This window comes from Muntiacus reevesi, chromosome 1, assembly GCF_963930625.1.
Source record: "Muntiacus reevesi chromosome 1, mMunRee1.1, whole genome shotgun sequence".
In the NCBI taxonomy this organism is placed as follows: domain Eukaryota; kingdom Metazoa; phylum Chordata; class Mammalia; order Artiodactyla; family Cervidae; genus Muntiacus; species Muntiacus reevesi.
In genome coordinates, this window is record NC_089249.1 from 85645173 (window position 1) to 85912514 (window position 267342).

General features: G+C 39.8%; 2 protein-coding genes and 2 pseudogenes across 2 annotated transcripts; all 4 read left to right on the forward strand.

The window, feature by feature from the left end:
• The first annotated feature begins 2170 nt into the window (after positions 1 to 2170).
• Positions 2171 to 172028, forward strand: NOTCH2 (notch receptor 2). Its single transcript, XM_065905975.1, has 34 exons — positions 2171 to 2489; positions 50698 to 50779; positions 78398 to 78657; positions 82086 to 82421; positions 92304 to 92426; positions 111182 to 111415; positions 112768 to 112923; positions 113416 to 113604; positions 114776 to 114889; positions 115691 to 115804; positions 117446 to 117679; positions 122543 to 122653; positions 128963 to 129155; positions 130503 to 130648; positions 132217 to 132330; positions 142661 to 142780; positions 143185 to 143337; positions 145533 to 145761; positions 146548 to 146749; positions 148994 to 149147; positions 149919 to 150103; positions 152110 to 152242; positions 154369 to 154605; positions 157235 to 157347; positions 158258 to 158763; positions 160102 to 160449; positions 161324 to 161466; positions 161665 to 161875; positions 162312 to 162408; positions 163483 to 163651; positions 164455 to 164756; positions 165552 to 165699; positions 166365 to 166462; positions 167420 to 172028. Exons 1-34 carry the CDS (start codon positions 2417 to 2419, stop codon positions 168806 to 168808), a joined length of 7416 nt encoding a protein of 2471 aa, XP_065762047.1. The 5' UTR covers positions 2171 to 2416; the 3' UTR covers positions 168809 to 172028.
• A 30981-nt stretch (positions 172029 to 203009) lies between these two features.
• On the forward strand, positions 203010 to 205192 carry LOC136144286 (disintegrin and metalloproteinase domain-containing protein 30-like; annotated as a pseudogene).
• Positions 205193 to 228578: 23386 nt separating this feature from the next.
• Positions 228579 to 230720, forward strand: LOC136162565 (disintegrin and metalloproteinase domain-containing protein 30-like). The gene has a single exon (XM_065927066.1). The coding sequence runs from the start codon at positions 228579 to 228581 to the stop codon at positions 230718 to 230720; it is 2142 nt and encodes a 713-aa protein (XP_065783138.1).
• Positions 230721 to 244700: 13980 nt separating this feature from the next.
• On the forward strand, positions 244701 to 246834 carry LOC136162581 (disintegrin and metalloproteinase domain-containing protein 30-like; annotated as a pseudogene).
• The last annotated feature ends 20508 nt before the right edge of the window (positions 246835 to 267342 follow it).

Consider the following 267342-nt stretch of genomic DNA (forward strand, 5'->3'; position numbering starts at 1 on the left):
GATGGCTCAGACAGTAAAGAATATATACCTGCAGTGCAGGAGACTGGGGTTAGATCCCTGGGTTGGGAAGACCTCCTGGAGAAGGGAATGGCTACCCACTCCAGTGTTCTTGCCTGGAGGATTTCATGGACAGAGGAGCCTGGTGGGATACAGTTTATGGGGTTGCATGTGATAGATACTGGGAATGAACAAGGCCGTGGTCCTTGCCCATAAGAACTTCCTGATCTGGTTGAGAAGATAGAAATACAAATGATCTTGTGTGAAAAAATAGATAACAGTGGAAGATAAAGAAGCAGTGCAGTGGAGGGACTGTCTGCGGGGTACAAATTCATTACAGTGTCTATAGATCCTTCTTAGGACTGAAGGATGAATGATTAGAAGTTCACCAAGAGGAAGAGGGAAGGGGGCTACAATAGTCATTCCAAATCTGGGGACAGAAGGTGCAGAGACTGAAAGAAGTTATGTTTGGGGGAATCTCAAGTTATTCAATACTGCTAATGCGTAAAGTTCACAGTGGGGTTGGGAGAACGAGATTTGGAGACCAGTCAAGTAAGGGCCTTATATTTACCATTTTTAGAAGTTTGGCTCCCTATAGGAGCCAGGGAGAGGCTCTGTGAGTAAGATTCCCCTTCCCAACAGGATATAAACTCCCACATCCAATTAGTAATAGAGGCTTGCCTCCCCCCCCACCCCGGCCGCCCCCATTTTTCCCTCTTCTTTTCCATTCTGGCATTTACCTCCTTACTGCAGGCCTTCACCACCCCGTGCCTGGACTGTTTCACAAGCTCCTGACTGGTCCTTGGACCAGTTCACCTTTTGCTCCTGACAGTCAATTTTGCACAGGATTATCAAGCAACCTTTCTTTCCTTCAAGTCTCACTCCTGTTCAAAAACCTTCAGTGGTTTTCTATGACCTGAGAGATAACCGTACCCTCCATCCCCCGCTTGTCAGTCAGGGACCTGCATAATCTGGTCCCAACCTCCTTTCCCTCCTTGACTCTGGTCATTGTTAATAATGCCAGACTCATCTACTGATTCTCTTATCTTATTTGCTTTCATGATGGCTCTCCCCTGGAATGTTATGCTCACACAAACTTTTTGTTTATTTCAGTTCTTTTCTTACAATAACAAGCCCACTTGTACCCATACCTGATCACATCCCCCACTTTCCTGTCACGGAAGCATTATTTTGGTTATTTTCTTTTACTATATACTGTGTGGTATGCATCCATAAATAGTATAGTTTTTCTTTATATCTCCTTCTGCAGTTAGCTTTTTTAAACTATCACTTCACAATTTATCTCTATCTCTCTAGATAAACCTCATATTTATCTCTCTATATGAATATAGTCTTTTCAATTGTTGTATTGCATTTCATTTTTAAAATATACCATGCATTATTCATGCATTTCTTCATGGGTGGGCATTTAGTTTGTTTCCAAGTTTCAGATATTATCATCTTACAATGGGATATCCTTAGCTGATCTCCTTATCCTATGCAAATTTTACTAACCTTTTAAGATTCTGCTTTCATCCCAGCTCCTCTATGAAAGAAGCAGCAAAGTCTTGGTCCTCAAAACTAGCTTGAGCATCATGTGTCTTTGGTATCAGTCCATTGTACACTGCTACACGAAAAAGGGCGCTTAAGAAATGTTTGCTAAATGAATGACTGACTGAATGAATGAAGGGTGCAACACAACCCATTCGATGACTCTGTTCCTTTTAAATGGACTTTGGCGCTTTTGCTCCCATAGCCTTCTTTGACAGCACTGGTCCTTCACGGTCGCATTCCTCCAGCTAGCCGGGGAGTGTGTGGATGTACGGTTGTATGTGGGCGATACCCATCTAGCTGGATGATGTCTGTCTCTCCCGGAAAGTTCACTACCCTAGAGATTCAAGTTCAGAGTCCTAACACCACCCCTGGCAGAGGCCCGGCCCGGGGAGACTCTCCAGCGCCGAGTGAGTTAAGGCGCGTCCGGATTCGACGCGGGTTGGCAAGGCTGGAGGGGTGTCTGAGGACTCATAGTAGATCCCTCCGCGCGCAGCCCGGGCCGGCGCTTCTTCCTGCGGGAAACCCCTGGGTGCCGAAGGCGGCGGGGCCTGGCCGCGGCGACAGCGGGGCGGGGTTTGCGGTGGGAGGAGGCGGCCGAGGCGGAAGGACACACGAGGCTGCTTCGCTGCACACCCGAGAAAGTTTCAGCCAAACTTCGGGCGGCGGCTGTGGCGGCGGCCCAGGAACGGCGGACTCGGGGTGCAGGGAGTGGAGACACTGAAGCCTGAGCTTCGGGGCGCCGCGCGAGGCTGTGAGCCGCGGAAGTAGGAGGAGGGGAGGAGAAAGCGGGGGCTCCCCTGTCGGGACCCCCTCCCCATGTGGATCTGCCCCGGAGGCGGCGGCGGAGGAGGAGGCGACCGAGAAGATGCCCGCCCTGCGCCCCGCTCCGCAGTGGGCGCTGCTGGCACTGTGGCTGTGCCGCGCGGCCCCGGCGCGTGGTGAGTATCCGACCGAAGGGTGCTGTCCCCGGCGCCCCGGCTCACGCCCCTCTGGCCCGGCCGGCCACCTGGGGCGACCATTCCCACCCTTCCGTCCTCCACTTTGCGAGAAGGCCGGGCTCGGCCGTCGGCGTGGAGTGAGGCCACTTAGTTCCTAAAGTTTGGACAGCCTCGGACCGCTCCCTGGGTGCGCCCCCTCCCCCTCGCCCCTCGCCGCCTGCAGCTCCCCTCCGCCTTTGGGTCCCACACACGCCTCCTCGGCCGGAGGGACGCCGGGCAGCAAGCCTCAGGAGCTCCCTTTCTTGGAGCACTTGAGTTCGGGGATTTGGGAAACTTCGCCCGTTTGGCTTCGTGTTTCCTGGGGTTGGGGGAGAGCCGGGGGCGGGCTGCCTGGGACAACCATCGCCGGCCGCGGACCACAGATGGGCTGAGCGCAGGAATGCCAGATTCTGTCGTGGAGGGAGCGGGGGCAGGGCGTCCCAACCCAGCAGCTTTCACCTTCACAGCCAGACTCAGCAATGCTGAAGGAAGGCCCACGGTGTGAATGGGTGGGTTTGGTTTGGATGGGGACGGGCTTTTGAGGCGCGCCCGAGTTCTGACGCTCTGAGTTCCACGGTTCGCCACGAATCCGATGTGTAAAGTTTGGCTCGAGTCTTTGAAAGGTGGAGGCAGGAGCAGTAGGAAAACTGGTGTGGCTGCATGCTGAGCCACATGATTTAAAAATCTCTACTGCTGTTATTCTTTCCGAGGCGCAGAGCTCGGGCGCAGTTTCAGTCTGTGTCCAGCCTCAGGAATGTGGTGTGACGATCACCAACTCCTCCAACCTGGCAGCAGCTAAGGCTGTTCTTTTGGCATGGTTGGGGGTGGGGCAGGGGCGGGTGAAGAAGAGTGGATACGTTAATTCAAAGTGGTGCCTTCCAGAGCTTCTTTTTGGTTGGATATCTGCAACAGTCTTTCAGAACACGGTTGGATCGAGGAAGGGAAATCCAATCGTATCTTACCCATCCCACCCACAATCGTAGGATCCAAATTTCTTTCCATACTGTTTCGTGGAAAGAACCTGGGCTTTGGAGCTCTGCGCTGTAATCCTGGGTTCAAATCCAGCTCTGTTGTATGAGCTCACCAATAAAATGGGAATGAAATTACCCAACTAATAGGATTAATTACGAGAATGTATATTACACTGGTGGCTGTCAAAAGGTATTCAGAAAGTCCTTTGCAGGCAGGATTGTGTGTGTGTGTGTGTGTGTGTGTGTGTGAACTCTCTGCTTCCAGTGGGATGGTGGCTTGTGCATGTTTGTTGAACTGGAAGTGGCCCCTTCTTTTCCTACCCTAATTTGAAGAAAGAGTTTTTCCTTTATGAAAAAACCTAGTACTTGAGCTATGACTCTTTGCAAAGAGAAAGTAATGAAGATGCTGGGCTTTAGAAAGATTTGCTCTTTGTACATTGTTAACAGGCAGTTGACATGCCAATCACAGATGTTGAAAAGACACCAAAGTTATTTATCACAGTGCTGGGTTGTTCAACACCAAACCTTTCTTGGAAAGTTCAAAGTCCATACACCTCCGGGTCCCTAAGAATTTCAGAAGTGGACCAAGATGCTGTATGATGATGAATCAAAACACATGATAATATTTTTGCCTTTCCTTTTTCTTTGAGCGAAAGCTTTAGTAAAGTGTAAATTTAGGATAGAGGAGTATAAACAATGGGCTAGTCTGAACATTATAATCCTTGGTCTACCATTAGCTTTAGTTTTAGTAAATTATCTTCATGTTTTGTCATCTCCTCACCTATCAAAGAGAACCAGAAATCACTTATTTTAGAGAGTTGGAGGGAATAATAAATATGTTTGCAAAGTGATTTGCTAAATTAAGTGTTTAATGATAAGACATGTCAGGAATAGGATTACTCTGACACACAGGGCTTCTCTCATTCTAGGACCTATACTTCTGCCCCGATGAGGCACTGCTCTTACTAGCTAGCTTTCAGATGGACAAGTCGAGTGTTAGTGTTAGCTCAAAGACAGGATTTAGATACTTTGATTTCTAGACAGGTGTTCTTCAGAAGCTAAACTACATGGGAATAGAAGAGATTAAAAAGCCCTTTTCTTGGTACACATTTTGAAACTTTTCAGAGTCTAGTAGTGAAAGCTTCTTGAATCTTCTCAATTTATTATCATTGTGCTTTGTCAAGGTATCAATTATAACACACCCTTTTAAACTTTTGAGTGTTCCTGTATTTGGCTAGTGGCCAGTTGTTAATTTAAACTTGAGTTCCTGAAGCAAGGAGCTGTCAGCCCATCTGTCCGATTGTCTAAACAGCTACCCAAGACCACCCCTTGCCCGTTGTTTTCTTTTGCTTTGCAATGGGAAGTCACTCCCTGGTTTTGCTGCCTGTTAGATGATTTCTCAGTTGATTTCTTCTCTTTCTTTTAAAAAAATCACAAAGAGTAATTGTTTTTTCTTTCAGAGGAAGATAAAATTTACCCTAGAACTTGTTTCTTCTTGTTCTTTCTGTTTTATTATTATTTCTTTTTGGGGAGGGAGGATGAGAGTGAGTTTTTTTAAGTCTCTCTTTTTCCTGATGTTTTTGATTTTTAAAAAAATATCTACCCACATTCTTGGTATCTCTGTGCCTTTCCCACTCTGCTGCCTCTTCTGTGAGGTGCTTATAGCCTAGAACAGTGACTTTTGGTTCACCTGAACTGTAGTCGCTGACTTTAGGACCTTTAGAAAATGTTTGAATTCAGTGGGATATGCTTGGATGCTTCAGACCAGCCTTACAATACATTTAAAAAATATCACACCCGCAGAAATTCTATTTTGCCCACAAAATTTGCATTGATCTAGTTCCCACTCTGATGCCATTCCTAGTGGTCTCACTCCTTACCTGGTCCACTGTGATAGAACAAAGCTCCACATCCTGGCTGTATCTACAACATCTGGGCTGCCTCTTGGCCTCAACACTCAGGGATTCTGGCACAGTAGGTCTGAGATTCCGTATTTTGAGGTTCTGTATTTTTCAAGGTTTATAGGCGATTCTAATGCAGTAACTTGGTTGGAGCCCAGTGATATTTCATTATTCTCCCTCAGGTGTGTACCTGGGGTACTTTCCTTTTTAGTGTTAATAATGTTAATGATTTCCAGAAATTATTAACATATTAACAAATTATATTAATAATATTATATAAGATTATAATTATTAATATTTACATATTAACAAATTATTAACATATTATCCTTAATCAGCCATTCCAGTTTTTAACCCTTCTGACTCCCAAAGATTTTTGAAATTGGTGACATAAAAGCTGTAGAGTAAATAATATGTTATAATACATAGGAAATAATAAGTACTATTTCTTCTTGTTCATCTGAGCACAGTGGGTCCACATTGTCTCTTTAGAAGGGCTTCGTATATATTTGCATGATATTATTATAAACTACCCCCTCCCTTTCCTCTCTGTTTTCTCTTTTTCTTCAAGTTTCATTCACATGTATCATTTTTGGACACTTGGTCCTTAATGGTTTTAGAACAAAAAATTCTAAGCTATGATTTGAATAAGAATATAATCAGATTTTACATTATCCTGATGCATACACTTTTAAGTGCTTCCTTGCTTGACATCTCTTGAACCACGACTTGAACCTTTTATTTCACTCCCACTCTTTCCTTATTCTCCTTCTTTCCTTTCTCTGCAGATGACTTGAAGCCTAAGGGTTTTCTTCTCCTCTACTTTTCTTTCTTTATCTGTCTGCCATACGCATTGTATTTTGGGAAGTTCACTGGTCTAAGAGCTAGAAGACCAAAATTTTTCCTCCAGGTCAACTGTTAATTAGTCTTGTGATCCTGTGGGAGGGCCACTACTTCGGTCCTCCATTTGCTTAGGCACTTTGTTCATAATCACTGAGCCCATTATGGACAAGTTGAGATAAGAATCTCTCTCCTGTGGTCCTCAGTCTAGTGCCCTGTCCACTCTCCACACCTCTTCCATCTTTTGTACAAATGAGCTCATGCACACACACACAAATCCTCAAGTGCTTATTGTTAGTGTGCCTCTTGAGGAAAAGAATTGTGTCTTTTCATTTGTGTGTGTTCTAATACCCCCACCCAACCGTGGGGTCGCAGAGTTGGATGAGACTGCGTACACACAGCACACACAACCCTTGTTCCTAGTATGGTGCCTTGGCATCTGATAGGCACTCAGTACACATTTGTTTCATTGAACAATTGCTTTTAGTAGTTTTCTTATTCTGGACTACTACAATACTTCAAGACAGTTTTTTAAAAAAGTAGTATTTGCAAGAGTTGTAAGTATTGCTTACCTTACCTTTGGGGGAAAACCTAAATTTTCCCTTCCCCAGATGTTTTATTTAAATTTGCCATTTTGAATTTCTGTGTGTATGTGTGTGTGTGTGTGTGTGTGTGTGCTGGTTTCTTCTCTCTCTCTTTTTTTTCTGATCACTTCTGCAATTCATAAAGGTCACTTTTACTTTGGAATTTAACCTCAAAGATGCTGGCATCCACCCTCTGCCTCTCACTTCAGTTGCCTCTACTGCTTCCTGTATTATTATATTACTATGGCAGCAATTTCTATTATTTTGTCCAGAATTGCCACGCCTTATTGTAATTTGGGCATTTTGAGGACTCTTGGAATATATTATTTTTAAAATTAGAATTAAAAGGACCCTTTTTTATATTGGAGTATAGCTGATTAACAATGATGTATAGGGCTTCCCTGATGACTCAGTGGTAAAGAATTCACCTGCCAATGCAATGGAGACACGGGTTTGATCCCTGATCAGGAAGATCCTACATGCTGCAGAGCAGCTAAGCCTGTGCACCCCAACTATCGAGCCTCTGCTCTAGAACCACAACTACTGAGCCCGTGTGCTGCAGCTGCTGAAGCTGGTGCACCCCAGAGCCTGTGCTCCGCAAGAGTAGCCATCACAGTGAGAAGCCCATGCATCACAACTGGAGCGTAGCCCCTGTTCTCTGCAACTAGAGGAAAGTCTGTGTAGCAATGAAGACCTAGCACAGCCAAAACTTAATAAATAAAATTATACAAAAAATGATCTAGTTACAGGCATACAGCAAAGTGATTCAGTTATACCCATACAAATATCTTTTGTTTTTCAGATTCCTTTGCCATTTAGGTTATTATAGAATATTGATCCAAGTTTCCTTGAGCTTTACAGTAGGTCCTTATTGGTTATCTACTTTAGTAGTATGTACATGTCATTCCCAAATTGAGAATAATTTGTTTAGATGATTTTTTTCTGAGATTTATTTCCTTGTGAGCTGCATATTGTAAACTTGAACTAGACCGAGCAGATATTTACATTTAGTATATTTGTTTTTTTCCCTCCAAGAAGGTTCCATTGAAAATCACCATCACCAATAAAAAGCAAAAGGTGACACATGGTAAATGCATTTTTCAGAGAACCACAGAGGGTGAGTTATCTCCAGAATGAAATTTGTTCCTTGAGGGCAGATACCATGTCACACGCATCCCTTCCCTGGTCTGTGCCCAGCATGTGGTCAGCCGGGCAGCAGGTCCTTCCTGGTCATGGCACCTGTGACTCCTGCTCTGCCCGCCCCAGCTTTGGGACATCCTGGAAGACAGGTGATGGTGAGTCAGAGATGTGTCTTTACAGTCCTTTCTGCTTTGAAAAGATCAGTTAAAGGTGGACCCCACCTATACCTTTTATGCTATCTCTTTTCATTAATTAATGGGTAGTTGAAAATTTTCCTCTTTGTTGACTTATTTGTTGGGAGGAACTTTAAAAATTCACCTAGTCCTTCTATCTGTCCCATGGTGATTCTGACGCTCTTAGAATATCCTGGTTAAGGTGTAGCCTACCTTTTTTCTCCTTGATCACCTCTTCTGATAGACAGCTCCCTCCTTCTGGAGGCAGATGAGTCTGGATTTGGACAGCTGTAATTCTTTGAAAGATCTTATATTCAGTTGTAATCTTCCTCCTTATGACTTGCACCCATTGGCATCTTCTCAGGAATTTGTCTCAAAGAGTCCTGAGCCTTTTGTGTTAGGGATCCAGAGGTACCCTTTACTGAACTGACACCCAGCCTTCCGTAAAAGGAGTTAAACCCAGTGAGGACCTTGAAGATGATCCCATCAGAGGTGATTGCTTGGGTTAATCATTGGAGCCCTATGCGTTTTGTACCTCCTTTCCCAGATGGCAGTGGTGGGAGGGCGGTATTTGTTGAGCAGTGTGTCCCAAACGTCTCTTATGAAAGAACACCTGGGGTCTTCTCCTGGAGATTCTGATTCAGTGAGTCTGGAATAGTGTCTGTGAATTTGTATATTTAAGAAATGGCCAGTTAACTTTTATACTAGGGACGTTTTGGAATCACTGCAGAGAATCTAGGAAAGCTAAGGACTTTTTTGTTTTGTTTTTGTTTGTTTATTCTTTGAAAGTGCTAGAGATGGGTTACTTTGACTGTGGGTCCTGTGGTCACTTTTTTTTCCCTTGAAAGTGCCTGCTTCTTATTGAATGCCTAGCTCACTAGGGAGAAGAAAGCCACTCTGGTATCCTCAAAAGGCTAATAAAATTAGTTGTAAAAAAGTGGGGTTTTTGGGCAGTCTTAGGACTGCCATGTGTGTATCATGTATGACTTTGGTGGATGCCTCCTTATCCTTCCATCAGGATATTACCTGAGATGCCAGAATACATAAAAGTTCCAGTTTTCTTGGTGTCTGTTAAGGAATTCTTTCCTTAGCCCTTGTGAATGATGCTGTCTTTGAGGATGTCTGTCTTGTTAACCCATGAACACATATTTGGTGTCAGGGATTTCCCTCAGATATGTTAGTGAAAAAGATATAAAGGTCATTCCTTTCAGGCAGTCCTGCTTTTGGGGTGTCTGGGCTGCTGCAGCAAATACAATAAGGAAGGTAAGATAAAGGGGGTCTGGAGGACTTCTTGAGCAGAATTGAGCAGTCTGCAAGAAGGGGCTCAGAAGTGCGTCTCTAACAAAGACACTTGGTCTTGCTGTTCGTGATAGGAAGAAGGAAGTGGCTTCAGATCTGAAAGGATACGCTCATGGCCTCTAGATGGGACAAATAACAGTGTTCGTTGGCAGTGGTAGGAAGTTGGCTGTAGGTCTGTTCTTTCTTTTCTCCTCCCCTGGAGAACCAGCTGTGTGGCAGAAAATACATTGTGACATTAAAAAGAATAGTAAAGTCAAGAAGCTGGGAATGGTACAAGCCATAGCTAGGAGTGAGCAAAACAAAGCAATTATTGTATTAATTTGTTTATATATGTAAATGTATAAATTTCTATATAATACTCTAGTAGGAGCCTTACTTAGCTCTAAGCCCTAAGCTATAAGATTTATTATCTGTGAAACTGTGCTGTCTTAGTGGTGTGTTAGGGAGGACTGTGGTGTGTTGTCAAGCTTAATTTCTGTGTTTCCCCTAGCATTGCGTGGTAGGCAGTAAGGGGATTCTACTTCTCTAGCTGTGTAGGAGTCTTTGACCAAATGGAAGATAGAGACCTGCCCCCAAGGAGCTGACATCATCATGGAGACAAGACAGATGAGCACACACAATTAGGAGCATGAAGTACAGTTACTTAGTAACTTATCTGTACTGGCTGAGAGCTGTTTCCTGCAGTCAGAGTGACTAAGAGCTCTAGGGTCTGGGGGGAGTAAATCTAGAAGCACCAGGGAACAGCGACCCCCAGCTCACCCCTGCTGGGCTTGTCTGCTATTCTCCTCTTTCTCTGTTGGAATTGAAAAGTATCAAAGCTTGACTTGGGGGAAAGACAAAGAGCCCTTTGTTTGGTGGGGGTGTAAATATAAATTTGGCACATGTTGTGGTGTCTATTATGTCTGTTAGTGGGTTTGTGGCAAGAGAGAGGGCTGTGTTCTCAGACTTGGATGCCTAGCCTGATCTTGGACAAGTTAAGGTGGAAGTATCTCTTTTGGAAGATGTGGTTCTCAGTGGCAGTCGCTGAAGGAACGTCTGGTCACAGTCAGGCAGTGACTGAAGTGCAGTGTGGACACACCCCGAGTTGCTGCCTCGGGTGGCATTGATTAATCATGCCAACATCTCCCTCACCCTCTTGTGCTTGTCTTGGCAAAACCCTGTCCTACCGGCTCTTCAGAGTTTGGGCTTTACTGGATGATTGAATGAACTCTTAAGGGGTTCATTTTACTGTCTCTTGCCACTCTTGAACTGTAGGCCAGTTACCACGGTCCAGCTCTGATCCCCTCGCTCTCCCAATCAGGCGGTGAGGGGGCTGTGTCTCTCTTCCCACTGGACTGAAGGACCTTCCCCGGAGACCTCTAGGGCAGTTTCTAGTCTTCAGGTCAGTTCTGTCTGCAGGATATTGGCAGTGACTGTAGTTCTTTGTATCAACCACACATCATGCCAAGATGGAGTCATCCTCTCACAAAGGCAGGTTGTATCCATGGGCATTGCAAAACCTGTTTCTGGGTTAAGAGTAGTGCTCTCACCTCATATATTTATTTATAGGAAGAAAGCCTTGGTGTATTTTGTGAGGTAAGGAAAACATGATGATAATATTTTGGTTGGAGTCAGATATTGTCTCCCTAATAATGTGGTATCTTTTAACAAATAGTATCCCTTTAAATACAGTTTTGCTTGCCGACTAAAGTGTATACAAGAAGCTGTGGTTACATTCTAAAGTACACTAGCTCATTCAGAGACAGGTGCACTTTAACATTGGTATTTACTCCTTTTTTGTCTCTTTTCACTCTCATCTCTGTTTTGTGAGGAGATTCTGGGAGGCTTTTAAGCCTCAAAGATTAAATAATCTATTTTAACTAGTACCTAACAGGGAGAGGTTGCTATGCTGGCTTACTTATTCAACATTCCAATAAGAGAAAAATTGATACTGTTTAAGCACTAAAACGTTGTGTTGAGTTTCTGAATGTGAGTAGTCAGAACACTAGATAGTGTTAACTTGTTAACTTCTCTAAGTGGTGAAGTGGTATGCTGCAAAGGAACTTCTGTTTAACTGTCTGCTTTCATGTGTTTTTGTCTATAAAGGGCAGAGGCTCATTGAAGTTAGAGGACATGTATATTTTGATTATTACTTTTTACTGTTTTCTTTGCTGAGAATATACCTTTATTTGCTAGATCTCTTTAAATTGGAACATGAAGGACATTTACTTTATTACAACATTTAAAGCATTTTCTAATCTTTATGAGGATTATTAGAGGAAAAAAATGTCTGTAAATCATGCATGTTTGAGATGTTACTATATAAAGTAGTAACAATATGTCATGGTTCCTGTGACATAAACTTTTAAGAGATTTAAGGAAAATTTGGTTGTAACTGAAAACAAACATTGTAACATTTAAAGGTAGGTTTACATAGCAACAGAATTATTCCTTATGTTTACATGTAATTAACTCATATTTATGCTTTGTTGATTTTCTCTGGCATCTCTACAAGAATTTTTTTGGCCAGGAGGTATTGGGCTTCACTGGTGGCTCACTGGTAAAGAACCTGCCTGCCAGTGCAGGAGACTGGTTAGATCCTTGGGTCGGGAAGATCCCCGAGAGAATGAAATGGCAACCCACTCCAGGATTCCTGCCTGGGTAATCCCATGGACAGAGGAGCCTGGTGGGCTGCATACACGGAGTCACAAAAGAGTCGGACACAACTTAGTAATTAAACAACAATTTTTAAAGTAATTATATTTAAAGGTGGTTCAGAAGTTCATCACCAGCTCGATAAATATGAGTTTGAGCAAGCTCTGGGAGTTGGTGATGGACAGGGAAGCCTGGCGTGCTGCAGTCCATGGGGTCACAAAGAGTCGGACACAACTGAGTGACTAAACTGAAGGACCTTTGAAAAGTATAAAAAAAATCCACAGTCACACCACTGTTAATATTCTGGGGTACATCATTTGGTCTTTTTATCAACTCTTAAAAATTGTAGATTTATAATGCATATACAATTTTCTGTTCTGCCTTTCTTTGATTTCTCCTTTGCTTTGGTTACATATTTGTCTCCATCATTTTTTTCCCTGTATAAATGACACTTTATAAATGCCAGATTTTAAATCTGGCATTTAAATGCCATTCTGTATAGATGATCTTTATACAGAAATTCCCCTCTTTACGATATTTCTATTAAGCTGGATTTCCAGAAGAGAAATTACTATGCCAAAGAGTGATTTTTAAAAATTGGGAAATAAGCAGAAAAACATAAGAGAAAATTAAAATCTCCAATAATCCCATCACCTTCAATCAAAACCCTCACTTAATATTTTGTTACATTTCATACAGTTATTTTTCTGTGCCTCTTACTGTAATTAAGATTTTAGCATATTATAGTTTTACAATATACTTCTGTACCACTGAAAATATTGTGAACACTTTCCTATATATGTAAAAAAGTTTTTTCTTTATGTTTCTTTCTTTTTATTGAAGTATAGTTGATTTACAATATTGTATTAGTAGGGCTTCCCTAGTGGCTTGTTGGTAAAGAACCTGCCTGCAGTGCAGGAGACCCGGGTTTGATTCCTGTGTGGGGTAGATCCCCTGAGAAGGGATTGGCTACCCACTGTATTCTTACCTGAAGAATTCCATGAACAGAGTTGCCTGGTGGGCTACAGTCCATGAGGTCACAAAGAATCTGACACAGCTGAGCAACTAACACTTTTGGTGTATAGCAAAATAATTAAAAAAGAATATATATACTCTCATTCTTTTCCATTATAGTTTATTATAAGATATTGAATATATATATATTTCCTGTGTATAAATATTTTTTAAAAATATGGTTTTAAAGGCTGCCTACTGTTTTATCTGAAGATTCTATTATATTTTATTTAAACTGAGATCAAGTCTTGGTTTCCAGCTTTCATAATTATAAATAATGTTGTGATGAACATTCTCATATGTAAATAATGGTAGGAATATATATTTTCTTAACATAAATTCCAAGAAGTCAAATTATTTTATCAAAGAAGATGGACCTTTGTGTGGCTTTTGATACACACTGCCAAATTTCTTTTCATATAGTTTGATCAAGTTATACTGTATTAGTTGAGTATGAGACTGTCCATTTTTCCAACCATCATCAACACTGGTTTTATTTTTACAACTCTTTAACAATTTGACAAGTGGTAAATGCTACCTCATCTTAATTGGTCTCTCTGCTTGCAGTGATCGTGAATGTTTTTCCTGTGATCAGTGGCCATTTCTATTGCCTTTTCTTTTTATTTATTTTGGTAAACTGTGTCTTTTATTCATCAAGGTATTTAGTTTTTGGTTACTGATTTGGAATACTTCTATAAATATTAAAGGTATTCTTTTTATCTTAAATGTGTCAAAACACACATGGATACATTAAACTACATAATATCAAATTGCTACCAGTATTGATATATCAAAATTACTTAATAGCTTTTAAAAAATCCTTTGATTTCTAATGTACTTGGTCAATTTTTTGTGTATTTGTTAACTGGTATTTTCTGTAATTACTTTAAAATTCTAATCTGACTGTATCATAAATCAACAAGCTGTCAGTTGTGTGTGCTCAGAAAATACACGTTTACTTTAGTATCTTATAAAAAGATACTGGAGGAAGAAAAAAAAACAACCAGTCTATTCTGAAGCAAGTTCTGTTTTTGGGTGGGTGGAGGGTAACCTGCTTCTGTCTTGTCTTTTTAGATATCCAGGATCTTGGAACATCCCTGGAAGGTGGACCTGATATTCACTGCTAAATCTGGCATCCTGACCTAATTTATAGTTGTGCAGTGGTCTAGCTGATCCATTTGGTTAGCCAGCAGGATGACTAAGATTCTTTCTCCTCTCTCTTCACCAAATTGATTAGTTGTGGGATAGAACTGACTCAATCAACCTGTTGTTTTGGCACCCCACGAACACCACCTGTTTCTTAGATTTCTTCCTCCAGCCTCCCACTGACCTAGCTCAGTGCTGTGTGCACAGTGGGTAGGAGATCCTTGTTGCTGAAGAATGTTGCAATAAAGAAGAGTAGATTGCTTTTTTTCCCCACGCTTGTATGTTCTTAAGGCATCCTGCTGCTTTTGACATAAGAGTTCCAGCTGAACTGATGTATGTGGCAGCTCTGTGGGTCTTAAGTGTTTGATTCAGAGTAATTTCAGGCAATATGAATGCTTTCTTAAGTATCATTGGAATTTACTGGGCTGGTTGTTTGCCAGCTATTACCATATTTAGCATGAGGAGACCTGGAGAACAAGGACATTTCTGACCAACCAAAGAAGGAAACCTCTCTGAAGGATTGCAACTTTTTTTTTTTTTTTAAGGTATAGGTTAAGAGAATTGCTAGAGTGAGATTCCAGTTTGTGTCCCCTGGTCTTTGATATTCTGCCCCATCCACAAAATTAACTTATGGATGGGAAAAGAGGTTTGATGGTGAAGCTTTTTCTCACCCTGAAGTCTATTTATACTGTTTCTGGGAGGAAACTAGAGAATTCTTACTCATAGACTGCACCGAGAGGCTTAATCAGCAGGTGAAGTTGTTGCTTAAAAACAGGTTAAAAAACAGTTTTATGTTTCTTCTTGAAGCCTTATTACTTTTCTGCTTTGTCATGATCTGAATTTATTTTGGCCCAATCCTTTTCTCCCTCCTACTTTTGAAATTATCAGCCTTCTCTCTGTGGCTTAAAATTTCTCTGCCTCAGTTTTTCCATTTTAAAGATGAAGATAGTATTTGAAAGGACCACTTGGTGCAATTAACATAAAACATAAAACGACCCTAACATTTACATAGCAATGTGGAGTTTACAGAACACTCTTACACAATTGCCTCCTTTAATCTCACAAAATCTTGGTTGAAACTGAGCCTCTGAGGGGTTAGTTGGCTTGTATACCATTGTTTAGCCCTAGATAATAAGTGACAGAGCTGGGACTTAAACTTGTGGTTTGACTTTTAAAACCTCAGCTTTTTTTTTTTCTTTTTAAATGTTTAATTCTTACTATGTGTCATTCTCTTAGGGCTTTATATATATATTTTCTCATTTAATTCACATGGCTGTCCTTTGAGGTAGACGGTAATTAGCTATACTGCTGTTGCTGCTGCTGCTAAGTCGCTTCAGTCGTGTCCAATTCTGTGCGACCCCATAGACGGCAGCCCACCAGGCTCCTCGGTTCCTGGGATTCTTAGCTATACTACAGGTAAGGAAATAGGAGCTTAGACTCATAGCTTTGGGTCTTGGGGCGAATAATAAGGTGGTTAAAGGATGGAGCCAGGATTCAGACCTCTGGCTCTTGGGCCTCTGTAGTCAACCATGGCACTTTGTTCCCATTCATACAGTCATGCCTCATGACAACCTCTGAGATTGAGAGTAGGGGAAACAGACCTGTAACGTGCTCAGGATAATGGAATTAGTAAGTGGCAGAGTTGGGACTGATTGAATGATTGATTTAGTCTACTTGTCTCCATAACCCTTACTCTTTCTATACACTCAAAATACATGTTTTTAATCATTGTATATTGATAAGATTGTCAGTTCATTGAACATGGGAACCAGCTGTTAGAAATCATTGGTATATTCTGAATAAAAGGATTGATTTTAGTTGGCTAATGGCTCTGGCCTTTTCTCAGTTGATTTCTGTCACCAGGACTAGCAGATTGAATTTGGGCTGAGAGGAAGGGAGTTCCAATGAAGGGGGTCTTTAAGCCAGAACGGGCCACAGCTATGAGCTCTTCAGAAGCCTGCTCTCAAGATCAGTGGCCCAGCTCCTGAGGGCTCTGCTGGGGGACATTTTCTGTTTGTGTTTTGAGAAACTTCTTTTGAGAGGGAGTTGTCAGCTTAGAGGGAGAAAGGGTGGGAATACCCCAGGCTCTTAACTCACTGACCCTGTGTCCCTGTTTCTTAAGCTCACTATTTTTAAAGTGAAGGTAGTAGGAGCATGCAGTTGCTCGGCTTGTTATGAGGATTCAGTGGGTCAGTAAGTGTTACGTTCATGGCATGTAGTGAGAGTGCGGTAAGGAGTAGTTACTGGTGGTGGTGTTGTTTTGTGTTGCAGTATAGACTGGCTTTTTGTTGCTTTCACTTCTTTTTAATCAAAAGTGGATGAGTGATTCAGATCCTTGGTGAGAAATAGGAGCTTCATGTTTGCAGCATGTAGATTGTTCACTGGTTTCCTGTGAGCCTATAAATATTTAAGGGTATTGTATTTAAGTCTGTTCCTTTAATGGGGTATACTTCCAATTTGGAGAATTTGTCTACCATACAAATTGTATTGATAGGTGCTGAATCATTTCCCCTTATTTATTAACCAGACATTTGTGGTTGGATTAGTTTAGTACAGAAACTATGATTTTTTTTTTTTTTTGTCTGAGATATAGCTTTGAGGAGAATATCAGAGGGACACTCTTGTTCCCCCCTTTCCTATGACATGATAAACATCATCACATGCCATCTGGTGTCACCATGCATTTGATGCTTTAATTAGACTTATAGCACTAAATAAACTATCTCTTTGAAATAACAGAAGTACCTCATGGTCTGTTATTACAGCTTTAAGGGCTCCAGAGATTTTGGAGTCTCAGACTGGGAACCACCCATCTAGTCCATCCTTGATTTACAGATGAGGAAAGCAAAGCCTCCAAACTCATTAGTCAAATGGTGTTTCAGTATGTTGACCCTCTGTTTGTGAAATCTGAGAAGGGACCAGTGAAGCAGTGGGAAGGGTGGGGTAGGGGAAAAGTGTGGCTATGTTGAAAATGTCAGTGATAGCAGAGAAAATATTTGCCTGTGAGACCCTGCCTGTCTCTTTGGACTTCTTTGTAGTGGTTAAGGCAACCCAATAGGGCTGGAGTCGTTAGTGATGCAGAATTGGATTAGCCAGGACTGGTGGAGTTACTTTCTCAGAAAATGGTTTCATATTCTAACATTTGTTTCCCATGACAGTTTGCTTATTCTCAAGTTTTGGCAGCCTTGAGCAAATGGTTGTCAGGTTTTTTGTTTTGTTTTGTTTTGTTTTAAGACAAAACTCCAAATTTTATTTTGCCAATTTAGTTAATGGTATTCTACCTCCACTCCTTTCTGCTGCCTCTGTAATTATTTCTCAAACTTTGTTTTTCAGTTGTGGAAGTACTATGAAAGGTTTTCTTTTTTATGTCTGAGATATTTATAATTTCGTGTAAGCACACTGTTTACAGAAAATCTAAGTGGTGCATATGTTAACTCAAATACCCTTAAAACACTTAAAATATTTTCCAATAACTTAAATCTCCCCCCAAGGGCAGCTGCAGCCACTTACATTAAAAGAGAGGAGGTATATACTAAGGGTAACAGTTATTTGAATATAATTAATGTAGATAAATGGGAATGTCACTTTGGAGGAACTGGAGTATTTGCATCAAAGCTAACTGGGGCATGCTTCTTCATTAATAGAGTGAACAAAACAAAAAACTCCCTTCCTGGAGCTTATGAGAAGTAACGGTAGTTTCCATATATTGAGGGTTTATTATGTGACAGATGCTTGGGGGAAAAAGTGCTACACCTGTTTGGCTTTAGACTGCACAGTAGGTGTTATAATTCCTGCTTAGTGAAAGATTAAGGCATGGTCATCCAGGTCGCCTAGTTAGTGATATAGGCCAGTAGGTGATGTGGACCAGGAGCGGGAACCCCCTTTGCCTGACCCCAAAGCTGACACATTTACTCACTGTAAGAGATGCCATTGTCTCTTAGGTGGAATCCTGTAACCCTACAGATCATGTAACTTTGGGTTTAGTAATATTTTCTGCATTAAATTGACTTAAGTTTTACTCTTCTTACCATCCTACCTCTGAATGGACATTTGCATAATGTGGAAACAATTTAAATGTCAAAATTCCATTCTGAGGAGTTGCAGTTCTTTCTAAATCTTCTTGAAAATGGGAAGGATAGATTTATATTTGTTGTAAACCAAGGAAAGTGGTTTAGAATTGCCCTCCTGATTACTTCTTGATCTTAAAAGAAATTCTTTAGTAGATTAAGACTAGGAATGAATGTGTAGCTCTTTTTTTTTTTTTAAAGAAAAAAAAAAGAAACATTTTGGAAGACTTAGAATAGCAATTCAGAGTCCTATGTGTGCCAGCCTTTTAAATTGCAGATAGCTTTTTCTTGACTGGGCACTTGTATTCTTATTGTATCTTTCTGAAAGGGATATAAAAAACCATGTATTAATAAAATGATTGGAATGCCTCAGCATATGAAAGTGGATGTAACCAATTACTAAAACTGCCCAGGACTAACCTATCTTGGCCTGGGAACTTTGAAATTAACTGTGTGTAGTGTTTCTACATATGTTATTACAGAAAAAGCATGGAGATAACCTTGGCTTTTCTTCTTTTCTGTGAATCTTTTCCATATTATCTCCTTTGTCACTGAAAATTGGTGGTCATCTATAATAACAGATGAGAGAAGTATGTTTGACATCAACAGATAATCCCAGATAATGCCTTCTGTTTTAAAATGCAATCCTAAGCATGCGTGCTCAGACGTGTGGGTCTTTTCAGACACAGTTGACTTTCTCCTTCAGATTCAGTTGTGTTTAGCAGCCTGTTGAATGGTAAAGGACAGAATGCCCAGGATATGAAGGATGATGAGAGAATAGTGACAGTAAGGGCTGATTATTTATGACTTTAGATGCCCTTCCAACTCCATTTTGATGTTCACTTTAGCATAGCTGCTGAGTTTTGGAGCCAGTTAGGCCTTGCTCTGAGTCTCAGCTAAGAGTATTATGCGAGTCACTTCGTTTCTGTTAAGTCTCAGTTCCCAGTTTTATGTAACAGGAATGATAATAACTAACTTGCAGGATTGTTTGTATGTATTGGAAACAGCGTACTTAATTGCTTGGTTCTGGGTACAAAAATAGGTGGTCAAGTACAGGTGGCCCCAAAGTTTACACTTGATTAGCATCTTGTCAGTTCCTCATTTGGAAGATGAGTCTGGGAATACTTGTCTTGTTTTAATTTCTTTTAATGATTCCCTTTGCACTGCTTCATTGCCAAGGCAGGATTATGGACTACCTGAAGAACAGACTAAAGCACTATCATCTGGTAATGTAAGATTTACAGGATTAATTGTGTAAATTAAAAGCCTTTCTAATACTTGTGTCTGCCCAGTTTACAGCATCTTGCTCCTTTCACCTCAGAAGGAATTGGTTCATGGAAAAAAATTGTTTAATACTTCAAGTCAGAGTCAGGGAACTCTTTCAATAAGGAGGATCTACTTGGTTGGCTTGTTTGTTTCCATCTTTCACCCCGGAGTCTTCATGGAAATCAGGTTTGAAATGTTAGAAGCGGTTGGCTTTCAGCATTGGGAAAGCTTATCTAATCAGGCATGTGAAGTGGCCTATGTCAGATTTCTGTGCCAGAGAAGGCTAGGGGAGGTTTAGGAGATTATCGCTCCTGCTTGTAATTCCTGGGCATTGTTGAGATACTAGGAGAGCAGTGGGGAAATATTTTAAAAAATTTTGAAGTTGGCTACACCAGCCTAACACACGTAATACGTCCCATCCCCATTTAGGCTGGTCTCATTATATAGGTTTATGTGATCTAATTTAATCTTTTAATTGTTTATCATTTTGGGGCCAGATGGTAAAGATTTTTTGTTTCATAGAATTTTGGGTTTATATACAATAATATTCTACATTAAGTAGAATTATCATCACTTTTGTAAACTTGATCTTATTTGAGCCCCCAATGAAATCAACTAAGGAGGAAGGGCTATTGATTTTTACAGATGAGAACAATTAAGTCTCATAGCTTAAGGGAACGCCTCTCAGTCACACAGTGAGTATATGGCAGAGCCATGATTGGAACCCACGTCTGATTTCTAGGGCAGTTCTTATTTCATTATATCACGTTGCTTGCTCTGTAATGTCACTAACTCTGGGTTCTGTCTCCCGTGATTTGAAAGGATCTTCTTCCCTTCTGTTTGATTAGTTGTGTCAGTTAGAGCTTGACAGCAGTGAAGCAGAGGTTGAGGATTCTTTCCCCAGGCGGATCAGTTAGCTTTTCTTAAAGCTGTTCTGTGCTGCAGTAACCATTTGTCCCTGTTGCCTGGAAAGGATGTTGATCCAAAGTGAAACAGGCTGGAGAGTGTGGCTAACTCATCTCAACGCATCACAACTTCCGTATATTCTGCCAGTGAGTACATATCGTTGTGTTCCTTTTCATGCATTTTATGTGTTCCGGTGTCTGTCTCATAGTATTTTTTCCTCAGCTGTTTTTAATGTCTCAAACCTTAGTTTAGTTCTCCTTGAATGGCCTGAAGTGTCTTTGTTGTTCCTTGCCTGCTAAGTCACTTTAATTGTGTCCAACTCTTTGCGACCCTATGGACTGTAGCCCACCAGGCTCCTCTGTCCATGGGATTCTCCAGGCAAGAATACTGGAGTGGGTTGCCGTGCCTTTCTCCTTGTTGTTCTTTACAGCATGGGCTACTCCTTTGTGTAATTTTATCGCTCTTGGCTTTTCTCTCCTTAATCATCATAACCTTAAATTTAAACAGAATGTAAATTGTGTATACAGATAGGTGTGTCAGTCTTGCACTGTCACTTATGTAAGTGTGTTTTAGCATTTCTTTTTTCCTTTTGACCAAAATGAGGAAATAGAAAATGTTTTGTTATGGTAGTTTTATGCATACACCCACAAGGAAATGCATAGCTAGCTTCTGTGGGAACTGTAACTGATACATTTTAGGGAAGAAAATGCATGATAGCTAAAATTTTAACTCTGCCAAATGGTCATGGGGAAAGAAAGCAAAATGATGAAACACATACTGCACTTCAGTTTAGCTTACTAATTCTGAGGCTAAAAACATATGAGTCTGTGACTTGTTTACATATATTTGGATATGAAAGTCTGCTGGGTTTTCCACAAAAATACATTTCACAAGTTGTACTTTTCAGTCAAGGGAATCGTCTCAGCAATTGCTCTTTCAGGTGTATAGTGCAGGAAAGTTACTGCCAAGAGGGGCGAGTTAGTTGAAGTTTTGACAGGTCAGTGTCAACAGACTGCCAAATGACCGTTTTGTCTCTTCTAGCAGTCCGGTTGGACATTTGGCCATGCCCTGTGGTCAGCTGAGAGCTTCCTCAATAAGAGCCACTGTCATCCAACTACATGGGGAATGCACCTTTTTCACTAGGAGGGACCTCTTTCACTAGGAAGAATTTGGCAGTTGTGTATCTTGAGAGCTGGGATTCCCCATGCTCCATCATCCTGAGGAGGGTGTTGATAGTAGCACTGTTTTTGTTCCTGACGCACATAGATTATTCAAAATGCATATCATTTGTTGGTAGGATATTGGGAATTGATTATATTTTTTTATTTATGTCAGATTGAAATGAATAAACTTGTTACATTTGCTATAGTAAAGAAATATTTATGGTTTTGGTAGTTTGATAACTTGGATTTTTTACTTAAACAAACATCCCGACTTTAAGTGTGTTTGTGTGTTGGGAGGAAAAGAGATAAACTTTGAAACTGTTTTTTTTTAAAGCTTTTAAAATAGTGCCTAGTCTCAATTGGCATCAGAGAATAGTTATCCAGAATGCTATTCAGTTCTAGTGAAAAGGTTTAGGGAAGTTGTAATGAGTTTAATAACCATCTGCACGGTGACATAGAGGGACACACCCAATTACACAAGACCTGAGTCTGAGAACTGTTGATGTGCAGTCATCTCATCAGCATCTGCTCATCATTATCAACAACAGTAATGGCTCAGCTATGTCTTTGGGGCCACATGAAAAGACAGTGTACTCATAGCTGAGGGCAAGTCAGACCTGACGGAAACATAGTCTTCCCTGACCCTTTGTCCTCAAGCCACCATTTTGTGACGCTTTGAAACAATTCACTTTATTTCTTGTATGTCATTAACTTTCCTTTTTAGATACTGTGTCTTTCCAGGTCAAATTTTTGCTAGAACCAGGAAGGGTAGTGTACTGTGGGTCATTTTGCTAACCCATTTCCTTGGGATACAGTTCACGTCAGTGGGTTCATGCTGCTTTATGTGTATGAAAGTGTTCAGTATCTTTTCTGGTTTACACCTTTGTTACACCTGTTGTCAAACCACTTATGAACACTTTCTAAAATAAATCATTTTGGGCACTGTGAGTCAGAGGGAAGGAATCAGTTCATAGGAATAAACTGTCATGTTGAGAAGATAACATCTAATAGATGGCAAAGCATGTTCATGTGCCTTATCTCTTTTATAAGGTCATGTGTTCATTTGTGGAGACTGAGGCAGAGACCTTGTGAGACCAAGTCTAAGGTCACACTGTAGGTACCAGGGATAGCTGGAGAACCGAAATCCGGTCTTCTGTCTGTTCTTTGGTGGGTCATTATTTTATTGACAGAAATATGGGATCTTTCTTTTTTAAAAAGGTACCCTTTTACCTTTGGAAGTTATGTTAGCAGTTCTTTCTAGAGCAGAAAGAAAGTAGTTAATATTTTTCTGCTTTTTGATAAAAATCACTGTTTTCTCTAAATGTTTTTGTTACTAACTAGAGTCTTATGGGCACTGTACAGCTTCTGACTGAAGGTGCCTTTTGGAAAATTAAAGTTTTATAGAAATTAATGAGCTCTTCCATGACTTTCTGAAGGAGTGGACTCAATCTAGTGACCCAAATGTATTCTTTGACTTATCCACAGATGACAGAGTTGATTTTGGTGTTAATTTAATGTGTGATTGACTTCTTTTTGGAGCATGTATATCTGTGCACAAAATGGATTCTTAGTAGCTTCTCATTAACCTGGTAAGTGGTCAAGCACAAGGTGAGTATGGGTGGAGCAGCGCCACGGTCGCTGCGTGCATACTGGCTGAGACTCAGCTTATCACTTAAGAGCCAATGCAGGAGACATGGGTTCGAGCCCTAGGTTGGGAAGATCCCTTGCAGTAGAAAGTGGCAGCCCACTCCAGCATCCTTGCTTAGAGAATCCCATGGACAGAGGAACCTGCCAGGCTACAAAGAGTGAAACCTGACTGAACCACTGCGCGCACATGCACACAGTTTCAGGAAGCACTCTGAGCTCTGCTACAGAAGTCCAGGTATGGGACAGCGTGAGGCCGGGGAATGTGCTTAGGTAAGAGACCATTAAGAAATAGGTTTTTCTTTGCTTCTGAGGGTGAGGCCTTTGCTTCTTTGTTGAGTTTAGACTCCTGTTGGTGAGCTAAGGAGAAGCAGAGGAGGAGAAGCATTTCTCGAGAGCTTCATGAAGGTTATAACTGGCTCTACAGAGTCTTGGTTAAACTACCTGAGCAATTAGTTCCTAGGACAGGCGAACTTTGCAGGAGTCCTTTTGGTTGTACACACAGCTCCCTGGGATTGCTGTAAGTCCCAGGTCATCCCTGTTTGAAATAGTAGTTGTCCAGCTTGAATGGGCGTCAAGTTTTGGAGGGCACAGATCACTGGGACCACCTCCAGAGTTTCTGATTGTGCAGGCCTGATGTGGGGACCTGATAATTTACATTTCTGTCAAGTTCCCAGGTGATGTTGCTGCTGTTTTGGGAACTACGCTTTGAGAACCATTGGCTTAGAGCATGCTAAGGTGTCTGAGTTTGGGGAGCTATGCAAGGTTAGTTAGGATCTTTACATAATTACTCCAGTGTGTGGAGGTGAGCTTCCAGGTATATTAATTCATTCAGCAACTGAATGTTTCAGTTGTTAGAGGATACTGTGGAGAAAGCACACAAAAAATACCTCCATTTGTGAAACTTCTATGAGCATAGGCAGGGATTAACCTGATATTAGTTCTTCTGGTTATCAGTGCTTGCAGGTGAGGCTATTTCTCCTCCTAGTTTCCTTCTACTTATTTTACTGTCTTTTGGAATTTTCAAATTTAGCAATAAGGACATTGATATTAATTCTCACCATCACTTTTGAGTGTTCTATGTCAGATACTGTGCAGCTAAGTGCTTTTCTTTCACTATCCCATTTAATCTTTAGAATGATCCTGCTGTTTTCATCTAGATGTAAAAGATGAAGAACTTTAAAAAGGTTGGTAACTTACCCAAGATTATGCAGCTAGTTAATGGCAGTGCTAGGTCTGTTTGACTGCGAGGCCATCCATACTCTTTACTATCAGGCTTTTTAAATTACAGATTGTGACCACTAGTGGGTCATGAAATCAGTTTGTTAGGTCTCAAACTACACTTTTTTGGGGAAAAAATTGAATAGAGTAGAAAATCACAAGGTAGGATAAGCATTGTTTCTTGAAATTCTTGTTTTGGCTGGGTATATACATATGTGAGTATTGAGTTCTGACTCAATAATATATTTGTTATAGTAGATCACAGTAAAAATGTTTGTTTGCGTCTGCCTTCTTGGCTATGGAACTTTATGTCATGTAATAATTTTTTAAAAAACTGAGTAGAAAATATAGGCCTTAGCAAAGTAATTTTTTCAGGAGCACGAACATTAGTGGCAATACAAAGACAAGATGTCTGACTTTTCAGTGCCTGTGTGCGTGCTCTTGTCCGACTCTTTTGTGACCCCATGGACTGTAGCCCATCATGCTTCTCTGTTTATGGAGTTTTCCAGGCAAGAATACTGGAGTGGGTTTCCACTCCTACTTCAGGGGATCTTCCTGACCCAGGGATCAAACCCATGTCTCCTACATTGGTAGGTGGATTCTTTACTGCTGAGCCACCTGGGTAGCCCATTTCAGCTCTTTGTCTACTGCTGTATCCCTCACACCATGCTGCCTCCTTAAAAGTGCTCTGTATTACCTGGGAATTGGGCCTTATCTTTCCATGTGATAGGAAATGTGCCATGGAACCTTCCGAGATGTTGACAAAATCTGAAAAGGGAAGTTGAATCTCAGCCTCCTCTGGGTAGGTGAAAATTCTGCCATGGAGCCCCCGAAGTCTGCACATAAAGCTCTCACATTTCTCCTGTTAGTTCTGGTATACTCAATGAAATGAGGATAATAATATTAACTAACAGTGCCAGGCAGTAAGCATGTTTCATATATTAACTAATTTCAGTAGTAATTATTTTGACAGGGTTGCCATGGCTGGGTCATGAACTCAGCTGTTTTGAGTGAGAAGGGACATCCTACCAGCATGAGTTAACACTTCTCTATGCTGGCTCCAGTTCCTCATTTTGTTCCTGCTGAGTTCAGAGCTATTCTTCTCATAGCTGAGCTTATCTGAGCATGATCTCAGCTTTATCTTCTGGTTTCAGATCACCTACCTTTAGTAGGTGGATAATTTAGGTTTCTGTAACTTTTCCACTTAAATTAGTGCATCACTGATTTGCATCAGGGGCAGGGATGTGGATTGTCAGCATAAACAGGTGATGGTAGACATTGGTCCCCCATGCAGAATGCTGTCCCAGCACTGTGCATGAAGGAGCTTACTACAGTCTGTCCAGGAGTACTGGGGGACACTTGGAAATCACTTGAGAGTGCTTACAAACTCTTCGAGCAAACAATCCATGGAAGTGGAAGGAATGCAAAGTCAAGGCCACCCCTTGTAGGAAGGGAGGCTAACACGTTCCAGTTAGAAGAATGACATGTAGAAGCAAGTAAGGATGAGGTGAAAACCTTCAATCATGAATTATAAAATTAGAACTAGAAGGAGCCTGAAAGGCCTGGAAGAGTGAAGTGAGTGGCAACTTAGATGGTAGAGAGCCAGGCATGGTGCTTAGGTCTTCATTCTGTGGCCCCTTTCATCCTAAGATATATTTACTGGATTTGTCTTCTGAAGCACCTGATTACAGAAAAGAGTGACTCTCCTTACCCCAGTGTGAATGAAATAAAGACACCAGGAACATGTACCAGGCTTATTTAGTTTCTTTGCATTTTCCCCCAAATGCTGTGATCCCCCCCAGGGCTATGTGTGTCCTAGTTTGTGAAATGCTGGGGTAGAGGAACCTCCAAACTTAAAAAAAAATGTATGCCCCAAGAAAAACTTCTTTTTTTTTTTTAGACTATGGACCCTCTCCTCCATGTAAGTAAATATTTATAAATTATATGCCTGTACAACTATTAAACCATATGTGCACATGTTAATCTTAGAGTTCAGTTATATGTGTTTATATTGTGAATATGTCCACATTCTAAAAGTTCTTCTGGTACCCCAGTGGATGGTCTTGTACCTCTTCTACCTCTGGGATATACAGATCTGATTTTGTAGACCACTGGTCCAGACTGAAAACTGAACAGTTCAATGTCAAAACTATTGATTCTTTCATTAGGTAGATTATTTTTCACTCCTGGTAATTTGAATGTCTCTCTACAAAATAGCTTTTGAAGTTTTGAATTAAAAAGCTATGTTTTCAGAGTAGAAGAGATAAGGATGGAGGGTATAGGTTGAATTTCTCCTTAAGAAAGATTGCTGTTTTTGATCTAAGGAGAATGAAGAATTTTCCTTTTTATGGTCTGTGTTGGTGCAAAACCCTTCTTTGATGTCATTAATTAAGGCTTCCCTCCTCACTGCTGTTGCTGTTAACCTGCTTCATAATCCATAGAGACTTCTTCAGGGGTGCTAGTGGTAAAGAATCCGCTGGCCAATGCTGGAGATGCAAGAGACGTGGGTTTGATCCCTGGGTAAAGAATATCCCCTAGAGTAGGCAATGGCACTCCACTCCAGTATTCTTGCCTGGAAAATTCAACGGGCAAAGGAGCCTGGCGAGCTCCAGTCCATGGGGCTGCAAAGAGTCCAACACAACTGAGCACACACACACACATAGTTCATATTAAGGCTCCATAAATGTTTGCTGATTTTTTTAAACAATACTTTCAGCCTTAACTAGAAAGCCAGTTAGAAATGACAGAGCAGTAGGATGGAGAATATGCCACACTTTCCTGTGGAATGCTGTTGAATACTACTGGTTGCATGAAAGGGTTGTTGATTTGTTTTAGGCCTTCTGCAATATTACCTGCAGTTGTGCAAGATTTGTAATTAGAAGTAAAGAAAATAAATTAGTTCATTTCATTTCAGAGTTTGGAAGCTCAGGACTGTGAAGATTATCAAAGACAAAGATACTTTGAGTAAATGCAGTGAGAATTAACGTTGATAATAAGAAACTCCATTTTTGTAGTAAAATAAAAAGGAATAACACTGGTCGTCATTTGTGGAGAGATGCTATAGAGCAAATTAGAGAGAGAGATAAAAGTCACTGGCTACACAGCAGAGCCAGACAAGCTCAGGGGCATTTATTATGTACATGCAGATATTTCCTAATATTATTTCAGTTGTGAGGATGCAAATCATTTCAAAATTAGAGCAGCTCAGTTCACTACTGTTACTGGAAAAACGAGTTAAACCAAGCACATGTCCTACTGAGGGTGAGTCAACAGTGTCATTTTAACATAAGGAGGGATAGTACATTAAGTGAGTTATTCCAAGTCCTGTGGTTTTCCTCCAGCTGAGCAAAGAGCTGGTATTTCAGAAATAGGGCTTAGATGAAAAAAAAACAACAAAAAACTTGCCCATTTCCTCTCTCAATTATAACTGTTTAGTTCTCTTTTGCCTGAACCTTTTAAAAAACCCCTTTTCTTAGAATTTTGTCATCAGATTTCCTGAATTTTGATGGAACACTTATTTACAGAGAATATGTTATTTGTTATAGACCAATTCTGGTTTAAAACTTTAATTTCTCCACCAATTTATGGACCAGGGTTGGCATATGGTGTATTAGTATATATGGTGTCAGAGATCCTTTAAAAAATACAGTAAGAGAAACAGAAAAGTAACCTATTTTACCAAGTCATTATATCCTACAGTTCTTTAGTGGTATGGATATGAAGTAAGGTGCTATTTTATGGAACAAAATATTGAACTATAGTAATGAAATTTATCCTTTTGGCTTTGGAAGAGAAGACTCTTATATTTTTAGTCTTAAGGAAAAACAGTGCTCTTAGCTTTCTGAGGTTTTCTCAAGTGGGATCCAATATCACTATGGGTATGTGTCTGAATAGTTTATTTCTTGGTTTGGGAAGGTGAGTTTTTGTCTTTTTTTGCTCTCAGTGGATATCTTTAGTTAGAGAGAAGCAGACCAGATGAGGAAAATATTCTCTCTCTCATGGATTCTTGGTTTACCACATTAGTTATTACCCATCTTCTCTGAGTAGCAGGCCACACTTTTCCTGTTCAGTGGTTCAGTTTTTATTAACTTCACCGCACATGTGTTCTTTGAAGGAATTTATTTCTGATCACTTGAATTATGTGTAGTTTCATCAAATGATGATAGGTTGCCTGCTTTTAATTGGGTCATCATTTGTAGAAGTAAAACTCATCAAGATAAGGTGTGATCATTCTTATGATCTGATTCTGTAATTTCCCTTTGCTTCTGTGATGTTACTCTATTGTTAAGAAGTGGCATCTGGTTATAATTTTACAAAGGAAGAACTCTATACAGTTTCACCTGTTCTCTTATAGAGAAGTTTGTTTTGTCTTTTTCCTAAGAAATAATACATAGTAGCATATTGAATCCTAGAGTTGGCAAGTTTTCAAAAGTGAATTTCTTTTGTTGTGGAGGTAGGAGTGATACTAGTGAATAGATGTCAGTCCTTGTTAGGGCATGTGCATGAAGAGTGGTTCCGAAAGGCCACATTGGTGGCCTGTCTTACCCTGGGAACTCAGTCTTGCCTTTGTTTATGACAAGACTGTGGTCATTAGCTGATCTTTGGCATGAGTGTTTTTTGTATATGTAGCTGGTATGTGGGTGCTTATATACATGAAAATGTTACAGTCACACATGTGCATGATAGAGGCTTGCAGGGTTTTGTGGGTATCAAGTTCTTCTGACTGCATTGCAACAGGTGTACTGAGTGAAAGGATGCCGAACTAGTAGGTGAAAGAATTGTATTTTAGTCCTGGTTTGGCCATCTTGTGTTGAATGACTTTGAATAAGTCCCTTATTTCTTTGAGTTGCAGTTTCCTCTTCTGTAAAATGGTGCTGATAATGATTTGCATACTTAGAAGATTGTTTTGGGGATCAAATGAGATCATTTTTATGAAAATGTTTTGTAAAGTAGGAAGGTTCTTTTATTATATATTATCTTTGGCCAGTTGATCTGGGTATATTCAGCCTTCTCAGGGCTGAGAAATTGAGGGTGGGAGCTGACTTTGTGATTTGTTTGGCCACAGTGTTTACATTGGCCTTAGAGTGCTTGTAGGTTTGGGTGGGAGGACATAGGTAGAAATAAGATGAAAATTCCTGTGTTGGGATGTTAATCCTGGGTGAAGGCGTTAGTTCCTCAGTTGTGTCCAGCTCTTTCTGACCCCATGGGCTATAGCCTGCCAGGCTCCTCTGTCCATGGAATTCTCCAGGAAAGAATACCGGAGTGGGTAGCCATTTCCTTCTCCAGGGCATCTTCCTGACCCAGGGTTCAAACCTGGATTTCCTGAATTGCAGGCAGATTCTTTATAGTCTGAGCCACTAGGGAAGCCCGTGTTGCCAGTCAGTACCAGCTCCATCTGTAAGTGCTTGCTGTTGATGCTGAGTCCTGTCCGACTCTTCGTGATCTTGTGGACTGTACCGCAACAGTTGCTTGTTAGTCTCATTTTACTGGGGAGGACACTGACCAGCTAACTTAATTAGGATACAATTGGCCAGTTTCTGAAATTCACTTCTTTAGAGTTATACTTTGAGGGGTAAGGTATTGTGTCTTTGGAAGGTTGATGGTTTGGGGTTATTTTCTGTGGAGGGAGGTGGAAGCTCACGTGCTTAAATTTATAAACTTGTTCTACTTAACAATTTTGAAGCCAGATTACGTTGAGGGAAAGGGTACTTGACTCATTTGATGTTTTTAGTATAAAACTTAGAGTATTTGAGATTTTGTGTGGTAACTTATATTTAGGCTTACTGCCAAAGTGATTACAATGCCTTGGTTTTAATGTTTTCGATGAGGTAATGTGTGCTTTGGTGGGGAGGAGGAGAGATGTTATTTAATCACCAGCAAATACTAATACACTAATAACTACATTCACTAAATCTTTTGTGCCTGTGCTTGAATTAAGGGTTACTTGCTTTAATGCTGGTTTTCCCGAAAGACTTAATCCTATTAATGTGGTGAGGTGATGGTGAGAAGGACATTTCCACTAGGCCTGGAGTGGCATAACTGGTAAAACTCCCTTTGTAAATCTCTCTTGTTCAACCTGAGTGTCACTCCCATGTTCCCAAAGTGGAATGAATTTTTATTGAGGAGAGCATTTTAAGAGCAATAAACAAAGAGATTAAAATATCTCCTCTGTCAGGTCATTGTGACCTTAGAAAGCCAGAACAAACTATCATTTTGCAGATTTTAGTTTTGTCTTCTTTTGTGGGAAATTAAGGACTTGTTTATGTTCTCTTTGAGGGAGATAGAAAGTGACCGGCCTGCTCCTTCAACAGTTTGGCTGGCAAAGATTTTCCAAGCATTTTCCCTGTGCCTGGCATCATCGCTGGGCTGAAGCTAGGTGGAGCAGACAAGCTGCAGGTGTTGCCCAGTCCAGAGTCTCTCTCCTTTGCTGGAACTCCCTTGGCTGCCAGGCAGGAGGGGTGCAGCAAAGCAGATGAAATGAGTGGTAGGCCAGGGCATCTGCTTAAAAAAAAATTCTTCTAGGAATTTATGACTCATTTATGAGAGTAGGGGAAGCACTGAACTCCAGAAAGTCAACACCCCTTACTGGATTTACCCCTCAAATTTTAATTTAATACATTGGAGTTTAGATCATTGCTTTTTCTTTTTCTGAGAACTCTGGATTGAAACTGGGACAAGGGGAGTCTTTCAGCCTCTTTATTTTTTTTATTTTATTTTTTTTTAATTTTATTTTATTAGTTGGAGGCCGTTTACTTCACAACATTTCAGTGGGTTTTGTCATACATTGACACGAATCAGCCATAGAGTTACACGTATCCCCCATCCCGATCCCCCCTCCCACCTCCCTCTCCACCCGACTCCCCCGGGTCCTCCCAGTGCACCAGGCCCGAGCACTCGTCAGCCTCTTTAGAACCAAGAAAACCTTTGTTAAAGGCAATGTAACTTTCACCAAATCAGATGTTGCAGCAGATAGAGAAACCTAGATTTCCTTCCCTTGTTTGAAGACACAAACAAATTTTGATATGGTCACTTACTGATGTACAGATATACCTTGGAGATATTGTGAGTTCAGTACCAGACCATCCCAATAAAGCAAGTTACATGAATTTTTTGGATTCCCAGGGCATATAAAAGTTACATTTGCACTATTCTGTAGTCTACTATGTGTGTAATAGCATTATTTAAAAAAATATATAGCTTAATTAAAAAATACTTTGTTGCTAAAAGTGCTGACCACCATCTGAGAACTTCATCAAATTGTAATCTTTTTGCTGGTGAAGAGTCTTGTCTCAATATTGGTGGCTGCTGACTGATCAGGGTGGTGGTTGCTGAAGATTGGGATGGTTGCAGCAATTTCTTAAAATAAGATAATGAATTTTGCTGCATTGATTGACTTTTCTTTTTGTGAATGATTTCTCTGTATCACTCAATTCTGTTTGATAGCATTTGACCCACAGTAGAACTTTTTTCAAAATTGAAATCAGTCGAGAAGAGAAGAAACTCTGCTGTTGCTTTATCAATTAAGTTCAATAAAATACTCTAAATCCTTCATTGTCATTTCAACAGTCTTCACAGTATCTTCACGAGGAGTAGATTCTGTCTCAGGAAACTGCTTTCTTTGCTCATCTGTAAGAAGCATATCATAATCATGGTATGCTTAAGTTAAAGTTTTATCATGAAATTGATCAATATAACCACATCTTCAGGCTCTACTCCTAATGAAAGTTCTCTTGTTATATCTACCACATATGTAGTTGTTTTGTCCACTGAGGTCCTTTTTAAAAATTGAAATATAGTTAATATACAATATTTTATTAGTTTCAGGTTTAATACATAGAGATTTGACATCTGCATACATTATAGAATGGTCACCATGATAAGTCTAGTAACCATATGTCCCATACAAAGTTTTTGCAGTGTTATTTACCATATTCCTTATGTTATATTCCTGTGCCTTATTTATTTTATAACTGGATGTTTATACCTCTTAATCCCCTTCACTTATTTTGCTTTTACCTCATCACACTCTCTCCCCTGGCAACCATCCGTTTGTTCTCTGTATCTGTGAGCCTGTTCATTTTGTTTTGTGTTTTACATTCCATATATAAAGTGAGATCTTACAGTATTTTTCTCTCTCTAACATTTCACTTAGCATACTACTCTCCAGATTCATCTATGTTGTTTGCAAATGGTAAGTTTTTTTATGGCTGAATATTATTCTGTTGTTATTATTATTATTTTGAGTATTATTCTGTTATTATTCTGGGCTTCCCTGATAGCTCAGTTTGTAAAGAATCCGCCTGCAATGCTGGAGACCCCGGTTCAATTCCTGGGTTGAGAAGATCTGCTGGAGAAGGGATAGGCTACCCACTCCAGTATTCTTGGGCTTCCCTTGTGGCTCAGCTGGTAAAGAATCCACCTGCAATGGTGAGGCCTGGGTTCAATCCCTGGGTTGGGATGATCCCCCGGAGAAGGGAAAGGCTACCCACTCCAGTATTCTGGCCTGGAGAATTTCATGGACTGTATAGTCTGTGGGGTCCCAAAGAGTTGGACATGGCTGAGTGACTTTCACTTTCATTTTCTGTTATGCTGATAGTTTCCTTTGCTGTGCAAAAGCATTTTAGTTTGATATAGTCTTATTCATTTGTTTTTGTTTTGTTTCCCTTGCCTGAAGAAACAAATCCAAAGAAATGTTGCTGAGATCAGTAACAGAGACCATACTACCCATGTTTTCTTCTAGGAATTTTATGGTTTCAGGTCTTACATTTAAGTCTTTCATTTAGTTTGAATTTATTTTTGTATATTGTGTGAAAAAGTAGTCCAGTTTGATTATTTTGCAGGCAGTTTAGCTTTCCCAACAGCAGTTATTGAAGAGACTATCTTTCCCCTATTGTATATTCTTATCTCCTTTTAATTGACTATATAAATGTGGGTTTACTTCTGGGCTTTCTGTTTTATTCCTTTGATCAGTGTATCTGTTTTTGTGCCATATCATACTGTTTTGATTGCTACAGTTTGTAATATAGTTTCAGTTTGGGAACATGATGTCTCCATCTTTGATCTTTCTCAAGATTATTTGGCTATTGAGGGTCTTTTGTGGTTCCACACAGAATTTTTAGGATTATTCATTCTGGTTCTGTGAAAAATACCACTGATATTTTGATAGGTATTTCCTTGAGTCTGTAGATTTCTTTCTACAGTTAGGACATTTAAACAGTATTGATTCACATCCATGAGCATGGTATATCTCTTCATTTGTTGGTGTCATTTTTAGTTCCTTTCAGTAATGTCTTATAGTTTTCCCAGTACAAGTCTTTTATCTTTTAGCATTATTCTTAGGTGTTTTATTCTTTTTGATACAGTTGTAAATGAGATGGTTTTCTTCATTTCTCTTTCCGATTATTATTAGTGTATGGAATTACAACAGTTTTCTGTATTTTGCATCCTTCAACTTTACTGAATTTATTCTAATAGTTTTTTTCTTTTTTTTGGTAGTGTCTTTGGATTTTCTACATATAGTATAATGTAACAATGATATATAGTATAGTATATAGACATATAGTATAATGTAGCAGTATCTGCAAACAGTGATAGTTATACATTTATTTTAATTCCTTTTATTTATTTATTTATTCTTGTCTGATTACTGTAGCTAGAACATCCAATACTATTTATATTGAATAAAAATGGCAAGAGTGGGCATCTTTGTCTTGTTCCTACTCTTGGAATAAATGCTTTCAGCTTTTCACCATTAAGCTGAGGGCTTGTCATATATGGCCCTTAGTATGTTGAGGTATGTTCCTTCTGTATTCATTTATTGAGAGTTTCTTTTATCATAAATGAATGTTGAATTTTGTCTAAAACTTTTTCTGCACCTATTGAGATGATAATATGATTTCTATTCTTCAATTTTGTTTGTTGAGAAGTTTTAAATTACTGATTTACTTTAAATTCTGGTAATTAGTCTGGCTATATTTTGTACTTCCTGATTCAATTTTTGGGAAATTGTACAGTTTTAGGAATTTATCCATTTTTTTCTAGGTTGTCCATTTTATTGACATAATTACTTATGGTAATATGTTATGGTTCTTTGTTTTTCTGTGGTGTTTGTTGTTACTTCTTTTTCATTTTTGATTTTAGTGATTTAAGTATTTTTCTTGATGAGTCTGGCTAAAGATTTATCCATTTTATTTATTTTTTCAAAGATTCAGCTCCTAGTGTTGTTGATCTTTTCTGTTGTTTTTTAGTTTCTATTTCATTTATTTTCACTCTAATCTTTATTGTTTCTTTCCCTCTACTAACTGTAGATTTTGTACTTCTTTTTCTAGTTCCTTTCAGTATAAGGTTAGATTGTTTATTTGAAATTTTTCTTGTTTTCTGAGGTAGAGTTGTATTACCGTAAACTTCCCTTTTTGAACTGTTTTTGCTGCATCTCATAGATTTTTCTCATTGTGTTTCCATTTTCATTTGTCTCTCAGTATTTTTTTATTTTTCTCTTTGATTTTTTTCAGTAACCAATTGATTGTTTAGTAGCATGTTGTTTAGACACCATGTGTTTGCATGCTTTCTTACTGTCTTTTTTTTTGTAATTGATTTCTAGTCTCATACTATCATGGTTAGAAAAGATGCTTGATATGATTTCAGTTTTCTTAAATTTATTGAGACTTGTTTTATGGCCTAGCATGTGATCTTTCTTAGTGTGGGCACTTGGAATGAATTATATTCTGCTGTTTTGGAATGAAGTGTTCTATATATATCTATTAAATCCATTGGTATAATGTGTCATTTAAGGCCAGCATTTCCTTACTCATTTCTGTCTAGTGATCTGTGCATTGATGTAAGTGGAATGTTAAAAGTCCCCAATTATTGTATTACTCTCTTTTTCTCACTTTGTTAATATTTGCTAGATACATAAGGACCTAATGTGGCTCAGCTGGTAAAGAATCTGCCTGCAATGTGGGAGACCTGGGTTCGATCCCTGGGTTGGGAAGATTCCCTGGAGAAGGGAAAGGCTACCCAATCCAGTATTCTGGCCTGGAGAATTCCATGGAGTGTATAGGCCATGGGATCACTAAGAGTTGGACACGACTGAGTGACTTTCATTTTCAAGGACTAATACATAAGGACCTAGTACCTACATAAGTATTTAGGTCCTTCTTTGCTAAGTGCACACATGTTTACAGTTGTCATACCTTCTTCTTAGATTGCTTCCTTTATCATTATGCAGTGTTCTAATTTGTCTCTTGTTAGTCTTTAGAGTCTGTTTTATCTCATATAAGTATTGCTACCCCAACTTTCTTTTCATTTACATTTGTGTGGAATATCTTTTTCCACTCTCTCACTTTCAGTCTCTGTGTGTCTTTAGATCTGAAGTGAATCTCTTGTAGTCAGCATATATATGGGTCTTGCTTCTGCATCCATTCAGCTACGCTGTGTCTTTTATTAGAGTGTTTAGTTACATTTAAAGTAATTATTGATAAATATGTACTTATTGCCCTTTGTAAATTGTTTTCTGGTTGTTTTTCTATTTCTTTTTGTTCTTTTCCCTTATAATTTGATAGCTATCTTTTGTATTGTATTTGAACTCCTTTCTCTTTTGTTGTACATCTATTACAGATTTTTGGTTTGTGGTTACCCTGAGGCTCATATACAACAACATAGATATCTATATATTTCACTTCTTTTGTCTTTCAACCTTTATACTAGCTTTATAAGTGGTTGATCTACTACCTTTACTGTATTTTTATCTTTACCAGTGAGATTTTTTTCTTACATAATTTTTACACAACTAAGTGGTCTTTTTCCTGTTTGGTGATGTCCATTTAACCTTATACTGTGAAGCCTATTTGTGTGTGTTAGTTGCTCAGTTGTATCTGACTCTTTGTGACTCCATGAACTGTATCCCACCAGGCTCCTTTGTCCTTGGAATTCTCCAGGCAAGGATACTGGAGTGGGTTGTCATTTCCTTCTCCAGAAAGCCTGTTCAGTGGTGCTGAACTCTTTCAGCCTTTGCTTATATGTAAAACTCTTTATCTCTCCTTCAAATCTGAATGATAATTTTTTTGGGTAGAGTGTTCTTTGTTGTAGGTTTTCCCCTTTCATCACTTTGAATATACTGTGCCACTCCCTTCTGGCCTGCAAAGTTTCTGATGAAAAGTCAGCTGATAGTATTATGGGAGTTTCCTTGTATTTAATTAGTTGCTTTTTTCTTCCTGCTTTTAAGATTCTTTTTTTTTTTTTTTTTTTCATTTAATTATGGTGCATCTTGGTGTGAACTCTTTGGGTTCATTTTGTTTGGGGACTCTCTGCTTCCTATACTTGGATGTCTGTTTCCACCCTCAGTTTAGGGAAGTCTTCTGCTGTCAATCTTCAGATAAGTTCTGTGCTCTTCTCTCTCTTTCTTCTGGGATGCCTGTAATGCAAATATCAATATCCTTGATGTTGTCTCAGAGGTCTCTTAAACTGCATTTTTAGAAGTTGTTTATTCTTTTTTCTCTTTACCTTCAGTGATTTCCACTACTCTGTCTTCCAGATTGCTTATCTTTTCCTTTGTATCATCTAATCCAGTGTTGATTCCTTCTATTGTATTTTTTTATTTCAGTTGTATTCAACTCTGCTTGGTTCTTCTTTATATTATGTAACTTTTTTTGTGAAATTCTCATTGTATTCATCCATTCTTCTCCGGAGCTTGCTGAGCATCTTTATGGTCATTACCTTGAGCTCTTTATTGGGGTAGATTGCTTATCTCCCCTTTGTTTAATTCTTCTTCTAAGATTTTTGTCTTGTTCCATCATTTGGAACATATCCCCTGTCTCCTCATTTTGCCCGATTTGCCATGTTTATTTTTCTGTGTTAAGTAGGTCAGTTATGTTTCCTGATTTTAGAGAAGTAGCCTTATGTAAGAGATGTGCTATTGGGCCCAACAGCATGCTCTACTCTGATCACTGCAGCTATATATCCTAGGGTATCGCCTATGTAGGCCGTGTCCACTCTACTGTTGTACCAGGGATAACTCTTGTGTGCAGGCTGATTAGTGGGACTGGTTCCTGGCCTGGCTGACTGCAAGGTCATGTCTCATGCAGTAGATGTAGGCCAGCTTGAAGGCAGGTTAGAGTTCCCATGCAATTGACCATGTGACCTGGGGGCTCTGGGGCTGGCACTGGCTTGCTGGAGGGCAGGGCTTCCACTGAAGTCTTGAACCTCCCAAAGTCATCCAAGAGGGTTTGAATCAGTTTATTCCAAACTCCTAAATGTTGATATTTTGACCTCTTTCCCATGAATCACAAATGTTCTCAATAATATTTAAAAATGATGAATCCTTCCTAGGTGGTTTTCAATTTCCTTGCCTAGATCCATCAGAGAAATCTCCATCTAAGGTGGCTGTAGCCTTACAAACTGTATTTCTTAAATAGTAAGACTTGAAAATCAAAATTACATATTGACCCATGGGCTGCAGAAAGGATGTTGTGTTGGTGCCATGAAAACAACATTAATCTCACAGTACATGTCCATCAGAGCCCTAGGGTAACTTCAGATGAATTGTCAATGAGCAGTGTTATTTTGAAAGGACTCTTTATCTGAGTAGTAGGTCTCAATGGTGGACTTAGAATATTCAGTAAGCCATGTTGTAAAGAGATATACTCTTATCTAGGCTTTGGTCCATGTATAGGGCATAGGCAGAGTAGATTTAGCATATTTTTAATGGCCCTAGGATTTTTTGAGTGGTAAATAAACATTGGATTCAACTTAAAGTTAGCAGCTACTTTAGCCCCTAACAGAAGAATCTGTTTTTTGAAGCTCTGAAGTCAGATATTGACTTCTCTCTAACTGTGGAAGTTGTAGAGGGCATCTTCTATATAGGGATGTTTCATCTACTTTGAAAAGCACTTTTATTAATTTTCTTAGCTAGATTTTCTGGATAACTTGCGACAGCTTCTACTTAGCACTCTGTTTTTATGTTAAGGAGATGACTTCTTTCCTTAAACCTCATGAACCAACCTCTGCTAGCTAGACTCTGCTAGCTGTTTCTGCAGCTTCATCACTTCTCTCAGGCTTCATAGAAATGAAGAGAGCTAGGGCCTTGTTCTGGATTAAGCTTTGACTTAAGGGAGTGTTGTGACTGGTTTGTTCTTGTCCAGACCACTGAAACTTTCTCTATATCAGCAATAAGGCAATTTTACTTTCTTATTCCTCATGTATTCACTGGAGCAGCACTTTTAATGTCCTTCAAGAACTTTTCCTTTGCATTCACAATTTGGCTAAGCATTTAGTGCAGGAGGCTCAGCTTTCAGCCTCTCTCAGCTTTCAACTTGCCTTCCTCACTAAGCTTAATCATTTTTAGCTTTTGATATAAAGCTAGATGTGTGACTCTTCCTTTCACTTGAACTCTTAAAGGTCATTGTAGAGTTATTAACTGACCTAATGTCACTTTTTTTTATGTCTCAGGAAATATAGAAACCCAAGGAGAGGGAGAAAGATAAGAGAGTGGCTGGTTGGTGAAGTAGTCAGACCACACATATTTATTGATTAAGTTCACTGTCTTATATGGGGACAATACATGGCACTCCAAGACAATTAAAATAGTAACATCAGATCACTGATCACAGATCATCATAACAAATAAAATGATAATGAAAAAACTTGAAATGTTGTGAGAATTAGCAAAATATGTCTCAGGGTGCACAGAGATGTGAAGTGAGGAGTAGCCTTTGGAAAAATGGCACTGACAGATTGGTTCCATTCAGGGTTGCCATATACTTTCAGCTTGTAAAAATGCAATAAAGTGCAATAAAGGAAAATACAGTACAATGAGATAAGCCTGTGTACAAAATTTTGTGTTTGCTGTCTTTCTGGCTCTTGCAGAAACAATTAGAAGAGCAAGAATGGACACAAGCACTTGCAGGCCAAATTGTGACTGTTAGTGTCCTGGGCTGTTTTTATTAAAATGCCTGGTGTGACTCCACAGAAATCTAAGTAATCTTAGAGGTAAATTCTTGCTTATACACACAGTAAAGAAAGAATATGAATAAAAGAAAGTTTTTTGGAGTTGAAGGATTAGGATTTTTCAGAGAAATTGATTAAACTTTGAAATTAGCAGCTCTTCATCAAATATTTTTAAACATGCATTATTATTCTTTCCTGTTGATTGTGGGGCCAAAGTTTTGTTTGTGAGTTGACATAGATTTGTGTTTGAAGAGACAGAAGAAGGGAGAGACTGAAAATAAAACTAAATAAAAGTAGAAATTTGGGGCTATGTTTCATGTTTTCATTTCCCCTTGATATTTAATAAAGATTTTATATTTTCCTTCTGTTACCTGTCCCTGTTCCAAGATTGTTGCCCCAGGCATGTTCTCTGGAAATGGGAATTATATGCACTTATTATCTCCAGATTTAGATATTTTCCTTGCAGTGCTGGTTTGTGGGCTTATCTGGAATATTCTGGGTATGAACCTATGGTTCAGGACCTTCTGAACTCTTGGGTTTAGACAATTCTCAGTGATGTGTGAAGGAATTTTGAGTTGAATATTGTCCACAGGTGAATAGGGTTTAGTTTTGGCTGTAGATATAGGGCCTCTGTGAGCCAGATAATAATAGAGAAATAACCCAAATGTTAGGAATTTAGCCTCTGCAAGCTCTGACTCCAGGACATTTCATGGGACTTTCTATAGTATTCAGACCTCCTATTATGTATTAGCATAATACACTGATTATGGTGTTCCAGTGACTTGATTCTTGGGAGTAACATTTATTGCTGCCAACCAACGATTTTTAAAAATCCTTCCTGTGAGGAAGGATGCCCATGGGGAAATCTGAAGCTGTTCTCTGGGTTTTCCCTATTTGGTTTGGGGAAGTTTCCATAATTTTATATAATAACATATACAATTTAGGTTTTTAAATTTCATTTTTGACATAATTTTGTTCCTCATTTCTTTCTTTTTAGGATATACCTCTAAATTAACAAACAGTAGAAATTGTCTACTCTGTTTGAAAAACATTCTGAACAATTTAAGCTAAAAGGATGCTTTGTTTCTTTTGGGTGGGTAGCAAGAAGATTATATGTATTTATAAAATTCTTTTCCATCAAGGGTACTTAGAAGCATGTATTTAAAATTAAGGACTTTTTGAAAAATGAACTGTGCTTAACAAAATAGTCTTTTAAAAACTTTAAAATGGGAGTGTTTACTGCAAGTACAGGAAATTGGTGACAGGCAGAATTTGTCTCTGATAACAGAACAGATAGAGACCATAGAACAGGAAAGATAATAGAAGATATAAGACAATGGAGTTATACCTCAATTGGCCTTTTTTGCCACTAAGGAATGCAAAAATATTTAGTCCTTTGTGTAGAGAATAATTTTAATCCAAATATGATATAACTTCTTACCCTCTGTTGGGTTTTATTACACCAAGATTCTGACCCTTTTGGACATGAAAACCTTGTTAACTATTCTGGTCAGTGACACTTTACAAAAAGATACCGGATGGTGCCAGTGGGAAAGAATCCACCTGCCAATGCCAGACATAAGAGATGTGGTTTCAATACCTGGGATGGGAAGATCTTCTGGAGTAGGAAATGGCAACCTGCTCCAGTATTCTTGCCAGGAAAATTCCATGGACAGAATGGGGTCGCAAAGAGTTGGACATGACTGAGCAACTGAACACAGCACACGGATACTTACAGTGAAGAAATACATTGGAGCTACTTTGAACCATATTGGTGCTTATTGGTTTGTGGATGTTTATCAGTGAATCTGGGCTTCCCAGATGGCGCTAGTGGTAAAGAACCTACCTGCCAATGCAGAAAGTGTAAGAGACAGTGGTTCGATCCCTGAGTTGGGAAGATCCCCTGGAGAAGGGCGTGGTAACTTACTCTAGTTTTCTTGCCTGGAGAATCCCCCATGGACACAGGAGCCTAGCGGACTATGGTCCACAGGGTTGCAAAGAGTCGCACATGACTGAAGTGACCTAGCACACGTGCAAATCAGTGAATCTACTCGTGGGGAAAATGGTACTGGAAAATGGTACACGCTATCTTAGCATTCACTTGGAATTTTTTATAACTATGTTTCTCTTCATTTGCCATTTAGATGTAAATTATTTGGTTTCTATTCAAACCATTTAAATCAATTCTTACCATAATACACATGGCTTAAGATTCATGGGTGAAAAAAAAAGAAAGATTCATGGGCAAGGATGTATCTTCATTCATGCAAATTTTAAGACAGGAACTTCCAAAGATGTTTTAGATTTGTGAAGATCTCTCTCAATTTTTCATCACTGTTAAAGGTCAGAAAATTTGCACCCTTTTCTCCTTCTTCTTTTACTTTTCTACTCTTACACAATATGAAATCAGAATTATTAAGCACGGTATCCCTACACTTATTAAAATTGGAGCTTTAGAATGTTTGAGACACATAAACTGATGATTGAGTTTTTAAATAGTTTTGTCTGAGTTATAGATAGTTCATTGAATATCTTACGAGTATTGCATATACCTCCTATGGTCCAGGCACTGTTCTAGGTTCTGGTTATACAAAGACATCTGAATTAAAAGTGTATGTGTACTTTTCACATCTTGCATTTCATATGGAAGAGTAAGTCCATTTTCGCCTGCAAACTAAGAAATTCAAATTTAACTCACAAATTAATTTTTCTGCATCTTAAAAAATACAGCAAAACAAAAGAAAAAGGAAAAAACATAGCATGTAGCATACATACATCAATATAGCACAGCAAGTGTTAATGGATTTTGTTTTTGCAATAAATCCAATATTATAAAATAGGACAAAACTGGAAAGTCAAAGATTATTCAAGATTCATCAACTCACTGGGATGAATGTTTTATAAAACAAAAATGCTATAAATAATATAAAAAATACCCTTATTTATAAATTCAGTTTTTTGTTGGTTATATTTTCTTAAATCAAGACAATGTGTGCTCAATGTGTCTGACTCTTTGTGACCCCATGGACCCCTGGGCTCCTCTGTCCATGGAATTTTCCAGGCAAGAATACTAGAGCAGGTTGCCATTTCCTACTCCAAGGGATCTTCCCGACCCAGGAATTGAACCTGTAGTCTCTTGTGTGTCTCCTGCTTTGGCAGGCAGGCAGATTCTTTACCACTGTGCCACCTGGGAAACCAAATCAATCAGTTCAGTTCAGTCGCTCAGTCGTGTCCAACTCTTTGCGACCCCATGGACTGTAGCATGCCAGGCTTCCCTGTCCATCATCAATTCCCAAAGCTTGCTTAAACTCATGTCCATTGAGTGGGTGATGCCATCCAACCATTTCATCGTCTGTCGTCATCCCCTTCTTTTTCTGCCTTCAGTCTTTCCCAACATCAGGGTCTTTCCCAGTGAGTCAGTTCTTTGCATCAGGTGTCTGTCGTATCGCAAAGTCAATACTTCGCAAAGTATTGGAGTTTCAGCCTCAGCATCCATCCTTCCAGTGAATATTCAGGGTTGATTTCCTTTAGGATCAAGGCATACCAGTTTTTAAAAAGTGTAAATATTTTGCTATGAATATTATATCTTAAGTCAATTTCTGTGGGTCTGGTATCTCTTAAGTAGAAAACAAATGTCCTATTAGATAATACCTGTAAGGGGCATAGAAATCCTCAAAATGATATCAGGGAAATAAAATTAGTATCTCCCTTGTTGCATTTATGTGCCTTTTTATCAAGGCAGATTTCAAAGAGGAAGACAGATGTTTCTCCACTTTGTTTTTATTTAAATGTACTACTTGGGATTTGAAGCTTCTGCACTTCTTCTGTTTGTTTGGATTTTTTTTCATGGCTTGATCCCAAAAAAATGGAATGAAAAATTTAGTGAAAGCTTTGTTGTTTGAAATTGCAGGGTGCTGTGAGACTTACTGCAAATCCCTAATGTCTCCCTGTCTGCCTTCAATTCTCCTATTTTTGGTAATAATGCAAGCAGTCATTTTAGAAAACTTTGCTTTGTTCATTTTACTGAGCTTCTTCCAGACACCATGTGCCTGAAGCAATAGCAGCCAGCCAGAGCCAAGGTCCTAGGGTGTAAGCTGAGACTTCATCTTTCTCAAATGCTGCCACTTGAAATTTGCATAAATGTTGAAAAGAAAATTAAAAGGGCCCTCTATACCTCCTCTTCACATATTTTAGGAACCCCAGCCATTCAAGGCAGTAAAATGTCTTTTGAGTCATCTGTGGATATAAAAGCACAAATAGATACCATCCTGCAGACAGAGGGAGCAGGATATGGGGGGAAAAAAATCATGTGAGACAGACAGCAGACAGAGGCTTATTTGAAGAGGCTACAAAGCAGCAAGTAATGCCAATTTAAAGCGATTACATGTTAATGCAACAAGTGAAACACATTTGAAGGCTGCTCAGATTACACTGGCTGGGGTGCAGACTTAATTACTCATGTTAGAGATTCCGAAAACAAAGGGAGGCTTTTAGACCAGTGATACGTACCTGACATGATACTGAAAAGCCTTGGAAAAACTTAGGTAAATGCCTAGAGAAATTTTTAAGGACGATTCCAGTAAGTTGGATACCTGAGGTCTGTCCCTAAATGGGTAAATTCCTGAGGTACTGGAACTGGTTAAAATCAATGACAGTTTATTTTGTTGTTTGCTGTATTTATATACAAGTGAGGCTGATAAACATGAATAAATACTAGAACCTTGTCTGGACTGAGTTATACTTAAACAACGAAGGTTTGTGTTGTATTTCTTAAAGGTTCTTTCTGGAGTGATTCTGAAATTGATATTGAGAGAAGGCCTGCCAAAGGTATACAATAAAAGCAATTTTTATTTCATTCCTATTTATCTTAGAGTCATTGGGGCAGGTCATATTCTATCTGTCCCTACTCCTAACTTCCCTAGACTGTGTGGGCCCTGAGGATAGGAATTGTTTTTTCTCCGTTTGATTTTCTTGCATTGATTAGTAATGGGCTGTGCTCTAGAGTAGTTGTTTAACAAATATTAAAAGCATCATATTAAACCTGAATGACATTTTTGCTCATATATAGTGTTATTTTACCTTTCATGAATTACTTCTCCTTATGCTTGCAGTGCTATACCTTTTTTTTTTTTTAAAAAACAATGAGTGACTGATTTTTTTTTTAGATAGCAGTTTAGTATCTCTTTTATTAGACTTTTATTGGTGACAGCTGGAAAGCATTTATTCCATTTATTTATAATATGACCTAAATTTCTTAGGACTCTTGATTTCTCAGTTTGTGTAAAGTGGGGCCTGACTGATGCAAGAAGTTCCTCTAAAGCCACGATTTACCATGAAATCAATTTATAAAGAATTCAAGTACCTACTATGTGAAAGTAAGCAAAGTGAAAGTCGCTCTGTCGTGTCCAACTCTTTGCCACCCCTGGATTATACAGTCCATGGAATTCTCCAGGCTAGAATACTGGAGTGGGTAGCCTTTCCCTTCTCCAGGGGATCTTCCCAACCTAGGTATTGAACCCAGGTTTCCCACATTGCAGGCGGATTCTTTACGAGCTGAGCCACAAGGGAAGTCCAAGAATACTGGAGTGGGTAACCAATCCCTTCTCCAGGGGATCTTCCTGACCCAGGAATCAAACTGGGGTGTCCCTGCATTGCAGGACTCCTACTGTGTGAGCAATCCTTTTTTGAGTTCTTACTATGTGTAAGACATTGTTCTAGGCTCTTAAAATGCATTAATTCAGTTAATTCTTATCAGGGCTCTGGTAAGAAATGAAAGCACAAAGAGAATGAGAGATAGTAAATGGGGGAGCTAGAATTCTAGCTGAGATCCTGATTGCAGCATTTATGCTTTAATCACTGAACTAGATTGCCTCAATTATACAGAAGAGAAGTAGTTTCTATCCTCTAGAAACTTAGAAGTATAAAAGCTGAGAGAGTTAGAAGACAGTACAGAATTAAATGCTAAACTTTTTAGCATTTATTAGTGAGTTATTAGTGTTACAAGAGTAGGGGTTGGCCTGAGAGGACAGAACTGTCCAGGGGAAGCTTTCTGGGCTGGGCAGGAGGTGAGCTGTGCTGGGAGGAAGGAGCAGAATTTAGATACTAAAGGGGAAGTAGCAATTAAGAGGAAGCTGAGATACTAGTGGAGGCAAGGAACTGAGTTCGTGGTGATCTATTTGAGCTAAAGGCTGCATTCAAAGCGGTTCCTGGTAACGCTGGACCCATTGTGGGCTGTGATCTTGAAGGCACAGGTGAGGGCTTAGACTGGAAGAATTAAGAAGCGACTTGTCCCTGGAAGAAAAAGTGCCAGGCTTGGCACTGTATCCACCCAAGGAACTGCACCGACCTTTCAGCTGGTTCTTCTAAAGCCAAGCTGAGAATAACTTCTGAGAATTGAATAAGAACTGAAAGCCACTATATGTAGACGGGCAAGTGGTGGAAGGACACGTTGCAAGTGATACTTCTGGGAGGTTAGAGGTGATTAAAATAAAATCCTTACCATTTGGGGGGAGCTGAAAAAATGGGTAGCTTCAGCCTAGTGTAAAAAGTAGTACCTTGCATAAGTTTTTATCAGAAAGGAAAAAAAACCCTTCATTACACTGGAGCATTTAATGGTCCTGAGTTTTTCAAACACAGATCTGGTTGTATTATTTTTCTTGCTTAGGGCAGCCCAGTAGTCTGTGCTCACCCTAAAGTAGAAGCTGTAGTCTAACCCCTGCCCACCTTCCTTGCTATCTCCTGTTAGTCTCCCCTTTGTTTAATACTTTCTAGCCATACAAACATGGAATACCAGTCTCATTCCATCTTCGGGCTTTTACACTTGGTTTCCTCTTTTCGGGATCACTCTTTCCCTGTATCATCATGATACTTGGTCTTATCACCTGAGAGAGGCCTTCCCTAGTCACCCTATCTAAAGTAGGTCCCTCTACCTCTGGCCTTCCTGGTTATATTGTATCCCAGAACTGGGCTCTGCTTCCAATAGAATCTATCACTTACCACTGTGAGTTAACTTTATTTATTCATTTCTTATGTCTTTGCCTAGTAGAAATAAGGTTCATGTAGACAGGGACTAATAAAATATGATTTTTCTGACATCATGGCCTGTATCTCAGATAGTAGATGCACTGTAAGTATGTTTGTTTCTTCATTCTTCCTTCCTTCCTGTCTTTCCTTTCCTTTTTGCTTTTGTGGCTTTCAGGATCTTAGTTCCCTGACCAGGGATTGAACCTATTCCCTGGGCGGTGAAAGTGCAGAGTCCTAACCGCTGGCCTCCAGGGAATTCCCTCTGTATGTTTCTGAATATTGGAAAACTAGTCCCCAAATACACAGAAAATGTGGGGACTTCACTGGTGGTCCACTGGTTGAGAATCTACCTTCCAATGTGGGGGATGTAGGTTCGATCCCTGGTCAGGGTACTAAGATTCCACATGCGGCAGGGCGACTAAGCCCTCGCACTGCAACTAGAGAAAAGCCCAAGAGCCACAAAATTAAAAAAAAAAAAAAAGAAAATGTGTGAAATTTAGCATCTAAATGTTGTGTCACATTGCCAAGTGATGGAGTGATGAAATTGGAATTTACTGCTTTTTGTTTTTGCCCTTTTGCGGGGCAGGGGCATGCACATACAGATACACAGTATATGAGATTGATATTTATCAAGCAGTAGTTATTGGGTAACATCTGTAGCTTAAGATGAAAATTCTGGAAAAAGTCACTCCTTTTGTGAGTGAGTAGTTTTTCTGAGTCTCTTAAAACAACACTTTAAGCATCATTTCTTTGATTAGTGTGATTGAACACTTTCTACTCTGCAGATATAAAGCTGCTTTAAATTTTATGAATTTTAACTGTTTTATATTGGGAAACAGTAAGTTGAATTTTGAAATGAGGTCTTTCACAATCTCACTATCATGGTTTTGAGTTATCAAAGTTTTAACTTCTGTTTTTATGACAAATAATTACAGTATTCTTTTAGAAATAGCCCCTGAACAAAGTAGTGTCCAAATTTTACTTTTTTTTTTATTGGTCATTCATTCATTCAGGCACTATATTGTCATGTACATCATCCAAGACTTCCAATGTATTATACAGCCGTGGGAGATTCCTTAAAGTGGACTATCATGCCTTAATATAGCTGTTGTCTCCAAGTGTGGTTCCTCAAATTAGCAGAATTAGCATCACCTGGGAATTTGTTAGGAATCCAAATTCCCAGGCCCCCTTTAGACTGATTCCCTCAAAAACTGTGGGAATGGAGTTGGGCAGTTTGTGTTTTAGCAAGCCCTCCAGATGATTCTGATACACACCAGTTTGATAACTGTGGCTTCAGTTCAGTTCAGTCGCTCAGTCGTGTCCGACTCTTTGCAACCCTCTTTGAATCGCAGCACGCCAGGCCTCCCTGTCCATCACCAACTCCCAGAGTTCACTCAAACTCATGTCCATCGAGTCAGTGATGCCATCCAGCCATCTCATCCTCTGTCGTCCCCTTCTCCTCCTGCCCCCAGTCCCTCCCAGCATCAGGGTCTTTTCCAATGAGTCAACTCTTCGCATGAGGTGGCCAGAGCATTGGAGTTTCAGCTTCAGCATCAGTCCCTCCAATGAACACCCAGAACTGTGGCTTAATAAATGTTAAAAGTTCAAGGTAGCGTGATCCTGCAGATCAGTCACATAGCATTAATTATTAGCCTTGTAAGCCCACCTCCTTTTTGTCACTGAATTTGATTGGTTCACTGAGACTATGCTGTAAAGTTATTTTCTATATTGATTGCCACATATTGACTTTAGGTTGTTTATATTTCTCTGAACCTGTCAGTGTAATGATTTGCCAGGACACTTAATAGGAACAGACAGATTTTTTTTTTCCTTTGCATCCATGGCTTTCTGAGTCACAGGTGGCTGGCTTCTTATATCCTGGGTAAAGCTCTCTAGGCACCAGGCATGGCACTCATGTTCTGTTAATGAGGGAGCTGTCACTGTTGGGTCACAGGGGACCCTGCAGGAGTATTTAGTTAACCCCCATTTGGTTTACAGGTTGGGAGATTGATCCCCCACAAGGTTCTGCTTTTCTTGCAGGGGTGTAGCTCATTTGTGGTGAGGACAGGATTTCAGGACTTGTGACTCCCTCTGCTGCACCAGGATTCCTGCAGGGGGAGGACAGAGCTGTGGCTTGCTCTGTGCCTGCAGGACATTCCTTTCCTACTGAGAGGCTGCCTTTTTTTTTTTTTTTAAAGAAAAAAGCAAATAGGAAAAAAAAAGTCAGGAAGTTCTCATTGAAACTAATAAAAGTGTCTAAAGAGAATAAAAAAATCAGTTCGAGAACTTTGGTATGGAGGAAATAACCTGACATTAACTGTTTTAATTATAGTTGTTGCATTGGGCTTATCAGTGTGGGAAGAGGGAGCATTTGAGCCCTACAGGGAAGTGGGATATGGACAGCAAGATGACCCTGTTCCTGCATATGCCTGTTCGGATTACAACCTAGTGACTGCTTGTGTGATCCCAACAGCTGTCACGGAGATGGGGCTGGACTCAGTAAAGCCCTGCAGTGTCATAGCTAGTGCTAGGGTGGAATGCCCCATGAGGTGGTCTCTTAATCTCCTTGGCCTTCACTTTCCAATATATGGGTATATTAATACCTATTCTGCCAAATTTGGGAAGAAAAGTATCATAGTAGGGAGCAGCATATTACTGTGTTCAGAGGACAGACTCTCTCATGAGATCCAGTCTCCCTAGGTTCAAATCCTGGCCCTTTAACTGACGGTTGTGACAATAGGTAGGTCACTTATGCTTTCTGTGGAAATGAGTTTAATGAAATTAACTACTTCATTAGGGTTGTGGGGAAGATTTAATTAGTCTATATAAGTACTTTAGAACAATATTGCTGTGTGTTAACTATTGTTACTAGTTTTAAAAAATATTATTACCTTAAGAGATGAGATTTTTATAAACTTTCACCAGTTGCTAACAGTAGTGGACAAGCAAAGGGTTCTCATGCAGCAATTGCTAGTAGTGGAGTTGTTCTAATATCTAGCTTGTGCATGGGCCCTGCTGTGAGAAGAAGCTAGTATGCCCCAGAAGGGCAGACCTAGAGCCTCTAATGTTGTAATTTATTCATAGAGTGATATGCACACTCTATTCATAGAGTGATAAGCACAGAGGAAACTCAAAACCAGGGCCTTCTCGATTTTGCTTTCAGGTTTTTTTTTTTCTTTTCTTTCAGGTATTTTTATATGAACCATCCTAGGAGATGAATATCTTCATAATCTTCTAGAAAATGTTTCATGGACTTTCATTTTGGTTTTTATTGTTTGACAAGGTTTCTTTCTGTCTTGCCTTTCTAATTGTTACTAGGATTCTTGATAAGCATTTTGGTGATGAAAATTCTAACTCTAAAAGCTAAACGATCAGGGTATTGTAACTATCCAGCAAACAAGTGGCAGCCTTTGGGTAGACTTCCTCCTCTTTCGGCTGAACTCAGTGAAAGTTTCTGCTTTTGCTATTTATTTCTGAGCAGTCTCCTTTGGGAGGGAATTAGGATGGTGAAGTGCCTTTTTACTACGGGAATGAGGATTCAAGAATTTGAGAATTATTATTTTATTTATATATATATATAAAATTAACTTTTCATTTTCTTTACTTTGATATCCCCCCTCTTCTACAAGCTCTATTCATGGTCTACTCCCCATCTCTGTTTGAGCCCCTTGAAGTTAGTTAGAGATTATGTTTTATTTATTTCTCCATGTTTTTTATTTCTGCCTTTTCTTCTGGATCCTAATACAGCATCTAGTACACATTAGGCTCTCAAATATAGTTTATTGAATGAATATTATTGATGTTTCTGTTTACTTCTTGAAGTGGCCTGTTTTGAAACTTCACGTGAAGGCTTAAGTAATTTATTGATATCATGGTGACCTAGTATCTACAGTCTTCCTGAATATTCATTGATGAATCCTTACATTGTTTATCTGAAGTGTCCAAATCCCAAGATGCTTGTGGAATATCATGGATTGGATAGCATAACTTTAATTTTCATAGTGTCATTGGGAAAGGGATGTAGCAGCCTAGAGAGATAGAATCACAGAGAATTAAGAATGCCACTCAAGACCACAGAGCAGTTACTATGGGAAGAGACTCTTGGGATGAACTTTTCTACTTTATGACCCCAGAAGCCGAAAGATAAAAAGATGATCTGAATTGGATGTTTCTTTAATGTCTAAGGGTTATGATTAGTGATTTATTTCTAATGTGCATTTGTTTTTATTTTTAGCATTGCAGTGTCGGGATGGCTATGAGCCCTGTGTAAATGAAGGAATATGTGTTACCTACCACAATGGTACAGGATACTGCAAGTAAGTTTTTCTCTGTTTTTTTTTTTCATGTATCTTATTTTTGCTCAGTAGGAAATTGGGCAAAATTTGGCTCTACTATCCTATACTTAATACCTCTGTGAAATGTTACTGGTTCACTAACTTTTCTGATGTAGTTTTTTGGAAGATGAGGATTTGGATGTCAGATAAATGGTTAATAAGAACTTACTGTCTTACCCTTATCTTTTTCATCATGATAAAGACTTTCAGGGCGTAGCTTGTGTGTGTGTGTGTGTGTGTGCGCCTGTGTGCTTAGTCACTTAGTCACGTCTGACTCTTTGTGACCCTTTGGGCTGTAGCCCACCAAGCCCCTCTGTCCATGGGATTTTCCAGGCAAGAGTACTGGAATGGGTTGCCATTTCCTCTGCTAGGGGATCTTCCTGACCCAAGGATCAAACCCACGTCTCCTGTGTCTCTCTTGCATTGCAAGCAGATTCTTTACCCACTGAACCATCAGGGAAGCCCAGAGAGTATATTCTTTAACATTTTTCAGTTTAATCGTTAAGAAAATTTCAGTTTTCAGATTAGAATCTATTCTCAATGTGTTAGCTCTGATCTTGTTTTTAAGTCAGACCAAATGCATGTTAACTTTAATTCTGCCTACCATAGGTAAATATTATAGCCATGTAACACTTTTTTTTTTTCCTAATGTGAAATATCCAGTTTTGAAGGAGAGTCTGTGAGAGAAGAAAATGCACACTTGCCTGTAGGGATGGAGTAGGGAGCAGGGGCTGTGGATGAAGGTCATTATGTGGATTTAAAAGAATAAGGGTTAGGGTTAGGAAATGGCAGCCCACTCCAGTATTTCTTGCCTGGAAAATTCCATGGACAGAAGAGCCTGGTGGCTACAGTTCATGGGGTTGCAGAGAATCGGACACAGCTGAGCATGCACACACTAGCCACGCTAGAGAAGAATTAGGATGAGGAATAGGACTAGGGAGTATAGGATAGTTCTCAGGAGTGTTTCTTTTCTTCCTGTCTGATCATGAAGTGTAGCCATACTTTTTGTTTGAGGAAGCCTGTGAGGTAATCTTTTAAATTGCTTCTCTAGGTTTCCTATGGATAATTTCCCCCGCTTCTACCTCAATTGAAAATTTTTGATAGGAACATGTATCCATTCTATTTCTTTAATAGAAAATAAGATTTGGTAGTATGACATTTATCTTCTTTAATACTTCTTTGGGGATGTATTTGTTCTTTGCTTTGGTAGAGGTATGTGCTTGATAAGCATTTTAAGTGAGTTTATCCAACATAGTTTTGTTTCTTTTCTGGATATTTAGCTGAATAACTTAACTGTAATAATTACATTTGTTCCAATCAAGTCTATTCTGACACCGGGATTTAAGTTCTTTAATGTTATGAACAAGAATTTTTCCAAGTCAGAAAAAATTTTCTTCACCAAAGTGAAAATATTTTAAGCTGTGATGACAGTAAAGCTTAACAATAGGTTATTTGGATTGGAATAAAAATAACATTGGAAATGAAATTTTTTATGTAGCTGATTATAGGCTGTTCACTTAGTTTTTTTAGCTGGGAAAAAAATCCAACCAAAAACATGTGATGTAGTCTCCTCTAAGAATGGAAGCACAACTGGAGATAATAGGGAAAGGAACTTAATATGTTAGAATTGGTCACTGCAATCTTGTGTAGTCTCTTTTTGGCATCTGGTGTCTTAGTTACTTGCTTCATTCTATTATTTAGCTGTCTCATGGTAGTTGACCCATTATGTTATGATCATTTGTTGATAATGTTGTTTCTCCCACTAGAGTATGAGAGGTCCTGGTCTTGTGCATTTTCAGTCTGGTATGTAGCTAGTGCTCAACCATGTTTCTTGAACCAAAAGATGCTCAACAGGTATCAGCATTCACTTGTTTATTTATTTATTTAATTGAAGGATAATTGCTTTACAGTTTTGTTGTTTTCTGTCAAACCTCGACATGAATCAGCCGTAGGTATACATATGTCACCTCCCTTTTGAACCTCCCTGCCATCTCCTGCCCCATCCCACCCCCTTAGATTGATACAGATCCCCTGTTTGAGTTTTCTGAGCCAAACAGCAAATTCCCATTGGCTATTTTATATGTAATATAAGTTTCCATGGTACTCTTTCCATACATCTCACATGTTTTTAAATCTATTTGTCTTAAATAAGTAGAGACTGGACCTTTCCTCTGAGAATTTTGTTTGCTTCATATAGTATTCAGGATGTCGGTACCATGCTGCTGCTGCTAAGTCACTTCAGTCATGTCCGACTCTGTGTGACCCCATAGACGGCAGCCCACCAGGCTCCCCCATCCCTGGGATTCTCCAGGCAAGAACACTGGAGTGGGTTGCCATTGCCTTCTGCGGTCAGTACCATACAGAGAGGCAATTTAGTTCTAAGTTATTTAGAGATAATTCAACTTGGTGACTTATGTAGGGAGAATTTCAAATACATTCCAAGTCTTAGCCTACATATTTGTGGTCTGACATGGGGAGAGAAGATTCTAGAGGAGACTAAACTCTGAGCACATACCAGGAATGGACACTAAGGGTCATTTTAGGAGAGAAAAACAGATCTGTGAGTCTCAGGCTCTCCAACCAAGGTGAGAGAGACAAAGTTGCCCCCAGTTTTCAGAAGAAGCATTGCTAGGAAACAGGGGACTCACTTTGTGATTGACAAAAGTGGAGCTGCCAGAATTCTGTTGCTGAATATGTGTTAATTATTGATGGGGTGGATTGCTTATGGATATAGTTCTAGATATAGTCCTAGACATCCCTCAGATGACTTCCAACCCTGTTGTGAGGGAAACAACCTTCTGAAAAGCAGAGTAGGGGGAAAAATGGGCATGGCCACCTTCTGGAGAGACCAACATGGATAACAAAGCTTGTAAAAAGTGGTTGTTTCTCTACTTCAGTGAAAGTAATATTAGCATTTTCAGGAGTAGAAGAATCAACATAAGTGGACACAGGAAAAGCAAGAACAATATCAGGGATGCCAGATCACTCGTCCTACAGTGGCATGCCAGCCAACATCCACAGCATGTTAAGCAAAATTTAAGTAAAAATAACATTTACGTAGCAGATCTTTCAGTATATCTTCACCACCTTTATTTTTTTTCCCTAGGGAAAGAAGTTACTCCAGCTTGCTCAGTAAATATTATTTTCACAAAATGGTATATGATTATTAGAACACTTAGGAGATTTATAAAAATTACATCAGATATCCAGGACTTAATGACTGTCTTTTTATTCATGAGATTGCTTAGTGGATTAAGGAAAGAGAGCTGAGGCCAAATTTCTTTTACTGGGGTGAGTGGGTGGGAGTTAATGGAAAATGTTTTAAAGTAGAAGGCAACTTACTGTCTCTTTAAAGAGCATAATGTTATTGACTTAGCTAAATTATAATGGTTGTTTATGGAAATTATAGAAATCCTTGATAAGATCACATTGACAGATGAGGACAAGTACTTTTAAAGGTTAGGTTTGTACACAGCTCAACTGTTTTTTTCTAACTGTTAAGTATTCTATCAGTCTGTGATTAGATTGGGAGCCAGACAAGAAGAACCTGTGTAATCTTGCATAAAACTCAATTATTGCTCCTAAATAGTTGTTGTCAGCTCTTAATAAAGCCCTCTCACTACACAGAGGTAAGACATTTCATTCTCTCCCTTGTCCTACTGGGAGGTGTAAATATATAATTAAGTTTGGCTGTCATTAATCACTTTCAAGTTGTTTTCTCAGGCTTTCAAATATAAACCATTCCAAATCCTGCTTTGATTAAAACTCGTGGGCAACTCAAGTTCACTAGAATGTTGGGGGTGGGTGAGGTTACAATTTGCAAAATTCACAAAATGTGTATTTTTAAGGACACATTTTTCATAGTTATTTAAAGTCCTTGCCTGCCCGTTTTTAACATATGGGTTGTCTTTGGGTGTGTTTCCATCAACAGCTCTTTCAGTTTCCCTTTACTTTATGTTTATGGTAGTTTTTATTGTTTCCTGGATGTTATAAGTGATGCGTTTTAAAATTTATCTTCTACTAAAGAATGTTACTGGAAGATCAGCTTGATGCTATGGAGGCTTGTATTTTGGTTCTGGTATGGTGGGTCTGTTTTGCTCTTAGTCTGATGGTGTATTTTAGGCAAGACTTGGAGGCTGGATACACTCCTTATTCCCAAGATATGACCCTTCAGTGAATTCAGTGGAAAGTATGAGGTCTTTACCACATACTGGGATGTATCTCAAGCCCCTCTAATTTGGTAGGACTTGAATTCAAACCTCTGACTCCCCAGAACCATGCTCAGCTTTTCAGCCTTCCAGCTCTTGCTTTCTGTTGTGTTCCTCATATCATCTTGTTGTGGAGTTACATGACATGTTTTGTAACATGTCTGGTTACAAAACTGGTTCTGTCTAGTTCAGGATTTCTCTTCCTCAGTTTTCAGAAGAATTTTGACAGTTCCAGATACCTTTGACTCCTTGGCTCTTATAGGACTTCCATTCACTTGTGCTTCATGAACTGGGGAATACCTTCAGGGAAAAAGGTGTATAAGTGTAGGTTTCATATATGTAGTTTGTTTTTTCCTTTGAGGTTCATATCCCTTCTAGTTTCTGCCTGCTTTGATTGCTCTCTGGTACCTTTTAATATTTTGCCTGAAGTTTATAATTATTATAAATGAGAGAGTTGATTTAAGTTACTCTGCCATTACTTCATTGGAAGGACTGATGCTGAAGCTGAAGCTTCAATACTTTCGCCACCTGATGTGATGGACTTACTCATTGGAAAAGACCCTGATACTGGGAAAGATTGAAGGCAAAAGGAGAAGGGGGCAGCAGAGGATGAGATGGTTACATAGCATTACTGACACAACTGACATGAATCTGAGCAAACTCTGGGAGATAATGAAGGACAGGGGACCCTGGCTTGCTGGAGTCCATGGGGTTGCAAAATGTCAGACATGACTTAACCACTGAACAACAACTCTGCCATTATTTTTAATAGTAAAAATTAAAATTTTAAGAGTCTTTCAAAATTTTCTGCATACCGCTTAAGAGGTAACTAGCACAGTATTTGTGAAACAGTAGAAAATCACCATGAGTTATATAACTTCTGTGAATGGTTGATTCCTTTTGAGAATCTCTATTTTTTGCCAAAGTATCTAAGTAGAAACATTTTAAAGTAAATTATTATAAATAAAAACTTTTATAAAGCGTAACTGTCACATTTCACCTAAAATTTATCTACTGATGCTAAGAAACAATAAACAACTAACAGTTTTCCTTGCCAGGATTAGGAAGTAGCATTGGTGGTCCAGTCCTCCAAAAGCCATCCAAGAAAATCAGAGCCATTGCCTTCTTCATCCTCTAGAGAGAAGGAAATAGCAACCCACTCCAGTATTCTTGCCAGGGTAGTCCCACGGATAGAGGAACCTGGTGGGCTACAGTCCATTGTGTTGTGAAGAGTCGGATATGACTGAGTGACTGGGAATAGAGATACTCAAAATACTCCAGAGCCTGACTTATCAGTATAGGGTGCATCACCAGTGTGTTGTGGCGGTACTGCCCTAGAAAGGCATTTCCAAAAGTCATGCCTAACTCAGCATTTTCCACTTTCATTCACCTTGCTGGTGCACTCCGTGCTGTTCAGGAGCAGTATCAGATCAAAGAAAGGCCCTGGGAAAAATATCAACTATTAAATCACTTTCTCTTTTCCTGCTGAAACTGGTTTTGCCAGCAAGGTTCCTTCAATCTTGATAAATAATATTTGAAAGGCAGTAGTTCAAAATTAATACAAAAATTATGATTAAAATATGCACATTAAAAGAAAAAGATGAAATCAGTACTGTTGATTTTGTTTTTCATTTGCTCCAGGCCCCTGTATAGTTAGTATGGCACTGATGAGTAAAATAACACATTTGGAAGAGCCCTGTGTGCTGACATGGAAAGGACAAGTTTTCATGTCAGATAGACTTGAAGTTGAGCCCCAAGTACTGTCAATAATTAGATCTTTGGCAAGTTGAAGAGTATTATACTAGCCAACATTTATTGAGCATTTATTACGTACTCTGTGCTCAATTAAGCTCTTTACATGTATTTTTCTAGTCCTCAGGTAAGGTTGAGCATGCTCAGTCACTCAGTTGTGTCTGACTCCGCGACCCCATGGGCTGTAGCCCCCCAGGCTTCTCTGTCCATGGAATTCTCCAGGCAAGAATACTGGAGTGGGTTGCCATTTCGTCTTCCAGGGAATCTTCCTGGCCCAGGGATTGAATCTGTGTCTCCTGTGTATCCTGCATTGGCAGGTTGATTCTTTACCACTGAGTCACCTGGGAAGCCTCCTCAGGTAGATAATATCCCTGTTTTACCAGTGAATATATGAAAACTCAGAGAGGTTAAATATTTTTCCCAATATCACATAACTCTTTAAGTATCTGACCTGAGGTGTGCTCTTTGAAAATGTACTGTTTCTCTGAGTCACAGTTTGCTTATCAGTAAAATGGGACAAAATTACCTATTTAAACTACCTAAATGGTAGTTTAAACAGGATCTTCTAAAAAGGCAGTGTGGAACATTTGAAAGTGCATGAAATGCAGCTTTTCAGATCAGGATTATGATTAAAATTCTATATAGTTTCCTTTAAAGTAGAGACATAGGTAGATTTTGGTAGTTCATAATATTGGGTTGGCCAAAATTTTGTTAGGGTTTTTCTGTACCATCTTATGGAAAAACCCATATGAAGTTTTTTGCCAGCTGAATACATGGGCCAGGCTTGGCAAATGCTGCATTTCTGAGAAGTGACCTTGACCATAAGAGCTCAGTGCAGTTAATGCAAATGAAATACAAGAAGAGAGCAGTGAAGGTGAGGGTAGAGGGTATTGTGTGCTAGCATGCTTTTTAGTAGAAAAAATTAAACTTAAAACCTTGAAACTTCTCCCTTTTTTCCTAACGGAAGATGAGCAAGTCCAGACAGATTTTATGCAGCTGTGAAATTGAGACAAATTAAATTCTACCACTTCTAATAAATGATGCTGCCATCACAGGAATCACAAATTGTTAAATGCACAGCCTTATACTTGCAGTGTGAGTTATAGACATATAGATGTGTGTCCTGTAAGGCTTTCTTTGTTTAGGACTTGTGGTCTGGACCTTTCAACAGAACCATTTCTAAGCTGTTGTTCTTATTTACTTTTATGTTCTTGAAAAAATCCTTTAACAAATAGGTTGTGTCCCTGAGGAATTTTTCATGAAGTATGAAATTTTTCAAGAATTTTTCATGAAGTATGAAAAATTGATTAATAGCTTCTTATCAATATATAACAGCAGAATTCTCATGTTCTGTTCAACTGATCTTTATCCTTTAGGTTAGAAACTTTTCAAACTTCAGTGTTAGGTGGAGAAGTAGAAAAAGGTGGTTCTTAGGCTCTGCTTGTATTCTTTTGCCTGTCTTGGGTCATTGCCAGTAAGTTAAACCAACTAATCTTGGCCTGCAAACCTGGCACAAATAGTTAGGAGTTTAGCTAGGCTTCTTTCAACACAGTCCCCATAACACAGGTTAACTGTAATCCTAAGTAAAGTTTCTTTCTCATTGTTCCATTGTGGCATGTCAGCACCATTAATTTCATGTAGTAATTCCTTTATCCCCCTTTTCTTTTGACTAAGCAGGATGAGAAATATTTCTCTTTCATGATCTGGAGTAACTTAATTAAATCCTTCATTTAAAATTTTGGCTATCTGTCTTTTATCAAGGCTAGCAAGATTGAATACAAAGGGTTTGAGGAAGTCAGAATGTGATAAAAATGTAATTATCTAAAAATTTCCAAGTACTTTTTTCTCTGTTAAGCTAGCTTAAATGTGTGGGCGTGATGAAGCTTTTCATTAAGCCTCCTTCTCAGCATCCTGAGCTAGGAATTTTGTAGCTAGGAATGAAGTTTAGTGTTTCTGCCACCCCCTTCCCCTCATTGTGTGAGTGTGTGTGTGTGTGTGTATTATGTGTTTTGTTTTCAGTTTTTTAGTTATGTTTTGTTTTACATCTCAGTGTCATCTACAATTTCTCTGGGGAGTCCCGAAGTTTTCTATACCCTATTCACTCATTATCGGTAATCTTCACTAGCACTTCATCCTCTGTGTCTGAAAATGTATTACTGACTCTCATACTGATGACTTCAGTCTCGTTTTATTAATGCAGTTACCTTCTGTTTAAAATGTTCTGCTCCTAAACGATCTTCTACTTGGATCCAATAAAAAGGCCTTTATGGAAAGAAAGTGAAAGCAAAGACTAATAAAGGCGTTATTTAAATAGCAGGTGGCATTACTCAGAATACATATCCAACTGGAATGTTATATCCATTTTTTTTCTTTACATAAGTTTGAGGAGAAGGTAGGTGTTAATGAGAAAAGAGGCTGATTAAACCTTCTGTAGAATAGTAGCATTTAGGGCACAGAGTCTATGTGGATTCAGGCTACTTTCCAACAGGTACTGTATGTATTGTCCTGAATCCTCAACACTGAAAGTCAGACTCTAAGACACTTTAGGATCATCACTGTTTGTCTTAGTCAACTCAGGCTGCTATAACAAACTACCAAAGACCAGGTGGCTTAACCAACAGACATTTATTTCTCATAGTTCTAGAAGCTGGGAAGTCCACGATCAAGGTGCTGGGTTCCTCAATTCCCTTTGAGGACTTTCTTCCTGCTTTGTAACCAGCCAGCTTCTCACTATATCCTCACATGGTGGGAAGAGAAAGTTCTGGTCCCTTTGACTCCTTTTAAGGACACTAATCCCCTCATGAGGACCCCACCCTCTTGACTTCATCTGCTGAGTTATTTCCCAAAGTCCCCAGCTCCAAATAACATCACATTGGGGATGAAGGTTTCAATATAAGGATTTTGAAGGGGTGCACTCAGTCCATAGCCCTCTTCAAAGGAAAGTTTAATTTTCACCAAACTGGTGTTTATTAAACTGGTGTTTATTAAACTGTGATTAAGCACTGTGCAGGGTATTGTAGTCAAACATAAAGGCTGAGGAGGCCTGTGCTGTCTGACTTTCTTATTCACAAGTATCTATACCTCAGGAGTGTCTGTTAATGAATGTTGTGTTTCTCTTGCATAAGGCATGGTGGCAGTTCTCTGATGTCTTGCCATCTTATTGGGGGGATGAGGCATACACATACATATATATGTATACATATATATAATATATGTATGTATATGAACTGTGGAGATTGAGACAAGGGAACGACTGCTATGGGATGTAAGACTAAAATCAGAGAATTTTTTGTGGTTCACTTATAATCTGAGAATAAATCTGAGAATATTGACTGTGTCTTAGGAAATGGATAGGCAGAAGGATGGAAGTAGAGAGACTGAGGCGACTAGAAAAGGCTATGATTAACTGAAATAATCATTACCAATATTGTCATTGTTTCCTTAATGACATAGTTTTAAAACTTTTTTTTCTACATCGTGGGTGTTCTCTGTCTGTACTTCAGTTTATGTGAGGTTTTGCTCAACTAGCTTGTGGATTTTTAATCTATTTCACAATGACAGCTCACTGATTTGAAAAATCGTTCCTTTAGCACATGTTGGCTTGAATGCCTGAGATGGGCGGTCTGGATTAAGGGGTGGGGGGAGACCAAGGGCAAAGAAGAGGGAGCAGCTGGGAGCAATCATCTCTCCTTCCCTGTGCCTTTCGGCCTTGACTGTTGAGTTCTGTGCTGCTTCCAGGACAGAGTGGCCAGGTAGGCTTGTGGACATCATTTACAGGGAAACTCAGAATTCAGAATCTCTGAGGCAAGAAAAAAAAAAGGGTTAGGAGGAGTGATGGAAAAACAGAGATGTCAGGAGCAGGATCAATCTTCATATGAGGCATAGTGCATTCTTGATCTGAGGCATCCCAACCTCAGATCTCTTTTGTACAGCATATCATTGTCCTAATCCTGTTTGTTTCAGGGATCCAGAGTAAGCAAGCGTCTGTTAGACACATCTCTGGTTACCCCAAATTAGCTCGTGTCCTTTTCTGCTTGTTTCCTCTGATTATATAGTACATATCCAAACCTTCAATTATACAGAATAAACCAGGGATGCCTGTTCTGTGTGGAAAACATTTGATAGTGGTTATGATTCCTTTGCCTAGACCACGGCAGTGACTTGGCCATTTAACCGCCTGTCCCTTTAAAATTTTGAAATGCTGGTGGTTATTGTGTAAGCCAGAGATATCTCCTTAAGGAATTATTTTACTGGGCAACTTGCCTCTTCTGAAATCTCACTCAGTCTGAAAAGTACCTCAGGAACCTTTTTGACTTAAATTTTCCTCTTAGCTGCATTTGTAAGTAATATTTGTGGTGTCTCATTTTCTGTCTCATATTGTTAAAACTTATGGCCTTGAATTTCTGGGTCACTCTTAAAAAATGGACAGAACTTGATTACTAATGAAAAGTTGACTCATTTCCTCTTAGGCAAAGGCTGACACTGATAATCAGAGTTTATAATTAGTTTTTAGAGAAGCATACTCTCTAATTATGGGACATCATCACCTATTCTTTCCTAAATTTTACAAAAATTAATGAGAGTATTATGAGCTGGGGAAATGAGTAAGATAGGTACTTATGCTGTGTTGAGATGATATATAAAAATTATGTCTGGAAAAAGGTCCTACGTGAATTTAATTAAGTGGTTGATTCCCTGCAAGCTTAAATTTGGTGCATCTCTTCCCAGACATACACAGTCATTTTTAGTCTTGTGTGATTTGTTAGTGGATCAGAGTCTATAAAGGGAGGGACTGCAGTGTCTACCACTATTCCGTCCTGAGGAAAACAGGCTTTAATGTTGGCCATATGACTTGGGGAAGAGGCCTTTCTTTCCCTTTTAGGCTCATGGTTCCTCTTTATTCTCCATATCTTGTTTAAATTATTCACTCTTTCTCTTTTGCTTATTCTTTACTTCCTTATGCTTCCTGCAAGGGGTTAGCTGAAAGTGTGGGTTGTGCAACAGTTCCTTTATACAAGTATGTATTGAATTGTCTGTGTGCTTAGAAGGATGAGAGTTAGGTAGCATGAAGAATGTAAAAGAAGAGACACATGCACAGTTCTTGCCCCAGGGAGTCCCTGCTTAGAGTGGGTTGATGGTCAAGACATACACAACCATTGACCCCAAGCATTACCATCAGCAAACATCATTGCATTCTAGGGCAGTATTGCTGAAGAAATTCAAAAACCAACATTGTAGAGTCATCAGGCTCAGGAGGTGGAAGGGATTTTGTCGAGCACCTTTCCCACTCATCTTATTTTATAAGATGAGGAACCCAAGGCTTAATGTGGCCAAGTGACTTGTCCCATGTTACATAACTGATTGGAATGTTAGAGTGGGACTAAAAGCTGTTTCTCAGCCCCCATTAGGTGACCTAAAGATTCAGCACTGTTTCTTTTCATTCTTGGTACCAACTGTCAAGGGACTGCTGTTCAGGGTGAAAACAGAGAAGGGGAAGAGAGAGAGAAGCAGAATTAAAAACAAACAACTTAGGCAGTTTGAAAGATCAAGAATCTTAACTCTAGCTATACGTCTTATTTTTTAATATTCCACGAAACAAAACAATGTGGAAATTCTTTTGAGTTCCTCCTAAAGTAGGTCTTTAATTCTCCTAAAGGATATTAATATCCACAGGGGCTGTAGAATATACCTAAATGGAATCATACAATTTTACAGTTAAAGGTATTATGAGAGGTTATTTGGCCTAGCATCTTGTTTTAATACATGAGGAGACTGAGGCTCAGAGAAGTAAAGTGGCTTTTTCAAGATTCACACCTAGTGGAAGAACCAGGGCTTGATCTAGAGGAAAGGTCTGTGGAAAGCCACTTAATCAAAAGCTCTGAGAACATGCTCAAGTCTCCGGTGAGAGTTTTGTAAAATAATAGTTTTGCTACATTTTTAGTCTCATTCAGATAAGAAACAGACTCAGTACGTATCTACCTACCTACCTACCTACCTGTCTGCAAGTATGCCCTGAGTATGTCTCACCTACCAGTAGACATGGGTTTTTAAAGCAGGATGATGCAGGAGAATATAGCACGTCAGGTGTGGCTTTGCCTTGCCTCCGTTTAGTAAGTGAAGTGCCTCTCAGGATGCATTTATCTTCACTTTGTGTGAACTTGAATGCATACTTTGGGGGTTCTTTTGATATTCAGTTTCTTTGGTTTGGAAGGTCACAAATCATTGTAATATCTTTAGCTTAAAAAAAGATTTTTTTTTTTTTTTGACTCTTTGGGCCTGATCCCATATTTTAAGGGAAGTAGTAGTTTTTGTCTTGAGTCACCACATTAAGTTTATATACTCTAATTCTTTTCCTTAATGTCTGTTCTTTTTATTATTATTGGTTCTAATTATGCAGAGGTATAACAATTGACAGTGATGATTCTCTGATGATTGGGTTGCCTTTCTGAAATTAAACATGGTTCTTAACAAGTGCTCCTAAAGTGACTGACTTCCAGTAAACCAAAAAAGTAACCTAAATTGCAAGCACGTGTTTTGAAGGTGTTTTTAGCCTCAGATCAGTTCAGTTCCTTAGTCGTGTCTGACTTTGCGACCCCATGGACTGCAGCACGCCAGGCTTCCCTGTCCATCACCAACTCCCGAAGCTTGCTCAAACTTATGTCCATTGAGTTGGTGATGCCATCCAACCGTCTCATTCTCTGTTGTCCCCTTCTCCTCCTGCCTTCAATCTTTCCCAGCATCAGGGGCTTTTCCAAGGAGTCAGTTCTTTGCATTAGGTGACCAGTGTATTGGAGCTTCAGCTTCAGCATTAGTGCTTCCAATGAATATTCAGGACTGATTTCCTTTAGGATGGACTGGGACTCTCCTATGTATACTTTAATGCTGTCCTGACCTTAAAGCAGGCATCAGTGAACTTTTTCTTAAAGTGCCAGATGATAAAGGTTTTAAGCTTTGCTGGCTAAGAAACAAATTAAGGATATGATGTACATACCTATATACCTCTTTAAAACATAGCCATTAAAACATGTAAAAGCCAGTTTTAGCCCCTGGGCTGGAGGTACAAAAACAGGTGGCCTGTAGATTTTGCCCAGGGCAGTATTTGCTGACCTTTATCTTAGAGGATAGTAGCCATTTGAAATGCTTCATGTCCTTGGATGGCATGAGATATGGAAGAACCATTCTTTGTGCTAAGCTTTTTTTTTTAATATACAAAAAGAATTCTTTAAGCAGCTATTACTGAAATTAGAACAAAGAATTATACCTGAATCTTCCTATATCAGTTTTTAGTTGATGCAACTTTTCTAGTTGAGATGATCTATACTGGAGGTCTGCACCAAAGCCAAGATCCTGTTAAATAAAGAATGTTTTTAAAAAATAAATAAAAAATTATGTTTTTTCTTTGACAGTAACTGTTCTCTTATTGTCATAAAAGTAATAAGTATTGTGAGATGTCATTAACTTCATGAAAGTTATCTTTTGTGTGGAAAACCTTTGGGGGTGATTATAGTGATAGTGATGATTTCAGTAATTATCTTTGTTCTCAAAAGCTTACAATCTAGAGGAAAACAGATAACAAACCAAATCCAGTCCCAGCTGTGTAGTTGTTGATAGAGCATGCTTCCAAGTATAGACACCACTAGGCTAAGACTCGGAGAAGGCAATGGGACCTCACTCCAGTACTCTTGCCTGGAGAATCCCAGGGACGGTGGAGCCTGGTGGGCTGCATTCCATGGGGTCGCTAAGAGTCGGACACGACTGAGCGACTTCACTTTCACTTTTCACTTTCATGAATTGGAGAAGGAAATGGCAACCCACTCCAGTGTTCTTGCCTGGAGAATCCCAGGGATGGGAAAGCCTGGTGGGCTGCCGTCTATGGGGTCGCACAGAGTCAGACACGACTGAAATGGCTTAGCAGCAGCAGCAGGTTAAGACTTTCACATGTACTACCAGCATCAGCCATGTAGTGAGGGATTGAAGGTTTTGCTGTTTTTGTTATAAGAATGCAAGAGTACATAAAATAATGATAGCACTGTATTTTTAAGAGAAATCATCTTTATGGTATCTGGATGTATGGTATGTAAATCTTCTCATTAGACCACTGTTTAGCTTTGCAAGATTTCCACTTTGTCACTGTGGAAGCATAAACTTTGATTTCATGCAGCAGATCAAGCATAGGTGAAGGAAACTCCAAAGCTGAGGAACAATTTTTTAGAAGTAGTTTGAGTTTGAATATATACAAACATAGACAGCATTTGTAGGAAACCTTTCTGTTTAATTCAGCTAACATTTATGAGTGTTATGAGTGCCAGATACTAAGCTAAAAACTACTTTATTTGGATATGCTATCTCAGTGTTTCTCAACCTTTTTATCTTTATCACCCCCTTGCCCCAAAGGAGCATTTTTAGAGTTTTTTTCCCCTAATCTCTCTACCCCAACCCCATGCAATTTTAATACCATAGATATATTACGTATCAGTTTATCTGTTGTAGCCCTTTGGAAGACCATTATAATAACTAAGGTTTTTCTTTAACCCCCAGGAACCATTATTTTTATGCTTTGGGTCACAGCCCTATCTTTTATGGGAACTAGTGGTTTTGGTCTTGAAGTAGGATTCAAGGCACTGTTATTTATTTCCTCATGTTGTCCATTATTTTTATTACCTGTTGTTCTAGTCTAAGTAGGGCCATTTAAATGAGATTTTATAGTGTTTCAGGGCATTTTGAAATTATATTTTCCTATATATTATATGTATTTCAATATATTATTCATTGAATGGTCTTGCATACCTATACATGTGATTATTACGTTTTTGGGGAGAGTGATGTTTTCAGAATCTACAAAGAAATATTTTTTATTTCTCTTCAAACTTATCTTTCAAAGTTCGAAAAAATGCAGGTTTTTCTCCTGCCTACTCTCGGATACAGGTTTGGTTTGATATGATTTGAGTACAGTTATTTTTCAACTAGGAATCCTTTTAGGCCAAACCATAAGCTTTTGGAACTTTCTGCCTTCAGATATTTTTTGGACTTCAGAATTTTACAGGTGGTCATTTCCTCATGTTAGAGAACAGAAAGCAAACACACTCATTTTTTTTCTCTGAAATTTTGTTTAGTTTTTACACCCAGTGTCTGGATAATCTAGCAGTTTATGCTACTGAGGCCACTTTGTAGGATGTTCTCTCACTCAGGACCCTGATGGTTCATGTAATCAGTGTTTTATTAAAGATTAATAAAAGTACAAGAGAAAATGCAGACTCTGTGTGTGTGTGTGTGAGAGAGAGAGAGAGTGAGTGGGGGGTGGGGAGAGAGTGTTCTTATTTGGGGAGAAAGTATGATTTAAAAAGTCTACTCCATATAGGTTTGACTGACTCACTTTGAATGATTTAGAGGTAAGTGAAGGTTAAAAAGTCCTATATGTATCAGGAATCTTAATTAGTACTGATGGTCCTTTGTGTAAATAGCTCAACCTGGTGGTTCCCAAACTGAGTATAATTAAAGTCTTTTGACAGTGTAAGAATTCTGTGGACCCTTGCATTTTGCCTTTTGGCTTTGGTTAAGAATATGAGCACTGAATAGTTGAATGCCTTCTGTATGCCAGTTCCTGTATTAGGCACCATGAATATAGTGATAATAATTCTTGGTCTCTTGGGGAAGAAACAAATAAATCATAATATAAGATAATGAATGATATATGTTAGGATTATGGGAATATACAGCAGGGGGCATCAGCCTGTTTCTCAAAGGAAATAAAATTTGAGCTGAAGCTTAAAGGAATTTTAGGTCTTAACTATGAGAAGAGGGCAGGGAAAAGTGTTTGGACTGAATGAAGAGCATGTACGAAGTTCTGGAGGTGCATTAGAACATGTTCTAGGAGCTAAAGACCCTGAGCCTAGCGAGGGTGTAAGGAATGAAGGGTTGATGGTCTTAAGATGCAGGCAGTTCTCAGTTTCTTGTTTGTATACAATGCATAATGTCAAAATCTACTGAGAATTCAATAAGCCTTTATAATGTCTCCACATTTTAATAACTGTAACAGCATTTATAGTTCATTTCATATGGAGAGGACATTATTTAATAGTCTAGAAAGTGATTTATAAGCATTTGCAAACTTCTTGTAGTAACTGTACAGTGTTTGGGGACAACTGGCTTAACTCATTTGTTTTTGCCTATTACTCTGAAGGGTGCTTTTTGTAAACTCACGTGTTTAGAATACGTTTGCCATATTTTAATCACAAGTAGATGCTTTCTCAGGGTCCACTCAGTGAAATCTGGTAAAGGTAAAGATTGTATGCTAGAAGACAGGAAAGACCACCTTCTGTTATGGCAGCAACCGAAGTCTTCCAATGCTGTTTGTGTGCCCTTGTCCACTCTTTCAAGTGATGATTGAAGAGGCCAGGCACTCAGTTCAGCTTTTGAGCTCTGATAAATGAGCCCAGACTATAAACTGGAAGATAAGGGTGTTTGCAAATTCTTGTGTAAATAAAGCATCGTTTCCCATTGCAGTGGTTACTGATTTCATAGTTTCTGTTGAAGATGAACAGTGCTATGAATTAACAGTTTTGAAATGTATACCACGGTAGCTTCTTTCTGGTTTGGATTTATTAAAATCAGTGTGTGTTTATTGCTTTATTCATATGGGGGGTAGTGTTGAAAAACCTAAATGCATGGAAACCAAGTGAGGTGGAGCTTCAGAAGATAATTCCCAGCCTCACAATTCCCCGTGAAATTCTTTTCCTGTGGGAAACTTTTAATTTGGAAGCATTCAGCCTAATGTGGGAACCAAGATTAACATTTTCTGAAATACTACAAGAAAAGCAGAAATGTTCTGCTCAGGAAGCTGAATTTACATAGTAGAAAAATGGGCTGTCCTACAGTATTTGGTAGTCTTTATTAGTTGTGGTAAAAAAAAAAAAAAGTTGTGCATGTGTGTGAGAGAGAAGAGAGAGAGAGAGAAAGAAAAAGAGAAAGAGAGAGGAGAGAGAAATTGATTGTATATTGGTCTTTGTTTCCGTTACATCAAACCAGCAAAGCCCTAGAAAGTGTGTTTTACCACAGACAGCCCAGAACTGGGCCCTAACTCTGTACACGAATACCTTTTTTTTAGTTCTTTTTGTTTTTCCTTCTTGCTGAGTAAGCTATAGTATTTCCTTTTTTTTTTTTTTTTTTTTTTAAATTTTCTGTTTCTTTTTTGGGGGAAGGGAGGTGAGAAGGGGAATGGGAATGGCAAGAAGAAGTCAACATCACAGAACTCTTCCCTTTTTCCCTCCTTACCAGGAAGTTAGCAAGACGTCTTCCTGTACCTTTTTTTTTTTTTTAAGTCAGTAATTAGCATAACCCAGTGGTTACCTTTATACAGAGTTACAGAATCAAAATGTTGACAGCCTGATGAGATGTTCAACTGGAGTTACTGAGAGGAGGGTGACAGTGAGGTTGGACTAGTAGGTTGGGCCTCTTGAATTCCAATCTGAGAGTTTAGACTTGATTCTGGAGACTCTTGGGCATCTAGGAGTTTGTAAGCCAGAGCCTTGGGAATTAAGCATTATATAGGAACTTTAACTGGTTACAGTTAGCTTTGGCTGTTAGCAATCATTTTTATCTACTCTAACAGGGGCCCGGGGGGCGGGAAGGGGGCAGGAAACTAAGCTGGCATTATGGTCACAGGAAAGAACAGACTGATTTGGGACCTTTTCAGAATGCAGACCTTTGTTACTGACCAGTGCTTAATTTGGTTTCTGGGTTTTGTACTTTTTTTTCCCTCTGCCCTTACCTCATTTACCTTAACAACAGCTCCCCCCTCTCGAGCTCAGCTAGGGCAGGCTGCCACTGCGGATTGGGGGGCCGAGAGGCCTAGAGCAAGAAGAAAGTGGGTTGAAAGCAGAGTTCTGTTTAAAGAATTTTCTGCTGGAAACCAGCCCAGAGGGAGTAAAGAGGAGCTTTAATGAGGAGCAGCTGCAGGGCCGACGCAACCCACATGAGACATTTTTCCCCCCTCCGTTCCACATTCTGTGTAGTTTTTAAAAAAATCATGATTTTGAAATAGCTGTTTTGTAAAGCACGCCTCTCTTTTTCTTCTTCTCCTATGTGGTAGTGTTTCGCTTTGTTGTTTTATTTTTTTAATGACCAAATCCTCACTAGAAGAAAGCTGAAGGCAGAGCTGCAGAGAAGCCCTGGGTGCCATTTGGGCTCACCCTGCTGGTACAGAACAGTCGGTGGAGAAGACAAGGGGAGAGAGCATTGGCTTTTATTTGGAAAAGGGGCTTGTTTCCTGCTAGACTTTGGTCATCTTGGAGCTGACACAAGCTACTACAGTATTTTAAGCTTTTCTCTAGACGAGTGGCTATTCACTTAGGAAACTTGAAAGAACAAATTTTTCTGTCCTGTATTACTACGGAGACTGATCCTGAATCACAGCCATTGCTAGATAGATTGGAATTGCTATTCAAATCCCAGCTTCGTTGAAATCTGTAAAGTGGCTACATGTAAACGAATCCAGGCTGCTGGTGACATGTGAGCGTTGGGGTCTGGTTTTCATCTGTTTTATTGAGAGGGGACTTATGGGCATCCATTCAGTTGGAATGTTTTCTAGTTCCGTTAGGAGGAATCCCCTGTTTTTCCCTCTCTTTTTTCCCCTTCATTCCCCCCCTTCACTTCATTCCCCATGTGTGTGTTTGAATAGTAACAATGAAAGAGTGGACCTCTTCGTGTCAGAAATGGCAGACTTTTTCAGAAAAATACGTTACTGTATGGAGCTGATAAAGTGTTCAGATTAGTTTATGAAATTGTTTTACAGGGAAAAAGCCCCCTCCCACAAAACTTTCCCCGTACTCAGAGCATCCTCTGTGAACTATGTTCTTTCAGAGATCCAAAGCCGGAGAAGGGAAGAGACTAGGAGGAAGTCACTGAGAAAACTACTTAAATAAGTAATAAATTTCCTCCAGAGGAGGGCATTCATATAGTTTCAGGAACCAAATGCAGTTTTTAGAGGTTTGTTTTTGGGGGTTTTTTTGTTATATTTTTAGAAGATTTTTAACATACACCTTTAGTTCAAGATGTAGGCTATTTTCCCAAAATGGTACTGGGGTAACTTAATAGAACTGTAGATTTATAAGGGAACTTGGGTGATAAAGACAACTTGAGCCATCTCGAGAAGAGAGCTATTTAATCTCTTGTTTTCAGCGGAGAGTCCCAGTTCCCCCTGAGACTAACAGGATGTATGGTGTACTCCTATTACAGTTGAACATGGATTTGCAAAGTTGAAAGATCTCCTGTATTAGGAGATGGGGTCCTTTATTTCTGGCTGTCTCACTTACCTATCTCTCCCCTTTCTTCCTACGTCCATAATTTCTTCCTGTGTCCATAATTCATCCCTGGGATGTGAGGGATGATTTTGTACCCCAGGATGACTTTTCTGGTTGCCTTGCCTTGTGTTCTACCAGGCAGAGCCCCACATGAGGTTGAGAGGGGATTTTGCAACATAGGTGGTCATGGTCTTCAAGCCACCCACCCCAGGGTCTGATGACTTACTCTTCCCCACAAAAATATCAGTTTGAGAGAGACACAGGGAAGACCTCACAATGGCTTAATGAAGAAGAGCCATATTGGTAGAAATAATGTAGTATATAACATGGAATACAACTACTGTTAGATCAGAGATGGGTGAGATGGTTTGGAGAAAGCTTAATAAAGGATATAGGTTTTGAACAGATCTTTGAAACAAGGATAGTAGAAAGGAAAGTAAATTAGACATATCAGATGGTAAAATGTGGTACTTCTCACTGGAGATTAGACAGAAGATTTTTATTAAGGAACAGTAGACCTGAGTGTGGAAATAATCTGGAGTGCTTAAGTTATGGGTCACTAAGGAGTAAGTTGGATGATAGGAGCGGGACAGACAAATAGATCATAAGAATGGCTGGGTGCTGAAACTAGCTTCTGAGCAGAAAAGTGAGTGACATGATCAAAATTATACTTGAGAAGGATCATTCTTTAAGTAGTGTGCTCACTTTCAGGGAGCAATTTTCTCCCTGAATTTAATGAAGAGGTGTAGACAGGATGCTGGTGTAATTGAGATAATAGAACTGACTGAATAGGAGCCAATCTTGGGGTAAGACTTCATAGAATACTTTCAGTTAAGTGATGCTTTATATTTTGATAAAGACTAGGTAAAGATAGAAATACAGTTGTAGGTGATCCAAAACTAGGGGAAATTTCTGGATTTACAGACGAATTTGCGGCAGGTCAGTTTGGTGTCCTTCTCAGTACAACATAGGTTCAGACCAATTGACTTCTGAGATTTGGTGTAGTGTTGAAATTCTGTGATTATATGAATAAAGTGTAAAGTTATATAAATAAAGGAAACTTGGGGTAAAGATTCAGCATGTTGAGATGAAAAGAAAGAAATTACAGGACCAATTATTACATTAAAAAAACATTGTGTACTAATATAGGATGGGTTGAATATGGCATAAAAGTAGTTCATGTGGAAAAAAAAGTGTGGACTTTTTAACTGAATCTGGATTTTGTAACTTTTATAAAAACCACCACAGCTTTAAGCAGCAATAATAGAAACAGTAGTGTCCAACTCTATGCTGTAGTGATAAGAACATATGTATTATGTGGGTTTGTTTTTTTTTTTTTTCCCATTTTGGGTCCTACCTTTTAAAGAGGTTTTTGATAAGCTAGAATCATCTAGTTGGGGGTAGGCAGATAGCCCAGTTTTGAAGTATGTGGGCTCTGGAATCATACCTGGATTTGAGGTCTGCCTCTAATATCTACTAGCTCTGAAATCTTCATCTTTCTAAGCTTCAATGTCCTCACATACAGAATGGACATAATGATATAGCATAACTGTTAGAGGGAGTAATAAAATGCTTAGCAAACACGTAATACATAGTAAGTGCTTCAAAAATGTTGGTCACTCTTATTATTGTTACTATTGTTATCTGAAGCACAGGAGAGCCACTAAAATGGTGAAGAAGTCTGGAATAGTCCAAAGCATGGAATCCTGGAAAAAGAAAACAAAGAGAAAACAAAATAATTACCTGTAAATTCTTGAAGGGCCATATGTAAGAGTAGCTTCTTCCTTTTTGTTCTAGAGGACAAGCATAGCCAGCAAATGGAAATTATAGGGAGGCAGAATTATTTTTTTAAATAAGATATAACTCACATAATAAAATTTTTTTAATTAAGATTTTTTATTGAAGTATATAGTTGATTTACAATGTTGTGTTAGTCTCTGGTGTACAGCAAAGTGATTCAGTTATATATATATTAATATATTTATTTTACCTTGTGGTTTGTTATAGGATATTGAGTATAGTTCCTTGTGCTACACAGTAGGACCTATTATTTATCTATTTTTATATATAGTAGTTTGTATCTAGGAACTCTATACTCTTAATTTATCCTTTCCCCACTCTCTTCCCTTTTCATTTGTTTTCTATGTCTGTGAGTCTGTTCTGTAAATAAGTTCATTTGTATCATATAATAGATGCCACATATAAGTGATATCACATGGTATTTGTCTTTCTCAGACTTCACTCAGTATGACAATCTCTAGGTCCATCTATGTTACTGCAAATGGCATTATTTCATTCTCTCTTATGCGTAACATTCCATCATTATGTATATAACACATCTTCTTTATCCATTCATCTCTTGGTAGACATTTAGGTTGCTTCGATGTCTTGCTATTGTAAATAGTGCTGCTATGAACACAGAGGTACATGTATCTTTTCTAATTACAGTTTTGTCTGGATATATGCCAAGGAGTAGGATTGCTGGATCGTATTGCTCTGTTGTTAGTTTTTTAAGGAACCTCCATACTGTTTTCCATAATGGTTGCGCCAATTTACATGCCCACCAACAGAAATTCATATACTATTACATTGACCCTTTTGAAATGTACAATTCAATGGTTTTTAGTATATCCACAGTTAAGTGTAACTATCGCATTACATAATTTCAAAACATTTTCATTACCTTCCAGAGACTCTCCTATTCTTTAGCAGTCCCTCTCCAGTTCTCCTCTTCCCAGCTCCTGGTAGCACTAATCTACTTTCTATCTCTATAGATTTGCCTGTTCTGACCTTTCACAAAAGTGAAATTATACAATATGTGGCATTTTGTGTTTAGCTTCTTTCACTTAGCATGATATTTTCAAGGTTTGATACATACCACAGCGTGTATCAAATCTTCATTCCTTTTTATGGCAAATAATATTTCATTGTATGGATATGCCACATTTTATTTACCCATTCATCAGCTATGGATGTTTGGGTTGTTTCCACTTTTTATTATAAATAATGCTACTGTGAACATTCTTTACAAATTTTTGCATTGATTTACATTTTATCCTTCTTGGTATATACATACCTAGGAAGGAAGGCAGAATTTGAAGACATCAGAAAGAAAGGCTGCCGGACAATGAGATCTACCCATACTGAAGACAATTCTATTATTGAAGTAGTGAGCCAATATTTTATCTTACTTAACGAATGCATGGCATTTACTATGCACTAGATAACTGTTCTAAGTGCTTTACAATTACTTAAAACCCTACAAGGTAGGCACTGTTATTAACTTTATTTTACAACAAGGAGGTTTAATAACTTGCTCAGGATCACTCTCAGAGTAAATGGGATTGAAATCCAGTGATCTAATTCTAGTGTCTGCACTTTTAATAGTAGAAAGAAGATAACTTCAAGTATTTATTAAATTCTATTTCTTAGACATCATACTTAATTGCTTTTATTCACATAGAGGCTGTGATCATCTTTCAGGGATATTTTAGAAAGAATTATCTCTTTGGGTAGAAATTATATTAGGATGTCTTGAATCCCATGATTCTCTTATTATTATACAGTGATGGATGGAAGTGGGGGGAAAAGCCAGGAACAAGATGTCTGACCTGAGGCTTTTTAATTGATCAGAATTTTTATCAGAAAGGAGACAGTGAGTGTCTATGATAAGTACTATAGGAATTCAGTTTAACAAGACTTCAGAACGTAGTCATAAGTTATATATAATGTAAAAGGATGAACCAAAAATAACTTTTGAGATGGTGAATGGAAGCCATAGAAAAATGGAGAAATCAAAGTTTCATGGAAATATGACAATACTTTTGAAATGTGTATTTCAAGTATTGGCAGGATATGCTAGGGTAAGTAGATGACTTTTAGTAAACTGAACACACGGGACTGGCGCTGGATACGTGAAGGTAGTTGCTTTAAACTCGATGAACAACAACCAAAACAGCAAGTGCACAAGGGAGGAAAGGGCAGCCCAACCCAGACTTAACTTCAGGTGGCCGTAACCTGATGGGGAGGAAGACGAAAAGGATTCCACAATCTGAATTAGGAATTTGCCAAGCTTTGAGGTACAGAGGGGGTCATAGAAGCCAAATGTAAACCAATTAGAGTGATGGAGGTATGGTCAGCAATGCCTCCTCTAAGAATTTCCTTATGAAAAAATCTCAGGTGAGACCACTGAATTTGACAAGGGAAAAGTCATTGCTCTTAGGACATGGTTTCTGGCCAATAAGAAGAATGCAAGTTTTACTGCAAAGGAACAAATAAGATGGAAAAGAAAGGGGAAATAGCTGTGAAGTTGAGCTATAGTTATAGAAGTTTGTTTGTGAAGGAAGTATTTGGAAAGGGAAATGAGACTTAGTGAAAAATGTAGATTAAAAGAGACTTGTACATGTTTTAAGGTAAAGGAATAGGCTGATGTCTAGCTAGCTAGAAGATTTTAAATAAGAAAGTCTTTATTATTATATCAGCAGTGAGTCTAGTTTCCCATAAAAATAAGTTGTGTTTCTATAGGTGGATTTCAGGAGAATAAATCAGTTGTACATCCTATCTTAGTATTATCTCATTTAGAGTAAGACCCTGACTCCTTCTTTGCAGTGGCCTAAAGTCTCCTCATGATCTGCCTCCTACTTGTAACTGTAATCTCTATTCTGCACTCTTTTTCTTAATGCCTTTGGTGGAACCACAGAGGTCTTCTGGCTATTCCTCAACCATGCCAGGACTGTTCCCTATTTAAGGGCCTTTGCATTTCCTGTTCTCTCTGCCTTTAACATGCTTTCCCTAGATACCTGCATAGCTATCTCTTCCTTCGTTTAGCTCTTGACTCAAATGTGCCTTTCAGGGAGGCCCTCTCTGCTTTTCCTATTTCTAACTGAAATACTTCATTTATCTACCTCTGTTATCCCCAATTCGTTCCCTTCCTATGCCTCTTTCTTGTTTTATTGTTTTTCTAGCACTTAACTCCACATAGCAAATTATAGATTTCATTTATTAATTTTGCTTTTTGTCTTCTCCTACTAGAATTTAAACTCTGTGAGTTCAAGAATTTTCCTAGCTCTAGAACAATGCCTGATACTTAATAGGCACTTAGTAACTGTTGCATGAATGAACCAGTGTAATATTCTTTGTGGAAACTGATATAAAAATATTCTTCTTCATCATCAACGTCATTATTAATAAGCATTTTGGATGCTATATATACAATTCTGCTGCTGCTAAATCACTTCATTTGTGTCCAACTCTGTGTGACCCCATAGATGGCAGCCCACCAGACTCCTCTGTCCCTGGGATTCTCCAGGCAAGAATACTGGAGTGGGTTGCCATTTCCTTCTCCAATGCATGCATGCGTGCTAGGTCACTTCAGTCATATCCAACTCTGTGCGACCCCATGGACAGCAGCCCACCAGGCTCCTCTGTCCACGGGATTCTCCAGGCAAGAATACTGGAGTGGGTTGCCATTTCCTTCTCCAATATCTAGAATTAGGCTTCATATATCCTGTTATTCAGGAGTTGGCAGACTTTTTCTGTTAAGCATCAGATATAAATACTTTTTGGAACCATATGGTTTCATCACAGCTACTCCACCCTGTTACTATAATGCAAAAGTAGCCGTAGACAATCCCTGTATGAGTATGATTGTATTCCAATAAGAGTCCATGTGTGGACCCTGAAATCTGGATTTTGCATAATTTTCAAATGTCATAAAATATTATTTTCTTTTGATTTTTTCCCCCCAACCGCTAAAAAATGTAAAAATCATTTATAGCTCTCAGGCCATAAAAAAAAAAAAAAGACGACTCACAAGCTGTAGTTGTCACCTCTATTTTTACTGGTTTCTTAAACATATCTTAGTTGAAACATTTTTCCTTTAGTGGTAGGAAGCAACAATGTAGATTAAACCTCAGTAACAGATAATTCAGGAATACTTTTGTTTGGCTCCAGAATCTTCCCTGGTGGCTCAGATGGTAAAGAGTCTACCTGCAGTGCGGGAGACCTGGGTTCAATCCCTGGGTCAGGAAGATCCCCTGGAGGAGGAAATGGCAGCCCACTCCAGTATTCTTGCCTGGAAAATCCCATGGACAGAGGAGCCTACAGTCCATGGGGTCGCAAAGAGTTGGACATGACTGAGTGACTTCAGTTTACTTTAGAATCTTCCATATTGCTTCATTTTTGTTTTCCTGGGAACTTTACTCTTTCATTTTGTTTATGAAGCTAATATTTAAGTGAATTTGTGTTCTCTGAGCAGATTCCACATGATAGTGTTGGGGAGATGGTGATGATGGTAGCAAAGCTTGGGCAAAGCCCACCCAGGCTTCAAAGTTTGTCATTATTTATAAGGTAAATAATTCCCATATGGGAGAATCAGGAGTTGTCAGCCAAGCTTAATGCCCAGAGGACTGTTACTGTGAATGAGAATTGTGTTGCAGTTTTAACATCATCCGTAACAGATTTCTCGAATAAGTTGCAAATGCTTTTAATAATATGGTTAATTTTAGCTATACTACATTGGCAATTTTTGCTGCTTTACTTAAAAAATAATTAGAAAATAACCTATTCTATTATAAAATCAAGCTGTGATTTGAATAAAGCATGATATTTTCCTCAGTAAGTACAAAGAGAGAAAAAAAGATTTTTCATTTGTAAAACTTTTAAAAAGATTTATGAAGTTTTTCACATACTTTGTTCAATTCTAACAAGAGCCTCATGATGGAAGTAGCTTTATTAACTATTTAAAATGTGAAAGAGCTGATAGTGAAGTTAAGTAATTTATTCAAGGTCATCCCACCAGGACTCCAGATAGGCCTTCTGACAACATGAGGTGGACACTCCTCATTGGAAACGTCAGCCAGCCTTTGGCGTCAGTGCTGTGCCTCTCCTCACCGCCTCTCGTGCTCCAGCTTTACCTGTTCACAAAGATGCTCAGAGCCCTAGCTGCTCCTGGTCTGCTGCGCTTACTGTACAGAGCTCTGAGAGAAGATGAGGAGGCTGGGGCTGGCGCCATCGCAGCCACTGAAGCTACTTACTAGTTCTGTTTCCTCTTCCATTCTGTCTTAGTCCCCAGATATCTGGTCCTCCTTCTTTCCTCAAAACTATGACCTCTAAAGACCTTATGTGGTTAACCAATGGCTACTAAACTTTATGGAAAGGTTGGCAAAGACAAGAAGGAATGAAACAGAACCCCAGGGCTTAAAGTCCGGGTGGTTGGGAGAGTCAAGACACAGTGATTGAGCTTCAGAGGATGCAATAGGAGTTGGTTTTGAGGGGGAGAATTTGGTTTGGTTTAAATATATTATCTTCAAGGTAATGGTGGAACAGCCTTGTAGTTAGTTTTCTATCCTCCAAAAAGTCAAATGGAGAAATAGGTTGTACCAGGTATCTGGGGCAACAGCCAAGTGGCAAGATTTATAGTTAGAATCAAAGACTTTGTTCCTTTTAAATGCTTCTTAGAGATCCTGTTTAAACAACCTCTTCATTATGAAAATAGTGACTTTCTATGCATTTTTTATGGTGTCTGGAGAAAATTGTTATAAACACTACACATATTTTGGGATGATTGTGCATCTTACGAATCAGTGGTGGCATATAAAAAGATTTCTCAACATAATATGTGGGAAATGTTGTAGACTATTGTTCTTGAATTGTTTTCCCTTCTTCACTTTGGTGTTTGCATTGTACCTTACATATTTTTAATGTTATTTTGATGTTATGCTGCACTTTTTTGGTTAGGAAAGCGGCTTGCTACCAGTATCTTTGCAGATTTAAGTTTCTGAAGAGTCTCTTTGAATTCTTCCCCATTCCTGTACCTCCTTTTCCCTTGTCACAGTCTCAACCCCTTGAACATGATCCAGAAATCTAGATATAGGCCAACTCAGTGGAAATAAGAAAAACTTATTATTCCTCAGTGCTTAATTGAAGCCACCTGATATTTTACAGGTTTTAAATTTGAGAGGGTAAGGGCATCAGTCCATGCATTATCGTGTGTGTCTTAATTCTGTCAATTGCCTTAGTCAGAAGGAGAAAGTTACTGAATTTGAAGACAAGTCTCCACCATGCTGCACAAAACAGCGCTGTTACAGCACACAGCCTGCGCCTGCATGAAAAAAACTATGGTTGTGCTTTGCCTCTGAATAAGGATCATGGTTAAAAAGACATGAGAGTATGTGGTTAAGTACTCTAAACACTTCCCCTAAAGTGAGACAGTCTTATAGATTGTGCCTTCAGGCTTCTCAATTCACAGTCTAGTATTTTCTTGAGTGAATTGCATTATCTTGTAAGTTTGTAGACTTATAAAAAGTCAAATGTTTTCACGGACTCCTCTCTTTTCCATATAGATGTCCAGAGGGCTTCCTGGGAGAATACTGTCAACATCGAGACCCCTGTGAGAAGAATCGCTGCCAGAATGGTGGGACGTGTGTGGCCCAGGCTATGTTGGGGAAAGCTGCGTGCCGATGTGCCCTGGGCTTCACGGGCGAGGACTGCCAGTACTCCACTACTCACCCCTGCTTCGTGTCTCAGCCCTGCCTGAACGGAGGCACCTGCCACGTGCTTGGCCGGGACACCTATGAGTGCACCTGCCAAGTCGGCTTTACAGGTAACAAGTGGGACTCAGGCCCATACTTTCCTATTCTCAGCAGGTACTTCCGTTTAGTGCCTTTCAGATACTCTCATCTGGTTCTTTAGGGTCCCCCTCTATAGTACGTATATAGCATTATGGGAAGGAACTGGAATGTTCCAGTCAACTATCCTTAACTTCCTTTTGAAAGGGGAGAAAGAGAAAGCAAAAGGGTCAAATGCTCAGCAGTGGTTGACTGCCTGAAGTGTATTTATCAGGACTGGGGATCATAATCACTTCCCTGTCACTGGAAGAAAAGTTGTTTGTGTTATTGATAACTTATTCCTTAGAAACTTCTCTTCCCAGACATTCAGGTCACTGGCTTTTCTGGTTTTCTAAACCGAATGTTTCTTCTGCTTCTCCATTGCCTTGTCCTTGTCCTTATGCATTTAATTTTCGTGTTCTTTGGAACTCTGTTTTGAGCCCTCTTTTGAGCCATATGACAGCCTTCCCCAGGGAATCTCACTATCTCCAGTTTCTTCAGCTGTCATCATCTTCATCCCCTGCTGATGACTCTCACGATCATCCTTTTTGCTTCACACGAACTCTGACAATCAGGCTCGTATTTCTAACTATCTATTGCATGTTATGCTTGGAAATTCAACAGGTACCTGAAACTCAACATGTTGATACAGATAGTGACACCAGTGTACCCTCCAAATACCCCAAGCTAGAAACTCCCTCTCATTTATCTGTACCCCACTTGGACTCAGGCATGCATTTTAATCTGAATTACTTCTCACCCATCTGCTGCCCTCCATTTCCTCTTCTGCTCTGTAGCGACGTCCGTGTCCTTTCTCACCCAGACTCCTGCAGTTGTTTCCTAATTGATTTCCTTACCTTTACTTTCTCCCCATCTTGTTTACCTGTCACATTGCCACATCTTTAATTATACATGCAAATCTTCTCACAAACTCACCTGCTTACCATGCCTAGTGACTTTTCATCATCTGCAGAGTAAACTGCAGACTCTTTTACTTGACTTTCACAACCCTTCACAGTCTAGGCCTTGCGTCTTTTTATAGCCTCACCTTCCCACAAGCATCTCGCTTTAGTGACGCCAGCGTTCTCATCATTTCCTGAAAATGTCATACTTCCTGTTGCCTCCATGCTATTGCACACCCCTTTGCTGGAATGCCTTTTTCTACATTTGGAGATTGCCTAATATTATTGTAACCTCTCAGTGACCCTCTCATGATTCCTTTACACAGTTAGTCTCTGTGTTCTGTTATTTTATGTGTCATAGTTTATTGTAATTAATTTTTACATGTCTCTCATCTGACCATATTATGGGTTCTTCAAAGGTGGGTCTGAGCTTTATTCAAAACGAACCATAAATGTTTATTAACTTAGTTGTGAAAAGGAGAACTATTCACTGTTTTGTCCTCCGGTATATCAACAATTCTGTAAATCTAATTAGAAAATGAAAAACACACTCAGAAAATTAGACTGGATCATTCAGTTTGGAATGCTTGTTCTATTGGTTTTTCATTAAAAGGTGTTGTTACAGTTATATCTCCGTATCATGACTATGACAACATTGATACTGTGAGTCACTGAAGAGATTTGGTGGTTGAGAGAATAATTTTTCCTGATTGTCAGTTTCAAGTTGTTTTGCTTCACAAGGCAGGGGAGGGCATATCCACTTAAAACATTTTAATCCTGACTAGTGGAAACGGCAGTGATACCTTCTTCATAATTAAAATGTTACTCTGAAATAACCCTCAAATTAAAGCAGATTCCTTGCTATTAAAAAGATCTCTTCTTGGTGGTCCTCCAGGGTGCTAATCATCTGTATACATCTGCCATTTTCATCTACCACTTTAGGAACCACCACAGGTCAAGCTCGCTCTTTTAGTTTTGGGATAACTCACTACCTTACCTCATCAGACCTTACGAGCTCACCTCACTCATAGATGAAAAAAACAGAGGCAGAAGGTTAGTGCTTGTACAAAACATATATGGGAAACCAAGGTCAGCAACCTTTTTGTTTCAGTTGTAGGCAAATACTCTGATATACACTGTTGGCAGAAGTAACCATTTTTATCTGTTCTCCACTGTAGGTAAATACTCTCAGTAGAATGAAGGAAAATAGGGAGAAAAATTAAGGTTCCTTCATTCTGTCTTCCCTGAGGTATACATGCTGTACCTAGATTTTTTTTTTCACCTTTTCCCTTTGATTTGATATTCCTGGTAGACAGAGTACACTTTATGTACTCATGTGTCACCTCTCTTTCCCTTTTAGAGAATCTGTCATGACTCTTACTTGCTTTTCTATGGGGAGTTGGGGTCAAAGATTTGGATGTTTACCTAGACAACCAATTATGGAGTATTAACACATTCAGGAGATTCTCAGATCTTTAGTTTTGAAAAAACTCGAACTCATGAAAATAGAAAGCCACGTGAATATTGAATTTACTAGTAGCGTAGGAGTATTTTTTTTCCCTCTCTCTACCTCAGAGAATCTGTTTTGATTCCTTGAGATCAAATACTGTCTTCCTGATTCTTAGCGCTTTCCTACCTGAGAGAGTCCATAAAAATTGCCTTTCTAGACCTTTATTCTTATGACAGCTTCTAGTTTTTTTCATGTTTAAGAAGCCAGAGATTCTTAATCTTCTTCAAACACATCCAGCACTATTTTTGTCAAGACCACAATTAACAAAATGTTTCCTGGAATATGTGTGCATGTGTGTTGTGTTTAAGGGAAGTAGAAGTCATATTGACTTGTTTTTATCATCTAAGAGGTTTGTTTAGCCACAGTGTATTGTGGAAGATATCAGTACACTTTATTTTCATTCACAAGACATGATTTGAGAGCCTACTCTAGGGATCGGAGCCCTGCTAGTGCGACAGGTGGCATAATAAAAGGAAACAGCAAACCTGGGGTATGTGTTTGCATGTGTAGGGGTGTGTATGTGAGGGAAAGAGAGGGGGTGGGAGTTTCGGTACCTGTGTGGAGCATTAAGGATGACTTTGTGGCCATGGTGACTTAGGAGTAGAATTGTCAAACAGTGGCGCCCACTGGGTGAACAACGAGGAAGACAGCGGAATATCTTAGGGAGATATCTCCAAACAGAGGAGTGTCTTAGGGAGAAACAAGGAGGTGGGCCACGAGATGGATCCAGACCCTTCTGTGCTGCAGGGGTTCTTGTGGGCTTCCCATGATTCACCTACAGTCACTCCTGTGCTCCACCAAGTCTTCGCGTCTCAGCTGAGGGCCCTGGAGGGTGCTCCTGTCGGGTGAACTCGGGGAGGCTCTGATACGGGCCTCCTGTACAGTTCAGAGAGCTTAGGGATTCTCCACGCAGTGGCTGCCTTACATCACCTGTTGGGTGGGAGATGTGGGGTGGGATGGGGCTGACACCCATTTCTGCGGGCAGTGCTTACGTCTGTTATCTTTCCTGTAGGTAAACTGTGCCAGTGGACTGATGCCTGCCTGTCCCACCCCTGTGCAAATGGAAGTACCTGCACCACTGTGGCCAACCAGTTCTCCTGCACATGCCTCGCAGGCTTCACGGGGCAGAAGTGTGAGACTGACGTCAATGAGTGTGACGTTCCAGGGCAGTGCCAGCACGGGGGCACCTGCCTCAACCTCCCGGGTTCCTATCAGTGCCAGTGCCCCCAGGGCTTCACAGGCCAGCATTGCGACAGTCCCTACGTGCCGTGTGCGCCCTCCCCCTGTGTCAACGGGGGCACCTGCCGCCAGACCGGCGACTTTACCTTTGAGTGCAGCTGCCTTCCAGGTAAGGAGTCCCCCTAGTGTCCTGGGTTGGGGGATGCACCTCCAGTGGGAAGGAAGCGGATGGGGTGTGGTTCAGTGTTCCTTGAGGAAGTATCCCTCCCAGCAGGGAAAAGGGGAAGTGAGAATGTTGTGTGGGGTGGTTTGCTGGTGAGAGAGGAGTTTTATGGGCCCAGTATGGTCCATAAACTGAGCAGGGGGTAATTTAACATGTCAGAGTTTATGATGATGAGTGACTTGGAAATTGTTTATTGTCTTTTTTGGAGGAACAGTGAGAAATAAGAGAAACGGAGCTCTGGGAAAGGATTGATAAGTCTATAGAATGGAAAGGAACATAAGGAGAATTAGACATTGGCAAATTTATATGTGTGATTAATAAAATGCTTTAAACTGAATTGATATAATAGATGATCAGCTTTCTTATATGCTTTTACCTCTGATGGAATAATGGATTATTTTACTAGTTACCTGGTTGCACCCCCTACTCTTTTATAATTTTCCTTGAAATTCTGGTCTTTAGAACCCTCTCTGTGTAGCCTCTCTGATTTTGGGGTCACCCTACCCAGACTTGAAGCTGGAGACCTTTGCAACTGGTGTGGTGGTAGTGCTCTGTTAATGAGTGAGCACTTTTTGATGAGCGCTGATAGATTATATATGGCACAATGACACATAAGCCAAGATAAAAGCAAAAGAGGAGCAATGTGTGGGAGCTTGGGGCCCCTTGTTCCGTAGGATGGAAAAAGGAGCAAGGCTGGCCAGTTCACTAAACTCCTTATAAAACTGATGAGGAGGCCGAAAACCGAGAATTTTGATTGAGAACAGAGCCCAAGTGGCTGGAGCAGATGAATTACTAAGCAACAAAGATTCTGTTTTTATACAAATATCCTTAGTGCAAAAACAAAAGAAGGAAAAACTGTAGGGGGGAATAACGTGCTGAGTAAGCAAAATTGCCTCAGAAAGCTGTTGTAGCCACTCTTTTGGAGAAGGAATCTTAGATTCTGGTGTTGTGGATATGGGTCACACGTAATGGGATCATGTGTTTTCTCTTTTGGGGATTAAAGGCCATACGTTGGTCTTCAGGATAAAAGTAAATGGTAATTTATTCATTTCATTCAGTTAAAATTTTTTGGCTGCCAGCTATGTTCTAGGCACCATCCTATGTACTTGGAATACACAATACAAGACACTGCCTCATAATAGAAAAGATACCACTTAACCATAAGCCACAAAAACAAGCTGTTTAATTGCCTTTCTTTCAGTTTCTCTTTCAGTGAAGAATAGATAATTAATGCTGTCATTTTAGACACTAAATATTTATTTACCTAATATTATTGTCCATCCACATTATCTTGTAGAAGGAATAACTAAAAGGTATCTTTCTTCACTCCTGCTTTTGTTTGCATTTTAAGGGTTAAAAGAAGGAAACAGAAATGTAAACAATTTAATTTTGTGAATATTCTAATAGTTTGGTATTCTAATAGCCTAAGTGGCCAGTAATTGAGGTTAGTGCAATTTATTGCTGACCACTAAACGTGTCTTTTAGTTTCAAGAAAATTAGTTTTAATAGTTGCCTAGGACAGGAGGTTGATTTGGCAGCAAAGTACTAACGGGAAGTTAGAGAAGTCAATAAAGGAAGTTTTTAGCTGGGAGAGAGTGATTATTCACTCCCATAGCCTCTGCATTGTTATCCATTAGCCACGATAAGAACCTTAGGGAATTCTGAGAGTGTGTCCAGGAAAGGATCTGTCAAACCAGAATAGTATCTCCTCCTTGAGAAAGGAAATAACCAGGGATTCCACAGCTCGAGGCTGCCAGGGCTGGTGGGATGGAGTAAGGACGTCTTGGCTGTCTCTTACACTCTGCTTACAGTTTAAAGCAAGACTTTTTTTTTTTTTCTTTAATATACTGATGAAGTGTGTGTATGTGTGTGTGTGTTTGGGATTGGGATGGGGGTGCAAGGCTGGGGGCAGAAGATTTGGCAAAGAGCAAACTAACATACATTTAATGCCTTTTATAAGTCAGGCACTGTGCCAGGTACTTCTGCAGCCATTAGCTCTATTACACAAAATCCTTGGGGATAAGTAGTATTGTTCAAGTTTTCCCAGGTGAAGCAACTCAAGTTTTGAGATGTGAAGCAATTTACCCAAAGTTGTACAGACGACATGTGGTTAGGCCGAGTCCTGAAATCCAGGCAGGTTATTTCCAATTGTTAACTGCTTGTCTGCCCCTGAAGGTGCTTTGAAATGTCTGACTTTTTGTTAAATGTTTAGGGATGTATGGGTTAAAAAAAAGTAGGTTCATGTTAAAAGAAAAAGGAGATACTTCTAATTATGATCCATAGTATTTGTTACTTACCAGCCTGTGTATGGGCTTCCCAGGCAGCACAGTAGTACAGAATTTGCCTGCTGATGAAGAAGACGCAAGAGATGTGGGTTTGATCCCCTGGAGTAGGAAATGGCAACCTGCTGCAGCATTCTTGCCTGGAAAATTCCATGGACAGAGGAGCCTAGGGGGCTACAGTCTATGGGGTTGCAAAGAGTCGGACACGACTTGAGTGACTGAGCACATGCCTACAGGCTGTGTATGGCATCATGCAGATACCTAAAAATAGTAAAGTAGGCTAGTTGCTGCCTTTCAGGGTCCCATGATCTGAAACAGATGATGTCAGCTTGGACAATATATAGAAGGAAATTTTAAAAAGACTTAAAAACAATAGATGATGCAATAACACTGTGAATAAATATATATTTATACAATGTGTAAGATTTTATGCTCATTGGTTTTCATGTCCCAGGTGGAGTTTGCAAAGTATTAACTTTATTTCCACATAGGGAAATAATGTCTGGTGATGATTTCCTTTTACAGAGTCCTTTTTATAATGCAATACCATTCTCCTGTCCCTCCTGCATTGCCCCCAACACTAGTCAAGAGACTAAAATATTACTTAAAATAGCAATCACTATCTCAGTGTAAATAGCACCCTTGAAGAGAATCATTATTTCCATTCTAAAGATGGGGAAACCAAGCAAGTGACAGGTAAAGTCACTTTTGTCCAGGTTCTGCAATTCTCAGGTGGCTGCTTCCCACCACATTTCAAACCTTGGCAGTTTTAACTGAGGTCTGCCCTGATCACCCTATTTCAGATTGTAACCTTTCCCTTCCCCCTTCATCTCTGACCTTGGTCTACCTTTTCTTTTCTTTTTTGGTAACACTTGTCATCATCTTACTGTATAATTTTCACTATATAATTTACCTCATTATGACTATTGTTTATTGTCTGTCTTTCCAAATTCTTCTGCCTCTTCTCCTCTCCAGAGTAAAAGCTAGGATCTCTGTTTTTGTTTGGTGATGTATCCCAAGCACATGGAAACCGTGACAGGTATATAATAGGCACACACCTACTGACTTTACAGGCTGAGTTTAGTATAGTACGGTAGTACTGAGAGCATAACTTTGGTCTTATTTTCTTCCTGGTAACATATCTGTTAGACTTAGTTAAGCTTCTCCTTCTGTACTGGTTTACACTAGTACTGAGTGAAAAGAATTGGAATTCTTTTCAACTCTAAAACTCAGTGAACCCCACATAAGTTAGTGATTATATTTGAATGGTTATGATATAGTTCTTTTCCTGCAAAGGGCACTATAGTTACTGAGATGATTTTAGTATTAAGATTGATGGGGCGATTAAAACTGTAAATATGACTCATCCTGAGTAATAAAGAAAGAAATGTTTCTCAATAGAGGGAAGAAAAAAGGAATATATTCAAGAGGGAGCTGATAGAATGAAACCAAGGAACTGTATTCCATCTTCTTCTTGGTTCAGCAACTGTTAATAACCCAGATCCTTCATAAACTACCATTAGGTAAAGTTTTTAGCAGAAACTGTAAGGAGGAGTACTCAGCTAGAATAATTTTTAGCTAAAGAACAAAATGGACGATACATTCTTGAATCACTGGCTTCCAATATTTTGGGGTTTATGAGTTAAGTTGGTTGTATGTCTGTGGATATATTAAGAAGCAGCCATGTGCTGTTTGCATCTCCTGGCTTTGCCTGCGAGTTCACAGGTGGACTGGACAATCCCTGATGGACTTTCCCTTTTTCTTTCTCTCCTGCACCTCCTTATTCCTTTATGATTTTTAAACTTCATAAAAAGCTGCCCAGTCTGTTCTCTCCAAACAAAGAAGGTTTATCCTTTGTAAATCGCCCCTATACTTTACAGGCTTGATTATATGTAATATCCCTGTATCATTAAAATAAAGCTTAGCCACATTCTATGGCTTTTGTGTCTGCTCTGCAGTTGCTGGGCTTAAAAACTCTTAGAAATAATTCCCTTTTGCATTCTCATATGCACAAGGCATGTGACGTTCTCTGGGGTATTATACTAATCATATTCTGGCAGATTTCTCTGGAGCAGATGCAGAAATTATCATACCGTTTTGCAGGGCGCATTCTTTTAGCCCCTTTAGTTTGGGCCCTGAGTCCAGTTTTTTCTTGATGTTCCTTAGGTTTTTCCTATCCTCCCATGCTTGACAGTTTTGCCCCTGCTATCTTCTCAGCCCTCTATCACTTACCTCCCCTTCCCACCCTGCCTTTTTGTATAGAATTTATTCCTTGTGATGTGCCAAAGGCATCTACTTCACTGAAATGCCTCCTGTATTCCTCACCCCTTGGGGGACTGGAGACTCTCTTAAGATCTTTTGCAACCTGCCTACCTCTGGCGCAACACTTACTAAACTTTCTGTTCATCCTTTCCAGTAGACACTCTCATCTTAACTACCCGCCCCCCACCCCCGCCCCCAGTATCCAACCTCCTGCCAGGCTCAAATTGAGACTCAGTGAATATTTGACAAATGAATGAATTGGATGTGATAGAGAAGAGCATTCCTATATTCTGTAATTAAAAAAAAAAGTTCTGAAGTTATTTCTTTTGAATCCCTTTACTCATTTCTCTGACTTCTTTGGAGGAAAAGTTAGAAAGGAAAGTAGAGCTCATTTGGGAGATACAGAGGGAGGTGGGTAGGAACAGCAGCCTGGGTGGGTGGTGCGGCCAGCCGTGGGGTCATTGAGCTCACTGGGGCCCATTCAGAGGATGGGTAAAGTGTGCCAAGGAAACCAGTGGGATGGAACTGGGACCAATTTGCTCATTTAACAGGCTTCTTTCCGGAGGGCAGGGAGAGAAGGTAGCCTGTAGCTGTTTACCTTTGGTACTTTGTCCAGTCCCAGGTATCCCTGGGTTTTCTTCACTCTCTTATTCCTCTGCACGGAAGCTCTTCCTGAGGACCTTCAGCCTGGCCTGGGAGAATCCCAGTTGTGTCATCTCAGCTTCCCCTTTCTGCTCTCCTCTTTGAGCGTCTGCACCAAGTCTTTCCACCGTCACACCTCCTAGGGACTGAAAATGAAAAGATATGGAAGCTCTCTTGAGAGATGCTGGTATCTGTGTGGGATGACAAGTTCAAAAGACACTTTTCTGCTCCCCACCCTCCCTGTCATCGTTTATCAGTTACGTGGCCCATGGTGTATAACAGCACAGTCTTAAAAATGTTCCTTCTGAGTTTAATTTCTTTCTTTTTGGCCTTTTAAGGATGTGAGTTGGCTTCAAGCAGCGAACTCCTTTTAGTACAGTCATGTGAGCCTTTCCATAAGTCGGCTACACCCATCCCACCCACAGGTCTGCAGACTGGTCTGCTTCCCTTTCCCTTAAAACCTTGAAACATTTTAAAGAAGAGACTGCACTGTAACTTATTCATTTAACCCATATCCATTCTCTGCACCCCCTTACCCCTACCTTGGGTAGACTTTTTATAAGAATTTGCTAGTTATTTCCAAAAAGAGCCTATATCTCTATTTTGAAAACATAAATCCTGTCTTAATTTTCGAGGAAAACTGATTTGGCTAGAGTTTTCTCAGCCAAACTTTTGGGAACTTTTGACCCAAGGTCAGTTTTTCGGATTTTTGGAAGAGAACTTTGGGGTCCCAGAGGCCATACTGACTGAATCTAGGTAAAGTTTCTGGTTTAGGACTGCTTCCTGCCTCCTAGCCATGTAGAGTAAGTCAGCCATGTGGCCCTTCTTCATCTGTAACATAAAAGGATTAGAGTAGATAATCTCTAAGAGATGCTTTGATCCCATTGATATATAATAGTATTAGCTAGTATGTATAAAACACAGTGCATCAGGCATTGTTGTAAGTGCTTTTCCTTCTAATATAATAACACAGTTTTATTGAGATATAATTTACATACCATATAATTTTCTTTTGAAGCACACTATTCAGTGGTTTTGAGTATATTTACAGATACGTGTAACCATTACCACAATAAAATTTTAGCTCATTTTTATATGACTTTGAAAGAAACTTTGTTCCCATTAGCAGTCACTCCCTAACCGCGCCCCCCGCCCACCATGCCCCCTGCACTAACTCCCTCCCAGCACTAGGCAATTACTCATCTACTCTCTTTATAGAGCTGTTTATTCTGGACATTTCATATAAATGGGAACACATAGTATGCTTCTTGTGTATGCATTACATTCCATTATATGGATTTACCAGTTTGTATTTATCCATTCATCACAAAATAGACATTTGGGCTGCTTCTGCTTTTGTTTTTTTTTTTTTTTTTGAGAATTAAGAATAATGTTGCTCTGAACATTCTTGTACAAGTTTTTGAATAGGCATATATTTTCATTTCTTTTTGGTTTTACTTATGAGAGGAATTGCTGGGTGGTGTGGTAACCCTATTTAATCTTTTCAGGACTCCCAGACTATATCCCATAGTGGCTGCACTATTTTATTAATACATTCCAACCAGCAGTGTATGAGGATTCCCAGTTTCTTCATTACCTCACCAGCATTTGTTGCTATCTGTCTTTTAAATTATAGCCATTCTAGTGGGTGTGAAGTGATAGCTTATTATGGTCATGATTTGCATTTTCCTGATGGCTGATGCTGAGCATCATTTAATGTGCTTATTGGCCTTTTGTATATCTTCCTTGGAGAAATGTCTCTTTAGCTCCTTTACCCATTTTATAACTGGGTTATTTGTATTATTATGTTATGGATGTTGTATTTTAATTTTGTCATTAAGAATTCTTTGTATCTCCTAGATATATGATTTACAAATATTTTCTCCCTTTCTGTGGACTGCCTTTTTACTTTCTTGATTGGTGTCCTTTGAAACCCAGGTGGTTTTAATTTTGATGAATTCCAAACTGTCAGTTTTTTCTTTTGTGACTTGTGCTTTTGGTTATGTGTGAGACATCTCTATCTAGCCCAAGTCTCAAAGATTTCCGTCTATGTTTTATCCTAAGAATCTTATAATTTTAACTCATACATTTTTGAGTTCATTTTTGTTTATGGTATGAGGAAGGGATCCAACTTTATTCTTTTGAATCTAGATATTCAGTTGTTCCAGCACAATTTATTACATTGTTGTTGCTTTTTTTTTTTCCTGTCTAATTCATTTAATCATTAAAACAACCTTTCAGGTAGGTCCTGTTAATTAGTCCAGAGAGGAAAGAGAGTTTAAATATTAAGCATATATAATATCTTGCCCATGTTCACTTAGCTACTGCATGGAAAGTTTGAGAATTGAATCTAGGCAGTTTAACCCCAGAGGCCGTGCTTCAACCATAAATTAACTCTTTCACCCATTTGCCTTTCTGCCTAAGCAACTACATAGTGACAGGTAAGAACTATCTCAAAAATAGTCATGAAAAGAAAACATTTTATTTCTTATATATGTTATGGCTATGTTGAAATGTTTCTGCTCTCTTAATTTGTCTGTGGTTGGCAAATTCCATTCGTTGTAACACTGGCTAATAAAAATTCAAGTTCACAGTCAGTTCCTTATAGTTTGGCTACAAAGGCTTCATCACCTCCTTGCCATCTTAATCAACCTTATTTAGTCTTAGTCACCAGGGAGATCAAGTTGGGGGAGGATGGCCAGTATCAGTTCTAGGACACCACCAAACCACACAGGTTCTAGCTGTGGTGGGCCAGGACTCCTTATTTCTCTCTCACATTCTGAAAGTGTCTAACTTTTCCAAAGGATGTTTCCATTTAAGAGCACTAGACTAGAAACAGAGCCTTCAGTTGTTGTTCAAGGACTGTACTTTGTGAATCTATAGATTTGCTCTCACTTTATCATAATTTTGGGTGGGCTTAAGCAGTTCAGCATTTACTGACTCAATCCATTTGTAAGATTGTCATATGATTAAACAGATACATGAGTGCATGCTAAGTCCCTTTAGTCGTGTCCGACTCTATGACCCTGTTGACTGTAACCTGCATGACTTCTCTGTCCATGGGATTTTCCAGGCAGGAATACTGGAGTGGGTTGCCATTTCCTTCTCCAGGTGATCTTTCCAACCCAGGGATCAAACCCTCATCTCTTATGTCTCCTACACTGGCAGGGGGGTAACTTTACCACTAGCATCACCTGGGAAGCCCAGAAGATATTTGAGTAACATGATTAATTTTTTAAAAATCTGAGTCTATATAAATTTTTTTGTAGTCTTTCTCAAGCTTACTTAATGACTCATCTGCTTGCATGGACTTCTTACCAAATACTTGGAGAAATAGAATTCTCTTCAGTCAAGCGTTCATTTATCTCCATCTTCTACAAAGTGATTTCCTTTGGTCTCTGGGTAGATTTTTGGGTACATGGTTCATACTCATGTACATGACTGTTACTGTATTCAGAGAAACCAGCTATGTTCCAGTATAACAGGGCAGATGTAGAACACCACAGTGTTTGTGCTAAGGAATGAAGAAAAGGCGTGATTGATGTCTACCCACTCACCAGACTGCAGTGTCCTGAAAGCAGGAACTCTTTCTTTTACTTAACTATACCAGTGCCAATATAAGACCCAATATGTGTTTTGAGTAAAAGAGAGAAACTTAAGGGACATTCTGAGGAGGCCAAATACTTAGTCATATGTATTTCAAATAAGGGAATGTTCAGTAAACTTCCTCTCTTGTCTTAAAGCTGATAGTCTTCCATTTTAGTAGTTAAGAGATTTGGTAGCAAGGAAAGTGAAAGAAAAAAGCCCAATGTGTAAATTATATAGGGAAACATACTATGGGCAATTAGGGTGAAGTTTGATGTGCTAGTTTCATTTTTCATAAAAAGGAAAAATCAAGAGGAAGGAAGTAGTGCTCTAAGTGTGAAAAGGAGGATGAACAATTTGAAGAGTTGGCAAGTTTAGTTAGTAATCATGCCACCCCATATTCAGATAGCTTTTTATATTTATATTGTGTTGTGCTTACGATGTGGCACTTATAACAACCTCGAAAGACGTGCTGGGCAGGTGTAGCCAGACTTATTTTACAGATGAGGAAGCTACTTTAGAGCTTGTAATTTACCAAGTATTAAATGGCTTATAAGCAGTGAGGTTAGAACTTGACCCTTATCTTCAGACTTTCAGTTCAGTATTTTTTTAATGTCTCCATATTCTCCCCCATGATTTTCCCAAGAAAAAAACAAAAAGGAATTTAAATTTAATTAGGTAATCTTTTATTTGTTCTTCCCATTAATCTAGCATGGAGCTGGGGAAAATCTAATACCCTTTTTTTTAGAACCAGCTGTCCTGAGTAGACATTTATCTTCACTGGGATTTTATTTCATGAAAACACTTTGAAATACTTGTGAGGTAAGTATGAAGGCATGTCATTGGCATAATGATTCGTTTTAACTGTCTATGCCTGAGGCAAGAAAAGACAGAAGTTTGGGGGATTTTTACATGGTGAGTTTTGGGTTGACCATCTGCTGTCTGTTGAACTATAATAATGAAGTCAGTCTGTTCTGATGACCATGTCCTGTGGAGAAGAACAGATCACATCATCTCTATGAGAATGTATCATTTCCTTTAATCCTTCTCTTCCTAGGTTTTGAAGGAGTCACCTGTGAGCGGAACATAGATGACTGTCCTAACCACAAGTGTCAGAATGGAGGGGTTTGTGTGGATGGGGTCAATACGTACAACTGCCGCTGTCCCCCTCAGTGGACAGGTATGTATGGTGTGACTAGTCAGAGTGGGGCATGGGTCAGTTAGCAGAGGCAGGTTGTTATTGAAGTGGGCCCGTTTTACAAGAGTGTCTGTGCTACGTCATTGGGTATAGTGCTAACCCCATACGTCCCCCTCTGTTTACGTAAAGAAATATTCTCACGGACATTTATTGGGCAGATGTTCTGAACTCAGTACCCTGCTAAGTGCTGTAGGATAGCTGTCCCCGACCTTTCTGGCACCAGAGACTGGAAGATCTTTGGTGGAAGTTTTTTTTCCATGAACCAGGAGTGGGAGAAGGATGGTTTGGGGATGATTTAAGCGTATTACATTTATTGTGCACTTTATTTCTGTTATTATTACATCAGCTCCACCTCAAATTTTCAGGCATTGGATCTCAGGTTGGGGACCCTACTGTAGAAAAGAGAAGAAAGAGCATTACTGAAAGACTCTGAAATTATTATCTGGCAAAGCAACACATTGCCTGGAACATAGTACATAATATTTGAGAGGAAAAGAACATAGTTAAATGCAAAAATATAAATATTCTTACCATATACAAACAAAAAATGTTAACTGTGTGAGATAATAGACGTGTTAACTGATCTTATTTTGGTAATCATTTCATACTAAGTATGTCTATCAAATCATCATGTATATACTGCTTAAACTTACATATATGTTGTATGTTAAATATAGCTCAATAAGGCTGGAAAAGGAAGAGAAACTACAACTTGTCAAGTTCCAGTGTAGTATCAATGAATATTCTAAATTATATGAAAAGATTATTAGAATACTCTTCCTTCTGCTCTTCTGTTATCAAGCTTAAAAAACCCTGAAAATAAGTTGTACAGACTGGGAGAGTTCAGAACTTCTTGTCTGTACACAGAAATCTATCTCATCTTATTGTTATGACATAGTTATGCAGAGGCTTGAGCAGGTCCTCTTGAAGACATTATTTTTATGTCTACGTTTCTGTATTTTCCTTTTTTGTATCCTTTTTTGCACATTGATTCTTCTGCCTCTGACATTAGAAGAATAGATCTGCTTAAACATACAACCATTTGGAAGTTTATAATGTTGTCTTCTTTTCTTCTTATTTTTGAAATTGAGTCTATGTAGACTTTTAGTTTCAATTCCCGTTTGTATCTATTTATCTAACTGAAAATGGAGGCAAGTAAGAACTGATTAAGCAATTAAGAACTGGGCCTTTTGGAGAGAAGTTGTTTGATTTAATATGGAAACCCAAGAACAAGCTAATGTTATTAGGAAGGAGCTATAGTACCAGCGAGGGATTGTGCCCAGCAAAGAAGTCCTGATCTTGTATTGCTGTTGTTACTACCTGATATTCTTCACCATCTCCAAATTGCCTTCCCTCATCTGCAGCAGCTAATTATTTAGAGTACTCTTTAGAGCTGTAGCCTATGAATAGAAAAGGCTAAAAGGGTTTAGAACTTCAGTAACATGATTTCCTGGAAGGGCTTTTCTGCTTTTAATCCCCAAACTGTTTAAAAAAATACTTTCCCACTGGGTTTCCCTAAAGTTGGACTTCCCCTAGAATTTCTTCTTGGTATCTTGATCCTAGGGCTTCACTCCCAACGCTCTGGTCTTGCTGTCATATTCTCTCTTCTCTTCAGATTTTGCCATTTCTGTGGTGAGTTTTTTTTCATAGGCCTTTTTTTTTTCAACTTAAAAAGATTACTCTGTGATGACCTGATGGGAGGGAAATCCAAAAGAGAGGGGTTTATATATATGTATATATACACACACACACATATGTATACACACACACTTTGCTGTAGGGCAGAAACTAATATACTATACTCCAATAAAATTAATTAAAAAATAAATAGAAATGGTTACTGTAAAGTTAATTATGTGACAAATAGTAACTGGAAATATTTAATTTTTCTCTTTTAATGATCCTTCCAGAAGTATTAGGCAGGATGAGATACATGTTAGGAACCTGACTTCATTCAAAGTCTCTCCCTTGCCCTGTGGGAGAGAGTGACTCTGTGGTACCAAGGCTCCTGATGCCAGTGAAGATTAAATAATAATTGTGATTTCATTGTTGATTTTTCTTTGATGACACAAACACCAATTGATTTCCTGCTTTGATATTAATTAGGAAAGCTCAATCTTGGGGTAAGGTTTCCCAGTGAAATTATATTTTACCAAAATTTCTTCTCCCAGGTTGTTTAATAGATACCTTTTTTCCCATGAAAGTCCTTAAAAGCTGTTTCTTGTTTCATGTATTTTTGTATTGTTTTTCTAGATGGTAGAAATGATAAATATGTTCAGGGTGTCAGTATTTATTTCCTTTGACCTGCTGTCATATAAGGTACCCTTAGTCTTTGGTTTCCCACATTTCCTTCCTCTTTTCACTGGTGCCAATCTTTGATTTCCAGTGACCACCTTGTTTTTTTGTTTGTACCACATCCTATGCCTTCGTTCGTACCATTTCTTTTTTAGTATTTATTTATTTATTCACTTTTGCCTGTGCTGGGTCTTTGTTGTTGCATGGGCTTTTCTCTGGTTGCGACGAGCAGGATCTACTCTCTAGTTACAGTGCACGGGCTTTTTATTGCAGTAGTTTATCTTGTTATGGAGCACAAACTCTAGGGCGTGTGGGTGCAGTAGTTGCAACTCCCAGGCTCTGGAGCACTGGTTCAGTAGTGGTGGCACACAGGCTTAGCTGCTCTGTGGCATGTGGGATCTTCCCAGACCAGGGATCGAACTGTGTCTCCTGCATTGGCAAGCAGATTCTTTACCAGTGAGTCAGCGGGGAAGTCCCACACCATTTCTTGTCTCTAGATTTCCTTCTCCACTCCTTTCCCTATAGTCCTCACCAGTTTTGCCTGCCAGGAGCAAATCAAATAGTTACGTTCTTCAGGAAGCCCCCCATACCCTCTCTCTAGGCTAAGCCAAGTGTTATCTTCTGGGCTCCCTTACTACCCCATGCATTTCTCTATGATAATGCTCACTGCATTAATATTGGCATTATTATAGGCCTGAGGTAATGGAATGAGGTCATTGAACTGTTGATGACAGCAGATACTAGAGCTCTTTACAGATCTTTGCTGTCAGTAGCATATAGTTGAGCTACTCGTTATCCCAGCCCCAACATCATTCTGAGAAGAGTAGAAAAATTAGGGATTGTAGGGTTCCTATTTACATTGGTATTAGAGCTATAAATAAATTCACAGAAGTATTTTCTGCTTTGTCCAAATTAAAGAAATGAATGTGGCTGGGGGCTGAGAGTTAACTAATGCTTATTAGCACCTAAATAATGTGCTGATTACAATATTTTATTTTGTGTAATCTTTGCAATAACTGTATGAAGGGTAGAGTTTTAGTTATTCTTTTTACAGATGATGATAGATATTCAGAAGGGTTAAACAATTTACTCATGGCTCATAGTGGTTGGCTTAGGGTTTGAATCTAGGCTTGTTGAACTTCAAGTCTGTGCTCAAATCTGTGGTCTTTTTTTTTTAAACTACAGATCGATTGACTCTATGAGTTATCTTTAAAAATATTTTTATTAAGGGCTTTGAGTCTTTTATAATAGATTGAACATTTAATTTATAGTTTTATTATTCTAGGTAGGATATTCTGGTTTGTTCTTTGTGTGTGTGTGTTCCTGGTTACTAGAGATTAGAAGTTAATATTAAGTAAATGTTTTATATTCAATCTGGTGGTTTTTTCATTATATTTCAAAGGCTTATTGCAACTTTATTCAGAATTCCTTTTACAATTTTCAGCTATAGAGTTGAGGTATGAACTGTTTGTCTGGCTTTTGACAAAACTGAGAAAGAAGGATTGGAGCCAGCTAAGAGAGGAAATTTAGTTGCCAGCTATCTGGGGAAAAAAAAAAAAAAAAAGGATGGAATTGGGTAGTTAAAAAAACCTATGTATCAGTTTGAAGTAAATGGAGATTTGGGAATTGGCCACATTTTTAATGAGAAAAGCCTGATAGGTACCATGTTGTTTTCATAAGTCCACCTACAAAGAAGGTTTTGATCTTTTGTAGCAAGTTCTAGACTTCAAGATGACCAGAAATTTTTTCCAAGTCTACTCATGGTTTGATTTGGAATAAATGAGTCACGTTTCCTTTCTTCAGAAGCTTTTATTTACTGTTCACAGAACTGGTATCTCTTAGTTTCTTATTGAGGTATCGGGAAAATAAATGGTGCAGTTAAAAAGCTTTTCATTTATTTAGCAGACAGTTATCACGTAAGACGTTTCAGGTCCATGCTGTTTGATATGGTAGCCACTAGCCACATCTTGCCGTTGAGCATCTGAAATATGACTGGTCCAGACTGAGAAGTGCCTCAACTGTAAAACACTTGATTTTGAAGACTCAGTATGAAAAAAAGGTAGACTGTTTCACTAATTTTAAATATTGATTAGATGCTAAAATGATAATGTTTCGAATACATTGAGTTAGATAAAATATATTTAAATTAATTTCACCTTGTTTTCCTTTGTTTAAGTTCTACCAGAAAATTTTAAATGATATCTATATCTCTTGTGATAGTTCTATTGGACAGCATTCCTTTGATGCAGAGAAGTTCTATGTAGAAGCATCCTCTTTGATTCTGAGTGGCAGAGGGATGGACATGAAATTGTCCTTCAGGGACCCTTGTATTGGCCTCACTTGGGGAAAGTATATTGGTTTCCATGTCAGTTGTGGACAGAACTGTGTCCAAGCTCTGTCCAGAGCACTTATTTGTACCTACAAAGGTTACCACTGTTTTAGACAAACTGAAGTCCAGGTGGAAGAAAGAAATTGATGTTGGGAGTTGGGCAAATGGTTATAGAGGCAACTTATATAGGCAACTTATAAGAGATAAGGCAACTTACCTCTTGTTATAGAGGCAAGTCAGTAGTTAGATTTTTCTTTAGGAAGTGGAAGTTTACCTAAGAATTTGATGAAGCCTGAGCACAAATATCTATACTGTTACCGTCTTTGGCTCCAAGCCATCTTACAAGAGCAATTCTGCTCTGGCAGATATCCATTTAAGGAAAAAAAAAAGTTATAAAAGGCCCCCAAATTAATCGAAGCAGTGTAGACTAATGTTTTGTCTACATAGGTTGTTATTTGAATTTTCTTTTTAAAGGTTCATTTCCTTCAGAATTAAAGTTGACTCTAAACTCAACTCACAAATTCCTCTCTGGCAGCTTTTGGTTTTGGGTTCACTCCTAGGGCAGACGTGATTTATTTTCCTGTGCTTGTTATTAACTCAGAAATGTAATTTCAACTTGGGCTTGGAATTGTGCTTTGGGACACTAAGCAGAAGTGAACAATGGAAGTTAGGTGGACACGAGTCAAATAAAACCGACCACATTTTCTCTCGGCTCTCCTTTATGGCATGATGAGCCTAAAGTGTTAGTTAAGATTCCCTTTGCTGTCAGTTGCTCCAACTCCAGCAAAAAAGTTTTGGCATGAATCAGAAAGTGTATATACTGCCAGAGATGGTTTCTGGGAATGGAGTCTTTTCATGGTATATTTTTATTTTGAACTCAGTGCTCTCAAGCTGTTCTCCAGAAAAAGACTTTTCTCCAAACTAGTTTTCTGTGTTTTTAATATTATAGAAATGGAGCTTTTTGGTTGAGAGTGGAAACTAAGTATATCTGGGATTGCAGACATCTTTTTTTTTCATTTGTATTCTGCATGGAGGAATGGAAAAATGCATCTCCCATTACAATTTATCTGCTGTCAAATTGATTGTGGGGACTTGGAATTAAGCCTGGTTTTTGGAATTCTGCTTCCCCTCCCAATTTCAGTGTGCTATCAGTTGGGCAGAGTGCCAAGAGTGCTAACCTGAGGCACTTTCATCCCAGAGGTCTCAGAGCCGATTAATAGTCATGTTAAGTAGGAATAGGGGTGAGTAGTTACTATGACCCAACACAAGATGCAGGAGGTGAGACTGAGGAATCTTTTCTGTCTTCGTGTCCATGACTCACTGTCTGACTTTTGCTCTATCCCAGAAAAGATCCAGTTCTTACTTCGTGACTTTTCAAGCCCTTACACAATGATTGTAAGGTAGCTTCAATAACAGACATTTGTTGAATAATTAACAGTTATATCCAATACACTATGCTAGATGCTGTAAGAGACACAAAAAAGAAATAAATCAATTCCTCTCTGATAAATGGTCACATTCACTAGGAAGAAATAAGAAAGTCTACACATAGCCACAATAGAAGTTAATAAGTGGGAGTGATCATGAGTTTGAAAGAAGCATGGATAGGATTTGTGGACCATCTAAGTACTTGGTTGGATGAGGGGGAAGATGGATAAGAGTTAACATCTATTTTTAAATGTGAGTAATGGGAGAATATGGAGACTTTTGACAGAGATAAGGAAATAGGCTAGAGATGATGATGAGTTTGAGATTAGTTTTCCAAGTGAAAACGTTCAGCACTAAGACCTAGGCAATCAAAATAGAGGTAGGGGTTAGAGATTCAGACTTTGAGTCTTACTTTTGGTTGCCTGGGAAGTCTATAAGGAAAGTGTGTGGGCTGAGAAGGCCAGAGGGTTTGGACCTGTTTGGATCTTAAGTCTACACTTCAGAAATGAGGAAAGGGATCTAAAGAAGGAAGGTGAGAGAAGGGAGGACTGAGAGTTCAGAAGAAGCTCTGCCATCATAGCATCACTGAGTCAGGAGTGCATTTTAAGACTGTGCCTTCGACTCAACTCTATATGCCTCTGTTATAGCACCTGCAACATTATACTGATCTTACTTGTTTATATACTTAACCTCACATAATACACTCTTAGCCTCTAGAGAATTAGGAACCTGTCTTACTTATTTTGGCATTTCCAAGACCAATTTTAACAAATGATGATAATTGAAAGAATGGCAACCAGGAGACTCAAATATTAATGTTAATTGCAGAGAGTTAGTCAGAATTTTTGAGGTCTTTAGAAATCTTCTAAAATGGAGTTTCTCTGTAAATGAGAGAAGAAAGCCAGATTGTGAGAGGTTAGAAACGTGGGCATTGAGGGAGGAGTAAAGGGAGAAGTGGGATGGGTCACTTATTCAGGATTTTGTAGAGGAAAAAGAGGAAAAAGGAAAAAGACAGAGAGGAGTACTGGGCAGTAGCTTCAGGGGACAGGAACTTCACTCATGTGACCAACCCTAGAACCTTGGCTAGACTAGGAGTTAAGGCAACTAGGGGGGATTGGTTAATGAGATGGGTTATTTAGGAGTGGTTTACTCTTCCCAGGGCTTTCCTGGTGGCTCAGACAGTAAAGAATCCACCTGCAATGCAGGAGACCCTGGGTTCAATCCCTGGGTCAGGAAGAGCCCCTGGAGAAGGGGATGGCTACCCACACTCCAGGATTCTTGCTTAGAGAATCCCATTGACAGAGGAGCCTGGTGGTTTACAGTCCATGGGATCACAAAGAGTCCGACACGACTGAGCAACTAACACTTCCACTTCTCATTTTACCTCTTCTTTTAATCTTTTTTTAACTCTCCAGATTTTGTTATAGGATCTGGGATTTTAAAATTTATATTATAGTATTATTATTACTCAAACTTAAAAGTCTTACTCATGTTCTTTAACATTACTGATATCCATACTGTTTTAAAATTCAATTTATAAGACTTTAGACTTAGTTACATGTGTAACTTGTTTTGTGTTAACTAGTAGTGCATTTATATCACAGCCTTCTTACAGAGCTCACGAATATTTGAAAAATATTTTTTAATTTAGTTGCCTTCATACACAAATGGCATCATGTATAGATATTGAACTTTGGGTCACAAATTATATTTTTATGAAGTTCCTTTGCTTCTTGTAGTGAGTATTATAGAGAAGTCCAATATCTTCTGAGTTATTCTGTCTCTCTCTCTCTCTCTCCTCCTCCTTTAAAATCAGAAATTTAACCAATATTGGTATAGGCATGTTTCCTGTCATTTTTTTTCCTAGTCTTTTTTTGAGTTCTTTGGATCTGCAAACTTAGGTTCAGTCTCATCTCAGAAAAGATTGTTTCTGATTTGTTTTTGTGTCTTTAGGAATACTGTTATACTAGGTCTTCATTCTTCCCCAGAGCTAAAATCTTTTCTCTCGATATTTTAATCTTTTTTTCCTTTGCATTTCATAAGAGCTTCTTAAGCTTTTTTTTTTTTTTTTTTGCATAACTGATTTGTTTTTCTTCATTGTCAGTTCTGTTGTTTATAGTTACCAATTCTGATTTGTATTTGAACTGCATTCTTTTTTTCTGATAATATTTACTCCTGTCTAGGTCCTCTCTATTTCTGCCTTTCTCTCAGCCTGCCCCATTTTACCAGAGTCTACGGGGTCCCACAGAGTCGGACATGACTGAAGCAACTTAGCAGCAGCAGCATCTTCATTTCTTTTGAAAGATTGTATAAATTGTACACATACACTGCATGTGTATAAAATTTTTGAGAATATAGAACCAGTTCTTTCTATAATGTACTCGTTTCAGGAAGTGTATATTTTTCTCTTGTATGCTTTTCATCTACATTTTACATGGTATGTCTACATCTTTTATATTGCAAATGTTCTAATGAACACCAGGTTGTTGTTTGTTTGCTTGGCTTACTCATTCTGCTCATTAGTAATGCCTTGCCTATAAATACAGTAGTTTGATTCTCTTTGGAATCCCTGGTACAGTTAGTTTTTACTTCCAGGGAGGTGAGGGGCTCTTTCTGTAAACTTTTAACAGCTCAGCAGCCCAAAGAGGTGGGAGAGAGCAAGAGTGTGTATTTTTTCTCCTAGCTGGAATACAGAAGCCTAGTACCATTTTTTTCCTCTGGGTAGAAAAGCTTCTGTGCCAGGCGTCAGTTCTCCATACAGTGGCTGAGCCTGGTTGCTCTTTGGTGCTATTGCATCTGAAATTTGCCCCCAAAGCACCACAGACTTTCTTGGTGCTATAGAGACCACAGGAGCCCTGGGACTCCTCAGTGCTTTAAATTGCTATTGACCTGGAATGGTGGGATGGAGTTCAGTCCATTCTTCCCACAGGAGCAGGGTGAGCTTTCTGAAACACAAATTGGATCATGTTATTTCTTTGCTTGAAATGATTCAGTGGGTCCCGCTTGTCTTTGGATAGAGTTCCAAGGCTCTGCACCAAACTGCCTGTCCAACCTTATCTCCATTGATATGTGCCTTATAATTAAACCACAGTGGGTTTTTTCATTGCCTCAGGTGAGCCATATTTTACCTTCTATTCCTACCTGTACACATACACTTCCTTCTGCCTGAAGTACCCCCACACCATCCTCCTACATTCCTACACAAACTGGTTAACATGTAGAGTCTTTGTCTCTGTCTCTCTTTCAACAGTAATTTACGATTTATTCAACTGTAATATATTTATTCTGACTTTAAGGTGGCGTCACATGGCATACTTCTGGGTCCATTCCAGAGATTCCTGAGGTTACTCTTGTATTTATCTCTGTCATTTTATAGATTTGTGCAGTCCCTGGCACTCAGGGATCATCTGGGTTTGGAAGACATAGCATTGAACCAATGGATAAAAAAGAACTTCATAAACAGTTGAAGCAGGAGAACATTGTGATCTTAGAATATCAATACATATGTTGCTATTACTGTTAATATTTGGATGGTAAATTCTTGTAAATGCAACTTTAGGTGGTTTGAAGGTGGAATATATAGGAATATGAATTTTCTAAGCACACACAAAAATACTGCCTTGATGCAGGCTGCCATTAGGCCATAATCTTGGCTTAATCATCCCCCACTTGACCTGCAGGACATAGTTCTTCTGTGTTCACTTGCTCTGTGGTCCTAAGGCAACATATATGTATTACTGCACTTCTTACCCTCTATTATAATTATTTGATTGGTTGTAAAACCCTCTTTTGTCTGTATATTCCAGGTAGAATCCACAACTCTTTTGTTTATCAGTGTGTATAGGTCAGACCTGGCACATAATTTATACATATTTGTTGAATGAATGAATGGAGCATTAAATTTTCTCATTGTTCTGGCCCAACATCATGCCTCCAAATTCAGGACTATCACTGGGTCCTGTCAGGGTCTCTTCTTCTTATTTCCCTGAGATACATTAATATCTTTCTTCATCGTGGACCAGGTCTATGCTGTCTATAAATCTGGACTAATTTTGTATGAGAGGATTACATTTGTCTTTCATTGTAAGCACTCTTCACAGTGTCTAACACCTAGAAATAGCTGAATAAGTCTATTTTTACTATTTGAAGTCAGTAGCACCACTAGGAAATAAAAGAGTGGCTCTTTTCCTATTTACCTTCATGCAGATGGAGGCAACTGGAAGAGGAGGGTTGCTTGCCAACTGGGATGTAGTCTTTAGGGAAGTCTTAGGTTTCAATTGAAGAAGTAAGGCACTCCAACAATGTAGAGTCACCTTGAGACATAGTTGAAGGATTAAGGTCAAAAGGCTAGATAAATATGGTGTGGTATAAATGAGATGGAGTTTAACAGCTTAGGAAGAGAGTGGAATGAGAGACATGTATATTGATGGGGGGATGTAGATAAGGGGATGATGAAAACTTTGGCAGTATGAATAGAATAGAGACACCCTGTTCTACTAGGAATAGGAGTTGAAAGATGACTATTAAGTTTAGAATGATCTGAGTGAGGGGGAAAAGAGCAAATAAAATTTGTTTAAACAAATATTTTGATTACTTCTCAAGAAATACTATTAGCTAGGCACTGTGCTAAGTGCTAAGGGTTCACTGATAAAGTAAATGGTACCACCCATTTCTCCATGGAACTTGGAGCATGTGTCTATCATATGTTTAGTGAGGAACACAGGCATAAACATGTAATTATCTGTAAGATTCTGAACTGTAATGAATATCTAGTGGGAAAAGTAGAGGTTATTTGGAGAATATATTAACAGGCAAAATATCTGAGTTTGGCATCAGCATGTACTGTCTTTCAGCTGTGGATAGAGGGTACGAATTATTAGGGGATCATCGAGCCTAAAATGCTCCAGGTGCAGGGTCCTGGGCAAAGACCCATAGTGGGGAAAGATTGTAATCATGTTGATAAATGATAAAAAGCCAGAGTGCCCAGCACTACTCATATTTCAAGGGGAAAGACTGGAGTGATAGTCAGAAAATGTAGAGAAGATTTAGAATTTTATCCTAAGAGTAATGGCATGCCTCAGAGGGTTTGAACAGGGAAATGGCACAATCCATTATCCATGGTGAGGTCAAGCTGGTGATTCTTTAGATATTATATTGATCAGGATGCAGGGAAACCAGGCTTTTGAGGAGTCTGGCAAAGATGATGGTGTCTAGGATTAGCAGGCACACTCACCGAGATTCTTGCGTTTATCTGCATGTTTATCTCCTCCGCCTACTCTGCCTGCAGGATCTTGTTAGACACCTGTAACCCCAGCCTCACAGGCACGTTTGTGTGCTTGTGCATTAGTGCATGCACACAGTCTCATCAGGCAGACCCTGTAGACTCCAGTGTTTGTACAAAATATTTCAACCATCTTTAGCCCTGGGAGGTTGAAGAATAGTAAAGCTTGTCCTCTGCCCTTTCACTTCAGGAGAGGAAGAGAAAATCTCCTGTGTGTAGAGGAGAAGGTTTGTAGGACAGAGGTTAAAAGAATGCCCTGCTATGATAGGAAAAGATGAAACTCCACACCTCAGGAGCCTGGGTGACTGCTGGCTGGGAGGATATATTGGAGACCAAACTCTCTTGATTTAACCAAAGAACAGGAGGTAGAGGGTCAGGGCAAGGGTCAACCAAGCTCATTTTTTACATGTTGTTCATGTGGTGACTGTTGCAAATGAGAGCTGACCCTTAACAGGGCCACTGATGTGGTAAAAGTTTTTCCCACACACTTCACACTTGAGAGATGACTATGAAGGGCCAGGGCTTCTTCCAGAAGTGCTAAGGCTCACTGATCATTTCTTCTCTTTCCTTTCCGCCCTTCCTCCTCTTGTTTCCCAGTCACTTGCAACTCAAGTCAGATTGATGTTTTGAGTGTGGTGTCCTGAGAAAACCATAGTGAACTGTCTGTGTCCTCATGTGTTGCAGCTCATAAAATGGTGTCTTGTGTAGTGGTCCTCAGTTCACATGGCCAGAACTTGATGCTAGTGAGGCTCAGGTCATAGTTTCCACTTCAGTACAGTCCTGTTGGGTTCACTCTGGTATATTTTCTGCCACAGGTGCTGCTCATAATCTTACTCATTCATCCTTTGCTTTTAAGACCTTAGATGGCGCAGTAAGAAAGATCATTATGAAAGTGACCCCAGTCCTACAAAATCAATATAGTGTACTCTTTTTTCTTGTTTTCCTTTTATAAATTTATTTTTTGATTGATGTATAGTACATTTACAATTTTGTGTTAATTTCTGCTATGCAGCAAAGTGTTACAGTTGTACATATGTATACATTCTTTTCTAAATTCTTTCTCATTATGGTTTATCAGAGGATAATTGAATACAGTCCCTGCATTAGAGTAGAACCTTGTTTTTTATCCATCCTGTGTATAATAGTTTGCATCTGTTAACTCCAGACTCCCTTCCCCACCCACCTTCCCTTTGCCAGTCACAAGTCTGTTCTCTGTGTCTGTGAGTCCATTTCTGTTTTGTAGGTAGGTTGATTTGTGTCTTATTTATAAAGTGTAGTTGACCTATAATATCATTTTGATTTCAGGTATAGAGCACAGCAATTCAGTTATATGTGTATACACACACACACACACACACACACATATGTACATATTCTTCTTCAAATTCTCTTTCCTTATAGGTTATTACAAAATATTGAGTGCAGTTCTTTGTGCCATACGTAGGTCCTTGACATCACTAATTATTAGAGAAATGTAAGTCCAAACTATAGTGAGGTACCACCTCACACCAGTCAGAATAACCATCATAAAAAGTCCACAAATAATAAATGCTGGGGAGGGTATGGAGGAAAAGGAACCTCCTATACTGTTGGTAGGAATGTAAATTGGTACAGCTGCTGTGGAGGAGAGTATGGAGGTTCCTTAAAGAACTGAAACTAGAGCTACCATATGATCCAGCAGTCCCACTGCTGGCCATATATTCAGAGAAAACCATAATTTGAAAAGATGCATGCCCCCCAGTGCTCATTGCAGTACTATTTACTATACCCAAGACATGGAAGCAGCTTAAATGTCCATCAGCAGAGGAATGGACAAAGAGGATGTGGCACATATATATACAATGGGGTATTATTCAGCCATAAGAAAGAATGAAATAATGCCACTTGCAGCAACACGGGTGGATCTAGAGGTTGTCATAGTCAGTCAGACAGTTGCTGTTTAAGCGCTCAGTCGTGTTTGACTCTACAACCCCATGGACTGCAGCACGCCAGGCTTCCCTGCCCCTCACCGTCTCCCAGAGCTGGTTCAAACTCATGTCCATTGAGTTGGTGATGCCATCCAACTGTCTCATCCTCTGTTGGCCCCTTCTCCTCCTCCCTTCAATCTTTCCCAGCATCAGGGTCTTTTCCAGTAAGTTGGCTCTTCATGTCAGGTGGCCAGAGAAAGACAAATATCATATATGTTAATTACATGTAGAATCTAAAAAAGTATGAATGAACTTGTTTGTAGAACAGTCATGGAAAGCAAACTTACGACTGCCAAAGGGGAGAGGGGAATGGGGGAGATATAAATTAGAAGATTGGGATTAACATACACATGCTCCTGTGTACAAAATAGCATGCTTATTTTTCTAACGATGGGTTAGTAGTATTGTCCGTAGTTGAAGCACTTGCTCTTCCTATATGTTTCTCAGTTCTGTTCTTCCTGCAAGATAGTTTTGAAGACTAACTTGAAATGTTGTGATCACACACCCCAGTGTTCCTTTTCAGCTCTTGATTTCCACTTTTAAGTGGGTCTGTTTCTTTTTAAAAAGTTACTCATTTGTTTATTTTTGACTGTGCTTGGTTGTTGTCGCCACACTGGCTTTTCTCTGGTTGCCGTGTGCGGGCTTCTCATTGTCGTGGCTTCTCTTGTTCCAGAGCACAGATTCTCAGGCACATGGCTTCAGTAGCTGTGGCCAGTGGACTCGGTAGTTGCGGCTCCCAATCTTTAGAGCACGTGTTCAGCAGTTGTGGTGCGCAGGCTTAGTTGCTCTACGGCACGTGGGATCCTCCCGGATCAGAGGTTGAACCTGTGTCTCCTACATTGGCAGGTGGATTCTTTACCGCTGAGCCATCAGGAAAGCCCAAGTTTGTCTATTTCTGATTCTTTTTCTAACTAGCTGTATAAACATGGGTAAGTCACTATGCCGCTCTGGTCCTAGTTTTGTTTGTAAAATGAGCACATTAGATTGAATCTAAGGTTTGTTTCATCACTGATGCCAAGTCTGGTACAGTGGCTGATATATAAACTGAGGTGAATGACCAACAGAATTCCTGCTCTCATGGAGCTTTTAGTTTGACAGAGACTGTAAAATGTAAGTGAATATAAAATTATACCATTTCATAAATGACAAGATGGACTGAATAGAGTAGATGCAATGAAGGAGGAAAAAGAGGAAATGTGAGCTTGAAGATTTACCTAAGTTATGAAGAAGGTCAAGGTGGTGGTGGTAGTTTAGTCACGAAGTCGTGTCTGACTCTTGCAACCCTGTGGACTGTAGCCCGCTAGGCTTCTCTGTCCATGGGATTCTCCAGGCAAGGATACTGGAGTGGGTTGCCATTTCCTTCTCCAGGGAATATTCCCAATCCAAGAATTGAACCTGGGTCTTCTGCATTGCAGGCAGATGATTTATCAACTGAGCTATGAGGGAAGGCTGAAGGTCAAGGTATGAGATGTTAATTGGCCATATAAGTAAGAGGAAGAAGAATATTTGAGGTAGAGAGGACAGGATATGCAGAGGCTCTGAGATAGGAAAGAACTTGTTTAAGGAACCAACAGTAAGCCATGTGGCTAGAATAAAATATATAAAGGAAAGATAGAGACTTGAGATTTAGAAGGCAAAAGCTATCACCCAGAGAATTATCAGTATATACTAGTGGCTCTGAGTGTTTAAGGTGGTGCTAACAGTAAAGAACCCACCTACCAATTCAGGAGACAAGAGATATGGGTTTAAGGGATACAGGTTCGATCTGGGTCGGGAATATCCCCTGGAGGAGGAAATGGCAACCCACTCCAGTATTCTTGCCTGGAAAATCCCATGGACTTGTTTTAAACCCAACTCAAGAATATACTCCAGTCCCTTTGATATGTTCAAGATCTAATCCCACAAACCTGAGTGGACCTTCTTCCTCCAGCCCAGGCTGATGCTTTTTTGCCATGGAGTAGTGGGAAAAGCTGAATGCAGCCTCTCTAGAATATCACCAAGAAACTTTACTGTTTCAATATTTGGCGACTTTTTGTCTTTGTCAGTTTCTACCAATGTCTTCTTTCCCTGACTCATGCTTCCGTCCCTTTTAGGTATGCTTTAAGACCCTAGAATCAGGGACTTAGTCTGTAGGTCTTATTGATCAGACCCAGAGTTGGATAATTAACTCTGCTGTAGTGGAAAGAACAGTAGTTTTAGAGTCAAACTGATCTGGGTTTGAATGACAGTGCCTCTGACTTACTAGTTTATGACCCTGGGCAGGGGTGGTAGGGTTGGTGGTTACTTAACCTTTCTGAGCCTCATGTTTCTTATTTTTAAGCTTCTGCATTGGTTTCCTCCTTTGCCAAGAGGGAGGTGACATGAAAGAAGTGCAGTATGTTAGTAGACTTTCCATTGGGAATTTTGGAACAAGCAATTTTGTGGCACCCTGGTCACTGTTCTAACATTCCAAATGTAATAACTGGTTGCTGGAATTGGAATGAGGAAAAAATTCTGGCATAAATATGCCTGGGAGGGGTTTTGTTTTGTTCTGGAGAAATATGCCCGAGCCTTAGAGGAAAATGATCTATTCTATGAAAGGTTACATATAAGCCAGGGTTCTTTTGACTCTCCAGATTTGATTTCTCTAACAGTATCTGACACCAAACACAAAACACCTTAGGTATTTGACCTTCAAAAATCAATCTCATAGGAAAAATGGTCAACTGCACTCAAAAAATATATTTGACTTTTGGATAGTAATTTGGAGTCATAAGTTTTTCCAGTAATCCGATCATATGGGTCATGATTTTAATCCTCCCCTCCCCCACCCTCTTTCCTTCCCCACACCTCTGTGTGCTTGGGAAAACTGAGATGCAGAGAGGTTGTTTTGATATGGTGAGATTCACACCTTAAGTCTTTGCTAAGGATTTTAGAGTCAGCAGCTCTAGTTCAAATCCCAGCCCTCCTGTACCCCCTGCCTCAAGATAGGTGAGCTATGTCACCTCTCTGAGCCCGTTTCCTCAATGAGACAGTGATCGCAACACCTCAAGCCCAATACGTGGTTCACAGTAAGCAATCAGTGACTCAATTTCCTTTCCCAAGAGTACAAAATTTTTATTCCAAACATTATTTCGTTAACCTAGTTTGTCTCACTATAATATTTAAGTGTCTGGGTGTTATATAATGTATATGAAATATATATGAGATTTTTAAAAATACACAGTGTCTTGTACTCAGAAGCAATAAGAAAGAAAAACAGCTTCCAAATTTCTCACATTCAGCAAGTCAGTTAAGTTTGATGGTAGCATAGGTATTTTGAGTTAGCATTAGTGTAAGAGACAAGACTTAGGAATTCCCAGGTTGCAGAAACTCTTCACCTGCTTCTTGGTTATGTTTTCATTTCTGTATCCCACCTGCACCTTAACAACACATCTGTCATTACTGTGAGGTAGCATTTCTGCCAGTAAAGTAAGGGAGCAAAGCTTTCTATACTGACATCATCTACCCTGGGGGAAATGATTGCTCCTGCACTTCCTCTCTCCCTCTGTACTAGTTAATACTGTCGGATGCAATAGACAGATCCCCATCTCAAATTAGGGAAACCTGCTGGAAGGGGCATCTCTCAGAGTGGCTATGCTTGTAAATAGGCTTAGAAACAGCTAGTCTTTGGGAACAGCTGGAGCTAGTAACTTGAATGTCACCAGATTCTGTTTTTTCTTTCTGTGCACTTCTGATTCACTGTTATCATACTATGTGTAGACTGGTCACATTTTTCTTTTAGTCCATGTGGCAAAGGGTCCCTAGTCCAAAAGTTTGGAAAAGAGTCACGGCTTGTATCAGATGCCCATCCTGGATCAGGAAGCTGTGATCATGTAAATACGTGGTGGCTCCTTCAGGTATTATATGGATGAAGTGGAGTGAGAAGAGCAGCACAGAAGGAGGGCCCTGAGCACAGAGTTCCAGAGCTGCCCACACACTGCCATCTTAGGCAGTGGGATCTTAGCTGGGAATACAAAAAATGCTCCTGAACCGAGTTTGCTTGCAGCCCAGTGATGGGAGATGGATGTACAACTGAAGTGCAATAGAATGATGTTGGTTCTGTAATAGTGGATGCATTGGTTAAATAGGAGTAAAGAATAGGTGGTCAGTTAGGTTGGCTCAGACACAGAAGCCCCTGTTGGCAGTGATGGCTGCACAGTTGGGCACCTTGCAGACTCTGAAAACCCTTGAGCCAGCTGACTTATTATCTGGGGACTAGGTATAGCCCTGGCATTTTCTGAGTATGAATGCCCTGTGCTTTGTCGTTAAGAGGCCTCTACATCAGAGTGCCTTTTTGAATCATTCAGTGAGTTTTTTACAAAGAAAAATTAAGTATATCTTGAGGGTCTTGTCATGTTCTGTTTTAGAGAATTCATATGATCTGAATATTCATCCCCTATGGTAGCTTCTTAAAGCTATTAAAAGACAACTTATTATAAGACAGATTCATCAACTTGTTTTACAACTCAGGTAACCTGGCACTTAACTGCTGGTTAATTACAAATCCCTTGCTTTTAAGTAGCTTATAAATAAGTCCTGTTCCCTCTCATGAGGCCCGAGAGCATTTGCCATAGTCCCTATCCTTTGCTGTTGCAGTGACCTGTGGTATATCCATTGGTGATCTCATGTTTATCATCCTTTAGTTTGCTTCCTCAGACAGAACAGACTGATTCTTTTCCATCTTCTGTTGCGTGAGGTCAACTTTCTACATCTTATTCCGCTGCTCCATCTTTGGCTCCAGTCTCTTCATCTTGGCTTTGCGTTTCACATTTATATTTTACCAAGGCTTTTATTGTCCTTAACTCCTTGATTTTTCTCTCTGCCCTTTCTTGCTCTTGCATGTATTTTTTAATGAAACCTTCTATTTTGAGATAATTGCAGTTTTGCAGAAAGTTATAAGTATTAACAGAAATACTGTTTACCTTTAACCAAGTCTTCCCTAATGGTAACATCATCACCTTGCAAGATTACTGTCTAATATCATAATCAGGATATTGACATTGATATAGTCAAGATACATAATGGTAGCCTTAACATTTTGATTTTTAAGGTTGCTTCTCATCCTTACTCATCTCTTAGACCCTTCTTTCCTTGCTCTTCTCACATTCATTGTCCCGGGGATTTAACCAAACCTGATTTAAGGCTCTTACAAGACTCAATTTTCTCTCTGATAGGCTGGCTAGACTTCATGCTGTCAGAGTTTCTAGGGATAGAACTTGCCTTCCCTAAATTATTTGCCTAGAATTTGGATGTCTCTAGGTGGCCTTAAAAGTCATGTGAGAACCGGGTTTGTTTGTGAGTTAATTTTGCCATAAGTTCACCCAGGTCACATGAGGGTGGAGAACGTGTGGAGGTTGGTATGGTACTAATCCTCTGAGACTCAGAGCCCTAAACAAAGACACTTTTCCCCCCAAAGGACAGTTCTGCACAGAGGATGTGGATGAGTGCCTGCTGCAACCCAATGCCTGTCAGAACGGGGGCACCTGTACCAACCGCAATGGGGGCTACGGCTGTGTGTGTGTGAATGGCTGGAGTGGGGACGACTGCAGTGAGAACATCGATGATTGTGCCTTCGCCTCCTGCACCCCGGGCTCTACCTGCATCGATCGTGTGGCCTCCTTCTCTTGTATGTGCCCAGAAGGAAAGGCAGGTAAGGCTGGCAGAAGAACAGAGCTGGAAAGGGGAAAGGACTGGTGAGCATTCAGGACTTCTGCCTCCGTCTCTTTCATCCCTTTTGGGGTATGTCCTTTTAAGTTTCATCCTTTGGAACATGACACTCAAAGCCGTCCTTCTGGAAATGTAATTGGTAGCCAGAGTGCTGTGAAGTCCGTCTTCTTCCTTAGGACTTTTAGCTCTCAATTCCATGTACCTCAGTGTTTCATCCCCCCAAAATGAAAGTAACTCTTGCTTGGAAACATCTGTAACCTCCTTAAGATTTTAAGCTAAAAGACAGCTCAGAAATTAAGGTAAATTTTTCAGAAATTAAGACAAAATTACTCACAAATGGAGCTAGGCACTTAATTTTAAGAAGAAATAATCCATTTACTCAGAAAAGGTTAGCAAGAGGGAAACAATGAAATGTATTCCAGCTCTCAATATTGCCCTGTAGCGGAAGGTTTTCACCAACTGCAAAGTTAACATTGCTCTAGCCTTTCAGTTTAACAGTTCTGGGTCTAGGAATCAATCAGTGAGAGGAGGGATGTTACAGAAGGAGATTGCTCAGCAATAGAACTTTGTGCCCAGCAGTTTTGAAATGTTCCTGTATCTATGCCTTTTCAAAAGCCCCGCCTCCAGCTTTGTAGAAGAAGCCTTAGTCACCTCTTCTTAAGCTAATTGCAGACTGGAAAATCCAGTTCCCATGTGAACTATGCAGAACATGGGGCCTAGTCATGTCTTCAGAGTCCTGAGGGCACTTGAGCCAGGAATGTTGACACTATTAAAAAGCTGCCCAAGTATAGGCTGATGATGTTCAGCTGGGATTTTTTTTTTTTCTTCTGACACTAATGAAATGCAGGTGGCCCCAAGATCATCAGGTAGCATGATCTTGGGAAAGTGGGTTGCCAGATAAAATATAGGATGTATGTAATATTTGGGACATAGAGTAAATAATTATTCGTTGTTTATCTGAAATTCAGATTGAACTGGGCAGCCTCGGTTTTTATGCGTTAGACATGACAGCCCAGTGGGAAGGATGTCTCCCTTTTCCTGACTCCAACACCTAACCATCTCACAAATCCCTCACATTATCTACCCTTGAGGAGGGGTCCAGCTAAAGGCTCAGATTCAGGGTATAGAGAGAGGTGTGTGCAGAAGCTTCTTGCTTTGCAGTTAGCTGCAGCATGTTCCTAAGGCAGGATCAGGCAAAGGGAAAATTGCCTCTAAATCTTCCCTTTGGATTCTGATGTGCCAGTCCTAAGGTGTTCAATCCTCCATGAAAGAGAAACTCATTCCCCAGGTAAGGGACATTTTCTCTTTCTTCTCCTTACCTCACCCCTGTGACAGGTCTCTTATGTCATCTGGATGACGCGTGCATCAGCAACCCCTGCCACAAGGGGGCGCTGTGTGACACCAACCCTCTGAATGGACAGTATATTTGCACCTGCCCACAAGGCTACAAAGGGAGTGACTGTACGGAAGATGTGGATGAATGTGCCATGGGTGAGTACGCTGAACCTTTCCTGTTCCTGTCAGCTGAGCTCAGCAGACATTTCAGCTGAAGCACATTTCACTCTGTGAGCCCGTTTCATCCAAACCTCAGACCTGTTATATGCCTTCTGTTTACAACTGACGTTTCAGTGTAACCACATAGTCTATGCTGGGAATTCTCAAATACATAGAAGGTTTGTGCTTGACTCTTAACATGGATCCCTACCTTAGTGACTGTTTGGGCATAAGAACAGCAGGCACACATGAGAGTTGAGATTGCCCTCTTTTGTCTTTCTTTCCCTATTTCCATCCTTCCTTCTTCATTTAATTAATTATTTACTTACTTTCTGATTGACTGATTGATTAGAAGGACGTAAGAAATTGAGAACCAGATTATTAAAGGACTGGCCCTAATGCTACTAATCTGACCCACTTCTGTAGTCCACATTTGTGGAAGCTCCATCGAGTGCTTTGATCCTGGTTATGGGGGCTTGTGTCTTCCAGCCAACAGCAATCCTTGTGAGCATGCAGGAAAATGTGTGAACACAGATGGTGCCTTCCACTGTGAGTGTCTGAAGGGCTATGCAGGACCTCGTTGTGAGATGGACATCAATGAGTGTCACTCAGACCCCTGCAAGAATGATGCCACCTGTCTGGATAAGATCGGAGGCTTCACGTGTCTGTGCATGCCAGGTACATGGGCCGTCGGTGTGTGGCGTCTAGACCGGAGACCTTGCCCTGTGCTTGTCTTAGGCAGAGCACTCAGTACAGTCTGGCGTTTCCGTAAGCTCTGTTGGCATTTAATCCCTAGCCACGAGACCCTTAGGGTTTCCCTGGTGCCTCAGTGGCAAAGAATCTGCCTGCAGTACAGGAGCCGCTGGAGACGTGGGTTTGATCTCTGGGTTGGAAAGATCCCCTGGAGGCGGGCATGGCAACCCACTCCAGTATTCTTGCCTGGAGAATCCCATGGACAGAGGAGCCTGATGGGCTATAATCCATTCGGTCGCAAAGAGTCGAACAGGACTGAAGCAACTTAGCATGCACATATGCAAGGGGACCCTTAAGGACTAAGACCCATGATTAAACTTCTTAGAACTGTTGAAAACAATCCCATCATGTCAAAACCCAGATACTTGTGAGAGAAAAATTCAGAAGATTTTTAAAATGCAAGTATACTTTGATTTAATAAAGTATTTATCATAAAAATTCTTTAAATAGCAAGCTTTCCTTATCCCCTGATATATTACAAATAGCATACCATTCCTTTTATAGAAAATAATATTACCCATAATTGTATAGGAACTTGCTGTTTATCTCATGGTGAGATACACATGCTGTGTTATATCTTGGAACTCTTCTGCAGAGACCTCTGCTTGAATCCTTAGCACAGCTAACTTTAGCTTAAAATGACAGCTGCCAGGGGCTGCTTGGCCTGATTATGGGTGCTAAGCGCTCTAGCCTTAGCAGGCCCTCCTGACTTTGACTTGCCCCCAAGTACAATAGCATCTCTGATTCATTCAGCTGGTCCTTAGGACTGGGGACCCCGTGGGCCTGACACTGTCCTGAAAGCAGTGTCTGGACTGATCCGAGAATGTAGTTCAGTCTTTGTTGCCATGCTAGGTCTTACCAAGGTCTTTGGAGGTAACCTCTCCTCCGTCTCCACTGTGACATGGATATCCCAGGATATGCCCGTGTCTGACTGATGCTCACAGTGACTGTTTTCAATCACGGCATAGTCCTCTTTTCCCTCTGCAGAAATGTTCATACTCATAGAGGATGTAGTCATCTTTATGAATTTGTGCTTTCTTGGCTAGAATATGCCTTTGTCTTTTTCTAAGCCACTTGTGTGGTCCATTTTGCTCAGGTTTCAAAGGTGTGCATTGTGAGTTGGAGATAAATGAATGTCAGAGCAACCCTTGTGTGAACAATGGACAGTGTGTGGATAAAGTCAATCGCTTCCAGTGTCTGTGTCCGCCTGGTAAGTGCCCACCACCTGCCCCTGTTTTCTTTGAAAGCACAAAGCCGGCTGACCGCAGGGGAGAGAGGAGGGAGAGAATGTGTGTGGGCTTTCCATGAGGAAGTCATTAAAGTGAGCGCTTCGGGATAGGAGTGTGTGTGTACAGAAGTGGGGGGTTTGTTTCAGCTAGTATATCTTCCAGATCCTTTGTGGCCAGAAGTCCAGGTCTATTCTGAATGACCCATGACCTCGCCGTCTGTGTGTACATTTCAGGAAGTTCATACCTCATGGAAGCCCTTAGTTCTAGGTTATTCAGGATTTTATTTTTTCCCGTGAGTCATATTCTTGAAACCCTTCTCTGAGATGATTATTTTTAGACATTTCACCCATGGGTACATTAACAAGTCAGTTCTTTCCAAAGAATGCTGTGTCTCTCCTTTGGCCCCCCTACAGCCTTTATGGAAGATGTGCTGAATTTTCTGCCTTAGGCTGTAGCCTCTCTTGTTGTTTCTTCAGAGAGAAGGTCCCAGTTCCTGTGCAGCTACATTCGCTTCTTAGGGGGTTCTCCCTGTATGCATTCAGTTCCTACTTTAAGTTGAAGTGAAATCTATACTGGGAAGAAAAAGAGGTGAGAGAGACACCCATGGGCCTCTGATGCCCTGAGCCTCACCCAGTTATCCCAGGTACCTGTTCAGGAGAATAATTCTCCATGTGCTGATCCAGGGGTATAAACCCTGCCAATAACTACCCAGTTCCTCTTGGGCATCGTTCTGATAGTAAGGAAAACATAAGATAATCCTTTGATTTGTGTGCCCTTTTAAGGATTCACGGGGCCCGTTTGCCAGATCGATATTGACGACTGCTCTAGTACTCCATGTCTGAATGGGGCAAAGTGTATAGATCACCCGAATGGTTATGAGTGCCAGTGTGCCACAGGTAAGAGTTTTTCACTTCTTATTTCCCTGGTAGGTCCATCTGCCCTAAATAGGAGACTGTCCTCTTCTAGCTGCCCTGCCAGGCCAGTCTGCTAATGGGTTGCTCTGTGTTTAGAAGGGGCTTCTTCCAGCTCTTTCTTGCTGCTCTCACTGTTTCCTTCTACAACACCTGCTTCCTTCACCACAGTGATGGCCTGGCCTGGACATTTCCATTTGGTGTCCCCGTCTTTCTAGGGCAGATTTTGGCAATGGTGAGTTTCCAGCTGGCTTGCCTTATTCCTCTGGAAAAGGGAAGAATTCCAGTTGTCACTGGGGCTTCTCAGCAGGAGGCCTGTCTCTGTGTTTCTTGAGGCAAGTGATTGAACAAAGGCTCAGAAATGCAGTGGTAGGCAAGTGCAGAGATTTTCTGCATAAATATGATTGATGCTTTGAGAGTCGAACGTGTATCTGAACAGGGGAGAGAGCTCTGTCTGGGAAAGTTTGGGGCCTCTTTCCTGACTCCTGCTACTAGAATCAAAAAGAATGTTTACAAATATTCTACATTTCTGATCTGTGGCAACATTTCCAATTTGGGAGTGGATTTGAATAAGCCAGACATTTCTTGTTACACATTTGCTTCTGCACAGACCATTATTGTGTAGAGAAGGACTAGAAATTATTAGAAAAGATGATTTCCCAGTTTCTTTTTTATCTGACTGTTTAAGAAGTTACGAATATAATTCGAGACATTTTTTTCTTATTTTTTAGAAAATGGATTCTTAAAAGATTTTAAGCATCATGTGCATGATTTTTTTTGTGATCACAGAAAAGCAAACTAAGTCATAAAAATAAACAAAGAATTACTATTTCAATAGCATTAGAATATTATCACTTATTAGGCCTTCTCAGAGTGGGCCCTGTCAGATGATCCACTCAACCTCCTTTTCTTTTCACAAACTCTGGTCTCTGTTGGAAAAGTTTCAGGTTAGGTCTTCTGGCTAGATTATGCTTATGGAGTATAACCTTCACTGGAGAGAATTTAAACTTTGAGCTCATGTTTAAAAGGGAGGAGAGTCCTTCTAAAGTCTCTTTAAAGGATTTAAGGTTGGATAAAGGAACTCTTATTTGCCCCTTTTAACTGTCTTAACTTGGTCATTTTATTTAACAAGTATTGATTAAAAACTTACTATATTTGCATAGATTCCTGGGAGGTTGGGAGGAATAAAGAAAAGTTCTCTGACCTCTCAGGTCAGAATTGGAAAGATAAGGTACATGAAGTCATTAATTTAGTACCTATATTGCAGACTGGTTTGGGAGGAAAGGCATATAGAGATAAATATATTAAGGAAAATTATAGAGAGCTATTCCCCACTGAAGTCCAGTATGCAATTAAGATGCAGTTAAAATGTCTCTGCAGTGAAATTATTGGTCATTTAGAAGAAGCTATTTGAATTCTACAGATCTGATGTGAACTTCATTTTAAACAAAACTCGCTAGGCTTGCCTCGTACATCAGTTCAGATAGTTCCAATTGTTTATGGCCCACAGTATGAATTGTTTAAGATATGGGATGTGTAGGACTAGAGGATGCTAGAGCTACATGTATGCTCAGGTGTGGAATGTGCACTTTGGGTTTAAGTATCTTGGGTACAATTCCTTCCAAGGATTCACTGGTGTGTTGTGTGAAGAGAACATCGACAACTGTGACCCTGATCCTTGCCACCACGGCCAGTGTCAGGATGGCATTGATTCCTACACCTGCATCTGCAATCCGGGCTACATGGGTGCCATCTGCAGTGACCAGATAGATGAATGCTATAGCAGCCCTTGCCTGAATGAGGGTCGCTGCATCGACCTGGTGAATGGTTACCAGTGCAACTGCCAGCCAGGCACGTCAGGTAAGCCCACTCTTCACTGCCTTTGGAGTTTTCAGTTTCTCTAAAACAGTTTACACAGATGTCTCAGACTTTCTCAGCACATGTTTAGATACCAAAAATATAGTCTTGATTCTGAGAAGCACAGCCAGGAACATCTCAGAGGCAGATAGCTCTAGCCAGTAGGGAAGTCAGAGACAATAGCTTCACAAAGCTGATGATTCTGTGTATGTGTTTCTCATCAAAAGGAGGCTTACCACTTCAAAAAATGGAAATTATTATTGAAAATTGAAATCCTTCTTACTTTTGTGGCTCGATTGGATTGTCTTTTTTGTTTTAACTTCCACCTTACTCAGTTTAATGAAGTTGGTCCTTCCCTCTCCATCCCTCCCGTTCTTCCAGTAGTTTTTCCTCTCTTTTAGAGTCCAATATCTTTAATGGAAAAGGAAATGGCAACCCACTCCAGTATTCTTGCCTGGAGAATTCCATGGACAGAGGAGCCTGGCAGGCTATAGTCCATGGGGTCGCAGAGTCGGGCATTACTAAGCAACTAACACACTATCTTTAATGTGTCATCTTTCTTCTGCTGTTTTTCTCTGCTGGGCTTTGGGCATTTGGGGGACTCAGAGGGAGAGGAGAGACTCTGCAACATGTCTGGGTCATTGTCAATTAGAATGCAGAGCTGTCGTTTCCCATCCCCAGTTCATGGCTGTTTCCTGCCTCCAGTTGAATGACGGCTTGTTAGTCGTGAGGGCATGCTACTCCTTGCTGGGGAAATGTTGAGCTGTTTTCTCAAGCAGCAGCATTTCACAGGTTTCAGTGGATTCTGTTTTACTTATTCGAGGAATAATTATGGTCACAACTGTGGTTAATGGACAGAGAAGTTCTGTGTCTGAGATCAAAGGAAAATGTATTAGTGGAAGATTAACTAGTGTGTGCCTTTGTTAGAAGGGAACCTGCCAATACAAGGAGTGATTTATTGAGAACTCATTCTCCATTTAAGGAAAATGGCCTGTGTAGGGGGCAAAGGTGGGGGAGGTGGTTAGCTGCCCTTATTTTATTTTGTTATTTCCAAATCCATTTCTTCAAACTTGTCAAAGGCCCTGGTCTTCATCCAGGAACTCGTACATGCCAAGTTTGAAAACAAAGTCCTTTTTGAGTTGCTCAAGCATACGAAAAACATCCCATGCCTTCCCAGTTGAAAATGCCTTCCCCCTCCCCACGTTTAGATAACTCTCTAAAAGAGCTGAATAGATCTTTGTGAAACCTTCCAAAAGCAATTTGCTTCCGGGCTGGTCCCCAGACATGAGAAATTGCAGTACGAAAAGAAATTTGAGAGATTTACAAGCAATTGAATGGATGCCTTTAGAATGGTGGGGCTGTTTTAGGCTTTGCTATCGTTCCCATTATAAAAATGTACTGGAAACCTGGGTGAGTGGTGGGCTGGCAAGCATTTTGTTTTCTTTGGGATTATATTATTATGCTGGGATGGATCAGGTGTGTTACCTGGGGAGTACAGAAAAGTCAAGGTGGAAGTAGCTGTCAGTGAGAAAGGCAGGCAGTAAATATCAGCGGTGTGCAGGCAGCTTAGAGGAAGGCACAGATTCTTTCATAAAACTGCCAGATTCATTCCTGTGACTGGAGAATTCACGCAAAGAGATGCAGACCGCATAAAAACATCTTGGTCTGTAATGGGTGCAGAAGGACCTGGCATGTACAAGGAGCCTCGGTGAAAGGAGTCATTCAGTTAACCATTATGAATAGACTTTTGAGTTGTAATCTAAGAGTCGACAACCCATTCATAATATAGTCTGAGTTGGTAGCTTGGGGTTTGGATGAGTATATGAATAGAAGGGATACTTTTTCAATCTGCAGGTTATAATTGTGGTTTCTCACTCACTAAGTACTTAAAGCACAGTACACTACCCAGAATCACTTCTAATACCTTTTTTCACCTGTGATCTTAAGTAAGTTTGGGGAGTTTCAAGTTATAGAAACTGCATTGACTAGCTAAAAGAATCATCAGCAAACAACAACTACAAAACAGACAAGCAGAAGGAATTCTGTGAAAGCACACAGAAGCATCTTACAGATTCCAAGAGAGAATTGAATAATGAGGCTTTGGGGGGATTAGCGGGAAGTAGGGCCACATGCAGACTGTAGGTCACCCAGTTCATGTTCCAGCGTTCCAATGAGATAATTTCATTGGCCCAGCTTGAGCTGAGTATCTGTTTCTGCTAGAATACAAGATGGATTTGGGGGCAGAGTCCCATTAAACTGCATGGCTTCCTGGGGCCTGCCTTGGTCTGTTGTGGGTTAATTGGATTGTCAATCAAGGGCTAGACACATCTCCTACAGGTATCCATTTGTAATTAAGGAATATTGAAACCTTTGCCTCATCTGTGGCTAGCAAGGCAGCATGGCCACATTAATCACAGTGACCAGTGTGGTGCGGTAAAGTGTATAGAATCCAGAGAGCTGGGTTCACGTCCTAGCTGTGCTGATGTAATTGTGCAAGTGCATGATAAAATGGGTATAACACAAATTGATTTGGCACTGAAGTGAGAAAAATAAAGTTATATCAAGTGGGAAGCAGAGTATTTTGCTCACAATAATGACTCGATACATTTTCAATGTAATAATTATTAATAAATATTCACATAAAGTTTGAGTGAATAAATATTATGGCATTTTGTTGAGGAAGTTTCATTTGTTAGTTTATATCCTAATTATCAGGCTTCATAGACTGATTATTTTTAGACTTTTTAAACTGCCAAGATATTCTTTTATGATATCCAAATTCATCACTAAATTCATGTTAAGTAATATAATAGTATTTTTACAGAATAGTGGTAACAGTAGGGATTGGTATATCTCTACTATTTAGTTACCTATATCTATAATTAAACTTTCCTGAACATAGTCAGACTCTGCCATTCATCTGGGGTATAGGCCAGAAGGAAGGCAACACACCCCAGGAGAAAGCTATGACTCCATACGATTTGTCCTGAACTTTAGCCCTTAATAGTAACAGTCAGTATCAAGCTTATAGTAGTAGATACAAGTTTCAAAATTCTAATGAAAGCTTAAATTTTACCTCTGGAGCACAGTATTGTCACAGTTGTTTTCCTTGAAGTGGCAGGCTTGTTTCTTTCACTTAACTATTTGCTAAGTACTTAGGTCTGAATAGTCCTGGTTCGTCTGTCAGTTGCTCTTTCAATTAAAATGGGATTCTGTGAAAAAAGTTGCAGTTCAGTTCTCAGTCATACAACTGCTTTTCCTGGAGACTGCTCTGTATGTTGGCATGCCACAGAATAACTTTATGTGTATTTTCTATTTCATCACACAAAACAATAGAGGTATACTCAAGGGTCAAGGTATAATCAAATCATAAAGTTAATAATTTTGGAAGCTTCATCAAAGTCATTCTTAAGCAAAACTATCTTTTTTTGTATTGTTTTAAACATGGAGGTGAAGAATAAAAAGTATACTAGTACAGTACAGTTTGGCACTTTCTGGATTCCTGCTAAGATGCCAGCAGTCATACCTCCATTGTTCTTTTTTTTTTTTTTTTCCAGTAAGATATTTATTGTAATCTAAAGCCATAGTTTTATCATCAAGATGGAAATGTGGGAACTGGGTAATAATTTGGTTGGGTACAGTCTGATATTCTAAAGCAATCATGTCCATGGAGATCAATTAATAAGACCTATATAAGCAGTTAATGTTTTAAATTCAAAGATCCAAAACCAGGATTTTTGTCTTCCAACACCAACTCCTCTTCCTCATTCACAACGTCCGTCAAGAATATTATATTTTCCTAGACATCCAGGTATGGTAACTGAATTTCCATGACTTCTCTCTTATTCTCTTCATTGACTCAGTTTCCAAGTGATAAAGACTATAACTCTTATGACCTCTCACATTCATCCTTTTGCTTTCATTCCTACTGGCATGTCCTTGGCCTTGGGCACCATTTCTTTAAACCAACTCCATGTCATGGCCTGCCCAATGTTCTTCTCACATTAATCCATCCCACACCATTCAGGTTGACCTTTCATGCCACTCCAAATCATTGGCTTGCTAACCAGGGCCCCTTCAGTGGGGTCCTTCATTTATGCTTCTCATCTCACCATTTGTCCGTGTGTCCCTCCCCTGGGGTTAAATAAATCAAAGTATGGCTCTTACTGTGCCTCCTGCTGGCTGTCAGCTGCCTTGCAGAGTTCTTCAATACTGAGCCACACTTTTTTTTTTTTTTTTTTAATCTTCAGTGTTTCTGAAATTAGGAAGCACCTTATGTTCAAGGTCATAGAAAACTGTCAGCCTCAGAATTAAGGCAGAAGTGATGACAGGCTCCTTGCTGCCTGTGACTGAGAATTGTTCAGTGTGTAAAAGGGATCAGTTCATCTAATTGTCATTGCAGCTGTATATTAACTTTGGATCCCTAATTTGTACTTAAAATGAGGCAACATATGCTATAAACTGCTCTGGATGCTTGAGGCAAAAGAGATAAAAATCTCTGCCTTGATGGAGCATACATCATGAAGAACTGTTGCCAGGTTCTGAAGACTTTGTCTGTCACAGGGTCTGGTATACTTTTTTTTTAAATCAATTAATTTATTTTAATTGCCTCCATTGCTTTTGTAACAGTGCAAATGCCAACACAATAAAAAAGACAAATAGTGGCTTAGTGTGATTAATATAATCATTTGACCTCAGGATACCTTTGACAAGGTCTGGAGGACTGAACTTTCAGAAATGCTACTCTCCTGTATTCAGGGTTGGCTGGATACTCATCAGATTTCTTAACACCCAGCATCACACACAAAGATCATTGGCATTTCTGTGCTAACATTGCACGGTTTCCCTCTGCTTTCACCTTCGCAGGTGTTAACTGTGAAATCAATTTTGATGACTGTGCAAGTAGCCCCTGTGTCCATGGAGTCTGTATGGACGGCGTTAATCGTTACAGCTGTGTTTGCGCACCAGGATTCACAGGTAATGGTCCTTTTTGTCGGGGGACTCCTTCTTCAGCCCCCTCACTTTGGGAAAAGGGCATCTAAAGGTTAGTTGCTTTCAAATATATCTGACTTCTTTGTCTCTTGGAAGGTTAGAAGGTTGTTTCTGTGCTTCTCTGGCCCACTTTTCTACTTACAGGCCTTCCCTGAACTGTAACATGAAACTTTTCATTAGTTACGGTTTTTAGGCCATGTGTTTATAGCTACTTAAAAAGAGTTTCTTTTCAGACCATGAGTTTCCATCACTGTGCTTAAATTATATAGCTTTCAAGTTTTTCTATATTTAGTAGTGAATGCCTTCTATAAAGGCATGGCCAAGATAAAATTCTGTGAACACCTTACATGCTTTTTTCTGAGTACTTCCTCTTATAAGTACTTGGGTAAGGTCAAAACTTAGCAAAGCAACCTATTTTTGGCTAGCATAGTGGGTTTTATTTTCTCTCCAGGAGGGAGAAAGTAAGTGACTAAAATAAAATTGGTTATAATTCTTCTTAAATTCCTCTTAATTAACCCCCCCCAGCTAGAACATTTATATACACACCGTGTGTGCACACACACAAACTTGCATGCATCTTTTCTCTTATCTCTTTTGTTGCTAATAAGATTACCTTTACCTTTTACCTTCCTGATCAAAAAGTACTAGGAACTGCCGAGGAAATATGAAGCCTCTTTTTGATACATCTGTTTGTCAAAGGCACTATCAGAGGGTGTGTGATGTGCCAATCCCATTCTTTCTAGACAATGCCACACACAATAAGGCTCTTACATAATGATGTTACCATTTCATAAATACCATGTGGTCATTTGCAACCAATGTGAGAAACTTCCCACAGAACTTTTTAAACTACGATGTCAGAAAGCCAAGAGATGCCTCTTTCTTGCTGGGAACTTAACCTCTCTCTGTATTTCACAGTCCTTTGCTCTGCTTGGTGTGATTGTGGACACACGAGAGGAACGTTTGTGGCCTATGTGGTCACTGTAATCTCTTTTCAGTAGAATATCACTCAGAAGACCAGGATGATGAGAGCCCTTATATCTAGTACCCAGCACTGCTGGTGTAGAGCCAGATGTACTTCTGTATCCTGAAATATGTTACTCTAACACTGACAGCCGGCTGAATTCCTTTCAGACAGAATGGCATATATACTTCTTTTACATGGGTAATAAGAAGAGAATAGCTACCATTTATTAAGGCCTTGTTTTGAGGTAGCCATTAAATCAAGTGCCTAGTCTCATTTAATTGTCACTACTATTATTATTTCTACAGTATTGATGAGAAACCCTGAATTCAGAGAGCTTAAGTAACAGTACCAGTACACTGGGGCCAGCACTCCACCCCGGGAGGTTCTATTATAGAGTTCTTACTCTCTGCCACTTGATTGGACAGCGTAAGTGGGTGCCTCCTGTGGTTTCTTTTTAGATATATAAGCCTTGCTGCTGCTGCTGCTGCTAAGTTGCTTCAGTCGTGTCTGACCCCATAGACGGCAGCCCACCAGGCTCCCCCGTCCCTGGGATTCTCCAGGCAAGAACACTGGAGTGGGTTGCCATTTCCTTCTCCACGGCATAGACTCAACTTAAATTTTTTGGAAATGTCAGTGAATCATATGCTCTCTCTTTTTAACATTTAGCAAATCAGGAAGGTCATGGAGGGAGGACATAGGCTAAAAATATTCTAAAATAAACTTAAGGTGTAGCATGAAACTGCATACCCAAGGAATGGAATGTTTTGGTTACAGGGTGGTACCCTGTTCTTGGAACTGTTTTCTACATCTGCTTTTTCTATTTGTTTTTTCAAGTCAGTTGCTGAAAATATCAGAGGCAACTGTGTTATATACTCATGACCCATAAATATAAGGTGTTTTAGTCTTGCCTTTATTTTAATACTGTTAACTTTTTATTACAATTTTAATAACAGCTTGAACAGATTTAAGGGAATTTTTTTTCAGACAAAATTCTCTGTTCTCCGCAGACCACTTTATACTTACTGATTGAATAGGAAAAGTAAGAAATCATGTGGTACTTCAGTAGACTACTTTTCACTTGTATAAACTACCTTTTTAGTTTCACATTCATATCCATTATTTTGCTGACTTCTTAGAATGGTCCATAAAAGTAGATAGGTTGTAAATGAAACCAAAAGCACAAGTAACAAAAACTAAAATGAATTTCTGGGGGGGCAAAAAAACAATATGTTGAAAAGCTAATCTACAGAGACTGATAAAAATATATGCAAACTATGTGTTTACCAAAAAGTTAATATCCAAAATATATAAAGAATCATACAACTCAATAGTAAAGAAGCAAATAATTAAATTAAAAATTGAACAAATAACAAGAAAAAAATTCAGTAACTATATATAGTGACAGATGTTAACTAGACTTATTGTAGTGACCATTTTTCAATATACACAAATATTACATCATTGTTTTACACCTGAAACTAATATGTTATATGTCAATTATAAAACCCACTCCAGTCTTCTTGCCTGGAGAATTCCATGGACAGAGGAGCCTGGCAGGCTACAGTCCATGGGGTCGCAAAGAGTCGGACACGACTGAGCGACTAACACTTTAAAAATGAAAACACATTAGTCAGGAGTAGGGAAACCCAATTTAAGAAAATATTACTGGAAAATTCCCAATAATTTTCAGACATAAGATACTAATAATGTTAACTCTAATTCTCAAGAACTACCTGATTTAACCACATTCAGATTATATTTTTAGGCTGTAAATCATTATTTGTATTTTGAAATCCAGTATCAACTGAAACAGGTAAAGTTTTAAAAGTTTTACAATCTACCAAACCCTAGTGACTTTCAAATGGCATTTGAAATGCTAATGATGATGAGTAACTACCAATATAGCTAATCCTCATCACAGTGTCATTATGCAGCTGTATAAAATCGCCAAATTCAATGAAAAAAAAATAGATTTGAGGTTTACAATCTCATCTTTCTTTCAGTCTCTTATAGGATTTTCTAATCAGGAGTAAAGTGAATAAATATTTATAAATTATAACTTTGTAAATGCTGAACATGCAGTTGTTTTTGGTTCTCCAGCCGTTGGTGAAGGCACACTGCTAAGCACAGAGGAGCACTGGGTTATGGGAAAAGTGGTAGACAATGAGTTCGTACCTTTAAAAGGATTTAAAGTATGATCAGGAACACAGACTGCATACATCAGAAAATGACGGAAGACAAGGGAAGTAGTTTAAAGCAAGGTATACACATTCAAAAAAGTATAAGCGATGAAGGAAAACAAATGTTTAGAATCAGGGGGAAAATGGGCAAAGGACGTTCTTCTTCCAAAGAAGACATACAGATGGCCAACAGGTACAGGAAAAGATGCTCAGCATCACTAATCATTGGGAAAATGAAAATCAAAACCATAGTGAAATATCATGTCACACCTGAAAGATTGGTTGTTATCAAAAAGATAAGAGATAACAAGTGTTGGTGAGGGTGTGGGAAAAGGGGAACTCTCATGCACTGTTGATGTGAACGTAAAATGTTACAGTTATTATGGGAAAGCAATATGGCAGTTGTCAAAAAATTAAAAATTGAACTACCATAAAGGTCCAGGAATTCTACACTTGTGTACCTAAAGGAATTGAAATCAATATTTCAAAGAGGTATTTGCACACACCCATGTTCATAGCAGCATTATTCACAATAGTCAAGATATAAAAACAACCAAAGTGTCCATCAATGGATGAATGAGTAAAGGAGATACGTTGTACGTATACAATGGAATATTATTCAGCCACGAGAGAGAGGGAAATCCTGACATTTGTGACAACATGAATGGAACTTGAGGACATTAAGTGAGATAAATCAGACAGTGAAAGACAAATACTGTATGGTATCACTTAATGCAGAATATTTAAAAAGCCAAACTCATGAAAGTAAGGGAGTAGAATGGTGTCTATCAGGGTCTAGGCTAGAAGAGTAGGGGATTGGAGAGATATTGTTTAAGGGTACAAATTTGCAACTAGTAGATAAATAAGTTCTGACTGAATGCATAGCATAGTGATTATAGTCAGCAATACTATAGCATTATAAACTTTCAAATTACTAAGAGAGTAGATCTCAATTGTTTTTACCACAAAAAGAAATGATGGTATGTGACATGATAGAAGTGTTAACTAACTCTGTGGAGGTAATCATATCACAGTATATAAAATAAATCAAACCAACACATCATATACCTTAAACTTACACAATGTTATATGTCAATCATGTCTTAATTTAAAAATTAACAAAAAACGTAGATAGGGACTTTTCTTATCCTCATTTAACAAATAAGGCAACTGAAAGAGCTTGGCTAGTGGTCCGTGGTCTTAGCTAGTGAGTCTCACTGTTAGGACTGTGAGTTCCCAGAAGGCAGGCTAATTGTCTTTTTAGCCAACATTTTCTAAAACTGTATAGCACTCAAGGAGCACTTAGAAAATATTGCTGAATGAATGACCAACACTCACATATGGAACCTCTGACATCCAACACTAGACTCTTGAGTCTGGACTATACCATGCTTTCATTCATTAAATACTGATTTGTTAGGCACCTACCTACAAGATGATAAACACTGGCTAATTTCTCATTCAGTAGTTACTGAACCCAACAAGGTGCATAGCCTTGTGCTGGGAATTCATGAAATGCTGGGATTTCCGATGCTGCTTAAAGGATGAGAATTTGCTAGCAAAGCAGCTGTCAGTTCACCAGGTAGATCACACAAAGAGGCACTTAACCCTCTCAGCTACAGGTGACTTGAAAATTGATTCTGCTGAGAGCTTTAAAAGCAGATAAAGAAAATGTGAGAAGTGTGACTTCTGAGAAGGTTTTTCCCAAGAAAAGACAGAATTGAAAAAGCTTTTTCTTCTCATTCTCCACTGGATTTCAGACAGAGGATAGTGCTGTAGTTAAAGAGTTGTGGCTCTTATCTTGCTGCCAGTGGCAAACATCTAAAAAAAAATCAGAAGTTGAACCTAAGAAAGTAGTATTGTAGAATTGGTTATTAATAAAATACTTAAAAGGAAAATAGCAACTACTATCAAATTATGGGTTTTTTACCACACCAACCACCAGTAATGGTTTAGAGAGCAATAGAGAGTGAAAAAATGTTAATACCCATACTTTAAAAGGGTGTGTATCTATTTCATTTGGAATTTCCTGTTCTAATTGCAGGGTTACTCTTTCTTAAATAAAAATGCCTAGTTTTATATGAATCAGAAAATTGTATTCTTTGAAATTTATAATTCCTTCATAGCAGTTGCTTGTCACCAGTCATTTATAGAATTATGGGTTATTTTAAAATTTTATATCATTTTGGAATATATAGTTAAATCTCATTTATTCAAAACTTAACAAAGCAAAACTCATATGTAACTGGCATTTATTCCACTTTATAGCAGACATCTTTTCAAAGTGCAATCTTGGGTATGTTTTAGAGGAAGAACATATTCATTTCAATTTCATATATTCTGAACATTTACATTATAACTTGATGAAATAATAGTTGTCTACATCAGAATTTCTCAAAATATAGTATCTGAAAAACCTACATTATTTAAAATGTTACTTTGGAGCTATAAGGATCTTCTTTGAAAACAAGTACTTTTAGCAATCCTTGCACATTAAAATTTGAAAACCACTGGTCTATATTGAGAGACCCTGAATGGTTTTCTCAATGATCAGAGAACAATAAAATTATATTTAGGTTTCTCTTCTTCCTGAGGCAGAAAATAGATTAATACAATTCTGAAAGTGAAAACAAATGGCTTTTCTATTTAAGCAACTTAATCATTAATAGCCCACTCACTGAACTTTCCTGTTAATTGAGATTTACCATATATAGAAATGTAAAAGATTGACTAACTCCTACAAGAATGAATGCAGTAAACCAGCTGACAACAGTGATAAGGAAAGCTTGAGAGTTCTCCAAACAGCAGCAAGAGGAGCAGACAACTTTGATAGCATTTGATGTTCTCTTTTTGAATATTTGATGTAAAGTTTCCCCATTTCTAAACTGGAGTGAAGAAACACATGTCGAAACACTACAACACCGTTCCAGTATTTTGTGAACTTTGTTATCGAAGCACAATGCTCTCTGCTCCTTCCTTGCATGGCTCTGAGTGCTAGTGGATGTCTTATTCCTTAATCTTGACATTTGGTGCCCACGGCATTTTATAGCCTAGGCGGATAAAGGTGCCTGCACAATAGATCTCATGGTACTGGGTCTATTCCCTAAGCATTTTGGATTTGACAGAAACTGTCCCCCTCCTCTGCAGGGCAGAGATGTAACATTGACATTGATGAGTGTGCCTCCAATCCCTGTCGCAAGGGTGCAACGTGCATCAATGATGTGAACAGCTTTCGCTGTATCTGCCCTGAGGGGCCCCACCATCCCAGCTGCTACTCACAGGTGAACGAGTGCCTAAGCAATCCCTGTGTCCACGGAAACTGCACTGGGGGCCTCACTGGGTGAGTAGCTGTCGTGTATTCATCATTTCTTATTGATCTGTGTCAAGCCAGTTGAGTTTTAGTACTGGCCATACCCTGTAGCAGTCAGTCAGGACTTGAGCTGAGACTAGGCTGAAGAGGTCGGTAATCCACGTCATAGTCTTCCAAGTCACCACTTCTTCCCTGCCTTCCATGTCTGAGTAGATGGAAAGTAAGGAGGAATGTTTCATTCCTCTTGTGGGTAGTCAGCACATGGGAGGAGTCCAGGGTTATTTTCTGAGTCTTTAGCTGTTGTGCTTTTAGTACTAACTGCAAGATTGAGTTCTGGGGGATATTCTGTTTGACTTAACCTCCTGTTTAAAGAAAACCCAACTCTGTTTCATAATGATACCAGTGGGTACCTCTGAAGTAGAGCTGGTTTCAGCTAGCTAGAGTCTTGGCCCTGATGAAGTGTTCACAGTTGGCAAGCTCCTGAGAGCTATGCAATGTGTTGGCAAGTAGTTTTCTAGAATCACAGAGTGTGACGTTTGCTTCCATGAGATAGTCCCGTGCTCCTGCCTTGCTTGCCAGAGGACGGGACTTTGGCCGGGACTTAGCATTTGCCATGCTTACAGCAGGTGAGAGAATGAAGAGTACATTGAGAGGTAAATGGCCAATCAAGTGATTTCCAAGGTGAATTAACTCAGTATTCCTGTTTCAGAGTATAGCAGCCTTCAAAGCATCCCAACCCATTTACTTTTTTAAAAAAAGAATCACCAGACAAGGAGGCTGTCATCTCCTGACATCACATTCTAAGTGCTGATGGTGCTCAGATTGTGAACAACATGCATACATTTCAGATGCTTTCATTTCTGTTCCATTTCCCACTCAGCACCCTTGGTGCTTTCTGGGGGCAGGGTTTCAGGTCAGAACAAAGCATGTCTCAGAAGTCAGATATCCCAGGAGCCCTTTGTGGTCACTTAGAGTCTCTGATACTACCCTACTTTCTCAGTATCTGTTTTACACCAGAAACAAGTAATGTAAGGTTTCTTTACATTTATTTAGCAGAAAAGAAACTGCAGATTTACCAATGGCAATGAGTCTTTCAAGTTGTCCCAATTTGTGGTACCAACCACTCTTTACGTGTGAAAGCCCACTATACTTACTTATTTTTCCAGCATTTTTGGTGGGCCAGGAAGCTGTGTTTACTAAATACTCCAGATGGGCCCACATGATTCACAAGGTAATCCAGGTGTAGGTTTGAAGAGGAACAGAAATGAGCCTACCCAGGAGCTCCTTGATCCTTCATTTCATCAGAATTTTGTATTTCAACTGTGACTTAATTGTACATTCATACCACAACAGTAACTTATTTCTGTCTTCTTTCAGATACAAGTGCCTCTGTGATGCAGGCTGGGTTGGCCTCAACTGTGAAGTGGACAAAAATGAATGTCTTTCTAATCCGTGCCAGAACGGGGGAACTTGTGACAATCTGGTGAATGGATACAGGTGCACTTGCAAGAAGGGCTTTAAAGGTGATGCAGAAGTGCATATTTTTATGTCCTTTTTCTGCCTTTTTGTTGGTGCATACAGCCTGACTCACTTCTTTCTTTCCCCTTTTTCCTACTCATTCATATAGGAAACTTAATTTGAGCACTTATTATTTATAGGGCAATTGGAGAATAAAAACATAAATTTAAACATGGATTCTATTTTCAGACTAGCAGAGAGGTGAGCTATTGAAACAGTACCGTTTAAGGTGAGCAACTAGAGCTCCACTCATACAACTTTGGACATTCTAACTGGGTATTCTAATTGTAGGCTCCAGTGTAGGCTTGATTCTATGATAATTCAAAAGAGATATTGGTAGGAGAATGAAAATCTTGTTTTACTGTAATTGTAGCAATAATATCATGGGAGAATCCATGTATTTAAAACCTTTCCAACAAACTCTCTTAAACATTGAGATATTCTTAGATGATATGTAGTCACCTATGGCCTTCTGGAAAAATGCATAGTAGTGAGTACTGTGTAAAATCACTTTTTGAGTTGTCTCTGTCATATTTCTCCTGTCACTTTTTTCTTTAACCCTTGAGAGAGAAACCTGTGGGTAAATCATACATATTTGTACTCCTTGATCCATATAGTCATTTATTTCACAACTCAAAGATGTGCCAGGCTACTGTGATAGGACAATATGTTTCAGTGTCACTTTATTTGATAACTTGACATTTTTCTAAGATCATGTTTTAAGTCATTAACTTTTTGACATTCAGATATATAACATCTGTAAAGAAACTTACAGATTTAGAAGCACTTTTATTCCTTTGTCTCTTTGAGACTTGCTGATCAACAAAATAAATATCAAGATAGTTCATAATCACATGTCTAGTGACTAACAGACATGTTTGAACTCAGACCTCTATACTTTTAGGCCATTATTTTCTTTTTATACACAGGTGTACTTCCTCAGTTTTAAGACTCTGTGTCAGGCTCTATTGCAGGTATAAAGGTGGTGACATTTGGTAATGTCCTGTCCCCCCATGAATGCTTCCTCGCTTTTCTCTTTTTTCTTAGTGGGAGTAGATTTTGTGTCTTGGATCGGGGGAGGAACTTTGTGATTTCAGAAAGCACCACCACATTGATGGTAGATACTGCGCGTTTGAAAAAGGGCATAAATCAAGAAGCTTTGAGTAACTGTTCAAGTATTTTATCCCTTGATAACTTCTAACCTGTTTTTAAGCCCTGACCAGATAGTTTGTATAGAAGCCTCTATTTAGATATAGCAGTAGCTTTTTACCCTAGTGAACTTCTTGGTCTATTATAGAGAAATTACTTGTATTTGGACATTCATTAAACTTTAAAGCTATTAGAATATATTGTTCTTCCATTCATTTTTTGATTAAGCAGTTTTACTGACTGATTGTATGTCAGGGACTTTACACTGAAATGAATGAACAGGTGTTTCAGTGGCCTGAAGAAATTAATGCATTTTCTGAGGTGTTTAACGTTTATCCCTGAGAGCATTGCTTAGTAATTGAGATATTGAGGAGGCTCACAGAAAGTTTCACTGTCTTTGATTTTTCCCCCTTTTTGTCTGCAGGCTATAACTGCCAGGTGAATGTTGATGAATGTGCTTCAAATCCATGTCTGAACCAAGGAACCTGCTTTGATGATGTAAGCGGTTATACTTGCCACTGTGTGCTGCCATACACAGGTGAGTCTCGGGGTCCAGGGGCCAGAAGGGATGCTCAGTCTTGCCTTGTCATTCCAAACCTCGGAGTCTCAGAGATGGGGTCTGTGGGGGCAGTGATGCTGCCCTGAGGAATCACGGCCTGACCACCTTTCCTGCTCTCACTGTCTAGGTCGTCTGCTCAGAGACAACACTGTGGCCTCTCTAGATGCAAGTGGTAGGGATACTTGTTTGCCTTTATTTTTTAGGGTTTGAAAAAAATTTTTTTAATTATACATGTCTTGAATTGACACATAGCTGATGGTTTAGTCATTATCTGAATGGGCTATATGGCCTGTGCTCTTGGTCTTAGTTTTGCCAACTCAACAGCTACCACTTATCGGTCATTTCCTATGTGCCAGACACTATATATTTTGGAGTATTTGCTCTAGTGCTCACGATAATTCTATAGAGTAGAGGGTCCTATTCCTGTCACCGTTTTATACATGAGCAAGCTGAGGCAAAGAGAGGTTACTTGCTGAAGGTCACATAGGTAAGTAGTAAATCTAGGATTTGTCCCTAAGTCTTTGAATCCGAAGCTTGTCCTCTTAACTGTCCTTCCTCTCCTCACTTTGATTGCCACTGCGTCCTCTGCAGAGAGGCACTACCCCTTGGATGGCGATCACACACAGAAGACATGGATGTGACTTCATTTCGTATCAGGTGACTTTGTTTCAGGTGGTGTTACAGGAGTGTGCTTGGACATTTCTTTGTATTCTCCTGCCTCATTACTGCCGTCTTGTGACTGGTTGTATTTGTGTGGCTCGCTCGCCTCGTGTCATCCCTTTAATGGCTTTGCATGTTTCTCCAGTGCCTTGCATGCAGGCAGGAGCATGGCTGAGTTCTTACTCCCCTGGAGTCTTGGCCTGTTGATAGTAGCTGTGCTAGTGACTCTGGGCTGTTAGAGTGGCCAGATGCATGACTCTTTTACCTGAAAGACTTGGTACTACATTGCTGTCTTTGTCACCTCTTTACAAGAAACATTCATGCAGAGAAACTGCATTTAGCCATCCTGATTGAAGAAATCGAAATTATTGGAGATCCATAGCTGTCCCCAGACAGTCTAAATAATGTCATTCCATAGCAATAGCAATCACATTTGTTGGAACTGAGCAGATCATATCATTTACAACCATAAAGACTGAGAACTGATGGTAGTAGGGAGATATAAGCAGGTGTCATTATGCTTTGACACATTATAGGCTTATCTGAATGTGACTAAGGTACATAACTCATTGGGAAAATATTTGCCTTCTTGCTATTCAACACTGTAAGAATATATAACTATGTGCTGGCTGTTGGTTTTTCTACATATTAGGATCTTATTAAAAGAATTTACTGTGTGTGACCTCAGGGAAATTATATTAGATATTACAGTTTAAAATTTCAGTGCTGAGTGTTGCTAAGGGTTCTGAGTGTCATTGAATTTGGCCAGCATGAAGGGAGCTAAGCAATGTTGCCTTTCCTTATGAGCCACTGTTCTGACCAGACACATTAAGAACTTGTTAGGGGAACTTCCCTGGTGATCCAGTGGTTAAAACTTCATATTCCAGTGCAGCGGTAACAGGCTTAATCCCTGGTTGGGAGCTAAGATCCCACATGCCTCATGGCCAAAAAGCCAAAACAAAAAACAAAAGCAATTTTGTAACAAATTCAATGAAGCCTTTAAAAATGGTCCACATTGGACTTCCCTGGTGGCCCAGCAGTTAAGAATCCATTTGCCAATGCAGAGGACATGAGTTTGATCCTTGGTCCGGGAAGATCTCACATGACTCGAGGCAGCTAAGCCCATATGCCACAACTTCTAAAGCCCATACGCCTAGAGCCCATGCTCCCCAACAGGAGAAGCCCTGCAATGAAAAGCCTACTACCCATTGCGACTAGAGAGTAGCCCCTACTTGCCACAAGGCCCGTGTGCAGCACCCAAAAATAAATAAATTAATTCTAAAAACGGTCCTGGGACTTCCCAGGTGGTGCCAGTGGTAAAGAACCCACCTGCCAGTAAAGGAGACATAAGAGACACGGGTTTGATCCCTGCATGGAGAAGATCCCCTAAAGAAGAAGAAAGGCAACCCACTCCAGTATTCTTTCCTGGAGAATCCCATGAACAGAGGAGCCTGGTGGGCTACAGTCCATGGAGTTGCAAAGAGTTGGACACAACTGAAGTGACTTAGCAGCAGCACAAAAAATTGTCCACATCAAAAAGAACCTTTTAAGAAAAGGAAAAATGGTTAGGGACATTGATGAAAATTTGTGGTAATATTTTTTTTCTTTTTGAATGCAAAGTTTTAGGATAAAATTTTAAATTGACTTAGTTGTTACTTGACCTTATTTATTTTGTTGCAATGTTGTATTAGTTTCAGGTGTACACTATAGTGATACAAATATTATACTCCATGTAAAGTTACTATGAAATAATAACTGTATTCCCTGTTCTGTATCCATGTAGAGTATTTATTTTATGCCTGGTACTTTCTGTCTCTGAATCTCCCACCTCTACCTTGGCCCTCCCCCTTCCCTCTCCCGCTAGTAACCACGGTTTGTTCTCTATACCTGTGAGGCTGTTTCTATTTTATTATATTCATTTGTCTTGTTTTTTAGACTCCACAGATAAGTAATAACATACAGTATTTGTCTTTTCTGTCTGATTTGTTTCACTAATCGTAATACCATCTAAGTCCATCCATGATGCAGATGGCAGAATTTCATTCTTTTTTATTGCTGATTAATATTCTTGTGTGTATGTGTGTGTGTGTGTGAGAGAGAGAGACAGAGAGAAAGAGTCACAAATCACATCTTTATCCATTCCTTTGTTGATGGATACTTAGGTTGCTTCCATAGTGTGGCTATTATAAATAACCTAATGCTGATTTGAACACTGAGGTGCATGTATCTTTTTGAATTAGTGTTTTCACTTTCTTCAGATGTATACCAAAGAGTGCAATTGTTGGATCATATTGTAGTTCTGTTTTTAGCTTAAGTAACATCCATACTGTTCTCTATGGTGGCTGCACTAGTTTACATTCCAACCAATAGCATCAAGGTTTTCCTTTTCTTCACATCTTTGCCAGCATATTTTATTTGTATACTTTTTGATGGTAGCCATTCTGACAGGTGTGAGTTGTAATTTCACTTCCAAAACAACTTAATTTCCCCTTTTAAAAAAAGTTTTTATTGGAATATAGTTGATTTACAATGTGTTAGTTGGAGGTATACAGCAAAGTGAACTCTTTTTTAGATTCTTTTTCCATATAGACCATTACATATCATTGAATAGAATTCCTCATGCTGAGTCCTTATTGGTTATCTATTTTATATACAGTAGTGTGTATATATCAATCCCAATCTCTAATTCATCCCTCCCCTCCCCTTGGTAACCATAGGGTTGATTTCCACATCTGTAACTCTGTTTCTGTTTTGTAACTAAGTTCACTTGTATGCTTTTTTTTAGATGCTAGCTATAAGTGATATCATGTGGTATTTGTCTTTCACTCTGTATGACAGTCTCTAGGTCCATCTATGTTGCTGCAAATGGCATTACCAGCTGAGCCACAAGGGAAACCCAAGAATACTGGAGTGGGTAGCCTATCCCTTCTCCAGCGGATCTTCCTGACCCAGGAATTGAAACAGGGTCTCCTGCATTATAGGTGGATTCTTTACCAACTGAGCTATCAGGGAAGCCTTACTCTAGGAGGTGGATCAAAAAAATCTTTCTGTGATTTATGTCAAAGGGTGTTCTTCCAATGTTTTCCTCTAAGAGTTTTATAGTATCCGGCCTTACACTTAGGTCTTTAATCCATGCTGGGTTTATTTTTATGTATAATGCTGGGAGTGTTCTAATTTCATTTGTTTACATATAGCTGTCCAGTTTTCTCACCTCCATGTATTGAAGAGACTGTCTTTTCTCCATTGTATATTCTTGCCTCTTCTTGCCTCCTTTGTCATAGATTTGGTGACAGTAGTGTGTGGGTTTATTTCTAGACTTTCTATCCTGATCCATTGATCTATATTTCCGGTTTTGTGCCAGTACCATGCTGTTTTGATAACTGTGGCTTTGTAGTATAGTCTGAAGTCAGGGAACCTGATTCCTCCAGCTCCATTTTTCATTCTAACAACTGCTTTGGCTATTTGTGGTGTTTTGTGTTTACATGCAAATTGTAAAATTTTTTTGTTCTAATTCTGTGAAAAATGCCATGGGTAATTTGATAGGGATTGCATTGAATTTGTAGATTGCTTTGGGTAAAATATTAATTTCCCAATCGAAAAACATGGTATATCTCTCCATCTGTTTGTGTCATCTTTGATTTCCTTCATCAATATTTATAGTTTTCTGCATACAAGTGTTTTTTCTCCTTAGGTAGGTTTATTCCTAGGTACTTTATTCTTTCTAATATATTGGTAGATGGGATCGTTTCCTTGATAATGTTTCTGAGCTCTCTTGTTAGTGTCTAGAAATACATATTTTTGTGTATTAATTTTGGATCCTGTAACTTTACCAGATTCATTGATGAGCTATAATAGTTTTCTGATAGTGTCTTTAGGGTTTCTTTATGTATCATATCATGTTACCTGCAAACAGTGACAGTTTTACTTCTTTTTTTCAGTTTTGGTTCCTTTTTTTTCTTCTCTGATTGCTGTGGCTAGAACTTCCAAAACTATGTTGAATAAAAGCAACAAGAGGACATCCTTGTCTTATTCCTGATTTTAGAGGAGATGCTTTCAGTTTTTCACCATTGAGAATGATTTTTGCTATGGGTTTGGTGTATATGGCTTTTATTATGTTGAGGTGGATTCCCATTATGCCCACTTTCTGGAGAGTTTTTGTCAGAAAGGAATGTTGAATTTTGTCAGAAGCTTTTTCTGCATCTCTTGAGATAGTCTTATGGTTTTTATTCTTCGATTTGTTGACATGGAGTATCACATTGATTTGCAGATATTGAAAAATCCTTGCATTCCTGGGATAAATCCCATCTGGTCCTGGAGTTTTGTTTGTTGAAAGATTTTTAATCAGTTTCAATTTCAGTTCTTGTGATTGGTCTGTTTATATTTTCTGTTTCTCCTTGGTTCATTCTTGGAAGTTTGTACCTTTCTTTGAATTTATCCCTCTGTTTTAGGCTGTTCATTTTATTGGTGCATAGTTTCTTATAGTAGTCTTTTATGATCCTTTGCATTTCTATGGTGTTGGTTGTAACTTCTCTTTTTTCATCTCTGTTTTATTGATTTGAGTCCTCTTTTTTCTTGATGACTCGGACTAAAGGTTTATCAATTTTGTTTCTCTTCTCAGAGAGCCAGCTTTTAGTTTCGTTGATCTTTGCTGTTCTTTTCTTTGTCTCTATTTCACTTGTTTTTTTGTCTGATCTTTATGATTTCTTTCCTTTTACTTACTTTATCTGTTCTTCTTTCTCTAGTTGCTTTGTATTGTGATTGGAAAAGATGCTGGATATGATTTCTGTTTTCTTAAATATACTGAGGTTTGATTTGTGACCTAAGTTGCTATCTGTCCTGGAGAATGTTCCCTGTGCACTTGAGAAGAAAGTGTGTTCTGCTGCTTTTGGATGGAATGTCCTATAAATATCAATCAAGTCTGTCTGGTCCAATGTGCCATTTAAGGCTTATGTTTACTTATTAATTTTCTATCTGGATGATCTGTCCATTGGTATAATGGATGTTAAAGTTCCCCACCATTATTGTGTTACTGTTGATTTCTGCTTTTGTGACTGTTAGCATTTGCTTTGTATACTGAGGTGCTCCTATGTTGGGTGCCTATGTATTTGCAATTGTTACATCATTTTGGATTGATCCCTTGATCATTATGTAGTGTCCCTCCTTGTCTTTTGTAACAGTCTTTATTTAAAGTCTGTTTTGTCTGATATAAGATTGCTACCCTAGCTTTTTTTTTATTTCCATTTTTCTTCATCCCATTACTTTTACTCTGTGTGTGTCCTTAGGTCTGAAGTGGGTCTCTTGTGGACAGCATATATGTGGGTCTTGTTTTTGCTGCCATTCAGCCTGTCTGTGACTTTTGGCTGAAGTGTTTAATCCATTTATATAAGTATTGATATGTATATCCCTATTGCCATTTTTTTTTTATTTGAGGGGTGTTTTTTTAGGTCCTTTTTTTTTTCCTTTCCTGTTTTGTTCTCTTCTCTTGTGTTTCCCGCCTAGAGAATTAATTTCCCTTAGTATTTGTTGTAAAACTGGTTTGGTGGTGCTGAATTCTCTTGGTTTTTGCTTGTCTGTAAAGCTTTTGAGTCTCTGTCAAATTGGAATGAGAACCTTGCTGGATGTTCTTGATTGTAGGTTTTTCCCTTTCATCACTTTAAATATATCATGCCACTCCCTTCTGGCCTGCAGAGTTTTTGCTAAAAAAATCAGTTTATGGAGATGGGGATTCCCTTATATGTTATTTGTTGTTTTTCCCTTGTTGCTTTAAATACTTTTTGGTTGTGTTTAATTTTTGTTAGTTTGATTAATGTGTGTCTTGACATGTTTCTCCTTGGGTTTATCCTCTGTGGGACTGTCTGTACTTCCTGGACTTGGGTGACCACTTTCTTTCTCATTTTAGGGAAGATTTCAACTATAGCCTCTTCAAATATTTTCTCAGGTTCTTTCTATTTTTCTTCTTTTTGGACCCCTATAATTTAAATATTGGTGCATTTAATGTTTTCCAAGAGGTCTCTGAGACTGACTTCATTTCTTTTTTTTAAAAAAATATTACTTATTTATGTATTTCATATTGACTTTTTTGGTTCACACCCTGCAGCGTGCAGGATCTTAGTTTCCCAAGCAGGGATTGAATCTTTGCCCCTTGCAGTGGAAGTGTGGAGTCTTAAAACCACTGGGCTTCCAGGAAAGTCCCTGTCCTCATTTCTTTTCATTCTTTTTTCTTTTTTGTTTCACCACAGAGATTTCCACCATCCTGTCTTCCAGGTCACTTATCCCTTCTTCTGCCTCAGTTTTTCTGTTGTTGATTCCTTCTAGTGTATTTTTCATCTCAGTTCTTGTATTCATCTGTATTTGTGTGTTCATTAGTTCTCCTGGCTCTTTACTGAACATTTCTTATATCTTCTTGATCTGTGCCTCCATTCTTTTTCTGAGATCTTGAGTCATCTTTACTTTGATTATTCTGGATTCTTTTTCAGGTAGATTGCCTACCTGTTTAGTTGTTCTTTTAGATTTTTATTTTGCTCTTCCGTCTGCTAGATGTTTCTTTGTCTTTTTATTTTGTCAGACTTACTGTGTTTGTGGTCTCTTTCCTGCAGGTAGCAGGATCATAATTCCTCTTGTTTCTGGCGTCTGCCCCCCATTGGGTGAAGTTGGTCCAGAAGCTTGTGGACTCCCCTTGAAAGGGAGTTTGACTGATGTTGTGACTAGAGCCTGCGCTGGGTATCAAGCAGGGCCACCCCTTGCTCTGTGGTTGTCACTGTCCTGTTAGAGACAGGATCTGCTCTCTGTCTGGGGGTAGAAGCCCCTGGATCTGTTTCTTAGCTGTGTTTCTGATTTGTGGTGTGAGGATTGGAGCATTTCCACTGGAGAGCAGCTACTGCATATTCTTTCTCTGGGGCTGTTCACCTGTGAATGTGCTCTGTTTTGTCCCTTCTTGCCTGTTGTGTGGGCTCACAAAGTACAGTATTCTCTGCACGCTGCCCAGGGAGGAGGGTGCTGGGGTAGGGATTGGAATATGGGACCCTTCAGGTGGCGATAGGGGTGAGCTGGTCACACATTTTGAGGAGGGGGAACAGAGGAGGCAGTGACAGGGATGTGCAAGCCAGCTCCGGTAGGAGCCCGCCTAGTGCTCTGGAGTTTGGGGTTGGTATATGAGGAGAGAGCTTACAATGGCAACCCCCCACCTTGTGCATTACTCAACAGTGGCGCTTCATTTCTGTGGTCGTCCAGGCTTCCTCCACGAGCATTCTCAGCTGCAGAGCTCTGCAACCCCATCCTCTCAGGCTGTCTCCTCACAGCCGTGTTTTGCCACAAGTTTAAATTTCACCTTCAGTTCAGTTCAGTTCAGTCACTCAGTCGTGTCCGACTCTTTGCGACCCCATGAACCGCAGCACACCAGGCCTCCCTGTCCATCACCAACTCCCGGAGTTTACTCAAACTCATGCCCATCAAGTCGGTGATGCCATCCAGCCATCTCATCCTCTGTCGTCCCCTTCTCCTCCTGCCCGCAATCCCTCCCAGCATCAGGGTCTTTTCCAATGAGTCAACTCTTCGCATGAGGTGGCCAAATCATTGGAGTTTCAGCTTCAGCATCAGTCCTTCCAATGAACACCCAGGACTGATCTCCTTTAGGATGGACTGGTTGGATCTCCTTGCAGTCCAAGGGACTCTCAAGAGTCTTCTCCAACACCACAGTTCAAAAGCATCAATTTTTTGACACTCAGTTTTCCTCACAGTCCAACTCTCACATCCATACATGACCACTGGAAAAACCATAACCTTAGGTTCAAAATATTTGTTAACAAAAGAAATGACTCATTATACACAAATAAATAATTTCAATATCTAGTAGAGAATTACCCATCTTATAATAAACCATCATTTAAAAAAAGAAAAATAGAATAGTAAAGAAAAGTAACAGTCCATATATCACCAAATTTGGTTTTGACTAATATCCAGACTCAAACAGTGCTGGGAAGTCCTGTGTGACAGCAGTCTGGAGCCCCAATTGGGAAAAGGTCCCGGGTAGTGCATCTGCTCCATGGGTGAGACTTCAGAATTGTAGGTTGGGGGTTCCTGCTTTTAATCCCAGGCCACAAACTGATATTGTCATCAGTTTGAGAGTAGATTGCAGCTCTGGTTTAATCTTTTTTTTTTTTTTTTTTTTTTTACGGTGCCATTTGTTTTGTCTTGTAAATCTTGGAATGTTATTAAGCCCCTGGTATGGTTGGCCAGACCTCCTCCAGGGGCTCAACAATTCCAGGATCTGCCCCCTTCTCATCTATGATGCCATGCAACTTGCACTCACTGCAGGAAGGTAGGCAAGGCAGTGTCCAGGCAGGTCAGAAGCAAGGTCAGAGGCTTGCTCTGCTTTCTTTGTCTCTCAAGCCCGAACAAGACAAGACTCCTTCCATTTAATTTCCCTAACAAGCCAACAGCAGGCTCCTCCTTGGGTCTACTCTCCAAACCCCACGTTCCAGCACCCAGCATCCATGTGCACTGGCAAACACCTGTCTCAGGCTGGGGCGTGCAGGGCCGTGGCCCAGACCATCTGTGCAGGTCTCACTCTGTCCTGTCTGTGACAGACCAGTTACTGGACTACCCTCTGAACCCCCAAGGCTCTCCTCTTCTCCAGCTCATCTCCCAGCTGGTAAGAGGCCCTCCCCAGACGCAGGGGCCTCTTCATGCCTTCGGCTCCCCACGAGGGTGCAGGTGTCATCCTGCTTCCTCTCCTCTGCCTTTGCCTTCTCCCTTTCACCCTACCCATCACGTGGGGGTCTCTCTTGTCCTTTTAGGTGCCCAAGGTCCTCTGCTAGTGTCCAGCAGGTGCTCTGTGGTAACTGCTTCACGTGTAGATATCTCCTTGATACATTTGTGGGGAGAGAGAAACTCCATGTCCTTCTACTCCTTCACCATCTTGGAAAAAGCCCATCTCCCTTTTAATAAAAGTATTCTTTTAATTTTTTCCTGAAATCTTATATTCAGTATACTCAGGTAGGAAATGTTGGTGGACAACTATTAATATCATGTTTTGATGTTGAAATAAGGAGAGATGTTACTAGACAGTATCACTTCACTGGTTTCCACCTCTGATGGCCCTTTGATCAACCCCATTGCCTTCTGGAGCAGGCCTACAGAGTGTTTTAAGAGTAGGAGGCTGTGTTGTTACTTCTCTGCAAGATGGATCTATGTGGCTAAGCTTCTGAGTAGCTGAATCTTAGCTACGAAGATGCAAAAACTCTCACACCTGATTGATGTCAGTTTCTAAATCCACATAACCACTTGTGATAACAACATGAAGATGACAGCAGACCAGCGGTTGTTGAGTACTTACTCCATATGCTGGGCCCTATTAGTAAGGACTTTGTAAACATTTTTTCATTTAATCCACAAAAAGCCTCTATGAGTTACATAGCATCCTAATTCCCATCTTATTTATGTGGAAGCTCAGAGAATGTAGATTGCCTGAGATCACACTGTGCGTTATCACATCAGATCCAAGACACAAAGGTCCATAGGTCTCTCAGATCCTGAAACTTATTCACTACATTAGATCTGAATTCAGAAAGCATCCTTTGGTGTAGAATTTGGGGAAATCTCAGTTCCTTGGACTTTCTCTCTATAATAAACCCTGTCATTTGATTTACAGGCAAGAACTGTCAGACCATATTGGCTCCCTGTTCCCCAAACCCTTGTGAGAATGCTGGTATTTGCAAAGAGGCACCAAATTTTGAGAGTTACACCTGCCTGTGTGCTCCTGGCTGGCAAGGTAACAGTGTCGGAATGTAGAAACCAAGAGCATTTAACAGAGTGATCTGGTTATTTGATGACATGGAGGATCTATCTTTTGAGGCTTGCCCTTTTTTTGTCAAGAACACAGATCTTGTATAAAAGTTGAAGCTGCTAACTGGAATGGTTTAGACTTTCCATTTTACATGTCTTTGCCGCCCCCTAGTGGCTGGAAGACTCCAACCAGAGTCTGAAGCTTTGATGTTCTCTGTTGAATTTTAGCATCTGGACGGCAACTTGCTCGGGGCACAGAAACCTGAAGGGACTTCCCAAAGCGGGAGACCAGACAGAATATCCTTGCAGCAGCCCCACCCACCCCAGCTAAATTTCTGTGTGGGAATCGACTTCCAAGGACTGGACCATTCATTGCCCCTTTGTTTCCAGGTCAGCGGTGTACCATCGACATTGATGAGTGTGTCTCCAAGCCCTGCATGAACCATGGTTTCTGCCATAACACCCAGGGCAGCTACATGTGTGAATGTCCGCCAGGCTTCAGTGGCATGGACTGTGAGGAGGACATTGATGACTGCCTTGCCAGTGAGTACGCCAGCCTGCTCCTGAGCCCCTGGGGGAGAGCAGAGGAGGGCTTGGGGGGGGCACGTGCCTCTCGGTGCCGAGGCTGGCCATCCAACAGTTTATCACCTGTCTTTAATCTTCGTATTTTAAAAATCTTCATTTTGAAGCTAGTGGCTTTAGGAGTTAATACACAGGAGTCACTTTTAACTATTGCCTTACTGATTTTTGTACAAAGTGGGGACAATGCTATGAAAGCTTCTAATAAAAAGCAGATCTCTTGAAGTATAATTAAGTATACAACACACTGCCAGTATTTAAATGAACCAGTCCAGTAAGTTTTGACATACGACAACCAAAACCAGTATTTAAGATACTGATCACATTCATCCCCCTGAATGTATTTCATCCCTTGTAACTTAACCCTCCTTTCTACTTTCCTGTCTCAGGCAACTAGGGATCTACCTCCGTCACTGTAGATTTGTGTGAATTTTTTTACAATTTTATTTTTCTCTGAGAGCTCTACTTGGCCCTGTACATCTTAGGGGAATCTTTTCACTCTGACTGGTATGAACGTGAACTGTGCTCAGCCTAATGTAAACTTTAGGGATTGTTCTGCCTACTTCTTTCTAGTGGTTTTTTACCCAGCTTCAGTAGTTTCAACATATGAATGTGATGTACTTATCAGTACAGTCATCTCTCAGTATCTGAGGGTACTGGTTCTAGGACCCCCTGTGGATACTAAAATCTGAAGATGCTCAAGTCCCTTATATAAAACGGTATAGTATTTACATATAACCTATGCACATCCTCTTGTATACTTTAAATCATTTCTTAATTACTTGTAATACCTAATGCAATGTAAGTGCTATGTAAATATTTGCTGGTACATGGCAAATTCAAGTTTAGCCTTTTGGAACTTTCTGGGATTTAAAAAAAAATTTTTTTTCTGTTCTTGGTTGGTTGAATCCATGATTGTGGAACACATGAATATGGGGGGCCGCTTGTATTCAGTTACTTTTGTGGTGATTAAATCATTAAATTCAAATGAGCTTATCATAGTGCATCAAGAATAATGGCATCTTAATTCACAGCATATATCATTTCAGATTATCATATGGATGGCACTATACTAGAGACTGACAGTACCAGTATAATTAAAACCTTACATTTATGAAACTCATAGTCTCTTAGGAAATAAAGATGGATAGACAAATAATTCCAACATTATATGACTAATGGTGAAAAAAATATGGCCAAGGTAAAACTGATGGAGAAATTTAAGGGAGTGAGATCACACTATTTGGATTCCTTTCCCACATTAATTAGTATATCAGTCAAATTTCTACTATTTGAACACTTTTTCCTATTTGAAGTAGGACTAACAATATTTGCAACTAGTTTAAAATTATTCAGTAAATTACTGTGAGTTGCTTGAAAGGTGCTATGGAAATTACAGTAGCTGTGTACTGTTATTTATAACAGGGATATATGACTTCTAGAGTTGTTCCAGTAGAGACTGCAAATGAGCCTTAGAATGAAATTAGCCTAATAGATGACTAAGGTATAAATATCTCTCTTATAAAATAAGGACTGCATTACTCACCTGGTATTTTGTTTTCTCTTTATGTTTATGACCTGTCTTGTAATTATATTTCAAGTTCCTTAAGACCAGGAGCCACATCTTACTTTTCTTGTTCTGATTCGAGTGCCATCTGTGTTGCAGAGGACTGTGCTATTATAATAGCTCAGAATTTCTTGACTAACTGCTATGGCTATACAGTATTCCCTAAGATCAAACTATGTGATGTTTAAAATTTAAAAATGCTCGTTTCCTAGTTGTATGTAAATCTAAAAAACAACAAACAAAAACAACAAAGGGAAGAAAGGAATAGAGGGAGGGAAAAGAAAAGTTTGGTCAGCACAAGGGGGCTAATTGATATCTATCCCATCCCTAGTTTTATGAGTATTAATTTTGCAAAACAGTGAGTGTTGCAGGTAAAGTTCTTTCCAGCTATTAAGCAGATTATTATTAAGAATCTCAGGCAAGTGTTACTGCATTCATTTTTGTAAATGGAGGAGTCAGGGCAAAATAGATGTAAAGAAATGTCAGAATTGTTACTGTTTGTGTGGCTCAGTTCAGGGTACTCAGCTTTTCGAGTCTAAGGTTAAATGGATGCTGCTGTTCAGAGTTCTGATTCTCGTGTGCCGTGGCCTAGATCCTTGCCAGAATGGGGGTTCCTGTGTAGATGGAGTGAATACGTTCTCCTGCCTGTGCCTTCCGGGCTTCACTGGGGATAAGTGTCAGACAGACATGAATGAGTGTCTGAGTGAGCCCTGTAAGAACGGAGGGACCTGCTCTGACTACGTCAACAGCTACACCTGCAAGTGCCCAGCGGGCTTTGGTGGAGTCCACTGCGAGGAGGACATTGACGAGTGCACCGAGAGGTGAGCAGCCCGCGCCCTCGGGCCGCAGTGCCTGATGGGAAAAGGGAGGGGGCGGAGCCTGCGGAGCACTCTGCTGGGATTGAGGGGCCGCATAAGGCATCTCCTTGGATCCCACCACACAGTCATCTCCTGTTTTCTGGTTTCTCATTCCTTGTAGACATCTAGTTACAAGTTCAAGGCAGAGGTTGAAAAACTTAGTGAGATGAATCATCATTTATTTCTTACATAGGGAACAGAAAGTGCTATAGTTCTATTTCATCTCCTTTTGGTCTCTTGTTAATTTCAGTTGACAAAAAAATCCTACTTCTTTACAGATTTGTCATCCCTCTTTAAATAATTTCTGGGAGGTTTGATTCTTTTTTTATTATCAACAAATTTGTTCTGTTTCTCTTCCATAAAGAAATATGGAATCAAGAGCTATTTATTTGATACATTCCTTTTTATAAATTAAGTTGACTTAGAGATAAAATGAAATGTGATACATGGAGAGCTACAGAAGGTCTGGGTAAAACCTGGAAGCCTTCACTTTCTCTTGGAGTCTCTAATAAGCTCAGACTTTTAAATACTCCTCAGATCTTTTTGGTTGTGAAAAGGAAGCTGAGACTCACACTGATTGGTGCCCATTCTAGTTTGGAAAAAGGTAAAGTTTACTGGATATAGGAGTTTGGGGTGCTCAAGAGTGTTTCCTTCTGTAATATCTTAGATGTGAGGAACCTTACTTTTAAAATAGCAGGTCAGAGGATCCAGATTATCTAACTGATGTTGTTCTTCCTGTGTGCTTCTCAGCTCCTGTTTCAATGGTGGCACGTGTATCGATGGGATTAACTCCTTCTCTTGCTTGTGCCCTGTGGGCTTCACCGGTTCCTTCTGCCTCCATGAGATCAATGAATGCAACTCTCATCCATGCCTGAATGAAGGAGTATGTGTTGATGGCCTGGGTACCTACCGCTGCATCTGCCCTTTGGGCTACACTGGAAAAAACTGTCAGGTAGTTAGATTTCATCCCATTAATTCAGCTCCTGCAGAATGGTTGAATGTTACACCTGTTCTTTCCTAGGCAAAATAAGCCCTACTTAAAAGAGAAAATTCGGGGTCTTAGGAATGTACCCAAAATAAATCTGGACACTTTCTTAATTATACTTCTAAGATAACTAAGTTAATCTAAGTTCTTAGATAACTTCTGAGAACTACCAACTTCTTAACCTGGTAGATTCCAAAATGGTGATACTGGCAAGATTATGTGGGTTAACACACATAAAATTGTTACAGAAGGCTAACCTAGAGCTGCAGAAAATGCATATGGGAAATAAGCACATTGATGTCATTTAGGAAAAAAATGGAAATAAAGAACAATCAAAATACAGTTTTTAAAATTCAGATACAACATCTAAGGGGATAATGATAATTATGCCCTACAATGTTGTTAACAGTCTCAAAACCAAACTATTCACATGTCTTTCAAATTCAAATATTTAATATTCATTTTCATAGACTCTTAGAATGGAAGGGCCCCTCAGAGCCTACTCGTCTAGCCTTTCATTTCATGAAAGAATACATTGAGCCCAAGAGGGTCAAAGTAACTTTTCTAAGGTTTCACATGAAACAGCATTGTGTTTAATTTTATGCGGTTTTACCTCTCAAACAATGGTGGAATGATAGAATGTCATACCAGCAGTCCAAAGAATTTTTAAATAAATGCCCAAATGTAACTAGCCTTTCAGAGTACACTTCAGTGAAGCTTTGGCTGTATTGGACATACAGAGAAGCACCTCTGCATATTAAACAGCTTATTGCTGATTCTCTGGATCGGGAGGCTCTTCTTCATGGGGCTTCTGCTGTTCTTACAGCATGATGGCCCTCTGCCCTTCCCCCTCCTTCACAAATGGTCAGTGTTGTGAGTATGGCCTGCCTCTCCCCAGGAGCCAGGCCAACACATGTCAGTTTGGAGAAGGTGCTAGTCCACTTGCACCCTTTGCCTCTTGCTTTTCAGAAGCCTGAGTTTCTCCCATCAAAATAAATTCTTTGTTTTGTGGCTAGGTTCTTTTGTGCCATATTTTAGATTCCACACATGTGATAGCATGGTTTTACTCTTTCTGATTTGACTTTACTTAGTATGATAATTTCTAGTTCAACCCATATTGCCGCAAATGACATTCTTTCATTCTAGTAGGAGTTCATTTTATGTATGTACCACATTTTCTTTATTCATCTGTCAGTGGACATTTAGGTTATTTCTGCTGCTGCTAGGTCACTTCAGTCGTGTCCGACTCTGTGAGACCCCAGAGACGGCAGCCCACCAGGCTCCGCCGTCCCTGGGATTCTCCAGGCAGGAACACTGGAGTGGGTTGCCATTTCCTTCTCCAGTGCATGAAAGTGAAAAGTGAAAGTGAAGTCGCTCAGTCATGTCCGACTCTTAGCGACCCCATGGACTGCAGCCTACCAGGCTCCTCCGTTCATGGGATTTTCCAGGCAAGAGTACTGGAGTGGGGTGCCATTGCCTTCTCCATTAGGTTATTTCTGTCTCAGCTGTTGTGAGTAGTGCTCCTAGTAGTACTGTCAACATACAGGGGTGGATACCCCACAGGGTCCTGCTGTGTAGCACAGGCAACTATAGTCAGTATCCTGTGATAAGCCATAATAGAGAAGATTATTAAAAAAAGAATGTATGTGTATAACTGAGTCACTTTGCTGTACAATAGAGATTAGCACAGCATTAAAAATCAACTATACTTCAATAAAAAAGTTTTTATTTTTTACTAACAGTAAAAAAGTAAGCTTTTTCGCAGTTTTTAGGTTTATTAATAGGCTTTAAGCCTTTAAATCCTGAATTCATATTCACCACAGACAGATTTGATCAAACCCATGTGATTTCTCACTCAGGAGTAGCACGTAGAAGCTATAGACCTATCTGACAGCTTTAACTCTCTTTCTAGCCCCACAGGGTGGCCATGTTTCTAGACATAAGCATGATGTAGGGAATAACTTAACCAATTAAGTTCCTCAAATTCTTAAACTTATCTGGTAAGAATTTTTGAATAACAGAGCTAAAAGAATTAGACTGTATAAAATGATTGGCTTATCTGGGGACAGTGAATCTAAGTTTAAGACTTGGGTGAGGGCTCTTTTTTTTTAAATTAATTAGTGTGCTTTCCTTTGAGTTCTTAAAGTGCGCTGTAACTTTTTTTCCTTCCTGGTGTCTGAATGTTGATGTATGTGTCTGCCTCTGTTTCAGACCCTGGTGAACCTCTGTAGCCGGTCTCCCTGTAAAAACAAAGGCACCTGCATTCAGGATAAAGCAGAGTCGCGGTGTCTGTGTCCGTCTGGGTGGGCTGGCGCTTACTGCGATGTGCCCAGCGTCTCCTGTGAGGTGGCGGCCTCCCACAGAGGTGAGCTCTGCCCCGAGGCCCAAGGGTCAGCCCATGAAGTACCGACTAACGAGCAGCACTGTAGGGCAAGAGTTGTTATTGTGGGAGGAGAGGGAAGGGCAGACGGGAATGAATGGGCAAGCCTCTGGAGAAGGGGTCTGAAATGGAAGGCGAAGGCAGGGGAGCAAGTCTAGGGATTCCAAAAAGGAATGTATTTGACACGGAAGGACGGCTTGTTCCACTTTCAGCACTGGCTTGTTTTTTTAGCATATTTATTTTTGGTTGAAGGATAATTGTTTTACAGTATTGTATTGGTTTCTGCCATACAGCAGCATGAATTAGCCATAAGTATACATGTGTCCCCTCCCTCTTGAACCTCTCTGCCCCCTCCCACCTCATCCACCATTCTAGGTTGTCACAAAGCCCCGTTTTGAGTTCCTGAGTCATGCAGCAAATTCCCACTGGCTACCTGGTTTACACATAGTAGTGTTTATGTTTCCATGCTTCTCTCTCCATTGGTCCCACCCTGTCCTTCCCCAGTTGCCCCCTGGCTCCGGGTCCATGGGCCTGTTCTGTGTGTCTGCATCTCCATCGCTGCCCTGCAGCTGGGTTCATCAGTACCATCTTTATAAATTCCATATATATGCAGCACTTACTCATTTTTAACATAAAACAGATCCTGAGGGTTGTGAACTAACAAGAATAAAATAGGACGTGTCAGTCAGCTTAGATTAGCTCACCTGGGCCGGACGCGTTGTGTGCTGTTCCGTGACGCTCCTTCCTGGGTTTCAGGGGTGCCCGTTGACCGCTTGTGCCAGCACTCAGGCGTCTGCATCAGCGCGGGCAGCTCGCATCACTGCCAGTGCCCCCTGGGCTACACCGGGAGCTACTGCGAGGACCAGCTTGATGAGTGCTCGTCCAACCCCTGCCAGCACGGCGCCACCTGCCGGGACTTCATTGGTGGATACAGATGTGAGGTGAGCAAGAGGAGCAGGCGGAGGTCAGAGGCCTTCCAGAAGATGGCATACCTCTTACATGTTGAGTTTAGCTGACTATGTCTACTTTTCACAGTTTATAGATTTCTTTTCTTTTTACCAGTCATGATTGCATTGTTTTCTAATCACTGTTTCTTTCAGTACCCTGTGCATTAAGTTAGAAGAGCTCTCGTAAGCTATTTTCACAGAAGTCTGGAACCATCTTACTTCCACAGGATTGCTTCCAGAATCCAGAGCTAACATACTCTGCCAGGGTGCATTTCCCAGCCTACCCAGCCCAGTGGCCCCTGGTGCTTCCCTGAACAAGCACTTGAGATAGGACAAGCCTCTTTGAGGAGTGGCCCTTTGACCCATGTCATCTTCGTAAACAGTCATTGGTCAATCAACTAATAATTCTCTCAAAAAAAAATGTTACCCACCGTGTTCTGTGTAGCATCATACTGTTACATGTGTATATTTGAGAGTGTATGTATCTTTTAAGGGATATATCATTGTCTTCTGCATGCTGCAGTCCATGGGCTCACAAAGAGTCAGACACAGCTTAGCAACTGAACAGCAATAGCAACAAAATCATTGTCTTCTTAATGTCTGGGCTGATAATAATTAGATCAAGCTGTTGACAAAAGACCAGAGACATGAATTTGATACCAGTTTAAGCCACCAAGCAACACTGAGAAAAACTCTTGCTTCTCTGCTTCTCATACATGAGCAAAAGATGACTTCAGTATATTGGTCCCTGTTTCTTATTTTTAGCTCAAAAGCCACTGGCACCAAACTCAAATTTTTACACATCCAATTGTTTTAAACATAACCCTAAGAAGTAGGATTTATTCACTTAGGGATTGCCTGCTTTGTATGTTCTGCAAAACTGCACCTGCCACTGCTAGCCATAGGTAAGATGAGCCCCAGGATGTGAGGATACCAAGGCACTGCTGTCCTTCAGAGCTCTGTGACCCAGAGACTCTGGCCTGGCTGCCGAGTCATATCACCAAACGTGTAAGCCCCCTCTCGGTTACCCTCTTCCCTCTGAGTTCATCTGCCCTCCTCTTCTTATCCTTTTTTATATCTCTAAGAGTCACATCTCTATTAAGGTTTGCATGACAAGTCCAATGAAAGATGTTAAAGTTATTCATATGCAGTTTGCACTATTAATTGAACATCTTTTTATTCAGCCTATACACAGATCTTTGTTTTGAGCTCTCAGAAGTACTCAGACAACGTTTTGTAACTGCTGCTGTTGCTTTATAGGTTCACCAAAAATGGCATTAAAAACAAAGTAAGGAGATGTTGCATAGTTTTAAACCAGAAGGTGGCACTTCTTACTTATAAAATTTGATAGCTGTACTGGGAAGCATACAGCAATCAATTACAGTAATTTTGCTGTGAGGGACTCAAAGCATTGCCCAAATAGAGCCATTTCATGGGCAGTATTTTATCCTTGATCAGCCCTGAAAGCCCTAGAATGCCTACATCTAGCACAGCTAGCTTGCCCACCTCTTGCTGCCCCCACCCCTACATCAGCCAGTTTCTCACACATAAACATGTAGTTTTCTGAACCTGGGGATCAGTAAATACACGCATTATCTCTACTACCATCCACATGTACCATCCACATGTACCATTTCTGTGAGCCACTGGGTCCTCATCACATACAAAGGAACGAATGTTTTAAAGATGGGAAAACCTACACACAGAAGGGATGGATGACTTTCACACAGGCATCATTTGCGATATCCCTCAGAATATTCAGTCCTTGCCTTCCTTTTCAAGTGGCTTTTTTGGATAGAAGTGATAAATGCCAGTGAGCTGTGAGTTGACTCTGCATGAGATAGTGAGTAGGGAGTGTGATGATACCAGAGAAGTGTACAAGAGCTGGGTGGGGTTTGGCAGAAAATGGTCACAGTAACTTGCCCGATTTCATTTGTTCTCATGATATGCGTCCAAAAATAGTCCAACATTTCTTGTTCTTTTTGCTTTGCTCTTGGCAGTGTGTCCCTGGATATCAGGGTGTCAACTGTGAGTATGAAGTGGATGAGTGCCAGAACCAGCCATGCCAGAATGGAGGCACCTGTATTGACCTTGTGAACCACTTCAAGTGCTCCTGCCCACCAGGCACTCGGGGTATGAAATCAGCCTTACCTGTCTTCCATCCAGGGCATTCTCTAAGTTATAAATGCATTTTTAGTCTCGTGAAGGGATTTTTAAAACAAGATTCAGCATTATTCTGAATCTTATAGATTCAAGCCATTTTGTTGCTCTCTTGCCAAGCTCTGGTGTTCTGACACGCTTGTTCTCAATTCTGTCTGGTTGTTGTGGAAACCCATGAAACACAGAATGTGCAAATGACATAATGTTGCAGCAAGATCTCTTGGTGCTTCCAGGGGAAACAACCAGTAGCCTCTTGAAAAAATTATTTGTATTTACCAGCTCGTGTATTTTTCTAAACTTCCAAGCCTTGCCTCCATAAAGTGGGAAAATGAATGAAATGAAAACATTTGCCTATTTTCTTTAGCCCAAGGGGAGAAGGTTGATGGTCCAAGAATGAACTAAGAATTACAATAAGACCTAAGGAGATACAGCCCTAGACAGTGGATGGTGGAGCCATCATTCCACCAGGGGCATTCCCCTGCCTGCAAACAGTCTCCTGGAAAGAGCTTGGAGTATTATTTCTTAGAAGAGATGTAGTTATAATGGTGCCTCCTCTGAGCAGCATGTGAAAAGAAAAAGCTATCCACAATGATGGAAAATTGATTCTCATCAAAGAGAATAGAATGTTAGAGAAATATTTATACTGTCTTAAACCGTTAGGTCACTGAATTTTGGGTTTCCTTCTTGAGTTCAGAGTTGGCTAAATTAGAATGGAAAAGTGCCCCAGTAGTAGGCTAGTTATTGAGCAGTGAGATTAACAGGGAAGACAAAACTAAGGAGAAACAGCCTTTAAATATTGAAGATTTGTTCCATTAAAGGAGAGTTGTTTTCTGCTCAGTACTTGAAAGAGAAGCAGAGGTTAATTTTAATTACTTCTAGAGGTCATGTTATCCATTAAAAATCCTGTTAATATTTTTATCGAGGTCACATTAAATTTATGAATTTGTATAAAGAAGACTGACATCTTTAGCATGAGGAGTCTTCCTAACCAACCCATTGTGTCTTTCTGTTTATTCAAGTTTCCTTTTGTGTCTTTTAGGTCTGCTTTATTTATTTATTTTTTTTCATGATGGCCTTCACTTTATTTTTTTTTTTTCATTTATTTTTATTAGTTGGAGGCTGATGACTTCACAACATTGCAGTGGGTTTTGTCATACATTGACATGAGTCAGCCATGGAGTTACATGTGTTCCCCATCCCGATCCCCCCTCCCACTTCCCTCTCCACCCGATTCCTCTGGGTCTGCTTTAAAGTCTTCATGTAGGTGTAGTACATTTCTTGTTCAGATTGTTCTTAGGTATTTTATCTTTTGCTATTGTTATTGAAACTGAGGCCTTTTTTTAAAAACATTTTTCTTTTCTTTCCAATAGTCTTGCTATTACAAGTGGTAAGAATACAGTACTGTTTTTCTTTCTTCTGTAATTTTTTGAATTAATCATGAAATCACTTCTAGAATAGTCATTGCTTTCTTTTGTTTCTTCCTCGAAAATATGTATGGATGTTCATACTCGATGGCTCTTTTACATCTATAGCACATTAAATGAGTTCTATTTTAAATGGAATAACCTTTGAACTCTCAACAGGATATTTCCCTTCTATTTTTTTGATAAAAGGTATTTGTGCACTTACACTATTTTACAGAAAAAGTCATTTGTGTGATTCAAAATTTACTCCCAATTCTTACCAGTGATTACTTGTAATCTATTTATTCATGGTTATATTCTTTTTAACTTTTTATATTTTAAATCAAAATGAATAAATTAATGAAAAGTTACCAAATCTCTCTTGAGTTCCAGTTTCCTCACCTTTCAAGTAGAAAAATAATATTAACTATGCCCTAAGGATTGCTTCATCACTGGGTTGTATGGGGAGTGCATGTGAAGCCCTGAGTACATTCTTTGCTTACTGGTGCCCAAGAGGATGGCCACTATCCTGGGTCAAGCGTGTATTATGCACTGCCTGACCGAAATGGTCCCACCACAGACTGAGGAGCGTAGCCTGACTAATTGTGAAAATGCCACCAGGGCTGGTTTTCCCTTCCTGGAAGGCAGCGTTCCAAGAACTGTCATAATTTTCTCTCCCTCCTTTTTCTCCTCCAGGCCTGCTTTGTGAAGAGAACATTGACGACTGTGCCAGGGGCCCCCACTGCCTTAATGGTGGCCAGTGTGTAGACAGGATTGGGGGCTACAGCTGTCGCTGCTTGCCAGGCTTTGCTGGAGAACGCTGTGAGGGGGACATCAACGAGTGCCTGTCCAACCCCTGCAGCTCCGAGGGCAGCCTGGACTGCATCCAGCTCACCAACGACTACCTGTGCGTCTGCCGCAGCACCTTCACTGGTGAGCCGAGCTCCCTTCCAGCTGCCCCAGCCACTCTGCCTCGAACTGGGGTGGGGGTTTCCGTGAGGAAACTAGGCCCTGCATGACACATCCCAGACCCAAGGGAGCTTTTCTGGCCCATGGAGCCCGCCTGGCTCCTCTATCTGTGGGATTCTCCAAGCAAGAATACTGGAGTGGGTTGCCATTTCCTTCTCCAGGGGATCTTCCTGACTCAGGGTTCAGACCTGGGTCGCTTGCACTGCAGGCAGATTCCTTACTGTCTGAGCCACCAGGTAAGCCCACAGGTTGGTGAGCTGTATGCAGTCCAGGCTGCCCTCAGAGCTGCACGGGTGAAAATCTAGACCAGCTTCCTTCAAGGGCCCACCATTTTCTTAGGTCTGTGCTCCATAGGTGTTTGTGTCTCCTGAGATAGGCTATCTCTTTTGTTATACATTAATTACATCATATCGTAGCAGAAATATGAAAAAAAGAAATAGAATGTTTGGAGTAGTTGAGCAAAGTAACATTTTTAAATTGAGGTAAAATACACATAAATAAAGTTTACCATCTTTACCATTTTTAAGTATACAGTTCAGTGGTATTGAGGACATTCACATTGTTATGCTACCACCACCACCATCCATCTCTAGAACTCATTTCATCTGACCAAAATAACATCTCATGTTCAGGAACCTTACATCTAACTCTGGTTTTGTCACCCTGCCTCCTGTGGCATGTATCGACTTGAGTGACTGGGTGGCCGCTGCCATAGTGACCTTTCTACATCTCTGGGATCCAAAGAAGCTTAGGGTCTTCTCAGACACTTAAAGGGAATAGATTCAAATTGGGCTATGTTTAACCAAAAATCAACTGATGAGGGTATGAACAGGAAAACTTCAGAGGTCACAAGCAGGGCCTGCACACTAAGACTTGACTGTGTTCATCACAAATTACAAAGATGAGTGAGTCCTGCCTCAGAATAGGGGTTTTATCATAGACAGTTACTAATTATTTCTGGAGAAGAGCAACTTGCTGACTTTGGGGGGCTAAAATAGCTGTTTATATCTAGATATGGCAGTACCATCAGTTACCCGGAAATCTGTCTTGCACTCCTAGGGTCAGTTCAGATCTTTTGCTATATAAGTATTCTTTGGAAGTCAGATGAGAGTCTGCATTAGTCTACTTACTAGTAATCTGGAAAGTTGAACTCTGCTACATTCTGGGCTTATTATATCCAGACATCCCCCCGCCTCCAATTTTAAAGATATTTTACCTTTAAGAACTTTGGAATTTTATTTTAAAAAGGGAGGGGGATGGATTTTGAAATATGGAAAACACGTCGGTACAGCATCAAAAGAGAAACAATCCATTATGAACGTCATACGTGTGAGGCAACCCTGGACAGAAAGACTGTGAACAATCTGTCGTCTCATACTGGTCGTGATGTGCTTGACAACTAGGAGACAACCGACTCCCATTCCTTTCATTACATCTGAGGCTTCCTTTATCTGGAAATGCTGATGAGCCCTACAAAGAAAGAAGGAAATAGGTGAAAGGAGTGGAGACCACCTTGAATTGGGGTCCCGTAGCCAGAAGTGGTGTTTCTACATTTTCCACACCTGTGAATTAAAAAATCCTTTGACTCTCAGTCACAATTATGGTGGGAATATTAAGCTGTGGGGCTTTTCTGTATGTTTGCTTTAAATTTTTATTGGGATGTAATTGCTTTGTAATGTTGCGTTAGTTCCTACTAACACAAGCTGTGTCGGTAACACTAACATAAGCTGTGTTTTAAAACAATGCCGGTAAGGTTACGGAAAGGCTGGAACATTATTGAAAACAGATGTCACTGATAAAAATTCAATATACACTGCAAATCAACATTTTAAAAAATTATTTTAATTGGAGGCTAATTACTTTACAATATTGTGGTGCTTTTTCAGTGACATGAATCAGCCACAGGTGTACATGTGTCCCCCGTCCCAAAAGTTTTTCCTTTTAATGTTTATTACAGTATAGTTGATTTACAATGTTGTGTTATTTTCTGTTGTACAGCAAAGTGAGTCAGTTATACATTTTTATCAATCCACTCTATTTTAGATTATTTCCCCATATAGGTCATTGCAGACTACTGAGTTAAGTTCCCTGTGCCATACAGTAGGTTCTTATTAGTTATCAGTTTTATCTATAGTAGCATGTATATGTTAATCACTGTTTTAGATGTATTGGCCTGGTTTAGCCTGTTTTATGAAATATACAGTGTTAACAAAATGCAGTGAATTTTTGCTAAATGTTTTTGACTTATGAAAGCTAACGTGCCTTCAAAAAAGCGTAGGTGTCTTTTTTTTTTTTTTGAGGGATTAGTCATTTTTTGTACACATCTTGTTTTGTGAGTCAGTTCAGTCATGTGCCATTTGCTGTAGACAAGATAGATGAGGGAACTGTCCTGAGTGGGTGATGGGCCAAGGATGTTGGGATCTAGCATGTGCCTTCCTCATCCTCTCCTATCCCCTTAGGCTTAGAACTCAATTCTCACACCTCTTGCTCCCTCTCTAATCCTTTCACTAGCTCACATCCCAGTAGTGTCCCATTCAGTAACCTGAGTTACTGCTTCCACCTTTTAAAACCCCCTTTCATTTTCTACTCTAAGGTCGTCACTGTGAAACGTTCGTCGACGTGTGTCCCCAGATGCCTTGCCTGAATGGAGGCACTTGTGCTGTGGCCAGCAACATGCCTGATGGTTTCATCTGCCGTTGTCCCCCGGTGAGTGCCATGGTGCTTACTGAATTCCATATAGCCTGTGACAGAGCCGAGACGACACCTGGCATTTCCGAGCTCTGTGGGGAGCTTTCTTGGAGGGGACATTTCTTAATGTTAGCTTCTTTAGGAGAAAGTGCTTTAGTTTTCCATTTAGAACTATTAAAATACTCCCAGAAACAGTGAGCTCCCTGATCTGTGACTGTCAATCCTTAGAAGCACTAAGTGCAATGGGATATTCCCTTGGGAACAGGGCTAGTGTATTTGGCTTCTGGGTCTTGCTGCCCAGACTGGGACAGAGTTATTGGAAATGCTACTCTGTTCACCTTCCTCAACAGCAGTTATTTGGGAACAGACTGCTTCTTCAACTAGAAGGAAGTCTAACGTAAGTCATTTGCTGTGCAAACACTTTTGCTCCTCCCAGAGGCTAAAAGCTTCTTAACAGATGAGCAGAGGGATATCAAAAGGCAACCTGTCCAGTAACCTTGGCCTGAACTGAGCGAAAAGTCCAAGAATGAAATGACATAGGAAAGTGTTTTAGACAGATGTCTAAAATCCTCTGAAGTGAGTTTTTTCCCCTGTAAAGTCACTGTATGAGTGATCTACGGATGATTTGGAAAGGTGCTAATAGGTTCGGTGTCACCTCATCCTAACATGAACTCCGGACTTCATTTCTAGAAGCAAGCTCTTAGAGTAAAAAAGTTCTGTATTCATCCTGGAACCACCACCCTGACCTGTAGGTTGACTTGAAGAAGTCTCTTCCTAGAACTCAGTCCAGGAGGCTACCTGGAGGGATCTTAGCCAAGAGCCTAGTCTTTACCTGCCTAGAGGTGTGGCGGTGAGGGGGCTGGGGGGGAGAATGGGGCCTGCCCTCACGAGTCACCTGCCATCCTCATTTGTTCACTGATTCCCACAGGGCTTCTCTGGGGTGCGGTGCCAGAGCAGCTGCGGACAGGTGAAGTGCAGAAGAGGGGAGCAGTGTGTGCACACAGCCTCGGGCCCCCGCTGCTTCTGCCCCAACCCCCAGGACTGTGACTCGGGCTGCGCCAGTAGCCCCTGCCAGCATGGGGGGAGCTGCTACCCTCAGCGCCAGCCTCCGTACTACTCGTGCCAATGTGCCCCGCCGTTCCGGGGCAGCCACTGTGAACTCTACACCGCGCCCACCAGCACCCCTCCCGCCACCTGCCTGAGCCAGTATTGTGCCGACAAAGCTCGGGACGGCATCTGCGATGACGTGTGCAACAGCCATGCCTGCCAGTGGGATGGGGGGGACTGTTCCCTCACCATGGAGGACCCCTGGGCCAACTGCTCCTCCCCGCTGCCCTGCTGGGAGTACATCAACAACCAGTGCGATGAGCTGTGCAACACGGCTGAGTGCCTGTTTGACAACTTTGAATGCCAGAAGAGTAGCAAGACATGCAAGTAAGTGCCCAGGGCCCCCAGAACTGGGGGACAACACTGTCACTGACACACTCGGCCTCTTATTCTTTTGCTCCTAGCCACTCCAGTGCTTCAGCCCAAGTTTGGACTGGCACCCAGTTGCCCTCTTCTGCCTGGTGTCACCCTGCCCCATCGCACGCTACCTGTGCTCTCCCTTGCTGACTGAGGGGCAGGAATGCTCACTGCACAGCCACTCTCTCTCTGCCTCTCTCTGCTTCCTTGCCTGCTGCTGTCACAAGTTCCCAGGGGAAGCGACTTTTGGAAGTATTACCCGCTGTCAGGCAGCCTCTCACATAATCTACCTGCAGCATGGTTGCAACGGTCTATACCCGTCTCTATTCATCCCGTGCCTTTCCCTAAGACTAGGTTTCCCCTCCAGATTTATCAGGAAGCATCTGCTAGATTAGTCAGCTTAACCCTCCTGGTCTTCACTGCTGCAATTATAGGGGGCTTTGTGGGTTACATAATAGTTTCCATTTAGTCATCCCATTTGATTCAACCCTGATTAATTCTCAACAATCTTGTGAGGCATAGGTGTTGTTAATAGCCTTTAACAGGCCAGGGAAGGGAGCTTGGGAGGTTCAAGAACTTGCCAGAGCACATATAGCTCCTCCTGACTCCTGATCTCCCCACTGAGCTAGAGAGGCCAGTTGGACTGGGTGGTGTAACCATCGGGGGATGGGAGTGAGGAGGGAGAAGGGGTGAGTGGAAATCAAACGATTTTTGCATCAACAGACTTTGGGAGTCAATTTCCATTTCCCAATGTTTGAAAGATGCTGTATAAATTAGATCTGGTATCCTGTGTGGGACACACTTCTTGCCACCTACCTTCCACAGTGAACATTTAATCTTGATTAGAAAAGAAATGGGCCATATCAAATGGGCCAAAGGTCAACTGTACAGCATCTCTTGTCGGCATGGGGCTACTTTCCAGTTTCTGGAAGCAGTGTCTAGAGTCTTGTTTTACTGCTGAAAACTCAGAGGCAATGGATATAAAAGTAAAGGGAACATGAACCAGGTAGATTTTTGCTTCAAATTTGTTTACAAATCTGATTTAATATGATGACAAGCTGCCTAGGGGCCCATGAGTTTAGTGAGTAGTTTTGTTTCTCATTCAGAGAGCACTTACTGATGCTAAGGTGTATAGACTGTAAATACTCTTAAGAAGTCAGGCACAGAGAGTCACAGAAGCCTTCGGAGGACATTCAGGATCTAATCTGAGCCACAGAAGATGGGTAGGAAAATCCACATTCATTCCAAGTGGAAAACAAATAGAGCTCCCCTGTGGTCTTACCATATTCTCTGCCTCCCTCTGCCTAGATATGACAAATACTGTGCAGACCACTACGAAGACAATCACTGTGACCAGGGCTGCAACAGTGAGGAGTGTGGCTGGGATGGACTGGACTGTGCTGCTGACCGGCCAGAAAACCTGGCTGAGGGCACCCTGGTCATCGTGGTGCTGATGCCCCCTGAGCAGCTGCTCCAGGACGCCCGCAGATTCCTGCGGGCACTGGGCACCCTGCTCCACACCAACCTCCGCATCAAACGGGACGCCCAGGGGGAGCTCATGGTCTACCCCTATTATGGTGGGAAGTCAGCTGCCATGAAGAAGCAGAGATTGACACGCAGGTCCCTTCCTGGAGATCAAGAACAGGAAGTGGCTGGGTAGGTGTTTAATTTCTGAACTTCTTAAAGCTTAATTTGGTCAAGCCGAGCACTTTGATACACAGATGTCATAACTGCAACTGCACCTATAGAGATGAAAGGTCAGAAAACAAAACAGTCAACCAAGTAACACAAGCCTGTGATTCCAATCTTTACAGTTAGTGCTAAAGGTTTGCCTTGATCTCGGACTCCTGAAAAGTGGACTGAAGCAAGTTAAGTGGCAGGATGTCAGAAAGGGCTCCTCAGGTGCTAGAATCTCTAACCATTTGCCAGAGTTGGCGTAAATCCTTCTAGTGATAACTCCTCTTTATATTAATCCTGGGCTTCTTTTCAAGGCCCTTCATTTCTGTCTCTTTAACAAGGGTGATGTTCTGCATATATTATGTCATCCACACTCAGGATTTTTTGGTATCTCACAATGTTCAGCTTGCTAGCTAGCTCGAGTACAGATGCAGAGAGAAAGGAGAGTAAGGAACAAAAAATAAAAAGGCAGGGTGTGTTTTTAGAGGAGCTGTGTGTACCGTTGAGTACACCGGAAGGGGGAAGGGGTAGAAGCAGCCCACCAAAGGCAACTTCACCCCATTTTCTCAGTTTGTCTTCTGTTGCCTAAAAGTCAGAACACTTAGAGGCAGCCAAACCAAGGAACATGAAAGTGTTAGTCACTCAGTCGTATCCGACTCTTTGTGACCCCACGGACTGTAGCACACCCTAAGTGAGAATTAGTGTTTAGGATGTAAACCATATCTTAATTTCTGGGATCTTCCCGGAGACAGCATCCCAGAGGTAGAGAGCCCGAGGCTGAGGGTGAGGAAAGGGGTCTACCTCAGATTCCTGGGTTGACATTTTCTCGCCATTTCTCCTTGGCTCTCCTCAGCTCTCAGGTATTTCTGGAGATTGACAACCGCCAGTGTGTTCAAGACTCAGACCAGTGCTTTAAGAACACAGATGCGGCAGCAGCTCTTCTGGCTTCTCACGCCATCCAGGGGACCCTGTCGTACCCACTTGTGTCTGTCGTCAGTGAGTAGCTCTGAAATTAAGGGGAAGGTGTGCTGAGGAATGTCACTTGCAGGCAGAGAGAACGGGGCAGAGCTTACCATGTGCAGCTCTCTGTTTCTCGGGGCTCGTGAGGTCAGAGTCGTTCTCTGAAGGAGTTTAGTGGGGATACTGAGAGGTGGATGTTGTATTCATACTTTCCCTGTGTCTCTGCACTTTCAGGTGAATCTCTGATCCCAAAACGCACTCAGCTTCTCTATCTGCTTGCCGTTGCCGTCGTCATTATCTTGTTTATTATCCTGCTGGGGGTTATCATGGCAAAGCGAAAGCGCAAGCATGGCTCCCTCTGGCTGCCAGAAGGGTTCACCCTCCGCCGTGACTCCAGCAACCACAAACGTCGTGAGCCAGTGGGCCAGGATGCTGTGGGCCTCAAGTAAGAGCTTGTCAACAAGCTGTTCACAGTAATGACAAGTACGGATAGGTGGAAAATCAGATCTTGTTGGATCGTGATTTTAAATTCAGAGCTCTGGCCATGCCGTGCTGCTATACCTGACCATGATGCTGAATGCCTGCTTGTGGCTATAAAATAAGAGTCTGGATGCTTCAGTTCTGTACATATTATCACAGTGATGCTCAACTTCTGTGATGAGACACACCTTTGTTCTAAGCTCTTGCTTAGTGGGAAAGGAAATGATATTTACTCAGGCAATGGGATGTAATATTGCCCATTTTCCCCCTGGGTCGAGGTCCCTGAAAGTCTGACTGTAGCCATGAGAGTGTGTGATGGTAGAAAAATTATGAAAATTTCTACGTTCTTTTATGGTATAACCCTGCTCTTATTTTATACCTTCATGATTCTGTCATGTCAGAAATCTCTCAGTGCAAGTCTCAGAGGCTAACCTAATTGGTTCTGGAACAAGTGAACACTGGGTTGACGATGAAGGGCCCCAGCCTAAGAAAGCCAAGGTAAGCTGGCCATGGTAGAAGCACCATTATTAGCCATTGTCTGCTCATCTTTCACAATTTTGTCCTTGGGTATCTAGAGTATCATGAATGGGAGAGAACAGTGGTAGTCTGTACATGTTGCCCAGGCCTTGACTATCCTAGGTTGTCTCAAAAATCAGGAATATTTATTGATGGCCTTGGGCTACTATGTAAGTTTTTCAGAAAGAACTCTTTAAAAATAATAAAACAAACATGCTTCTTTTCTCAAATGTCATGTTGGTGGTACTTGAATAAGGACTATTATGTGTAAACACCAGTTTCTTTCATGGCTAGATCTCTCCCTTATTCTCTGGATACTTCAAGGGAAGGTAGAATTAGTCAGTGGAGGAAAGCCAGTGATCACTGAGTTTGGAGGCTTTAAATCTTGATCCCTGGAAACTAAAGCCAGATAGCAGTAAGAGGTACATTGGGCTGAGTCTGACATGAAAAAGGAGACCACTCAACCGTAGACATACGTGGCTGGGATATGCATGTATCCCACAGATATTCTGAGGAAATAAATGCTTGAGGAATACAGGCTTGATGGTTAAGAAAATTACTACAGTCAGGACTAGATTCAAGTTCAAAACTCCGGCACGTTATTTAACCTCTTTGTATTTACTTATCCTTAATCTGTAAGATAGGGAAAATAATAATGATTCTTTCAATACGGGTGAATTGCCTTACCTGTTTTCTGTCATGTACTGAATATTCCGTAGAGGTCAGCTGCTTTTAAAAGTATAATAATTATTCAGCAAATACTTCCTAAATGCTGGCTCTGTGCTGGGCACTGGGGTGGAGACAGGGTACAAGGAGGCAACCTTGAACCAGGCTTGCTCCCTGTCCTGAGGAACCTTCCAGGTAGCAGTGGGAACTCCCATGCAATGCTGTGTAAGTACCTAACACAATGCTTAGTTAAGGAGAGTGAGCAGCGTGTGCTCTTTAGGACCAGTGAGAGGAATTAAGGTCTGCTTCCTACTTGAAGTTAGTCAATCAAAGAATTGGGAAAGATCCTGGGGCTGGGCCAGAGTGATCAGGAGAGTTGTCTTCTTTCAGGCTGAAGATGAGGCTTTGCTCTCAGAAGAAGATGACCCCATCGATCGGCGTCCATGGACACAGCAGCACCTGGAAGCTGCAGACATCCGTAGGACACCATCGCTGGCTCTCACCCCTCCACAGGCAGAGCAGGAGGTGGATGTGCTGGATGTGAACGTCCGCGGTCCAGGTCAGTGCCTGCGAGCCTTCTCTCTTCACTGTGCCGTGTCCACCCCCTGGTTCCACCTTATCCCTGTGTTTGTCCCACTCAATGATCGAGGAAATCAGACTGGAAATCAGCTTGAGGAAATGAATGTCTAAGGAAAACAGAATTGCAGAAATTATGAATTTGTATGAGAAAAGAGACAGGATTTCATTTGCTTCACCTTCTGTATGCATACATGCTAAGTTGCTTCAGTCGTGTCTGCCTCTGCGACCCCATGGACTGTAGCCTGCCAGGCTCCTCGGTCCATGGAATTCTCCAGGCAAGAATACTGGAATGCGTTGCTATGTCCTCCTCCAAGGGATCTTCCTGACTGAGGGATCGAACCCACCTCTCCTGCATTGCAGGCAGATTCTTTACCACTGAACCACCAGGGAGGCCCTCACATAATGCATGTTCAGCAACAAAAAGGCTGATTATTTGGGATAGATTTTAGTGGGTTAAAAAAATAATATCCCAAAGCAGAGGAATAGAGAATTTGTTTAGTTCGTACCTTAATGTATATAGTTTATTAATACTGGATTTTTTTAAATGTTCAATTTAAAAAAGCATAGCACTTAGAAACTTGAACAGAAAAGCTTGTTTAATTTACAGACTAGCTCCTCTTTACAGAAAGGATACTATCAAGGAAAAATCAATTGTCACTTATTATAAGAAGTACAGGGTTTTTTTCCAAACTAATAATTTTCTTCAAATTGAGCTCTTCCAGCAGTAGGGTTAAATGAATACTCCCCTCCTTGAATACTATTTGGAATTTCCCTTTCCTCTAGATGGGTGCACCCCACTGATGCTGGCTTCTCTCCGAGGAGGCAGTTCAGACATGAGTGATGAAGATGAAGATGCAGAGGACTCTTCTGCCAACATCATCACAGACTTAGTGTACCAGGGTGCCAGCCTCCAAGCACAGACAGACCGGACGGGTGAGATGGCCCTGCATCTCGCAGCCCGGTACTCAAGGGCAGATGCTGCCAAGCGTCTCCTGGATGCAGGTGCAGATGCCAATGCTCAGGACAACATGGGCCGCTGCCCTCTCCACGCCGCAGTGGCCGCGGACGCCCAAGGGGTCTTCCAGGTAGAGATCATGTGAAGAGTTGATTCCTGATGAGTCTAGAATGTTTTCCCATCATTAAGACACATAATAACCCATTGTATTTGTTCAGTGATTCTTTGCGAGAATAAGGCAGATGATAGAGCCATGCTTGCTGGATAGGAAAGCAGGAAAGGGAGGCAGGAGACAAAGCTGACCATATACAGCCAGCTTATAGTAAAGCAGATAACACCAGTCTTCTGATTGTTAGTCAGTGCTTTGTTTTTGTTTGCTTGTTTTGTTTCTGATGAGGCAAAATACCTCCCAGATGAAAAGATCAGGTGCATGACACCTGCCTCCAACTAGTAGTCAGTCAGCTTCTCCCTCTACATTTATCTGACTATACAGGCTTCCAGCTGCTCCTTGGTGATTTTCTTGACATGAGTTCACAGTGCACAGCTGATGCCCTATTATTTTAGCCTTATGAGGAAATTGAAAGCATTCTGTATCATCTTAACTTGTACACCATAATTGAGGTTGTGGTATTTTCCCGTATTCCCTCTTCTTTCTTTAGAAAGCAGAAGTACATTAATTTACAAAGCCACTGTAGAGCTTGAGTTTGTTTGTATATTCATTCATCCTATTCCTTTATTCATTCATTCAACAAATATTAGTTGACTGACCCTAGGAGAACCTGGACACGAAGATAGCAGAACACTCCCTGTCCTCCAGGAACTTACAGTGTTGCCTCAACTCTGATGCTCTTATGTCTGTCTTATCTTAGCTTCATTATTTTTTGTATTCGACTGACTCTCTTTTCTGTACTTTCTCGTGTTCTAGATTCTGATCCGCAACCGAGTAACTGATCTAGACGCCAGGATGAATGATGGCACTACACCCCTGATCCTGGCTGCCCGCCTGGCTGTGGAGGGAATGGTGGCAGAACTAATCAACTGCCAAGCAGATGTGAATGCAGTGGATGATCATGGTAGGGATGAGAAGCAGGGATTCAGATTCCTACCTGCAAAGCAGGCCTCTAAGGAAAGAAATTGTTGCACGATCCTTAAAGAGCTGTCTCAGATCCAAATCCACTGAAGATTCATTCATTCATTCTATCTTTGTTTTGCAATATTGAGTTCAGAGATCTGAGACAGTGCGAAGTCCACAGATGAAGTTGTGAAGGGATTTTTAGTGAGAGTTCTTGATCTCAGAGCAGGTCTATGAGAGGTTTCCCTGAGTAGGTTCTCAGGTATACCACTCTTCTTATGAGGATATGAGAGCTGACTTCACGGAGGGGTACAGTGGTGAGATATTCTAACTATATATCCTGGCATGTAATACATAAGCAGGCTATTGTCTTCAGCGTGTGACAGGGTCGATTTTGCCACACAAAGGATGTGGTACCATAGACAGATGATCCTTTTACTTAGAGGTGTTCTGAAAGCTAGGCAGCCTATACCAAAGTATTTCTAGAATCGGGGAAAACGAAGATAATACATTGGTTTTTCCTGTGGGCCCCCAGAGAGAACTGGCTTCCAGCTGTTGTCTGAGAAGTTCAAGGTTTCCTTGTACAAGTCATGACACTTTCAGATGGGAGGAGTAGGACATGACCTCTTACTCTGTCTGCTTATAAAAATGTTTTTTTCTCCACAGGAAAATCTGCCCTTCACTGGGCAGCTGCTGTGAATAATGTGGAGGCAACCCTTTTGCTGTTGAAAAATGGGGCCAACCGGGACATGCAGGACAACAAGGTACAGTCTGGGCCCTGAGCTGGGGGCAGGTTCAGCAGCGCCTTGGGTTATGTGTGAGGCCATTCCTTTTCTCCCGTAGCTGCTCTGTAGGAAGGACCGACAACGATGGAAGCAGGCTGAGCAAGGAGTGGGTCCAGAGAGCCTGAGTGCTTGCATTGGGCTCATCCAGTGAAGTGTCAGGGTTGACCCTTAGCCTGCGCAGTCTGCACCAGGCTGTCCCTTTGATAACTTTGCTGTAACCTTTCTGCCTTTCCTTCTTTGACATTTCCCTTCCTCCTGGTCTTTGTTCTGTTCACACATACTTCCTTCCTCTTCACTTGTTTGTTCTTAATTGTTTTCCTGATGCTCCACGTCCTCCACCCCTGCCCTGTTCTTGGGCTCCATGATGTTTTCCTGCTTCCTCTGACTTCTGTGTCATGCTTCCCTCTCTTGCTCACCTTCTCTTCTCTTGTTCATTTCCCCTTTTCCATTATTTTGTTCTTTGTCTCAGATGTTTTATCTTTCTTTCTTTCACTTTCCCTTATTTTTCTCAGTTTTCTACATGCTTTAGCTTCTTCCCCTCATACCTTTATTTCTTTTTTTTTTTTTTCAGTGGGTTTTGTCATACATTTTTAGAACCCTATTTTGATAAGCTCAGTGCTCTTGCAGGTGAATTGATGGCCCAGGGACGTGCTTTATTTCATACTTTCCCCACTAAGAAGACGTAGCCCTCAGTAGGGCAAAACTGGCTCTTGGGGAGGAGTAAAATAATTTTTCTTTATGTATAAATTACAGATGGCCATTCTGTACATAGGTAGGTGCACACTTTTTATCTGTGGCATTAAATTTTCATATGGGAAGGCAGTTAGGAAAAAATGTCTAAAGGAGTGATACAAAAAGATTGAGAAACATGGCTGTGTCCTCAGGAGTGTTGTTAAAATGTGCTCTGCATGGGCTTTTTCTTTTTTTTTTCTGTAGGAGGAGACACCCCTGTTTCTTGCTGCCCGGGAGGGGAGCTATGAAGCAGCCAAGATCCTGTTAGACCATTTTGCCAATCGGGACATCACGGACCACATGGATCGTCTTCCCCGGGACGTAGCCCGGGACCGCATGCACCACGACATCGTGCGCCTGTTGGACGAGTACAACGTGACCCCCAGCCCTCCCGGCACAGTGCTGACTTCTGCACTCTCACCCGTCATCTGTGGGCCCAACAGACCTTTTCTCAGTCTGAAGCATACCCCAATGGGCAAGAAGTCTAGACGGCCTAACACCAAGAGTGCCGTGCCCACGAGCCTCCCTAACCTTGCCAAGGAGGCCAAGGATGCCAAGGGGAACAGGAGGAAGAAGTCTCTGAGTGACAAGGGCCAGCTGTCTGAGAGCTCAGTGACTCTGTCCCCCGTCGATTCCCTAGAGTCTCCCCACACATATGTTTCTGACACCACCTCCTCTCCAATGATCACATCTCCCGGAATCTTACAGGCCTCCCCCACCCCCATGCTGGCCGCTGCCGCCCCCGCTGCCCCAGTGCATGCCCAGCATGCACTGCCTTTCTCTAACCTTCATGAGATGCAGCCCTTGGCCCACGGGGCCAACGCCGTGCTCCCCTCGGTGAGCCAGCTGCTGTCCCACCACCACATCGTGCCCCCAGGCAGCAGCACTGCCGGCAGCCTGGGGCGGCTGCATCCCGTCACTGTCCCGGCCAACTGGGTGAACCGCGTGGAGGTGAATGAGAGCCAGTACAACGAGATGTTCGGCATGGTCCTGGCTCCAGCTGAGGGCACCCACCCTGGCATAGCTCCCCAGAGCAGGCCGCCCGAAGGGAAGCATTTAACCACCCCCCGAGAGCCCTTGCCCCCCATTGTGACTTTCCAGCTCATCCCCAAAGGCAGCATTGCCCAACCAACTGGGGCTGCCCAGCCTCCGTCCAGCTGCCCTCCAGCCGTTGCAGGCACCCTGCCCACCATGTATCAGATTCCAGAAATGGCTCGCTTACCCAGTATGGCTTTTCCCACTGCCATGATGCCCCAGCAGGACGGGCAGGTTGCTCAGACCATTCTCCCAGCCTATCACCCCTTCCCAGCCTCCGTGGGCAAGTATCCCACACCCCCGTCACAGCATAGCTATGCTTCCTCCAATGCTGCTGAGAGAACGCCCAGTCACAGTGGTCACCTCCAGGGTGAGCATCCCTACCTGACACCGTCCCCAGAGTCTCCTGACCAGTGGTCAAGTTCATCACCCCACTCTGCTTCTGACTGGTCAGATGTGACCACCAGCCCCACTCCTGGGGGCGCTGGAGGAGGTCAGCGGGGACCTGGGACACACATGTCTGAGCCACCACGCAGCAACATGCAGGTCTATGCATGAAAGAGTCTGCCTCCAGCCTAGACACAGAACTCCTCTTGTAAATGCTGCTGAGGAACAAATGAAGGTCATCCGGGAAAGAAATGAAGAAATCTCTGGAACCAGCTTCTGAAAGCAGGAGAGAGGAGAGGCTCTTATCTTGTAGATAATGCGAAGAAGCGAGTTCATTAGCTTCACTGTGCATTTGTGGAACATGGAAGGGACAAGGCTCCTTGTAATCTCTTGCCCGTCAAGTCCCCGAGTTCATGGAACTGCAAGATGAATACAAGACTTGGGACCGCATTTCCTCTCTTCAATACAGAGAATAAGATGGATGCCTGTTGTAGACATTCTTGCAGCCTGGAGTGCATTTTTCAGCCTTGGGGGCTTCTGCCATATCCATGAGAAGATTCTGCAGTAGATTCCTACTGGGAATTGTGCCCTGGAATTCTTCCAGATGTGACCTGTCTCCTATTCTTATCCTTGGAAAATTCTTTTGACTTCATTTGGTGCTTTAATTGTGCACCTCTCTGTGGCTGGAACCCCACCTGCATGTTCCAGGGCAGGACCTTTGTGCTTTGAATCATGCCTGCTCTGGAGGCACTTGCAGCCTCCCCTTTCCCTCCTGTTTTCCCAGTGTCCCTAGGAGCCTCACAGGGTTTGCCTTTATGGTCCCAGCAGAAACCTTTCAAGTATGTTTCTTTAGAAAATGGACATAGTCCTTTCTCCTACATATCATTCTTAAAAGAAGGGGAGCAAAATATTTTTCTTTGAACCCATTTAGGGGACCAGGACCCCCTTCAAGAAGCTGCGCCTAAATTCTCTTGCCTACATTCTGGGTTCCTACAAACCTTACCAGGAAGAAAAGTAAGGATCTTCTTTTTTTCCATTTGTCTGCCTAGTAAGTGTGAAGGTTTATCCTTGGCAGTGTAGCTAATATGACCCCTTAAAAAAAACAAAACCCAAACAGACCAAGGTTTAGAATGTTGGAATGACCAAGAGAGCCAAGAGATAAGCTAACTCATTCAAGAAGTGATTACCCACTAACTGGTCCCTGCCAAGCATTCTGTTGACTGCCAACATCAAACACTTTGTTACAGGCCTTAGAACCCTTGGCCTGCTTCACTCACACATCCAGCAGATGGAGACTGTTGTAATTGTTGAGCCTTTAAACGACATTCCCTTGCCATTTAGAACTGAACTTTCGTCTGCTCAAGGGCCTCCTCCCCAACCCCTTTGACAGTCATCTTCCCCTAGTCAGGTGGTCACAATCTCTACTTCCTGACATTCTTTCTGACCCCAGGCCCCTTCGCCTATCTTCCTGCCACACTTCGTGGTCTGATTACTGGTGCACCCAGTAACACCTGGGTTTTCTGTGTTCAAGTGCAGGAAATAGAATCCTGGCCTAGTTTCTGTGGCCGAAGCCAGTCTTACAAGAAGGTTGGAAAGGGAGGAATTATGAGGTAGCCTTTGCTATTTTCTGTTCCCAGTTCCTTTTCTTTCAGGTGGTCATGAGATTTCCCATTAGGCAAGTAACATAGACACTTATCAGGGATATTTTCCTCTCATAGAGTCACCTTCTAGATGATAATGGATAAAAATAGACTTACTGTCTTGTCATCTTAATGTTCAGAGTGTGATTGCATCTCACCCAAGTCTGCTTCCTGTGTTTGTGGTCTTGGCAACTTTTTTGATCCTCTGTCAAGGACATGCATTCTATCCAACACTAGAAAGAGGAGAAAAGTAGTTTTAATTCCTCTTCTCCCTGAGTTAGCTAACAACTGGTTCTGTCTCCACACTGTCATTTTGCCCGGTGCTATGATATCATGACAATGGAAAATTAGTTCTTCTGGGGGCATTTTGTAGATATTAATAGGTGGTCTGCCCACTCCATGTTGGCTTCAGTGATAGTTTTCCTTACTGCCTTGCCTGAGAGTGTTCATCAGTTCTTCCCATTTACCAGATTTATCTGTCCATGGCTTCATATGGAAACCCTATGTGTCTTTTAGCATGGAAGTCTACAAAGAGTTTTTCTAGTCCTGCCCAAGTTCACTGAACTAAAAATATAATTCATTTTTCCCTGATATAAGCAGATTATTTTTTCACTCTGTATTTTATTCTCTCACGTGGCAACTATCAACCCCTTTCATAGCGTGAAGCATTTTATCATTCTGAATGGTGATTCTTTATCGTTGGACCTATTCATTGATTCACAGATGGGGAGGACCTGTCTCCATGGACCACTGTGGACCTCACCACATCTAAACTTCTCTGTCATCCCATTCCGGCCCCTCTTCTTCAGAGTGTCAGCTCTGATCCAGCAGCTTGATCCCTTATAGCTTCCTCCGTCTGTAAGCACACTGTGGGCCTAACTTCCTTGCTCCTCTTTGGGATCCTTTGGGTTTTGCAGAAATAAATATGAAAGCTGCCATTACAAACAACAGGCTTCAGTGATAAGGAAGAAGACACTGCCTTTCAAGCATTTATCAGTCACTTAGATTGTTAAGAACCTGTGAGTTGTATTGAGTAAAAGAGAAAATAAGATGAAGAATCACTTTCTCATCTGGGTTCTAAAGTAGAGACTTAAGTTTGTATGGGAAACATCTTTTATGACAGGTCTAGGTCACCCTCTTTGCCCCTCGCATTCTTGTTTTATCTTTATAATTCTTCCTTTGAGTCATCTTCTGTCTGCCTTTGGGGATATATTTTTTGTTTGTTTTCTTTTGTTTTATATTAAGCATCATTTTCTGATTTACATGTTGGTGAGGGAGGGAGAGATTTGAGGGAAAGAGAGAGTGAGAGTTAAAGATTTTATGTAAGCAATCAGCTATGATGCACAAATCCATTCTCATCATTATTAAGTTTGCTAGTTCATAATTCTTGCATAAAAGAGAACCAAAGGTGTAATATTCTGTTGGCAAGTGGTTTGGGGATTTTGGCCTTAACTAATATACTGAATGTATGATGACTGAGAGGACAAGTTTATATGCCCAGAGGCTCCCACTCATAACTGTTTGGTACTGTGGCTTCTTACTTGTGTACATTTCTCTTAAAAGTGATATGATATCTGTTTGTATGAGAAACCCAATAACCAATAAAATGACTGCATATTCCTAACTATACATGGTAAGGAAAATGCACAATTTGTTTTTAATTTTCAAAGTTTCATTCTAAAAGTAGTTATGACAAAATTTATATGGAAGCATTTTTATCATAAAATAAAAAAGTTACATGTCAAGCTCAACAGACATTTGCAGTTTTTATTTTCCATTCTTAATCCCTACTTGGCAGTGATTTAACTCATGATGTCATAATTTGCTGAAAGAGAAAACATTTTCTTTTCATTCTGAATCCCATATAGCCTAGCACTAGTCTTTTTTTTTTTCTTTCTCCAATGTCACGATCTTTGTAGACCGGAACCTGGGAACTGGAGTCAATGAGAAGAGGGACGCAGGGGACCCAAGTCTCGAGTGAAACAAGGGTGCTTTATTTGCAGAAATGTATGTTTGTATACCTTCATACAAGGCAGCTTTAGGCAGTAAAAAAAAATGAGCAAAAACAGAGCCAAGCAAATAACAATCTTTAAAGGGCCAGAAAGCATTCCGTATCTTGAGTAAGAGGGGCATAACTGAATAGATTACATTTAAGTAAGGTCACTGAAGGCAGTCACTGAAGGGAGTCACTGAAAGGAATCCAAGCAGGTGCCCCTTCTCATGATCTCAGTCCTGAGAACTGCATGCAGCTCTGCTCATTCCTGTTTTCCAGGAACTGATAAGGAATAGAGAATCCTTGAGAAACGGCACACAAAAGGAAAAAATAACATATTGGATCCCTTAAAGCTGAACGTCGCCTGACAATTCCCCCTTTTTTATTTTTTCACAATTGGGGGTGACTGTAGATACTTTTTGTGAAAAAGGCCCTGGCCAATTGAGTTTGTTTAGTTTGAACAATTTTAGTTGAAAGGCATCAGTATACTACAAATATAATCAGGACAGTTAATGCTATAGTTCCTGATCCAATATTACATGTAATGCTTTGAAACAATCCTTGAGGGTCCAGCCCAGATAATTGATCAGTTAGCTGTTCAGCTACGGTTTCCAAATTGTTGGAAGAGGGTAGACTCTTAGAGAAGGTTTCAAAAATTTTCTTTTGCAACAGTTGTACATTTAAGGAAGCGTTATTATGTATATCTTGCAGATGAAATTTGATTTGTTCCCATTTGTAAGCATTATGGTTGAACCGAACAGGAGTGATACAAAATTGAGTAGAATTCCAATCACAATTTAATAATATTTGTTTTTGTAAATCTATTAATTGATCCCAACCCATTGGATGGCTATTTTTAATTTCTGAATTTTATCTTGAACTTTTTCATCTATCTGAACCTGAATGACCCATATAGTATGAGCATTTTTAGTCCAATTTTGAATAAAGTTTTGTGTTTGAATTGAAGTTTGTAAAGCAATGTCTGTGACAGCAGCAGTGGTGCACATGGCTATTAATCTCAAAATGCCAGGGATTAGCCATCCAATAACTCGTTTAGATCGTCGGAGTAATTTAGTGAGCAACTGGGAGCAAGTCCTGCCATGGGACCCTCTTCCCAGGGTCGTTGGAGATCTACTGGCAAATACAGACTACGTCGAGATCGAAGAATCAAAAGGGATTTGTTTTTTAGAAAAACAGACGAATTAAGACAAGTATACAATTTGTAATCTATACAAGAATGTAAAGTCTTATTAAATTGTAAGCTTCCTGTGACTATAACAGTTAAAGGAAGGGGAACACAAGCTTGTATAAAATAGGAACGATTATAACGGAAGGAATAGTTACTATGATTACGACTGGTCTCTGTGAAATATCTAGTCCAAGTTTCAAGTTTTTCAGTACTCGCAGCAAGTTTCCAGATGTCCCATTGTTCAGGCCCAATCTGTTTATTGAGGATGATCCGAGGGCGAGGAGGTGCTATTCCGCCGTCAAGCCAGCCAAGGAGTCCTTTGTCATGGAAGTGTTTCATTGAACTGTTGGTAACCCTCTGTTACTTGAGTGACATAATCACACATAGTACTGTTAATATCATCTGAGCAGTTAGATAACTACATACCATAGAGTCCCAATCAACAATGGTGTAATTGACCACAAACACTAATTTCCCTGATTTAGCTTGACATCAATCCCAATAAACAGGAGTATATTTAAAGTCCTTATAAGTAAACCCCTTCCATTCCAACTTTTTTCCTTTCCCTGGAGTTTTGGTAGTACTGACATGGTTCTCATAAAAGGACAGGGCAGTAAACAGTCGAAGCAATGTGTGGAGGTTCTTTTTCGGAGGTAGGACGAAAGTCCACGTTTGTTGATGAACATTAATACATAATTCTGCTGGGTCCTTGCATAAAGGGAGGATTTAATAGCCTAGAGAAATGTTAATTAGTCTTCCTTCTTTCTCAGGATGAGAGGACCCCTCCAAGTTCAAGGAGGAGGTATATGTACTGAATCATTAGTGGATATGATCTGTCCTATGTCTGTCCATTTTATAAACTTCAGTAAAGGGCAGTTAGGTATATAAGCCCAGTAAGTGTGGTTAATCAAGTTGCCTGAGCCGGGGAAGCAAAAGCAAGCAAAGCAAGCATAGCGACAAAAATATGTTCAGGATTCTGAGGCATCCCCTGTTGAGAAACCAGATTTTCAGCTTGATTAGTGAGGGTTTTTATCTGTCCCCAAATAGGGAGATCATAAGGTCGATGGCGTCGAGTGCAGTGTTTCTTGGAAACTTTTAAAGCCGCCATGGCTTATACTGGAAACTCCTCCTCCTGGGGATTTCGCCCTTTCTTCTCTATCTTGAATGCCAGTGGCTCCCCTGGGGCAGATCTTACGAAGAGGGAGCCAACTGATTTCGTTGGATCCATCTGGAGAAGTACAAGCATACCCCTTTCCCTGTAATGTTAATTTCTAGATTTCCATTGTTGAGTCAACCCATTCTGATACCAAATGGTCAGAGTGAGGGAGGTGTCCTTCAATGCCTCGAAATGTTCTTCTGTTTTTGTCAAAATATCTCCTTGCGGTAAGTTAAAAGAATTTAAAACAAATAAAGCTGTATTAACAATAGTTACAGGCTTAAAGAACATATTGCATTGGAATCTAGTAAAGTCTGCTCTGGAAAAGGAAGATAAGGAAGATAGAAATGTTCCTTTGTATTCCCCCTTTTTAAATTTTTTTATTTGTAGTTTTAATGTGTGATGAGTTTGTTTAACTATGTCTTGTGTTTGTGGATTATAAGGAATGTCTGTAATATGTTTAACAGAAAATGATTGTAAAAATTGTTTGAATTGTCTAGAAATATAGGCAGGGCCATTGTCTGTTTTTATACAACTAGGTGTTTCTATTATTGAAAAGCAAGCTAACAGGTGGGTTATAACATGTCGTGTTATATATATAACAGGTGGGTTATAACATGTCTAGGCTTCACCTCGGAGAGGTGTGGCCCATATAAAAGAAGAATTTGTATCGATTGAGACATGTAAGAAGGAAGAGGGAGAAAGTTCAGGGCAATGAGTTACATCTATTTGTCATAGTTCATTGGGTTGTAATCTTTAAGGATTGTTACTTTGTGTAATGGGTTGAAGATGTAGGGGCCTACAAGTAGAGCAATTATTAATGATTTTTTTTAGCATGTCAGTATGGAATTTTCTAAATTTGATGTAATGAGCCAGTATTATTGTGTAACAGAGCATGTTGCTCTTCAGGAGTAGCAAAAGAGATGTTTATCAGCTTGTTCATTGTCATAGGCCATAGGGCCAGGAAGACAAGAATGTGTTTGAATATGGGTAATATAAATGGGGAAAGTGTGGTTTCTAATAATAGATTGTAGTTCAAGAAAAAGTTGTTGGATAATAGATTGATTAGAATTTATGGTAGAAGTTTCTATATTTTTTAGTACAGAAATTGAATATAAAGAGTCAGAAACTATATTAATAGGATAAGAATATAGGTGAATAACCTGAATGAGAGCATATAATTTGTTTTGTTGAGCAGAGTGAAATTTAGTACAAAAGACTTTATATTCTTTGAGACACCAGAATGAGGCTTTGGTGTTTTTAGTCTTGTCTATATAGAAAACATCAGCTTGAGGTATAGGTTGTGATGTGACAATGTGAGAGATAATAAATTTAGTATTTTTGAAGAAATTTCAGAGTTTCTTAGAAGGATAATGAAATGACATTTTTAAAAACTATTCTAGAAAGGCTATTTGGAAATTGGTAGAAGTTTGTAATATGTTCTTGAATTGAGATTTATTAATAGGTACTACAATTTTATGAGGATCAGAGCCAATTAGAATCTTAGCTCTATTTTTTTCTTGATAATGATTAGAGCGATCAAATCAAGATAGGGTATAAGTGACCTTGTCTCTTTGAAATGGGTATAGATCCATTTTATCAGGTGTTCTTGTTGGGCAAGAAGTCTTGTGGGAGAATGGAGAGAGGGGAGTATAAATAACTCTAGAGGTAAATCAAGTCTAATATGAGTAAGAAACTGTTTTTGCAATTTATTTTGCACCAGATAGTTTCTCTTGTGTCTCTTGTGAAAGTGAACAAGGGCTATTTAAATCAGGATCTCCTTTTAAAGTGTTAAATAAATTAATCAGTTGATAATTTGTAATGTCTAAGGAGGGTCTAATCTAATTTATATCACCTAAAAGTTTTTGAAAATCATTCAAGGTTGATAATTTATCAATATGAATCTGTGTTAGTTGGGGAGTGATATGTTGTCTATTAACAACAAATCTTAAGTAATAGTAAGGTGTAGAGGTTTGAATCTTTTTAGGGGCAATGATTAATCCAGAAGCTTTTAAGCATTGTTGAGCTATGTCAAACATCTGTTGAGTTTTTAAAACAGATGGAGTTGAAAAACAATATATCATCCACGTAATGAATAATAAGAAAGTCAGGAAATTGTTTCTTTATAGGTTTAAGGGTTTTGGCTACATAATATTTACATATGGTGGGAGGATTCATCATTTTTTGAGGCAACACAGTCTATTGATACCATTTATGAGGCCTGACATGATTAAGATAAGGAAGAGAGAAAGCAAATCTCTCTTGGTCCAGAGGGTGTAAAGGTATAGTAAAAAAAGCAATCTTGTAAATCTATAATAACAATATATCAGTTTTGAGGAAAAGTGGTAGATGATGGAATTTTGGGTTGCAATGTACCCATGGGTTTCATAGATGCATTAACTTTTCAAAGATCTGTTAAAGGATGCCATTTGCCAGATTTCTTTCTTTCTTTTTTTTTTTTTTTTTACAAAAATGGGAGAATTCTAAGGGGAATAAGATTCCTCAATATGTTTTAATTTTAATTGTGTATCTATAAGTTTTTTCAGTTCAGTTCAGTTCAGCTGCTCAGTCATGTCCGATTCTTTGAGATCACATGAACCACAGCACACCAGGCCTTCCTGTCCATTACCAACTCCCGGAGTCCACCCAAACCCACATCCATGGAGTCGATGATGCCATCCAACCATCTCATCCTCTGTCGTCCCCTTCTCCACCTGCCCTCAATCTTGCCCGGCATCAGGGTCTTCCGCAATGATTCAGCTCTTCGCATCAGGTGGCTGAAGTATTGGAGCTGCAACTTCAACATCAGCCCTTCCAATGAACACCCAGGACTGATCTCCTTTAGGATGGACTGGTTGGATTTCCTTGCAGTCCAAGGGACTCTCAAGAGTCTTCTCCAACACCATAGTTCAAAAGCATCAATTCTTTGGTACTCAGCTTTCTTTATAGTCCAGCTCACATCCATACATGACCACTGGAAAAACCATAACCATGACTAGATGGACCTTTGTTGGCAAAGTAACATCTCTGCTTTTTAATATATGGTCTAGATTGGTCATAACTTTCCTTCCAAGGAGTAAGTGTCTTTTAATTTCATTGCTGCAATCACCATCTGCAGTGATTTTGGAGCCCAGAAAAATAAAGTCAGCCACTGTTTCCACTGTTTCCCCATTGCCATGAAATGATGGGACCAGATGCCCTGATCTAGTTTTTTAGCAGCCTCTAATTTCTCTTTTGTAAGGGGCCATTGTTCTGTCCAAATAGGCTCGTCATTTTTCCAAGTTATTTTAATAATTGTTTGTTAAATGAGCAGTAGCCCCTAGGAAAAATGTGGAATATATATTTCAGTTTGTCATTGCATAAGTAAATCTCTTCCTATTAAATTAAGGGGGTGCATCTATCACATAAGGTTGTAATGTTGTAGGCTGGCCTTCAAACACGTAATAATATTTCCAGTCTCATGAATTGGAGCAATGGTTCTTTGGTACTTCTGATTTGTATTTTCATATGCAAACAGTTTTTCTAACTGCATTTTGACTTTTTTTCCCGACAACATAATGGGAGATAGCAACTCCCAGTCTAGCTAAAAAATTAGCGTAGGCTTCATTAGGCCTTTGGGATATCTTTGTGTAGTTATCTGTAGGTTTTCTTTGAGGAGTAGTTTGATCTCAAGCTTCAAGGGCAACTTCTTTCAATTGCTCATGTAACAGAGAAGGGCACTGTACCTGAGCTTCCATTGAATTAAATTGTCCCGAACCGGTTAACATTTTAAAAGTAATTTGGTTTTGGGGAGTGCCAGCTCAAGCATTAGAATTGGCAAGTTCTCGGGCCACATCATGAAACCATAGTATCCATTGAAGATATTTTCCTGGTTTAAGAAGAGCTTTTATCAAAATTTGTCAATTATAAGGAATAAATTTTTCAATTGAAGATGTCAGAGTGTTTAGAAGTTCTTTAGTAAAGGGCGAATGAGGGCCGTACATAGTTACAGCCTTTTTTATTTGTTGTATGTGAGAAAAATCAATATCTTTCTATTGAGGTGTTAGTTGTCTTTGAGCATTAACATTTTTAACACAAGAAAGGCAAAAAGATCATAAGCCTCAGAGACTTGAGATTACAAAGCTAGTAAATCAGAAAATCTTTGTCGTGAAGGAGAATGAGTGGATCGTCTGTATTTATAAATATGAGTGTGTGTTAGGGGCTTATCATTGCCATAAAAAAAGGTATTGTTGGCTTTAGTGTCAAAGAGAGCATCAGAAGAATCACCATCAGATTTACCTTGTCCTCGAATTGAGGGGACCTTCGGTTTTGTGTCCGATACAAGAGGATGAGGAGCGTTTGGGATAGCCAGAGCAGGGGTGGTGGGAAAGTTTTGAAACATTTTATGTTGCTCTAATTGGGCCTTTTGTAAAGACTTATCATTTATGTTCATATAATAAGCATTCTGCTTGTTGACAAATATCAGAGGGGCTAGAATTGCCTTGAAATGGCAAGAGATCATGGCTTTAATGAGGGCCCACAAGGGCCAGAAATCTATTGGAATATTTTTTCCCTGTCTTGTGGCTTAATTTCTTTTGTTTTTAAACCCAGTTCCAAATTTTTAAATTGAAACTGCCTTCATCAGGGAACCAGGGATTATATTCAACCACTATTTGGAGATAAGCCTCTATCCACTGATGTGAAACTGAAAGTCCTTGAACCTTAAATAAATGGTTGAGTAAAGTAGAAAAGTGGTGGGGCTTTCCAAGCGTTTGTCCCATAACCCTGCACTTACTGACCTCCGTAGGTCCTAACAGTCACTTTGTCCACTTGCCAAGGGCATTCACCAGGTCCCTGTTTGGGCACCACTTGTCACGATCTTTGTAGACCGGAACCTGGGGACTGGAGTCAATGAGAGGAGGGACGCAGGGGACCAAAGTCTTGAGTGAAATAAGGGTGCTTTATTTGCAGAAATGTATGTTCATATATCTTCTTACAAGGCAGCTTTAGGCAGTAAAAAAAATTGAGCAAAAACAGAGCCAAGCAAATAACAATCTTTAAAGGGCCAGAAAGCATTCCATATCTTGAATAAGAGGGGCATAACTGAATAGATTACATTTAAGTAAGGTCACTGAAAGCAGTCACTGAAAGGAATCCCAAGCAGGTGCCACTTCTCATGATCTCAGTCCTGAGAACTGCGTGCAGCTTTGCTTGTTCCTGTTTTCCAGGAACTGATAAGAAACAGAAAATCCTTGAGAAATGGCACACAAAAGGAAAAAATAACATATTGGATCCCTTAAAGCTGAACATCCCCTGACACTACAAGTAGTAGTAGTTCAGTCACTCAGTTGTGTCCGACTCTTTGTGATCCATAGGCTGCAGCACACCAGGGCCCCCTGTCCACAACCAACTCCCAGAGTTTGCTCAAACTCATATCCATCGAGCCAGTGATGCATGCAACCATCCCATCCTCTATCGTCCCCTTTTCCTCCTGTCTTCAGTCTTTCCCAGCATCAGAGTCTTTTCTAATGAGCCAGTTCTTCACATCAGGTGGCCAAAGGATTGGAGTTTCAACTTCAGCATCAGTCCTTCCGGTGAATATTCAGGACTGTTTTCCTTTAGGATTGACTGGTTGGATCTCCTTGCAGTCCAAGGGACTCTCAAGAGTCTTCTCCAATACCACAGTTCAAAAGCATCAATTCTTCAGCTCTCAGCTTTCTTTATAGTCCAATACTCACATCCACACATGACTACTGGAAAAACCATAGCTTTGACTAGACGGACCTTTTTCAACAAAGTAATGTCTCTACTTTTTAATATGCTGTCTAGGTCTTAGCTTTTCTTCCAAGGAGCAAGTGTCTTTTCATTTCATGGCTGCAGTCACCATCTGCAGTGATATTGGAGCCCCAAAAATAAAGTCTGTAACTCTTTCCGTTGTTTCCCCATCTATTTGCATGAAGTGATGGGACCTGATGCCATGATCTCCATTTTTTGAATGTTGAATTTTAAACCAACTTTTCCAGTCTCCTCTTTCACCTTCATCGAGAGGCTCTTTAGTTCTTCACTTTCTGCCATAAGGGGCTTCCCTCATAGCTCAGCTGGTAAAGAATCTGCCTGCAATGCAGGAAACCCAGTTAAATTCCTGGGTTGTGAAGATCCACTAGAGAAGGGATAGGCTACCCACTCCAGTATTTTTGGGCTTCCCTTGTGACTCAGCGGGTAAAGAATCAGCCTGCAATGCAGGAGACATTGGTTTGATCCCTGGGTTGAGAAGATTCCCTGGAGAAGGGAAAGGCTACCCACTCCAGTATTTTGGCCTGGAGAATTCCATGGACTGTATAGTCCATGGGTTCACAAAGAGTGAGACACGACTGAGCGACCTTCACTCACTCATTGTTTCTCTAGGCAGAGAATAAATAAATGCTCTTGAGGAAAAGCTTCTGCTAAATAGGAAGCATCACAAGACTAAGTTACTTTTCCATGCATTAAATGGACAGTGGCTCAGGAAGAAGTGCCCTATAATGGAAATGTAGAATATCTGCCAAAGCAAGAATTGAGATTTGGGATATAACTAATAATACTGATTGTGCTGTTAACTAAACCATTAATTTCCAATGTTATTCCTCTTTAAATTATGTATAGAGTTAACATATACAGCTATAAAATATTTTGCATATATACATCTGTATATATATCTATACATATGTATACACACATGGATACATGCACACATTACCAAGTTCTTTCATACATTTACTTGTAAAGGCAACCAGTGAGGTGTTTGAGCACAAATATTTGACATTGATACTATATTTTAAACACAATTGGCATCATATTGGGGTTATCCTGAGAATGCTATAATTTTATATAAAATACACTTGAGAAGCCTCCGGAACTGTGTGGAGCCAAACACCTTTCTGCACCCTGGACGCTCCTGATTCTTGCGCTCCAGCAGGCAGAGGAAATGCGGCTCTCTCCAGGCCCTGGACAGAAAACACTGAAGAATAAAAGCGAAGACTACGAAATGGCTACTTTGGATTCAATCTGAAGAGAAAGGAAGGAACTGCGTGGACAATCAGTCGTTATGGTTTCTCTTTTGAGGGGACTGAGAGAGGTAACAGGCAGCAGGCATTCCACAAATATTAATAGATGAAGCACAGGCTGGAATCAAGATTGCCTGGAGAAATAGCAATAACCTCAGATATGCAGATGACACCACCCTCTTGGCAGAAAGTGAAGAGGAACTAAAGAGCCTCTTGATGAAAGTGAAAGAGGAAAGTGAAAAAGTTGGCTTAAAACTCAACATTCAGAAAACTAAGATCATGGCATCTGGTCCCATCATTTCATGGCAAATAGATGGGGAAACAGTGGCAACAGTGACAGACTTTATTTTCGGGGGGTTCCAAGTGTTTCTCCAGTAGTCATGTATGGATGTGAGAGTTGGACTATAAAGAAAACTGAGCGCTGAAGAATCGATGCTGTTGAACTGTGGTGTTGGAGAAGACTCTTGAGAGTCCCTTGGACTGCAAGGAGATACATCCAGTCCATCCTAAAGGAAATCAGTCCTGAGTGTTCACTGGAAGGACTGATGCTGAAACTCCAATACTTTGGCCACCTGATGTGAAGAACTGACTCATTGGAAAAGACCCAGCTGCTGGGAAAGATTGAAGGTGGGAGGAGAAGGGGATGACAGAGGATGAGCTGGTTGGATGGCACCACCGACTCAATGGACATGAGTTTGAGTAAACTCTAGGAATTGGTGATGGACAGGGAGGTCTGACGTGCTGAAGTCCATGGGGTCACAAAGAGTTGGACATGACTGAGCCGCTGAACTGAACTGAAAAAGGGTTATTTGTGCTAGTCTTAATGCCATAACACTATCTACTCTCTTATTATTATTTCTGAACATGTATGGAACTTATTCTGAGAGAAGAGTAAAACTATCATCTGGTAGCAAAATTAGAACCTAAAATATTATTAATCATTATAAGTCCAGAAATAAAGAAGTAAAAACATAACAAAATAAAATAAAATACACTTGAGTCTTCATGTTGGGATTTGAAATGATGTAAAATAAAAATGAATTTGAGAACTAAGGAATGTCTTGCCCAAGTCTGGTTCTCTGAAGGCTGGCTTCTCAGAGCCTTTCAGATTCTGTGGCAATGAAAATTTGCTCCATGGAGCTCTACCAAGTGGATCTGGACTGTCCCTCATATCCTGTTCCTGCAGCTGGTAGTATAGAAACCTCGTGCTTGATCATGCAGGGACTGTTGAGGGCTTTCCTGGGCATGAAATGCAAGAAGGGAGAGGCGGGCTGGAAATCTTGGGGTGCTTTATCACACAGCTGAACAAGTAGACTTGGCTCCCAGACCATGGTCACACCAGAGGAGGGACTAGGCTTCCCTGTCAGGTAGCTAAAAGCCCTCACAGTTAAAGGAGGGGCGGGGAGTTCTTTTCTCAGAACATCATAATTGAACAGTCATCTTTAATGTCTGCACACTTTCCGTGATGTGACGGGCACTAGGCAATCTACAAGCCTGTTACTGCTTCTGCTTCCAAGTTCTCCCAATAAACACTTTCTCAGGCTTGCTGCGTGGTGGTTGGGTAATTCACCTCATTTGGTGATAGTATTTTTCTTTTTTTAGGCCGAGCCACGTAGCTTGCAGAATTTTAGTTCCCTGGCCAGTGGTCGAATCCAGGCCACTGACAATGAAAGTGCAGAGTCCTAACCACTGGACTGCCAGGGAATTCCCTGGCAACACTATTTTTTAAGTGAAATATGAATCAAGTGCTTGCAAAAGCCCTAAAGAGAGATGGTGCATGTGAAGTGTGTCTGTGTGCATGCACAAGCATGTGTGGTTGTGGTGTGTATTTGTAGCTGTGTGAATGTGTGTGAAACAGAATGAATATAACTTTTCCTTCTTTTGAAATGGACCTTAAGAAAACACATTTGAAATATTTGCACTAGTCAGGTCCCAAAGGCAAAGTGTAGGCAAACTTAATTCAAGAAGGACTTATTTACCAAAGTGATTATGACATGCATGTAGGGTTTGGGGGAAACCTAAGGGGTATGTGGGGTGTGTTGGGGAAGCCTAAGGGGTGGTGCAAAAAGTCCTGGTTATCATCGGCACCTGTTACCACTCCCAGGTCCAAAGCAGGAGAAGGCTGGGAGAGGTTACTGAAAACTGGAAGGAAGGAGTCCTATAGAATGAGCGAACTCAAGGAAAGCTGTGACTTCTACCAGGGGCACCATGAGCCCCAGACCCCCTCACTACAAGGAAGCCAAGAGAGGAACACCTTGATCTCATTCCCCACCACACTTCCACCCCGGACTTTCTCTTTGCTGAATCCATGTGGAAGTCTGAACATATAGGAGTCTGTTGAAATTGAACTGTTGATACAGGTCAGCTTCCTAGAGGAGAGATCTTGGTGGAGAAAGATCTCTTAATTCAAGAAGAAAGGAGAAAGGAAGAGAGTGGATCTGGAAGGTGAAAACACAACAGTATCCAAAAATTTCCCATCCAATGATTATATTTTTTATAAGAACATACAATAGAAAATTACTCAGCCTTTAAAAATGAAACAATGCCATTTGCAGCAACATGGATGGGCCTAGAGACTGTCACACTGAGTGAAGTCAGAGAAAGAGAACTGTTGCATGACATCTTTTATATGTGGAATCTAAAATGAAATGATGCAAATGAATTTGCTTACAAAACAGAAACAGACACAGAGAATGAATTTATGGTTGCTGGGGAGAAGGATGGGAGGGAAGGATTAGTTAGGGTATTTGGGATGGTCATGTACACACTGCTATACTTAAAATGGGTAACCAAGGACCTACTGTATAGCACATGGAATTCCACTGAATGTTATGTGACAGCCTAGATGGAAGGGGAATTTGGGGAGAATGAATGCATGTGTATGTATGGCTGAATCCCTTCGCTGTTCACCTGAAATTCTCACATTGTTAATTGGCTATGTATGTTATTGTTGCTCAGTCGTGTCTGACTCTTTGTGACCCCTTGGACTGTAGCCCACCACGCTCCTCTGTCCATGGGATTCTCCAGGCAAGAATACTGGAGTGGGTTGCCATTTCCTTCTCCAGTGTATCTTCCCAACCCAGGTCTCCCCCAATACAAAATAAAAAGTTGGAAGAAGAATATATATTTATTGCTCATGTGGAAGTTTATTTCCTGGTAATTGAATTAATTACCATGTTCTAATAGTAACATTTCTAAAATACTTCTACTGACAGCCTGCCATTGACATGTGAAGGCAAGAAACACAAAGTAAAAAAATCATGTATTGACAATCCTGACTTAACTTCTTTTCCTGATCAACTAGTGTGTTTCTTCACCACTTTGTCTTTGAGTACCCAAACTGAGGACAGTTAGGGTGGATAAATTATGGTGCTGTCCCTCTATTGGAATACTACCTAGAAATGAAAAAGAACAACATGCAGCAATATGAAGAGCTGTCACTGACTTAAAGTTGAACAAAATAAGCCAGACACTAAAAATGCATTCTGTATGATTCCATGATATAAGTCAGAAAAGCAAACAGCTCTTAAGGATCTGAATAGTGGGTACTTTGGAGGGACAGGGGTCTTCGCTGAGAAGATAGTAAGAAAAGTCTGTTTTGGAGACTGGAAATACCTTGACTTTGGTGGCAATTTCATGAGTGTATACATATATAATATTTAATGTAAAATTTACTTAAGATTAGTGAATTTTACTATGGTGAGTTATACTTTAGTAAAATGTATCTACAATACTGACAGAAATGTATAAACACCTAATATAAATATTATAATATATAATTATATATAATTTTACATTAAAAATTATAAAACATTAATATTTTATATTTTACAGTATATGCCTATATTTCCTCACTAATTCCATTTGCTTCCCATTCTTCCTCCCTCCTTCCTTTTTCAGTTACTGGTTTTCATTAATTTAATTTGTGGAGATTATTTCATGCTGAACAACATTGTTATTTACAATAGATACTCCATGAAGCAAATATAGTTTCAAATTCAGTTATATAAACTGTGGAACTGCAGAATTGCAAAATGACTTAAGTGAGCAAGGCAAGTCAGCTGTTGACTAGTGGGTAGGAGTTCTGGATAATTAAAACTTGACTGCTATTTGGCACACCGCCTGGTGCCAGGCTGCCCTAGCATAAATTGTTAGGGTTGAGTCTGGGTTCTGTAATTAGAGCTTTGCAAGCTCTTCATTGTAAATCATCAGCTGCTTCTTATGTCTATTTCAGACAATTTGGGCCAGCAAATACTGGGAATGTAAGGACCCAGGTTATATCTTTCTGCAATACTTGTCCCATGTTTCTCTCTCCTTCTCCTCTCTCTCTCCTCAATCACCCCTTTCCCTTCATTCCTGGAAAAGATTTAACAACAAGGACCTGGCAGAGGATGGACACCAAACAATAATCATGTTACATCAGAATCTTATCAGTACAGTTATTGCAGGACACTATATTGAAGAATTGGAAAGGAGGAAGAGAAGGTTATCTTCCTCTGAGATTAATAAGACTGTATACCTAAACAATCCAAGAAAACTTACTAAAAACCTAACCTAAACCATTAGAAAGTCAGTGAATAAAAACTGTAAAATTATAGAAAAAACCTTGTTGTAAACAAAATCCAATTTAAGGATTTAATTAAAAAGAAGAGCACATTTACAATAGCAAGCACACACACACACACGTACCTCACAGCAATAACCTTTACAATAATTACTAGCTGCAGATAGTAACAAATACCCAGACTCCTGAACCGAAGTCATTGCTGCTTGTTTATCAATTAAAGCCTTAGTTCTGCCCTATTCTTCCCACCTGCTAGTAAAAATCAGGAGTATATCTGAGTATGCTTGTAACTTTGATAATGTTCATTAATACACTGAATTTTTTAAACGTATCTCAATATCACCTATGTGCTTGTGCATGCACAGTTGCTAAATCATGTCTGACCCTTTGTGACCCTATGAACTGTAGCCCACCAGGCTCCTCTGTCCATGGGATTTCCCAGACAAGAATACTGTTGTGGGCTACCATTTCCTTCTCCAGGGGATCTCCCTGACCTAGGGGTCGAAACTTTGTCTCTTGCATTGGCAGGCAAATTCTTTATCACTGAGCCAAGCTGGGAAACCCAGTATCATCCCCTAACACAAGAACAAATCCCATAATAAGCAAGCCCTTCCTAACACTCACTAACAGACACCACATCTCCCCTTTGTGTGTAATTTTCCCTGCAGCAAAAAGCATCATTGAATCCATCTTTGTTTGACTCACTGGGACGCTCCTTGTGGTTTGACTAAGGGACATCAACAGAGGCCTGTGCTGACACTCCAAGACAGGAAGAACATCTTTTTAGCACTGTGTTATATACAGAGTGGGACTTCCCTTGTGGCTCAGATGGTTAAGAATCCACCTGCAACGCAGGAGACCTGGGTTTGATTCCTGGAGGGTCGGGAAGGTCCCCTGGAGGGGGGCATGGCAACCCACTCCAGTTTCTTGCCTGGAGAATCCCCATGGACAGAGAAGCCTGGCAGGCTACAAGTCCATGGGGTCACAAAGAGTCAGACATGACTGAGCACTGACTCTCAAAATAATAGTTAATGAACTCCCAAGAATATCCGGAACGTTCATAAAAACTATACCTACATAAATCCATCATAAAATCTTAGTATAGTTTCAAAGAATCAGTAGCATATAGAGAGTTATCTCTAAACATCTGTCAAATTAGAAACAAAAATTAAAATCTAACCAACACCCTTGTATCTTTGAAAAATTATCAAATAAATCAGTTATTAATAAAATATGCTAGAAGGGATTTAGTAACTACACAGAAATTCTTATCAAATACTACCACAATTTTTAAGATACTTATTTTATTATTTATTATACTGTGCCAGGTCTTAGGTGTGGCAAGTGGAATCTTCAGTGGCGGCTTATGGGATCTAGTTCCCTCACCTGGGACTGAATTTGGGCCCCCTGCATTGGGAGCACAGAGTCTCAGCCAGTGGACCAGCATGCAATTCCCACTACTACTATTTTTGAAATACTAATTATTAGAAGCATGGAAAGAAGCCAATGTTTTTAAAAAATTTTGTTGGGGTATAGTTGATTTATAATGTTATATTAGTTTCAGCTATACAGCAAAGTGAATCAGTTATGCTATACATATATCCACTCTTTTTTAGATTCTTTTCCCATTACAGAATATCAAGTAGAGCCCCCTGTGGTATACAGTAGGTCCTTATTAGTTATTTATCTTATATATAGTAGAGTGCATATGAGGACTTCCCAGCTGGCACAGTGGTAAAGAATCCACCTGCCAATGCAACGGACTCAAGAAATACAGTTTCAATCCCTGTGTTGGGAAGATTCCCTGGAGAAATCAAGGGCAACCCACTACGGTATTCTTGCCTGGATAACCCCACAGACAGAGGAACCTGATGGGCTGTAGTCCACGGGATCATAAAGAGCTGAACACGACTCAGCAATTGAGCACACACACGTTCCCCCCTGGTAGACATATGTTTGCTTTCTACATCTGTAACTCCATTTCTGTTTATAGATAGGTTTATATTTTTTATAAACTTTATAAACTTTTTTTATATTCTACATATAAGTGATATCATGATACTTGTCTTTCTCTGTATGACTTACCTCACTTAGTATGATAATCTCTAGGTCCATCCATGTTGCTTCAAATGGCATTATTTCATTCTTTTTTTATGGCTCAGTAATATTTCACTGTATATGTGTACCACGTCTTCACCCATTCCTCTGCTGATGGACACTTAGGGGAAAGCAACCAAAGTTTTTAACTAGAAAAACTCTTGTCTAAATATTTATATCACAGCGGAAAGGCCGAATCAAGAGCCTAAGCATTTTTAAAATACTGTATTGAAATATTGTTAATTTACAATATTCTGTTAGTTTCAGGTATAGAGCAAAGTGCTTCATATATATATACATATATATATGTATATATATACTCTTTTTAAGATTCTTTTCAGCTGTAGGTTATTATAAGATACTGAAAATAGTTCCCTGTGCTATATAGTATTCCTTGTTGGGCTTCCCAGGTGACGCAAGTGGTATAGAATCCACCTTCCAATGCAGGAGATTCGAGAGATGTGGGTTCCATCCCTACGTCAGAAAGATCCCCTGGGGAGGGCATGGCAACCCACTCCAATCTTCTTGCCTGGAGAATCCCATGGACAGAAAATCTATCAGGCTACAGTCCATTGGGTCACAGAGTCAGACACGACTGAAGTGACCGAGCACACACACAGTGTGTATATGTTAATCCTACACTCCTTCCCCACCCATCTATCCTCCTTGGTAACCTTAAGTTCATTTTCTGTGTCTGGGAGTTTTGTAAATAAGTTAATTTGTGTCATTTCTTTTTAGATTTCACATATAACCACATCATATTCATCTTTATAACCACATCATATTCATCTTTCTCTGCCTGGCTTACTTCGCTTAGTAGTTTCATAATCTCTAGGTCCACCCATGATGCTACAAATGGTCTTATTTCATTCTTATTTATGATTAATATTCCATGAGATCTATCTATACATATACATCTTCTTCGTCTGTTCATCTGTCAATGGACATTTAGATTGCTTCCATGTCTTGGCTATGATAAATAATGCTATGAACATTGGGGTACACGTATCTTTTAGAGTTTTCTCCAGATATATACCCAAGAGTGGGACTGCAGGGTCATATGGTAACTCTATCTTTTGTTTTTTAAGGAAACCTCCACACTACTCTCCATAGTGGTTGTACCAATTTATGTTCCCACCAACAATTCAGGACGGTTCCCTTTGCCCCACACGCTCTCCGGCATTTATTATTTGCAGGCTTTTAAATGATGACCATTCTGACTGGTGTGAAGTGTTTTGATTTTCATTTCTCTAGTAACTAGCAATATTGAGCATCTTTACATGTGTCTGCTGGCCTGTAGAGAAATTTCTTATTAGGTCTTCTGCCCACTTTTTGATTCAATTTTTTTTTCTTGTAGTTCTTTATTTTATTTTTTTGGAAGCTCTTGAATTGATTCAATTTTTTTATATTAAGCTGTATGAGCTATTTGTATATTTTGAAAATTAATCCCTTGTCTATAGCATTATTTACAAATGCTTTGCTCCATTCCAGAGATTGTCTTTTCATTTTGTTGCTGGTTTCTTTGTTGTGCAAAAGGTTTTATGGGATCCCATTCGCTTATTTTTGTTTTTATTTCCATTACTCCAGGAGATGGATCCAAAAAAATATTGCTGTGATTTATATCAAAGTGTTCTGCCTATGTTTTTCTCTAGAAGTTTTATAGTATCCTCTTTATATTTAGGCCTTTAATTCACTTTTAGTTTATTGTCATATATAATGTTAGCTGCTGCTAAGTTGCTTCAGTTGTGTCCAACTCTGTGCGACTCCATAGATGGCAGCCCACCATCCCTGGGATTCTCCAGGCAAGAACACTGGAGTGGGTTGTCATTTCCTTCTCCAATGCATGAAAGTGAAAAGTGAAAGTGAAGTTGCTTAGTCGTGTCCAACTCTTTGGGACCCCATGGCCTGTAGCCTACCAGACTCCTCCATCCATGGGATTTTAATGTTCTAATTTTCTTGTTTTACATGTAGCTGTCTAGTTTTCCCATCACCACTTATTTAAGAGAGTGTCATTTCTCCATTGAACTTTCTTGCCTCATTTGTCATAGATTAACTGACCATAAGTGCATGGGTTTATTTCTGAAGTCAGGGTGTGTGATCACTCCAAACCTATTCTTCTTTCTCAAGATTGTTTTGGCATAGCATCTTGTTTAAGAAACTAGACAACAATCACAGACTAAATCTAAAGAAATACAAGGTAAAAAATAATCAATGCAAGCAGAAATTAATGAAATAACTAAAAGAAAATATTAAAGAGGGTTAAATAAAATTATAAGAAAGCATGACTAACAAGCATTAGGGAAATAAAAGTAGAATCTTTTGGCAGATACAGTAGATAAACATGAATACAAACAAATTTATTCTAATATGTTTTGAAATAATTAGTCCTGGATGCTATAACAATAACCTGAACTTTAAGAGAATAGACAGTGCCTTCATAAACCTTCCAGAGAATTAAAAAACACTTCTTAACTCAATATATGCATCTAATATAACTCTGATAGAAAAATCCTACAAGGATAGTACAAGTGAGGAAAATTATAGATTTAACTAACCTAGAAACATAGAGACAAAAATTGTAAATCAATTATTAACAAACTGAAACTAGCAACAAATTCACAATGATGAATATAAGTCCATGATGACTAAATTTTTCCTCAGGAAAGAAAGGATGGTTAACATTTGGTAAATCAATTGCTAGGTGTCACCACCTTAGGAAGACTCATACAATCATTTCAGTAGAATTAACAAAGTATTTGGTAAAACTGAATCTTCATGATAAAAATTACAAACTATAACAGCAAATTAGAAACCAAGATAGAATAAACTAAGAAACAGAAATAGAGACCTAAAACTAATAAAGAGTGTCTACATTATATAGAAAACATAATACTTAATGATAAATGTATAAATGTATTTCCTTTAAAGTATAATACAGATGCCAGCTCTCATATGGTCTCAAACTCAAGTTAATCTGGAAATCCTATTCTAGCAAGGAAAGAAAAAAAACACTATTATTGCTTATAGACCACCTGATTATATGCATAGAATGTCCAAAGTGAAAGTGAAAGTCGCTCAATCGAGTATGACTCTTTGCCACCCCATGGACTGGAATTCTTTAGGCTGGAATACTGCAGTGGGTAGCCTTTCCCTTCTCCAGGGGATCTTCCCAACCCAGGGATCGAATCCAGGTCTTCTGCATTGCAGGCGGATTCTTTACCAGCTGAGCCACAAGGGAAGCCAAAAATGTCCAAAGGCTAATATAAATTTTTAGAGCTTGTTGCCATTAAAATACCAAGAAAGCTTTTTAAAGAAATCAGAATGTTTTCTATTAGTGATTAGTTGAATTCAACCAAATGGTGAAGGAAATTACATGTATTCTAGCTATATTTCCTAACTCTAGTTTCTAACTCTAGTTCAGGAGTCTATCTACCCAAGTCAGCTGAGGAAAAACTGGGTAATTGAGGGTATGGGTGAGAAGACCTCTGTGGACTAGCTGGAAAACATTGATTGAGGAAAATGGGTTTGGCTCTTTCATTTGTGTCTCAGGAAGAATCATCCTTGAAGAGTGCTATCCTCACACCTGGTCCCAGCCTCAAATATCTGGATGAGAGCAAATAGAGCTTTAACTTGAATTCTGTAATTTTGTCTTCAATGACTTGTTGTTGTTCAGTCACAAAGTCTTGTCCAGCTCTTTGTAACCCCATGGACTATAGCCTGCCAACTTCCTCTGTCCATGGAATTCTCCAGGAAAGAATACTGGAGTGGGTTGCCATTCCCTGCTCCAGGGGATCTTCCCAACCCAGGGATTAAACCCAAGTCTCCTGCATTACAGGCAGATTTTTTTTTTAACCATCTGAGCCACCAGGGAAGCTCGATATTCTTCAATAAATATTCTTTAGAGTTGTCTTTACATGTTAATAGCCAGTCTCTAGTCATTCCATTCTCTTGTTACAGTTAATAATTTTTTTACATTTCCTTTATCAATTATGGTAGAGTTTCTTTTCACTGACTGAACCCAGACTGATAGATTCAGATGGTAGCTTTTTACTTATTTACCTACTTATTATTTTTGGCTGTGCCGGATCTTCACGCTGTACACGGGCTTTCTCTAGTTGTGGTGAATGGGGGTTACTTTTCACTGCATTATGCGGTGCTTCTAATTGCTGTGGCTTCTCTTGTCGCAGAGCACAGACCCTAGGGTGCAGGCTCAGTAGTTGTAGTTCACAGGTTCTAGAGCATTCGGGCTTCAGTATTTGTGGTGCATGAACTTAGAAGCCCGATGGCACGTGGAATCTTCCTGGAGCAGGGATGGAACCTGCGTCCTCTGCGTTGGCAAGTGGATTCTTAACCCCTGGATCATCAGGGAAGTCCCAGAAGGTAACTTCTAAGAGAAATAAATGTTGCTCTGGTTGTGCTTAGTTTTATCCTAAATATGAATAATGTAGAAGCATTTTAAAACCCACATAATAACACTTACATTAATTATTAGCAAAGGGACATAAAGAATCATAAGAGTCATCTCAAAAACTTGAAACTATTTTTTTTTTTTTTACCTTTTAGGAGAAAAGATAGGGAGGGACACAATGCATTGAGTTATAGTTTTTTAATGGAAGTAAAAATACTTGTTGTTCAGTTGCTCTGTCATGTTCAACTCTTTGCAGCCCCATGGACTGAAGCACACCAGGCTTCCCTGTCCTTCTGGAGCTTGCTCAAAATCACATCTGTTGAGTTGGTGTTGCCATCCAACCTTCTCATCTTCTGTCATCCCCTTCTCCTCCTGCCTTCAATCTTTCCCAGCATTAAGGTCTTTTCTAATTAGTCAGTTCTTCGCATCAGGTGGTCAAAGTATTGGTGCTTCAGCTTCAACATCAGTCCTTCCAATGAATATTCAGGGATGATTTCCCCACAGCCAGTCTCATCCATCAGGAAGCTTGCACAAGCCTCTTATCCTCAACCATCAGAGGGCACACAGAATGAAAACCACAATCAGAGAAAACTAACCAAACTGATCACATGGACCAGAACCTTGCCTATATCAATGAAACTATAAGCCATGTCATGTAGGGCCACCCAAGACGGATGGGTCATGGTGTTACATATAACCCAGATTCATTAGCTTCATCACATCAGTCACCACTGATGAAAATTAGGCTTTTTTTTTTCCATTTTGGGGAGTATTGCTATATCCATTAACCTAAGCATACATTTGCACACATTTTTGTAGGGCAGGAATGGAACTTCTGGACCATAGAGCATATTTTCAACTATATAAGACAGTGCCAAACCAGTATCTAAAATGATTTTATTGATTCGTTGCCACTGAAGTGTAAGATAGTTCTTAACATTTTATATCCTCATCAAAGCTTTATATTACTAATTTCTTGAGTCACTGCTAGACCTGATGGGTGTAGCATCAGATAGCAGCCTTAATTTGCAGTACTCTGTTTAATAAGGTGATTAAGAACCTTTCCTATTGTTTATTAGCTAGCTGAATGTTCTCTTATGTGATGTGCCTGTAGAAATCTTTTGCTCATTTTTCTATTAGATTATCTATCTTTTTCTAATTGATTTGTTAAAACCATTTATAATGCCCTTTATCAGTTATAGGATTATCCAATACTTGTTCCAATAATAAGACAGAATTATACAACCCCTAAAATACAGTATTGTACTCCATACAAAAAATCAGAGAGGGACTAAAAGAATTTGTTAAAGCACATGTTAGACAGACATTTTTACTATTATAGGATGAGGAAGGACAAAAGTATGGCATGAAACCCAGAAGGTAGAAGACCTTTAAGTGTGGTGAATAAAACTGGAGCCTATTATACAGAGTGAAGTAAGTCAGAAAGAAAAACACCAATACTGTATATTAACACATATATTTGGAATTTAGAAAGATGCTAGCAACAACCCTATATGCAAGACAGCAAAAGACACACAGATATAAAGAACAGACTTTTGGACTCTGTGGGGGAAGGCGAGGGTGAGATGATTTGAGAGAATAGCATTGAAACATGTATATTACCATATGTGAAATAGATGACCAGTCCAAGTTCAATGTATGAAACAGGGCACTCAAAGCCAGTGCACTGGTACAGCCCAGATGGATGGGATAGGGAGAGAGGTGGGAGGGGGCTTCAGGATGTGGGGACACATGTACACCCACAGCTGTTTCATGTCAATGTATGGCAGAAACCACCACGATATTGTAAAGTAATTAGCCTCCAATTAAAATAGATAAATAAATTTTAAAAAAAGTTTTCACATGGGAAAAAAGGATAGCTATGCATAGTGATGAATATCAGCTAGACTTATGGTGATCATTTAGCAATATATAGATATAGTAGTCCTCCGTTATTTACAGTTTCACTTCCCATAGATTCAGTTACCTGTGGTCAACTGCAGTCCAAAAATACTACAGTTTGTCCCTTAGGATCCATGAGGAGTTACTTCCAGGATCCACTACAGATACCCAAATCCTTGGATGTTCAAGTCCCTTAGTCTACTCTCTGGATCCTTGGTTCTGCATCTGTTGCACCAGTGGATTCAATCAGTCACAGATCATGTAGTACTGCATTTATTTCAAAAATCTTGTATTAGTCAATAATTCAAAAACATGTATTCAAGGGTCAACTCTAAAGGAAAATTCCCTTAACAGTGCCTACATCATTAATCTCACTTCATCTCACTGGGTCAGTATTGCATCATCTCATATGTTCAGTTGAGTACAAGAGAGTAAGATATTTTGAGAGATGAGAGAGAGAGGACCACATAGCTTTCATATATTGTTGTAAGTGTTGTATATTACAACATGTATATTGTTGTAATTATTTTATTTTAATATTACTTGTTTTGGTTAATCTTTTATTGTGCCTAATTTGTGAATTAAAATCATAGGAGGAATGTATAGGAAAAAGCATTGCATATATAGATATAGGGCTTGTTACCATCTGTGGTTTCAAGTATCCACTGCTGGTGCTGGAATCTATCCCCCATAGGTAAGTGGAAAGTATTGTTTAGAGAATCATATTCTTTACCACTGAGTCACCTGGGAAACTCATCTTTTTCTAATGAGTATTAGAGAGTTGGATATTAAATACTGCTAGAAAGTAGAAGATTGAGTCTTCTATAACTGTGCTGGCTAATATGACAGCTAGTAGTAACATGTGGCTATTTAAATTAACCAAAATTAAAATAAGTTTGACAATCAGTTGCCCTGACACAAAAGTTACATTTAATAGGTCAATAACTGTAGAGGGTTAGTGACTACATATAAAGACTCCACCTAGGGCTTCCCAGATAGCTCAGTGGTTAAAAAAAAAATCCACCTGCCTGTGCAAAAGACGTGGGTTCAATCCCTGGGTTGGGAAGATCCCCTGGAGAAGGAAATGGCAACCCACTTCTGTATTCTTGCCTGAATAATCCCATGGACAGAGGAGCCTGGCAGGCTACATTCCATGGGGTCACAAAGAGTCAGATACGACTGAGGATGCAACATTCACTCATTCACTCAGGGAGACAGAGAGGACCCAGGGAGAGGTCAGCTGGGATTGCAGCAGCCATTGTTGGTATTTACTCAAACAGTATCATAAAAGCAGCCCTGACTTCTGACAGCAGCCCAGATGGTTCAATTCTAACTATAACACTGGTATCCCCAGGCCCAGGTTAAGGAATACTCCAACCCTGTCCACTTCATGGCACAATGATGCACTAAGTCTGGGAAAACCACAACAGAGGAAAAGACTCGACCTTGAGTTGTGTCTGAGAAGAGTTGTAGACACCTGCAGATAGCGCGTTATTGGCAAGTGCGCAGGCACATGAAAAGATGTTCAATATTGCTAATTATTACAGAAATACAATTCAAAGCCATAAGATATCACCTCATGCCTATCAGGGTATTACCAAAATGCCTACAAGCAACAAATGTTGGCAAAGATGTGGAGAAAAGGGAACATTTACACACTGTTGGTGGAAATGTAAATTAGTGCAAACACTATAGGAGACAGTGTAGAGGTGCCTCAATAAACTAAAAATAGAATGACTATATGCTCCAGCAACTCCATTCCCGGGTATATACCTGGAATAAATGAAAACGCTAATTCCAAAAGAAACATGGACCTCAATGTTCATGGCTTCACAATATTTACAATAGTCAAGACATGGAAGCAACCCAAGTGCCCGTTAACAGATGGTTGGCTTATGAAGATGTGGGATATGTATATGCAATGGAATATTACTCACTTGTTAAAAGGAATGAAATCTTGCCATTTTCAGGGTGTGGACAGATCAAGATATTATTATTCTGTGCGAAATAAGTCAGAGAAAGACAAATACTGTATGCTATCACTTATATATGAAATCTAAAATATAATGCAAATAAATATACATTTAAAATAGACTCATAGATATAGAAAACAAACTATTGTTTACCAAAGAGGAGAGAGAAGGGAGAAGGGGTTAAGGGTAGAAGATTCAGAGTTATAAAACATTATATATAAAAGGAGATAAGCAACAAGTGTATATTGTACAACACATGGAATTATAGCTGTTATTTTGTAGTAAATTTTAATGGAGTATATTGCATAAAAACACTAAATCACCAGGCTGAAATACTTGAAACTAATATAATATTTTAAATAAACTCTACTTTTCAATTAAAAATTTAAACTATATGAAGGAAAACAGGAAAATCCACAAATATATGGAAATGAGACCATGCACTCTTTAAAAGCCAATAAGATAAAGAAAACATAAGAGAATTTGGAAAATAACTGCAGGTAAATGAAAATGAAGCCACACCATCCCATCTCATGGGATGTAGCAAAAGGTGTAGAAAGAGAGAAATTTATAAAAGTGAACACTTAAAAAGAAAGCGAGGTCTAAAATAAATAACTGTACCTTATACCTCAATGAACTAGACTAAGAAAAAGAAAACCAAACCCAAATTCTGCAGACAGAAGGAGAAAATAAGGATTAGAGCAGAAATAAATGAAAGAGAATAAAAGATAATACTAAAAAAACAATGAAACGGAGCTGTTTTTTAAAAAAGATCAATGAAATTGACAAACTTTGAATGAAAATAAGTAAGAAAAAAGGAAGACTCAAGTATCTAAAATAAAAAATGAGTGAGAAAACATCGCAATTAATGTTACATAAGTAAGAAGTACAAAAGACTACTATGAATAATTATACACTAGCAAATTGTACAACTTCAGAAATGGATAAATTTTTAGAAACAGAAAGCCTATCAAGGATGAATCACAAAGAAATAAAATGTATACATATGCCTATAACAAGTGAGAAGGTTGAGGACTAGTCAAAAGACTGTCAACAAAGAAAAGCTCAGGATTAGAGGGTTTCACTGAAGAATTCTTTAAATATTTATAAAACTGAACACTTAAAAAGTGTTACAAATATTTAAAGAATAATTAACATCAAGACTTCTTAAAGTCTTTCAAAGAATTGAACAGGCAGGGACATTCCCAAACTCTCCTATGAGGCAAGCATTACCATGATATTAATACCAGATAAAAAATAACAAGGAAAGAAGACCTCAGAGCAGTATCCCTCATGAATATTAATACAAAAATCTTAAAGAAAATACTAGCAAACTGAATTCAAGAACACATTAAAGGGATCATATTCCATGACCAAATCGGATTTATACTGAATGAAAAGATGGTTCAAAACATGAGAAGTCAATCAATGTACTATACCTTATTAATAGAACAAAGGACACATATGACCATATCAATTGATGCAAAGTATTTGAAAAAATTCAATACACTTTCATGACAAAAATGCTCACAGACTAGGAAGGGAAGAAGACTAACTCAAGATAATAAAAGTCATAAATAAAAAGTTAACATCATACTCAATGGGAATCCTTTTCCTTCAAGATCAAGTACAAGTGGGCAAAGATATTCACTCTTGTCATTACTATTCAACATAGTACAGGAAGTTCTACCCAGAGCAATCAGACATGAAAAAGAAATAAAAGACATATAAAATGGAAATGAAGTCTTTAAATAATCTCTGTTTGCAGATGATATGGTCTTATATACAGAAAAACCTAAGAATTTACCAAAAAAACAAACAAACAAAACTTTCTTAGAACTAACAAATGAATTCAACAAAGTTATGGGATACAAAATCAACACTCAAAAATCAATGAGCAAACTGAGATGGAAAGTAAGAAAACAAGCCCATTATACTAAAATACTATAATACTATGGCCCTTAAAAGTATAAAATACTTAGGAATATACTGAGGAAAGAGGTGAAAAAAGTGGGAAACCATAAAACATTGCTAAAAATCCCCCAAAGATGCTTCAAATTAATGGAAAGACATTAATTGGTAGAATATAATAATTGATAGTCATTATGATGGTTTAGTCCTGGCATAAAGATAGATATATACACCATACGGTATAGAATTGAGAACCCAGAAATAAACTCTTCCATATATGACCAAATGATGTTCAACAAGAATGTCAAGAACACAACAAGGAGAAGACAGTCTCTTGAGTAATGTTGTAGGGAAAACTGGATATCCACATGCAGAAGAATAAAACTGAACCCTTACCTTCCTTATACATATACAAAAATTAACACAAGGTGGATTAAAGAACTAATTGGAAGAACAAAAACTATTAAAATCCTAGAATGAAGCATAGAAATAAAGCTTCAGAACACTAGATTTGGGGATGATTTCATGGTTATGACACTAAAAAGCATGGGTAACAAAATAAAAAATTGATAAAGAAGATGACCACGACAAATTTTAAATCTGCAAACCAAAAGATACAGTCTAGAAAGTGAAAAGGTAATCTACAGAATGGGAGAAAAATAATTGCACATCATATGTCTGATAGATGCACATCTATCAGAATATATAGGACAGTTCTTCAACTCAGTAATAAAAAATTAATTTTTTTCCCAATTATTTTTATTAGTTGGAGGCTAATTACTTTACAATATTGTAGTGGTTTTTGCCATACACTGACATGAATCAGCCACGGATTTACATGTATTCCCCATCCTGAACCCCCCTCCCACCTCCCTACCCATCCCATCCCTCTGGGTCACCCCAGTGCACCAGCCCCAAGCACTTGTCTCATGCATCCAACATGGACTGGCGACCTGTTTCACACTTGATAATACACATGTTTTGATGCTGTTGTTCTCTCAGATCATCCTACCCTCCCCTTCTCCCATAGAGTCCAAAAGTCTGTTCTATATATGTCTCTTTTTCTGTCTTGCATATAGGGTTATCGTTACCATCTTTCTAAATTCCATATATATGCGTTAGTATACTGTATTGGTGTTTTTCTTTCTGACTTACTTCACTCTGTATAATGGGCTCCAGTTTCATCCACCTCATTAGAACTGATTCAAATGAATTCTTTTTAATGGCTGAGTAATATTCCATTGTGCATATATACCACAGCTTTCTTATCCATTCATCTGCTGAAGGGCATCTAGGTTGCTTCCATGTCCTGGCTATTATAAACAGTGCTGTGATGAACATTGGGGTACATGTTGCACACCCATTTTTAAGGCAGCATTATTCATAGCAGTCAACCCAAATGTCTACCAACAGAAGAATGACTAAGAAGTATGTTATATACATACACAGAAGAGCATGCATACTTAAAAAGAAATTATCTACATCTGTTATTATCAATGACTTAGAAAATCATTTACAATATATTGTGTATTGAAAAATGGTAGTCTCTTAAATTAATGAATAGTATGTAATATGTTTAAATATAACATGCTGTCTATATTTTATGGCATATCCTAAGATGAAGAAAGAATTATACCTAAAAACTCTGTTTCAGTGTGGGAAGAGTTTATTAAAGACAGATGCAGGCTGAGGATAAAGGAAAGCCTTGCATTTTCTACTCTATTTAACTCACCTTTTATAATACATATGCATTGTTGTTAATTTTTGTAAATAAAGAGAAACAGGTCTAAGCAGGCTATTTCCATAAAGTTTTGTGTTAACAAACAGATGCTGCAGAGTTTAGCCCAAAGATAAAATTGTAGCAATAGGAGCTTCAGAATTAATGTTTTAATCAAGAAATAATGCAGTGGTGGAAAGGAAAATGATATAGGTATGAAAATGATGATAAAATAGAATGAATACAGAAGACAGATTCCAACTGCCTTCCCCAGTTTAGGCTGCTGGGGACTCGAGAACATTAGCCAGATATACAGACTGAGGAAATTGTCATTCCTGGCTCGAACTAGGAGCTCAGCACACTCAGTGAAATTGTCACTGGGCCCTAGTCAGCTCTCTGCTGGGTTCTCCCCTTCTTCATGTCCTTTATGTCCACTGCCTCTCAGCTCAGTAACTGACTTGACTAGGAACCTGAATCTTCAGACAGGCCCTTCCTTACTGTCTGCCAATTGCACTCACAATTCTAGGAATCCATCAGCAGTTGAACTTCTGGGTATATGTCCTAAAGAACTCAAAGCAGGATCTCCAACCAGGTCATTTCCACAGTACACAGGCCTTCTCCTTTGCCGCCCCCCAGAGGGGGCTCTCTTTGAGGGATTCCCTACCCTCTGCTGGAGGCTGAGGGAAGCCTTATACCAGTGCTTGAGAATGGCCAGGACCCGTCCCTCTAACAATCTCTCTTTTTAACAAATCATTTTTATTTATGAAAAAAAAAATTTTTATATTATATCAGAGTATAGTTGATTAAGAATGTCGTGTTACTCTTGGTGGGAATACAAACTAGTATAGCTGCTATGGAGAGCAGTGTGGAGATTTCTTAAAAAGCTAGAAATAGAACTGCCATATGACCCAGCAGTCCCACTTCTGGGCATACACACCAAGGAAAGCAGATCTGGAAAGAGACACGTGCACCCCAATGTTCATCGCAGCACTGTTTATAATATCCAGGACATGGAAGCAACCTAGATGTCCATCAGCAGACGAATGGATAAGGAAGCTGTGGTACATATACACCATGGAATATTACTCAGCCATTAAAAAGAATTCATTTGAATCAGTTCTAATGAGATGGATGAAACTGGAGCCCATTATACAGAGTGAAGTAAGCCAGAAAGAAAAACACCAATACAGTATACTAACGCATATATATGGAATTTAGAAAGATGGTAATGATGCAAAACAGAAATATGCAAAACAGAAAAGGAGACACAGATGTACAGAACAGACTTTTGGACTCTGTGGGAGAACGCGAGGGTGGGATGTTTTGAGAGAACAACATCGAAATGTATATTATCAAGTGTGAAACAGATCACTAGCCCAGGTTGGATGCATGAGACAAGTGCTTTGGGCTGGTGCACTGGGAGGACCCAGAGGGATCAGGTGGAGAGGGAGGTGGGAGGGGGGATCAGGATGGGGAATACATGTAAATCCGTGGCTGATTCATGTCAATGTATGGCAAAAACCACTACAATATTGTAAAGTAGGTAGCCTCCAACTAATAAAAATAAATGGAAAAAAATGAAAGAAAAAAGAAAAATATTCTGAACAGGGAAAAAAAAAAAAGGAATGTCATGTTAATTTCAGGTATATAGCAGAGTGATTTAGTTATACAAATATGTGTATCTGTTTTTTTTTCCCAAATTCTCTTACCATTTAGGTTGTTACATAATATTGAGCAGAGTTCCCGGAGACCTGGGTTCGATCCCTGGGTTGGGAAGATCCCCTAGAGAAGGGAAAAGGCTACCCACTCCAGTATTCTGACTTGGAGAAGTCCATGGACCATATAATCTGTGTGGTCACAAAGAGTGGGACACAACTGAGCCACTTTCACTTTCCCTTTCCCTGTGCTATACTGTAGGTCCTTGTTGCTTATCTGTTTTATTCACAGCCGTGGGTACTAGTCAATCCCAAACTCCCCAGAACTCTCCAGCCTCTTTTTCTCTTTCTTTCCCCTCTTTCACATCAAACTTCTTGAATGTGGTCTAGACTTCCAAATCCCCATTTCACATCATAACCTTTTGATATGTGGATCCTTGGCAGTTCCTTCCAACAGTTCTCAGTAAAGTCTCCATAACTTCCTTTTGCTTTTCTTGAACTCTGCTCATACTTAATCTGTTGACCAAAGGTGCTACCAGGGCTGAGGGTGGGAAGGTAGTGTCTCCGGTTATTTTCTCAGGCTCCGGTGCTACTCTGGCCACCTCAGATGCTCTTTCCCTTGGCCGCAAGTGAGCCCAGCAGAAAAGTGGAATGAAGAAGTAGTGCAATGATGAAGTGGGCATAGCAGCCTATGAAACATACAAATCAACACATGGGAAAATCGGGTGTATCCTAAACTCTATAGAAACAAGAAATGGCCCAAGATACAGTGAGCCTTTAGCAAGTTCTCTGTTGTTCCTCTTATTCTTTAGACCTTCTGCTTTTCTCAAGTGCTCTCTGTCTTCTCCAACCCGCATACAGACAGTCTAGCTTTTCATTTGATTCTCGCGCACCTTCCTTGGATTCGTCCACGTGCGCCCAACGGCACCTCCCAGAAAACGAACTAGATGCGTTGGGCGGGGCGTGCACCTGCAGGGGAAATCAGCTAGCTCAGCCTGACCCAGCTTGGCCAGGGCTGCGCGCCCACGCACCGGCGGGCTCTGCACGCCACGCACTGCTGCCCGCGCCTCTAGCGGAGCTCCCTGGAAGGCTGACTCGCAAGGCCACAGTGGCAGGGGCTGACTCACGGGGGGACAGGCTGTGCCATGAGGTCAGTGAGGCCCTGCCTCTCCCCGGGCCGGTCGCTACTCCTGGCGGTGCTCCTGGTTGACTCTGTTGGCAAGGATTTAATTTTTCACCCGGAGTGGGGCTTTGACTCCTATGAAATCACTATCCCCAAGAAGCTGAGCCTCCGTGGAGGGGAGCAGGGGACGGCCAGGCACGTGTCCTACCTCCTGCAGGTAAAAGGCAAGAACCGCGTCCTCCACCTGTGGCCCAAGAGGTTTCTGTTGCCTCGGAATCTGCAGGTTTTCTCCTTCACAGAACAGGGGAGACTCTTGGAAGATCACCCTTATATACCCAGCGACTGCAACTATATGGGCTTGGTTGAAGGAAATCAGGATTCTGAAGCTACGATAAGTACATGCATGGGAGGTCTCCGGGGCATCCTGAAAATTGCTGCCAATCATTACCAAATCCAGCCCTTCAAGGCTTCTTCCAATTTTGAACATATGATATATCCCCTGGAGAAAGAGGAGGAAATTCCCAATCAAATCTGTGGCTTAACTAATGATGAAACAGTAGAGCAGATGGCTCAGCATGAGAACATGGCTAGGACTCCAGATTTTACTGAGTCATATGTGCACCAAAAGTACTTGGAATTAGCCCTGGTCTTTGATAACAGTAGGTATTTATATTTGAACTCCAATCTTACTCAAGTCATAAATGATGCCATTCTTCTGACTTCAATTGCAGACTCTTACTTTCAAGAAGTCCATATGAGAATACAACTATTAGCTGTTGAAGTATGGACAGACAGAGACAAAATAGCACTTAATTTCCCAGAGCTATCACAAGTTTTAGTCCAGTTTGTGCAGTACAGATCACGTGACCTACGTCCTCAGGTTCCAGCAGATTGGGCACACCTATATGTTCACAAAACATTTAAGGATGCACTTGCTCATCACTGGGGAAGTGTATGTAGTATGATGCCTTCAGGATCTACAAGTTCTATGCTAGATAGAAACATCCTTGGACCCGCCACTTGGACTGCTCATGTTCTGGGCCATAGTGTGGGAATGACCCATGATTATGAATACTGCCAGTGTAAGGGTAGGCATAGTTGTATCATGGGCACTGGACGAACTGGGTTTAGTAATTGTAGTTATGCCGAATTTTATTCACATGTAAGTTCAGGATTAAACTGTCTAAATAATCTCCCAGGCCTAGGTTATGTGGTTAAGAGATGTGGGAACAAAATTGTGGAAGAGAATGAGGAATGTGATTGTGGTTCAACAGAGGAGTGTGAAGAAGACAGGTGTTGTCAACCAGATTGTAAATTCAAACGAGGTGCCAGCTGTAATATTGGACTTTGTTGTCATAACTGTCGATTTCGTCCATCTGGATACATGTGTCGGATGGAAGAAAATGAATGTGACCTTGCAGAGTACTGCAATGGGACCTCAGCTTTCTGTCCAAATGATACTTATAAGCAGGATGGAACTCCTTGCAAGTACGAAGCCCATTGTTTCAAACAGAGTTGTCAATCCAGGTATATGCAGTGCCAAAAAATTTTTGGACTTGATGCCAAGGATGCTCCTCATCAGTGCTATGATGCAGTTAATGTAATAGGTGATCAATATGGGAACTGTGGGATTTCAGGAGTTCGTAAGTATAAAAAATGTCCCAAAGAAAGATCCTTATGTGGCAGGCTCCAGTGTATAAATGTCGAAACCCTCCCTGATATGCCAGATCACACTATCCTAATATCCACTCATCTGCATGAAGAAAATCTAATGTGCTGGGGCATTGGCTATCATCTAGCCATGGTACCTATGGGGTTACCTGACCTGGGTGTGATAAATGATGGTACCTCCTGTGGTAAGGAGCAGGTATGTTTTAATAGAAGATGTGTGAATAGCTCAGTCCTGAAATTTGACTGTTTCCCTGAGAAGTGCAACCGCCGAGGAGTTTGCAACAGTAACAGAAACTGCCACTGCATGTATGGTTGGGCCCCTCCGTTCTGTGAGGAGGCAGGATATGGAGGAAGCATTGACAGTGGGCCTCCAGGACCACTAAAGGAAGGGGTGCCTATCTCAGTTCAGGTTGTGTCCCTTATGGTAATGCGCCTTATTTTCTTAGTTATCTCAGTGATTCTTGTGTTATTTTGGAATGTCCTAGAACACATCTGAAGCCAAAGAGAAAACACGACCAAGTAGCACTGGAGTAGAACAATTCAATGCAAAAAATAAATAAATACACACACACACACACACACACACACACACACATACACATATATGTTTATATCTATATATCTATATCTATATCTATATATTTATATATATATGTCAAGAAACCATAAAAGTAATCAGGCAATCCACAGTAACTCTGTTTACTACACAGGGTCATAAATTGAATAAGCTTCTCATTTATCCATACAGCTCTTTCTTCCTTCAATTTATTTTACCTAATTTTCTTTGAGTTTTTGATCAGCAAATAAAAAGGACTCTTGATTTGGAAACAAATCAGTGCATCTTGCTCTCCCCTTAGTTTGTGATGAAGCTTGGATCTCCTTTAAAAAAAAAGGCCCTACTGGTTTTCTGAACACTCCTATTGTTAGTTGCATAGCATTACAGTGGATTTCAGGGTGACATACTGCCTTTCAGTCCCAGCGCACAAGGACATCATCTACTTTTCCCTCTGTCTCCCTCAGTGTCATCAAGGACATCATAGGGCACAGTGTCTGTGTGCCCTATGTTGAACCATGAATGGTGGTTGCCACATTTTATATATAGAAGGTGATAGCTTATGAGGGGAGTCCCTCACTGTGTGGTTCACTGTAGCTCTGTAGAAATCTGGTCTCTGACTCAGTGTTTGGGTTGGCCTTGATTATGTTGAGAGCTCAGAGGACTGAGTGGCCCCTTCAGAGGAGTCAATGACCACCTCTTGCTCATAATCCCAGCCCTGTGACAGCCAAAGTGTTTGGGTTTTGTTCTGGGCTGAACCCTCCTCCTGTTCCCTTAGCTTCCCTGGGGCTCCTTCTTCCCCAGGCAGCACTGCAGGTCAACTGTACCCCACTCCAATCTCCTCTTTTCTTAGCCATGTAGTTCTTCTAACGAAAGAAGTTGTGGGGCTTTCCTAGTGGCTCAGGCAGTAAAGAATCTGCCTGCAATTCAGGAAACCTGGGTTCGATCCCTGGCTCGGGAAGATCCCCTGGAGAAGGGAATGGCTACCCACTTCATTATTCTTGCCTGGAGAATCCCATGGACAGAGGAGCCTGGTGGGTTACAGTTCACAGAGTCACAAAGAGTCAGACATGACTGAGCACACACAAAGAAGTTGTGAGACACTCATGATAAAGAGTGTCCCTTGGACTGTTTGGGGACTCCTCTTAACTCAGAGTAGAAAGAACATCATGATAATTTTTGATCATCATAATTCTAACTTTTATCAAACTTAGCCATCATCAGAAAACATCCTAAAAAAGCAAGGACATGTGGTTATATAGCTACAATACTGAAAATGGTAACTACCACTTATTGTGTTTACTCTGTGGCAGACAACGTTCTAAGCACTTTACCAGTGCCAATATGCTTGAAAGTGAAAGTCACTCCATCCTGTCCAACTCTTTGCAACCCCATGGACTATACAGGCCATGGAATTCTTCAGGCCATAATACTGGAGTGGGTAGCCTTTCCTTTCTCCAGGGAAATCATCCCCATCCAGGGATAAAATCTAGGTCTCCCGCATTGCAGGTGGATTCTTTACCAGCTGAGCCACAAGGGAAGCCCAAGAATACTGGAGTGGGTAGCATATGCATAGTCCTGAATATAAGTCTATGAGTAGGTGTTGTTATTTTCCTGTTTTCTAAAAAGGAAATGGAGGACAGTGAGGTTAAATAACCTGCTCAAGATTATACAACTAATAATTGATGTCATTATTCAATGTAACTTTATATGAATATTTGGAAATTCAATTTAGGGAGGAGGATTTATTTAAAAACTTAAGCTTATTTATACATCATAGATATTTTCAACATTTCTGTTGTGATAAAATGTATAAATATTATTATTTACATAAAGCATGCAGTGTTATAATTTAACATACATATATATTGCAGAGTGACTACCAAAATCAAGGTAATAACATATCCATCACCTTACATACTTCAATTCTCAAAGGATAAGGATATTTAGCAGCAACTCTCAACTAATTTCAGATATACAATACCATTTAACTCCATTTATCATGCTATATATTAGATCTTCAGAACTTATTTAATTACAACTGAAAGTTTGTACCCTTTTTCTAACATCTACCTGTTTTCCCCTCTCCCCAGTCCCTAGCAACCATCATTCTATTCTATTTCTCCAAATTGGTCCCTTTAAAGATTTTTTTCAGTTGTAAGTAATACCATATAGTACTTTGTTTCTGTGTAGATATTTAGTTAATGCCTTCCTGATTCATTCATGATTTTTCAAATGGCAGGATTTTTTTGGCTAAATAATATTCCATTGTGTATACACATGTGTGTAGTTTACTAATCCATCCATACATTAAAGGACGTCCGGGTTGTTTTAAGTCTTGGTAATAGTGAACAATGCTGAATGAATGAGATATCACTTGAAGGTACTAATTTAACTTGCTTTGGGTATGTAGCCAGGAGTGGAATTCCTGGATTATAAAATAGGTCTATTTTTAATTTTTTGAGAGACCACTGTAGTATTTTCCATAATGGCTGTACCATTTATGTTTCAAAGAACAGTGTTAAAGGGTTCTTTTTTTTCACTACTCACCAACGTTTGTTTTTGTTTTCTCTTGTTTGTATGATCATAGCTATTCTATGAGATGTGAGGTGATATTGCATTGTTGTTTTGATTTGCATTTTCCTGACAATTAGTGATGTTGAGTACCTTCTCACCTACTTATTGTCATCTGAATGTCTTCTTTGAGAAAATATCTATTCAAGTCCTTTGCCCATTTTTTAATTGGACTATTTGCTTTTTTTGCTGTTGAATTCTAAGAATAGTACATATATTTTGGATATTAACCCCTTATCAGATATATGGTTTATAAATATTTTTTCCTATTGTGTAAGTTACCTTTTTAATTTATTGATTGCTTTCTTTGCTGTACAGAGGATTTTAGTTTGGTGTAATCCCTCTAATTTTTTTTAGATTTTTACTACCTGTGTTTTTGGGAGGCCTTATCTAAGGAACCATTTCCAAGACCAATGTCAAAAATCTTTTCCCAAAGTTTTTTCTAGGAGTTTTAAACTTTCAAGCTTTATATTCTTAAGTGTATAGTTTAGTAGTGCTAGAGATGCATTCACATTGTTGTGAAACCAGTCTCTGGAACTCTTTACATCTCGCAAAACTGAACCACCAAACACATTAAATAAAAGCAGTTCTCTTTTCCTTGCAGCCTGTGAAAATCACTATTCTACTTTATGCCTCTATGAATTTATGTTTCTATCTAGGTACCTCATCTAAATGAAATCACATAGTAATTTTTGCTACTGGCTTATTTAATTTAGCATAATGTCTTCAAGATTCATCTATTCTTATGCAGGTGACAGAATTTCCTTCCATTTAAAGCCTGAATTATGTTTTATTATATATATGCTCAGTGTCATGTCCAACTCTGTGACTCCATGAACTGTAGCCTGTCAGGCTCCTCTCTCCAAGGGATTTTCTAGGCAAGAATACTGGAGTAGGTTGCCATTTCCTTCTTTGTATTATATGTATGTACCACATTTTGTTTATCTGTTCATTTGTTGATGGAAAGTTGAGTTGCTTCCATCTTTTACTTATTGTGTTAATGCTGCTATGAACATGAATGTACAAAAATCTGTTCATGCTTCTTATCCCTTTGCAGAAATATCCAGAAGTGGAATTGCTAGGTGTTTTGGTAATTCTATTTTTAATTTTTTGAAGACACCATACTATTTGTCATAGCAATTGCTCCCTTTCACATTCCCAATAGCAGTGCACAGAAATCCAGTTTTTCACACTCTTGCCAACACTTGCTATTTTCTAGTTTAGAGATAATAGCTATTCTAGTGGATATAAAGTGGTTCTCTATTGTAGTTTTGATTTGCTTTTCTCTAATGATTAGTGGTGTTGAGCATATTTTTGTGGGCTTTTTGGCCATTTGCATATTTCCTTTGGACAAGTTTTGTTCAAGTCCATTGTCAATTTTTAAACAATTTTTATTTTATATTGAAATATCATTGATCTACAATGTTGTGTTAGTTTCAAGTGTAGAGCAAAGTGGTTCAGTTATACACACACACACACACACACAGACACACACACACACGTATATATATATCAATTTTTTTCAAATTCTTTTCCCATAAAGGTTATTACAGATTATTGAGCAGAGTTCCCTGTGCTACCCAGTAGGTCCTTCTTGGTTATCTGTTTTATATATGGTGGTGGTTTAGTCGCTAAGTCATGTCCAACTCTGGCAATCCCATGGGTAGCCCACCAGGATCCTCTGTCCATGGGATTTTCCAGGCAAGAATACTGGATTGATTTGCTATTTCTTCCTCCACGGGATCTTCCTGACTCAGGGATCAAACACAGGTCTCCCACACTGCAGGCAGATTCTTACCAACTGAGCTACCAGGGAAGGCTATTTCATATATAGTAGTGTGTATCTGTCATTCCCAAACTTTCAACTTATCCCTCTTGCCTCCATCTTTCCCCTTTTTGTAACCGTAAGTTTGTTTTCTAAACCTGTTAGTATGTTTTTGTTTTGTAAATAAACTGATTTTTATTATGTTTTTAGATTCTGCATATAAATGATATCATATGATATCTTTCTCTAACATTTCACTTAGTATGATAATCTTCATGTCTATCCATGTTGTTGCAAATGCCATGTTGCTGCAAATGGAGTTATATTTTCTTTTTTTGGTTCCTGAAAAAATTATGTATACCACATCTTCTTTATCCATTCATCTGTCTGTGGGCATTTAGGTTACTTCTATGACTTGGCTCTTGTAGGCAGCAATGCCACTGGACTGTATATCCCCTTTGGAACCACGGTTTTCTCTGGATATATGCCCAGGAGTGGGATTTCTGGGTCATATGGTAGCTCTGGGCTTCCCAGGTGGCACTAGTGGTAAAGAACCTGCCTGCTGATGCAGGAAATCCAGGTTTGATCCCTGGATCAGAAGATCCCCTGGAGGAGGGCATGCCAACCCACTCTGGTATTCTTGCCTGGAGAATCCCATGGACAGAGAAGCCTGGCGGGATACAGCCCACAGGGTTGCAAGGAGTTGGGCATGACTGAAGTGACTTTGCATGCATGCATGCATGGCAGCTCTATTTTTAGTTTTTTAAGGAACCTCTATACTGTTCTCCAAAGTGGCTATACCAATTTACATTCCAACCAATAGTTTAGGAGTGTTCCTTCTTCTCTATATATCCTCCAGCATTTATTGTTTGTAAATTTTTTAATAATGGCCATTCTGACCAGTATGAGGTGGTATTTCATTGTAGTTTTTATTTGCATTTCTCATAGTTAGCAATGTTGTACATCTTTTCCTGTGCCTCTTGTCCATTTGTATGTTTTTGGAGCAATGTCTCTTTAGGTTTTCTGCTCATTTTCTGATTGGGTTATTTTTTTGTATTGAGTTGTATGAGCTGTTTATAAATTCTGAAGATTACTATCTTGTCAATTGCATAATTTGCAAATATTTTCTCCCATTCTGTGAGTTGTCTTTTCGTCTTGTTAATGGTTTCCTTCGCTGTGCAAAAACTTTTGAGTTTAATTAGGAACCAGTCCATCCTAAAGGAGATCAGTCCTGGGTGTTCATTGGAAGGACTAATGCTGAAGCTGAAACTACAATACTTTGGCCACCTCATGTGAAGAGTTGACTCATTGGAAAAGACCCTGATGCTGGGAGGGATTGGGGGCAGGAGGAGAAGGGAATGACAGAGGATGAGATGGCTGGATGGCATCACTGACTTGATGGACATGAGTTTGGGTGAACTCCGGGAGTTGGTGATGGACAGGGAGGCCTGGCGTGCTGCGATTCATGGGGTTGCAAAGAGTTGGACATGACTGAGCAACTGAACTGAGGATCCATTTGTTTATTTTCATTTTTATTTCCATTACTCTAGGAGACAGATCAAAAAAGATATTGCTAATAACTATCCTTTCCCCACCCCACCCCTGCCCACCCCCCTGGTAACCATTAAGTTTATTTTCTAAGTGTCTCTTTTTGTTTCATAAGTAAGTTCATTTGTATCATTTCTTTTTAGGGGTAGTTAGGGACTATGGGAAGGTCATGTACAAACTGCTATATCTAAAATGAATAACCAACAAGGATCTATTGTGTAGCACATGGAACTCTGCTCATTGTCATGTGCCAGCCTGGATGGGAAGTGGGGGGTTGGAGGAGAATATATACATATATTTGTATGGCTGAGTCCCTTTGCTGTTCATCTGATACTACCACAACTTTGCTAACTGGCTAGACCCTAATACAAAATAAAAAGTTTAAAGTTTGGGAAAAAAAGATATTTCTGTGATTTATGTAAAAGAGTTTTCTGCCTAGGTTTTCCTATAAGGGTTTTATAGTATTTGGTCTTACATTTAGGTTTTTAATCCATTTTGAGTTTATGTTTGTGTTAGAATTGTGGTGTTAGAGGGGCTTCCCAGGTGAATCAGTGGTAAAGAATCTTCCTGCCAGTGCAAGGAGATACAGGAAACATGGGTTTGATCCCTGGGTTGGGAAGCTCCCTTGGAAGAAGAAATGGCAACCCACTCCAGTAGTCTTGCCTGGAGAATCTCATGGAAAGAGGAGCATGGTGAGCTACAGTCCAAGGGGTCACAAAGAGTTGGACACAACTGAGTGAGCACGCACACACACATTGTATTAGAGAACATTCTAATTTCATTCTTTTATGTGTAGCTGTCCACTTTGCCCAGCACCACTCATTGAAGAGACATTGTTTTTTCTCCATTGTGTATTCTTGTCTCCTTCATTGCAGATTAATTGATCATAGGTGTATGGGTTTATTTCTGGGCTTTCTGTCCTGTTCCATTGATCTATATTTGTGTTTTTGTGTGAGTACCACACTGTTTTGATGAGTATAGCTTTGTAGCATAGTCTGAAGTCAGGGAGTCTGATTCTTCCAGCTCTGTTTTTCTTTCTCAAGCTTGCTTTGGCTGTTCAGGGCCTTTTATGTCTCCATACATATTTTAAGATTTTTGTTTGTTTTAGTTCTTTGAAAAGTGCCATTGGTAATTTGATAGGGATTGCACTGAATCTGTAGATTGCCTTAGGTAGTATAGTTATTTTGACAATATTGATTCTTCCAATACAAGAATATGGTATATCTTTCCATCTGTTTGTGTCATCTTTTATTCCTTTCATCACCATCTTATAGCTTTCACAGTATAAGTTTTTTGCCTCCTTGGGTAGGTTTATCCCTAGGTACTTTATTCTTTTTGATGTGATAGTAAATGGGATTGTTTCTTTAATTTACCTTTCTGACATTTCATTGTTACTGTGTAGAAATTCAAGCAATTTCTGTGAGTAAATTTTGTATTCTGTAACTTTACTAAATTGATTGATGAGCTCTAGTAGTTTTCTGGTAGAATCTTTAGGATTTTCTGTGTAGTATCATCTCAGCCACAAACAGTGACAGTTTAACTTCTTATTTTCCAATTTGGATTCCTTTTATTTCTTTTTCTTCTCCAATTGCCATTGCCAGGACTTCCAAAACTATTGAATAAAAGTGGTGAGAGTGGACAACCTTGTATTGTTCCTGATCTTAGAGAAAATGCTTTCAGATTTTCACCATTAAGTGTGTTGGCTGTAGGCTTGTAACAATGGCATGTATTATGTTGGGATACGTTCCCTCTATGCCCACTTTCTTGAAAGTTTTCATCATAAATCAATATTAAATTTTGTCAAAAGATTTTTCTGCATCTATAGAGGTGATCATGTGGCTTTTATTCTTCAATTTGTTAATGTCATGCATCATACTGATTAATTTTCAAATATTGAAAAATTCTTGTATCCCTGGGATATATCCCACTTGATAATGGTATATGATCCTTTTAATATATTGTTGGATTTGGTTTGCAAGTGAAAGTTTACAACAATATAATATTACTTCAGGAAACAAGAAAAGTCCCAAATAAGTCACCTAACCTACTCCTAAAGCAACTAGATAAAGAAGAACAAACAAAACCCAAAGTTAGTAGAAGGAGAGAAGTCATAAAGATCAGTGCATAAATAAATGAAATAGGGATGAAGAAAACAGTACAAAAGATCAGTGAAACTACAAGCTGTTTCTTTAAAAGATAAACAAAATTGATAAATCTTTAGCCAAACTCATCAAGAAAAAAAAGGGAACAGGCTCAAATCAATAAAATCAGAAATGGAAAAGAAGTTACAACTGACACCACTGAAAGAAAAAGGATCATAACAGACTATTACAAGCAACTATATGCCAATAAAATGGAAAATCTAGAAGAAATAGACAAATTCTTAGAAAGATATGATCTCCTAAGACTGAATGAGGAGGAAATAGAAAATATGAACAGACTTATCACAAGTACTGAAATTGAAACTATGATTAAAAACTCCCAACAAACAAAAGTCCAGGACCATATGGCTTCACAGGCAAATTCTGTCAAGCATTTAGGGAAGAGTTAACACCTATCCTTCTGAAACGCTTCCAAAAAATCACAGAGGAAGGAATACTCCCAAACTCATTCTCATCCTGATACCAATACCAGACAGAGATAGTATGATGCCATGGAAAAGAGAAAATTTTAGACCAATATCACTGATGAACATAGATGCAAAAATTCCTCAACAAAATATTAGCAAACCAGTTCCAACAATCACATTGCTCATTTTTAAATCTGATTGTTTTTGGTTTTGTTGCTGTTATTGTTGGGTAGTAGGAGTTCTCTATGTAGTCTGGTTCTTTGCCCATTATCAAATGTATGATCTACAAATATTTTCTTCTATCAGTTGATTCTTCTCTCTGCTGATTGTGTTCTTTGTTTAAATTAACATTGTACATATTTATGGTGAACAACCCGGTGCTTTGATATACACAGTGGAATGATTACTACCAACAAGTTAGTTAAGAAATCCATTTCCTCACACACTCATTTTTTTTGTTTGTGTGGTGAGAGCACAATGAAATGTACTCTCTTACAAATTTCCAGTATACAATACAGTATTATTTACAGTCACCATGTTGTATATTATATCTCTAGTTCTTCATCCTACATAACTGCAACTTTGTACAGTGGTAAAAAGAAATGAACTATCAAGTCATGGAAAAAGAAAAATCTTAAATATTTATGAATGAACCAGTCCTGCATCTGTGGATTTGACCAACCAAAGATCACACAGTACAGCCTTTATTTTTCAACAATCTTCTATTAGGCAACAATTCAAACACATATCATTCAACGGTCAACTATAAAGGAAAATTCCCTTCACAGTGCCTACATCATTCACCTCACTTGATCTCATTGGGTTGAACTGCAATATCTCATATGTTCAGGTGAGTATAGAAGAGTAAGATATTTTGAGAGAGAGAGAGGGGGCCACATTCACATAACTTTCTTAAAAGTATATTGTTGCAATTATTTTAATATTAGTTGTTCTGGTTAATCTTCTATTGTGCCAATTCATGAACTAATATTTACCATAGATATGCATGTACAGGGTTCAGACATCCACTGTTGGCCTTGGAATTTTGGGAAGAGTATTGTGTAGAGAATTATTAGGTGGTGCACCCACAACTTGTTGTTGTTCAGTCGCCAAACGTGTCTGACTCTTTGTGGCCCCATGGAGTGCAGTATGCCAGGCCTCCCTGTTACTCACCATCTCCCAGAGTTTGCACAAGTTCATGTCCATTGACTCAGTGATGCCATCCAACCATCTCATCCTGTCACCCTCTTCTTCTGCCGTCAATCTTTCCCAGCATCAGGGTCTTTTCCAATGAGTTGGTCGTTTACATCTGGTGGCCAAAGTATTGGAGCTTCAACTTCAGCATCAGGCATTCCAATAAGTATTCAGGGTTGATTTCCTTTAGGACTGACTGGTTTGATCTCCTTGCTGCCCAAGGGACTCTCAAGAGTCTTCTCCAGCACCACAGCTTGAAAGAATTGGTTCTTTGGCACTCTGCCTTCATTATGGTCCAACTCTCACATCTGTACATGACTATTGGAAAGACCATAGCTTTGACTATATGGACTTTTGTCAGCTAAGTGATGTCTCTGCTTTTTAATATGGTATAGGTTTGTCATAGCTTTCCTTCCAAGAAACAATCGTTTTCTAATTTCGTGGCTGCAGTCACCATCTGCAGTGACTTTAGAGCCCAAGAAGAAGAAATCTATCACTGTTTCTACCTTTTCCCCTTCTATTTGTCATGAAGTGATGGGACTGGATGTCATGATATTAGCTTTAACGCTGACTTTTAAGCAGGCTTTTTCACTCTCCTCTTCCACCTTCATCAAGAGACTCTTTAGTTCCTCTTCCCTTTCTGCCATGAGAGTATCATCTGCATATCTGAAGTTATTGATATTTTTCTCAGAAATCTTGATTCCAGCTTGTAACTCATCCAGCCCAGCATTTCACATGTTGTATTCTACATATGATTTAAATAAACAGGGTGACAATATACAGCCTTGTCATACTCCTTTTTCAATTTTGAACCAGTCGGTTCTGCATAAGGTTCTAACTGTTGCTTCTTGACCCACATACAGGTTTCTCAAGAGACAGGTAAGATGGTCTGGTATTCCCATCTCTTTAGGAGTTTTCCACATTTTTTTATGATCCACATAGTCAAAGGCTTTAGCATAGTCAATGAAACAGAAGTAGATATTTTTCTGGAATTCCCTTGCTTTTTCTGTGATCCAGCAAATGTTGGCAATTTGATCTTTCATTCCTCTGTGTTTTCTAAACCCAGCTTATACGTCTTGGAGTTCTCAGTTCATGTATTGCTGAAGCCTAGCTTGAAGGATTCTGAGCATAACCTTATTAACATGGAAAGTGAGTGCAACTATCAGTTTGAACATTCTTTAGTACTGCCTTCTTGGGAATTGGGATGAAGCTTGACCTTTTCCAGTTCTGTGTCCATTGCTGGGTTTTCAAAATTTGCTGACATATTGAGTGCAGCATTTTAACAGCATCATCTTTTAGGAACTTAAATAGTTCTCCTGGAATTTCATCACCTAGCTTTATTGGCAGCAGTGCTTCCTAAGGCCCACTTGGCTTCACACTCCAGAGTGTCTGGCTGTAGGTGAGTGACCACCCCATCATGGCTACCTGGGTCATTAAGATCTTTTTTTGTACGGTTCTTCTATGTATTTTTGTTATCTCTTATTGAGCTCTTCTGCTTCTATTAGGTCTTTACTGTTTTTGTCCTTTATTGTGCCCATCTTTGCATGAAATGTTCCTTTGATATCTCCAATTTTCTTGAAGAAATCTCTAGTCTTTCCCATTTTATTGTTTGGCTCTATTTTTTTGCATTGTTCATTTAAGAAAGCATTCTTATCTCTCTTTGCTATTCTCTGGAACTCTGCATTCAATTGGGTATATCTTTCCCTTACTCACTTATTTTTTGCTTCTCTTCTTTCCTCAGCTATCTGTAAAGCCTTCTCAGACAATCACTTTGCTTTCTTGCATTTCTTTTTCTTTGCGATGATTTTTGTCAGTGACTCCTGTACAGTGTTATGAACCTCTGTCCATAATTCTTCAGGCACTTTGTTTACTAGATCTAATCCCTTGAATCTATTCATCACCTCCTCTGTGTAATCATAGGGGATTCAATCTAGATCCTACTTGACTGGCCTAGTGGCTTAGCTGGTAAAGAATCCACCTGCAACGTGGGAGATCTGGGTTCAATCCCTGTGTTGGGAAGATGCAGTGGAGGAGGGAAAGGCTACCCACTCCAGTATTCTGGCCTGGATAATTCCATGGACTATACAGTCCAAGGGGTCATAAAGAGTTGCATATAACTGAGCAACTTTCACTTTCACTGACTGGCCTAGTGGTTTTTCCCTGCTTTTTTTAGTGTAATCCTGAATTTTGCTTTAAGGAGCTGATAATCTGAGCAACAATCAGCTTTAGGTCTTGTTTTCGCTGACTATCTAGAGTTTCTCCATCTTTGTAAAGAATGTAATAAATCTGATTTGGGTACTGACCATTTGGTGATGTCCAAGTATAAAGTCCTCTCTTGTGTTGTTGAAAAAGGGTGTTTACTATGACCAGTGCATTCTCTTAGCAAAATTCTATTAGCCTTTGCCCTGCTTCACTTTGTACTTCAAGGACAAACTTGCATATTTAGCACGCATGCATGCTTAATTGCTTCAGCTGTGTCCAACTCTTTGCGACCCTATGGACTGTAGACTGTTAAGTTCCTCTCTCCATGGGATTCTCCAGGCAAGGACACTGGAGTGGGCTGCCATGCCCTCCTCCAGGGGATCTTCCTGACCCAGGAACTGAACCTGAGTCTCTTATGTCTCCTGCATTGGCAGGCAGATTCTTTACTACTGAGCCACCTGGGAAACCCACATATCTTGCATACTTACAACTTATATAATGTTGTCAGTTATATCTCAGTTTAGAAGTAGATTGACATTAAGCTACTATAGTAAGTTCATTCTCAATAATCAAAGAAAGTAATTTAAAATAATGAGCTATCTTTTTCTAATGAGCCCATATTAAAATGTTGGATATTAAATACTGCTAGAAATGTGAGAAATTGAGACTTCCATAACTGTGCTGGCTAATGTGGCAGCTAGTAGGAACATGTGGCTATTTAAATTTAGCCATAATTAAAAGAAGTTTGACAATCAGTTGCCTTGACACAAAAGTCACATTTCATAGGTCATTAACTGCAGAAGGTTAGCGGCTATAGTATTAGACTATATGACATTTCTACCATTACAAAAAGTTCCATTGAACTGACTAAAGACATCGGCAAAATGGTGGACTAGGACACTCCTGACACTCCTGCTTCTACTATAAACTGATACCTCTATAAGAAATCCAAGACCAGTTAAAAGATTATCACCCCACGTGAGCATGAAGCCATCTTCATGGAATTTGGCTACAGTATTTGCAACTTGATCCACTTCCTCTCACCAGAGAGCCTCCCCACTATCCCCTGATCCACAGACACACATAAGCAGCACAACCCGGAGGAAACCCTCAACTCCCGTGTTCTCCCTGGGCAGGGAAAGGAGTAGTATGTAAGTACAAGTGACTTTCAAGGGGGTAGGTCAAGGGACAAATGTCTGTCTTGCCTGTATTTCCATACCGACAGTAACAAGGGTGCCGTTTCGAGGGGGTTCAAACAAAGATATAAACCAGGCACCAGGGTGTGCAGCACTAGGCAGAAACTAGGTGGAGCCCCACGTTGGTCACTGACTACAACACTACAGACAGGCTTCCGTGTGCTGCAGTGGCAGCTCCTAAATGGAAACTGCTGGATCTCTTCAGCAATATTGCATACACAAGCCCAGAAGGGCACATAGACATTATACATCAAACACACACACAGAGAAAAGACTTACGAAATCTCCAGAACGTCTTGTCTGGCTGTGTGGAAAAAAATCCATCTGTATGACACCAGTCTGGGAGAGTTGGCTGATGCTTTAGATGTCAACAGTAGTCTGGGAGAGTTGGCTGATGCTTTAGATGTCAAAATCTTAAACAGAACAATAACAATAGCAACAAAACAAGACATACAAAGACACAGGCAACCATAAGATGTTTAAAGGAATGAATTTCATCTCTAGATAGTAAACCTAAAGAAATGGAGATATATGTACTGCTAGACTGTCGGGAGCCATTATGGGAGGTCCCACCTGTGACGAGGTCATGAAGAAAATACCAGGCAGGCAAGGCCGTCCAGGATCCCATCCATGACGAGGTCACGAGGAAAAAACCTGACAGGCAAGGCCGCCTAGGATAAGGGACCCTCCAGGTTGACCCTGACCTCTATCCCACCCTGTATCCTCCCCCCTTTTCTGCTGTTGTTCTTGTTTGCCCTGTTGCAGATTCTTGTGTTGCCTGCTGAGAGCTCTCCTGCTCCTCCTTCACTGAATGAGGACCAACTTAAAACCCTAATTAATAAATCTCCTGGACGCTGGTACCCTATGAAGGGGCCAGCGATGAAGGAAGTGCTTCAATTCAAACCCTTTTGCTGGCATTCTGGCTTGTGTGATAAATATGTGCTCTCATTGCAAAAAATGCTCTTGATTGTTCTAAACATCCTAAGCACAATATGCTAACAAAAGAAATTATTAAGCATAGGCCCCTTCACGGGGTGAGAAAAGCTCCACAAATATGATAGCCACAAATGTGCCTAATAGAAAATAGTTTAGATAGAGATTAGCTGGCGACTTCTTGCAGGTAGTTAACTTTTAGACTAAGAGCCTGTTTTGTGCCATATCTGCTGTTTCTGCAGTCCTTCGCATTTCTGTTCTGTAAAAATGTAATCCTATCTAGTTCCCATAGAGATGACGCTTATTAGAAAGAAAATAGATTAATTATAAGAAAAACAGGGTCGGCTACTGAAGTTGCTTAAGTCACACCAGGTGCAAGCCATAAAATGTTAGCAGGCCTGAAGGCCAAATGATAAGAAAGACTCTTATGAATGAAAAAGTATGTGGGTGACATCCTGTTTCTGTTGAAGGTCAAGGTGCTGTAATGTTTTGAGATGACCTGTGTGTAAGCAATATGCACTTACTCCAAAAAGATGTTGTTAAAGGTATAAAGGGGCCGTGCAAAAATAAACTTCAGACTTAGCCCCGAGCTTTGTCTTACTCTCTCTCATTCGCTGACGCCGTTCATCCTGAGGGTTCCCCTGGATCCTGCTGGGGCTGGACCCCGGTACTAGACAAAGAATTCAAATTTACTGATCAATGAATTAACTGAGATCACAGATAGACAGCTATATAAAATCAGGAAAATGATGCGTGAACAAATGATATCAACAGAGAGACAAAAACCACGAGAGGAAAAACCAAACAGAAATTCTGGAAAGAAAGAATTCAATACTTAATTGAAAAGTTCACTAGAGGGCATGACCAGATAGGAAACAAAAGTCAGCAAATTAAAAAATAGAACTTTTATCATTAGTAAAACAGAGGAAGAAAAAAAGAATGAAGAAAGATGAAGAGTCCAAGGGACTTAGGAGATACGATCCATGGAAACAATGTCCCCACATAGGAGCCCCAGAATGTGAAGAACAGAGGTAGGGGCAGAGAAACTGTTTGAAGGAAAAAAAATGGCCAAAAGTGCCCCAAATCTGAGGAGAAAAATAGACATACAAATTTAGGAAGCTCAATAAACTCTAATAAGGATAAATACAAGGAGACATACTGAGGCATATAATAATCAAACTGTCAAAATTATTAATCAAAATGATCAGTTACATGCAGAACAATGAGATTAGAACATTACCTCACACCATATATAAAACAAACTCAAAAAAGATTAAAGATCTAAATGTGGGCCTATTAACATTCTTATCAGATAACAGCATAAGAATCTAGTATTATTATAATAGCTATATCTACCATGACTCTATATTTTTAAATATGTGACTTTTTAAAACTCTAATCCAAAAAAATCTGAAAAGCCAAAAAAAAAAAAAGACCTAGTTATAAGACCAGAAACCATAGAACATAGGCAGAATACTCTTTGGTATAAATCTTAGCATTTTTAAATTTTGATCGGCCTTCTAAGTCAAAAAAAAAAAAGAAAGAAAGAAAGAAAAAGAAATAGAATTTAATTCAACCTAAAGCTTTTGCACAGTTTACAAAAAGATAACCTATAAAATAAAAGAAAATATTTGTAGATGATGTAACAGACAAATGTCAATATCCAAAATTTGCCAATGTCTCAAACATCAAAAACAAACAAACAAAAAACAACAAAAAACCAACAATAAACTGACAGAAAACCTGAATAGAAATTTCTCCAAAGACAATATACAGATGACTAATAGGCATGAAAAGCTGCTCAGCATTGCTAATTATTAGAGAAATGCAAATCAAAACTATTATGAGGTAACACATCACACTGGTCAGCAATGCCATCATTTAAAAAGACTACAAATAACAAATGCTGGAGAGGGTGTAGAGAAATGGGTACCCTCCTACAGTGTTGATGGGAATGCAAATTGGTATAGCCACAGTTGAAAACAGTATAGAGGTACTTCAATAAACCAAAAACAGAACTACCATATGACCCATCAATTCTACTCCTGGACATATGTCTAGATAAATGTAAATACTAAGTAAAAAAGATACATGCCCATCAATGTTGATAACTTCACTATTTACAATAGCCAAGGTGTGGCATTAACTCACTGCCAAGCAACAGGTGATTGGCTTAGGAAGATAGGATATTACTAAGCTGATAAAAAAAAAATGAAATCCTGCTATTTGTGACAAGTGAATGGACCTAGAGAACACAATGAGATATGTCAGAGAAAGACAACTGTATAATATCATTTATATGTGGAATCTAAAATTTACAAAATGAACTTATCTACAAGACAGAAAAGACTCACAGACATAGAGAACAGACTGGTGGTTGCAAAAGATAGTTTAAAAAAAAAATCAATGGAACGAGTTGATTTATAAAAGATCAACAAAATTGACAAACCTTTAATGAGTCTAAGTAAGAAAAAGGAAGACTCAAATATCTAAAATAGAAATGAATGAGGAAACATTACAACTAACATCACATTTAAAAAAAGAATTACAAGAGACTACTACGAATAATTCTATGTTAACAAACTGGATGACCTCAGAAATAGATAAATTTCTGATAGATAGATAAAGAAACAGACAACTACCAAGGATGAATAACAAAGAAATAAAAGATACAAACAGATCTATAACTAGTGGGATACTGAAGACTAATCAACAGCCTGTCAACACAGAAAAGTTCAGGATCATTGGGTTTCACTGGAGAATTCTACCTAACATTTAAGGAATAATTAACATCCAGGCTTCTTAAACTCATTCAAAGAATTGAAGAGGTAGTGACATTCTTAAACTCATTCTCTGAGGCCAGCATTACCATGATATCAAAATCAGATGAAAGATAAGGAAAGAGAATCACAGGGCAATATCTCTCATAAATATTGATACAATAATCCTAAAGAAACTACTAGCAAACTGAGTTCAACAGCACATTAAAGAGACCATATTCCATGACCAAATGGGATTTATACTGAATGTAAGGATGGTACAAAACATGAGAAATCACTCAATGTACTATACCTATTAACAGAACAAAGGACAAAACCCATATAAGCATCTCAATAGACACAGACAAAGTATTTGAAAAAATTCAATACACTTTTATGACAAAAATGCCTTGCAAACTATGAAGGGAAAAAGACTACCTCAACATAATAAAAGTCATAAATAAAAAGCTGGCAGCTAACATCATAATCAATGGGAAAAACTTTTCCTTTAAGATCAAGAACAATTGAGCAAAGATGTTCATAATTGTCATTACTATTCACCACAGTACACAACTTTCTAGCCGGAGCAATCAGACATAAAAAAGAAATAAAAGACATATAAAATGGAAAAATGGAAAAGAAGAATTAAAATAAACTCTGTTTGCAGATGATATGGTCTGATATACAGAAAAACCAAAGGATTCTGCCAAAAAAAAAAAAAAAAAACCTTTTAGAACTAAGAAATGAATTCATCAAAGTTGTTGTTGTTCAGTTACCAAGTTGTATCCAAATCTTTGTGACCCCATGAGTTCAGTGACACATTAAAGCGATCATATTCCATGACCAGAAGCATGCCAGGTTTTGCTGAGATTCATGTCCATTAGAGCTGGTGATATAGAATACAAAATCAACACTCAAAAATTAGGGACATTTCTATATGTTAACAATGAGCAAACAGATGGAAATTAGGAAGACAATCCCATTGTACTAAAATGCTATAATACTTCAGCCTTAAAAAGTATAAAACACTTAGAAGTGTTCTGAACCAAAGCAGTAAAAGAAGTAGAAAACTGCAAAACATTCCCCCCCAAAAAGCAAAACTTGTACATGCTTCAAATTAATGGAAAGACATACCAAATTGCTGTAGCTGATTTGGTGTATACCAAGGTCATGCAATAGAAGACTTAATGTTGTTAAGATATAATAATTGATCGTCATCCAAACCAGGCTTCAGCAATACGTGAACCGTGAACTTCCAGATGTTCAAGCTGGTTTTAGAAAAGGCAGAGGAACCAGAGATCAAATTACCAACATTTGCTGGATCATCAAAAAAGCAAGAGAGTTCCAGAAAAACATCTATTTCTGCTTTATTGACTATGCCAAAGCCTTTGACAGTGTGGATCACAATAAACTGTGGAAAACTCTGAAAGAGATGGGAATACCAGACCACCTGACATGCCTCTTGAGAAACCTATAAGCAGGTCAGGAAGCAACAGTTAGAACTGGACATGGAACAACAGACTGGTTCCAAATAGGAAAAGGAGTACGTCAAGGCTGTATATTGTCACCCTGCTTATTTAACTTATATGCAGAGTACATCATGAGAAACGCTGGGCTGGAAGGAGCACAAGCTGGAATCAAGATTGCTGGGAGAAATATCAATAACCTCAGATATGCAGATGACACCACCCTTATGGCAGAGAGTGAAGAGGAACTAAAAAGCCTCTTGATGAAAGTGAAAGAGGAGAGTGAAAAAGTTGGTTTAAAGCTCATCATTCAGAAAATTAAGATCATGGCATTTGGTCCCATCACTTCATGGGAAATAGATGGGGAAACAGTGGAAACAGTGTCAGACTTTATTTTGGGGGGCTCCAAATCACTGTAGATGGTGATTGTGGCTGTGAAATTAAAAGATACTTACTCCTTGGAAGGAAAGTTATGACCAAACTGGATAGCATATTAAATAGCAGAGACATAACTTTGCCAAGAAAGGTTCGTCTAGTCAAGGCTATGGTTTTTCCAGTGGTCATGTATGGATGTGACAGTTGAACTGTGAAGAAAGATGAGTGCCAAAGAATGATGCTTTTGAACTGTGGTGTTGGAGAAGACTCTGAGAGTCCCTTGGACTGCAAGGAGATCCAACCAGTCCATCCTAAAGGAGATCAGTCCTGGGTGTTCATTGGAAGGACTGATGCTGAAGCTGAAACTCCAATACTTTGGCCACCTCATACGAAGAGTTGACTCATTGGAAAAGACCCTGATGCTGGGAGGGTTTGGGGGCAGGAGGAGAAGGAGACAACAGAGGATGAGATGGTTGGATGGCATCACCGACTCGATGAACATGAGTTTGAGTAAACTCTGGGAGTGGGTGATGGACAGGGAGGCCTGGCGTGCTGCAATTCATGGGGTTGCAAAGATTCGGACATGACTGAGTGACTGAACTGATGATGATTTAACTGGAATCAAGATTTCTGGGAGAAATGCCAATAACTTCAGATATGCAGATGACATCAGTCTAACGGCAGAAAGAGAAGAGGAACTTAAGAGCCTCTTGATAAAGGTGAAAGAGGAGAGTGAAAAAGCTGGCTTAAAACTCAACATTCAAAAAACTAAGATCATGGATCTGGATCCATCAATTCATGGCAAACAGATGAGCAAACAATGCAAACAGTGACAGACTTTATTTTATTGGGCTCCAAATCACTGTGGACAGTGACTGCAGCCATGAAATTAAAAGAAGCTTGCTCCTTGGAAGAAAAAGTATGACAAACCTAGACAGCACATTAAAAACCAAAGACATCACGTTGTCCACAAAGATCTGTATAGTCAAGGTTATGTTTTTTCCAGCAGTCATGTATGGATAGAGCTGCACCTTCAAGAAGGCTGAGCACCAAAGAATTGGTGCTTTTGAACTGTGGTGTTGGAGAAGACTCTTGGACTGCAAGGAGATCAAACCAGTCAATTCTAAAGGAAATCAACCCTGAATATTCATTGGAAGGACTGATGCTGAAGCTGAAACTCCAATACTTCAGCCACCTAATGTGAAGAGTCAACTCATTGGAAAAGACATTGAGCTGGGAAAAATTGAGGGCAGGAGGAAGAGGAGGCAACAGACACTGAGATGGTTGGATGGCATCACTGACTCAATGGACATGAGTTTGAGCAAACTCCGGAAGATTGTGAAGGACAGGGAATCCTGGCGTGCTGCAGTCCATGAGGTTGCAAAGAGTCGGACACGACTGAGTGACTGAACTGAATTGACAATGTATCTAGCAATTCAACTTCTGGGTATATGTCCTAAAGAACTCAAAGCAGGATCTCCAGGAGATATTTGGACACCCATTTTTCAAGACAGCATTATTCACCCAAATATCTACCAACAAATGAATGACTAAAAAGTGTGGTCCATACATACATAGACGAGCATGCATGCTTAAAAAGAAGAAAATTCTGTCACATGCTACAACATGATGAAACTTCAAGGATATTATGCTAATTGCAATAAGTCATTCACAAAAGAAAAAACACAGTGTGACAGTACTCATATTCAATACTAAGTAATCACAATCATAGCAACAGAAAGATTCTTCCTATGAATAGGCAATAGGAATGACATTAGTGATTTTTAGGTATAGAGTTTCAGTGTTACAAGATGGAAAAGATCTAGAGATTTGGTAAACAAAAATGTGAATATATGTTGCTGCTGCTGCTGCTGCTGAACACTATGGAAATGTACATTTTAAAACAGTTAAGATGGTAAATTTAATGTTACTTTTTTTTAACCTTGATGTTTAAATTGTGTTACTGAACAAACTGCTTTACAGATAGTTGGTAAACCAATACAGAACTTTTTAAGTTCTGTTTGATTTTAGAGACCTCAATTAATTAAAACACATTTTCTTTGATCTAACATTTCTAAGAATCCATCAGAACTGGCAAAGAAGGTATGTGCTTGTGTGTATTTACACATAAGTTTATCTTAATCACCAGAATAGAATATATTTATCAACAAGAAAAATGTAAAAATGTGAAACAATGGTTGTATCACAAATACATAAAGGAAATGTTTAAATAAATAATTATGTGACTAGTATAGAATATTATGTATTTGTTATGGGCAATGATCTACATCTCTTATCAATGGCTTAGAAAATTATTTACAATATATTGTATATGAAAATGGCAATGTCAAAAGTGTATGAATGGCATGTACTATTTTAATACATGATTTACTTTCTATTTAATGATTTAATTTCTACATGGAATTTTCTAAGATGGAAAAATAATCATACCTAAGATTTCTGTCTCAGTGTGGGAAAAGGTTATTGGAGCCATATGCAAGTTGACAATAAAGGAATGGCTTGCATTTTCTACTCTGTGTAACTCAGGGCTATTTCCACTTTTTAAAATATATATGCATAATTTTGTAAATAAGGAAAAATACATCAAAACAGACTATTTCCATAAAGCTTTGTGTTAACAAACAAGTTGAAGACTTTAGCCCAAAGAAAATATTACAACAATAGGAGTTATAGAATTAGTGTTTTAATCAAGAAATACTTCAATGGCCTAAATGAAAATGGTATAGGTATGAAAATGTTAATAAAACAGAATGAATGGAGAAGATAGATCCCAACTACCCTCTACAATTTATGCTGCTGGAGAACTGACAACACCAACCAGATTTCCAGTCTGAGGAAACTGTAATTCCTGGTTTTCAAGCTGAACTATGAGCTCAGCACACTTGCTGAAACTCTCATTTATTCCTAGTCAGCTTTCTGACTTCTCCCCTTTTTCATGTCTTTACTTCCACTGCCTCTCAGCTCAGCAACTGACTTGACTGGGAACCTGAACCTTCAGACTGGTGCTTAACCCTTCCATTCAGTTCAGTTGCTCAGCCATGTCTGACTCTTTCTGACCCCATGGACTGCAGCATGGAAGGCCTCCCTGCCCATCACCAACTCCCGGAGCTTACTCAAACTCATGTCCATCGAGTCGGTGATGCCATCCAATCATCTCACCCTCTGTTGTCCCCTTCTCCTCCTGCCTTCAGTCTTTCCCAACATCAGGGTCTTTTCCAACGAATCAGTACCTTAACCATTACTGTCTACTAATTACACTCAGGGCGTCTCCTGCCTGCCAACCAGGTCATCTCCACAGTACACAGGCCCCTTCCTTTGCTGCCCCCTGAGGGGGACCATTGGAAGGGATTCCCCATCCTCTGCTGGAAGCTGAGCATGGCTGTGTTCTGGCGCTTTCTCACAATACAGGAGAATGACACCTTAAAAATCTCCATTTCCTGAGAAGATCTTGCCATATTCTCCATAGGTGAAGTCTACTTGTTTTGGTGTTTCTGCTTCCCTAAGTGTCTGGACCACAATACAGAAGCCAGAAATGTGAATATTCTTTTTAATTCTTGCTTCTTTCATGTTGGGAGAAGCCATTCAATCATATATGTCCACAGGGTGCACATCTGTCCATCCCCAGAGAGACAGCAGAGGTAACTGATAAAGACTACAGGTTGTGGGGAGGGGTGACTGCCTAAGTGTGTGTGGCAATTGTGCCACCTAACATCACCACATGAACAAAAGTAGAGTTTCATTTTTCTCAAGTGTGGAGTATCCATGACAATAACATCTGCAAACTAGGCTTCTTTGTGATGAGTTAAGGAGCTGATTCATGCAAAGAGCTGAGAACAGTGACTGATACACCATAAACCTTGCACAATAACTATGTATTTTATGGGCCCACAGTCCTTTTCTGGTGCACAAACAACAAGCCTGGATTGTTACAAGATCATCTTAACTAGTCTCCCAGATGCAAGCCTGTCCTACTTATTAACGTTTTCCTATAATACAACTGGAATTGATTTTAGTCTTCCTGGATTCTCCTAGTATTTGACTGTTCCTAGACTCTCCATCCAAATAGCATACCCACACCAAAAATCACGCTGATCCCTAAGGACACACAGCAGAAAGAACCACCCAGCAAAAATGAACTTAGAAACGTCCACTTGCCTGAAGCCAGGTGGGACATGAGTTGGGGCATGAGTCAGCTCTGATTTTCTCAGACTCTGGTGGTCCTCTGGCTGACTCCAGGGATCCTCTTGGCTGCAAGAGACTCCCCGTGAACACTGAAAATGGTGTAACGGTGAGGTGGGCACAGCACCTGTGAAACAGCCGAGTCAGCCTATGGGAAAATGAGGCGTGTCCTGAGGCCAATAGAAACAAAAGAAATAGCCCAAGATGCGGTGAGCCTTTGTCAAGTTCTCTGTTGTTCTTCTCACTCTTTAGTCCCTTTCCCTTTCTCAGGCTGCTCTCTGCCTTCTCCCACCAGCCTGCAAGCAGCCTGGCTTTTCATGGGATTCTCGCGCACCTTCCTTGGATTCGTCCACGTGCGCCCAACGGCACCGCCCAGAAAACGAACTAGATGCGTTGGGCGGGGCGTGCACCTGCAGGGGAAATCAGCTAGCTCAGCCGGACCCAGCTTGGCCAGGGCTGCGCGCCCACGCACCGGCGGGCTCCGCACGCCACGCACTGCTGCCCGCGCCTCTAGCGGAGCTCCCTGGAAGGCTGACTCGCAAGGCCACAGTGGCAGGGGCTGACTCACGGGGGGACAGGCTGTGCCATGAGGTCAGTGAGGCCCTGCCTCTCCCCGGGCCGGTCGCTACTCCTGGCGGTGCTCCTGGTTGACTCTGTTGGCAAGGATTTAATTTTTCACCCGGAGTGGGGCTTTGACTCCTATGAAATCACCATTCCCAAGAAGCTGAGCTTCCGTGGAGGGGAGCAGCGAGGGGCCAGGCACGTGTCCTACCTCCTGCAGGTAAAAGGCAAGAACCGCGTCCTCCACCTGTGGCCCAAGAGGTTTCTGTTGCCTCGGAATCTGCAGGTTTTCTCCTTCACAGAACAGGGGAGACTCTTGGAAGATCATCCTTATATACCCAGCGACTGCAACTATATGGGCTTGGTTGAAGGAAATCAGGATTCTGAAGCTACGATAAGTACATGCATGGGAGGTCTCCGGGGCATCCTGAAAATTGATGCCAGTCATTACCAAATCGAGCCCCGCAAGGCTTCTTCCAATTTTGAACATGTGGTATACCTCCTGGAGAAAGAGGAGGAATTTCCTAATCAGATCTGTGGCTTCACTGATGATGAAACAGTAGAGCAGATGGCCCAGCATGAGAACATGGCTAGGACACCGGACTTAACTGACTTATATACACATCAAATGTACATGGAAGTAGCACTGGTCTTTGATAACAGTAGGTATTTATTTTCAAACTCCAATCTTACTCAAGTCATAAATGATGCCATTCTTCTGACTTCTATTATGGACTCTTACTTCCAAGATATCCGTCTGAGAATACATCTATTTAGTGTTGAAGTATGGACAGATAAGGACAAAATTAAAGTTAATTTTGCAAAGATAGAGCAAGTTTTAAGCCAGTTTTTGGTATACCGAACAAGCGTACTAAACACTCGGATCCCAGTAGATTGGGTACACCTATATCTTAAAAGGACTTTTTCAGATTTACTTGCACAGTCTGGGGGACATGTGTGTAGTCAGTTTTATGCTGGCTCTGTAAGTGTCTTTCAAGATGTAAATATCCTTGCACCTGCCACTTGGTCAGCTCATGTACTGGGACACGGTGTGGGAATGCTACATGATGAAGCATACTGCCAGTGTAAGGGAAGGTATAGTTGCATCATGGGTACTGGGCGATATGGGTTTAGTAATTGTAGTTATGCCCATTATTTTGCACACATATATAAAACTTCAAGTGCAAGGTGTCTAACTAATCTCCCAGGCCTAGGTTACGTGCTTGAGAGATGTGGAAACAAAATTGTGGAAGAGAATGAGGAATGTGATTGTGGTTCAACAGAGGAGTGTAAAGAAGACAGGTGTTGTCAACCAGATTGTAAATTCAAAGAAGGAGCCAATTGTAGCACTGGACTTTGCTGTCATGACTGTCAATTTCGTCCATCTGGATACATGTGTCGGGTGGAAGAAAATGAATGTGATCTTGCAGAGTACTGCAATGGGACCTCAGCTTTCTGTCCAAGTGATACTTATAAGCAGGACGGAACCCCTTGCAAGTACAAAGCCCATTGTTTCAAACAGAGTTGTCAATCCAGGTATATGCAGTGCCAAAAAATTTTTGGACTTGATGCCAAGGATGCTCCTCATCAGTGCTATGATGCAGCAAATTTATTAGGTGACCAATATGGGAACTGTGGGATTTCAGGACTACGTGCATTTCGAAAGTGTACCAAGCAAAATTCAATATGTGGCAGGCTACAGTGCATAAATGTTGAAACCCTCCCTGATATGCCAGATCACACTATCCTAATATCCACTCATCTGCATGAAGAAAATCTCATGTGCTGGGGCATTGGCTATCATCTAGACATGGTACCTATGGGGTTACCTGACCTGGGTGTGATAAATGATGGTACCTCCTGTGGTAAGGAGCGGGTATGTTTTAATAGAAGATGTGTGAATAGCTCAGTCCTGAAATTTGACTGTTTCCCTGAGAAGTGCAACCGCCGAGGAGTTTGCAACAATAACAGAAACTGCCACTGCATGTATGGTTGGGCCCCTCCGCTCTGTGAGGAGGCAGGATATGGAGGAAGCATTGACAGTGGGCCTCCAGGACCACTAAGGAGGGAGGTGTCTGCCTCACTTGAGGTTGTGATTCTTATATTAACGCGCCTTGTTTTCTTAATTATCTCAGTGATTGTTGTGTTTTACAGGAAAATCCTATAAAGCTTATGAATCTAAAAAGAAACATCACTAATTAATGCTGGAGCAGAATAATTCAAGACAAAAACATGTCAAGAAACAAAAAAAGTACTCAGGCAATACACAGTCACTATTTATTATACAGAGTCATAAATTGAACAAGCTTCTCCTTTATCCATAGAGTTCTTCCTTCTTCCTACTATTTCTTCACCTAATTTTCTTTGAGGTTTTGATCAGCAAATAAAAGGTATTTTTAGTTTGGAAACAAATCAGTGCATTTTACTTTCTTAGCTTTCTTGTTTTTGATCAAGTTTTGAATATTCTGAAAAGAACAACCTAGTGGCTTTCTGAATATTAGTATTGTGAGCTTTATAGCGTTACATTGGATTTCAGGGTAGAGTCCTATGTCTGTTTTCAGCAAACAAAGTCATAGTCTCCCTTTCCCTCTGACTCCCTCAGGATCATCAGTGACATCATCTGTGTCTGTGCTCCATGCTAATCTATAAATGGTGGCTACCACATTTTAAAAATATATATAGAAAGCCATAGTTTAAAAGGCTCAGACAGTAAGGGATCTGCCTGCAATGTGGAGACCCAGGTTCAGTCCCTGGGTCGGGAAGATCCCCTGGAGAAGGGTTGGCTATCTACTCCAGTATTCTTGCCTGGAGAATCCCAGGCAGGCTACAGTCCATGGGGTTGCAAAGAGAAACAGCTGAGCAACTAACGCACACACAGTTTACAAGGGAAGGACCTCAGTTAAGGATTTTCCCCTGCTATAGTCACTGTGCGGTTCACTGTAGCTCCGTTTACATGTAGTCTCTGACTTATTGTTTGGATTGACCTCAGTTCGGTGGGGGGCTTCCCAGGTGACACTTGTGGTAAAGAGTCTGGCTGCAATGCAGGCAATGTGGGTTTGATCCCTGGGTTGGGAATATTACCTCGAGAAGGAAATGGCAACCTGCTCCAGTGTTCTATCTGGAAAATTCCATGGACAGAGGAGCCTGGCAGGCTACAGTCCATGGGATTGCAGAGAGTCAGACATGACTGAGCGACTAAGCCCAGCACTCTGATCTACCATAACTCCTGAAGTGCACCACAGTCTACGAAGGATGACAAGACCCAGCAGGGTCCTGGTGGAAGAATCCTGTGCTTTGGGTTTCTGCTTGCAGGGAAAAGTCTTTTGTGAATATGTGCTGGGGGACATCTGGCCTTAGGTTTGCCACACCCCTAAAGAGAGCAGAAGGCAGTGAGGAATACCATTCATCCCAAGTACACCCATGTCTGTTTCCAAGTACCCTTCTGCCTTGTGCTTTGGCTGGAAGAGAGCAGGACTGAGTGGCCCCTTCAGAGGAGTCAGTAACCATATCTTGTTCATCATCCCAGCCCTGTGACAGCCCGTGTTTTGTCCTTGTTCTGGGCTGAGCCCTCCTGCTGTTCCTTTAGTTTCTGCAGGGGTCCTCCTTCCCCAGGCAGCACTGCAGGTCAACTATACCACTTCAGACTCTTTTCTTAGCCATGTAGTTCTTCTAACGAAAGAAGTTGCAGGAGGTTCATGAAAAAGAGTGTCCCCTTTGACTGTTTGGGACTGATAAAACTATGGCTATAATACTGATAGTGTTGGCTACCATTTACTGAATGTTCACTCTGGCCAGGCAATACTCCACACACTGCACCAGTGTCAATGTGCATAGTCCTGAAAGTAACTCTGTGAGGTACCTACCTCAGGTACCTACCTTTTCATTTTCTCATTTTTTAAAGCACATTTGAGCACAATGAATTTAAATAAAATGATTAAGATTGCATAACTAATAATGACATTATTCAGTATAGCTTTATATGAATATTAAGAAGTTGAATTTAGGGAGGAGAGTTTGTTTAAAAACATAACATTGTTTAAACATAATTTTAAATTTTTAATTGTGATAAAAATGTACAAATATATAAATTTAAAGTGTACTACATGGAAATTTAATATACATAAATGTTTTAAAATTTTTAATTGTGAAAGAATGTACAAACATATTTAAAGTGTACTACATGAAAATTTAATATGCATAGATTGTAGAATTACTACTAAGATCAAGATAATTAACACATCCATCACCTCACCTGGACTATCTCACAGGATAGTCCCTGTCATAAACCCCACAGAAAATTAAAAATGAGGAAAATACATCTCAGTTCAATTTATGAACCTATTATGACTTTGTTAGTAAAATTCCTAGAGGGACAGCACAAATAAGAAAAATTATATATCACCTTATCTATAAACATAGAGGGAAATGTATAAATCATTTCCAAGCTGAAACTAGCAATGAATATTATATAAACTCATCTTGACCAGTATTTTTCTTCCTCAGGAATATAAGAATGGTTAACATTAGTAAATCAATGAATAGATGGTATCACCTTTGGAAGATTGATACAATCATGTGAATAGACTCAAGACAGTAAGAGGTAAAATTAAATCTTCATGATAAAAATTATTAAATCTCACATCAATTTAGAAAAGAGAGGAACTGTCAAAACTAATAAATGGTATCTACCACCATCTATAGCAAAATAATAATGATGAATTTATAAACAAGTGTAAAACAGATGCCAATCACATATGTTCTATTCAACTTGACCTGGAAGTCCTAGTTTTTGCCCTGAAAACAAAACAACAACAATGACAATCACCACTTATAGACCATCTGGTCGTATACACAGAAAGTCAAAGAGATAGTATAGACTATTAGGACTTTCTGCCATTAACAAGGAGAAGATAAAGTTTAAAAATTGTGGTCTTATGGTGTTTAGATAAATCCAAGTAAGATCTGAAGGACATTACATGTGGCTGTGGGGTACTGGAGTCTATCTACCCATGTCAAGTGAAAAACTGGGTTTTTGAGGGGTATGGATTTGGAGATCTCTGTTGACCTAGGGAAGAACATTGATGGAGGGGAAAAAATGAGTTTCAACTGTTCCACTTGTGCCTCAGGAAGAACTACCCTGAAAGTGTGCAATCCTCATTCCAGCCTCAAATATTTTGGTGAGAGCAAATTGAGCTCTAACTTGAATTCTGTAATCTTGCCTGTCCTAACTGGCAAGTATAAAACTCTTTAGAGCAGATTGTGTAGATTATCAGTGTATTACCAGCTAGCTCTACTATCACCCTTTCTGCCTATTCTGTGCAAGTGGATCTGGGCCTTTAAATATCTTAGCTTTGTTAGCTGGCACTATGCTATACTTTTTCAGCAGAGGGTGCTAGAGAGAAAATTTAAGAGAGATTTGCTTTCTGTGCTCCAGTGACTCCCTACACAGCCTCCTCTGGCCATGTAAGTAGTTTCCCAAGTGCAGGCATCTGAAGTGTAGACTGCCTCTGAAGTGTCTAGAGTCTGCAGTGTAGGCAGCCAGAGGCATCCAGCAACTAGCATTAACAGCAATTCCAGGAACCCACATTTCCCCAGGTGGTTCTGTAGTAGAGCGTGTTGGAATGCCCCAGAGATATACCTTCCCATGAACAACTTTCTTCAGTGCCCTGCAGTGCCTCAGTGAGACACCTTCCTGTGACCAGCTTTCCCCAGGACCCTAGATGGTGGACTTCTGGCAAGACCCACCAGAGGGGTTCTCAGTGATTTCTCTGCTGTTCAGTTGGGCTGTGCCCTCCAAGAAGACCTGGATCTCAGTCCTAAGCAGAGGTTAACTCTTCTGGCCATGGATGCTATAATTCACCCCTACGGGTGGTGGTTATATCATAAATCATATATTTTATATCAACAGTATCCACTACTGTTACTGAACTCAGGTCCAGCTTCTTGCTGCTCAAAAATCAATACCTGAAAGAGAAGCAAATGGTGGTAAAAAGGAACACTGCTTTTAATCAGAATGCTGGCAGTCTTGGGAGAAGATGGATTCACATCCCAAGACCAACTCCAAAGAGTCTGCTCAGCCATGAAAGCTTTTAAGAGGAAAAGGGAAGTAATCTCATTTAATCGTTGAGGTAGGAGTTCAGAGTCTCACCAGCCCCTTGTACGTGCAAGTTTGTTGACTTCTTGTGATCTTTCCTTAGATGAGAGCTTGTTCACACAGCTTGTTCACAGGTTTGCTGAAGAGAAACTAGGGAAGAGATCTGGTCATGCTAATTACCTATTCTTTATTTCTACTTCTTTGATCTATGGAAAGAACCAGCAGGTTAGGCAAAGCAATCTGTGATCAAAAGATTGGAAAGATACTCTAAGGTTATAGTGACAAGATGAGAGGGGCCTCTTTCAGAGAGCCCTATCCTCCAAAGAGCTCTTTCTGATCAAAAGCTGCTTACACTACTACAAAATATTTAGATTTTATTTATATTTTAATAGCTAATCTCTTGTTATTTCAATCTCCTGTTACAGTTAGTAATTATTTTTTCCTTTTTTCTTCCTTTTAAACTGCTATGGATTCGATGTAAAATATTATGCAAGTTTCAGGTGTACAACATAGAGATTCACAATTTTTAGAGGTTATAGTACATTTATGGGCTTCCCTGGTGGTTCAGACAGTTCTATAATGCAGGAGACCCAGATTCAATCCCCAGGTTGGGAAGATCCCCTGGAGAAAGGAATGGCCATGCACTCCAATACTCTTGCCTGGAGATTTCTGTGGACAAAGGAGCCTCATGGGCTACAGTCTTTTGTAGTTATTAGAAATGTTGGCTATATTTCCTCTGTTGTACTACATATTCTTGTAGTTTATTTATTATATATATAGGAGTTTTTACCTCTTAATCCCTGTCCCCAGTCTCACCCCCCACCACACCACCAATTTTTCTTTCCCCCAGTGATAACCTCTGGTTTGTTCTCTTTATCTGTGAGTTTATGTCTTTGTTTTATTTTATTTGTTTTGTTTTATTTTTATTTTTTATAGTTTATTTTATTTTGTTTTATTTTTTATTTTATTGTTTTATTTTCTTTGCTTTGTTTTATTCACTAAGTATATTTTTCAGATTCTACCTAAAAGAGAACATCTTTTTCTGACTTATTTAACTTAGCATATTACCCTCCAAGTCTATCCAGGTTGTTGAAAATGACATTTTATTCTTTTTACGGCTGAGTAGTAGTCCATTGTATATTTTAATATGTATTTTAGTTTTTGTTGTTGTTCAGTCTTAAGCCATGTCCAACTCTTGGCAACCCCATGGACTGCAGCAAGTCAAGCTTCCCTGTCCTTCACTATCTCCCAGAGTTTGCTAGAACTCATGTCCATTGAGTTGGTGATGCTAGCCAACCTTCTCACCCTCTGTCTTCTCCTTCTCCTTCACCTTCTTCTTCTCCTTCTCAAACCTTCTCCTCCTACCCTCAGTCTTTCCCAGCATCAGGGTCTTTTCCAATGAGTTAGCTCTTCGCATCAGGCAGCCAAAGTATTGGAGCTTCAGTTTCACCATCAGTCCTTCTGATGAGTATTCAGGGTTGATCAGGGTTGACTGATTTGATCTCTTTGTAGACCAAGGGACTCTCAAGAGTCTTCTCTAGCACCACAATTGAAAAGCATCAATTCTTCTGCACTCAGCCTTCTTTAAGGTCCACCTCTCACATCCATACATGACTACAGGAAAAACCATAGCTTTAACTATACAGACCTTCGTCGGCAAAGTGGTGTCTCTGTTTTTTAATATGCTGTCTAGGTTTGTCATAATTTTTCTGCCAAGCAGCAAGTGTCTTTTAAGTTTATGGCTGCAGTCACCATCTGCAGTGATTTTGGAGTCCCCCAAAATAAAATTTGCCGGTTTCCACTTTCTCCCTGTTTGTCATGAAATGATGGGACCAGATGCCATGACCTTAGTTTTTTGAAAGTTGTTTCAAGCCATCTTTTTCACTCTCCTCTTTCACCCTCAGCAAGTGGCTCTTTAGTTACTCTTTGCTTTGTGCCAGTAGAGTGGTATCATCTGCATATCTAAGATTATTGTTATTTCTCCCACCAATCTTGATTCCAGTTTGTGATCCACGCAGCCCAGCATTTTGCATGATGTACTTTGCATAGAAGTTAAATAAGCAGGGTGACAATATACAGCTTAGATGTAATCCTTTCTCAATTTTTCACCAGTCTGTTGTTCTATGTCTGGTTCTGTTGCTTGTTGACCTACATACAGTTTTTTCAGTAAGGTGGTCTGGTATTTCCATCTCTTTAAGAATTTTCCACAGTTTGTTGTGATCTACATAATCAAAGGCTTTCCTGTAGTCACTGAAGCAGATGTTTTTCTGGAATTCCTTTGCTTTTTTTATGATCCAATGGATATTGGCAATTTGATCTCTGGTTCCTCTACCCTTTCTAAATCTAGCTTGTACATCTGGAAGCTCTCAGTTCATATACTGTTGAAGTCTAGGGTGAAGGATTTTGAGCATTACCTTGTTGGCATGTGAAATGAGAGCAATTGTGTGGGAGTTTGAATATTCTTTGGCATTGCCTTTCTTTGAGATTGTGATGAGAACTGACCTCTTCTAGTCCTGTGGCCATTGGTGAATTTTCCAAATTACTATGTACATCACATCTTCTTTATCCATTCATCTGTTGATGAATGCTTGGGTTGCTTCCATATCTTGGCATTTGTAAATACTGCTGCTGTAAACATTGGGGTGGTTGTATCTTTTCACTTCAGTCTTTTCCTTCTTTTTAAAAAAATAAATACCCAGGATAGAAATCTACAGTATATGGTAGTTCTATTTTTGGTTGTTGGAAGACCCTTCATATGTTTTCCATAGTGACTGCACCAATTTACATTTCCACCAACTGTTTAGGAGAGTTCCCATTTCTCCTATCCTTGCTAATATTTGTTATTTGTGGTCTTCTTTTAATAACAGAAAATCTGACAGGTGTGACATGATATCTCACATAGTCTTAATAAGAAATTTCTCTGATGATTAATGATAGTGTGTCACTTTTCATGTGCCTATTGGCCATCTACATGTCTTCTTTGGAAAAGTTTGTCTGTTCAGATCTTCTGGACCTTTTTTGATTGGGTTGTTGGTTTTGTGATGTTGAATTTTATGACTTGTTTATGTATTTTGGATATTAACTTCTTCTCGGTCTCTCATTTGCAAATATTTTCTCCCATTCAGTAGATAGTCTTCTTGTTGATGGTCTCCTTTGCTGTGCAAAAGCTTCTAAGTTTAATTAGATTCCATTTGCTTATTTTTGCTTTTATTGTCTTTGCTTTAGGAGACAGTTACTAAAAAATATTGCTGATTTACATCAAAGAGTGTTATGCCTGTGAGTTTTATGCTTTCTGGCCTTAGATTAAAAGAGGTTTTTAATCCTTTTTTAGTTTATTTTTGCATATGGTATTAGAGAATGCTCTAATTTCACTTTTTTCACAGGTTACTGTCCAGTTTTCCCAATAGCACTTATTGATGAGATTGTCTTTTCTTTACTGTATATTCATATATTCATAATACGGTATGTTCTTTTTATTGGTCCCTTGATCATTAGGTTATGTCCTTCTTTGTCTCTTTAACAGAATTTATTTGAAAGTCTATTTTGTCTGATATAAATACTCTGGCTTTCTCTTGATTTCCATGTGTGTCCATGTGTGATACCTTTTCCATCCCCCCACTTTCAATCTGTGTGTGCATCTTTCTTTAGACCTGAAGTGAATCTCCTGTAGGTGGTATATATACAGTTCTCAATTTTGTATCTATTCAGCCACTATATAGATTTTGATTAGAAGATTTAGTTCATTTTTATTTAATTATTAATATGTATGTTTTCTTGCAATCTTGCTGTGGCATGCTTAGTCACTCAGCTGTGTCCAACTCTTTATGAACTCATGGACTATAACCTGCCAGGTTTCTCTGTCCATGGGGATTCTCCAGGCAAAAATACTGGAGTGGATTGCCAGGCCCTCCTCCAGGGGACCTTCCCAACCCAGGGATCAAACCCAGGTTTCCCACGTTGCAGGTGGATTTTTCACCATCTCAGCCACCAGGGAAGGCCATTGAATACTGGAGTGGGTAGCCTATTCCTTCTCCAGGGGATCTTCTCGACCCAGGAATCAAACCAGCGTCTCCTGCATTACAGGTGGATTCTTTACCAGCTGAGCTACTGGGGAAGGTAATTGTTTTTTAATTGTCTTATTGGTCTTTTTAGTTCATTTCTTCTTTTGTTGTCTTGTGATTCAACGACTGTATTTAGTATTAGGTTTTTATTGTTATTGTTTTGTCTATGTACCTGTTATAGATTTTTGGCTTGTCATTACCATGGTGTTAATATATAGCAATCTATATATACATGTGATCATTTTAAACTGCTGATCTCTTAATTTAAAGATCAGTCATAACAAAACATGTTCAGATGTCTTATCTTAGAAATAGATTTAAAAAATTGTGATTCGACTTTTTTGACTGTGAAATATAGTATGTACAGAAATGAGCATAAAGGGCCCTGGAATGGCTTAACAAATATGTACAGCAAAACTAGTGCTTAAAAATTATATTACCAGCACCATAGTCCCCTGGAAGCTACACAAATCATAACCTTCCCCTCTACCATCCATTCCTGATTATATCCCCTTGGCTTCACGCTAGAAATATCAACTCTCCTGACAATTCTCATCATCACTTCCTTTCATTATATTGATCAGTTATGTATGTATCTCTAAAAAATAAAATTCAATTTTACCTAATTTCTTCCTTTTCTTTTGGTTTTGTTTGTAATATTCATCCATGATGTGGCATATAACTCTGATTCATTATCTCCATTGCCACAGTCACCTGGTGGAATTTAGAACTGTTTCCAGTTTGGAGTGTATTTCTATGTCCATGTATACTTGTGTACAATTGTATACATTTCTGTTGGATACATACCTAGGAATGGAATTTCTGGATCATAGTGCTTATTTTAAACTATGTAAGCTAATGACAAACATGGTTCTCAAGTGGTTTTACTGATTTACATTGCCACTCTAAGTAAGAGAGTTACTATTCTACAGCCTCATCAAAATTTCGTATTATTAATTTCTTAAATCTTTGCTAACCTGATATGTGTAGCCTCAGATAGAAGCTTTAACTGGCAATACTCTTTTCAATAATGTGGCTGAGAATTTTCCATTTACGTTTTTGGCTCCCTGAATTTTCTGTGATGTATCTATACAAGTTACCTGCTCATTTTTTTTTTAAGATTATCCTTCTTTTTCTCATTGATTTGTCAGAAGTATTAATATTTATAATGCCCTGTGTTGGTTGTAGGATTACTTACTATTTGATTCAGTGATAGGACAGAAAGATAGCACACTTGGAAGACAGCATTGTATTTCCTACAAAAAAGAGAGAGGTACTAAACAATAATTTTAAAGTGCATATTGCACAGATATTTTTACAATTTTAGAGTGAGGAAATTGCCAGAGATCAAACTGCAAACATCCAGTGGATAATAGAAAAAGCAAGAGGATTCCAGAAAAACATCTACTGCTTACTTGATTACACCAAAGCCTTTGACTGGAAACTGGAAAATTCTTAAAGAGATGGAAATACCAGACTACCTTACCTGCCTTCTGGGAAATCTGCATGCAAATCAAGAAGCAACAGTTAGAAATGGACATGAAACAATGGTTCCAAATTGGGAAAGGAGTACTTCAAGGCTATATATTGTCACCTTGTTTATTTAACTTATATGCAGAGTACATCATGCAAAATGCTGGGCTGGATGAAGCACAAGCTGGAATCAAGATTGATGGGAGAAATGTCAATAACCTCAGATATGCTTCCCTAGTGACTCAGCTGGCAAAGAATCCACCTGCAATGCAGGAGACCCTGGTTCAATTTCAGGAAGATCTCCAGAGAAGGGATAGGCTACCCACTCCAGCATTCTTGGGTTTCCCTGGTGGCACAGATGGTAAAGAACCTGCCTGCAATGTGGGAGACCTGGGTTCAATCCCTGGGTTGGGAAAATCCCCTGGAGGAGGGAATGGCAACCCACTCCAGTATTCTTGCCTGGAGAATCCCCATGAACCAAGGATCCTGGTGGGCTACAGTCCGTGTGGTCACACAGAGTCAGACATGACTGAGTGGTTAAGCACAACACAATACACAACATGCAGATGACACCACCCTGTGGCAGAAAGCAAAGAGGAACTGAAGGGCCTCTTGATGAAAGTAAAGAGGGGAATGAAAAAGCTGGCTTAACACTCAACATTCAAAAAACAAAGATCATGGCATCCGATCCCATCACTTCATGGCAAATAGTGGCACACTTTATTTTCTTGGGCTCCAAAATCACTGCAGATGGTGACTGCAGCCATGAAATTAAGATGCTTGCTCCTTGAAAGATAAACCTAGACAGCATATGAAAAAGCAGAGACATTACTTTGCCAACAAAGGTCCATCTAGTAAAAGCTATGGTTTTTCCAGTAGTCAGTATGGAAGTGAGAGTAGGACCATAAACCAAGCTGAGCACCAAAGAATTGATGTTTTTGAACTGTGGTGCTGGAGAAGACTCTTGAGAGTCCCTTGGACAGCAAGGAGATCAAACTAGTCAATTCTAAAGGAAATCAGTCCTGAATACTCATTGGAAGGATTGATATTGAAGCTGAAGCTCCAATACTTTGGCCACCTGAATCTAAGAACTGACTCATTAGAAAAGACCTGATGCTAGGAAAGATTGAAAGCATGGGAAAGGGGGATAACAGAGGATGAGATGTCTGGATGGCATCACTGACTCAATGGACATGAGTTTGAACAAGCTCTGGGAATTGGCGGTGGACAGGGAGGCCTGGCATGCTACAGTCCACGGGGTCACAAAGAGTAGGACATGACTGAGTGATTGAACTGAACTGAACTGAGGGTGAGGAAGAAAAGCAAAATGACATGAAACTCAGAAGCTAGAAAAGTTTAAAATATTCTGTATAGTAAAGGACACTCTAAAAAGTGAAGCGACAAATAACAGATTGGCCGAATTGATTTCGAATTTATAAGTAGCTGCATTAAATTGAAAAGCAGAGCAAAGTTCGTAATAGAAGAATGGGCAAAGGATATGAACAGAAAAATGTAAGATTATTGAATAACATATTGTGTATTGAAAGTGGCTAAGACAGTAAATCTTAAAAGTTCTGATCATAAGACAAAATATTATAATTATGGGTGGTGATAAATGTTAATTGTATTTACTGTGGTGATGGTTTTATAATATATACATATATTGAATTATTATGTTGTATGCCTGATACTACTATAATGGTATACAGCAGTTTTTGCGGAACATTAAAGAAACTTAAGTGGGTTGGTTGAGATAGTATAATATGTTCAACCTCACTAATAACCAGAATGCAATTGAGCTATAGTCTTTTTCTAAAGTGAGTCTACAAATGAACTGGATAATAAACACTACTGGAAAGGTTGTAGAAATAAGGCCTTCTTGAGCTGTGCTAATATGGCCGCTAGTAACCACATGTGGCTAGTTAAGTTTAAATTCTCTAAAATTTCAAATTGAGTTGAAATTCAGCTGTTCAGCCACAATAGCCATATTTCAAGTGGTCAATAAACACAGGTGGTTAGTGGCTACAATACTGAACAGTCATAACATTTCTATCATTGCAACAAGATCCCTCCAAGAGACCATAGTCATAAATGAGATGTCAGTCTAGGAAGCCCTGACACTGCTTCTCCCACTACAAACCAACAAAATACCTCTGGGAGGACTCCAGAACACAATTAAAAACATCTGCTCCCCAAATGAACATGAAGTGAACTGCACGGAAGATGAAAATGGAATTTGTTTCATCACTATTCACGTTCTCTCATCAGAGGGCTTATCCTTCCAAAATTCTCAGCCCCCACACCAACCGCCACGCTTATACACATGATGTCTTCTATTTGGAAGAAAGCCCTCAACTATCCTCTTTTCTTTGTATTGTAGGGAAAGAATAAGTTTATTGAAATCACATGTAGGTTGGAGATAAAGGAAAGGCTTGCATTTTCTACTCTATGTCACCTAGGATTGTTTCCACCTTTTACAATACATACGTACAATTTTGTAAATAAGAAGAAACAGGACAAAGCAGGCTATTTCCACAAAGCTTTTTGTTAACAGATGTTTCAGAGGTTAGCTCCAAGATAATACTGTAGCAATAAGAGCTTCAGAATTAGTGTTTCAATCAAGAAATACTCCAGTGGCCTAAAGGCAAATGGTACACATATGAAAATGATGATAAAATAGAATGAATATAGAAGATAGACCTCAACTGTCCTCCACAATTTAGGGTGATGGGCACTTAAGAACATCAATCAGATTGACAGGCTGAAGAAACCGTGATTTTTGGTTTCCAACCTGAATTAGGAGCTCAGCACACTAGGTGAAACTTTCATTTATCCCAAGCCAGTTCTCTGCTGAGTTCTCCCCTTCTTCATGGCCTTTACCTCCACTGCCTCTCAGCTCAGCAACTGACTTGACTGGGAACCTAAACCTTTAGAGGGGCCCTCCCTTACTGTCTGCTAATTATACTCAGGGCTTTGCCTGCCAACTAGGTCATCTCCACAGTACACAGGCCTCCTCCTTTGCCACCCCCTGAGGGAGGCCATTTCAAGGCATTCCCCATCCTCGGCTGGAAGCTAATCAGGGCTGTGTTCTGGCGCTTTCTCACAGCACAGGAGAATGGCACCTTAAGAATCTCCATTTCCTGAGAAGAGCTTGTCATATTTCTCCTCCATAGGTAACTCGACTTGTTTTGACATTTTCTTCTTCCTTGAGTGTCAGGACCAAAATACAGAAGCCACAAATGGGAATATTCTTTTTAATTCTTGCTTCTTTCATTTAGGAGAATTCATTCAATCATATCAATCAAGCAGAGGCTGCTTTATTCCTATTTTTTGAAGCTGTCCACTTCTGTCCCTCCCCAGAGTGACAGCAGAGGAAACTGGTAAACATTACGGGTTGTGTGTGGATCAGGCGGACCAGGCTGTGTGTGGCAACAGTGCCACATAGTAACACCATCAGAGCAAAAGTAGAGTTTCAGTTCCCTCATGTGTGAAGTATGGATGATAAGCATTATCATTATGTGCACACTAGGCATTTTCGTGAAGAGTTAATGGACTGATTCATAAAAAGAGCTGAGAAGAGTGGAGGGTACACAAGAAGCCTTCCAGAAATACTATGTATTTTATGGAACTGCATGCCATTTTCTGTTCCATAGACAACATCACTCGTGTGGATTGTTACAAGATAATCTTAACTAATCTCCCAGATACAAGACCCATCCTATTTTTTGACCTTTCCCTGTAATACAGCTGGAATTGATTTTAGTCTTTCTGGATTCTCCTAGTATTTGACTGTTCCTAGATTCTATACCCAAAGCACACCCACACCAAAAAGCATGCCGATCCCTGGCATCCTAAGGACACACAGCAGAAAGAACCACCTGGCAAAATGAACTTAGAAACGTCCACTTGCCTGAAGCCAGGTGGGACATGAGTTGGGGCATGAGTCAGCTCTGATTTTCTCAGACTCTGGTGGTCCTCTGGCTGACTCCAGGGATCCTCTTGGCTGCAAGAGACTCCCCGTGAACACTGAAAATGGTGTAACGGTGAGGTGGGCACACACCTGTGAAACAGCCGAGTCAGCCCATGGGAAAATGAGGCGTGTCCTGAGGCCAATAGAAACAAAAGAAATAGCCCAAGATGCGGTGAGCCTTTGTCAAGTTCTCTGTTGTTCTTCTCACTCTTTAGTCCCTTTCCCTTTCTCAGGCTGCTCTCTGCCTTCTCCCACCAGCCTGCAAGCAGCCTGGCTTTTCATGGGATTCTCGCGCACCTTCCTTGGATTCGTCCACGTGCGCCCAACGGCACCGCCCAGAAAACGAACTAGATGCGTTGGGCGGGGCGTGCACCTGCAGGGGAAATCAGCTAGCTCAGCCGGACCCAGCTTGGCCAGGGCTGCGCGCCCACGCACCGGCGGGCTCCGCACGCCACGCACTGCTGCCCGCGCCTCTAGCGGAGCTCCCTGGAAGGCTGACTCGCAAGGCCACAGTGGCAGGGGCTGACTCACGGGGGGACAGGCTGTGCCATGAGGTCAGTGAGGCCCTGCCTCTCCCCGGGCCGGTCGCTACTCTTGGCGGTGCTCCTGGTTGACTCTGTTGGCAAGGATTTAATTTTTCACCCGGAGTGGGGCTTTGACTCCTATGAAATCACCATTCCCGAGAAGCTGAGCTTCCTTGGAGGGGAGCAGGGGACGGCCAGGCACGTGTCCTACCTCCTGCAGGTAAAAGGCAAGAACCGCGTCCTCCACCTGTGGCCCAAGAGGTTTCTGTTGCCTCGGAATCTGCAGGTTTTCTCCTTCACAGAACAGGGGAGACTCTTGGAAGATCATCCTTATATACCCAGCGACTGCAACTATATGGGCTTGGTTGAAGGAAATCAGGATTCTGAAGCTACGATAAGTACATGCATGGGAGGTCTCCGGGGCATCCTGAAAATTGATGCCAGTCTACCAAATCGAGCCCCGCAAGGCTTCTTCCAATTTTGAACATGTGGTATACCTCCTGGAGAAAGAGGGGGAATTTCCCTCTGATTTCTGTGGCTTAACTAATGATGAAACAGTAGAGCAGATGGCCCAGCATAAGAACATGGCTCCGATACTGGAATTTACTAAGTCATATGTGCACCAAAAGTACTTGGAATTAGCCCTGGTCTTTGATAACAGTAGGTATTTATATTTGAACTCCAATCTTACTCATGTCATAAATGATGCCATTCTTCTGACTTCAATTGCAGACTCTTACTTTCAAGATGTCCATATGAGAATACAACTATTAGCTGTTGAAGTATGGACAGACAGAGACAAAATAAGACTTAATTTCGGACACCTATCACAAGTTTTAGGCCAGTTTGTGCAGTACAGATCACGTGACCTACGTCCTCGGGTTCCAGCAGATTGGGCACACCTATATGTTCACAAAACATTTAAGGATGCACTTGCTCATCACTGGGGAAGTGTATGTAGTATGATGCCTTCAGGATCTACAAGTTCTATGCTAGATAGAAACATCCTTGGACCCGCCACTTGGACTGCTCATGTTCTGGGCCATAGTGTGGGAATGACCCATGATTATGAATACTGCCAGTGTAAGGGTAGGCATAGTTGTATCATGGGCACTGGACGAACTGGGTTTAGTAATTGTAGTTATGCCGAATTTTATTCACATGTAAGTTCAGGATTAAACTGTCTAAATAATCTCCCAGGCCTAGGCTTTGTGGTTAAGAGATGTGGAAACAAAATTGTGGAAGAGAATGAGGAATGTGATTGTGGTTCAACAGAGGAGTGTGAAGAAGACAGGTGTTGTCAACCAGATTGTAAATTCGAACGAGGTGCCAGCTGTAATATTGGACTTTGTTGTCATAACTGTCAGTTTCGTCCATCTGGATACATGTGTCGGATGGAAGAAAATGAATGTGACCTTGCAGAGTACTGCAATGGGACCTCAGCTTTCTGTCCAAATGATACTTATAAGCAGGATGGAACCCCTTGCAAGTACAAGTCCCGTTGTGTCAGAAAGGGCTGCCGATCCAGGACTATGCAGTGCCAAAACATTTTTGGGGCTGATGCTCTGGGGGCTCCTCATCAGTGCTATGATGCAGTTAATGTAATAGGTGATCAATATGGGAACTGTGGGATTTTAGGAGTTCGTGAGTATGAGCAGTGTCCCAAAGAAAGATCCTTATGTGGCAGGCTCCAGTGTATAAATGTCGAAACCCTCCCTGATATGCCAGATCACACTATCCTAATATCCACTCATCTGCATGAAGAAAATCTCATGTGCTGGGGCATTGGCTATCATCTAGACATGGTACCTATGGGGTTACCTGACCTGGGTGTGATAAATGATGGTACCTCCTGTGGTAAGGAGCGGGTATGTTTTAATAGAAGATGTGTGAATAGCTCAGTCCTGAAATTTGACTGTTTCCCTGAGAAGTGCAACCGCCGAGGAGTTTGCAACAGTAACAGAAACTGCCACTGCATGTATGGTTGGGCCCCTCCGTTCTGTGAGGAGGCAGGATATGGAGGAAGCATTGACAGTGGGCCTCCAGGACCACTAAGGACAAACATGCCCATCTCTCTTCAGGTTGTGATTCTTATATTAATGCGCCTTATTTTCTTAATTATCTCAATGTTTATTGTGTTTTATAGGAAAATCATATGAATCTAATCCAAAGAGAAAGAAATACCACCCTTTAACCCTGGAGTAGAACAAGGCAGAAAAAGAAAAACACCAAAAAAGTAATCAGGCAATTGACACTCTACCTTTATTACACATGGTCATAAACTGAACAAGCTTCTCATTTATCCAAACCAATCTTCATTCCTCTTTCAATTTATCTTATCTAATTTTTTGAGGTTTTGATAAGGAAATAAATTGTATTCTTTATTTAGAATCAAATCAATGCATTTTGCTTTCCTATTTCACTTTACCTTTAGTGTCTGTCCAGGTTTTGAATATCCTTAAAAGAATGCCCTTGGAGTTTTTCTGAACACTCGCATTGTGAGTTTCATAGAATTACAGTGGATATCAGGGCAAAATCCTGTCTCTCAGATCCCAGCAAACAAAGCCATTGTCTCCCTTTCCCTCTGCCTCCCTCACTGTCATCAATAAAAATCATCTGTGTCTATGCTCCACACTGATCTATAAATATTGATTGCCATATTATATATATATTATATATATATATAATATATATATATATAAAGTGATAGTTTACAAGGGGAGTCCCTCAGTTAAGGATCTTCCTCTGTTACAGTGAGTGTGTGGTTTACTCTAACTCCTTAGAAATCAGGTCTCGCCATAGATAATATACATGCTGTTCTTTCGAAACATCCCACCCTCACCTTCTCCCACAGAGTTCAAAAGTCTGTTCTGTACTTCTGTGTCTCTTTTTCTGTTTTGCATATAGGGTTATCGTTACCATCTTTCTAAATTCCATATATATGTGTTAGTATGCTGTAATGGTCTTTATCTTTCTGGCTTACTTCACTCTGTATAATGGGCTCCAGTTTCATCCATCTCATTAGAACTGATTCAAAACCCACTGAAATGTTGTGAAGTAATTAGCCTCCAACTAATAAAAATAAATAAATTTTTAAAAAATCAAATGAAAACCACTGGGAAGGAACTAAATCAAAATGAAATCTTTGTAATTTGTAATAAAAGAAGGATCACCAAAAAAAAAAAAAAAAAAAGAAATCAGGTCTCTGGCTCAGTGTCTGGGTTGGCCTCAGTTGGGTTGAGGGCTCTAATTTATCATAACTCCTGCATTGTACCACAGTCTACAAATGATGACAAGACCTGGCAGTATCCTGTGGGCAGGACCCTTAACAGAAGTCTGTGCTTTGGGTTTCTGCTTGCAGGGACAAGACTTTTGTGAATGTGTGCTGGGGGACATCTGGCCTTAGGTTTGCCACACCCCTAAAAGAGAGCAGAGGGCAGTGAGGAACACCCTTCATCCCAGGTACACCCATGTCTGCCTCCAAACACCCCTCTGCCTGGTGCTTTGGCTGGGAGGAGAGGAGGGCTGAGTGGCCCCATCAGAGGAATCAATGACCACCTCTTGGTCATCATCCCAGCCTGTTGACAGCTGAAGTGTTTTGGTCTTGTTTTGGGCTGAATCCTCCTGCTGTTCCCTTAGCTTCCGTGGGGCTCATCCTTCCCCAGGCAGCACTGCAGTTCAACTATACCCCACTTCAGACTCTTCTTTTCTTAGCCACATAGTTCTTCTGACTAAAGATGTCATGGCAGGTTCTTGGTAAAAAGTGAGTCCTGACTACTTGGGGATTCTTCTACTCAGGAGCGAAAGACCAAGATAACCCCATTCTTGTGCTTATAATTTTAACATTTATCAAGCTTGACCATCAGAAACTGTCCTTAAAAAGTAAGCACTTCTAGTTATAGCTGCAATACTGATCATGGTGGTTACCATTTATTGTGACTTGAATGTGTGGTAGGCAATGTTCTTAGCACTTCATCAGTGTTAATGTGGATAGCTCTGTGAGGTAGGTATTATTATTTTACAGTTTTCCAAAAAACAAATTGAGGGAAACAATGTTGATGTTTGGCTGAAACCAACACAATTTTGCAAAGCAATTATCCTTCAATTAAAAATAAACTAATTAATTTAAAAAAGAACTTTTAAAAATATTACAGATCTGTAATGACATTATCAAAAGAGCATTATGTGAATATCAGGAAATTGAATTTAGCGAAAAGGATTTATCTAGAAACTATAAGGATATTTTGTTGCTGTTGTTTTAATTGCTAAGTTGTATCTGACTCTTTGTGACCCCATGGACTATGACCCACCAGATTCCTCTGATCATGGAGTTTCCCAGGCAAGAGGAGTGGGTTGCCAGTTCCTTCCCCATTCCCAACTCAGGGATCAAACCATATATCTGCCATTGGCAGATGTATTCTTTAGCACTACACCTTAGTAAACGAAAAAAAATTTTTCAACTGTAATATATCATATTAACCATTTTTCCTACCATATTGAGGAATAATTGACAAATATATTAACATATATTTATGTTGTATAATGTGATGATTTTGTATGCATAAACATTTTAGAATAACTACCAAGATCAAATAATTAACACATCCATCATCTCACATAGTTAAATTGTTTTAAGGGAGTCTGAATGCCTACAAGCAACTCAGCAAATATCAGGTATAAAATACTGTATTATGAAGTACATTTACCATGCTGTACATTAGATCTTCAGAACTTATTTTAATTATAACTGAAGGATTATACTCTTTGACTTATATCTACCCATTTTCCCCTCTACCCTGCCCCTGGCAACCACCGTGCTATTTGGTTTCTATGACTATGGTATTTTGTTTTATGTTTCACAAAATACTGTATAGTGCTTGTATATCTCTGTGTTTCTTTTCACCTAGTGTAATGCCCCCTAGATTCAGTCATGTTTTTCCAAATGAAGGATTTCTCTTTTCAGTAGTTTACTGTTGGTGTACAGAAACGTAACTCTTTTTTAGAAGTGTAAAATGTCCCAGTAAATACAAATAGGGATCCCAAGTGGCTAGGTGGTAAAGAATCCACCTGCAATGCAGGAGACGCAGGTTTGCTCCCTGGGTCAGGAAGATACGCTGGAGAAGGCAATGGCAACCCACTCCAGTATCCTTGCCTGGGAAATCTCAAGGACAGAGGATTCTGGTGGGCTACAGTCCATGGGGTCTGAAAAGAGTCTGACACAACTTATCAACTAAACAACAACAGCAAATACAAACGAGAAAAACTTTGTGATTGGGGTTAAGCAAAGATTTGTAAGACACTACACCAAAAGCATAAGCCATAATAGAAAGAAAAAATTGAACTTCATTGAATTAAAAACTTTTATGTTTCAAAAAAAATATAAGAAGGAAAATACAAATGACAGACTGGCAGGAAATGTTTGCAAACCATTTATCTGACAAAGCACTTCTATTTACAAAATATAAAGAATTATTTTAACTCAATGATAAGGAGCAACCCAGTTTTAAAGATCAGCAGAAGGCTTGGATAAAAACACATGAAAAGGTACTCAATGTCATTAGTTGTTGTTGTTTAGTCACTAAGTCATGTCTGACTTGTTTGCAACCACTTTGGAAAACACTTTGACAGTTTCTTAAAAGTCAAATGTAGCCTTACCAAATGATCTAGTATCTCCACTCCTATGAATATCTTCAAGAGAAATGAAAATATAGGTTCATACACGATTTGTTTTGGAATGTTCAAAGAAGCATTATTCTTAAGAGCCAAAAACTGTAAATAACTCAAATACCCATCAACTGATCAATGGATAAGCAAATATGGTATTTCCATACAAAGGAATTCCTCTCAGTAATAAAGAGCAACAAAATCTGATACAAGTTAGAACAAAAATGAACTTCAAAAACATTATGCTAAGGGAAAGAAGCCAGTTGTAATAGAATTTATGTTATCTTATTCAATTTATACAAAACATACAGAAAAGATTTATAGACAGAAAGCAGAGGTTGCTTGAGGTTTGGGGAAGGAGTAGAAATTGACTGCAGAAGAATCAAATGAGGGAAATTGAAGAGGTAAGGAAAATATCATGTGGACCATGATGATGGTTTCACAACTCTATGAATTTGCTAAAAGTCATTGAATCATACATTTATAATGAATGAATGCTATTAAATGTAGATTTAAATTTAAAAAGGACCTATATATGAAAGCAACAAGTATTCAGTAACAGATATATAGATAAAGAGGATGTGGTACATATACATAAATAAAATATGTATACAGACATATAGATAGAATGGAATATTGCTTGGCCATAAAAAATCAATATTTGACATTTGCATGCTCTGCTGAGAGATTTACAGTCTGCTGAAAGACTTACTTTCAGTTTCAGGCTCAGAGGATTGGCTGGAAAAATAAGCAATCTGCACTTTAGTAAGTAAGAAATAAGGAGGTTTGTCATGTTAATAGTAAGTTATAGTATGAGGACAAGTAATATAGTAAGAGATACATATATACATTGCCAAATTGGGAAAACAATTCCCAAAGTAGTATTCGTTGCAGTTGTTCAGCCGTTCAATCGTGTCCAACTCTTTGTGACCCCCATGAACTGCAGTACACCAGGCTTCCCCGTCCTTCACCATCTCCCAGAGTTTTCTCAAACTCATGTCCATTGAGTCTGTGATGCCACCCAACCATCTCATCCTCTGTTGTCCCCTTCTCCTCTTGCCCTCAATCTTTTCCAGCACCAGGGTCTTTTACAATGAGTTAGCTCTTCGCATCAGGTGAACAAAGTATTGGAGCTTCAGCTTTAGCATCAGTCCTTCCAATGAATATTCAGGGTTGATTTCCTTTAGGATTGACTAGTTTGATCTCCTTGCTGTCCAAGGGACTCTCAAGAGTCTTCTCCAACACCACAGTTTGAAAGCATCAATTCTTTGGCACTCAGCCTTCTTTATGGTCAAAGTCTCACATCCATACATGACTACTGGAAAAACTGTAGCTTTGACTATATGGACCTTTGTTGGAAAAGTGATGTCTCTGCTTTTGAATATACTGTCTAGGTTTGTCATAGATTTTCTTCCAAGCAGTAAGCGTCTTTTAATTTTGTGACTGCAGTTGCCGTCCACAGTGATTTTGGAGCCCAAGAAAATAAAGTCTGTCACTGTTCCCATTTTTTCCCCATCTATTTGCCATGAAGTGATGAACTGGGTCCCATGATCTTAGTTTTTTGAATGTTGAGTTTTAAGTCAGTTTTTTCACTCTCCTCTTTCACGTTCATCAAGAGGCTCTTTTACTTCCTCTTCGATTTCTGCCATTAGAGTCGCATTATCTGCATATCTGAGGCTGTTGGTATTTCTCCCAGCAATCTTGATTCCAGGTTGTGAGTCATCCTGCCTAGCATTTCACATGATTTACTCTGCATATAAGTTAAATAATCAGGGTGATAATATACAGCCTTGACATACTCCTTTCTCAATTTTTAACCATGTCTGGTTCCATGTCTGGTTCTAACTGTTGCTTCTTGACCTGCATACAAGTTTCTCAGGAGACAGGTAAAGTGGTCTGGTATTCTCATCTCTTTAAGAATTTTCCACAGTTGGTTGTGATCTATACCATCAAAGGCTTTAGCGTAATCAATGAAGCAGAGGTAGATTTTTTTGGCACTCCCTTGCTTTTTCTATGATCCAACAGATGTTGGCAATTTGATCTCTGTTTCCTTTGCATTTTCTAAATCCAGTTTGTACATCTAAAGTTCTCAGTTCCCTTACTGCTGAAGCCTGGCTTGAAGGATTTTCAGCATTACCTTGCTAGCATGTGAAATGAGCACAACTGTATGGTAGTTTGAACATTCTTTGTTCAAATATTGTTCAAAACATTGCTTTTCTTTGGGATTGAAATGAAAATTGATCTTTTCCATTCCTGTGGCTACTACTGAGTTTTCCAAATTTGTTGACATATTATGTGCAGCACTTTAACAGTATCATCTTTTAGGATTTGAAATAGTTCAGCTAGAAATTCACTAGCTATGTTCATAGCAATGCTTCCTAAGGCCAACTCGACTTCACACTCTAGGATGTCTGGTTCTAGGTGAATGACCACACCAAAGTGGTTTCCTGGTCATTAATACCTTTTATGCATTGTTATTCTGTGTATTCTTGCCACCTCTTATTAATCTACTTTGCTTCTCCTATGTCTTTGCCATTTCTGTCATTTATCATGCCCATCTTTGCATGAAATGTTTCCTTGGTATCTCCAATTTTCTTAAAAAGATCTCTAGTCTTTCCCATTTTATTGTTTTCCTCTGTTTTTCTTTGCATTGTTCACTTAAGAAAGCTTTCTTTTTTTATTTTTATTTATTTTTTCATTTATTTTTATTAGTTGGAGGCTAATTACTTTACAATATTGTAGTGATTTTTGCCATACATTGACATGAATCAGCCTTGGATTTACATGTGTTCCCCATCCCAATCACCCCTCCCACCTCCCTCCCCATCCCATCCCTCTGGGTCACCCCAGTGCACCAGCCCCGAGCACTTGTCTCATGCATCCAGCCTGGACTGGTGATCTGTTTCACACTTGATAATACACATGTTTTGATGCTGTTCTCTCAGATCATCCCACCCTCACCTTCTCCCATAGAGTCCAAAAGTCTGTTCTATATATGTGTCTCATTTTCTGTCTTGCATATAGGGTTATCGTTACCATCTTTCTAAATTCCATATATATGCGTTAGTATACTGTATTGGTGTTTTTCTTTCTGGCTTACTTCACTCTTTATAATGGGCTCCAGTTTCATCTACCTCATTAGAACTGATTCAAATGTATTCTTTTTAATGGCTGAGTAATATTCCATTGTGTATATGTACCACAGCTTTCTTATCCATTCGTCTGCCAAGGGACATCTAGGTTGCTTCCATATCCTGGCTATTATAAACAGTGCTGTGATGAACATTGGGGTACACGTGTCTCTTTCAGTTCTGGTTTCCTCGGTGTGTATGCCCAGGAGTGGGATTGCTGGGTCATATGGCTTAAGAAAGTTTTCTTATCTCTCCTTGCTATTCTGCTGAACTCTGCAGATGTCTTGTTTCAGCTTCTCCTTTGTCCTTGGATGTGGGATATCTTTGTGTGTGTGTGTGTGTGGGTTCCAACACCCTCCTGTCGATCGTTGTTCAGCTAGTTGTGATTTTGGTGTTCTTGCAGGAGAGGATGACCGCATGATGTATACACTATCATGTGTAAAATAGAGACATAGTGGGAGGCTGCCCTATAACACAAGGAGCCCAGCCTGGCACTCTGAAATGACCTAGAGGGGTGGGAAGGGAGGAGAGAAGGAGGCTCCAGAGAGAGGGCATATATATAAAATTACAGCTAATTTATGTTATACAGCGAAAACCAACACAGCATTGAAAGCAATTATCCTCCAAGTAAAAACAAACAAGTAAACAAATATACAAAGAACTCATTCAAATCAACATAAAAATAAACAACCCAATTAAAAGACAGGCAGAGGACTCAAATAGACATTTTTACAGAGAAGACATAAGATGGCCAACAGACACAAGAAAAGATACTCAACATCACTAATCATCAAGGAAATGTAAATCAAAACCACAATGAGATACCACCTTACACCTATCAGAATGGCCATCATTATGAAGACAACAAATAACAAGTATTGATGATGATGATGTGAAGAAAAGGGTACTCTTGTGCACTGTTGGTGGAATTGTAAATTGATACAGCTGCTGTGAAAAACAGGATGGAGCTTCCTCAAAATATTAAAAGTTGAACTGCCATGTAATCCAGCAATTTCATTCTGGGTATATATATATATATCCAAAAAAGACAAAAACACTAATTCAAAAAGATATATAGATTCTAATGTTTATTGCAGCATCATTTACAATAGCCTAGATATGGAAGCAATCTAAGTATTCATCAATAGATGAATAGGAAAAAAGGAAAGATGTATATACCTGTATATAGTGGAATACGACTCAGCCCTAAAAAGAATGAGATTGTGCCATTTGCAACAACATGGACAGATATAGAGGATATGCTAAGTGATATAAGTCAGACAGAGAAAGACAAATACCACATGATCTCTCTTGTACGTGGAGTCTAAAAAACAAAACATGAGAACAAACCAAAATTAAAATACACCTATAGATACAGAGGACAAATGGGTAGTGGCCATAAGGAAGGGAATGAGACGTGGACAGTATAGGTGAAGGAAATTAAGAAGTATAAAGCTCCATTATATAATTATATAAGTCACAGGGATACAATGTACAACATAAGGAATATTGTCTGTATCAATGTACTAACTTTGTACCGGGACAGAGGGTTACTAGACTTATCATGTGATCTTTTCATTATGTTTGTAAATGTCAAGTCATTGTGTAGTGTACCTAAAAGTGACATAATATTGTACATCAACAATATTTTAGTTTTCTAAAAAGAACAATAGCATGGTATTGGCATATAAATAAGTAGGTAAGTGGAAGTGTATGGAGAACTCAGAAGTAGATCATAGTCTATAAAAATTGATATGTAATAATGACATATCAAATCAGTAAGAAAATATAATTTAGAAAAAATAACCAATGCTGGCACAATTAGATATCTATTTATCTGGAAGGAAATAATATGGGAGCTTTGCCTCTTCACACTCAAAAGGAAAAAATTTCTTAATGGATTTAAACCTTAAATATAAATTTTTTAATTTAAAAATTTTAAACTTTCAAGAAAATTAAAGAAAGTATATCTATAATGGTGATTTAGGAACACATTTTTCAACTAACACTGGACACCCAGGAAATGTAAAGAATAAAAGGATGTATTTGATAACACTGGGCTTCACAGTTGGCTCAAGGGTAAAGAATCCATCTGCAATGCAGGAGACCTGGGTTCGATTTCTGGGTCAGGAAAATCCCCTAAAGAAAGGAATGGCTATGCACTCTAGTATATTCTTGCCTGGAGAATTCCATGGACAGAGGAGACTGGGCTAAAAACCATGGGGAGAGTCAGACACGACCTAGCCACTAAACGACAGCAACAATTTGATAATAATTAAGCCTTTCAAGTTTTCTTTTTGTTTAAATTTTGGTTTTTTGTTTTTTTGATGTGGACCATTTTTAAAGTCTTTGTTGAATTTATTACAAAACTGCTTCTCTTTTATATTTTTTGGTATTTTGGTTCTGAAGCATCTAGATTCTTATTTTCCTGACCAGAGAGCAAATCTGTACCCCTTGCATTGGAAGGAGAAGTCTAAACCACTGGACCACCTGGAAAGTCCCCTTACATTTATTCTACATGTTATATCTCTATTTGTTGAGAATTTTTATTTTTTGTACATAGACTTGGAATCTTCTGACCTTGATAAACATAAAAATTAATACTAATAATTTTAAGATTTCTTAGAATTTTCTATATACCTGTTTTCTGCAAACAGATAGTTTTATTTCATTTCCCACACTTTATTTCAAAGCATTAGTTACTCTGTCATGTCTGACTCTCTGCAACAGCCTGGACTATAGCCTACTGGGCTCCTTTGTCCATGGAATTCTCCAGCAAAAATACTGGAGTAGGTTGCCATTCCCTTCTCCAGGGATCTTCCCAACCCAGGGATCAAATCCAGGTCTCCTACATTGCAGGCAGATTCTTTACAATCTGAGCCACCAGGGAAGCCCTTTATTTCTCTTTACTTTTCCCCATTGGCTAAGGTCCCCAGAATAGTGTTGAATAGATGTGATGATCACAGACATCCTTACATTGTTCACTGTCTTTGGTGGAAAGTTTGTAGCACTTTATCTTTAGCCATGGTATTATCTGTATGTTCTTCTTGTAGGTACATTTTGTCAGATTGAAGAAAGTTCATCTTATTGCTAGTTGTGGAGAGTATCTTTCTAAAAGTATCAATGAGTTCTGGTGTTCTTGAATGCTTTTTCTTCATCTATTGAAATGATCTGTGTAACATTTTACTTCATTATGTTAATAGAGTGAATAATATTGATTAGTTTTCAAATGTTGAACAAACTTTGCAATAATGGATAAATCAGGCTTGTTCTGGATGTACTAATTATACCCCTCATATATGTCTGGATTTGACTTGCTAATAATTGTAGAGGATTTTTCATATGTGTGTTTGAGAAATAATTGTGCATAATGTTTTTTCTTATAGATGAGTTAGGAAGTTTCTTCCCTCTCTATTTTCTGAAATAATTTATATAATATTTCTATCATTTCTTCCTTAAATAAATGGAAGAATTCAACAAGAAATTATCTGGGCATGGATTTCATTTTGTTTTAGGTTTTTATTTATTATGAATGTAACCTCTTTCATATACAGAGGAAAATTATTATTATATATTTCTCTGGTCATTTTTGGTGAATTATATTCTTCAAGAGATTTGTCCATTTAATCTGTGTTGCATTTATGGGCATAAAGTTGTTCATTATAATTTTTATCCTTTTAGTATATACAGAATCTATCACCTTTTAAATTCTTGATTAATTTGCTAGCTGTTTACCAGTTTTGTTCATCTTTTCCGAAACCAAACTTTTGATTTTTCTGTTGTTTATTTCTGATTTCATTGATTTCTGCTCTTTATTATCTCTTTTGCTCTACTCTCTTTGTGTTTAACTTGACTGTCTTTTTCTATGTTCTTAAGATGGAAATTTACATCACTGTCTTTAAAGCTTTCTTATTTATGTTTATATTTTTATATTTAATATAAACATTTAAAGCTATATATTTCCTTCTAGGTGCCTCTTTAGTTGATCCCACAAATTTTTGTATATTGTGTTTTTATTTTCATTAAATTTGAATTATTTTTCAGTTTTTTTGTGATTTGTTTTTTGACTAGTGTGTTATTTGGCAGAATATTATTTTAAGCTTTGATAAGGCTAATCTAGAATAGGTCTTATTCTAAAGCATGGTACTTATTACTAAGGTACAGCCTTTCTGGTGAGTACCTGGTGTGCTGCTGTTGCTGCCGCTAAGTCGCTTCAGTCGTGTCTGACTCTGTGCGACCCCACAGACGGAAGCCCACCAGGCTCCCCCGTCCCTGGGATTCTCCAGGCAAGAACACTGGAGTGGGTTGCCATTTCCTTCTCCAATGCATGAAAGTGAAAAGTGAAAGTGAAGTCGCTCAGTCGTGTCCAACCCTTTGCGACCCCATGGACTGCAGCCCACCAGGCTCCTCCGTCCATGGGATTTTCCAGGCAAGAGTACTGGAGTGGGGTGCAATTGCCTTCTCCGACCTGGTGTGTTAATGAGGTATTAATGAGATCTCCCCACAACCCTGGATGGGCAGGAACTCCAATAATTATTTACCAACACTGCTGGACCTCAAATACCTCTGATCTATACTCAGCCACTCTCTGCTAAGCCTCAGCCCTTCTTTTCCTGTACAGGGGCAGCCTAACCCTCGGTGAAGTGTTTACACGAAACAGCCGCATGGAATTTTGAGGCCACCTCTCTGCACAGCTTCTTGGTCCCTTCTTTGCTGGAGGGAGGGGGCATGCGGCAAAGGGTGTGGGAGGCTTCCAGGAGCTGAGAGAGGCCTCCGGCTGGTGGCCAGTATAAAAATGGAAATCTCAGTTCCATAATCACAAAGAATTAAACTCAGTTGACAACCTAAACGATCTTGGGAATGAGTTCTTTCCCAGAAATCCAGAAAGAAACAACACCTGGATAACAACCTAATTTTAACCTATGAGACCTTAGGCAGAGGGCTCAGCTAACCCATTCCTGGACTTTTGACCCATCAAAACTGTGAGATAATAAATGGTTTTGCTTAAGCTTTAAGTTTGTGGTAATTTGTTATGCAACAATAGGAAATGAAGCAAATAAAATAAAAAAGACCTTAGAGTGGTGACAAGTACTAGATGATGGGGAAGGGATGACTTTATGCTGAGTTGAATTGGGTCTGTTTCTTCCTCAGCTAATTAGTGTGGTCTATTAAGATTAGCAACTATACACAGATTTGGCACCATGTGGGTTCTGTGGAAAAATCAATCACATGATATAAAGTGGATAAGAACACCTTAATTTTGACATCACTCTCTTACTGCAAGAGTCAATAAAAGATTCATGGGAGTCTAAATATTTATTCTCTTCTTAATAAGTTAATATGCACAAACAAAAGAGATTGGAGAGAAAAGTCAGAGTTACCATAGGAAAACAGTTTACAGTTTCATCATGTGTGCTCGGTTTGAGAGAAGTAAAATGCTTTCTTTCCACAGGCTAATGCTGAACCTAGGAAGATGTCAGGGCTCTAGATTTAGAGGACATTTGCTGGGGTTGCTGATTAGTTATGTTGAAACATGAGTGGCTTATTTTCATAGCCACCACATATCCTCCTGTGTTTGCATTACTCAAAGCCAGAATTGAATAAACCCTAGAAGGTCTGGGTATTTGTCTTTCCTCACTCACCTCAGGAAATGGCCACAGATGGACTTCCCCAGTGGTTCAGTGGTAAAGAATCCATCTACAACCCTGGAGAAGTGGAGATGCGGGTTCTATCCCTGTGTCGGAAAGATCCCCCGGAGGAGGAAATGGCAACCCACTTCAGTAATATTGCCCAGACAACCCCATGGACAGAGGAACCTGGCCGGCTACAGTTCATGAGGTCACAAAGAGTTGGACGTGACTGAGCAACTAAACAGCCACAGCCCTCGGCAGAAGGCCTGGAGGAAGATTTACAGCATACATTTGTGGCTGCATTGCGGAGTTCATTCCTTCTCAGAGAAACTGTCTCCTCTCAGTCAAGGAGTTCCAAGTCTAAGAACAGGAAGAGAGGTCACAAATTCCACTTTAGTGACTCAATTAGGTCGCTGTTCCTCAGCCAGAGTTTTTCTAATTATTATGTAAATCAAACCACTTTGAAGTAGTGCCTGCCTGCTTAGGCGCTTCAGTTGTGTCCGACTCTTTGTGACCCTATAGATCTCTAGTAGCCCACCAGGCTCCTCTGTCCATAGGATTCTCAGGCAAGAATACTGGGGTGGTTTGCCATGCCCTCTTTTAGGGGATCTTCCCCACCCAGCAATCCAACCCACATCTCTTATGTCTCCTGCATTAGCAGGCAGGTTCTTTACAACTAGCGCCACCTGGAAGCAGGCTTCTTGTCTATTTTGCTCCTAGAGACTGTATGATGATTAATCACCACCACATATCCCTGTCCCTGCAGGCAGGTACTCCCACCTTGTCTCTAGGGAGTTAAGTGCCTCCACCTGTCCTGTGTTCCTCCAGAACCCTATTATTCCCATCAACATCATGGATGTTGGAAGCCAGATCTGTGCTAGCATCTCCCACCATCACCTCCAGCCTACGGACAATACAACCACAAGGCCTTGTTCTGGATACCAGTGCTCTTCTCATCCATGCATGTCTTAATGCCCTGGTGGGAGGTGAAGAAACATATAAATACCGCTACACGGACCTCCTGAGAGTTGGGATTGGGGAAGAGGGGCCACTGTAATAATAGAAGGATGCAGCTACTGTCAGATGCTCAGTACCAGAGCAGAGAAAGAGATGGGTAAACTGATTTCACTCTCTTCTCACTTTCCAGCCTCCCTCTGGTGCCTTCCATTGGCCAAACCTAACTGAGAGCCTGCAAACAAGGGAGTCCAGGGCATGCATCCTGAAGGAGAGCAGACTTCAGTGTCACAAAGCAGGACAGAGGTGCATGGAGGGTAAGTGGTGGTGATGACGAGAGTGAAACAACAGAAGAATACCAGCTTCTAATATACTTTCTAGGCATTGTTCTATGCATTTTACATGTGTTGGATGGGTTTAGTCATCAGCAAACCCTGTAGGGTAGAACGAGTACTATCTCTGACTTAGCATTGAGAAGACTGAGTCCAATTTCTCCCACCATCTGCACTCACATTCAGAAAAGAAAATTCAGCATAAATCACTAAACCAGGAGTCAGGGTGTTGGGGTTTGCAATGGTCATTCCAACAGACATGTTATAAAAGGCAAGCCATTTTCAGATTTGACCCTGAAGGGTCAGGTAGCATTGGGCTTGGGGCAGTCATGTTCAATTATGTGTTGAGGAGCATACAAAGAATGCCAAGCTAAGAGAAGAAGCAAAAGATGCCCCAAAGGAACCGCAGACCATTGGATGACCCTGGAGTCAGTACCTGCATCAGCCACTAATGGCTTCTCATTTCCCTAGCAAGCCCACAAGGCCTGCTGCTGCTGCTGCTGCTGCTAAGTTGCTTCAGTCGTGTCCGACTCTGTGCAACCCAGCAGACGGCAGCCCACCAGGCTCCGCTGTCCCTGGGATTCTCCAGGCAAGAACACTGGAGTGGGTTGCCATTTCCTTCTCCAGTGCATGAAAGTGAAAAGTGAAAGTGAAGTCGTTCAGTCATGTCTGACCCTTAGAAACCCAGGACTGCAGCCTACCAGGCTCCTCTGTCCATGCGATTTTCCAGGCAAGAACACTGGAGTGGGGTGCCATTGCCTTCTCCACCACAAGTTCTAGCCATGCTTTATTTATGCAAGATGCTCTCTGTACTTTATTTCAATAAGCTCACTTGAATTTGAACTGGCTGGAGATGATTTCTCCATCATAAATAAAACGTCAACTGTACACAGTCTCCAATGAACTGTGACTGCAGGAATCAAGTCTGATCCCTGCTTTGATTCCACTATCTCCCTCATAAAATGAGGAGGAGGGAACAATGACCTCTAAATTCTCCTATGGCCTTGACATTCTGTAAGTTTGGTTCCTTTTCAATCACTTTGACTTTGGAAGCACATATCCTAAAGTAGCCAGTTGAACACCTTCTCTCTACTGTGCTCAGGCATTCCTAGGGCTATTTCAGATAGGAGGTTCTCAGGTTGCTGTACTCACAAACATTGAACCAACTTCATGACCATCTGTGTTATGACCAAATGTTTGCTCATTTGACGTGTGCATAAAGGGAGGAGGCAGATAGCAAATGTGCATATTATAGATTTTGTCATACTAAAAGGAAGCAAAGGCAAGACATTGCAATAAAACCATAGATTTATTGATTTTAAGGCCAAACCCTATGAAGGATAACCATAAAATTCTTATCTAAAGAATGTTTAGGAAATGGTTGAACAAAGGATATCATTCAGGGGTTTGAAGTGAGCATATGGGCTATATCAGGGAGAAAAATAAACAAAGAACTTATATTTTCTCTGGAAAAACAACTGATGGCCTTTTCCAAAGCACTCCTTCTGACTCTATACTGTGACCTTGACGCTTAAATTTGATGCCAATTCATTGCTTCTTGGCATTAAGCCTGCATTCTTCTCTTTTATTTTTTTAAATGTAACTGGGGGAAAAACATTCCTCTTTTAAATCTTCCCAAGACCCGAGTTTCTTCAGATATGATGTTATTTTGTTTGACCATTATTATCTTCAAGGATTATCAAGAAGGGACAGAGACTGTGTGTACCTGCCCTGATAGGCACAAATATCATGATTTATCCTGAGATACTTCCATGTCAGTGACCCTAGGGTCTCCTATGTGCTAATCACTTGAATGCTCTGTTTGGTTTGACTGGAACTCATGCTGGTCCTTGGATTCTTATCCAATTGACCTACTCCTTGGAGTTCAAGATGATGGTGGTGGTGAAAGTGACCCTGTATCCCATACTTATGCCTCTGAAGTCACTAGCCATGTCCCTAGACAGAAAAATTCACACATATACATAGAGAAATCCCTTCAAAAGTAGCAAAAACTTTCCCTCTTTTCATATATTATTGATAGAAAGGTAAAATGATATAACTTCTATAGGAAGAAGTTTGAAAGATTTCTTATAAAACTAAATAACTCCCGATTCTATGACTCAATAATTCCTAGCTATTTATACAAGAGAAATTAAAACAAATGCCCACAAAATGACTTATATGAGAATGTTCATAGCAGCTTTATTATTATAACAAAAACTAAAAACATTCCGTTATCTATCAATAGGATAAACTATGATACATTCATTCTGTGGAATACTAAAAAGGAATAAATTATTCAAAACAACATGGATATACCTTAGCATTTTATTGAGCTGAAAAAGTCATTCACAAAAGAATGTATACTCTTTAATTCCATTGATAGAAATTCTGGAATTTAAAATTGATCTTTGATGGAAAAAAATTGGAACAACACTTGCCTATGGATGGGGTTAGGAATTGATCTGGAAGGGACACAAGGAACTTTCCAGGGTGGTGGAAATATTCTAGAGCCTCAAAGGGATTTGATTTTTACGTTTGTATGCACTTGTCAAAGCTCTGCAAATGTACACTAGATATTTGTGCATTTTGTTGTGTATAAATTTTCCCTCAAAATTTTTAAAAATGTAAATAAATATTAAACTTTAGTAACTGATATGCATGTTGAAATATTTAGAGGGAAGAGTACAGATGTCTACAAACTACTTTGTTCAGTTCAGACACTCAACCATGTCTGACTCCGTGACCACATGGACTGCACCATCCAGTCTTCCCTGTCCATCACCAACTCCCAGAGTTTGCTCAAACTCATGTATATCGAGTCAGTGATGCCATCTAACCATCTCATCGTCTGTTGTTCCCTTCTCCTCCTGCCTTCAATCTTTCCCAGCATCAGGGTCTTTTCCAATGAGTCAGTTCTTCACATCAGATTGCCAAAGTAATAGAGCTTCAGCTTCAGCATCAGTCCTTCCAATGAATATTCAGGATTGATTTCCTTTAGGATTGACTGGTTCGATCTCCTTGCAGTCAAGGGACTGTCAAGAGTCTTCTCCAATACCACAGTTCGAAAGCATCAATTCTTTAGTGCTCAGCTTTCTTTATGGCCCAACTCTCACATCCATACATGGCTACTGGAAAAACCTTAGATTGGACTATACGAACCTTTGGCAAAATAATGTGAAATACATTCAAAAAGACCCGTGAATTGATAGCTAAACTGGGAGATATATAAATGTATAGCTATATGATAAAGCAAGGGTTTTTTTGTCAGTTTTTGTTGTTGTTGTTGTTGTTTAGTGTCTAAGTCATGTCCAACTCTTTGTGACCGCATGGACTATAGTGTACCAGGCTGCTCAGTCTATGGGATTTCCCAGGCAAGAACAATGGAGTGGGTTGGCATTTCCTTCTCAACGGATTCTTCCCAGCCCAGAGATCGAACCTGTGTCTCCTGCATTGCAGGGAGATTTTTTTTTTTTAACACTGAGCCACTAGTAAAATGCTAATGATAGAATCTAAGTGATGAGCATGCTGGTAGAAGTATACCACCTTTGTAAAAGTCTTTCACTTTGTTTTATGTTTGAAATATTTTGTGATAGTGAGGTACTTCAATTGTTTGGAGATCCCTCAATGAGGGAAGCTGCCATCCACATCATGCCAGCCACACTAAGGACTGACTGTTCATTAGATAATTCTCACTCAGAACACATTTTATAAGGTGTGCATTTAAAAAAAAAATCTGATATTTGTTAAGTTCTTACCATGTACCAAGCACTGGGCAATACTCTTTGCATTCTTTATCTCATTTAATGTTCAAAGCTTTCTTATGGTAGATATATAATTCATATCTTTTTTTAAAAATAAAAAGCAGTATTCTTGAAACTAAGTACCTACCCAAAGACCCTCAGTTGATACAAAAGCAGAGCCCAATGAGATCCTGAATCTCCCATGCCAAAGCCATGCACAGAAAACTATGTTCCCTTCTTCCCTGCAGAAGAAAAGTTTGAAGCTAGCAGAGGTGGGTTCATGAGGTTTAAGGAAAGAAGCTATTTGTATAACATAAAAGTGCAAGGTGAAGCAGCAAGTGCTGAAGTAGAAGCTGCAACAAGTTATCCAGAAGTTATCTAACAAAAGATAATTAATAAAGGTGGCTACACTAAACAGCAGGTTTTCAATTAAGATTTGTATTGTATTTGTATTTGTATCTTCTTGTATTGGAAGAAGATGCCACATAGGACTTTAATAGCTACAGAGGAGAAGTCAATGCCTGCCTCCAAAGCGTCAAAGGATAAGTTCACTCTTGTTAGGGGCTAATGAAGCTGATGACTTTAAGTTGAAGCTAATACTCATTTATCATTCAAAAAATCCCATGGCCCTTAAGGATTATATTAAGTTGTGTTTTCATTGTCATTTGTTTCTAGAAATTTTTTTATTTCTCTTTGGACTTCTTCAGTAACCTGTTGGTTATTTAGAAACGTGTTGTTTCATATCCATGTGTTTGTGTTTTCGTACACTTTTTTCTTGTAATTGATATCTAGTCTTATAGTGTTGTGGTCAGAGAAGATGCTTGATATGATTTCAATTTTCTTAGATTCACTGAGGTTTGACTTGTGACCCAAGATGTGGTCTATCCTGGAAACTGTCCATGTGCACTTGAGAAGAAAGTGTATTCTTCTGCATTTGGAAGGAATGTCCTGAAGACATCAATGAGATCCATCTCATCTAATGTATCATTTAAGACTTGTGATTCCTTATTAATTTTCTGTTTTGATGATCTGTCCATTGGTGTGAGTGAGGTGTTATTGTAAATTCCTCCTTTTATGTCTGTTAGTGTTTGTCTGATGTACTGAGGTGCTCCTATGTTGAGTGCATAGATATTTACAATTGTTATGTCTTTGTCTTGGAGTGATCCTTTGATCATTATGTAGTATCCTTCCTTATCACTTGTAATCTTCTTTATTTTAAGGTCTATTTTGTATAATATGAAGATTACTACTCCAGCTTTCTTTTGCTTCTCATTTGCATGGAATATATCTTTCCATCCTCTCACTTTCAGTCTATATGTGTCTTTGGCCTGAAGTGGGTTTCTGGCAGACAGCATGTATATGGATCTTCTCATTCTATCCATTCAGCCAGTCTGTGTCTTTTGGTTGGAGCATTTAATCCATTTACATTTAAAGTAATTATTGATATATATGTTCCTATTGCCATTTTCTTAATTGTTTGGGGTTGATTTTGTAGATCCTTTTTCTTCTCTTCTATTTCTTGACTATATAGGTCCATTTAACATTTGTTGTAAAGCTGATTTGCTGGTACTGAATTCTCTTAACTTTTGCTTGTCTGAAAAACTTTTTATTTCTCCATCAATTTTGAATGAGATCCTTGCTGGGTACAGTACTCTTGGTTGTAGATTTTTCCCTTTCAGTACTTTAAATATATCCTGCCATTCCCCTCTGGCCTGCAGAGTTTCTCTGAAAGATCAGCTGTTAAATATATGGGGTTTCCCTTGTATGTTACTTGTTGCTTCTCTCTTGCTGCTTTTAATATTTTTTCTTTGTGTTCAGTCTTTGTTACTTTGATTAGTATGTGTCTTGGCCTGTTTCTCCTTGGGTTTATCCTGTATGAGATTCTTTGCACCTCTTGGATTTGATTGACTATTTCCTTTTCCATGTTGGGGAAATTTTCAACTATAATCTCTTTGAAAATTTTCTCATACCCTTTCTTTTCCTCTTCTTCTTCTGCGACCTCTATAATTCAAATGTTGCAGCACTTGATATTGTCCCAGAGGTCTCTGAGACTACCCTCAGTTCTTTACATTCCTTTTACTTTATTCTGCTCTTCAGAAGTTATTCCCACCATTTTATTTTCCAGTTCACTGATTTGTTCTTCTGCTTCAGATATCCTGCTATTGATTCCTTCTATAGTATTTTTAATTTCAGTAATTGTGTTGTTTGCCTCTGCATGTTTATTCTTTAATTCTTCTAGGTCTTTGTTAATTGATTATTGTATTTCCTCCATTTTGTTTTCAACATTTTTTATAATCTTTACTATCATTATTCTGAATTCTTTTTCAGGTAGTATGCCTATTTTGTCTTCATTTATTTGGACTTCTGTATTTCTAGTTTGTTCCTCCATATGTGTAGTATTTCTCTGCCTTTTCATTGTTTTTTTTTTTTAACTTATTGTGTTTGAGGTCTCCTCTTCCTAGGCTTCAAGGTTGAATTCTTTCTTCCTTTTGGTCTCTGCCTTCTAAGGTTGGTCCCATGGTTTGTGTATGCTTCTTATAGGGTGAGATTTGTTCTGAGTTTTTGTTTGTTTGTTTTTCCTCTAATGAGCAAGGCTGAATGAGGTAGTAATCCTGTCTGCTAATGATTGGGTTTGTATTTTTGTTTTGTTTGCTCTTTAGATGAGGCATCCTGCACAGGAAGCTATTGGTGATTGGGTGATGCCAGGTCTTGTATTCCAGTGGTTTCCTTTGTGGAAACCTATCAAAGAACTCTTCCTATCAAAAAGTTCTCACTATTTGATACCCCCTAGTGTTGGTTCTCTGATAGTCTAGGGTCTTGGAGTCAGTGCTTTCATTCCAAAGCCTCAGGGCTTGATCTCTGGTCAGGAATGAAGATCCATCAAATTTTGCCTGGGTCTATATATTCTTTTCTGCTGGTCAGTCACTCCTGTCTGCTCTAAGCTGGTGTTCTGCAAGCACTTCTGGGTCTGAAGGTGTGTTCCTGATGTATCTGTGGAGAGAGATATACTCCACTCAAAACCTATGGGATGCAGCAAAAGCAGTCCTAAGAGGGAAGTTTATAGCAATACAATCCTACCTCAAAAAACAAGAAAAACATCAAATAGACAGCTAACTTTACATCTAAAACAACTGGAAAAAGAAGAATTAAAAAAAACAAAATTAGTAGAAGGCAAGAAATCATAAAGATCCAAGCAGAAAAAAATGAAAAAGA

Bases quoted from the DNA above. Each gene is read 5' to 3' on its own strand.
- LOC136162565 (XM_065927066.1), top strand. From the start codon at position 228,579: ATGAGGTCAGTGAGGCCCTGCCTCTCCCCGGGCCGGTCGCTACTCCTG.
- NOTCH2 (XM_065905975.1), top strand. From the start codon at position 2,417: ATGCCCGCCCTGCGCCCCGCTCCGCAGTGGGCGCTGCTGGCACTGTGG. The intron at 129,156-130,502 runs GTGAGTAGCTGT...GTCTTCTTTCAG, and splicing joins TGCACTGGGGGCCTCACTGG to ATACAAGTGCCTCTGTGATG. The intron at 160,450-161,323 runs GTAGGTGTTTAA...GGCTCTCCTCAG, and splicing joins CAAGAACAGGAAGTGGCTGG to CTCTCAGGTATTTCTGGAGA.